The 209,819-nt window shown below is 54.2% G+C and overlaps 9 protein-coding genes, 1 long non-coding RNA gene and 2 pseudogenes across 45 annotated transcripts; 3 read left to right on the forward strand and 9 right to left on the reverse strand.

Moving 5' to 3' along the window:
- Positions 539–37,924, forward strand: PRKRIP1 (PRKR interacting protein 1 (IL11 inducible)). 2 transcript variants are annotated; one of them, XR_002342313.1, is made up of 7 exons: positions 539–720; positions 1,398–1,476; positions 2,630–2,730; positions 7,753–7,838; positions 9,422–9,489; positions 30,028–31,537; positions 32,355–37,924. XR_002342313.1 is itself a non-coding variant. In XM_005661936.3 (6 exons), the coding sequence occupies exons 1-6, from the start codon at positions 595–597 to the stop codon at positions 30,135–30,137; spliced, it is 570 nt and encodes a 189-aa protein (XP_005661993.1). In that variant the 5' UTR covers positions 539–594; the 3' UTR covers positions 30,138–37,894. The 2 variants fall into 2 exon arrangements, 1 of the variants encoding a protein (XP_005661993.1); XM_005661936.3 differs by having other exon boundaries at positions 30,028–37,894.
- LOC102167970 lies at positions 26,765–27,586 on the reverse strand (annotated as a pseudogene).
- On the reverse strand, positions 35,605–64,872 carry LOC110259892. The gene is made up of 4 exons (XR_002342314.1): positions 63,977–64,872; positions 38,945–39,086; positions 38,165–38,261; positions 35,605–35,735 (listed from the first exon to the last, which is right to left on the reverse strand). It is a non-coding gene; the product is annotated as an uncharacterized LOC110259892 (long non-coding RNA).
- On the forward strand, positions 59,177–73,312 carry ORAI2 (ORAI calcium release-activated calcium modulator 2). Of its 6 annotated transcripts, none has more exons than XM_021086289.1 (5): positions 59,177–59,871; positions 61,240–61,330; positions 61,725–62,088; positions 66,028–66,265; positions 70,169–73,312. In XM_021086289.1, the coding sequence occupies exons 4-5, from the start codon at positions 66,041–66,043 to the stop codon at positions 70,709–70,711; spliced, it is 768 nt and encodes a 255-aa protein (XP_020941948.1). In that variant the 5' UTR covers positions 59,177–59,871; positions 61,240–61,330; positions 61,725–62,088; positions 66,028–66,040; the 3' UTR covers positions 70,712–73,312. The 6 variants fall into 6 exon arrangements, with proteins under 6 accessions (XP_020941948.1, XP_020941947.1, XP_020941946.1 ...); XM_021086287.1 differs by lacking the exon at positions 59,177–59,871 and adding an exon at positions 60,629–60,853; XM_021086288.1 differs by having other exon boundaries at positions 61,240–62,088.
- Positions 72,544–82,781, reverse strand: ALKBH4 (alkB homolog 4, lysine demethylase). The gene is made up of 3 exons (XM_003480995.4): positions 82,618–82,781; positions 79,488–79,685; positions 72,544–76,083 (listed from the first exon to the last, which is right to left on the reverse strand). The coding sequence occupies exons 1-3, from the start codon at positions 82,738–82,740 to the stop codon at positions 75,496–75,498; spliced, it is 909 nt and encodes a 302-aa protein (XP_003481043.1). The 5' UTR covers positions 82,741–82,781; the 3' UTR covers positions 72,544–75,495.
- On the forward strand, positions 82,802–89,039 carry LRWD1 (leucine rich repeats and WD repeat domain containing 1). The gene is made up of 15 exons (XM_021086276.1): positions 82,802–83,037; positions 83,516–83,750; positions 83,857–83,973; positions 84,397–84,537; positions 84,764–84,868; positions 85,103–85,225; positions 85,301–85,403; positions 85,583–85,692; positions 85,904–86,111; positions 86,479–86,551; positions 86,631–86,771; positions 88,093–88,184; positions 88,326–88,481; positions 88,569–88,681; positions 88,768–89,039. The coding sequence occupies exons 1-15, from the start codon at positions 82,958–82,960 to the stop codon at positions 88,912–88,914; spliced, it is 1,944 nt and encodes a 647-aa protein (XP_020941935.1). The 5' UTR covers positions 82,802–82,957; the 3' UTR covers positions 88,915–89,039.
- On the reverse strand, positions 89,297–93,208 carry POLR2J (RNA polymerase II subunit J). Its single transcript, XM_003124394.5, has 4 exons — positions 93,055–93,208; positions 91,837–91,926; positions 90,320–90,494; positions 89,297–89,518 (listed from the first exon to the last, which is right to left on the reverse strand). The coding sequence occupies exons 1-4, from the start codon at positions 93,105–93,107 to the stop codon at positions 89,483–89,485; spliced, it is 354 nt and encodes a 117-aa protein (XP_003124442.2). The 5' UTR covers positions 93,108–93,208; the 3' UTR covers positions 89,297–89,482.
- On the reverse strand, positions 93,127–122,891 carry RASA4B (RAS p21 protein activator 4B). 13 transcript variants are annotated; one of them, XM_021086275.1, is made up of 23 exons: positions 122,648–122,873; positions 121,821–121,976; positions 117,631–117,850; positions 116,075–116,188; positions 115,509–115,570; positions 114,389–114,518; positions 112,182–112,263; positions 111,441–111,572; positions 111,143–111,237; positions 109,480–109,597; positions 109,078–109,228; positions 108,374–108,438; positions 107,777–107,889; positions 107,342–107,534; positions 107,039–107,176; positions 106,315–106,459; positions 105,952–106,118; positions 103,869–104,006; positions 102,406–102,541; positions 100,705–100,825; positions 98,557–98,621; positions 98,281–98,440; positions 97,836–98,071 (listed from the first exon to the last, which is right to left on the reverse strand). In XM_021086275.1, the coding sequence occupies exons 4-22, from the start codon at positions 116,092–116,094 to the stop codon at positions 98,319–98,321; spliced, it is 2,193 nt and encodes a 730-aa protein (XP_020941934.1). In that variant the 5' UTR covers positions 116,095–116,188; positions 117,631–117,850; positions 121,821–121,976; positions 122,648–122,873; the 3' UTR covers positions 97,836–98,071; positions 98,281–98,318. The 13 variants fall into 13 exon arrangements, with proteins under 13 accessions (XP_013850961.2, XP_013850958.2, XP_013850957.2 ...); XM_013995507.2 differs by lacking the exons at positions 97,836–98,071; positions 121,821–121,976 and adding an exon at positions 93,127–93,360 and having other exon boundaries at positions 98,281–98,478; positions 117,794–117,850; positions 122,648–122,878; XM_013995504.2 differs by having other exon boundaries at positions 95,641–98,478; positions 117,794–117,850; positions 121,922–121,976; positions 122,648–122,880.
- Positions 124,136–147,870, reverse strand: UPK3BL2 (uroplakin 3B like 2). Of its 5 annotated transcripts, none has more exons than XR_002342311.1 (9): positions 146,868–147,870; positions 144,831–144,983; positions 144,430–144,649; positions 143,819–143,895; positions 143,522–143,642; positions 135,241–135,420; positions 133,029–133,120; positions 129,255–129,319; positions 124,136–124,564 (listed from the first exon to the last, which is right to left on the reverse strand). XR_002342311.1 is itself a non-coding variant. In XM_021086285.1 (6 exons), exons 1-6 carry the CDS (start codon positions 147,541–147,543, stop codon positions 140,959–140,961), a joined length of 1,350 nt encoding a protein of 449 aa, XP_020941944.1. In that variant the 5' UTR covers positions 147,544–147,870; the 3' UTR covers positions 137,211–140,958. The 5 variants fall into 5 exon arrangements, 3 of the variants coding, with proteins under 3 accessions (XP_020941944.1, XP_013850950.1, XP_013850951.1); XR_002342312.1 differs by lacking the exon at positions 124,136–124,564 and adding an exon at positions 127,235–127,777; XM_021086285.1 differs by lacking the exons at positions 124,136–124,564; positions 129,255–129,319; positions 133,029–133,120; positions 135,241–135,420 and adding an exon at positions 137,211–141,061.
- Positions 154,926–163,241, reverse strand: UPK3B (uroplakin 3B). Its single transcript, XM_021086286.1, has 8 exons — positions 163,117–163,241; positions 162,809–162,958; positions 162,297–162,534; positions 160,160–160,239; positions 159,094–159,223; positions 157,127–158,636; positions 156,136–156,647; positions 154,926–155,963 (listed from the first exon to the last, which is right to left on the reverse strand). Exons 1-6 carry the CDS (start codon positions 163,196–163,198, stop codon positions 158,477–158,479), a joined length of 840 nt encoding a protein of 279 aa, XP_020941945.1. The 5' UTR covers positions 163,199–163,241; the 3' UTR covers positions 154,926–155,963; positions 156,136–156,647; positions 157,127–158,476.
- Positions 157,137–202,417, reverse strand: DTX2 (deltex E3 ubiquitin ligase 2). Of its 14 annotated transcripts, none has more exons than XM_021086280.1 (18): positions 202,252–202,407; positions 191,685–191,766; positions 191,442–191,569; positions 191,161–191,258; positions 188,949–189,304; positions 185,096–185,732; positions 178,612–178,712; positions 174,174–174,314; positions 171,635–171,708; positions 170,391–170,549; positions 169,271–169,432; positions 167,992–168,081; positions 163,117–167,482; positions 162,809–162,958; positions 162,297–162,534; positions 160,160–160,239; positions 159,094–159,223; positions 157,137–158,636 (listed from the first exon to the last, which is right to left on the reverse strand). In XM_021086280.1, exons 5-13 carry the CDS (start codon positions 189,214–189,216, stop codon positions 167,255–167,257), a joined length of 1,860 nt encoding a protein of 619 aa, XP_020941939.1. In that variant the 5' UTR covers positions 189,217–189,304; positions 191,161–191,258; positions 191,442–191,569; positions 191,685–191,766; positions 202,252–202,407; the 3' UTR covers positions 157,137–158,636; positions 159,094–159,223; positions 160,160–160,239; positions 162,297–162,534; positions 162,809–162,958; positions 163,117–167,254. The 14 variants fall into 14 exon arrangements, with proteins under 14 accessions (XP_020941939.1, XP_013850967.2, XP_013850969.2 ...); XM_013995513.2 differs by lacking the exon at positions 202,252–202,407 and adding an exon at positions 200,922–202,128; XM_013995515.2 differs by lacking the exons at positions 191,161–191,258; positions 202,252–202,407 and adding an exon at positions 200,922–202,128.
- Positions 165,149–165,623, reverse strand: LOC106509651 (annotated as a pseudogene).

The following is a 209,819-nucleotide window of genomic DNA, read 5'->3' on the forward strand; positions in this document are numbered from 1 at the left end:
CCAGGCCAGCTCCCAGATGTGAGGGGCAGCTACCCTCCTTATCATAAGAAAGCCCGTTCACTCGACCGAGGTATAGTTGCAGGGAGCCAGGTGCAGAGTAATTCGAGGTGAGAAAAGAGAAGCAGTGCCAGTCCTCAGGGAACTCACAGTGACTTGTTCGCGCTGTCTTAAGACTGTCAGAAATGGGAGGAGGAGCGGTCCAGACAAAGGCCCTGGGGGCGGGGGCGGGGGTGGGGGTGGGAGTGGAGGATGCTCAAAGCCATTAGCTGAGCGGCGGCGGAGCCACAGTGCGCGCCACGACTGGAAAGGTCTGCTAGGGCCGGACCCTCGGGCACGCAGGGCCACCTCTCCCCCAGGGGCAAGAGCATTCGCTGCCCTCATTTGCTCAGAAACAGGAAATGAAATCTAGCAGGTTTAATCAATATAACCCCTCTCGGCCTTGGGTTCATGAATATTCAGCAGCCCGCTTCCGGCCGGCAACTCCGCCCCAGCCCCGCCCAGCGAGGAGACTGCGCGTGCGTTGCAGGCGCGCGGCTCTGTCGTCATACGCGCGCCGCCGCTTCCGCCCCTCCACAGGGAGGCTGGAGAGTAGTCATGGCGAGTTCAGCTGCCTCCTCGGTGCGACCGCCCAGGCCCAAGAAAGAGCCGCAGACGCTCGTCATCCCCAAGAATGCGGCGGAGGAGCAGAAGCTCAAGCTGGAACGGCTCATGAAGAACCCGGTGAGACAGAGGGCTGACGGCCCCCCCGAGTCCCACCTCCTTCGGTTCCGGCATCTCCGGACGCCTGCGGGTCCACTTTCCCCCCCTCTGAACTCTAGAACTCAGAACCCGAAATCTAGAGTCAGACCTGAGGAAGAAGTAGGCTGCCCCAAAGATAGTGAGCTCTCTCCTGCCTTTACATTAGAGCCCAGCCTGGGTGAAGGCTTATGGGGTGGCTTCCCGTGCTTTAAGGCTCTTTCCAGTTTAACCGTGTGAAAAGAAGCCTTAAGTTGGAGAGAGAGAATCCGTGGGTTAGCCCAAGGATATTTTTCTCCTAAATAGCACCAGCTGTTAGAGAGGCATTAGCCGAGACAACTGGGGCAAGTCATTCCCCTCAGTCATGAAAATGTTGGATGCGAAGGTCTCTTCCACCTTTGACTAAGAAGGGTTGACTCTCTTCGAATAATAGTTTTTAAAGTCGGAGGTTTCCAGCCCTAAATGATGTCTTACATTTCTGAGGTCTGCCCTGGAAAGTTGTGGGTTGTGATAGAATCCATAGTGTATGGGGAGAAGAAAAGGCAGAGGGAAGAAGAGACACTCGGCTTTGGGTCCAAGGAGCAAAACAACTGTACTTCATTAGTCCAGTTCTTTGTAAAAGCTGTGACTTTGTACATATAAATGCTTTCTGTGTGTTGCAGGACAAAGCAGTTCCAATTCCAGAAAAAGTGAGTGAATGGGCACCTCGACCTCCCCCGGAATTTGTCCGAGATGTAATGGGTAATGTCTTTCGGATGTGGTCTTTAAAGTGTAGATATAAAAACTTTGCAGCTAGTATTTGTTGATTACCTCTCTCATAGGGAGGAAAAAAGTTCACTGATCCAGTATTTCGCTCTTACAGTGAAGGGGTATTGTTGCTATGGCTTGGCATTAGAGTATTTTTTTCTGCATTGTTGTTTTTCTGCTTTGTGTTTTTTGTTTTTGTCTTTTCAGGGCTGCACCCGCCACATATGCAGGTTCCTAGGCTAGGGGTCTAATCAGAGCTGCAGCTGCCAGCCTACACCAGAGCCACAGCACCTCGGGATCCGAGCCATGTCTGCAACCTACACCACAGCTCACGGCAATGCCAGATCCTTAACCCACTGAGCGAGGCCAGGGATCGAACCCACAACTTCATGGTTCCTAGTCGGATTCGTTTCCCCAGCACCACGGCAGGAACTCCTGCACTGTTTTAATAATAATACTCTTTTTTCAAAATTGAAATAGTTTTATGTTGTTGAGTAGTAAATTAACAACTGTAAAGAATAAGTAACAGATGGAGAAAAATTAGAACCACCTGTAATTCTAATGGTCTATTTGTAACATTTTGATTTTTCCTTGCAAATGTCTTTATAGTCAAAAACCACTCAGGCTTAAGAAAAAATGTCTTACAAAAATATGATTGTTCTACACATATTATTTGATAAGCTAACCTACTTTTTTTTTTCTTTTCTTTTTTTTGAGGGCCTTACCCAAGGCATGTGGACGTTCCCAGGCTAGGGGTCGAATTGGAGCTGCAGCTGCCAGCCTACACTACAGCTCACAGCAATGCCAGATCCATTAACCCACTGAGTGAGGCTGAGGATCAAAGCCAAATCCTCATGGATACTAGTTGGGTTCATTACCACTGAGCCACAATGGAAATCCTACTTGTCCTCTTATGCTGTGTTAGAGTGGAATTTTTAGTGACTTCACAGTCAACATTAATGCAACAAGTATTTCATGATCGCTACAACATGCCAGATGCTGTGCTAGGTTCTGGGGTACAGTGGGGAGATGAGCAGGCATGGTCCCGTCCGTCACTTCTACTGCCTGTCTTTGGTTCCTTTTGATGAAGGGTAGTTTGTGTTGGTAACTGGATCTCATCGAGAGCTCTGGACTGTCCTGGCTTTAGGTTCAAGTGCTGGGGCCGGCAGCGGAGAGTTCCATGTGTACAGGCATCTGCGCCGGAGAGAGTACCAGCGGCAGGACTACATGGATGCCATGGCTGAGAAGGTCAGTGAGCCAGGAGGCTTGAGTTTGGGCAGTGTACATGTACACCTTTCAGAAAAAAGCCCTTGATGAAAAGGAGATGCGTCTGGTTGTAGCGTGCATGACGGCTGTTTTCTTTTTTTTTTTTTTTTTTTTTTTTTTTTTTTTTTTTTGTCTTTTTGCTATTTCTTTGGGCCGCTCCCGCGGTATATGGAGGTTCCCAGGCTAGGGGTCGAATCAGAGCTGTAGCCTCCGGCCTATGCCAGAGCCACAGCAACGCAGGATCCGAGCCGCGTCTGCAACCTACACCACAGCTCACGGCAACGCCAGATCGTTAACCCACTGAGCAAGGGCAGGGACCGAACCCGCGACCTCATGGTTCCTAGTCGGATTCGTTAACCACTGCGCCACGACGGGAACTCCGGGCTGTTTTCTAAAGTCAGCATGAGATGCAGACATTGGGTAGACTCCAGGTTGCTTCCAAGTCAGACCCAGCACAGCAGGATGCTCCCTTGAGGCCATTTGCTGTGGAGTAGAAGGCAGGATGTCACACCTGTAAGTTATTATTTCTCTATAGCTTTCTCTCTTCCGCTGAATGCCTGTAAGTCCAGTTTAGCTGTGGGCTTGGTGCAAGTAGTGGTGTGTTTCTCAAGTGTTTTTACCTCTGAGTTTCTAGCTTTGAGACTGGAGTTTTCCTCCTGTCAAATGATGATGAAGAATTGAGAATTATTTGGAAATTGTACAGGAAGAACTGTTAAGCATTCTGTTGCTTGATGGGGAGGGCCAGACACCTCTCCCCTGTTGTTCTTAAGAAATACTCTTTTGGGAGTTCCCGTCGTGGCGCAGTGGTTAACGAATCCGACTAGGAACCATGAGGTTGCGGGTTCGGTCCCTGCCCTCGCTCAGTGGGTTAACGATCCGGCGTTGCCATGAGCTGTGGTGTAGGTTACAGACGCTCCTCGGATCCCGTGTGGCTGTGGCTCTGGCGTAGGCTGGCGGCTACAGCTCCGATTCGACCCCTAGCCTGGGAACCTCCATATGCCGTGGGAGCGGCCCAAAAAAATAGCAAAAAGACAAAAAAAAAAAAAAAAGTATATGTGTATGTGTGACTAGGTCACCTTGCTGTGCAGTAGAAAATTGACAGATCACTGTAACCAGCTATAATGGAAAAAATAGAAGTCAGTATAAAAAAATATATAAAATCTATGTGATGCAGTAAGAGCAGTTTTAAGAAGGAAGTGTATAGCAATACAAGTCTATTTAAGAAAAAAAAGAAATACTCTTTTGGGCATTTCACCTGTTTTCTTTTTTGAACTAAGTTTTGGTGTTGTTTTTTCCACACCAAAAACCTTGTTTTTTATATATATATATTTTGCTGCTAGAATTAAGTTGAATCCGTAACTTGAATGAGAATGGATGTTGTAACATTTAGTCAGCTCCTCTAGAAACTTGTCTTTTTGCATTTGTTTAAATCTTACTGTATCTCTCAGTGATCATTTTTGGAGATTTTATATATGTGTCACCACATTTGTTCAAAGATATTTTAAGTTTTTTATTACAGTGGTGACGTGTAGTCCTTTAAAAACTTATTGGAAAAAAAAAAAAGGAGTTCCTGTCATGGCTCAGTTGTTGACGAATCCGACTAGGAACCATGAGGTTGCAGGTTCGATCCCTGGCCTCCCTCAGTGGGTTAAGGACCCGGTGTTGCCGTGAGCTGTGGTGTAGGTCGCAGACACAGCTCAGATCCTGCGTTGCTGTGGTTGTGGCGCAGGCAGGCAGCTGTAGCTCTGATTCAATCCCTAGCCTGGGAACCTCCATATGCCTCCGGTTTGGCCCTAAAAAAAAAATTATTGGAATGGGGAGTTCCTGTCGTGGCTCAGTGGTAACAAGCCCAGCTAGTATCCATGAGGATTGGGTTTGATCCCTTGCTCAGGGTTTCTGGCTTGCTCAGTGGTTTAAGGATCTGGCATTGCAGTGGCTGTGGTGTAGGCCGGCAGCTGCAGCTCCGATTTGACCCCTGGCCTGGGAACTTCCATATGCCATGGGTGTGGCCCTAAAAAGACCAATGGTGGTAATAATAATAATCTATTGGAATGGCCAAAATTGAGTTTGAAAAATAGCTTTTATGATTTTCGGACAGAATGGGATCATTGCCATGGTGGTTTCACCTGGTGTTTGCTTGTTCTGCAGCCCTTGCTCAGCCCCCAGGTATTGATGGTTCTTCTCCAGCTACTTCTCAATTCCAGGGACAAGTTGCAGGTGGCTTGTCACACAGTCATACCAGATCACTGATGGATTTGTCACTGTCAGGAATAAACAGAACTCTATATAGAATCTAACAGAAGCACTTTTTTATTTTTAAACTGCTTTAGAGGGGAGAAATACAGTAGGTAGTTATCTCAAATTCCATCAGTCTGAGGTTTTTATATATTGATTAACGACCCAGAGGAAATAGAGAAAAATGTTTCACAAACCTTGAATCCACACAGACACAAAGGTTTTTTTATTTCACGTGGTGAAAGACAGGCTCTCAGGTTAGAAGAAAAAAGATGCAAGAGAATCCTCATCTTCCACAGCCACTGAGAGGGTGTCACCAATGACAGAGCAGGTCTGACCCCTGCTTCAGCCCTTGTCAGGGTCAGCAGCCGGCCGGGCTCTGTCTAGGTCACTTTGGAAATGCAGCTGCTTCAGGCATTTATGGCTCAACTTCTAAACAAACCAAGAGCTTGTAACTTGAAGTTGTTTGCTTTCTAGTTAAACTCGAAAGCTTATTTCCTTCCTAGAAGGAGACCCTTCTTTTTATTTCATAATTGTGCTCTCACAGAGAATTCCGGTGTCCATCTAAGCAGATCCATAGGGCCCTGGCAGTGCAGACCAGTGGAGATGTTGAAGCCCCGCTTCCTCCTCTACTAGTTCCTTTTTTGCCCCATTGACCATAATGGCTCTAATTAGAAGAAGTAAAGATGACACTTTTTAAATCAGTCCATGTCTTTGTAGTTTGCAACTGCTTTCCTATAGGTTATTGCACTTCATTATTCTTCCTAAAGGCTCAGGGAAAAAGGAATTATTTCCCACTTTTTTTTTTTTTTTTTGGTAGGGCTGCACCCACGGTACATGGAAGTTCCCAGGCTAGGGGTCGAATCAGAGCTGCAGCTGCCAGCCTGCACCACAGCCACAGCAATGCGGGATCCGAGCCGTGCCTGCGACATAGGCCGCAGCTTGTGGTAATGCGGGATCCTTAACCCACTGAGCAAGGCCAGGGACCAAACCCACACCCTCATGGATACTAGTCACATTCTTAACCCACTGAGCCATGATAGGAACTCCCTCCCTCATTTTATAGGTGATGAAACTGAGGCTTAGAAACAGGGAGCTGCTAGAAAGAAATAATACAAGGAATCGATATGCATTTATACGTATACGTATGTAGATACATATACGTGTGTGTGTGTGTGTGTGTGTGTGTGTGTGTGTGTGTGTTTAATGGCAGTGCGTTATGCTGCTGTAGAATCAGTCATTTGATAACCTAGCTAGTTAGGACTTGAGAGGTCAATGGTTTCAGCCCTCTGGCCATTCTGCCGGATGGACCTCTCGCCCTAAAGAAAATCACATTCATCCGTGTCTCCTCACGCTCCGTACTTTACGGCACTTCTGACACGTGTGGCCACTGAGTGTATGGGGATTTTCCCCACACCAAGCAGTTTTGTAGTACCAGGTGAGTGTCAATTCTGACACAATGTGGAGGTAGCATCAGATCCCAAAAGTTAAGGTCTTAGTCCTACAAGTATGCCCCCCGCCCCCCACCCCCAACTTCAAAGGCCAAACAGCACATCCTTGTTGTCACCTGTGCTTCTGATGCACTGGCCATAAATCAGAGGCTTTCCCGACCCCCTCCTTGGGCTCAATTAATTGGCTTAGAGGGACTCACAGAACTCAGGAAAACACCTTACCTGCTAGCTTTCCAGTGTACTGTAAGGATAGAACTCAGGAACAGCCAGCTGAGAGAAGATGCAGAGCTTCCATTCCTTCTCCCATCACCTCCACGTCTTCACCAACCAGGAAACATTTCACACCCGTCCTTTCGGGGATTTTGGAAGCATCGATCTGTGGACATGATTAAATCATTGGCTGTTGATGATTAGTTCAACCTCCAACCCCTCTCTTCTCCCTGGAGCTCAAGGGGGTGGGGCTAAAAGGTCCCCTGGCAACCAGCCCTGTTCCTTCAGGGCTTTCCCAGAGTCGCTCATAAACTCCTGTGGTTGAAAGGGGCTACTTATCAACAGCAAGAGCTACCCATTTCATCTTTATTTCAGGAACTGGAAACAAAACTAAATATAATAAAAGATCCCCCTTTGGCTCTTGTATGGGAAGTTCATGAGAGTTTTAAGAGGAGATCCTGCCGTGGCACAGTGGGTTAGGGATCTAGTGCTCCTACAGCTGTGGCATAGGTTGCCGCACCGGCTCAGATTCAGTCCCAGGCTGGGAACTTCCATATACTGTGGGGGCAAAAAAGGAAAAAAAAAAAGTTTGAAGAGTTATGTGCCAGAGACAAGATGAAGACCAAATGTGTATTTCTTATTATTAACGAGTCACAGTATCCCACTGCCCACGACCCTGGCTAAACGGAGCCCGTGGTGCTGCCTCTGCCTTGGAGGAGTCCACAGCGTGTGCCCTCATGCTTGCTCTTCTGTTTACTTGGGCACGCATGGTATCTTAATGAACCGAGAAACGTCGCCATAAGAGATCCGTATATTGATTTCCTGCCCCATTTGTAGGGCAGCTTCCAGAAGTGGCTCTGGAGACCTGAATGTGCCCTTAGCACTCCCAGTGATATGACTTTTACAGTTTTCATACTCAGGGCAGAGCGTGTCTTTTTTTTTTTTTTTTTTTTTTGCCACACCCGTGGCATGCAGAAGTTCCCAGGCCAGGGGTGGAACCTGTGCCACAGCATTGACAGTGCTGGATCCTTAACCCACTGCACCACCAGGGAACTCCCCAGGATGTGTCTTACATGATGTGTTTTTTTTTTTTTTTTTTTTTTTACAGCAAAAACTGGATGCAGAGTTTCAGAAAAGACTGGAAAGGAATAAGATTGCTGCAGAGGAGCAGACTGCAAAGCGCCGGAAAAAGCGGTGAGGGCTCTGTGGCACCCCATAACTAATGAGACTTCGTGCGGGAAATGTAAAAGCAGATACTTTGTGAATGAGTCCTTCTTGTATTCAGAAGTTCTGCTTGCAGTGGCCTGGAGGGTTAAGGACCTGGCATTGTCACAGAAGTGGCTCAGCTATTGCTGTGGCAGAGATTTGATCCCTGGCCCTGGGAACTTAACTTGTGCATGCTGCAGTTGCAGCCTGACAAAAAGCTCAGCCTGTATCTAGTCACTGGTGATGGAGCATGATAGAGGATGGTGTGGGAGAAGGAATGTGTGTGTACATGTGGAAGGGTCACTTTGCTGTTCAGTGGAAAACTGACAGAGCACTGTAGGCCAACTAAGATGGAAAAAAAATAAAAATCATTAAAAAAGGAAAAAAAAAAGGAGTTCCTGTCGTTGCGCAGTGGTTATTGAATCCAACTAGGAACCATGAGGTTGCGGGTTCGATCCCTGCCCTTGCTCAGTGGGTTAACAATCCGATGTTGCCGTGAGCTGTGGTGTAGGTTGCAGACGCGGCTCGGATCCCACGTTGCTGTGGCTCTGGCGTAGACTGGTGACTACAGCTCCGATTCAACCCCTAGCCTGGGAACCTCCATATGCCGCAGGAGCGGCCCAAGAAATGGCAAACACACACACACAAAAAAGGTCAGCTATACAGCCTGTAGAGGTCTGGGTGTCACCACCCACAGTGGAGCACCCTAGTAGAGGAATGGCTTTTCTTCCAGTACCTGGGAGAGATCAAGTCACTTCCTGCCTCTGCCTCTACCCCAGCTTGCCATAGACTCTCCAGAGCTTGAAGGTTAGCACTTTAGTGATTGCTTGGATTTCCATCGTGTCTGTATTTTTTTTATTTTTGCTTTTTAGGGCCAGACCCACAGAATATGGAGGTTCCTAGGCTAGGGGTCAAATCGGAGGTTCAGCTGCCATCCTGTGTCACAGCCACAGCAACACAGGGTCTGAGCTACATCTTCAGCCTACACTGCAGCTCACAGCAACACCGGATCCTTAACTCACTGAGTGAGGCCAGGGATCAAACCCGAATCCCCATGGATACTAGTCAGATTCTTAACCTGCTGAGACACGACGGGAACTCCTCATGTCTGTATTTTAACATCAGGTTTAACAAGGTGATGTGAGCAAACTTCTTAGTTTCTCCCTTAAAGTAGGGTCCGTAACCTCCCTAAGTGACTACGTGAGTATACAGGCTGCGCGCGCGCGTGTGTGTGTGTGTGTGTGTGTGTGTGTGTGTGTGTTAATAAGTGTTCCCTCAACTGTTACAGAGCTGAGCAGGATTCTGAAAATAGTCCCTAAATATCTTTGAATGACAGAGTATCTCCAGTATTTCTGGATTGCTTTTATCACTTCAGAACTCCTGAGGATTTGATCTTGATTCATGAAGGAAGCAGCCTAATAACATTGATGATGTTGGAGTTATGAGGAAGTATTTTACTTTATTGTAGTGTTTGCATAATTATTAAATCTCTAAAGATTCTTTATGTAGATGGTTGTTTTCTAAAATATAAAATAAGGTGGTTAAGGAATTAATGCATTTTATGTTTGTAGCCAGAAGTTAAAAGAGAAGAAATTATTGGCAAAGAAGATGAAACTTGAACAGAAGAAACAAAAAGAAGGTGAGTGGTACCCACTTTTCCTTTGTGACCTTTCTCAGTGTTGAGCACAGTGGTTGACCTGTCAGGAGTGAGATTTAGCACTTGGAGCTGGTTGGCTGGCCACTGAAGAAATGAGGGCTTGTTTCTGTTAGTTCTGACTCGTTTAATTACAGGTGTCAGGAAGCCATACTGGTTTAAGCAGAAAAGATACTGGCTCACGTTTAGTCCAAGGCAGGGCTCCTTTCCGGCATGGCTGGTGAAAGAGCTCCAGTATTGTTGACCTTCACTGTCTCTTTCTCTGCCCTGGCTCCTTGTCCTCAGGCAAGCTCATTTCCTCCTTGGGGTTGTGAGGTATGTATAGTGCTCCAGGCTGCACCCTGGCTCAGTCTTACTCAGTAGAAAAGACAGAGGGTGTCCCTAGCAAAAGTGTTTTTGTGTCCCTTTGGCTCTTATTGAGTCACTTGGCAAGTCTGTTAAGAATGCTTTTGGGAAGTTCCCATCGTGACAAACAGCAGAAACGAATCCAACTAGGAACCATGAGGTTTTGGGTTCGATCCCTGGCCTCAGTGGGTTAAGGATCTGGTGTTGCCATGCCATGAGGTGTGGTGTGGGTCCCAGACATGGCTTAGATCTGGTGTGGCTGTGGCTGTGGTGTAGGCCGGCAGCTGTAGCTCTCATTCAACCCCTAGCCTGGAAACCTCCATATGCCACAGGCGTGGCCCTAAAAAGCAAAAAAATAAAAAGATGAAAGTCAGGCTGGTACTGACATACTGAAATATGATTGGCCCCTTCCAGGACCAGTTTCCTACTGTGTGACACTTAATGTATGGTGTAGTTTTAGCCTCTTCCCTACCATTTCCTAGAAGAAATTATTTTGTAGTGTCTAGGACCTCGTCTCTCAAGTAAACCACTGCATCGATTTCCCTGCCCTTCCCCCATCCCATACACGCAGGAATGTGGAAGTATTTGATCCAAGGGCAGGAGGATTGGGCACAGATGCCAGTCTTGAGTTCTGTTGTGGGAGATACTATGGCTTGGATTCCATGGCACTGGGAAATAGAAAGGCCTGGGTAATTTTACCCACCTTCTCTGTGGTTTGTTGTTTTTGCTGCTTATTGTCTTTGTTGATACTTATGTGTTGAGTGACTTTCCTGAACTAATTTTGTAAAACCTATATTTTTGTGTGTGGCCACTGAAGACTCTGCTTGGTTAGCTTAGTAGTCATCTGAAGATTAGAGATTTCTTGAAATGCCTGGAACCTGTAAGTCTCCTGATCTTCGCCAGTGGGATTTCTGTGTGTGGTGGAGCATGGCTTCAGCATTCTGGTGGGCAGTTGACAGCTTTGCCATAGCCTTCACTTCCTTTTTGAGCAGAGCCTGAAGGTCAGCCAGAGGTGAGATTAGGGCCATCACTTATCTTTCTTAGACACGTTCACAGCCCTGCACATGCATGTGGCTTTCTAGATTACCAGCTTTTCCTCTTAAACTTTTGGTCAGTTTCTTGTTTGCTTCAACTGTTATCAGTGCCTCAGGCAGCTATGGTGTTAAATAGTTGCCCCTGATTGTTTTTGACAAATGGCTTGGGGAAAAGGCTGTTCTCACTCAGTCAGTTTGAATAAAAACAAGCCTTCAGAGTGAGTTTCCAGGGAGCTGCCAGACAGGTCAGATAGGGACAGTGCTCTGGGTATGGGACTTCTGAGGACCTCCTTACACAGGTTACTGCTAGGCTGCTTGTTTTCACAGCTGCTGTATTAATGAAGCTGTTGATTTGGGAGGCTCCCTTGGATCTGGGCAGAGAGGGGGTAGGACATAGGGCAAGGTAGAATACCACACAGATTGCTCTTAGCAGCATTCAACCATTTTAATCAAACAATCTAGGGAACGTTGCCAGAGTTCTGAAAAAGGTGATTTTGACGCTTGTTGTCAGTGTTCTTGACAACACTGCTACTTTTATGGAGGAGCAGATTTTAAGAGGTCCTGTTTCTTTGCCATTCTGAAAGTGCTATCATCCCTTTAAATTTTAACCTACATGTATATGAAATATGTTTCCTAGAGACGGCAGATGTTTGGGTCTTTTTTTTAAGGCTGCACGTGCGACACACGGAAGTTCCCAGGCCAGGGGTCAAATTGAAGCTGTGTCTATGCCACAACCACGGCAACTCGGGATCTGAGCCATGTCTGGGACCTACACCACAGCTCACAGCAACAAAGGATCCTTAACCCACTGAGCAAGGCCAGGGATTGAACCTGCCCCCTCATGGATCCTAGTCAGGTTGGTTGCCACTGAGCCACGACAGGAATCCCTGCCCCCCCCCCTTTTTTATTTTTTTAAAGGCTAAACCCGAGGCATATGGAGGTTCCTAGGCTAGGGGTCAAATTGGAGCTACAGCTGCCAGCCTACGCCACAGCCACAGCAATGCAGGATCTGAGCTGAGTCTGCGACCTGCACCACAGCTCATAGCAACGCCTGATCCTTAACCCACTGAGTGAGGCCAGGGATTGAACCTGCAACCTCGTGGTTCCTGGTCGGATTTGTTTCGGCTGTGCCACGACAGGAACTCCCCTGGCACATTTTTTATCCATTCTGACCCTCTATATTTTTTGATAGGTTTGGATTTTAGTGAAACCATTTTGTTTTTTCTTGTTTTCTCTATTTTTTATTTCTCATTCTCCTTTCCTGTCTTCTTTTGGATTATTTGAACATTTTTACCATTCTTTTTCCTTTTTTCCAAACCTTTGTCTTTTTTAATGATTTTTATTTTTCCTGTAGCAGTTGGTTTACAGTGTTCTGTCAGTTTCTATTGTACAGCAAAGTGGCCCGGTCACACACGTTTATACATTGTTTTTCTCACATTATCCTCCATCATGTTCTGTCATAAGTGACTAGATATAGTTCCCTGTGCTATACAGCAGGATCTCATTGCTTATCCACTCCAAATGCAGTAGTTTGCATCTGCTAACCCCAGACTCCCACACCATCCCACTCCCTCCCCCTCGGCAACCACAAGTCGGTTCTCCAAGTCAATGAATTTCTTTTCGGTGGAAAGGTTCGTTTGTGCCATATATTAGATTCCAGATGTAAATGATACCATATGGTGTTTGTCTTTCTGACTTACTTCACCTAGTATGAGCATCTAGTTCCATCCATGTTGCTGCAAATGGCATTGTTTTGTTCTTTTTTTATGGCTGAATACTATTATTTATTATGCTTGGGGTTTTTTGGCCTGTGGCATGTGGAAGTTCCCAGGCCAGGGCTTGAACCCGAGTCACAGCAGAAACCCAAGCCACTGTAGTGACAATGCCAGTTATGAACCCACTGCACCACCAGAGAACTTGTGTTTTTAACTGTTTCCATTTTGTAGCTTTTTAGTTGTTCCTCTAGAGATTACTATATATACTACCTCCACATTCTACTCGAATCAGTATTTCACCACTTTAAGTGGAATACAGAAACTTTTCATCCCATAGATTCCTTTACTCTTTGTGGTGTTGTCTTAATTTGTCTTACATATCCATACATTGAAAACCCCATCAGGGAGTTCCCGTTGTGGCTCAGCAGGCTAAGTTGTGGCTCACAGACATAGTGTCTGTGAAGATGTGGATTCAATCCTGATCTTGCTCAGTGGGTTAAAGATCCAGCATTGCTGCAAGCTGCAGTGTAGGTTGCACATGTGGCTTGGATCTGGCGTGGCCATGGCTGTGGTGTAGGCCAGCAGCTGCAGCTCCAGTTCAACCCCTACCCAAGAACTTCCATATGCTACAGGTGTGGCCATAAAAAAGAAGGGGGAAAAAAAAAAAGAAAAAAAAACATCAGATAATATCACTTCTTATTTATCTTTCTTCTTTTAAAATAAGTTTTATTGGAGTATAGTTGACTTACAATGTTACTTTTTTAAAAAATTGCAGTAGAGTTGACTCACAGTATTCATGTTTGGGTGTACCACATAGCGATGGAACATTTCCATTGATGATGCACCATACGTTATAATAGTTTCTGCTGTGTTCCCTATGCTGCACATTACATCCCTGTGACCCATTTACTATGTAACTGCTAGTTTGTTCCTCTTAATCCTTTTACCTATTTTGGTCATTCCCCAACCCTCCTTGCCTCTGGTAACCACTAGTCTGTCCTCTGTGTCGGTAAGTCTGTTTTGTTTTGTTTGTTTGTTGGGGGTTTTTTTAGATTTCACAAATAAGTGAAAACATTCAGTATTTGCCTTTCTCTGACTTACTTCACTTGGCGTAATGCCCTCTGAGTTCATCCATGTTTCTCAAATGTCAAGACTTCTCTTTTTTTAATGGCTGAGGAATATTCCACTGTGTGTGTGTGTGTACCCATCTTTATCCATCTGTCAGTGGACACTTAGGTTGCTTCCATAGCTTGGCTGTTGTAAATAATGCTGCTGTGAATATTGGAATGCATGTATCTTTTCGTATAGTGTTTTCAGGTAAATACTCAAAAGCTGAATTGCTGGATTATATGGTAGTTCTGTTTTCATAATGTTATTATTTTTGTTTTCAGTCATCAAATATATTTCAGAGGTCTCAAGAGGAGAATAAACTTGAATAGTAACCAGATAGTTACCGTTGCTGTTACTTTTGTTTCTGATGTTCCAAACTTGAGTTTGGTGTCATTTCCCTTATGTCTAAAGAACTTCTTTTAGTCATTCTGTTAGAACAGCTCTGCTGGCTATGAATTATCTTAGCTTTTCTTCATATGAAGCCATTTTTATTTCACCTTCATTCTTGAAGGGCATTCTCACTAGGTAAAGAATTCTGGGTTGGCAGGTTTTTTTTTTAATTACTCAGTGAATTTTATTACATTTATAGTTGTACAATAGTCATCACAACCAAATTTTATAGCATTTCCATCCAACCCAGACCAAGGATTGAACCCCAGCCACAGCAGTGAAAGGAAGCACTGTGTCCTGACCACTAGATCACCAGGGAACTCCCTTTTCAGTCTTTTTTGGTCTCTGTTACTCATATTGGATCATTTACATTATCCAAGCTGTCTCTTTCCCATGTCCTCTCCATTCTGCTATTAATTTTATCCAGTGAATTATGTTTTTCAAAAGATTTTTTTTCACGAGTTCCCGTCGTGGTGCAGTGGTTAACGAATCCGTCTAGGAACCATGAGGTTGCGGGTTCGGTCCCTGCCCTTGCTCAGTGGGTTAACGATCCGGCATTGCCGTGAGCTGTGGTGTAGGTTGCAGATGCGGCTCGGATCCCGCATTGCTGTGGCTCTGGCATAGGCCGGTGGCTACAGCTCCGATTCAACCCCTAGCCTGGGAACCTCCATATGCCGCGGGAGCGGCCCAAGAAATAGCAACAACAACAACAACAACAACGAAAAGACAAAAGACAAAAAGACAAAAAAAAAAAAAAAAAAAAAAGATTTTTTTTTTCAATTTCCATTTGATTCTTTCTTTCTTTTCTTTTTTTTTTTTTTTGTCTTTTTGCCTTTTTCTAGGGCCGCTCCTGCAGCATAGGGAGGTTCCCAGGCTAGGGGTCTAATGGGAGCTGTTGCTGCCAGCCTACACCACAGCCACAGCAGGTTAGATCCAAGCTGCATCTGCAGCCTTCACCACAGCTCACGGCAACGCCGGATCCTTAACCCACTGAGCAAGTGCAGGAACCGAACCCTCAACCTCATGGTTCCTGGTCGGATTCGTTAGCCACTGAGCCACGACGGGAACTCCTTGATTCTTCTTTATACCTTCTATTTCTTTGCAGTTTTCTACCTTTCTCTTTGTTTCAAAAGTGTTCACTCTTCCTGGAAAAGTATTTAAAAATCTGATTTAAAGTATGGGTAATTCCAGCATCCCAGTAATTTTGGTCATCTCAACATTGGCATTTGTTGATTTCTTTCCCCATGCGAGTTGAGATTTTCCTGATTTTTCATATGCCAAATACTTCTTATGTATTCTGGATGTGTTATGTAACATAACATATCCTATAATATAACATACCCTGTGATATGACATATTCTATGATACATCATTCTATGATATAGCATATTCTATAATAACATATTATATAGCTATTGTGTAGCTCTGGTCTTGCTGATACTTGTTTTAACAGACAGTCTACCTGGTTGTGTTCAGACCACAGGTTCTGACCAGGCTTCTGTAGAGTGTGGTTCCAGTGTCAGTTTGGTTTTTTTTTTTTTTTTGTCTTTTTGTCTTTTGTTGTTGTTGTTGTTGTTGCTATTTCTTGGGCCGCTCCCGCGGCATATGGAGGTTCCCAGGCTAGGGGTTGAATCGGAGCTGTAGCCACCGGCCTACGCCAGAGCCACAGCAACTCGGGATCTGAGCCGCGTCTGCAACCTACACCACAGCTCACGGCAACGCCGGATCGTTAACCCACTGAGCAAGGGCAGGGACCGAACCCGCAACCTCATGGTTCCTAGTCGGATTCGTTAACCACTGCGCCACGACGGGAACTCCTCAGTTTGGTTTTTAAAGCTGCTGCTGTGCTCTGACAGATGTGCCCAGCGTATGCCACCCAGTGGCCAGTCAGGGTTTGGTGCTTGGGTTCTGTTCTCAAGGTATGTGGCATGTGGCTGAGTGCCGGCTCCACGCAGGTGATGTCAGAGTGAGCCCAGGAGTCGGTAGAAACTTAGTGGGGTCTCTTCTCATCCCTCCCTCTCCATTGATCTCCCCTGTAGTTTCTGGGTCCCTGGGGCTCCCCTTTTCAGTCTTCTAGCCAGAAAGCTGGAGTTTAGTTACCTACTCTGCCACGTACTTCCTACAGCTGCCCCTGCATCCAGGGCTGGGTGTTGGGAGGACAGAGAAGAAAAGCTACAGGGTTTGCCCAGCTGTCTTAGCCACAGCGCCTCTGATCAGAGAGAAAGGTTCCTCTTCTTCAAAGCTGTTGCACCTGCAAGCCCTGCTGCCACAGCTGTCACTGTTGCCAGTCTGACACTGGCAGGGTTGCCTGGGTAGGGCGTGAGAGAATGAAGAGGAGAAACACGAGAATTTCCCTCCCTCTGAGCATCAAGAGTCTGCTTTCTTACTCCTCCAGCCAGAACTAAAACTCTGGGTTTCTTGGAACTTTGTCTGTGCCCAGTCTCCGCTTCTGCGTATCAGATGGCCCTGAGCCCAGGCTGGGGGATACTGGAGGGGGAAAAAACAAAAGCAAAAACAGGAAGCGCACTTTGTGTTCCAGTGGCACTTTGTAATCTGGTCTTGTCCTCAGAGTCCATGCATTCTGTCCAGGTTCCACAGCTGTGTTCAGTGGAGAAATGGAGTTGAATGTGCTCGCTCTGTCTTCCTGGAACCCACACGCTGTTTGTTTTTTGGATCAAATTATAAGACTTTACATTTAGCTCTTTTGCATTTCATCTTGGTGTTGTTGGCTGTATTGATTCGGGTTTCCAAAATCCTTTTGAATTGTGATCGTGGAATTCAGCATGTTACCATGTCTTTCTGGTGTAGTCACTGGCAGGTTTGATAAAATACACCTTCTTTTGTCATTGGTAAAATTGCTAAATCAGACTAGGCCAGGGCCAGACCCCTCCAGCTTCCACTAGAGAGCTCCATCTAGGCCAGCATGAACCTGTTCACTAAAACTCCGGGTGGGGTTATTCTTCAGCTAGGAATCAGCCAGACTCACTTTTATTTTATCTTACCCACAGAGGCGTCATGGGAAACTAACAGGTTATTTGGGGCCATGGAGTAAGTACAGTAAACATAGGTTATAGGCTGAGCTCTCGCTGGCTCACCTTAACCTCAAGCATCTCCTGTTTAAGCAGATTTTTTTAATCTTAGCTTGTAAAACGATAAGCTCTTTGTAGATCTAAACTTCCACAATGTGATGACTTTGCCAAACGCATTGCTGTAATGAAGATACATATCACACGATCCCTCGTCAGTAAATCTCAGAACTCTTTCAGAGCAAGAAACTGATGTTGGAGTTCTCGTTGTGGCTCAGTGCAAACAACCCGACTAGTATCCATGAGGGACGCAGTTTCGACCCCTGGCCTCACTCAGTGGGTTAAGGATCTGGCATTGCTGTGAGCTGGATGTAGGTCGAAGACTCGGCTCAGATCTGGCATTGCTATGGCTGAGGTGTAGGTCAGCAGCTGTAGCTCCAATCCCACCCCTAGCCTGGGAACTTCCATATGCTGTGGGTGTAGCCCTAAATAGACATAAAAAAAAAAAAAAGTGATGTTGATACTAGTTTTCTCTGAGTTTGTACTTAATGGGCCTATATTGGGTCTTGGAATCACATAATAACTTTGTAGTAATCAGTTCTAGAATTGAAGGAGACAGGCTGCAACCCACAGAGCTGAGGTTTCTTAAACCCTCCTCTTCTGGCCTCTTTGAGACATTAGGTGCATGTGATCATGCAGTTTTCAGTCACATTAATTTGCCCAAGCCTGACAAAGAGTATATGAAATCACACAACAGATGTTGTTATTTCAGATAGATTTTGTCCAGAGCCTCCAACCTGCTTAAAACGGCCTCGCCCTTGTGCTCTCTCGCTGGGTTTCCCCTGTTGTGGTACCCATGTTGCATCATAGTAGCACTTTTTTTTTTTTCCCAACTGAGGGTTATGATCCTTAACCCACTGGGCTGTGAAATCAGCTTGGGGGTTACAGATGTTGTTTTCAAACATGGGTAAAATGGACTAGAAAATAGCAGCGTGCATCGCACCCTGAGTAACTGCTCTGCAAACTTTCCCTTCAGTTTCTCTGTGGGCTCGGGACTACAGTCAGACAGATTTGAAAATCATTGTTATAACACGTGGGCTCTGCTCTTACGCAGTTAGCACCTCTACATGTGAAAAAGCAATTAGTAATACTACAGGGTTGTATATGCTCCACACCAAATGACCAGGATAGAGAATGCTATAGGGAGAACATCATAATGATGGTTTGTGTGCCCTTTACCTTGCCCTTTCAGTTTCCTTCCTTCCTTTTTCATTTTTGTGAAAGAGAAAATAGGTTTTCTAGGTGGTCAAACTGAATAGAAACTTAATGTGGTGATGCTCAGCTCTGCCACAAGGGGGCCTCCGTGTGCCGCTGGGTTCTTGACAGATTTAGCAATAAATCCCCCAAGCTTTTTGGTTCTTCTAAAAAGTGGTAAGGGACAGCTGGATAGGAGTTCCATTCTGTTGTTGGAGAGGAAATATCCCCACTTACTGTCCGTGCTGATCCAGCAGTTTTGTGAAGATGCCCTGCCGTGTGAGACTTGTCTGAATGATACCACAGGATGGCATCAAGCCAGCTTGGATTATCACGAAGCCTTGAACTCCCCAAATGATGTATTCTCACACTAGTGTTACTTATCCTGACACAGGCCCACCTCCCAGAGAGACTCAGGGTGACCTTAAGGTAATTTGTTACTGACTACATCACAGGCAATTTCTTGGGGGTGGGGGAATAAGTGAGGGATTAAGAGGGCCATACTTTCAGTCACAAAATAAATGAGTCACAGGTATGAAATGTAGAGTGTGGGGAATATGGTCAGTAACTGTACTCTCTTTGTAGGGTGACGGATGATAACTAGACTTACCATGTGGTCGTTTGGAATGTATAGAATTACTGAATCACTTTGGTGTATATCAGTAACTAATATAGTGTTGATTAGTAGGTCAGTTTTACTTCACTCATAGAAAGATCACAGCATTCTCTGGTGGCTCAGCAGGTTAAAAAGACCTGGTGTTGTCACTTGTGTGGCTTGGGCCACTGCTATGGCACGGGTTTGATCCCTGGCCCAGTTATTTCCCCATACGGTGGGCATGGCCAAGAAAAAAAAGAGAGAGAGAGATCAACTTAATGTGGGTACAGAGGTGGGGCAGTGGAAGGAAGGGGAATTAGATGAAGGTTGTCAAAAGATAGAAACTTCTGGTTACAAGATGAGTACTGGGAATATAATGTTATATACAATAAAATAATTAGCACTACTGTACATTATAAATGAACATTGTTGAGAGTGTTCTTAGCAAAAGGAAAATTTTTTTCTTCTGTTTCTTCACTGTGTTTGAGATGATGGATGTTCACTAAACCTGTTGTAATCATTTGAACGCTAGGGGGGAAAATCAGTTTCTCAGCCTCAGCACTGTTGACACTTTGAACCAGATAATTCTGTGTTGTGAGGGACTAGATCCCATTCTTTGTAGGATGTTAGACAGCATCCTGGCTTCAACTCACTGAGGCCAGCAGCACTCAGGCTCCCTCAGTCACTGAAAATCAAAATTGTCTCCAGACACTGGAGTTTGAGTTGTGGCTCAGTAGGTTAAGAACCCAACTAGTATCCGGGAGGATTCGGATTCTATCCCTGGCCTCACTCCATGGGTTAAGGATCCAGCGTTGCTGCAAGCTGCAGGGTAGGTAGCAGATGCGGCTCAGATCGGGCGTTGCTGTGACTGTGGTGTAGGCCAGCAGCTCCTGCCAGCAGCTCCTGCTCTGATTCGACCCCTAGCCTGGAAACTTCCATATGCCACGGGTACAACCCTAAAAACAAACAAAAAAATGTCTCGATAGACAAGTGTTCCCTCATGGGAAGAGGGGCAAATTGTCCCCAGGTAGTAAAGTTCATATCTCAACTGGTATTGGTGTTTGGAAGGCACTCAATTTATGTTGTGGATTGCACCACCTATCTCACTGCCAAAAGTCTCATGTATACTGTGCTGGAAAACAATCCATATCCTTCGTGTCTTTCGGAGATAAAGGTAATATGTGATCATTTTAGATATTTTTAGAATGTACAGAAAAAAATAAAGTCAGATGTAAAAATTATCCATCATTCTTCCTAAAAATAATCACTAACACTTTCATGACATTTATTTGTTTTAATATTTTTATAGTTGTCCTACTTTTATCATTGAACACTGCATTCACAAACATTTTCTCATGTCCTTGCAATCCCATAGTACAAAGGGGTTTTTTTTCCTGGTCTATTCATACATCTGGGGTTTTTAAGTCAATATCAGTTTCAATTACACTCGGTGGTCTTTTCTCTAGTATTCCTATATTCTGTGAATAAAATTTCAGATTTCTAGATTTTAAAATATTATGTAGACAGTAGTATAAAAGTAATGAAAACTCAAATATCATCATCCTAATAGATCACCTTTCTTTCTATGCGTTTTCTTTTAATCTTTCCAAATGCACATGTCATTTGTGTGTGTTTATAGTTGTAGTGTATGAACAGTTTTAGCAAGTGATAGTGTCCAGCCGTGGACATGCCGTGATATACCTACCCCTTTCCCTTCTGTTAGACATTAGATTGATTCCAGTTTTTATCTTCTTCAGAAGATAGTTTAGTGAATTTATATACGTCTCCCTTCCCCCTTTCTGGGTCATTTCCTTAAGATACATTTCCAGCAGTGGGAATTAACTAGATCACAGAGAATAAAAAGAGATCATGGCTCTTGAAATGTAGCACCAGCTTCTTTCCAAAAGAGTGGTACCCGTTTCTGCTGCCATCAGCAATGTGCCATGCTGCACACTTTGCCATGTCCTTGCCAGCACTGGCTTTAAAAATTATTCCTCCGCATGGAGAAAAATGCGACATCGGAGCAAGTCAAGCTCTTCCTGAGGCCTTAGTAAAAACCTTAGAAAATTACACATCCAGATCTGGCAGGACTCTGCTAGCAGCCTCCACTCTCTTCCCACCCCAACCCCCACACCACCCACCTTGTACAGCCTCCAGAGCTTTGGTTTTTTTGGAGGGGCCGCACCCACAGCATATGGAAGTTCCCAGGCTAGGGGTCTAATCAGAGTTGCAACTGCCAGCCTGCGCCACAGCCATGTAAGATCCAAGCCACATCTGTCACCTACACCACAGCTCACAGCAACACCGGATCCTTAACCCACTGTGTAGAGCTAGGGATTGAACTCGTGTCCTCATGGATACTAGTCGGGTTCATTACCCCTGAGCCACAATGGGAACTCCCAGAGCTCTTTTTTTTTTTTTTTTTTTTAAAGGGCTGCACCTACGGCATATGGAAGTTCCCAGGCTAGGGGTCGAATGGGAGCTACATCTGCTAGTCTACACCACAGCTACAGCAGTGTGGGATCCGAGCCGCATCTGCAACCTACACCACAGCTCACCACAATGCCGGATCCTTAACCTGCTGAGCAGGGCCAGGGATCGAACCTGCATCCTCACAGATGCTAGTCAGATTCGTTAACCGCTGAGTGATGATGGGAACTCCCCAGAACTCTCTTTAAAATGTAGTTTGGAGGAGTTCCCATTGTGGTTCAGAGGGTTTAGTATCCCTGTGGATGCAGATTTGATCCTTTGCCTCGCTCTGTGGGTTAAGGATCTGGCTTTGCCACAAGCTGCAGCAGAGGTTGCAGAGATGGCTCAGATCCAGCGTGGCTGTGCTGTGGTGTAGGCCTGTAGCTGCAGCTTCAATTCAACCCCTAGCCTGGGAACTTCCATATGCCTCAGGTGCAACCTAAAAAGATAGATAGATAAATAAATAAATAAATAAATAAATGTGGGTTGGATTGTCATTTGTTCTACTTGCATATTAATAATACTTAGCACTTACTGAACATTGATTATGTAGCCTCAGTTCTGAGTGCTTTGCAGGTATTAGCCCATATCGTCTTCACAGTGGCTCTGTCATAGGCTCTGATGTTCTCCCCCTTTTACCATGAGGGACCTTAGGGACCATAAGGTAACGGCACCTGCAGCACTAGGGGGAGTGAGTGACAGGCTGGCATTTGATCTCAGTGTCTCCACTGGCCTTGTGCTTACCTACAAGGTGATCTTGCTTGAAACCTAGTCAGCAGCCCTTTCAGGTCTCTCCACCGTTTTTGTCTGGTCACTCCCTTCCAAGTGGCCTCTGCTCTTACCAAGCTTACGCTTGTGTTCTTCTGCCTCTGCAGGAGCTCAGGCCTCTGTGCTCTTTTCCTTTTTTTTTTTTAATGTGGTCTCTTTAGGGCCACACCTGTGGCATATGGAGGTCCCCAGGCTAGGGGTCTAATCGGAGCTGTTGCCACCGGCCTATGCCACAGCCACACAGGATTTGAGCCACATCTGCAGCCTACACCACAGCTCATGGCAATGCCAGATCCTTAACCCACTGATCGAGGCCAGGGATTGAACCCAAAACCTCATGGTTCCTAGTCCGAATTCATTTCTGCTGCGCCATGACGGGAACTCCGCTCTTTTCTTTTTCATGCTGCCTGACTCCTGACTCCCCATCGCCTGGAAAGCTTCTCCTCATCTTGCACCTTCCTCTCTTTGTAACGCCTTTCCTGACCTCCCGACCTCCACCTTGCTCCTGGAGGGTTTTGCACATACTTGGTCATAGAATCTGCCAAGTCACATAATATGCCCATCTCTTCAGTTGCAATCTCAGTTCCATGAGGGTAGGCAATGTCTTTTTTTTTGTTTTTAATTAAAAAAACTTTGTTTTGAGAATGGTTTTAGATTTACAGAAACACCGTGAAGATAATAAAGTACAAAGAATCCCTTTATACAGTTTCTCCTGCTGTTAACATCTTCAGTTAATGTGGTTCATTTGTCACAATTAATGAACTTATAGTGATACACATAGTAGCTGAGACTATCCTTAATTTTTACCTCATGCTTTTTTTTTGTTCCAGAATCGCATCTAGGATATCACATTACATTTAATCAGCATGTATCTTTAGGCTCCTGTTAGCTCTGACAGTTTTTCGGTCTCTGTTTTGATGACTTGAGAGTTTTGAAGGTCAAGTGTTTCTGTAGAATGTCCCTCGGTTGGGATTTGTCTGCTGTTCTTCTCATGATTGGACTGGAGTTAGTTCTTTTGGGGAGGAGACTGCAGAGATAAAGTACCATTCTTAGGTCCGGGCTGGATGCTTGTCAGGATGACTTGTCACGGTTGACGTTGCCCTTGATCACCGGCTCAGCCAGTGCCCATCAGGATTCTCTGCTGCAAAGTTAGCTTTTCTCCCCGCTTAAAGATTGGGGGGTTATGCACCCCCTCCGGGAGGGCAGAGTACCTACATAAGGTATCTGAAATTCTTGTGCACAGATCTGTCGACTCTCCCTGATTTTTCTTTTCAAATATATTTTTTTGTTATAGTTGATTTACATCCCGTATTTCTTTATATCAGTATGGACTCTGGGATGTTTATTTTGTACTTTGGGTTTAATCCAGTACCGTATTTCCTTGCTCAGGTTGTTCCAGCTTTGGCCACTGGGAGCTCTTGTGTTTGGCCCTTGTGTCCCTTTTACATACTCCCATCATTGTGGGATTTGGGTTTTTTTTCCTAACAGCACTTCCTTACTTCCCAGTACTGCAAGATAGTCCAGACTTATCTTGTATGTTTCCTGCCCCTAACCTAGAATCAGCTGTTTCTTTAAGACTGCTGTTTATTTTTATTGGAAAATGCAGTAATTTTGTTGAATTGCCAAATGACTTGAACGTGCACCGAATTCCTAGGTCTCTCCTCTTGGAGAGTGGTGCTTCTGGGCCCCAACAGCCTGTCTCCTACACACAGGAACTGATTGTGTTTACTCTTAAATGGGGATTGTGTTTTCAGGAGCCTGTCAGCTACAAGGAGTGCTCTGACCCTCCTCTGTTAATCAGCATTTCAGGCATCCAGAACCCCCTTCCACAAACATCCAGGTTAAGGAGTATTTTACTGTTTAAGATCAGAATTGAAGATCAGATCCTATGCTCTCTTCCTGCTGTCTTCAGATATGTGTGGGTGGATATGGATGGTGGTTCCTAGAGAGGCTTGAGGCTGATAGAGTATGACTTAGTTCTGGAACAAAATAGAAATAACCAGTGGTTTTGGCCTTGGAGCCCAGGTTCTAGAGCAGAGCTCCAGGCTGGTTGGTATATGGAGAATGGACTACACCTGGCAGAGACCCAATCCCCTCACCTTTGGGGTGGATACTGAGTGCCCACGGCCTTGGACCAGTTGCCCCACGTGCCATAGAAATATCCTTTTCGGGGAGTACTGCCTTGGGAGTCCAGGGAGCGCAGATATGTTTTTCATCCATCTCAGATTTTTCACTCATTCTCTCAGTATCATCATGTTTTCTTTTTCAATTTTTTAAAATTATAGTTGATACACAGCATTGTGCCAATTTATGCTGTGACAGTGACTCAGTTAAACATATACATTCTTTTTTATATTCTTTTCCATCATGGTCCATCCCAGGAGATTGTATGTAGTTCCCTGTGCTCTACAGTAGGACCTTGTTGTTTATCTATTTTAAATGAAATAGTTTGCATCTACTAACCCCAAACTCCCAGTCCATCCCTCTCCCTTGGCAACCACAAGTCCATTCTCTATGTCTGTGAGTCTGTTATGTTTTATAAATAGGTTCATTCGTGCCATATTTTAGATTCCACATGTAAGTGTATCATAATGGAATTTGTCTTTCTCTGACTTCACTTAGTGTGATAATCTCTAGGTCCATCCATGTTGCTGCAAATGGCATTATTTCATTTTTGTGTGTAGCTGAGTAGTATTCCGTTGTGTATATGTACCATACCATCTTTGTCTGTTCATCTGGTGGACATTGAGTTGTTTCCAAGTCTTAGCTATTGTGAGAAGATGTGGATGCATGTGTATTTTTGAAAAATAGTTTTGTCTGGGTATATTCTCAGGTGTGGGATTGCTGGATCATATTGGTAATTCTATTTTTAGTTTTCTGAATAGTGGTTGTACCAACTTACATTCCCACCAATAATGTAGGAAGATATCCTTTTCTTCATACCCTCTCCAGCATTGTTATTTGTGGATTTATTAATGATGGCCATTCTGACCAGTGTGAAGTGGTACCTCTTTGTAGTTTTGATTTGCATTTCTCTAATAAGTAGTTATGTTGAACATTGTATCATGTGCCTACTGGCCATCTGTGTCGTCTTTGGAGAAATGTCTATTTAGGTCTTCTGCCCATTTTTTGATTGGATTGTTTGGGAGTTTTTTATTGTTAAGTTTTATGAGTTGTTTGTATATTTTGCAAATTAGGCCCTTGTCGGTGGCATCATTTGTAGATGTTTTCTCCCATTCCTAGGTTGTCTTTTCAGGTTTCTTTTTATGGTTTCTTTTGCTGTGCAAAAGCTTGTAAGTTCGATTAGGTCCCATTTGTTTATTTCGTTTTTATTTCTATTGCCTTGGTAGACCTAATAAAAATAAAGCATTTGTACAATTTATGTCAGACTGTGTTTGGCCTATGTTCTTCTTGAGGAGTTTTATGGTATTAAGTCTTAGGTTTAAATCTTTAAGCCATTTTTAGTTTACTTTTGTGCATAGTGTGAGGGCGTGTTCTAATTTCATTGATTTACGTGCAGCTATAGTTCCATATAAATTTTTAGATTATTTGTTCTAGTTCTGTGGAAAATGTCATGGGTAATTTAATAGGGATCACATTAAATCTGTAGATTGCTTTGGGTAATATGGCCATTTTTACAATATTAATTTTTCCAATCCAAGAACAGGGGCTATCTTTCCATTTCTTTGAATCCTCTTTAATTTCCCATATTAACATTTCTAGTCTTTCATCTCTTTGGTCAGGTTTATTCCTAGGTATTTTTTTATGTGATTTTAAAAGTTTGTTTTGTTTTTTGGGTTTGTTTTGTTTGTTTGCTTTTTTTTTTTTTTTTGCTTTTTAGGGGTGCATTTGAGGCATATGGAAGTTCCTAGGCTAGGGGTTGAATCAGAGCTACAGCTGCCAGCCTACATCACAGCCACAGCCACTTGGGATCTGAGCTGCATCTGCAACCTATACCACAGCTCAAGGCAATGCCAGATCCTTAACCTACTGAGTGAGACCAGAGATCGAACCTGCATCCTCATGGATCCTAGTTGGGTTCATTAACCACTGAGCCATGAAGGGAACTCCCTAAAAGTTATTTTTTACATTTCTTTTCTGCTATTTCATTGTTAGTATACAGAAATGCAACCAATTTCTGAATGTTCATCTTATATCTTGCTACTTTGCTGAATTTATCAGGCCTAGTAGTTTTTGTGTGGAGTCCTTAGCATTTTCTATATATAGTATCATATCTGCATGTGATGACAGTTTTACCTTTTACCTTCCAATTTGGATACCTTTTATTTCTTTTTCGTTTCTGATTGCTGTGGCTAGGACTTCTAATATTATGTTGAATAGAAGTGGTAAGATTGGGCATCCTTGTCTTATTCCAGATTTTAGCAGGAAGGCTTACAGCTTTTTTCTATTTAGTATTATATTGGTGGTGGGTTTGTCATAAATGGCCTTTACTATGTTGAGATGTGTTCCTTCTATACCCACCTTTAGAAGTGTTTTTATTATGAATGGATGTTGAATTTTTCAGATGCTTTTTCTTTTTTTACTTTTCTTTTGTTAACGTGGTGTATACATTGATTTCCATGTGTTGAACCATCCTTGAAAATGAACTTGAGATGAATCCCACCTGATCTTTTTTTTTTTTTTTTTTGGCCCATATCCAGAGTGTTTATTCTCTCCAGTGGGGAGGGGGGTGGGGTCTGCTGTCCTGAAGCGGGCGGGCTCCTGCGTGTACCATATGAAGCCATAGGTTGCATTGAGAATCTCCTCATTGGTGTGCAGCCATAGAGCTCACCCATCATTGGGGTGACCCAGTGCGTTGTGTGGAACACAGACTCGCCCACCTTCCTGTCGGCACATCCTTCAGGATGATTGCCGCCTCCTCCAAGTTCTCCCGAAGCGTCTGGAGAATTCTCCGGTCCTTCTCTGCCTGAAACAGAGGCCTCAGTGTCCTCAATCTGCAGGCGCCTGCACTCACGGTTCCACTTCATCGTGCTCGGTTATCCGAAGAGCAAGGTCCCGATGCCCACAGCAAACATGCATAGCCCGACAGTCCTCAACGTGGGAGCTTCGGCTTGTAGTCGATAGGGTCCCCGGGCGGGAGCATGTCCTGCTTCACCTTCGACGCCGCCATGCTCGCTGGCCTATACACCTTTGTTTTGGTGGTATCTTTGGTTTTCGTGTTAGGGTAATATGTCTTTGGGAGTGTTCCTTCCTCCTCAGTCTTTTGTAAAAGTTTGAAAAGGATCAGTGTAAGTTTTCTTTGTATGTTTGGTAGAATTTGCCTGTTAAGCCATCTGGTCCTGGACTTTTGTTTGTACAGAGTTGTAAAATTATATATTTTATTTCACTTATAGTGATTGGTCTGTTCAGATCATCTGTTTCTTTTTGATTCAGTTTTGGTGGGCTGCATGGTTCTAGAAAGTTTTCAGTTTTTCTAGGTTGTCAAATTTGTTGGCATATAATTGTTCATGGTATTCTCATGGTTTTTTGTATTTGTGTTATCAATTGAGATTTCTCCTTTTTCATCTACTAGTTTACCTGGGTTTGCTCTCTCTCTTCTTGGAGAGCCTGGCCAGAGGTTTGTCCTTTTTTTGGGTGGGGGGGTCTTTTCTAGAGCCGTACCCGCAGCATATGGAGGTTCTTAGGCTAGGGGTCTAATCGGCGCTGTAGCCGCCAGCTGCACCAGAGCTACAGCAATGCTGGATCCGAGCCATGTTTGCGACCTACACCACAGCTCACAGCAGCACCGGATCCTAACCCACTGAGCAAAGCCAGGGATCAAACCGGCAACCTCATGGTTCCTAGTCGGATTCATTAACCACTGAGCCACAACGGGAACTCCTGATTCCCTTGTTGACTCATTGGTTTTTTAGTAGCATGTTGTTTAGTCTCCATGTAGTCATTTTATTTCCCATTTCTTAAGTGTTGGTGAAATACACGTAACAGAAAACTTATCTTAACCACATTTAAGCGTGTAGTTCAGTGGTACTAAATACATTCATATTGTTGTGCAGCTGTTATCACCATCCGTTCCCATAACTTTCCATCTTGTAAAGTGAAAACTATACCTGCTAAACAGCAGTTCCGCATTCCTGGCTTCTGCCACTGCCCTTCTACTTTCTGTCTGATTTGATGACTCTGACTATGTCCTGTAAGAGGAATCAAGTTCACTCAGTATAACGTTGTCAGGGGTCATCTGTGTGTCATAGCCTGGGTCAGAATTTCCTTCCTTTTTAAGGCTGAGTCGTTGCACAGTGTGGGTAGACCAGTTTTGCTTATCCATTCAGAATGTTCATCTCATTTTTTTTCCAGCTCATTTTTCTTTTGCCTCAGTTTGCTCACGCACTGCCTTTCCACAGACAATGTAGGCAGAGGCTTAAAAGTCAGATGGTCTAGGTTTTTACTGATTATGAGACCTTGATGAACAAATTACTTAAGCTCTCTGAGCTTCCCTCCTCATCTGTGAAATGGATACAGAGTCGGGATCCTCATCTCAGAGGCTGTTGTTGGAATTAAACAAGACACTAAGTGTATGCACAGGCCTAGCACAGCGCCTGGCACACAGGGGTCTACCAGCACTCAAATCTTAGCTGGTAGAAGATGCTCACCATTTGTACTTTCAGAACTTTTTGTTGACAGGAGATTGAGAAAGGAGGAAAATCCTACATTAACGAAATCCTAGAGACGATTTCAACCCCTTGCCATGTTTGCTCTTTAGTGTCCCGTACGAGGTGGTGAGGGTGAATTTTAGATGTCCTTCCCCCCCCTCCCCCGCCTCCCATCTTGAAGCTTTTTGGCGACGGGGGGGCTCGGGAGTGCTGGAGTGAGTTCCTACGTGACTGCAGGAGGAGGCTGGCTGTGTCTGCACGTGGCCGCCCAAGGAGGACTGTGGGCCGCCTCTGGGCTCGGCTCTGCCTCCTTCCAACTCTTGCCCACTGCCCTGCTCCCAAGACGAGGGGAGGGGGAGTTGGGAACAAGCTGTCTTTGTGCTCTGCTTTAGGCCAGCCCAGCTGCACTGTGGGTACCAGCACACGGGACTCAGAGCTGCACATGGAGCGTCAGAGAGAGGGTTTCTGGGGCTGTGGGAAGAGCCGGGTGGCTGGCATATTTGTTGTGGGCAGAACCCTCTGCTGTGGTTTTGAAAATCCTCTCACACACTGGGGTGAGATGGCAGCAGGGGTGTTTTCAGCCTGACGTTAAATGCTAAGGGGCTGCTGAGGACATCACCTGCCAAAGTGACAGGCTTGGGGGGGTACTTAGAGAAAGTGGTGAGGCCTGATTTCTGGGGCATCAGAATCTCATATGTGCTGGACCTTTTTGTAAGGAAGAGGTCCACCCCCCAGCAGCGGTCTGTCAGTTCTGTGCCTGGCCCTTTATACCCAGGACTAAATGGACCTGAGAACTCTCGGGCTTCTCACTGTAAAGTCCAGGAATGACTGGTTCCTGCGTTCTCCTCAGCAATCCTTTTTTTTTTTTTTTTTTTTTTTTTGTCTATTGTCCTTTTAGGGCCGCACCTGCAGCATATGAAGGTTCCCAGGCTAGGGGTCGAATCGGAGCTGCAGGTGCCGGCCTATGCCACAACCCTAGCAACAAGGAGCCAAGCCACGTCTGCAACCTACAGCACAGCTCATGGCAACGCCAGGTCCCCCATCCCCTGAGCAAGGCCAAGGATTGAACCTGCGTCCTCATGGATACTAGTTGGGTTTGTTAACCACTGAGCCACGATGGGAACTCCCTCTGCAGTCCTTTCTTAAAGCACCCCCTTGATTCTCTGAGGGAATGTGTAGATCTCTAATCGAAATGTCCTGTGGTTACAGGATCCAGTCAGTCCCAGGAGCAGCTGTCCAGTAGCTCAGAGGAGGCATCTGGAACGGAGGAGGAGGAGGAGGCGGCAGCGGCCGAGCCCAGCTTCATCATGGGGCGATGAGGATGTTGTCTGCAGCAGCTGTTGAGGCCTGTGACCAGGACCTCAGAAAATCATCCTCCACGGGCCCCGAGGGGAAGGGAGCCTCTGTTTGCAGCTCACTTTCCCTCCCAAAGCCGTGCTTGCAGAAGCAAGTAGGCCCCCACCCCCAGGGCTCGTCGTCCCCTGTCCGCAGGACTCGGCAGGACTCGGCCCGGCCCGTGGGAGAGAGGACTGTCTCCTGACACTGCCAAGGGCCCGGCCGGGGTCACAGACGTTTCCGCTAAAGGGGAAGCTGTCTTGCCTGTTCTTCCAGTGCCTGTTCTCATGTAACTGAACAGTGATGAGTTTGGGGCTGGTTTCTGTGAAAGGAATGTTTTAGTAAAAAACAGAAAAACTTCAGGTTTTGTTGAGACCTGTGAAATGCTGATGACAGAAGCAGTAGAGAAGGCTGGGGGATGACAAAGGAGGGCCTGTTTCTCAGACTTGGTGAAGGAGATGGCCTAGGCCCTGGTGCCAACGCACACTGCAGGGTGCGTGACCGCCCTTTCCTTCAGCCGAGGGTGCCCTGCAGCGGGAGACGTGGGACTTAACCAGGGCCTCAGCAGAACGGAGGACCTGGATGTGTGCAAAGAGCTTGGGGAAACCTCTGGAGACACGGAAAGCAGCAGGTAGAGAGGCCCGGCAGGGCCGGACCAGAGCGGAGCGGGTGGCCTGGGGGATCCTAGCTGCACTGCAGGGGAGGCGGATGCAGCGGCCACCAGCTGCATCTTCATCCCGAGGTAAGAGGGGAGCGCAGCAGAAATCGGGAGCTTATGTGGACAGCCTTTCAGCCAGCAGGAGGAATAGACGGTTTCTAAGTAGAGCCTTTGCTCTTTTTTTTTTTTTTTTTTTTTTGCTATCTCCCAAGTTTCTAAGGCTATTTTGTGCCTTTTATGGAGTTACAGAGAATTAAGGAAATAGTGGTTTTGAGTGAAGGGAAACTGAAAGATACATCTTTTCTTGATTTCCCGGACCCCACCCTGAGCCATGTGACATCTGTGATAACGTCTGGGTTTCCGCAGCTCAAGTCAACAGGAATTTTTCTTTCCTAGGAAGCCGAAATGGAAAGTCATTCCTCATAAATTAGCGCATGCCCTGGCTCTACCTTTTAGAAGCCGTGTTTCTCTTTCCTCAGGGACTGGCGGGCCAGCTTTGTGTGCTCCTGTCTTTGAACCGTTGGATTCCCCCAAAGTGTGTCCTAAGTCCTGCTTTGAGTCTGCAGCCCGGATCCTGGGGGCATTCCCTCCCGCTGGAGGCTGTAGCTCTGGGTTTCAGTTCCGACACTGCCTCCGATGAGACGGGGAACTCTGGGCAAGTCACTTCCTGCCTCGGCCCTGTGCCAAGATCTGGACGAGACACCACAGCATGTGGATGCTGGACAGGTGGGTGAACGGCTAGACAAATGGGAGGGTGCCAGACTGGATGTTTGTGTTTTCACCTTTACTCCATGTCTGAGGGGGGTGTTCAAGGAGCGACTATCCTCCCGCAGTTTGGGTTAAGGGGTGAGCAGTACCTTAGATGGATGGACTCTCTCTGTGATCAAGCAGAAGCTTGCATCTGCTTGCCCAGCATGCCCAACAGAGCCAGGTGACTGCGGTGACCTAACGTACAGTTTATTGCAGGGGGTCAGGCCTGGAGAAGGGGCAGCTGGTGCTCAAAAGACCCACACTCCCTGCTGGCTTTCAGGGAAAGGCTTTTAAAGACGGGGAGGGCGAGGGTCACAGGGTGGTGATCAGCTCAGCTGCACTTCCGACTGGTGGATGGTGAGTAACTGGGTACTGGTTCAGGAAGCTCAGCCGTCGGCCTTCGGGTTCCAGCCAGTCTGGGATCTCTGTGCTGGTGGTCCACGTGCAATAGCCCCACCCTTGAATTGTTTTGCTGATATGATCTACAGCCCTTGAGGAGGAACTAAAGGTCCTTGACTTGGTTTTACGGCCAGAGGTTTTCTACAAACAGGGGACTTGGTGGAGGTGGCGGTGTCTGCCTCTAGGAAGGCCTGTAGGATCCTGCTCGCTTTCAGTCCCCTCTTTAATACGCCACAGTCCTGAGGGGAACGGGCAAGGGACTGCTCGGGCTACTTCCTGCTGACTGAGGGCAAGGTCGCTTGTTCAGGATTCGAGGAGCCACCGACGTTCACTTGAAAGAATTCTCGAGTTGCTTTGTAATATGAAAACTACCTTTCTCTTTGCTTTGTCACAGCACCTGGACAAACATTTGAAAATTAGTAGACAGATTACAGTGAAGATAATGATCAAAATGCACCCTCTTCCCATGCCAGATGCCAACCAGGAACGTAAGGTTTGGAGTGGGTCCTCTCGGTCTGTACACTCCGCAGCCACGCAGCCCCTTCAGTTCTGAGCTTCCGGTTCTCCAGAGGCATTGATGTATACCTAACAGGAGCTGCCGGCCCCTACCCGTCCTGTGGTGGTGGTTGTCAAAATATAATTTAATTTAAAGCAATTTTATTAACCAGTACCATTCTGACGGAAGAAGCTAGTGCCTTCTGGGAGGCTACTGCTGGAGCTGTCTCGTTGGTTATTTTTTCTACAGAGCAAGGTTTCATAGCTATAAGAGGACACCTTGAGACCGTCAGGTTTGCGGCTGCTACCATTGCTTTGAGAATGGCTGGGGGTGTCCTTGAGTCCAATACAGTTTAGACAGTTCAGGTTCTCGGTAATGTAGGGCCACGTCTGCAACCGTGTCCATAATGGCCACCCAGATGGCATTGTGGGTGACGGAGCCGCAGTTCACTTCATTTGGACTTTTCTAAGTGCATTCTTGAATGCTTAAAGGGGATGTACCACATACGTGGGATAAACTAGAACGGCCTCCGTAAGGCAGAATGACTTCTCCATCCCTCAGTGTATGCAGGTTTCCGCTCTCACATTCCCTTTGCACATCCTCCTGTAGAAAGCATTGATCAGGGTGGCACTGCCCGCCCTGCATCCAGCGGTCCCTTGGTTCCAGGCCTCCACTTTGTTTCTGTGTCTCTGCCTCGCCGTCCCCGTGGGGGAGACGCATCAGAGCTGTGCTAACGGGGAAGCACTGTCCCCCACACAGTGTACAGCTGCTGTTCAGCAGACATGTCAGGCAAGCAGTGACGCGTGTTCCTCCTCACTAGAGAAAATGTTCTTTCTGTGCTGAATTTTGCAGTCAAAAGCATGATTAGAAATAGAACAATAACTTCCTATTTTGATACAGACAAACGGAGCACAGTTCAGCTGAATTAGGATGGATCTTACAGACCTGGTTCAGATTTCTTGGGTCAGCTGTCTGCCACTGCTGTTGTCTTCTTCTCATCCTCTGTTGCTGTTGTTTGAGGTCAGCAGTCCTTTCTCTAGACCAGTACAGTGCAGGAGTTATTTAAGAGTCAACTTCTTACAGTTTCACCGTGCATGAGCTACTGAAGAATACCTGCTAAGGGTCCTTTCACTGAGTTTGGAGAGAGTGCCATCTTTTCCAGTACGTATAATGTCCTGGTTGTGGATCATGGGACATCTTGTCTTCATCCAGAGAGTACCGTGATCAGCTTCAGAAAAAAGCTTAGACTATTCCTCTAATAACGTAAGTAAGCTTTATAATATAGCAGCAAGGGGTTATCTTGTATATAGATAATACAAAACGTTAGTATCCACAAAGGTATATTATCAAAACACACACTCAATTACTCATTTCTACCAAAGCTAGCCAAATAAAGACGAATTTCTTTGCAAAGAAATAAGTCTGGTTACAATAAACTTGGCCTGATTGGTTACATAAGTGTAATTGATGGTATAGGAGCTTTTAAATTGTCTGGGCTAGAACTTTTCATAAGGAATATCAAATTGAACTTTTAAAAGACCTCTCAAGGCCAGGCAAGTTATATCCAGGACTTGCCCTCAGATTTTGCCTGCAATAGCTGTGGATTCGAGAGAATTCCTCTCTTCTCCAGGTCTCTAAAGTATCTTGATATTCCTGCTCCTCTAAGGAGGTGAGCTCCCTTATCCAGCTGTTGGGCCTCTGAGTTTCCAGTTTCTGGAGGGATCAGGTCAAGAGAAAAGATAAATGTTGCAGTTCCACTTGCAACGGTATAACTTACCAAGTTGTTATAAAGGGGTTTTTCTTATGTCTAGAAAAGCACGAATTAAAAGCCAGTCATAGTTCAGACAGAACCTGTAAAAATTATAACCCTTTTCATCAGTTCACTCAATTCTATGCAACTAATCCTTGGTCTTAAACAGTTTTAGGAAACCATCAGGGTTCCTATCAGAATTTCTCACCCAGTCCAGCAGTATGATCTGGCAGTTGTCAAAACTCTTGCACTTGTCAAAAAAGTCCTTCCTATGAATCTCCTTAAAGACGAAACATTTTTTGCAAAAGCGCCAGTGAAATACCATCTATTGAAGGACAAGACAGCACAGTTGAAGACTGATGACAGTGCAGTTGACAAAGAAGCTTAACTAGGCGGCTGTAACACACAACTTTTAAAGATGACAAGAACTATGACTGATAATACCAGGACGTATCCAAATTTTAGGAACTTCGTATAATTTCTAGAAGCCTTAATGACATTTATGCATAAAATGTTATCTCTGAAGTTGATCACTATGCACTTGATAATGCTTCCCGGGTAATGTAACACACCAAATAATCCCAAATTAGTTCACTTATTTCTTTCTCTGAGATGCCTCAGGGGCCCTTTGAACAGTCCCAGTGTTAGCTAAGGGTCAAGAGAACTCTTAGGACTTTTTTGTTTAGTGCCACACCCATGCATATGGAAATTCCTGGGTCAGAGATTGAATCTGAGCCGCAGTTGAGTCAATGCCAGATCCTTTAACCCACTGTGCCAGTCTGGGGATCCAACCTGTGCTTCTGCAGCAACCTGAGATGCTTCAGTCAGAATCCTAACCCACTGTGCCACAGCAGGAACTCCCAATTTAGAATTTGATTTGAAGTTTGTCAAAAATAGTTTTATGAAAAGACAGCCTACAGAATGGCAGAAAGTATTTGCAAATGATACGACCAGCAGGAGGTTAATTTCCAAAATATTTAAACACCTCAATATAAAAAATAAAAATAAAAATAAATGGGCGGAGGATCTAAATAGGCATTTCTCCAAAGAAGACAACTGACAGCCAGAAAGCACATGCAAAGATGTTCAGCGTTGCTGATGCTTAGAGAAAGGTACATCAGAACTGCAACGAGGTATCACCTCACACTGGTCGGAATGGGCAGCAGCCAAAGGGAGGCAGACAGGAAATGCTGGAGGCGGGGTGGAGAAAGGGAACCCCCCTGCCCTCGAAAGGGAATGTAGTCCTGCAGCCACTATGGCAGACATTACGGAGGTTCTCGAAAAAACTAAAAACGGTTACCCTGTGATCCATTGATCCCACTCCTGGGCATCTCTCTGGAGAAACCAGTAATCCAAAAAAAAAAAAAAAAAAAAAATGCACGCACCCCTGTGTTCACAGCAGCACTATTTGCAATAGCCAAGACATGGAAACGACCTAAATGTCCACTGACCTGGATAAAGGTGTGGTGCATTTACACACAATACGGCTCAACCAGAACAAAGCCATTTGCAGCAACATGGAGATTACACTGTGTAAGAAAGAAAGATGTTATCACTTAGATGTGGAATCTAGAAAAATGCAAATGGACTTACAGAACAAGTAGATGCAGAAAACTAAAGATTACCTTTAAAAAGGAAAGATGAGGGATAAATTAGAAGATTAAATTGGATTAAAATATATAAACTATGACATAAAATAGATAATCACAAGAACCTTCTGTATAGCATAGGGAACTATCCTCATAATAACCTATAATGGAAAAGAATCTAAGAAAAATATGTATATTAGAGGTATCTATATAAATCACTGCTGTACACCTGAAATAAACACATTCTAAATTGTATTTCAGTAAAAAGTTTTAAAGACAAAGTTTAAAAACACTTGGTTCAAGTAGGAGCATAGGTTATTGTGAAACAATATTCACTTAACCAAAGTGACAAGGTTTCCAAGGCAAATACAGAAAGTTACAACAGATCACTTTAAAAAGAAACTGAATCTCACTAAAAGCAGCTCAGAAGTCCAAGACAACTCTCAGCTGAAAGCCAACCTCCAGTCTCGTAGCAGCTTTCTTTTACTGGCAAAATTTGACTTCATCTAATCTTAGCCACTTCTGACCAGGAGCAAAACCCTTCTCCAGTTTCCTCTTCCACACCTTCCTGCAATCTTAGGAGTCTGTCCCTTGTTCTTTTCCCCATCCAGAAGCAACCAGCTCTACCACACATCCAGCATTCAGCAGAAATCTCCAGCTGTCATTCTTTCTTACTGACAACATACAGCGACTTTATATACCAAAGGGTTCCCGTGACTCTAGTAGTTTTTAATTACCTGTCACAGTTTTTAACCCTTGGCAGTTTTAATCGTGGAGTTCCTTGGTGACCTGACAGTTACGGGTTACCATTGTCTCTGCTGGGGTTCAGCGTCAGTCCGTGGCCAGGGAAATTCCACATGCCTCAGGTGCAGCCAAAAAAACCCTCACCAGTCAACAAAATAAACAAAAAAACTAATTGCTAACAAAAGCCAAGAGGCAAACAATTGTGAAATGTTTGTTATACCAGCATTTTCTGATTAGTAAACTTACATTTTATAACCTAAAACATGGCGTAATTTCTTCAATACAAGTCATGTTTGGGTTCATTAATTCGTAAGACACAACTTACTGTCCTCTTATTGGAGCAAAACTAAAGTAGGTAAACAAACTTGTTTTAACCATCAGTTTTCCTGTATTTCCTCTTACTTAAAAATGATTTAAGCATTCATTTCACTTAATTGGGAAAAATACAAGTTAGCAAAAATCTGGAAGAGCTAAGAATTACTCAAGAGTTCACCCAAAATAATTTATTCCATTTATCTATAGGTCAATATCATACCAAATTAATCTGTTCTTGCTGACAAATTTTGCAACAGGGAAACTTATTTTCAGTAAACCTAAGTATTATACTTAATATAGATGACTCTAAAGATAGGTCAGTATTAAATCAAACAATACCTAGTATTAAAGTTAGTTGAATATTGAATATTCCCCAGATGACATGAAATTCATTTGGGTTAATTTCTATTTGTATTCCTGAGAATTGATGTAAGCACTTAATTTCCATTAAGCCAGTCAAATACAGCTCATGTACAAATTTTTAAAGACAGAACCAGATTCCATAGCTTCATTTTGAAACAGTTACAAATCAGAAATACAAAATGCATTAATTTATAAGAAGAGTTGGAATAAGTTTACGCGAGGTATTTTTTTTTGTTTGTTTTTTTGTTTTTTGGTCTTTTTAGGGCCACACCCGCAGCATATGGAGGTTCCCAGGCCAGGGGTCGAATTGGAGCTGTAGCCACTGGTCTACGCCAGAGCCATGTCTTCGACCTACACCACAGCTCACGGCAACACCGGATCCTTTATCCACTGAGTGAGGCCAGGGATCAAACCGGCAACCTCATGGTTACTAGTCAGGTTCATTAACCCGCGACAGGAACCCCTCACTTGAGTTTTAAAGCCTTTTTGCTTTTCCTCTCAGTCTCAGATTCTACCAGTTAAGCTAAGACCATAGTCTCAGACACTGTGAGCTCTGTTCGCATTTCAAGGAAGTAAGAGTTATAACTTCATCCTTTTCCTTAGGAATGCTTTTGTTCCCTCCCAGAATTTTGAATCAAGGCAAATTTTTCTACCCGCATTTGCAAAAAAAAAAAAAAGTCAAGAGCTTTATCTTGGCCATCTTTCTCCAGAGTCTAAATGATATTGTGACCATGTGATATTATAACAAAGATGTCTTTCTTTTCATATAAGCATAGGTGAAAATTTCCCAATTTTTAAAAATACACCCTAGGGGACTACAGGTTGGAATGGAGCTCAGATTTCCCTTATTTTCATACACCAGGTATTAGCAGAAACAGATAAGAAGCAGGCAGCCCAGTGCTCAGAGGCCGCTCCGAGTCACAGTTCCCTAGCACGAGATTTCCTACCTGCCGTTCCAGGTAGGGCTACCAGTGAGCCTTGGTTTCACAGGGAGGTTCCCAGTTTACCACTCAGTGGTGCGGGATGGCTGAGGGATTCCTCCACCTGGAAGAGAAGATGCCAATTAAAACAGCATCTTGTGGGCATTCTCATTGTGGCAGAGGGAAAATGAATCCAACTAGTATCCCTGAGGATGCAGCAGTCACTTGGCTGTACAGCAGAAATGAACATCGTAAATCAACTGTACTTCAGTAGAATTTTAAAATAAACATTTGGCTCAAAACCAGACCAGCAAGTACTTTCTTCCCCCCAAAAGGTAACATTCCAATCAGGGCACCCAGCAGGGAAGAATAAATGCCCCGGCATCGTCGCACCCACAGTGCCACTGCTCAGCAGTGGCGCCTCACAGGCCATCCCCAGAGCCTTGTTTCCATCACCCCAGGGTTGGAAGTGTCATGGGCAGGTGGCACCAAGGCGGCAGGAGGCTCTCAGAGCCGTCCCTGAGACAGATGCTCAGATACTGGACAGGAGCCCAGAGCTGCCAGGGACCAAGGTGCCACAGGCGAGATGCCCGCTCTGGACGGGAATCCCACCTGCGTCGCCAAAACCATTACTGAACTGGGCCGGTCTACGGACTCCCAGTTGTGATGAAGAAAAGTGCTTGCTGACGGGCACCAGACAGAACGGGCAGCTCGTGCTCCAAGGACCCAAACTCCCCGATGGCTTTCCTTCAGAGAAGGCTTGTTAAAGACAGAGGGAGCGTGTCACAGGGTGGGTGAGCAGCTCACGGATGATTTTTTCTGGTTGATGATGAGCTGGCGGGATGATTTGAGAATCTCAGTCATCAGCTCTGGGTTCCAGCTGGTCTGGCCTCTACTGGCTGATGGTCAGTATGCAGTTAACACCTTCCACCTGGTGGGGTCTTAGTGTCTGCAAAACAAGTCAAGGATGTGACTCAGGATATTATCTGTAAGCCCTTGAGAAACGAAAGGTCCTCGACTTTGTTTTAGGGCTGAGCTATTATTTTTGTCTTGCATGACTGCTTTCCTTGGTTTCTGCATTTTCAACATCTGATTAAATTTGGTCTTTGGAACTCAGGGAAGCCTAGGAGAATAAAGCTTTTCTACCAATAAAAGGTGGGAGGAATGGTGGGGGGAGTGGCTGTCCCCAAGAAGCCACTGAGGGTCGGTCTCAGTTTCATTTCTCAGGAGTATCACTGGAGAAAAGGGAAGAATTGGATGTCATCAGTGAGAAGGGCATGACTGAGAGACACCCACCCCTCAAAAAACCAAAACGTGATTGAGGGAGAATTCTTAGGTATTGCCTTTCTGTTACCCAACCAGGATCATTTTGCCCAGCGTACAGCAAGCCAAAACGCTGGTGCCAGGATTGCAGCAAAGAGAGGGTTTACTCACAGTGCAGCCAAGTGAGGAGAGAGACCAGGTTCTGGGAGGGAAAGGCTCCAGATAGTTACCGAGTAAAACATCCAGGCAGCCTGATGCCTGGGGGTCGTGAGGCTGCAATTGGCACTCTGCACAGGTGCAGCTAAGCTACAGGCGTCTGCAGCTTCAAAAATGGAGGTGCTTGTTTAGCACGATCTGAGGGTGGCCCTCTGACATCCAAAGGTCACCGAGTGGACACATGCTCAGGCCCAGCTGGAGGGTCATTGATCCTGTATGGTCCTAACCAGCTCAGCTCAAACCAGACAGAGCCAGCTCCAAGCTCCTGGGAAACAGGTGGGCCACTGTTAAGGCTCGTGCCGCTTGGAGGACATGCAAGTCTTAAAACAAATGACCTTCATCAGGGAAGGCAGATGAAATGGATTTGCCCGATTGTGACCCACCGTCCTCCCTATCTTTTGATCACTCTTCAATCTTGAGGGATGAGGGAGTGATGACCAGCCTGGCTACTTCCTGCTGATAAGAGGCTTAGAGCTAACAAGGGCTTGGTGAATGCAGCTGTTTAGCGCTCATCTGAAAACAAGCTAAATGTCTGTCGACAGAGGAACAGATAAAGAGGATGTGGTGCATATACAATCGAGTATTATTCAGCCATAAAAAGGAATTTTAAAATGCCATTTGCAGCAGCATGGATGGACCTAGAGATTATTGTACTAAGTGAAGTCAAATAGCATGCTATCGCTTGTATGTGGAATCTAATAAAAATGCGATGCAAATGAGCTTTTTATAAAACAGAAACAAACACAAAGATTCTGAAATCTAACTTGTTACAAAAGGGGAAATGGGGAGGAATTGGGACATTAGGATGAACACACTACATTATATAAAATGTTATGTAACATAGTTGACTAACCAAGACCTGTATAGCACAGGGAAATCTCAATATCCTGTAATACTTTACATGGGAAAAAAGAATGGCTGTGTCTGCAACAGACTCACTTTGCTGTATACCTGAAACTCATATAGTAAGTCCACTATAGTCCCATAAATTATTTAAATATTCTTTAAATCCAATAGAGTAACACAAATCTCCACTGAGCAGAGTGTGTGGCTTAGCCACTACTGGATTAGCATCTTCTATTGATTGGATCAATTGCTTTGAAGTCCTACACAAACCAGTATTTACCTGTGTCTGGTTTTTAGATCCATAAAGTTGGAGTAAGGTGGAGTTCCACTGTGGCTCAGTGGTAATGAATCCAACTAGTATCCAGGACATGGGTTTGATCCCTGGCTCTGCTCATTGGGTTAAGGATCCGGCGTTGCCATGAGCTATGGTGTAGGTCGCAGACACAGCTCGGTTCCCACGTTGCTGTGGCTGTGTATCAGCTACAGCTCCGATTCAACCCCTAGCCTGGGAACTTCCATCTGCCACGGGTGTGGCCCTAAAACAAGACCCCCAAAAAAGGAGTAAAGTGACCAGTGGGGACGTTTTAAATCGTATTTGAGGAAGGCCCTTAGCAGGGGTTGAATTTCACACTTTGCCTACCCTTTCCATGGCTGCTGCCTTAAGATTGGGATTTTGGCCTCAAGGCCGAGCCTCCCCTGTGCAGGCCTGGCTGGCTTAGCTTTGCTCACCCTTCTGCCCACACCTGTGGACTCACCTTCTACAGCACCTCCTCCAGAGTGGCTGCTGGCTCTTCTCCTGGAGGTCAGAGCACTACATCCTGTGAGGCGTAAGCCTGCTGGGGTGCTCCTTAAGTGCCCACTCCTGTGACTGCCAGGGTAACCTGGGCATCTAGTTAGTAAAAGGGGAAGGGGGCGCTCAGGTACGAGTAGAAAGCTGTGCTTCGTGTGGGTCCTCCACCGTCTGACACTAGGGGCTGAGAAAAGGTTTGTCAAGGGTTCTCCTGATGCCCGAGTTACTCGCACTGTCTCAGAAGAAACTTTACTCAGTGTGGTATTTAAAACTGAGTACGGGGCCCGTTTGTGGTCACCTGGGGCTCCACATGGGAGATACTGACAGGCAGGTTTAAAGGAGCCTCTGGGCCCCGTCATCCTGGTCACTGCCTTTCTCAGCTTGGGCATCTGATGATGCCAGGGTTTACCTTCTTCAAGAGTCTTATTTGGAGTTCCCGTCATGGCGCAGTGGTTAACGAATCCGACTGAGAACCATGCATGAGGTTACGGGTTCGGTCCTTGGCCTCGCTCAGTGGGTTAAGGATCTGGTGTTGCCATGAGCTGTGGTGTGGGTCACAGACGTGGCTCAGATCCTGTGTTGCTGTGGCTGTGGCTGTGGCTGTGGCTGTGGCTGTGGCTGTGGCCGGCAGCTGCAGCTCCTATTAGACCCCTAGCCTGGGAACCTCCATATGCTGCGGGAGCGGCTCAAGAAAATGCAAAAAGACAAGGGGAAAAAAAAAAGTACTTAGGAGTTCCCACTGTGCATCAGTGGTAACAAACCCAACTAATATCCATGACGACATGGGTTCGGTCCCTGGCCCTGCTCAGTGAGGGAAGGATCTCATGTTGCCATGAGCTGTGGTGTAGGTTGCAGATGCCACTGGGATCCAGCGTGGCTGTGGCTGTGGCATAGGCCAGTAGCTGCAGTTCTGATTCAGCCCCTAGCCTGGCAATTTTCATGTGCTATGGGTGTGGCCCTAAAAAACAAAACAAAACAAAAAAGGTGTCTTACTTAGGACTGGACACTCCTTTCTAGGAGCTGTTGGCAGTATGCACACTGGCAGGATCCCACTGCCAGATGCCCTGTTACCTTTTGCCGGGTCCCTTATGGGGTCCTGGGTTCAGTCCTGCTCTTGCCTTTGTTGAGGCAGCCAGCACCAGAGGCGTCTGCTATTTCATTCTGTGTCATCCCCTTTTCTCCCCACCATTAGAAACTTTAAAGGCGATACCAAGAAGTCGAGATTAAAAAAAAAACAAAACAAAAAACACCCTAAAGCGCCTTCTACCTTTTGCAATTTCTTCTGTATTAGGGGCACTCTATTCAACGGAAGTCATATTAACCATCTTTAAATTCTCTGGAGCTTCAGGGTCTCTATCTATATATTGCCTAAAGCTTTTCTTCTCCTCCCCCTCCCCTGCCCCACCTGCTGCACACGGAAGTTCCTGGGCAAGGGATCAAACCCATGCCGGAGCCACAGCAGTGACAACACCAGGTCCTTAACCCACTCCCCCATAAGGAAACTCCTGCCTATAAGCTTTAAAATCTTGTCTAGAAATTCTGAAGGGTCCCCATTCGGTTTCTATATTACCTCCTGTAACGTCAGCAAGGCTCTGTTGCAGCAGCCCTGTCCCTAAGCCGGAGAGAACGCAGAGTTCACGATGCTCAAGGTATAGCCCATCTCCAGCACTCACATCCTGGGCAGGATCTGCTGCGGGCAGAACCACACTGGCAGCAGCCCAGACCCCACTGCCAGGGCTTCTCTAGGAAGCCAGTCCGCCTGCTCCTGGGCTTTATCCAGCACCACTCAATGTTCATCTGAAGGAAGGAGGGTATTTAATCAATGGTGAGCATCTGCCCAGGAGGGTGGTGGGTTGCAAAAAAACAAAAAACAAAACAAAAAAAACAACAAAACAAAAAAACCTATGAAGAAAGACTTTCCAGGAGTTCCTGTCATGGCTCAGCAGTTAATGATCCTGACTAGCATCTGTTAAGATGCAGGTTCAATCCTTGGCCTTGCTCAGTGGGTTAAGGATCCGGGGTTGCCATGAGCTGTGGTGTAGGTCACAGACACGGCTCAGATCCTGCGTTGCTATAGTTGTGGTGTAGCCTGGCAGCTATAGCTCTGATTCAACCCCTAGCCTGGGAACCTCCATATGCCATAGGTAGAGCCCTGAAAAGCAAAAAAAAAAAAAAAGAAAAAAAAAAGAAAAAGAAAGAAAAAGAAAAGGAAAGAAAAAGAACTTAAGGATCCATTTCAGGCCATTTTGCTCCAGAATCTAAAGGATATCGTGGCACAAACACCACAAAAAACCAGAGCCCCAGGCCTCCAACCCAGGTATGGAGTTGGAAAGTTCCATTTTCTAGCCAAATCCTGCCCAGTGGGCCTCCACCCCAGAATCCGGACAGAAGGCCAAACAACAGAGGCACAGATGTATTAGCCAAAAGACCTCTTCCAAACCCGAACCCACCAAACCCAGCAAATTTCTTTGCTGCAAAACAAAACTATGTAATGGAGATGGGACCAAGATGGGGAGTAGAAGGACTGGAGTTCACCTTCTCAGTAACAACCAACTGCTGACAACCTTCAATAAAGTAGACAAAACTACCAAAAAAGATATCCTACACCAAAAGACAAAGAGGAGGGCCCATCAAGATGGTAGGAAAGGTGATTATGCAATATAAGCAACTCCATAACCACTGGGTCAGCCCACAGATAGGCAAGTAACTACATCACAGAGGCTCACCCATGGGGGTGAGAGTTCCAAGCTCCACATCAGTTTCCTACACCTGGGGATCTGGCATTGGAGGAGGAGACCCCAGAGCATTTGCCATTGAGGGCCAGCAGGGCGTGTGCACGGGAGCTCCACAGGACTGGGGGAAACAGCGACTCTACTCTTGAAAGGCACACACAGGCTGTCATGTGCACTAGGCCCCAAGGCAAAGCAGAGACTCCATAGGAATCTGGGTCAGACCTGCTTGTAGTTCTTAGAGGATCTCCTGGGAAAATGGGGTAACTGTAGCTCACTGTTGGGGAAGGACATTGGAGACAAAGTTCTCGGGAATAATCACTATCGTGAAGTACTCCAGAGCTGGCCATTTTGGAAAAATCTGGCCCCACCCATCAGGGAAGAGAAGCCCCAGGCCAATCCACAAACCAGGTGGGAACACAGCCCTACCCATCAGCAAACAGTCTGCCTAAAGACACCTCCCCACCCCCCTGTGGCAGGCACACAGCCACCTCTACTCACAACCAGAGACAAAGCCTCACGCACCAGAGGGATAAGAATCAGTGCCACCTACTGATTGGCAGTCACAAGTCCCTCCCATCAGGAAACCTGCAACAAGCCCTGGTGCCAACTTCAGCCACAAGGAGGGCAGATATCAGAAGCAACAGAGGCTACAACCCTATTGTGTGCAAAAAGGAATCCACACTAAAAATCTATACAAAATGAAAAGGCAGAGAATTATGACTCAGATAAAGGAACAGGAGGGGGAAAAACAAAAACAAAAGAGAAAAACAGCTAAGTGATCTGGAGGTTACCAGCTTCTAAAAAGACTTTAGACCAATGACAGTAAAGATGATTCAAGATCTCGGAAATAAAAGTTGTTGTGGTGCAACAGAAACGAATCCAACTAGGAACCAAGAGGTTGTGGGTTAGATCCCTGGCCCCACTCAGTGGGTTAAGGATCTGGTGTTGCCATGAGCTGTGGTGTAGATCACAGCTGTAGCTCTGATTCAACCCCTAGCCTGGGAACCTCCATATGTCGTGAGTGCAGCCCTAAAAAAGAAAAAAAAAAAATCTTGAAAATAAACTGAAGGCAAAGATTGAACAAAGAAATAGAAAATTTAAAGAATAAGCAAAGAAGGAGTTCCCATCATGGCGCAGCAGCTAGCAAACCCGACTAGCATCCATGAGGACTCAGGTTCAATCCCTGGCCTTGCTCAGTGGCGTTGCTGTGGCTCTGGCGTAGGCCGGTGGCTACAGCTCCGATTCAACCCCTAGCCTGGGAACCTCCATATGCCACGGGAGCGGCCCAAGAAATAGCAAAAAGACAAAAAAAAAAGACAAAAAAAAAAAGAAAATAGTCCATGCAAATGGAAACCAAAAGAAAGCTGGAGTAGCAATACTCATACCAGACAAAACAGACCTTAAAATAAAGAATATGCTAAGAGACAAGAGCATTACATAATGATCAAAGGATCAAGCCAAGGAGAAGATATAACAATATATATGCACCCAACATAGGATCACCTCAATATATAAGGCAATTGCTAACAACCTTAAAAGTAGAAATTGACAATAACACAATGATAGTGGGGGGGACTTGAACACCCCACTTACAGCAATGGACAGATCATCCATACAGGAAAACAACAAGGAAACACAGGCCTTAAATGATGCATTAGACCAGATGGACTTAACAGATATTTATAGAACATTCCATCCAACAGCAGCAGCAAACATTCTTCTCAAGGGCACACAGAACATTCTCTAGGATAGATAACATTCTGGGCCACAAATCAAGTCTCTATAAATTTAAGAAAACTGAAATCATATCAAGCATCTTTTCTGACCACAATGCTGTAAGACTAGAAATCAGCAACAAGGAGTTCCCGTCGTGGCGCAGTAGTTAACGAATCCGACTAGGAACCATGAGGTTAGGTTGCAGGTTCGATCCCTGGCCTTGCTCAGTGGGTTAAGGATCCGGCGTTGCCGTGAGTTGTGGTGTACGTCACAGATGCATCTTGGATCTCAAGTTGCTATGGCTCTGGCGTAGGCCGGTGGCTACAGCTCTGATTAGACCCCTAGCCTGGGAACCTCCATATGCCACGGGAGCAGCCCAAGAAATGGCAAAAAGACAAAAAGAAAAAGAAAAAAGAAAAAAGATTGAAAAGAAATGAAGACAGTAAGAGAACTCTGGGACAACTTTAAACACACCAACATATATATTACAGGGGTGCCAGAAGGAGAAGTCAGAGAGAAAGGGCCAGAGAAAATATTTGAAGATATAGTAGCCAAAAACTTCCCTAACATGACAAAGGAATCACTCACTCAAATCCTAGAGGCACAATGAGTACCATAGAAAATAAGCCCAAGGAGGAACACCCTGAGACACATATTGGTCAAACTGACCAAAATTAAAGACAGAGAAAATATTGAAAGCAGCTATGGAAAAGAAGTAGCATACAAGTGAACCCCAATAAGGCTATCGGCTGATATTTCAGCAGAAACTCTGCAGGCCAGAAGGGAGTGGCACAATATACGTAAGGTGATAAAAGGAAAAAACCTCCAGCCAAGATTGCTCTACCCAACAAGACTCTCATTCAGATTTGAAGGAGAAATCAAAAGCTTTACCGACAAGCAAAAGCTAAGAGAATTCAGCACCACTAAACCAGCTTTACAACAAATACTAAAGGAACTTCTCTAGGTGGAAAAGAATAGGCCACAAATAGAAACAAAAATACTACAAATTACAAGGCTTACTCATACATATAAGTAAAGGTAGGCGATCATCCACACACAAATATGCTACCAAAACCAGAAAGTGTGGAGTTCCCGTCGTGGCGCAGTGGTTAACGAATCCGACTAGGAACCATGAGGTTGCGGGTTCGATCCCTGCCCTTGCTCAGTGGGTTGACCATCCGGCACTGCCGTGAGCTGTGGTGTAGGTTGCAGACGAGGCTCGGATCCCGTGTTGCTGTGGCTCTGGCGTAGGCCGGTGGCTGCAGCTCCGATTCGACCCCTAGCCTGGGAACCTCCATATGCTGCAGGAGCAGCCCAAGAAATAGCTAAAAAGGCCAAAAAAAACCAGAAAGTGTGAGAAGAGGAGGGTACAAATGTAGGACACTGGTGATGCATTTGCAATTAAGAGACCAACAACTTAAAACAATCTTGTGCATATATAGACTCCCTTATCAAAACTTCAGGGTAACTCAAAATAAAAAATCTATAAGATACGCACACAAATAAGAACAGGCAATCCACCACCAAAAAAGAAAACTATCGCCCAATATCACTGATGAATATAGATGCAAAAATTCTCAACAAAATCCTAGCCAACCGAATCCAACAACATATCAAAAAAATTATACACCATGACCAGGTTGGGTTCATCCCAGGTTCACAAGGATGGTTCAACATACGCAAATCAATCAGCATCATACACCACATCAACAAACAAAAAAAAGTCAAAAGTCATATGATCATCTCAATAGACGCAGAAAAAGCACTTGACAAAGTCCAACATCCATTCATGATCAAGACCCTCGCCAAACTGGGTATAGAGGGAACATTCCTGAATATAATCAAAGCCACTTATGATAAACCCACAGCAAATATAATACTCAATGGGGAAAAACTGAAAGCCTTCTCACTCAAATCTGGAACAAGACAGGGATGCCCACTCTCACCACTGCTCTTCAACATAGTTTTGGAAGTCCTAGCCACAGCAATTAAACAAAAGAAATAAAAGGCATCCATATAGGAAGAGAAGAGATCAAACTGTCACTGTATGCAGATGACATGATTCTATACATAGAAAACCCTAAGGACTCAACCCCAAAACTACTTGAACTGATTAATAAATTCAGCAAAGTAGCAGGATATAAGACTAACATTCAGAAGTCAGTGGCATCTCTGTATACCAGCAATGAAATATTAGAAAAGGAATACAAAAATACGTTACCTTTTAAAATTGCACCTCACAAAATCAAATACCTCGGAATACACCTGACCAAGGAGGTAAAGGACCTATATGCCGAGAACTATAAAACTTTAAACAAAGAAATCAAAGAAGATGTAAAGAAATGGAAAGATAGTCCATGCTCCTGGATTGGAAAAATCAATATTGTAAAAATGGTCATACTACCCAAAGCAATCTACAGATTCAATGCAATCCCTATCAAATTACCCATGACATTTTTCACAGAACTAGAACAAACAATCCAAACATTTATATGGAACCACAAAAGACCCAGAATCGCCAAAGCAATCCTGAGAAACAAAAACCAAGCAGGAGGCATAACTCTCCCAGACTTCAAGAAATACTACAAAGCCACAGTTATCAAAACAGTGCGGTACTGGTATCAAAACAGACAGACTGACCAATGGAACAGAATAGAGAACCCGGAAATAAACCCTGACACCTATGGTCAATTAATCTTTGACAAGGGAGGCAAGAACATAAAATGGGAAAAAGAAAGTCTATTCAGCAAGCATTGCTGGGAAACCTGCACAGCTGCATGCAAAGCAATGAAACTAGAACACACCCTCACACCATGCACAATAATAAACTCAAAATGGCTGAAAGACTTAAATGTACGACAGGACACCATCAAACTCCTAGGAGAAAACATAGGCAAAACACTCTCTGACATCAACATCATGAATATTTTCTCAGGTCAGTCTCCCAAAGCAATAGAAACTAGAGCAAAAATAAACCCATGGCCTAATCAAACTGAAAAGCTTTTGCACAGCAAAGGAAACCCAAAAGAAGCCAAAAAGACAACTTACGGAATGGGAGAAAATAGCTTCAAATGATGCAACCGACAAGGGCTCAATCTCTAGAATATATAAACAACTTACACAACCCAACAGCAAAAAAGCCAATCAATCAATGGAAAAATGGGCAAAAGACCTGAACAGACATTTCTCCAAAGAAGATATACAGATGGCCAGCAAACACATGAAAAAATGCTCAACATCGCTGATGATAAGAGAAATGCAAATCAAAACTACCATGAGATACCACCTCACACCAGTCAGAATGACCATCAGTAATAAGTCCACAAATAACAACTGCTGGAGGGGGTGTGGAGAAAAGGGAACCCTCCTGCACTGTTGGTGGGAATGTAAACTGATACAGTCACTGTGCAGAACAGTTTGGAGATACCTTAGAAATCTATACATAGAACTTCCATATGACCCCGCAATCCCACTCTTGGGCATCTATCCGGACAAAACTCTACTTAAAAGAGACACATGGGCCCACATGTTCATTGCAGCACTATTCACAATAGCCAGGACATGGAAACAACCCAAATGTCCATCGACAGATGATTGGATTCGGAAGAGGTGGTATATATACACAATGGAATACTACTCAGCCATAAAAAAGAATGACATAATGCCATTTGCAGCAACATGGATGGAACTAGAGAATCTCATCCTGAGTGAAATGAGCCAGAAAGACAAAGACAAATACCATATGATATCACTTATAACTGGAATCTAACATCCAGCACAAATGAACATCTCCTCAGAAAAGAAAATCATGGACTTGGGGAAAAGACTTGTGGCTGCCTGATGGGAGGGGGAGGGAGTGGGAGGGATCGGGAGCTTGGGCTTATCAGACACAACTTAGAATAGATTTACAAGGAGATCCTGCTGAATAGCATTGAGAACTTTGTCTAGATACTCATGTTGCAACAGAACAAAGGGTGGGGAAAAAAATGTAATTGTAATGTATACATGTAAGGATAACTTGATCCCCTTGCTGTACAGTGGGAAAATAAAATTAAAAAAAAAAAAAAAAAGAACAGGCAATCCAAACACAACACTAAGGAGAGTCATCAAACCACAAGCAAGAAGGGAATAAAAAAAGACCAAAAAAAATAATAAAATGGCAATAAGGAAATACATACCAATAATTACCTTAAATGTAAATGGACTAAATGCCCCAAACCAAAAGACACAGACTGGCTGAATGGATACAGAAACAAGAACCACATATATCCTGTCTTCAGGAGACCCACTTCAGTTCTGGGACACATACAAATTGAAAGTGAGATGATGGAAGAAAATAGTCCATGCAAATGGAAACCAAAAGAAAGCTGGAGTAGCAATACTCATACCAGACAAAACAGACCTTAAAATAAAGAATATGCTAAGAGACAAGAGCATTACATAATGATCAAAGGATCAAGCCAAGGAGAAGATATAACAATATATATGCACCCAACATAGGATCACCTCAATATATAAGGCAATTGCTAACAACCTTAAAAGTAGAAATTGACAATAACACAATGATAGTGGGGGGGACTTGAACACCCCACTTACAGCAATGGACAGATCATCCATACAGGAAAACAACAAGGAAACACAGGCCTTAAATGATGCATTAGACCAGATGGACTTAACAGATATTTATAGAACATTCCATCCAACAGCAGCAGCAAACATTCTTCTCAAGGGCACACAGAACATTCTCTAGGATAGATAACATTCTGGGCCACAAATCAAGTCTCTATAAATTTAAGAAAACTGAAATCATATCAAGCATCTTTTCTGACCACAATGCTGTAAGACTAGAAATCAGCAACAAGGAGTTCCCGTCGTGGCGCAGTAGTTAACGAATCCGACTAGGAACCATGAGGTTAGGTTGCAGGTTCGATCCCTGGCCTTGCTCAGTGGGTTAAGGATCCAGCGTTGCCGTGAGTTGTGGTGTACGTCACAGATGCATCTTGGATCTCAAGTTGCTATGGCTCTGGCGTAGGCCGGTGGCTACAGCTCTGATTAGACCCCTAGCCTGGGAACCTCCATATGCCACGGGAGCAGCCCTAGAAAAGGCAAAAAGACAAAAAGCACGAAAAAGAAAGAAAGAAAGAAAGAAAAAACAACAGCAAAAACTATAAACCACTAACACGTGTAGACTAAACAACATGCTACTAACGGACAAGTGGATCACTGACGAAATCAAAGAGGAAACTAAAAAATACCTAGAAGCAGATGACAACAGAGACACAACAATCCAAAACCTGTGGGATGCAGCAAAAGCAGTTCTAGGAGGGAAGTTTACAGCATTACAAGCCTACCTTAGGAAAAATCTCAAGTAAACAACCTAAATTTATGCCTAAAGAAACTAGAGAAAGAAGAACAGACAAAACCCAAACTTAGCAGAAGGAAAGAAATCATAAAGATCAGAGCAGAAATAAATGAAATAGAAGCAAAGAAAACCATAGAAAAGATGAATGAAACTAAAAGATGTTTCGTTGAAAAGATCAACACAATTAATAAACCCTTAGCCAGACTCAAGGAAAAAAGAGGACTCAGATCAGTTAGATCAGAAATGAAAAAGAAGTTACAACGGACATCACATTAATAATTAGAGCCTATTATAAGCAACTATATGCTGATAAAATGGACAACCTAGAAGAAATGGACAAATTCTTAATAAGTACAATCTTCTAAGACTAAACCAACATGAAATAGAAAGATGAATAGACCAATCACAAGTACTGAAATTGAAACTGTGATTAAAACGCTTTCAACCAACAAAGTCTAGGACCAGATGGCTTCATGGACAAATTGTATTAAAAATTTAGAGAAGAGTTAACACCTACCTTCTGAAACTATTCCAAAAAGTTGCAGAGGAAGGAACACTTGCAAACTCTTTCTCTGAGGCCACCATTACCCTGATACTAAAACCAGACAAAGATACCACAAAAAAAGAAAATTACAGGCCAACATCACTGATGAACATAGATGCAAAAATCCTCAATGAAATCCTGGCAAACCAAATCCAGCAGTACATTAAAAGGATCCCACGCAATGATCAAGAGGGGTTTATCCCAGTGATGCAAGAATTTTTCGATATCTGCAAATTTATCAGTGTGATACATGCACCATATGATCCTCTCCACAGATGCAGAAAAAGCTTTTGACAAAATTGAATTCCCATTTCTGGTAAAAAACCCTCCAGAAAGTGGACATAGAGGGAACCTACCTCAACACAACAAAGACCATAGATAACAAACCCACAGCCCACATCATCCTCAATGGTGAAAAGCTGAAAGAATTCCCACAAAGATCAGGAATAAGACAAGGATATCTGTTCTCACCATTACGTCATTCAACATAGATTTGGAAGTCCTAGCCACAGCAATCCGAGGAGAAAAACAAAAGGAATTCAACTTGGAAAGGAAGAGGTAAAACTATCACTGTTTGCAGATGACATGATACTATACCTAGAAAATCCTAAAGACACTACCAGAAAATGGTTAGAGCTCATCAATGAACTTGATAAAGTTCTGTGTATTAATTTTGTATCCTGCAAATCAATTGCACTTCTATGTAGTAATAATGAAAGATCAGAAAGAGAAATTAGGGAAACAATCCCATTTACCATCATCAAAAAGAATAAAATACCTAGGAATAAACCTACCTGAAGAGACAAAAGACCTGTACTCTGAAAACTGTAAGATGCCGATGAAAGAAATCAAAGGTGACACAGACAGAGGGAAAGGTATACCATGCTCTTGGACTGGAAGAATCAATCTTGTCAAGATGACTATATTACCCAAGGCAATCTACAAATTCAATGCAAAACCTATCAAATTACCAATGGCATTTTTCATAGAACTAGGACAAAATATTTTAAAGTGTGTTTGGAAGAACAAACAACCCAGACTAGCCAAAGCCATCCTGAGCAAGAAAAATGGAGCTGGAGGAATCAGGCTCCCTGACTTCCGACTATACTACGAAGCTACAGTCATCAAAACCATATGGTACTGACACAAAGACAGAAATATAGATCAGTGGAACAAGTTAGAAAGCCCAGAACTAAACCCACGCACCTACAGTCAACTGATCTATGACAAAGGAGGCAAGAATACACAATGAAGAAAAAGACAGTCCCTTCAATAAGTGGTGCTGGGAAAACTGGACAGCCACCTGTAAAATAATGAAATTAGAACACTTCCTAACACCATACACAAAAATAAACCAAAATGAATTAAAGACCTAAATATAAGGCCAGATACTATAAAACTCTTAGAGGAAAACACAGGCCACTCTCCAACATAAACCACAGCAACATCTTCTCAGATCTACCTCCTAGAGTAATGACAATAAAAACAAAAATAAACAAATAGGGCCTAACTAAACTTAAAAGTTATTGCACAGCAAAGGAAACCATAAACCAAACAAAAAGATGGCCCAAAGAATGGGAGAAAATACTTGCAAATAAAGTGACTGACAAGGGATTAATAAATATGTAAACACTTCCTGCAGCTCAATACCAAAAAACCAGACAACCCCATGAAAAAAAAAAAAAAAAAAGGGCACAAAATGTACACAGTTCTCCACAGAAGACACGCAGACGGCCAAAAGCACATGAAAAGAGGTCTGGCATCACTGATTATCATAGAAATCCAAATCTCAACCACTGTGAGGTACCACCTATGCCAGCCAGAATGGCCGTCGTCAAAAAGTCTACAAAAAAAAAAAAAAAAAAAAAACATGCTGGAGCTGGAGCTCCTGTCATGGCACTGTGGAAATGAATCCGACTAGGAACCATGAGGATGCAGGTTTGATCCCTGGCCTCCCTCAGTGGGTTAAGGATCCGGCACTGCTGTGAGCAGTAGTGTAGGTTGCAGATGCAATTCTGGATCTGGCATGGCTGTGACTGTGGTGTAGGCTGGCAGCGACAGCTCCAATTAGACCCCTAGCCTGGGAACCTCCACTTGCCACGGGTGTAGCCCTAAAAAGACAAAAAGACAAAAATTAAAAATAAAAATAATAAATGCTGGAGAGGCTGTGAAGAAAAGAGAACCCTCTCACAATGTTGGTGGGCATATAAATCGGTGCCACCACTATGGAAAACAGTATGGAGATGCCTCAAAAAACTAAAAATAGAATTACCACATGATCCAGCAATCCCACTCCTGGGCATCTATCCAGAGAAAACCATGATGCAAAAAGATACATGTACCCCAATGTTCATTGCAGCACTATATCCCATAGCTAAGACATCGAAGCAACCTAAATGCCCATTGACAGAGGAGTGGATCAAGAAGATGTGGTACATCGACACAATGGACTATTACTCAGCCATAAAAAGGAATGAAATAATGGCATTTGCAGCAACATGGATGAACCTAGAAATTGTCATTCTAAGTGAAGTTAGTGAGATACAAACATCACATGCTATCACTTATATGTGGAATCTGAAAAAAGAACACAATGAACTTCTTGGCACAATAGATACTGACTCACAGACTTTGAAAAACTTCACAGACTTTGAAAAATTTATTTACCAAAGGAGAGAGGTTGGGGGGAAAGAGATGTACTGGGGGTTTGGGATGGAAGTGTTCTAAAACTAGGTTGTAATGATTGTTGCACAACTATAAATACAATAAAATTTGCTGAATTAGAAAATACCTAAGTCACAATTCTAACATTGCGCTTTTTTCTTCAGTAAAGTCCGTATGCTATCAGGATCCTTTTTAGAAACTCTGAAGGCTCTTCATTCAGTTTCTGTTTAACCTGCTGTGCTTTACCGAGGCTCTGTTGTGGGACCCTTCTTCCTGAGCCTGTGCAAATACAAGCTCCATGATGCTCAAGCTGTAGCCCATCTCTCTAGCACTCACATCCCAGGGAGAGCCCCGGCTGGTGGAGCTACACCTGCCGCAGCCCACACCCGGTTGCCGGGGCTTCGCCAGGAAGCTGATCTGCCTCCTCCAGCACCTCTCAGCCTGCATCAGAAGTAGGGAGGGTATTTCATCAATAGTGAACCTCTGCCTGGGCAGGTTGCAGGTTGCGAGATGAAAAAAAAAAAAAAAAATCAATCAATGAAAAGGATTTTCCATCCAGACTGGGTCACTTGTAGTAGTTGGCATGTTGTTCTTCCAATGATATAAATCAGAGTTGAAAAAGAGGAGCAGACTCGGATCAATCCCATCAGCTGCCAGTCTCAGCACCCACGTCACTGGGGTCTTGCCTGAATGGATATTGCCCCCCCCACCCCGAGTTTGAGTAGCTCCCTGGCCAAATCGAGTGCCCTGGCGGGTGTGTGTGAGGGCCATTCCTAGTGCTCCATCCTCAGAGACCAGAGACCCAGAGCCTGAGGGGGCAGCAGCACCACCACCTGGGGCAGAGGAGGGGCAGAGGGTCCAGCTGCACCCACAGCCAAGTCGCCCTCCTTTTCATTGGATTCAAGAACCTGTTTCCTTGCCTGTCCTTCCGGCTGGGCCGTAACCTTACTGCTCTGCACAGGTTGATCTGATACAGCAGCAGGAAGGACTGAAATGAAAGTATTTCATCCCATTTACAAAGTAAATCTAGACGCAACATTGTATCGGAACTTAACAATCCATTTTCAGGCCAATTTGCTCTAGAGTTTAAAGGATACAAACAAAACCAAAACCAAACACCACCAGAAACTAGAGCCCCAGGCCTTGAATCCAGGGATGGAGCACCTCAGCTGCCGGAAATTTCTAATTTCTACCCAGATTCTGCCCAGTGGGCCTCCAACCCAGGACCTGGATGGGAGGCCAAACCATGAGGCACAGGTTTGTTACTCAAAAGATGTCTTCCAAACCCAAACCTGCAAAACCTTTTTTTTTTTTTTTTTTTTTTTTTTTTTTTTGCTGCAAAACAAAACTAAGCACCGAAAGTCCGAAGCGCCTCACCAAGGAAATTCGGGGCTCAGTCCTGGAACAAAAGGACAAGGCAGCCGCTTAGCTCTGGATACAGGAGGGGCCGACAAGGCCTCTGGCTGAAGGTCTAAACTTACCTTCTGGCTGGTTCCCCCACTTTATCCCCGAACCTACTCGATTTTGCTGGCTGCACAACAGCCAAAGCGCTGAGACCCAAGGTTTGCAGCAAAGAGGGCTTGTTCACACAGCAGCCAAGCAAGAAGACAGACACCTCAAAACTGCCGCCGGGAAGGCAGGATGCGCTCGGTATTTAAGGGATAAAAAGGTCACGGGTGGCTCGCGCAGGCCCAGTGGAGGGATCCCTGGTCCTATCAGGTCTTAACCAGCTCAGCTCAAACCACACACAGCTGATTGCGAGCTGCGGCGGACAACTCCGCAAACATCCTATCATTGAGGCTCCGTGTGCTCGAAGGACGCACAGGTCTTAAACGACCTTGATGGGTGAAGGCAGGTGAGATGCGTTTGACTCTGATCACCCAGCAGGGACGTGACAGAGCCGGCCCTTGAACCCAGGCAGCGTGACTGCAGCATCCAGCCTCCCAGCCCTGGCCCCAAAAGGCTGTGCCGCTTCGGGGGCGGCGGAGGCTGTGAGGAGCCCAAACCCAGCAAGGAGGGTGCCCGCCTGTGAAGGCCACTCTGCTACCAAGCCCCTGAATGTCTGATGTGTGTCTGTACCCACAATACAGCTGTGTTGCCTTACATACCAGTTTTAAATACAGTCACTCCTCATGGTCCATGGGTCCTATTGTGTGACACCGAATTCACTCAAGTTTATTTGTAACCCCAAAATCAATACCCGCAATTCTTCTGCTGCGGTTGGCAGACCTGAGCAGACAGGTCAAAAGTTGAGTTGCCTGATGCGGGTGGTCCCAGCTGAGGCCAAACAGGCCGACACTCTGCCTTCTTGTTTCGGCTCACATGTGTCTATTTAACGGCAGGTCTTTTTTGCATCTTTGTGCTTTTTCTTGATGATTTTGCCATCTTGCATGGTGCTGAAGGGCTGGCTGGTGTTCCTGAGCGCAGGGAGGCCAGCGTGTCTCAGAGATGCCTCCTGCGGGCCTGAGTCATGGTGCCTGCCCTTGGCTGCGAGTTCAGCATTAGTCAATCAGGAATAGACTATTGAAAGGGTCTTTAAATACAAACACATAAAACAAGGTTGTGTATTGATCGGTTCATATGACCAGAGGCTCACAGAAACCCAGCCCCCTATTCGGTTCGGTATTCGCTAACTCAGTGCTTGAAGCAACTGTATAGACTCTCCCCACCATGGAGGAGAGTGAACTGTGTGTCTGGAGAGCGAGTGACGAGCTAAGCAGCCCTGCGAAGGCAGAGGCCGGTGTGTCCTGAGGCAAAGGAATCGTACTTTAGAGCAACGGTCCTGGTGCCAACAGCCCTGGATCTCCCCCGGCCCAGTCCCAGGGGAAGGCAGGAGCCTGGACCCAGCTCTCCTGAGGTCTACACTGCCCTCATCTATTCATTCGCTCACTTTCCAAAAGGCAGTTACCTGTCCTCCCTCCCCAGACCTCCCCCGGCCCGTGACGGTCTCACAGGGACCTGGACAAAGCAGAGCCTGCAGGCAGCCCCTCAAGCCCAGCATGTCAACCCCCAGCCTGCTTCACAAGCGCGTGCACGCTCACACACACACACACAGAGTGCAGGATATACCATCTTTGTCTCCTGGCCCCTTCCCCACAGCCAGCAGCCCAGCATCTCCCATCCTGAAGCAACAAACCAGAAGCCCTGTCCCCATGTTCTCCTCACCTGCCGCCCCCTTCCCGTCCTCCCCGCAACCGCAGGCCAAATGCCCCCAGGGTTCTCACTGTGTTTGCTTCCGACTCTTGGCTCCCATCCCTCTCCAAGCTTTCCTCCCTGTCAATCTGCTGAAATCCTTCTAGTCATGCCCAAGCCAGCCCTTGGTAGTATTCTATGCAGTTTTTTACTCTTCTTCTAGCATTTTCTTTTCTTTTGTCTCTTTAGGGCTGCACCCGCAGCATATGGAAGTTCCCAGGCTAGGGGTCAAATTGGAGCTGCAGCTGCCAGCCTACACCACAGCCACAGCAACACCAGATCTGAGCCGTGTCTGCGACCTACACCACAGCTCACGGCAATGCCAGACCCTTAACCCACTGAGCGAGACCAGGGATCGAACCTGTGTCCTCATGGATGCTAGTCAGATTTGTTTCTGCTGAGCCATGATGGGAACTCCTAGCATTTTCTTTTCATTTTTGGCTGCACCCACAGAATATGGACGTTCCCAGGCCAGGGGTTGAACCTGGGCTACAGCAGCAACCGGAGCCACAGCAGGGACAGCAGCAGGCTTTTAACCCCTGAGCCAGAGGAAGTCCTGTGAGCCCTCCTGACAGCACTGGCTCCCGGCTTGCTCTGCCTTTCTCTTGCTTCTTTCCTTTCTGCTCAACTCTAAATATTGGAGTCACCCAGAACGCAGAGATCTTATGTAACCTGTGGCTTTAAGCACAGCCTCACTGGTGTCTTCTGAGTCTGTGGCTTCAACGTCCCTTTGGAGACCAGACTTGAAGCCACCTGCGTCCCCAACGTCCCCCTTGGGTGTCTAATGGGCACTGTGAGTTCAATATAAGAAAAACTTCATTTCACCCCCAAGCATGTTCCTCCTCTATCTTCCCACGTTGGCAAAATGCACCCCCATCCACCTGGTGAGCCCCTAACCTAGGAGTTGGGGGCCTCTTTGGTTCCTGGTTCTCACCGCCCCCCCACGTCCATCCACTTCCCTGGGCCTGCTCACTCTCAGGGTCTCTGCCTCCTTCACCCCAGTCCACACCACCAGTGTCTCTAACTGGGATGGATCCTGTGGCCTCTTTCTTTTCTTTTTTTGCTTTTTAGGGCCACACCTGGGGCATATGGAAGTTCCCAGGCTAGGGGTCGAATCGGAGCTGCAGCCACCAGCCTATGCCACAGTCACAGCAACGCCAGATCCTTAACCCAGTGAGTGAGGCCAGGGATCTGAACCCACATCCTCATGGATCCTAGTCGGTTTCTTTAACTGCTGAGCCACAAAGGGAACTCCCTGTGGCCTCTTTCTACTCAAGTTCCCCGCAAACCAAGGTCTTCTGCTGAGTTATCACTAACCTCTCTATCCAGAACTTTATACACGTTCCAACACAGGCCTGTTCCCCTCAAGACTGAGGACAATCAAAGAAAAAGGGGGTTGAAACTGAGCAGGACCCTGCAGGTCCCCCAGGTACAAAGGTCTTTCCACGTCCCCTGTTTCTTGTTTGCAGAAAAGGGCTTTAGGAGTTCCCACTGTGGCACAACAGGATCAGCAGTGTCTCTGCAGCACCGGGACACCCGTTCAATCCCTGACCCTGCTCAGTGGGTTAAGGATCCAGCGTTGCCATGAGCTGCGGTGTAAGTTGCAGACACAGCTTGGATCTGGTGTTGCGGTGGCTGTGGTGTAGGCTGGCAGCTGCAGCTCCAGTTCAACCCCTCGCCTGGGCAGTTCCCTATGCCGCGGGTGCGGCCCTAAAGACAAAAAAAGAAAGAAAGAAAGAAAAAGGTCAGTGCAGTGTCTCCGGGGTGCTGTGGGCCTGGGAACCATGCCTCCAGGACTAGGGGAGAGTAACTCAAACCAGAGGTGACAATGGCCTGAATTATGAGAGGGACCAGGGGGAGGGGGAGAAGGGGGGAGAGTTCAGAGACTCGAAGGGCAGGACAGGAGGCAGGGATGGCACCAGACCTAGAGAGTCACCAGTTGGGCGGCGGGTGGAGCCCTCCGTGGGACAGGTGACCTGGGGGGTACAGCAGGTACGTGAGGGAAATAGGAGGGATTCAGCTGTGCGCAGGCGAGGCTGGCAGATTGGGACCCGCCCTGCCAGGGTGGGAAGAGGTCAGGGTTGTGGGTGACGACTTGGGAGTCATGCGGGGAATGGGGGCGTGAGGCAGGGCGGGGAGAGGTGGAGAGAAAGGGACCCAGACAGGACGTGAGCAACACCACCTGCAGCGGACAGAGAGCCAGAGGGCAGCGGAGTCCAGCGGGGTCCCTGGAGGAGGAAGGAGAGTTTCCAAATGGAAGGCCGGCACAGAAAAGGCATCAGCTGAGACCTTCAGACGCAGCAGACAGTGGGCGAGGGAGAGACAAAGGCAGTGCCTGCTGCAAAGGGGGGAGAAGGGGAGCCCGAGAATCAAGAAGTGAGATGCGAAAAGGAGGCGGAGAGGTGAAATGTGTGTTTCAGCAGGTGAAGGGGGGGCTGGGGACCGAGTGAGGAAGAGCAGGTCGGAAAACAGGACATTTGCAGTTAAGACCTCACAGGGGGTGATCGTTAAGTGCCAAGCCGTGGGAGTGACGGGACAAGGGGACAGACCTGCTGGGTGGGGGGACCGGATGGTTGTCCAAATGGGGTGTTCGGCCATCCTGGATGAGACTGGGGGAGAGAGACAGCAAGGCCCATGGGGTTCCCTGGACACAGGGCACTCTCTGCTGAATGGTTTACTCCCGGATACGCCTCACAGAATTGGTCTTCCTCAAATGTGGGGTAGCAGAGGCCTTGGGAGAGGAAGTCGCTTTTTGCCAAGACAGCAAACCAGGCAAATGACACCCAAACCACAGCCAAGACATCCCAGCCGAGTGGCCCGTACTTGGACTGTACCTGACCCTCCCTCCCACTCAATGACCTGGGCACCTGGTATTATGATCAATAACTCTCTCTCCTGGAGTTCCCACTGTGGTGCAGTGGGTTAAGAATCAGACTGCAGCAGCTCAGGTTACCGCAGAGGCACAGGTCCAATCCCTGGCCCAGCGCAATGGGTTAAAGGATCTGTCGTTGCCACAGGTCGCAGCTGTGGCTTGGATTCAATCCCTGGCCTGGGAACGTCTATATGCTGCAGGTGCAGCCATAAAAGAAAAACAAACAAAAAAGAAACAAAACTCTCTCCTTTCAACATGCTGTCATCACCTTCCTTAATCTTACAGGGTGGGGAGAGCCATTTTCTGGGTTTGGTTAGGAAACTAGCTCTGAAACGCAGAAGTAATTATGACTTAGGTTTTGCTTTTGCCCAGACACGCCAGATGAACATGCTTGGGGGGGAGGCACGGTGGCTAACTGGCCCAGGAAGTTTCAGAGCTCAAGGGTGAGAACTCCGGCGAAGGACTCGGTGGCTGAAGGAATGTTCACCTGTGATGCAACTACTGCAGTTTACGAAATCTGTAAAGTGTTTTCTTCCTGTTTTCCAGGCCATTTTACCAACTGCTGGAAGTGTGGTGGCCACATTATGATTGCTTTTTGAGAACTTTGCTTCTTGAAAATCAATGATCCTTTTCCTGTAGTCGTGGGGAGGGGTCGTGGGGGAGGTGGCACAGTCAGAAGCTGGGATGTCGCTCTGCCCTTTGCTAAGGCTGCAAGCAGGGGCAAACTGGCTCCTTCTGCTCTTAAGGGTCCTCCTGGATTAGAAAGCATCACTCTGGTCTCTAAAATATGTCTCCAAGTATAAATGGATTTGGCTTGGCATCTACTAACATGAGTCAATGGTCAGAAAACTTGAACTGGTTGACGCAAGTGGAATTTTCTCTTTTTGTTTTTTCCTTTCGTTTAGATAAATGTGTCACGGTCCAACGCTGTTGTGACAGATGGAAAAAATCTTATGTGGGGCACACAGGAAGGACTCTGAGGGGCCCTCTGGCACGGTGGGTTGATAGGAACCCTCTCTCCTCTCAGTGCATTATTCATCTGCACTTCCTGAAAAGAACGTCCCTGTCCCGAACGTTTTGGTTGTAAAACGGCAGAGCTCCCCATTCCCAGTGAGAGGTTCCCTGAGTCGCAAAAGGAAGGACGCGCCCCCCCCCCCAGAACACCCTCTCCCCTAGCGCTCTGCCAACTGAGGACAGCTCTCCGGCTGCGAAGCGAGTGCCGCACCCGGGTTAGGACCCCGTAGGTCTCGCTGGGCCTGTGGGTGGGGGTGCAATCTGGGGAGCAGCTCCAGGATCCGCTCCGCCTAGTGCCACTGTCCACCTGGCAAACTCGGGCTGGCTGCCCGCAGCTTACTAAACGGAGCCTCTCCTACCCCCTTTCTTCCCGCAGCACCCACCAGCCGCCCGCCTACCCTGCAGTCTGATAACGGGTTCCCACCCCTCCGCGTGGCCAGGGCTCTCACTCCGGGAACCCGGTGCTCCCACTCTGCGCACAGACCCACACACCTCCGGCCGAGCAGGGCTCTCCCTGCCCTGGATTTGCTGGCCAGACCCAGGGGGGCAGAGAACGCGGAGCCTCCCCCTTCTGTCGCCGGGGCCCACGCAGCCCAGGTGGCCGGCGGGGCGGGAGAACGAGGGTGCCCAGGCTTCCGGCTCTCCTCGCCATCGCCGCTGCACAGAGCCCCGCTGACTGCTCCCCGCGGCGCACCCAGGAGACAGGAGAAATGCGCGCCCTTCGCAGGCTTTCGCGCCGGGTAGGAGCGGGGTCCACGCCGCAGGTACCCCCGGCCTCCCGCGGGAGGGGACTCGAGCCCCACCCATCCGAGCCCGCAGGGTCACGTGGCCAAAGGCGCCCCCGCGGGCGGGTCACGTGGCCACCGCGCCGTTGCCCCGGCAGCGGCTGCGGCGGGCTGGCGGGGGCGGGGCAGCCGGCGGGGGCGGGGCCGGGGGGACCCCGCGGGACGGGCGGAAAGAGGGAGGGGGCCGCGCTCGGCGCCCCGGCCCGGCCGCAGGGCCACGGGGCCACAGGGCCATACGGTCACGCCAGCGCCGTCTGCCGCGAGCCCGAGCCGGAGCGGGAGCCGGGCCGGGCGGGCAGGGCAGCTCGGTGAGTGCTCGCCGCGGGGGATCTGGCGGGAGCTGTGGGGTCCCAGCCGCAGCAAGGGGGGACCGGAATTGCCCCGGGAGACTCCACGGGGGAGGGGACGGGCTTCCTCCTGGGCTGGGTTGGGACATGACGGCTGCGGGATCGGGAGACAGCCAGGTGCCCCCCCCAACCCCGCGGGGTTCCCGGGCGGGGTACAGTGCGGAGAGGACTCGGAGGTCCTGGGCTAGGGCCACGCTCGGGTCCGGAGGCTGCCTGGTCTTCCGAGGGGAAAGGACAGGGATGCAGGCTTACTCCTCTGGGAGACCCCGGGGACGCGGGGCTGGGCCTCCGCCCGGAGGGAGTGTGACAAAGAGAGTCAGATGTTTCTGCGTGGCACACGCCATTGCTCCTGCCCCAGATGTTTAAAGGAAGTTAAGACAGGCAAACCCCAAAACCTACCCCCTGGAAATGTTTCCAATAGCCCTGCTAAGAATAGCTGATCTTTAGAACATTCCCGTTATTCTAGGGGACCTCTTTTCTCTGACTACTTCTATACAAAAACAAAACCAAAAAACCTCACAAGGTTCAGCCAGGAGAGCATCCTCTGGAGCCTCTGCCACCTGGCAGCAGGGGCGGGGGGTCCATCTCTCCCCACCCCACCCCCTGCCTGCGCCCAGCCCTGGTGTGTGAGGACCAGACTGTCCCTCCCCTGAGGCAGGGCCCAGGGTGGGACGCTGGGGCCGGGAGGGTGAGGACGGATTTGAATCCCGTCTGGGCTGCTTCCTCTGCAGGAAGTGGCTTCTCTGTTTTCAGGACCCACAGGTCCATCTCAAGACCCAGGCTCCAAGCAGACAGCCCTTCCTTCCCAACCCCTGTCCCTCTGAGGACATCTGCAGGGCCGAGGCTGCCCCGGCCACTGCCCAGAGGCCACCATGGCCCAGAGGCCAGCGTCAGCTCTCCATCTCCGCTCTCCAGCTTGAGCTCAGCCACACGTACTGACGGTCCCTGTGCTTCCCCCTTCTGTACTCCAAGCACCCTCTGGAGGCCGCCAAGCCCTCCTGCCCCTCGCAGTTAGCCAGACGCTGCAGTGGGCACAGAGACCCAACTGACCCCAGACTGCTCCCTCACCTGCTCCTTCCAAGCCCCTGCATCAGGGCACCCCCAGAACAGGTCTAGCACAGTCACGCTGCCTGGGCTCCACGTCCTCCGTGCATCCTGCCTTCCACCCCCATCTCCCCGACCCCCTCTGCAGCCACCTTCCCCGCCCGGCCTCCCAGAACGCTCCCAGGTGAGCAGCATATTGCCTTTGAGCGGGGGTCCCTCTGTGCCAGTGCTCCCTTCACCACCTGCGTCCTTGTCCCTATCCTGGCTCCCTAGCAGAGATCCTTTCCCTGCCCGAGTAGAGGCAGCCGCGCCTCCTCCACTCCCTCAGCCCTCCCCCCTCCCCTCCACGAAAGCAGCAGTTAGTTCCCTGGATGAGAATCATCGTGATCTCACTCCCCCCACTGGATCCTCGCCGTGCATCTTTAATGCTTAAGCGCCAAGTGCAGTCTTACCTTAGGGCCCAGGAAGCACTTATTGAATGGAGGATGGAGAGCCGGATCCTCTGAGGGGGCAAAGGTTGTGCCTTTCACCCCTCCACATGCTGGAAGCGTCTTCATCTGCCCATGGGCTCACTTCTGTGACCCTGGGAGGGGGAGAGAAAAAAATGCCTTTCTAAACGATGCCATTCTAAATCATTTGGAGCTGGCCAATGGCTTGCCTGGCGAGCAGCATTTCTCTGTATGGCCCCCAGGGAGGAGATGTTCCTTTGATTGAAGTGCTTGAAAGCAGGGCTGCTGGCTGCAGATGTGGGCGAGGGGGGAGTGACCAAGGTTCCCAAGTCGGCCCTCCTGTAAATGACCCAGTAATTGGCATCCAGGGCAGAAGTAAAAGAGCACAGAACTGTTCCCCGGGGCCCTGTTGGCCAGTAAAAGCTGTGTCTCCAAGCCTCGCAGGAAACAAAAGACACCCCCAAAAAAGAGGGCCCTTCCCCACCTCCAAGAGCATCCCAGACAATCCCTTTAGGGAGGGTCTGGCACGGCCGGAGCAAGTTTGGGGCATTTCCTCAGCCCCTGACCCTGGTACACACCCTCTACCCTGCCCTCCACCCCCAGCCGTGCTCCCTGGGACCCAGGACTGCTGATCTGGCGGTAATAGCCTTAAGCAGGCTTTTCCTGGGGCCTGCGCGGGCCTGAAAGAGCAAGTTAGTATCTGATGCCAAGTGAGCTGTGAGGTGCCTGTGCCCTTGACGCCTGCCCCACAAATTAATGAGAGCTGATCCTGAGTGCTGCTGCACGGCCGGCCCCTGGGCCACATGAGACCGCCAATCCCTATTTGGATTAGTGGAGATTTGGGTTTAAAATCACAAATCTCGACAGATCTGCCCTTCTGATCTTCATCCTGTGCTGCTGTCAAGTCAGATGCCTCCCTGGGATCACTCAAGAGGTCCCCAGCCTCCATTTCTCAAAAAAAACAAAAACAAAAACAAACCCTTAACATACAAAACAGACATGCTCACGTCCATTGGTCAATTCAGGTTTTCATTTTGCCAGAGGTTTCCATTGCAGCCTGAACTGTGACTTGACTTTAGTTATATAAACCAGGTATTTTCAGGGTGAACTGTGCTGATTAAAATTTAAGTGGGACTTGAGAAATTAGCCACTGCTCGGAAATGTTGATTTCGTGGTTGGCACCTGGCCTTTCGAAAGCAGGTTTGAGTCTTTGGGTCTGGTCTCTGATGTAAGAGCCCTGTGGGGAGGGGCTGTCTCCGTGTAGAGATGAGCCCATTGGAAAGGTCATGCGTCCTGCACACCGGCAGGGTCACATCCAGAAGCGTTAGGTACTAGAAGCTTCCTAATCACTATAGCTCCCCACTCCCTCAATGAATGGGCGCCTCAGAGGATTCCTTCCGTGCGTTTGGCCAAGCTTGGAGTTCCATTCACCCGAGAGCCATGCTCATTTGGAGCCTTTCTTTTTTTCTTTTTTGTTACCTTGGGTTTTGGGGGGGAGTTTGTGGGGGTTTTTGCTTTTGCTTTTTACGCCTGTACCCACGGCATATGGAGGTTCCCAGGCTAGAGGTCGAATCAGAGCTGCAGCTGCTGGCCTACACCACAGCCACAGTAACGCCAGATCTGAGCCGCAGCTGTGACCTATACCACAGCTCATGGCAACGCCGGATCCTTAACCCACTGAGCGAGGCCAGGGATCGAACCCACAACCTCATGGATACTACTGGGGTTCATTAGCACTGAGCCACGACGGGAACTCATCATTTGGAGCCTTTCGGAGTTCAGTGGGAGGCTGGACTCTGGCTTTGGGGGGACGCTGGGCACTGTGGTGCCCCCGGAAACGCACCCCTGGCCTCCTTTCTGGCAGATGCTCCCCACATTCCTATGTAGGGACAGCCTCAGAGGCCAGGGCCCCACATGCACGCACCCCTGGGTGTCATGGCCCTGGCATAGGGTTTCTACAGCGGGCCGCAGGGAAGGGTCAAGGAACCTGGATTCCGGCTTTTCCAGGCCCAGGGAAGCCTCTGGGATGCCTGAGTGTGTCTCTCCCGCCCCAGCCCGGCTCCCACCATGAGCGCAGAGCTGAACGTGCCCGTGGACCCCTCCACCCCCGCCTGCTCTGAGCCCGGCCACAAGGGCATGGATTACCGCGACTGGGTCCGCCGCAGCTACCTGGAACTGGTCACCTCCAACCACCACTCTGTGCAGGCCCTCTCCTGGAGGAAGCTCTACCTGAGCAGGGCCAAGCTGAAGGCCTCCAGCCGGACTTCCGCCCTCCTCTCGGGCTTTGCCATGGTGAGTGCACACACGTGGGAGAGGCGGCCTGGCAAGTGGGCTTTTGCTCATTGAACTCCTGTGATGCTTCAGGGAGCAGAGCACTGGCTCCGGCCCTGCCAGCAGCCAGGAGGGACTGTTAGGAAGTCTCTGCCCACACCCACCTCCTCCAAGGGGACCACTCTGGCAGGGGGACTCCCAAGCCCGGAGCCCTCAGAAAGCCCCCCTCACACACGCATAACTTGGCAAGGAAGTTAGTGGGGTAATTAAAATAGCTTCAGGATGCAGGGTTAGCTGGGGGAAAGCACGGCCCTCTGCCCACCTCAGGCACCACCTGAATCTGGAATGGGCACAGGAGCTGTGGGGTTGATGGGGTGTGATCAGTTTCGCCCCACTGGCAATGCAGATGCTCCCTGAATGTGGCCTCTGGGGTGACGAAGCAGAGCCTCTGGCGGGACTCCTGGCCGCGGGCTGTTTTCTTTCTGAGTTATCCCCCAGGACAAGAGTCTGTCTGGGGAAAACCGCGTGCCCTTCAGGGCGCCTCTGCCGTTGACTCCAAAGCCCGAAGACCCACGTCCCTTGGGCGGATTGTCACAGAGGGTGGGAAGGTCGGGATTCTGGATTCAGAGTGACTCTCGGCCACTCCTCCGCTTTTCCTGTTGTCTGCTTAGAGGCCCTGTTGGGCTTGAAGCAATTTTTTTTTTTTTAATGTAGAAACAATTATTTTTCCATAGCCCAAGCCTCAGTTGTCATGGACACGCAGAACATGAAAAGCTGTCCCAGCGAGCCGGTGCCGTCACTCCCAGGACGAGGGCCGGCCCGTCACAGGCGCCCGTCACCCTTGCACGACCTCATGCAGGACAGGGCAGACGTCACTAGGTTTACAGGGCAGTCAATTTGGTTTCCGTGTGTAGTTTAAAGCAAAGGCTCATTTAGGTCTTGGGTTTTATTTTTAGAAACATAATTACAAAAATCGTAATCATATGGTGCATAACTTTGGCTCGACGTGGTTTTCTTCCACGGCATTAAAAAAGGAATATTTTCTCGAGCTTAATTTTAAGAAACATGCACAAGAAGTTTAGAGGTCACTATTCAAATGACCTCACAGAAGAATTAGAGTACTGCATTCAATTTTTCTGCCTGTACTGATTATTATAGACGTATTTTTTAACTCTGGCACACAAATGCTGAGAAGTATCACGTGATCTATTGCAGGAGGACTGTTTCCTTTCTGAGTGGGGCCCGGGTTGTGGAAATCACTTCCTGTCTGTGCCTGTCTTTCGAGACCCTGGTCTTCCAAACGTTTGGTCTGCCCAGTTTATGGAAGAGTCACTGTTTTTCCAACAAAATGCTCACTATAGTTGAAGGCCACAAAAGACCTCATTAAAATTTGAAAAAGAGGGAGTTCCCATTGTAGTGCAGCAGAAATGAATCCCACTAGGACCCATGAGGTTGCAGGTTCAATCCCTGGCCTCCCTCAGTGGGTTAAGGATCCGGCGTTGCTGTGGCTGTGGTGTAGGCCAGCGGGTGTAGCTCTGATTCGACCCCTAGTCTGGGAACCTCCATATGCTGTGCGTGCAGCCCTAAAAAGCAAAAAAAAAAAAATTGAAAACAAGCTCTGTGAATAAAGTTATAAAACAAAGAGTCAATTTTGGAGTCGTTTGGGACTTAATGGCAGCCTTTCAGAAGAATGAAGTGGCCTTGGAATGAGAATAGGGACCACTAGGAGGCAGGGAGGGGGCTAGTCCTTCATTTCTTTAGCATCGATGTCTTCTCTCTGTTGGGCCTGAACAGGCAAGTGCTTGCTTCAGTCACTGGGGACCCATTTCAGAAGCCACACAGACCCCAGAAGATCACATCATTGCTCTGACTGCCGAGATGGGTCTGGAGGAAGCGACGAATGTGGCCTGCTGGTATTTCCACAGTGGAAAGCATGGCCGAGGAAGGGCAGGCACGTGGGCGATGGGACAGGCTCTGGGTGGAGGGCGGCTTTATGTTGCGTGTTCCCTAATTAGAACTGCAGTGCGGTTCCTTGGTCCAGCGAGCACTTAGCCTGACTTGAAGCTTATTTCTTCACCTTTACCCATCTGCTAACACAGAGAACCAGTGATCCAAGGCCCCTTCATAAAATCTTAGCATGAACACATGGAAAAATGACCTTTCGGCCTTTTCTCCTCTTGACGTGGAACAAAACTGCTTTCCTTGTAGGGCTTTTTTTTCCTCTTTCTTAGGGCTGCACCTGTGGCATATGGGAGTTTCCAGGCTAGGGGTCAAATCGGAGCTGCAGCCTATGCCACAGCCACGGCAAGGGCAACACTGGATCTGAGCCGCACTTGCGACAGCTTGCAGCAACGCCGGATCCTCAACCCACGCGGCAAGGCCAGGGATCAAACCCACATGCTCACAGATTTTATGACTGGTTCCTAACCCGCTGAGCCACAACCAGAACTCCCTTGTGGGCCTTTTAATCATCTCTGTCTCTTAGGTCGGCTCGCTCTGAGGTTTACAACATGCCTTTTTGTTGGGCCCTATCCTCTGTGGTCACAAGAGCCTACCTAGGCCACAAGGGCACTGAGAAAGGCCCACCTCTCAGCTCAGTAGTCTGGCTACTGACTCTTTGGAGCAGTAATCTCTGCAAAGTTTCTGTTCAGCTGTGGTCCACTGGATCAGCTATCTTTTTTTTTTCTTCCAGATGTTCCATCTCCACTGAAGGCAGAGTGAGGGGATAAGGGTCTCACTCTAAGAGGCGATTGTTGTTAGAAGTTGTTGTGAAATCCTTTTTGTAAATTTTTTAAAACAGAGGTGGCTCACATCTAGGAGACAAACTGAGTGGGGAAAACTTCCTCTGACTTCTTCACCTCCCAGCTACCCCTTCCTTGATGGGGCTGATTTCTTACCTTTGGGTGCCTGGAAGAAGGCCCTGGGGGAGCCGGGAGCTGGGGTCGGGTGTGGGCCGCAGGGGGAGCCATCCTGAGTGGACTGGGTGTAACCTGGGGAAGCTGGGAGGAGCGCAGTGCCCAGGCTGGACTGTGACAGCCCCTTGTGATGAGCAGGACCTGGCCTAAATGGCCATAGACACTCGCTGCTACAGAGGTAAGCTGGGGCTTCCGGTCCTTCCGTAGGCCTTTTATTCCCTTTCATTTAGAAGTCATTTTTGTTTTATCAAAGTTAATGCATGCACACAGTTTAAGTACTGCAGAAGGTCTGTAACAAACCCCAGCAGCCCCATGTTTCCACCCCCTGGAGGCAGCCACCCATAGCACCTCCATCTCCACGAATGGAGTAACATTCGGGAGCTAAGGGTTCTTGACTTACCCTTTTTAGACATTGCCTGTTGGCCTCCTGTGACTGCTACTGATGATTCAGTTCTGTTTTCCCAGCCCAGCCCCCTTCCCAGCTTCCCCTCCTCACTGCTGTCCTCATTTATATGACCATTCTCTGCCTTTGGAGATGAGGCTGCTCCTTCTGGCTTTTGGTTTCAGCTGAGAGGCACCCTGTGGCTTGTGCGAGGCCATCCAGGGTACAGGTCTGAGTCCGAGTCCCAGCAGGAGCCTCTGGTACTACTTTTTTGCCTCTTGAAAGGTCAACTTGTAGTTTTTTGAAAAATAGCAGTTGTTTTACAGCTAAGCCCCACGGCAGCCGGGCCCTGATAATCAACAGCAAAGCCCCATGTTCCCTGGGAAGTGCAGCCTCTGTCCTGGGCAGGAGCCCAGACACACCTACCGTCCAGTTCCAGGCACCCAGGGTGTGGTCCCTGCCCCACAGCGGGATTCTTTAGCCTCTTCTGCACTTTTTAGATGTTCCCTTACTGAGATCTTCTTTAGCTAATCAGAAACAAAAAAAAAGCAAAGTTCACGTTATTTGATGGTGAGGAGGGCGCTGTCTGCTCTGCAGCCCCGCCCAGCGTGCCCCTCTGCCTTGCAGGTGGCCATGGTGGAGGTGCAGCTAGAGACGCAGTATCAGTACCCCCGGCCGCTGCTCATCGCCTTCAGCGCCTGCACCACGGTGCTGGTGGCCGTGCACCTCTTCGCGCTGCTCATCAGCACGTGCATCCTGCCTAACGTGGAGGCCGTGAGCAACATCCACAACCTCAACTCCATCAGCGAGTCGCCCCACGAGCGCATGCACCCCTACATCGAGCTGGCCTGGGGCTTCTCCACCGTCCTGGGCATCCTGCTCTTCCTGGCCGAGGTGGTGCTGCTCTGCTGGATCAAGTTCCTGCCCGTGGACGCGCGCCACCAGCCCGGCCCCTCGCCCGGCTCCGGCGGCGGCCACACGGGCTGGCAGGCCGCCCTGGTGTCCACCATCATCATGGTGCCCGTGGGGCTCATCTTTGTGGTCTTCACCATCCACTTCTACCGCTCGCTGGTGCGCCACAAAACTGAGCGGCACAACCGCGAGATTGAGGAGCTGCACAAGCTCAAGGTGCAGCTGGACGGGCACGAGCGCAGCCTGCAGGTGGTGTGACCCCGCTCGCTTTGCGCGCCCGCGGTCTGGGGGTGCGGGGCCGCGTCCGCGTCCAGCGAGAACAAAACGCTCCTGCGTCGTGCCCGGATCCCGCCGCGGTTCAAGACCAAAGCCCCACTCCTGTCTCAATGCTGTAAGCCTGGGTCGTCGCCCTCAGGGGATGGACGTCTTCCGTTGAACCAGAGACTTGGACGCTAAGCGCTCAGGGCAAAGAGAGGCTGAGCCCTCGGCCCTGGGGACTTCCTGAGGCAGGAAGCCAGGCTCCGAGCAGGACCCGGCGGTCCCAAGTCATCCAGGAGACCTGGAACCAGCGGCCAACGGGGGTGGGGCCCTGGAGCTGGGCAGCACGTCTGAAGGTACCACTTTGCTGGGATTAGATGGGGCATAGGATGAGAGCTTGGCCTGGTGCTTCCCTCCCCGCCATGGAGGGAGTTGGATGGCCTGGCTTATGGAGAGAAAGAAGGTGGGAGCCTGGCACATGTCAGCCCAGCAGGTGTGGTGGGTGCTCAGTGGGTGTCAGACGTGCCAGGCCCTGGGGGGGACCTTCAAGGGAGGAGAGGTGCCCCTTGAAGTGGTGGTTAACCAGGGTGGGTGCTTGGAAACACATTGGGCTCACCTTCTCTTCCCAGCCAGCCTAGCGCCCTGGCCACATGGACCCAGCGAGGCCACTAGACTGGAGAAAAGGCCCACAGTCCAGAGGCCACAGGATGCCCCAAGTCTATCAGCTGCCCTTGAGGGTCCTGGCTGCACAAGGCAGGGCACTGGCCTGGGCACCAGAGACTGCCCAGCTCCCTGCTGCCTGTGGTCCCAGGTGGCGGGAGGGGACAGCCTGGGGGAACTCCGTGTCTAGACAGGGCCATGGCAGCCCTGGCCAAGCACGGGTCCTGCTTATAATGACGCAGAGCAGCGGAAGGCGACACCACATAGAGCTCCCCGCCTGGGCCTCCAGACACGGACCCATCTCTTACTTTCACACAGCCACGCACAGCGCCAGTTCTGGTGTCTTCTCAAATGGCAGCTGGTAGACCTGAGCCCGTGTTTTTAGGCCAGACACATACATGCTACAGCTCAGCGTATGCGTGAGCCTGCCATGCCCTGAACTGCATTTACCACACGGGCCAGCAGCCGCCCGAGGGGTGCCTGCCTTCTGTTTCCACAGTCTCTGGACGTCATGCTCGGATGGCATGTCTATCCACAGCCTGGCAGCTCGGTGCGGCCTGGGTTGCCTGTGCCAAGACACCCCGGCTGGCACGGCTGAGGCCTCTGGGACTGTGACATACTGTTGTGCACATCAACCTTAACGAAGGCTCTGAAATGCAGAGGCTTAGCAGCGCGAGTCATGGCATTTATGAGGAGCCTGGACGTCCCGTCCCGCCGGGAGGGAGGACAGCCCTGGTGTCTTCTGAAGGGTGTGTCCCCGCATCCTCTGTGGACCTCTGTCGTGACTTGCTTGCTCCCTAGCGCATGTCGCTTCTCTCCCGGGGCCTTGCTGCAAAGGCTCGTCTGCTTTACTGTGTTTGCAGAAGAATGTCAGCGTCACTGCAAGGCATTCACTTTTGTGTCCTGGCAGAGACAAGACAGGCTGGCTCCTTCCCAAGGCTGGGAGGCCCCCCTCAAAAGGCCCTTCCCCTGGTCTAAGCCTTTTGAGAGGGAGCCCTGTTAGGTAGGCCCACTTTCCTGGGCCATCTGATGCCCCCACCCTTTGTGCCGGAGCCAGAGTGCCAAGCTCCCCAGACTGTGGCAGGCATACCCTCTGTTGCTCCAGGCCTATGGGCCAAGCTCTCTGGCTGGGCTGCATCAGGGTCAGATGGTAGGTATCCAGTGACAGTGCCACCCGGGTAGCAAAGACGCCACATACCACACCTTAGACACTGATTAGGAGAATAATGTCCTTGTAATTTCTGTTTTCACCTCACGAGCTCTCCCAGCTCCAGCCTTTCCAGTTCCCAGAGGTATGGGGCAAAGAGAATTTCTGTGGGAACAGAGAAGACTCTGGGCCTGGGGCCTGGTGTTTGGGGCAGGGGCAGCCTCGGGGGAGCCCCAGAGCTTGCTCCGGGGGTAGACAGTAAGCCGCTGTTTGGAGCTGCGGCAGCAACTCAGCAGGGCAGCCTTGGGAGGAGGGAGGCGAAGTACAGGCTAGAAATTCCATTTCTGGAGGTTTAGCCCGACTGTTCCAAGTGCAGCGGCTTCTCTACGCTGAGAGGCGCCAGGGCCGCCCCAAGCCGGCAGGGTTTGCCCTATTTTCCGCCAAGCAGAGCTTCCTGGTGCTCATAAAACACACCCGCAGACGCGCGGAGGCCCTTCCTAAAGTGGAGCACGGTCTCCATTTAGAACCTGACCAGATGTTTCAAGACGCAAGGGTTTCTATTCTAGACAAACTGCCAGGGCAGACTGTACCGCAGTGTCTTCTAGGAAGGTCTGTGGAGGATAAAACCGCACACGCCTGAGCAGATGGAGGCTCACCTGCAGTGCTTACCTGTCTCGTGCCGATTAACTCACATGCATGTGGAGGCCACGCGTGGTGTGCACACCCCCTGTCCTGTGTACGGATTTTTAAAACAGCTGCCCTGGATCAAACTGAATAAACAAGTAATGCTATGAGTCGGTCTGTGCTCTCAGTGGAAGGGCACGGAGGGGGTGAAGCCCTCCCCCAATCGGGGGTCACCAGTGTCCTAACAGATACCCAGGTGAAGGGGGCGGAGGTCTCTGGGATGGACAGGCAGGGCACTCGGACCCAGACATGCTCTGCAGCTCCTGCCCAGTGCCCTCCTCTCCCCCCAGAGAGCTGAGCGCCCCTGCGGGCTGTTCCCCTTGCCAAGGGGGGCTCTCCCTTTCTGGAAACAGCACGGGGCAGCCGGTGTGCGGCTGGAGGCCAAAAGGGCCCTCTGGACTGGGGTGGTTCAAGAGCCCACCCGTCCTCTGGGAGCCACTGGGGCTCTAGTCCTGCAGGGCTTTTTTCCACTGCGGGTGACTGTGGCTCTGGGGTGAGGCTGGGTGTCCAGCTGGGCAGCAGAACTGCACAGATCCACCCTCGGCCGGGTAGCACCGAAGAGGAGACCCCAGACAGTCTATGTTTTAACAGTTGCCCACTGAGGGAGAGGCCCCCTTATAGACAATGTCTGTCCTTGGTTATTATTTTTAAGGTCCTGGCACTTTAAGCCAGAGGCTCCAAGGAATCAGGTACAAAGCAGCTGGCGCAGGGTACAAAAAAGCGGCCCATCCAGGGGGTCAGACTGCCTCTGCAGCCCAGGAGGATCCCCCAGGCCCCAGGGGCCCTGCGGAAGGCCTGGGCTGAGTCTGGAGCTCTGGGTGCACAAGCCCACTCTGGACCATTCCCCAGGGAGCCCGGCCAGCCTGCGCAGGACACTGTTCTGACTCGGGTGCCTCTGGGCGGGGGCGGGGGACGGGGGACAGGACTGAGGCCAGAGTCTCCTCACCAGGCCCACCTAGAACCTGCTGAGCCCGCTTTCCAGCCTCCACCATCCCTCACAGATGGCTGGGGACCTGGCTCAGGCAAGAGTCACCCTGAGGACACTCCCCGGACCGAGCTCAAACAGAGCCCTCTGCTGGCGGGGCATCTCGCCACTGCACCCAGGGCCAAGCTGCCCCAAGGCCCAGCCCGTCAGGCCCCTGAGCAGGCTGCTGTGTCTGGGCCTGCCCGGTGGCTGAGGCAGCAAGACAGGCTGGGGCTCTGGCTGGGCTTGCCCAGGCGCCAGCGTGAGGGGTGTGTGAGGGCTGGTACAGAGATCACCGGCCCGGGGAAGCAGCCACCCCCCACCCTCCTGCAGACCCAGGGAGCGGCACCCAAGGTGTCTGCAAGCCCGCTGCCCCCACCGCAGCCAGCGGCTGGGCTCATTCGGTCACTAGAGGCCCACGCAGCCTCTCTGCTGGGTCCCTGCCCAGTTTCTCCAGTTCGAGCCCCTGGCTCCATGGTCAGTGCAGGGCGGCCAGCAACTCTGCCCATCTGACCGGTTTTAGAAAGTTCCAGAGTGACAGTGAAAACCAGGGCTTGAAACCTTTCCAGACTGTGATGGGGCCCTGGTCCCCTGAGTTTGGCTCCCAGCATGTGCTCAGTGAGCCAAGTATATTTTGTCATACATCTGCAGAAGAGGGCTGGCCACCCAGGCCCTGGGCAGCCGCCTGTCCAGGTCAGCACCTCTCACAGCACTGGTGCCAGGAAGTGAGCCACCTTGCCCTGTGCTGGGGCCTGAGGGGACTCCCTGGTCCCTAGTTTTTAATAGTGTGTGGGGGGGGATGTGCAGGGGACAGACTCTCAGGAGATGGCCCTGTCCCCATCACATCCCACACTCCATGGGGTCAGGCACGACCCGGGCACAGCCTCAGAAGCTGCCACCAGCTCTGAAGTCTGAAACAACAATAACCTCACGTCTTCCGCCCGTTCTGTTCTCCAATCCAGCCTGCTCCCTAGGCGAGGGGCCTGCAGGCTGGGACGTCAAGCGACCTCATTGAAGAGACGGATAAAGGAGAAAGCGGCCTGAAGCGGGAACCGTTTTTTAAGCTCGACTTATGGCACTGCCCTCAGACAGTGACAAATTAAATAACCCAGACAAGCGGCTGCAGGACCGGTCAGAGGGAAGCCCACCCCGTCGAGGCAGCTGGTGAGCAGGGCTCCCACAGCCGGGCGCCAGGGGTCAAGCTGTCTCCCTCAGCCCTGGGGAGGAAGGTCCTTGTGCTGGGCGCCCCCTTCCATCCGGCCCGTTGGTCCACTCTGGGGCCGGTGCCCCCCAGCCTGCAGCGCCAGCTCCAGTCCCCTGGGAGGTGGCTCACGTGGGTCTCCCCTGAAAGGACAGCGAGATCTGCAGGAGCTCCCGCCCCAGGTCTTGTTGCCTCCCGCCGGGGCCGAAGTCGGCCGACAGCTCCCTGAAGGTGGCGCTCACGCGGCGGGCCTCGATGTGCCGGCGGTGGATGGCGTGTTTCCACTGGTGCCGCGCGGCTCCCGTCAGCACCAGCAGAGAGCGGCGGGGCAGGGGGACGGCCACCTCCACCTCCTGGCACAGGACGGACCTGCTGGGGGCCACTGCGCCTTCCACCAGGGCCTCCGGGAAGCCGGAGGGGGCCAGGCAGAGCAGCAGGCTGCCGGGCGCCTCCCGGGACATGGACAGCACGGTGGGGGACAGCAGGTTGAGGCTCACCAGCCGCTCCCCCCAGAGCCAGGCGTCGTCCAGGTGGGGGTCGATGGCCGAGCCCCGCTCGGGGCAGTAGTCCAGGTTGCACTGCTCCACGGGCCGGAAGTCCTCCAGGACGGGGTAGAGCCCCATCCTGCGCACCACCTCGCGGCTGAAGCTCGGGAGGCCTCGGAAGCTGGCGGTCTTGAGCTTCTGCTTCCGAAAGTTGACTTTGGGGCCGTAGTCCTGGAAGACGAGAAGGAAAGGGACGTGGGGAACTGCCTGCGTTTGTGGAAGGGGTGGCACACACCGGGGCTGAGCATCCCGTTACGGTGACCAAGTCGAGCAGAGACTTCTGACTTCGAGGACCTGACATTCCCGCAGGAGGAGGCCGACGCCAGGGACATAACCAGCAAACAGGGGGCGGCAGGAAATGCCGAGGAGAAACTAAAGCGGGGGTGGTGGGGGTATGAAATGCCAGGGACATGTCTCTGCCCAGGTTCCCCAGGAAGCAGCGCCAGAGACAAGAGGCTGGGGGCGGGTGGCGTCCAGGATGTGGTGCTGAGGAGTCAGGCCTCTGGAAGGAAGAGCAGCGAGGCAGGGCAGGCCAGCCCAAGGCAGCCGTACCCGGCGGGTCCACACGGGGCACAGCTGGGCTTCGGGACTACAGACGAGATCCGTTTCCACAGGACCCAGCTGCGGTTCCAGTCCCAGCTTCCCCTCAAGACAATCAAAACCACACATCCAGGCATTCCTGCTGTACCACAGGGGGATCGGCAGCATCTCTGCAGTGCAGGGACACAGGTTCGACCCCCAGCCCAGCATAGAAGGTTCAGGATCCTGTCTTGCCCCAGCTACAGCATAGGTCACAATGGCAGCTTGGATCTGACCCCCAGCCCGGGAACTCCATATGCTGGGGGGTGGCCAAAAGAGAAAAGAATAAAAAAAAGAATTCTGAGATTAAAAAACAGAACAAAACCCGCCAAAAAAAAAACACGTGTCCACACAGAAACCGACGCTCGAATGTTCACAGCAATATTCACGACAGCCAAAATGTGGAAACAACCCAAGTGTCCACCAGCAGAGGAACAACGAACAAATGGCAGTCTAGCCACACAATGGGACGTTCCGCTGCCAAAAGGACCAAAGCCCTGATACAGGCGGCAAAGCGAAGAACCCTGAGAACACTGAGCCCGGTCCAAGACACCTGACTCAAAGGCCACGGATTACAGAATCCCAGGCATTGGACTGTCCCAAAGAGGCAAATCCAAGAGATGGGAAGTAGATTAGTGGTTGCTGGGGGATGAAGGAATGGGGGGAGTGACTGGTAATGGGTATGGGTTTCCTCTGGGGTGATGAGAATGTTCCAGAACTAGAGAGTAGTGATGGCTGCATAGCACTGTGGATACGCTGAAAACCAAAGGAGCGCCTTGTACCCTTGAAATGGGTGGGTTTACGGTAGGTGGATTCTAACTAAAAAACAAAACTAAGTCAAATATGCTTACTCCAGTAAAATGTATTTAAGGCATTCCCGTCATGGCTCAGTGGCTAACGAATCCGACTAGGAACCATGAGGTTCGATCCCTGGCCTCGCTCAGTGGATTAAGGATCCCACGTTGCTGTGAGCTGTGGTGTAGGTCACAGATGTGGCTTGGATCCTGAGTTGCTGTGTGTGTGGCTGTGGTGTAGGTCAGCAGCTGGAGCTCCAATTCAACCCCTAGCCTGGGAACCTCCATGTGCCGCAGGTGAGGCCCTGAAAAGCAAAAAAAAAAGGTTACTTAAAAAATAAAATAAATAAATAAAAACCAAACCAAAACAGCACTAGGGAGAAGCCCTGGAGAATGAACCGCAGATCTGTGGCCTGAGGTGAGGGGACCCCGAGTGGAGGGTGGCTCCATCTGGAGGGGAGTCTCGCCCCTTCCCCGTCCCCACCGCTCAGTGCCAGGCCGGCCAGCCCCAGAGGGCCACCTGACCCCAGAAAGTGGAGACAAAATTCAGGCTGGTGGCCAGTGCAGGGTCTTCCGGGGCATGAGAAGGCCTCTGTGTCTATGCTGAGACGGGAGGTCTGGCGGGTTGGAACACAGCAGTGACTCAATCGACCAGGTGTCAGTGGGGTCACTTCCTCCCTGTTGAGACTTCAGAGGGGCTGGGGCTGCAGCGGCAGCGAGGGGTCGGGGGATGGTCTCAGGTTCAGGATATGTTTTGAAGAAACAAAGAGCTGACAGGAATTACCAGGGAAAGATAGAGAAGAATCTGGAAAGATCCACAGTTTCTGGCCTGGGCAGTGGAAGATGGAACTTGCCAAGATGGAGACGAGGCAGGGCTGTGGGTCTGGACCTGTTGCCACAGCTCAGCTTAGGGGCTGCAGACACGAGTGGGGAGCCCAGCTGCCAAGCCGGGCCCACCGACAACTGGCCGCTGAGTTGAGGCGTGGCGGTTTTCTTGTGGGTTAAGCAAGGAGAGCGGAAATAACTCTTTTGAGAAGCTCTGCTGCAGAGACGGGAGAAACGGAGCTTCCTGGGAGGCCAGGAAGATCCGCCCTTGAGGAGAGAGGGGAGGGACGGGGACGAGGGCTTCTGAGAAGAGGGGCTGGCAGCCGGCTCGCAGCTGGAGGGGGCCTCGGAGAGAAGCTGGGCGCAGGCAGAAGGGGGCAGTGTGCACACGGGCACCCCTGTGGAGGCACCGATTCTCCCAGAGAGGCGCGGTCGTCAGTGGAGGGCCTGCAGGAGGTCGGCTGGACCGCTGAGCAGGAAGAGCCTGCTCTGGGTGGAGAGCCAGAGCCGGGAGGCCGGGGGCAGGTGGGGAGGCAGCTGGACCCGCTGGGGCTGTGGCGGAGCGGAAGGGCCTGACACTGAGAGAGGGAAGGGGCGAGGGACTGAGGATGGGGGAGGCCAGGTGACAGGAGGAGGGAAAGGTGGCTGATGGCAGGTCCCGGAGGGGGCGAGGGCTGCTGGAGATGAGGAACAGGAGAGAGGAGTGGACCCAAGGAGGAGGGGCTGTGATCCCCAACAAAGAGAAGGTTCAGGATGTGGACGCCTGAGCATCAGTGGCAACAGGCATGAGGAGATGAGAAACTGATGGGGAGAAAACTTGGGACGGGAGGGGGCACCTGGTGACCTTCAAGAAACTATTCATGGGAATTCCCGTCGTGGCCCAGTAGTTAACGAATCCGACTAGGAACCATGAAGTTGCGGGTTCCATCCCTGGCCTCGCTCAGTGGGTTAAGGATCCGGCGTTGCCGTGAGCTGTGGTGTGGGTCGCAGACGTGGCTCGGATCTCGCGTTGCTGTGGCTCTGGTGTAGGCTGGTGGCTACAGCTCCGATGAGACCCCTAGCCTGGGAACCTCCATATGCCACGGGAGCGGCTCAAGAAAAGGCAAAAAGACAAAATAAATAAATAAATAAAAAGAAACAGTTCGTGATGGGCACCAGCCCTGGGCAGCTGGGGAGAGGGTGGGAAGAGCTCAGGGCCGTCTGCCTGAGCCCGCCCTGCCAGCGGGGTCTCATCAGGAAAGTGAGCAGGCCCTGCCCCTTCCGTGACACACACCCCCTTCAGTAGCCTGGCCCCCCTGACCCCCCAGATCAGGCGGGCTTGTCCCCAAAGGCCTGCGTGACTGGCCGGCCCTCCTCCCCCACTCTGCACCGACCTACCTGCTTCCTCCGTCCAGACTGTGAGAGCTTCCAGGGGTCACGGTCCATCAGCTGCACCATCTCGGCTTCTTCCTCCCGGGTCACGAAGTCCTCAATCAGCGTCACCCCGGGGAAGGGGAAGGCCCAGCCTTCAAAGTCGGACTCCTCGGCCCCCACAGCCCAGCCAGTGTCGGTGTAGTAAATGAACCGGTGTGTTTTCTGCAAAAGAAAGATGGGGTCCTGGAGTCCTGGGGCCCTTCCTCAGCCCTGGCCTTTCTCACTCTCATCTGTCATAGGGAAGAGCATCTGCAGAACCATTCTTTTGTGCTCCGTTTCACAGACGAGGAGACCGAGGCTCAGCAAAGTTAAGGACTTGCCCAAGGCTGCACAGCCGGGGAGCTGCCTTCGAGGCCACTGTTCCTGTGTCAGTGTGGGGCACCCTCTGTCGTCCTCAGGCTGGTGAGGATGGAAGGAGAGGGGCGTGTGAAGGCAGCCAGCCCTGGCCAAGAGCTGGAGAAACATTTCCGTAAAGATGAGGCCCCAGGAGTTCCCGTCGTGGCGCAGTGGTTAACGAATCCGACTAGGAACCATGAGGTTGCGGGTTCGGTCCCTGCCCTTGCTCAGTGGGTTAACGATCCGGCGTTGCCGTGAGCTGTGGTGTAGATTGCAGACGCGGCTCGGATCCCGCGTTGCTGTGGCTCTGGTGTAGGCCGGTGGCTACAGCTCCGATTAGACCCCTAGCCTGGGAACCTCCATATGCCGCGGGAGCGGCCCAAGAAATAGCAACAACAACAACGACAAAAGACAAAAAAAAAAAAAAAAAAAAAAAAAAAAAAGTTGAGGCCCCAGGGCTGTTCGGGGTGAGCAGCACAGGCTGGGAGGCCAAAGGGAGAAGCCCTTTCCGGCCACAGCAGGGGTGTCTCTGGGTCCTGCCCTACACTATGGCAGCACCTGTGGCTCAATTTTCTCTCAGAAAGAGCAGAATTTGCCAGCCTCCCTGGAGGAGTGCTGCGCTGACAACCTTCTCCAGCAGAGCCTTTGGGATCAGCCTCTGATTTTGAGCAGAAGCCACCTCCGTCCCAGGCCTCCAGCCAGTAACCCAGGCCTGGCTGTTTCTGCTCAACACAGGACTGCCTACCAGGCATCTTTGCTCTGGAGCTTCCAGTAGGCTGGTCAAGACTCTGTCGGATCTACATGGATGTCTGGGGTGCTCCCTGCCCAGTGAATTCTGCTTCCTCTTCCTTTATGCTCCACAGGCATCATCAGCACCTCACGCTATCTCTGAGCCACCCTGTCCACTGTCTCTTGGCACCCCACATGTGACACATGGAAAGTAAGGAGTGATCGTGTGTGAGTTCCCAGGCCAGGGAATGAACCTGCACCACAGCAGCTGACCTAAGCTGCTGCAGTGACCAGGCCGGGTCCTTAACTGATGTGCCATAAGAGAACTCCTGAAAAACCTTTTTTTTTTTCCTCTCCTTTTTTTGCCTTTTTAGGGCCAAACTCGTGGCATATGGAGGTTCCCAGGCCAGGGATTGAATCAGAGCTACACCTGCCAGCCACAGTCACAGCCATGCCAGATCTGAGCCGCATCTGCGACCTACACCAGTTCAAACAACACTGGATCCTTAACCCACTGAGCGAGGCCAGGGATCCAACCCATAACTTCGTGGTTCCTGTTTGGATTCGTTTCCACTGCGCCACAATAGGAATTCCCTAAACCATATTTTAAATGCACACTTCAGTGTATAAAATATATCACACTATTGTGCAACCAACCTCCATAAATTTTTCATCTTGCAAAACCGAAAGTCTACCCTTTAAATTACACCTCCTCTTGCTCTTCCCCCCCAATTGCTGGTACCAATCATTCTACTTTCTTTTTCTTTCTTTTTAGGGCTGCACCGCCAGCATATGAAAGTTCATAGGCTAGGGGTCAAATCGGAGCTGCAGCTGCCAGACTACACCACAGCCACACAGCAACACTGGATCCAAGCCGCATATGTGACCTAAGCTGCGCCTCGTGGCAACTCCAGATTCTTAACCTACTGAGTGAGGCCAGGAATCAAACCCACAATCCTCATGGATACTGGTCGGGTTCTTAATCTGCTAAGCCACAATGGGAACTCCCATCATTCTACTTTCTGTCTGGGTGAATGTGACTACCCTAGGGACTTCATGTAAGTGGAAACATGCAGTATTTGCCTTTTTGTGACTGGCTTATTTCACTTTGCCTAATGTTCTCAGGGTTCGTCTTTGTTGTAGCAAGTGCCTGGATTCCCTTCTGTCCTTTTCAAGGCTGAATGATATTCCATGGCATGGATGGACCACGTTTTATTCATCCTTTCATCTGTCCCTGGATACCTGGGTTGCTTCCACCTTTCAGCTACTGTAACTGCTATGTAGCTCTTCAAGACTCTGCTTTCAATTCTTTTGGGACATACCCAGAAGGGGGACTGCTGGGTCATATGGCAGCTCTACTTTAATTTTTCTGAGGAACTGCCACTATTTTCCACAGGAACTTTCAAGCTTTTTCAAGCCTGTGGCAGTTGCTTCACTGGCTTCCCAGTCTCCTTTCCTTCCCATCCATTCCTCCCCTTCCCGGGACCTCTCTAAAATTCACATGTAACTCCCTTTAAAACCCTCAAGAGCTCGCCATGGCCCTCAGGGCAAGTCCAGCCTGCCTTCTGTGGTCAGGCCCACCGGCCTCCCTCACCTGAAGCATCACCCACCTTCCCCAGGCCTCGGCCCAAGCAGTTCCCCAGCTGGAACGCCCCTGCCGCCCTCCGTGGCCCAGGGTCCCTTTTTTTATGAGTTCATTGGAATGAATTTCCTCCTTGCCCACTTCCATCCGAGGCCCTCTGCCCCGGTTTTCGGCCCCATCTACTCTCTTCGTGGGTCTCGTCACCGGACCCTAAAGCTTCCCGCCCCAGACACGGGGGCGCTATGTTTGCTGTCAGACTCCACACAAGTTCGGGGTGAGCTGCTGTCGAACCTTACCCACGTCCCAGGCCCTTCGCCACTCCCAGCTCACTCCTCAAAGCCGTCATCTCCTCACCCCGCTACGCCCCCCTCGGTAGGACCGCTGACCGGTCTGATTCCCGGATGAAGAATGGAGTTGTGGGCGCGGCCCTTCTCTCCCAGCCCTCACCTGCGGGGAGTGCTGCCAGGGCGGGTCACCTCCGCGTTGCCGCTCGCAGATCAGACAGGTCCGGATGCCCTTGCAGCCGCATTCCCGAAGGACCTCGGGGGCCGCCACCGCCGCAGCCGCCATCGCCGCGTCCTGGCAGCCAGAGCGCAGGCGCAGGGCCGCGGGGGCCGCCGGGAGTTGTAGTCCGCGGGCGGGACATGAGGCCCGCGGGGCCGCTTCCTTCCGGTCGTCGCCGGCGACGGATTCGCGCGGCGCCACCTCCTGGACTCGGCAAACCGCTGGCGCCAGCACCGGAGTCCCGTGCCGCCGTTCGGGCCACCGCGAGCCGCGCCTCCCCGCCATGGGCCCCCTTTCGGTGCGTCTGCTCATCCAGCGGGGGAGACCCAAGAGCGACCGGCTGGGGAAGATCCGGAGCCTAGAGTAAGGGCTGGGGCTACACAGCCTACCGCCGGGCCTGGGTCGCCGGGCGATTGGGAAGAAAACCTGGGATCTTTCCTCTCTCCCTGTCCGGCCTCGTTATCACCCTGTCGGTTCCACAGAGTCTTTAATCATTCGGCCCAAACGCCGTCTTCTCGCTATGAGACGGGTCTGGTGGGCCTGGGCTGCTGGGGAGAAAATCTTGCATAAGGAATAGGGAGCAACCTGTTGAGATAACTACAGAGGACCTGGAAAGCAGAGACACCTCCCCCCTCCCCGCCCCCAGAGGATCAGGAAAAGAATCCTGGAGGGGGCCAGCTGCTCCAGGTTCTAAAGAAGTTCTAAGCTAAAGGTGGGGGGATGTTGGGAAAACGCGGGAAAATGTCAGGCAGAAAAGCCTTGTGAAGTGCCTGGGTTGCCATGGGTGCAGGTGGGAGGCCCGCACACCCCCTAAGCCCGTCCTCTCTGCCCTTCCCCCCAGCCTGTCAGGGCTGAAACTGCTCTCAGAGCATCTGGACCCCAAGCTCCTGAGCCGCCTGAAGCAGCTGCAAGAGCTGGACCTCTCCAACAACCAGCTGGAGACACTGCCCGCCAACCTGGGCCTGTCCCACCTGCGCATCCTCCGCTGCGCCAACAACCAGCTGGGCGACGTCACTGCCCTGTGCCAGTTCCCACAGCTCGAGGAGCTCAGCCTGGAGGGCAATCCTTTCCTGACAGTAAGTGTGGGCCCCCGGCGGCTCCATGCCCAGGGCCAGCACTCTATGGGCTTGGGCTCAGCCACAGGCTGAGGCAACCACAAGCTCCTCTTCCCTCACCCCCCAGGTCAGTGACAACCTGAAAGTCTCCTTCCTCCTGCCCAAGCTCCGCAAGGTCAATGGCAAGGATGCTTCCTCCACTTGCTCTCAGGTGGAGAACCTGAACCGGGAGCTGACCAGCAGGGTAAGGGGCGGGAAGGTGTCTCTGGTGCTTGGGAGTCGTTGGGGGCCTTGAGGAGCCAGTGATGGAAGTGAATGTTTGGAGGACACTGAGGGTGGGGTATGGGGGGCAGCTGAGCGGTCCTGAGCCTGACAGTGGTGCTTGGCGTCTTGTCTGTGGAGGTCTGCTCCCCACATGTACAGTCCCAGCAGTGGGGGCTGGGATGCTTTCATGGTGACTCGCCAGCTCCTCCCTTCTGGGGCTGTTTCTCCATGTGTGTTGCTGGGGTTTGTGCAGCATGCAGCTGAGGAGGCTGTGGTTTGGGGAGGCGCCCCGGAGGTGGTGAGGTTGAGACACTTCTGGCCATGGGATTGGAGGCAGAGGTGCCACAAAGGGTCCAGGATGGCTGCGGTGTGCCGGGCTTGAATCTGGCCCCTCTCGTGCCAGGTCACAGCTCACTGGGAGAAGTTTATGGCCGCGCTGAGCCCAGAGGAGGAGACGGAGAAGGCTCAGGCGGACTTTGTGAGGTCTGCCGTCAGGGACGTCCGCTACGGGCCCGAGTCCCTCAGTGACTTCACGCAGTGGCGGGTATGTCCTCACCCCTCTGTGCTGGGAGTCGCTTCTCCCAGCTCCTCCTTGGCTCCCACGGCCTGAGCCGCCTTGGATGTCTCTGGCCTCTAGGGGATGTGGGGGGGGGGGGCGGGTCAGGGAGGGCAGCCCTGCTCACCAGAAAGACCCTTCCCCAACTCAGGAAGCACCCTCTGCCTGGTGCCTGGGGAGGGTCTGCCCGGCTTCCTAGTGGCCTGGCCCACAGGTGCGGATGATCTCTGAGGAGCTGGTGGCTTCTGGTGGGACCCACGTACATGAGGCAGACATCCCAGAGAGGCCCCCCAAAACCAGAGCTACCCGGGAGCCCAGGGTGAGTGTGCTTCCTTCCTGCCTAGAAAGGCATTTGGGAAGCCGGGGGCCGGGGGGCCGGGTGGGGGTGGGGCAGGAGATGCATCCAGATGGTTCTCTCTGACCCTGATACCCTTTGCCTCCCGTGCTCACGGGTGGCTGGGTGGGGGTGCAGTCCAGCCTGTGGTGGGGAGGAAGCCCCGGGAAGATGGGTGTGAGGTCACCACGGCCTCAGCTTCCCCCACCACCTCCACAGGCCAGGCCAGTGGCCTTGAAACGGCCAAGTGACATCCCACTCAGCCTCTCTCCCAGCAAGCGGGAGCTCACCTCTCCACTGGCCCAGGCAGAGGGCAGCCCGGTGGGCTCTGATGGCAGCCAGGTGAGCTAGCAAGGTGTCGGGGCGTGTGGCGGGAGCAAGGGCCGGGGCAGCCGTGACCCCCCTCTGCCCCCACAGCTGGAGCCCCTGCACTTCCTGCAGTGCCACAGCAAGAACAACAGCCCCCGGGACCTGGAGACCCAGCTCTGGGCTTGCGCCTTCGAGCCGGCCTGGGACGAGGGTACAGCCTTGGTGGGCAGGCAGGGCGAGGCGTCTGGGAGTGCCCCCCAAAGGGAGCTGCCCGGGTGGATGGAGGAATCGGGAGGGACAGAGCTTAAAAGGTGTCGGCAAGGTCAGAGGAGGGAGCTGCAGCGGAGACTTCATAGGGGACGTTTTCACCAGGCCGACCCCTCCCAACAGGGCACGCAGGGGCCACATCCCAGACGGTGGCCACGTGTGGCGGGGAGGCTGTGTGTGTGATCGACTGCCAGACGGGCATTGTGCTGCACAAGTACAAGTCGCCCGGCGAGGTGAGCGCCAGGGCCCTGCTCCTGCGGGGCGGTGGGCAAGCCCCGGCTCTGGGGGCAGGAGTGCTGGGGTCAGGGGCCGGACTTGCCACCTACTCACCAGGTAACATTTTCCTTTGATGCGGGGCTGCGGTGCCCCAGGCTGCCTTGGCGCGCGTGTGCACACTGGTAGCTCTGCCCCTTGCTGACTGCTCCGCGTCCCGCCCCGCCCCAGGAGTTCTTCTCGGTGGCCTGGACGGCCTTGACGGTGGTCACACAGGCAGGCCACAAGAAGCGCTGGAGCGTGCTGGCAGCTGCAGGCCTGCGGGGCCTGGTCCGGCTGCTGCACGTGCGTGCCGGCTTCTGCTGCGGGGTCATCCGCGCCCACAAGAAGGCCATTGCCACCCTCTGCTTCAGCCCCACCCACGAGACCCACCTGTTCAGTAAGACCTCTCCCCACACCCTCACCCTGCAGCCTGGCGCCTTGGGGCTCTCTCCCTGGCTGCCCAGGTCAGCTCAGACTGTGGGAGGAACAATGCTTCGTGGCTCACTGACGAGGCTTTGAGTCCTATCCTTTCTCCCAGCCTGTGGCCTGGGAGTCGTGGCTGACCTGGGTGGGTACCCGGGGCCCCAGGTGTGGGGGGCCCAGTGAGGGTGACATCTGGTGTGGGGCATGTTAGGTTAGACGAGATAAGGGTGGCAGGCCCGGAGTCGTCTGTCTCCCTGCCGGGCCCGCCCTCCCTGCCGTGGGACCGCGGCTCAGCCTGGGCTGCCTCCTCAGGCCACCTCCCTCCTTCCGCCCCCCTTCAGCGGCCTCCTATGACAAGCGGATCGTCCTCTGGGACATCGGGGTGCCCAACCACGATTATGAATTCCAGGCCAGGTGATGCTCTGAGGCGGGGTGGGGGCGGGGGGCGGCCCCCTGAGTCCGGCCTCACACTCTCGTCCTCGCCTGCCGGCAGCCAGCTGCTCACACTCGACACCACCTCCATCGCCCTGCGCCTCTGCCCCGTTGCCTCCTGCCCGGATGCCTACCTGCTGGCCGGCTGCGAGGGCGGCTGCTGCTGCTGGGACGTGCGGCTGGACCAGCCCCAGAAGAGGAGGTCAGAAGCGTGGGGATGCCCTGAAAGCCAGTCCTCACTGCTGAGCGGCTGCCGGTCCAGGCGGCTGACCCCGGGCACCCCTGACAGGGTGATGCCCCCTGCTCGGGCAGCCACAGAGGCTCTTTTCAGGGGTCTCTTCTCAGAGCTGACCTGTCTCCACCTCCTGCTCATGTTTTGAGCAAAGGCCTCTGGGCTGTGATCACCCGGCGCTGCCCTCACCAGCAGTGGGACGTCCCCCTGTCCAGCATCCCCAAGTCTGCAAAGTGGGGACAGTAACTCACGTCCAAGGGCTCGTGGAGGGAGGGGGTATGGTTTCCGGGCAGGAGTGAGGCTCGTCTGTGCCACCTGCAAGGCCCGACACAGTGCTTGGCAGGGTCCCTGCCCTCCTAGGGCCCAGAGCTGGTAGGGGAGATGGGCATCAGGACCCCGCAGGGAGGCTCCTGGCGGCCAGGAAGGAAAGAGTGACTGGTGCTCCGAGATAGGCAGGGAGGCCGAGGGGAGCGGTGACCTAGGGCCGACGGGCAGGCCTTCGGGCTCATGCTGTCCCCGTGAGCCCCGTGACGGAGTGTCCTGGGCGGAGGGATGTGTGCGCAGAGGGCCAGTGGTGGGGAGGGCTGGCCCTGGCTTGGAAAACCGGAAGGAATGGTACAGGGTGGGGTGGCAGGGTTGTCTGGGCCTGGGGACGCTGGCTCTGTGGGCCACGATGAGAATGGCCTGGGAAGAACTTTGGGGGAGTGGTGGTGGGAAGGAACTGTGGCGGCGCCTCAGTGCAGACCGGGGCCGTTGTCCAGCTGGGTGCTGGGGCCCTGCCGCACCTGGGAGTGAAGCCCTGGGCCCGCCTCCTCCCTCCCCGTCCGCCCACGTCTGCCCCCTGCCTCCTGTGTCCGCTTCTCGTGGTTGGTACTCAGCTGCCTTTCAGGCCCCAGGACCCTGGGCAGCTGCTGGGTGGCTCCTCCAAGCAGTGCGATGCCCCCGCCGCCAGCTCGGAATCATTCAGCAGCCACGGCCCACTGTCCCAGGGTCAGAGAGGACCCCTCCCCAGTCTCTTCTTTCCCAGGCCCCCAGCCCTTGGCCTAAAAACGTCCTCTGGCTGGTGGCCTGCTCATCTCAGCCCCAGGGGTGTTGCTGGGGGGCCCCCCACTTCTAAGCCCCAGCCACCTGTGCCAGTGAGTCCGAGCACTCTGGTGCTGGCTTCCCCTTCCAGGGCCTGGAAGGGAAGGCAGGGGTCCAAGTAAATACTGGGCCGGTACCTGACTGAGCAGGCGGCTCTCTGAGCAGGCCTGCTACCTCCCTGGCCGACCAGCTGCTCTGCCGCCCGCAGGGTGTGTGAGGCGGAGTTCACCTTCCCCGAGGGCTCCGAGGCGTCTGGACGCAGAGTGGACGGGCTGGCCTTCGTGAACGAGGACGTCGTGGGTGAGTGAGCCCAGCTCGGGCAGGCTGGCTTCCTGGCACCCAGGTGGGCTCTGGTCAGGCCTTTTGGGCTCCCAGGGCTTCTGAGGGGTTCCCGCTGTGGAACAGGAATTGCCAGGCACAGTCCTTCATTCTCCCTGCCAGCCTCCAAGGGGAGCGGCCTGGGCACCATCTGCCTGTGGAGCTGGAGCCAGACATGGCTGGGCCGGGGCAGCCAGTCCACGGTGGCTGTGGTGGTCCTGGCTCGGCTGCAGTGGTCACCCACCGAGTTGGCCTACTTCTCGCTCAGCACCTGTCCTGGTGAGTCGCCCGCCTGTCGCCCCCCGTCCCCTGGAGCTCCCCCGTCCCCTGGAGCTCTGCCCACTCAGCTTCCACCTGTCCTGGCAGATGAGGGGCTCGTGCTCTGTGGGGACGAGGAGGGCCATGTGTGGATCTACGACGTCAGGCACATCCTGGCACAGCGGCCCCCGCTGCCCGTGGCCCCGCAGGCCCCCACGCAGGTACGCACGGCGCTCCTCCCGCCAGGGCCGGGGCGGCCGAGGGCCGGGCGCAGGAAGCGGGAGCCCACGCCCTCTCTTCCCACCAGATCCTGAAGTGGCCGCAGCCGCAGGCCCTGGGCCAGACGGTGACCAGGACCATGGTGAACATGGTGGTGGCCAACCGCACCTTCACCTACCTCACGGCGCTGACCGACTCCAACATCGTGGCCATCTGGAGGCGGGCGCGGCCCTGACCGCGCAGCAGCGCCCCGCTCCGCCGGGCGCCCGGACACAGCCTAACTTATTCTGCCTTCAGGGGGGTGGAGGGATCTTTTTATCGGTAAATGTTTTTATTAAACTCTACTGTGTCAGAAGAGGAGAGCTGTGTGTGGACCCTAGCTGGTGTCCCCATTCCGAGTGACACAGGCGGGCCTGGCAGCCGAGGCGTGCAGAGCAGAAACTCTTGCAAGCACGCGGGGTTTCTGTGTCCTGCTCGAGACCCTGTCCTGAGAGCCCCAGGCTCCCAGTTTTTGTCCAGAATGAGTCTGTTCCTGCCCCCAGAGCAGCTGTGGAACAGGCCCTCTGCCTCCACTGAACGGATAGTCCCTTTGCTGTGTAGTCACCTCAGGCCACAGCTGGGCTCTTCCTTCCACATTTATTAGGAAAATAAAACCGTCTATGTACAGGACACAGGTGCACCAGGGGCGAGGGGTCACTGGCATCTACAGGAGGCCCATGGCTGGAGGACGTGCGCTCTCCACGCGCTGCCTGCAGGGCCTGGGGCAGGGCGGCAGCTGGCTAAGCAGGACTCCTTCTGGCCCCTCACTCGATGCCTTCTTGCTTGTCTTTGATGGCCACCTGTGTCAGAGGAGGGAGGCGGCACCTGTGGCTGGGGCGGCTGGGCTGAGGAGGTCCCAGGGTCCCTGACCAAGGTCTGCCAGGAAGCTGCCGCCTTGCTGGTCCCCAGAGCACAGCTGCGAGGCAGCACACCAGGGCCCTCCACCGTGCAGGGTGCTGGGCAGCCAGCAGCCCCCGGGACCCTCCAGCCAGCCCCAGCCACCCCTTATGTCTTCGAGGCCCAGGTCCTGCCCCCTGGGGCGGGAGGGAGTCGGTGGAGCAGAGGTGCTGCCTGGGAGCCGGTGCCTCAAGAGGGAACTCTGACAAGCCGTGGCTCCCTCCCTGCTAGATAGTCCAGACTCTGAAGCCCCCTGTGTGAACAGTTGTGACCACACCCACTTGGCCTTCTTGATGGTGGGACCCCATTAAGAGGAGTGACCCTTGAGACAGACAGTCATGCCCTGGAAGCAGCCGGGCCTTACAGACCCCAGGCAGCAGGGGACGAGGACCGCAAGCGCACAGGAGCCCCTGGTCACCAGGTGAGGTTCACTCCACCCATGGGTGGAGGGCAGGGCCCAGGCCTCAGCTCCGTAACCCCTCAGTCCACACTTGCTGCCCGCTGTGGGGGACGCCCCTGCTCTGTCATCACCTCTGCTCCTCCCACCCCCCACCCCAAATACATCCGCGGAAACAACCCAGGGGCAGTGCCAGTGTGGGCAGGAGGACGCCGTGGCTCTGGGCACACAGGCTGGGGTCTGCCAACAACCGGCCCCGACCCCCCGACCCCTCGACCCCGCCGCAGCTGTGCGCCCAGCTGCTCACCCGGAAGCGCTCTTCCAGCAGGGAGAGCTCGCTGATGAGGTCCGTGATGGCGTTGGTGAAGGCCTCCTGTGGGCTGTAGTCCGGCGTGGTCTGCACGCGGATGATGATCTTGTGCTCCAAGGGGTGCGGGACTTTGTAGCCAGCGAAGAGCACCTGGGGGTCCTTCAGCAGCTGCCTGGGACACGGGACGGGCAGGGGGCAGGGAGGGTGAGCCAGGGCCCCGGGGGCTCGGGCCTCTGCGGCTTCCCAGGCCCTCTACCCAAGGCGTCTTCCTGTTGGGTTGGGGCCTGGGAGCAAAGGCAGCTGCTCTTCAGCTTCAGTTGTTTGGGTCCCCTCTTCAAGTAAAACAGACACACTGAAGAAGATGGACCACATGGGGCCGCCTCTCCCAACACACCTACCTCCACGATGCTCAATGGCCCTCCCTAAGGAACAGGGCTCCCAGCAACCTCCTCTCTCAGGGGACATCAGGGACCCCACAGTGGCCCAGAGAAACCTCCCCAGGCAGTAAAAACCCAGCCAGTGTGCGGGAAGCCAGAACATGGAGCCCCCAAAGGGCCTCCGGTGCAGTGAATACAGGCAGCAGCAGCGGGAGGGGCCCAGGCTCTGAGCGGTCACTGAAGTGGAAAGAGAAGTCCTCCGGGCACTTGAGGTCCTCCTCCCTGAGGCTGTGAGCGAAGCCTGCATCATGTGAGCACATGGGGTTTCTCCAGAGCAGGCCTGTCAACTGTGAGCACTGGGGGGTGAGGATGGCACAGGTGGGAACACTGGGTTCACACTGTGGGACCAGCGGGGCCCCAGGAGAGCTTTGGTGCACCACTGGCTTGGCTCTGGGCCAGAGTCCTCCAGACAGAAGGTGGGCCTCGCCAGCCCCTGCTCATGCCAGGAGGCTGGGTAGGCTCCTGCCCACGGACTCTAACTTGCAAACCTGGGAAAGACACCGCTTCACTGGTAGCCCTTCTCAGCAGCAAAACAGCAAGTCCCTGGGCCAGAGCGGCTATCACACTGCTGGCCACCCACCTGGCCAGGACTTCACCGGTGCAAATAACACCCACCAACCAATATGAGGTACCCACAGGATAGAGCACCTGATGGCCACAACCCCTCTCCCACGCCCTCCCTTATTCTACGCAGCTACAGTCTCTGGCACATCCATCTTAGAATACCATGCATCATCAAGGTCAATGTCACAAACGGTGGCAGGGTGGGTGGCCAACCCTGACTGCTTCCCCACGCTCGCTCGTGAGCACAGCATCCCAACCGGGCCTACTTCGCAACTCACTGCACATTCCCTTCCTTTAGCCAGATAACTGAGCCAACGCAGACACATAGCTACGTGAACAGATAGGGGCCAGTGTCATTTTGAAGAAAAGATACTAGGATGTGAATTCCCAGAGCCAGCACCCAGAAGGACTTCCTGGAGCTTAGAAAGACTTGAGATCATCTGGAACTTTTGCCTGTCCTTCCAAAGAGCCCCGTTAAACACAACCACCAAAAGCCTTTGACTTGGAGCTTACGATTTAATGATATTTCCCAGCGTGTGGTCTTCCTTGTTGATGGTGAACAGACAGGCATTGGGCACCTTGGTGTCCTTGTTGATGGTGATCCTAGGAAGAGGTAAAGGCGACAGGTGGGGGCTGGGGGTTCCCTCCTTCCGGGACTCTAAACCCTGCCCTTCAAGGCAGGCTCAGCCCCACCTCCTCCTCCTCCTCCTCGAAGCCTTTCCCCATCTCTTCATCAGGAAGACCTCTCATTCTCAGAGCAGCAGTGTGGCTATACCTCGAGCCCTGCCACGTCTGGTTCTGTGGGACCCATGCCTACTCTGGATTGCTCCTTCTCCACCTTGGCACCACTGCCATTTTAGGTCAGACAACTCTTGTTTGCAGGGGGCCGTATGACACACTGCGGGATGCTGGCAGAAGCCCGGGCTTCTACCCACTAAATGCCAGGAGCATCCCCTATATGACAATCAAAAACATCTGCAGACTCTGCCAAAGTTCTTTGGGCGGGGGGTGGGGGGCAAAATGGCCCCCAGCTGAGAGCTACTGCCTCGCAAGGGAGAGTGACAGGGATGGCAGGGGCTAGAACACAGAGCCCTGCAAAACAGGTAATTATGAGAAAGAAGAGCCAGTGCTGAGCCCAGGACTAAATACTTCACATAAACTATCTCGTTTAATCTCCTCTTAGAGAATAACCTATGATTTAATACAGTAATAAGCCCTTTTTCTAGATGGGGAAAGTGGGCCTCGGGCAGATTAAATCACCTGCCCAAAACCACAGAGTCCTTAAATAGGGGATCCAGGAGCCAAGCCCAGTCTGCCTGAGCACTGGATTACACTTGGCTTCCTCTGCAAGCAATGAGCAGTCCCTGGAGGTTTTACACCAGCGAATGAAGATCCGGTGTGAGTCTGAGAGCCATCCCTCTGGATGCAACAAAAAGGATGAAGGCGGCGGAGGGGAAGACCAGTGAGGGGGCTACCAGATCCCAGAATACAGACCGGCCACTTTGTTACTTAACCTCTCTGAGCCTTGGTTTCCTCTGCAAAACGGGGAGACTCACCACCGCCTAGGACTGTCTTAAGTTTGGCAGACACAGGTGTGAAGCTCTCGGCCGAGCAGACGCTCGAGCAAAAGTGGCTTCTGTCCCCACGCAACAGAGGACGGGCAGAGACTCCCCAGAACCTGCGTGCGCTGACGGTCCCGCCACCTTCCCCGCCCAGGCCGGTTCCACTTACTTCTTCTCGCCCTCGAAGAGTAAGAACGACTCGAAGGCAGGAGGGGCGTTCATCCTAGCACCGCGGCCACCTCCAAAGAGTCAGCTATCGCCGCCACCACCACCACCGCCTCCCGAAACCTAGAGCCCGACCACTTCCGGGTCAGCGGCTACTTCCGGATTACGCTAGCGGCGCCAAACCCGTGTGGGAACTAGTTCATTGCCCCCTGTCGGTCTGGAGGATCTTGCTCAGGCACGCGAAAAGCCGGCGAGATGAGCTGGTTGTTCTGCGCACGCGTGAATCCGGAGACTCCCCTCCCGGGCTCACCTGGGGGAGCAATTTGGCGCATGCTCAGATCACTAGCGGGTGATTGGTTTTGACACCTCCTTGTCCATTTCAAGCGGAACCCTGAGCTGTTCTTTCCACTCCCGCTGTCCCTTGATCCCTCTTTGGAAATGTGCCCTTGGAGTACACAGCAGGAGGCTTCCGAATGAAGAATGGAGCATTGGGGTGGTAGAGCCTTGGTGGGGTAGGCAGGTGTGGCCACTGGGGAGGTGCAAGAAGCCTCCTCTGGGCTAGACTGTTGTGTATAGATAACCCCCTTGCCAAGGCAGACCGCTACAGGACTCTTGGCTGAGTGGTCACTGGCTTGTCAAGTGGGCTTGTAGCCTAATGAGCTTCTTGTTAGTGGGGGCAGTTGTGGCTGGAGAAGAGGTTGGTATATACAGGTGAGGACAAAGAAAAAATGTTGCCTGTCATTTCAGTAAACAAAGAAGGCTGCCTGCCAGCCACTGCCCTGCCCCTGACTATGAGCCCTGAGGGACATTCGGGACGGAGAAAAACAGGGTGCTGGCCTTAGACAGTTAAGACGCCTATCAGGGAACAATTTCAATGAGCTCGGATTCTTGCATCTCCCCAAAGAAAAAGACTAAAATCATTAACTTGAGAAGTCTGTCTTTCGTGATTAGCAGTAATCTTTCGATGCGTGACTACATGTTTGTTTTTCAGCAAAAACTCCTAAATATCCTGGCTTCTCTCTCATCTCTTTGGAACAGTTCCTCAGAGCTAGCAAAGAGGCTGTCTCCCAGGCTCTGGTCCTCAATAAGGTCCCTGATGAAAGCTAACTCGCAAATTTCAAGTTGTCGTTTTTGTTTTGAGTCAACACAGGTGTGAGAAGAACTTGAAAAGATAAGTGTATGAGTTAGCTTTGGTGGGTTGGTATTTCTACAGTTTCGCCTAAGAGTCCTACCTGAGTGCTTTGAAGCAACAGGGGCTGTGGTTCAGATTAGCTCCTGGAGCCCTACCAGCTTCCCAGTTGTTTCTTTAGGGCTGGGCAACACCCAAGGGGCCCTCAAGGAAATCTGGAGCTTCCCCCACCACTTCCTGGGAAGGGCTAGTTCCTACTTGAGCCTTGAACCCTGGAGTGAGAAAATGTCCTTTGGGGGAGGCCAACACCAACCTAGACTCTCCAGGCCAAGTGGGTGGGGGTGGAGGCTCTTTAACTGGGGAGGAAAAGAGGACAATGACAGTAATGATACCCTGAGGTTATAACCTGCATCCTTCTGAGTCATCCTGGGAAAGTCCACACCAATGATGCTGCCACTGCCAGGATTGCAGGGACCCAGGGTGATGAGGCTGGCTGGACTTCATTGGGCCAGGGATGGGATGGGGAGAGGGTTGTTTTTTCGGTCTTTTTAAAGCCACACCTACGGCATATGGAGGTTCCCAGGCTAGGGATCTGATCGGAGCTGTAGCCGCCAGCCTACGCCACAGATCCGAGCTTCGTCTCTGACCTACATCACAGCTCACAGCCACGCTGGATCCTTAACCCACTGAGCGAGGCCAGGGATCGAACTCACATTCTCATGGATGCTAGTCGGGGTTGTTACCGTTGAGCCATGACGGTAACTCCTGGGGAGAGGATTTTTAACCTGGCAGGGGGTCCAGTCCCTGCCACTGTGGTGGTCTGTCTGCTCTAGGGAGTTCTGGTCACACTTCCCCTTCGATACCCTGACCAACATGAGACCCTGAGCTCCAGAAGTTGTCAGCTTCCCAAAGAATGTTCAGAGGCTCGATGCTGGAGCGCCCCAAGACAAGGCCAAGTGGCCATTCCCATCTTCTCCTAAGTTGAAGGGTGCTCGGCCGGCCTGGCACCACTGTGGAAGGGGCTGCTAGAACACAGATGCTAGGAAACTTTATCCAACCTCGGAAATAAGGGGAAGGGAGACTGCGTGGCCTGTCCCATCAATGCCACAGTGAAGCACCAATGAACAGGCCTGACCAAGGGTTAGTTAAATATCTAGGGCAGGGATTATCAAAATGTGAGGGCCCTGGGACCAAATCAAGTCTGCCACCTGTTTCTGTAGATCAAGTTTCGCTGGATTATGCCATGCCCATTTGTCGCCTTATTGTCTGTGGCTGCTTTTGTGCTGCAAGAGTAATTGTGACCAAAACCTGTAAGCCTGGGGCTTTGCAGAAAAAGTCTGCCAAATCTCTAATCTTGGGGAATGGACCTGTGTTTGACATTAATGTTTACTCTTCAATTAAGAGCCCAGACACTGAAGTTATCTATTAACTTGTAGGTTTCTATCCCACAGAGACGAAAACTCCATCCACCAGTTTTGTATCTATTATCACAATCTTGTTTTAACATTGCTCAGGTTCTCAAAATAGTCCACGAACCAGGTTTGCCAAACGCTCAATTCCTCCTCGATGCGTAATAAATCTTTGATACATGTTCATTGTATTTTGGTGTAAGAATCATTTTTTTTTTTTTTGGTGTTTTTGTCTTTTTAGGGCCGCACCCGTGGCATATGGAGGTTCCCAGCCTACAGGATCTAATCAGAGCTACAGCTGCCTGCCTGCACCGCAGCCACGAAACGCAGGATCCTTAACCCACTGAGCGAGGCCAGGGATCAAACCCGAAACCTCATGGTTCCTAGTCGGATTCGTTTCGGCTGTGCCATGATGAGAACGCCAAGAGTCCTGTTTTTTTAACATATTCAAAAAATATACATCGTCGGGAATTTCCCAAGAGGAGTATGGTGGAACTTGCTCAGATTTCTTATGGGATCGGCCCAGACTATGACAGATGCACGTACCATGTGAACTGTGCCCACTGAGGGCTTCCGAGAGTGCCTGCCCTGTAGTGAACGCCAGCCCCCTAGGCTGCAGGCCTCTGTCCGGGGGCCCAATCAAACCCTCAGGACATCTGGGGGGACCTGCCCCGGGGCCCCAGATGAATAAGAGGCTTGGCGATCCTGGGGAAGTGGTGGTGTCCACACTCCCTGTGCAGATGGAGAGTCTGACCTTTAGGACCTGCCGTGCTGAGGGCAGGCAGGAGTCTCTTCTGTCCCTGTCCTTTTGCCAGGTGGCCTCCAAAAAGAACGTGGCATCCCGGATTGCAGGTAACTCTGCTCAGAACCTGAGAAGAGAACCTAGGAGCCAGAGTGCTCACAGGTGAGGTGGGGGCAGGGCCGGGCATTTAGTCATTTGAACGCCACTTCCGGCCACGGTGGCCACGCCCACGCCAGGATCCATTGGTGGAGACGGTGGTGGGCGTTGCCAGCAGGAGCCTGTGGGTGTGCAGTTAATCGCTCCGTCCTATTGGTCTCAGGTCCCGCAGGAGCCTCTCTCCCCTTCACACCCTGCCCTGGGTCTCAGTAGACCCTGGGGTCCATGCTTCCTTACCATGAGGTGCTTGACACCCAAGAAAATCAAAGAGGCCTGCGAATTTGTGTGTGAGGCCCCAAGGAAGTAGCCAGAGAAGCGAGCTGCTGGTGAGGGCGGGGCGCGCAGAGCAGGGAGCAGGCTCAAGCACTCCTGGGCCTGAGCCCTGGGCTGTGAAGGGAGAGAGGACGCCAGGTCCTGCGAGGAGGCTCACGAGGCCCACAGATGGTTAGCATCATGACCAAGAGGCGATGAACGTCCCAGGGGCTGGCAGGCTGCGGCCACGAGGAAAGGTCACTATGGCCCCAAAAGCCATAGGGAGAGGGGAGGGGGCAGACCCTTGTACCATCACCCCATCGCCTCAAAGCAGGCAGCATGCAGTCTGCCCACGTGGCCCTGCCCCCGAGCTGGGCCAGGGGTCCTGCCTGTGACCCAGGCCCTTGGGGACTGTCCTCGGTCTGGGATTCACAGGTGAGGCTCAAGCTTGGTTGCACAAGCTTTAAAAATGTGCCGAAGAGCCGGTGCCTCCTATCTTACCACCTCATCAGTGGCGCTGGAGGCTGCTGTGTGTCTAGGGATGGGCTGGGTGGTGGGTGGGGAGGTGACAACCAGAGGAAGCCTTGCCTGGGACAGGGGGCTGGCATAAGACACTGCCAGGGCTTTTTTTTTTTTGTCTTTTCTGGGGCCGCACCCACGGCATAAGGAGGTTCCCAGGCGAGGGGTCCCATCGGAGCTACAGCTGCCGACCTACACCACAGCTCACGGCAACACCGGATCCTTAACCCACTGAGCAAGGCCAGGGATAGAACCTGCAACATCATGGTTCCTAGTCAGATTCGCTAACCACTGAGACATGACGGGAACTTCCATGGTTAGAGGTTCTGAACCTGCCCCCGCGTGCAATCTTCAGGACACTTGGAGAAAAGGTCTGTTTGGGGGGCTGCAGGGAGGGACAGATCAGGCTCTGCAGCCTCTGGGGGATGCACCAAGGTATGGCCAGGACAGCAGGTGGGAGGAGAGAGGAGCTCTCTGGGTCAGGGGGAGCAGAGGCTATGCTGGAGGGCCCAGTCCTCGGCCACCCCCACCAGCATCTGACCCCCATCACGACAGCCCCGAGCCTCCGCAGTCCCAGCAGGTTTATTGTTGGCAATAAAGCACCGCGATGCTCTCCCCGGGGGCACAGGCGAGGCCGTGAGGAGAGCAGGTGGGGTTGTGGCCGGGAGCAAAGGGGGTGCTGAGCTGGAGGCCTGGTCTCCTGGGCTCCACGTTCCCTCGTGCCTCTCTGGGTCCACTGGGCGTGGACCACCCTAGGAGTGTTTCCAGCTGGGTCTGCCCTGGGCAGGAGAGAAGGGTCCCTGGAGAGTCTGGGCTGCAGGGGTGGCAGGGAGCAGCCAGGCCTCAGAGAGGAGCAGGTGCTCCTGAGTCCCTCGGGGATGCCAGGTGGGCAACAACGGGCCAGAGTCATGTCAGCTCTGGACTTCTGGGCCCCCTGGTCCCCCGGCCCAGGACAGACCCAAGCCCCGCACTCCAAGAGGGACTGAGGTGAAAAGCGGGGTGTGCACGGGGGTCTCCCAGCACCTGGTGGGGTTCGGCAGCGGTGGGGGCGTAGGTCAGCCTCACGTCTGCAGCTCCAGGAGGTGGCTGGGCTCCGAGGATGGGGAGCCTGCTGGACTGGATCTATGGGCCTCCTTGAGATCCTGCAGCACCTGGAGCAGCTGGGCCAGTGGGTCTTGGGGGGCTGGAGGCAGACGCAGGATGGGGGCAGAGCAGGTAGGGCTGAGCTGGAGATCAGGGGCCCCTAGGAAGGGCTCCCCCTGCAGCACCCCTGATGGGGCTCAGGTGAGAGGCACCTACCTTCGCCAGGGCCCGTGGGCATAGGACCTGCTCCTGGCCCCGCCAGCAGCTGCCGGTGCTTCTCCCTGTGGGGGCAGACGGGGTGTGAGGGCTCCTGGGGCCCTTGCCTAGAAGGCTGGGGGACCCAGGGTGTGCTTCCTGAGCTGGGAGGCTCCTGGGAGCAGAGGGCCGACTCTATCAATGCGCAGGAAGAAATTCGGCCAGGTCTCAGCCCTGGTCACCTCCTGCTGCCCCTCTTCCAGCCGCCTCCTTGGGTCCCCCCACCCCCTACTCCTACAAGGCGGCGGGGGGGGGTGTCAATGGAAGGCACCAAGCTTTGGAAACTGAGCTTGAACTTCGTGGCTCCTGTTCGGGTGCGCCCTGGGGGAGAGAGCCCGCCGGGGCCAGAAAGTTGCCTAAGGTTAGCTGGCCATGAGATTCCTCATGGGACCAAGAGCGTAGCATTTCTTCTTCTTTTTTTTTCTTTTTAGGCTGCCCTCAGCCTATAGGGGTTTCCAGGTCTATAGAAGCGAGCTGTAGGTGCGACCTAAGCTGCAGCTGCGGCTGCGGCATCATCGGATTCTTAACCCACTGTGCTGGGCTGGGGACTGAACCTGCGTCCCACTGCTCCCAAGACACTGCTGATCCTGTCGTGCCACATCAGGAACTCCAAGACAGTACCATTTCAAGCACGGCTCCTAATCGAGATTCACCAAAGGTCCCCGGGCCCCTCAGGTACCATCCTCCGTGCAGGTGCACAGAGGGAGCGTGAGCGGCCTGAGCCTGCAGTTCCTTACACAGGAATTCTACTGGCTCGGCCCTCTGCTCATCTCCCTGCTCTGCTGTGGGACAGGCGTCCCTCTGCTGCGTCTAACACACGCCTCCTCCTCGATGCCTCCTAGGCCCTGTGGGCTCATCTAGTCCCATACCCTGCAGCTCATCTGCTCAGTCAGCACTTATTCTAACAGGACAAAGCAAGTGTATGGTCATTTGTTAGAGCCACAGGGAACTAAAACAGAGGGGGACCAGTGGCTGGAGGTCCTGGTGGAGCAGAAGGTCTGGGGGTGCTGGGTGGCGGGGGCAGTGGGCTGGATGGGAGGGGGCTGGCCCAGTGGCTCTACAGCTGGGGAGGCCCTGAAGGCAGGCTGTGCTGGTCAGGACCCTGGCCACCAGTCTCACCCAGACCCAAGGTGGCTTGGGTTCGAATCTTGGCTCTGCTGCCTTGTGCTTTGAGGGGTGATAAGAGTACTTACCTGGTTCTGTGATCACTGATAGTAAATGAGCTTATACGTGAAGTGAAACTAAAACAGAGCCTGAAGAGGAGGAGGAAGGGCCAGTCTAGGGTGTGGCCAAGCAAGTGAAGGGGGCTCCAGGCAGGTGCAAAAGTCTCAGAGGCGGAGAAATGTAGGTCTCGGGGCAGAGCAGACAAGGTGACGGCTTTGTCCCTTGGGTGAAGGACAAAGTCACTAAGCATAGGGGCCCAGAGTAGGGTGAAGAGGGAACCAGGGACAGGGCCACACCATCAGAAAGAAGGCGGCTGCAGCGTGACCTGGAGGCCGCGCTAGTGACTGAGCTCCTGACGGCATGAGCTGTGGAGGGCTCCGAGGAGGTGATAAACCCGGGAGAGCGGGCGAGGAACAGGAAGGATGCCTGGCACCCCTGCAGGCTGTGGCGGGCAGGGGGGGAACGCCTGCGTTCCAGCAGGCTCCGGGAAGCAGGGCTCTTAGGAAGCGATGCATTGCTTGATAACATCCCCATTCAGGACTCCATCCCCAGAGGTTCTGAGTCAGTGGGCTTGGGCCAGGCATCCTGTTTTGTAAAGTTGCTTCTTAAAAGCATCCTGTGTTTTCTAAGCTGGAGCCAGGACTGAGAACCACTGAATTCAGCCAGTTGGCCGAGGGCAGCCCTGGTGCTCTGCAGGCACCACGGGCAGGCTGCACGGAGGAAGGGGCTGGGTCAGCCTGGGGCCAGGAGCAGCCCGGACGCTGGGCTTCCACAGCCCTGGGGACCTTCCTCCTAACCAGAACCAGCCTCGTGCTGCAGATGCGCCCTCCCAGCTGTGACCGCCAAAGGCAGGAAGGCGCGGGGCCTGATTAGAAGGGAAGAGACCAGCCACCATGGAGGAGCCCCGAGCCCAAATCCCGGCTCCGGCCCCCTCCCGGTGCGTACCATAGCTCGGCCTCCACACCCAGCAGGTGCCGGTAGATGAGCTGGGCCTCCAGGTCGTGGTCCAGAGGGTCATTCCACTCCTGCAGGGTCACCCGGGGCCGTGTCTTATCACAGCCTAGATCTGGGGGCAGAGAGAGGGCAGAGCTGCAGGCAAGCACTGAGAGTGCTCTCGTCCAACCTCCTGGAACACAGATGGGGACACTGAGGCCTGGAGGCGGTGAGGGATGGACTGGGGGGGCTGGGCTCCAGGCACAGCCTGGGAAGCCTGACCCAGGGCCTGCCTGTGGTGCCCCATGCTCCCAGGCGGCGGCCCCTCAGCTTGGGTTCAGCTCTTGAGCTGTGGCCTACAGGAGTGCAGGGCATAGGAGCTGTGCAGAATAAAACTTAGGGAGCTGGACCTTTCTGGAAGGTTGCCTGCCTGGACATGAGCTGGACCTGCCACGTGCTAGCAGAAGCATTTGCCCTCACCAAACCTGTTTCCTCCTCTACAAAATGGGACGACTGGGCCCTGCCTCGTGGCGCATGGGAAGAAGCCCCAGTGTACCAGGGACGAGAGTTATTGCCACGAGGTTACAGCCAGAGACCGCAGGTCAGGCCAACCAGCCAGGGACACCCTTGCAACAAGCTGCCACTGCTCAACCTCAGATCCAGGGCTGGGCTGGAGCAGGAGGGTCAGCTTCTGAGGGCCTCAACCATGGGGGATCCGGGGATCAAGGACTGGCCTGGGCTGGGGGCCGGGGACTCCACGTGCTGGGTCTCCTCTGTGGCTGGAGAGCAAACATTTTGTAAAGCAGATAGGGATAAAGGAAGAAAAATCTTGAATGTTCTAGAACTGTGCTGTCCAAGAAGGAAGCCACTAGACACAGGAGACTATTTCTGTTAAAACTACTTCAAATTAAAATGAATCCTAAACTCAGCTCCTCAACTGCACTAGCCACATCACAAATGCTCAACAGCCACTTCTGCTGCGGGCACACGCGCAGTACCAGACGGCACAGTACACACCCCTTCTTTTCTATTTTTTTTAAAGGTCCCCAGCTGCCAGCCTACACCACAGCCACAGCACAGCCACAGCGGGCCTTTAACCCACTGAGCGAGGCCAAAGATCAAACCCACATCCTCAAGGATACTAGTCGGGTTTGTTACCACTGAGACACAATGGGAACTCCAGTACATACCCCTTCCATCACCACCGAAAGTTCTAGAAGACACTCCTCTCTGCCATCTGTCCAGTGCCCAAGGCCCAGGGTCCCCCCACCTCACAGCTCCAGTCTTGGGCTGCCAGTGCAGGAGGGGTGGACCCAGGGGCCCTCTTGAACCCTCTCAGCAAGGAATCCCTGACAGGTGTTCAGTAAGACTGGTTCTCAGTCCCTGAGCTGGTAAGGGCTCCCTGTCAAAGGCGTCCGGGAAGGGCTAGGCTAAATGGCACGGGACATGGGATTCGGATCCATGTTCAGGCCTCCTCCAGGGCCTCTGAGGTGCCCACACGCATCACACCACCAAGTACCATTTCCCAAACCACCTGATCATGGGGCCCTTTCTGCCCAGAACACCCTCGGGGCCTGGCTGGCCTCGGGTTAGTGCCCAAGGGGACTCCCAGCCAGGTCGGCGAGGCGGGGCTCCAGGGCCCCCCATGCAGCCAGGGGCCTGAGGCCTGTCGGGGGTGGATGTGGCACCCTGGGACCTGGGCCTCCATCCCACCTGTCTTGTCCCTCTGGTGGCAGCAGCTCCACTTGTCTCCACGGAAGATGCCAGGGTGGTAGGAGCCCAGCAGGCCGGTGTTGTGGATGCTGACCTTGCGCAGGGCAGACAGCCACTGGTTCAGCTCGTTTACACACTGCAGGGCATGGGGGGTGGGCACTGATGAGAGGTCGCCCCTTCCAGGAAGCCCTCCGTCCTTAGATAGGCCAGGCTGCTCAGGACGACTCAGTCCCTGCTCCCTGCTCGACGCTTTGGGTGGAAGAGGAAGGCCTGCCCTTTCCCTGGACGGATGCAGCCCACACACCTGGGCACATGGCTTGGTGAGCAGAGCATGGACTGGATTTCAGCTGCCAATGCCCTCGTGGCCACGCCCTTGGGCAGTCCACAACCTGCTGACCATATGTGGTGGCCCTGCTGTCACCATTTCTTCCCTGTGACTCTAGACTCTGACCTAACAGGGAATCCCCAGAGGTGGGGCCTCTGGAATGGGTCTGTAACGTCCTACCCTGTGTCCAGGACAGTCACTCTGGGGAACAAGAGAAGACCCTCAGCTCAAATGCTACACCCTTTTGTCCCTTCCCTCTCTCTCCCGGTCTCCACTGGTTCCCACGGACTTTTTTTTTTTTTTTTTCACAGCTGCACCTGAGGCATATGGAAGTTTCTAGGCCAGGGGTGGAATTGGAGCTGCACCCGCTGGCCTGTGCCACAGCCACAGCAATGCCGGATCTTTAACCCACTGAGGATCTGAACCAAGGCTGCGACCTACACCACAGCTCACGGCAATGCCGAATCCTTAACCCACTGGGTGAGGCCAGGGATCGAACCTGCATCATCACAGACACCATGTCGGGTTCTTAACCCACTGAGCCACAACGCGAACTCCACATTTGACACTTTAAATACTTATTTATGGCTCCATCTTCTTCCCTGGGATAGAAACTCCATGTGGGCAAGGAATCTGTCTTGTCTGCCCTTGCACCCCCACCCCTTAGGATGGCGCCTGAAACCCAGCGGGTGCTCCATAAGTAGTTTCTAGATGAACGAACAAGTGAGTGAACGGGCTAAGACGTGGAGACACGAGGGGGGAGTCTGAGAGCAGGCACCGAGGGCCGCACACTGGCACAAACGTGGGGTTGTTATGTGCAGATACCCACTCACACACGGGCACCAACTCACATGCTCAGAAATACGGTTTCCAGCAAACAGACGATGTGAAGCTTCCAGCCAGGGGGACGCACCTGTCCACACACTGGACCCCACCCAGACCTACATGTGGGTGCCAAGGCAGGGCCTCCCGGCCACCCAGACCCCAGGGGACACCCAGGCCATACTCATACCAGACCTCACACCCCTGCCGTGCCTGACGGGGGTGGGGGTGGAGGGTGGCAAGGGGGTGGGTGACTCGCTCCATCCTCCCTCCAGCCCTCCCGGGCCATTCCCGCAGCACCTCACGCGGCCCCCACCTTGCCCTGCAGGTAGGCGGTCTGCAGCCGGCCCGAGTCGTCCGTGTACAGGACCTGCAGGACGTGGGAGCTGCCAAAACTCTTCTCCTCCACCTTTTCCACTGCCCGGATGCTGGAGAGCTTGATGAGAGTGCTTTTCTGAGCGGGACAGGAAGGAAGGCTCACGGTCCTGACCGGAGTCACCCCACTTCCCCTCTCGGGGCCTCAGTTTCCCCTTCAGCAGCGCCAGGGGTTGACAGAGGGGATCCAGAGCTCCTGTGCTCCAGGAGCTGGCTCCGAGAGTGACCTCAGCTGGGACAGAGCACAAACAGCTGGTGGCCAAGCGCCCGGCCTCTCGGGCCTCCCAGCAGTCCCAGGAGGTCTGAGTTCCGGAACGTGTTTGGAAGCACTGCCTGCTGTGGACCAGGCCCTGCCCCTTTGCCCTCAATTTCCTGACTCGCCTTTATTCTCCCAGCCTGGAAAAGTCACATCCCACCTCCTGGCTTCTCCCCAACTCCTGCCACCATCGAACTTCAGGAGCTACAAATGGGGCAAAGAGACACTCTGGATCTAAAACACCCAGGTCCCTGAAAGGCCCCCAACGTGCTAAGGCCGAATCCATGCTACCGGCACCCAGACCCTATTCTTACTTTTTTTTTTTTTTTCTGTCTTTTCTAGGGCCACATCTGCGGCATATGGAGGTTCCCAGGCTAAAGGTCCAATTGGAGCTGTAGCCGCAGGCCTACACCACAGCCACAGCAACGCCAGATCCGAGCCATGTCTTCAACCCACACCATAGCTCACAGCAACGCCGGGTCTTTAACCCACTGAGCAAGGCCAGGATTGAACCTGCAACCTCATGGTTCCTAATTGGATTTGTTTCGGCTGCGCCACAAAGGGAACTCCTGTTCTTGCCTCTTGAACGCTCTCTGGCCAGAACTCACCAGGGCCCTGCATCACTGGAATGGCTGGTCCCTGTAGCCCTCAGGTAACACCCACACTCCCTAGCCTGGCACCCAAGCCTGCCACCCCTGCTGGCCTCAGGAAGAAGCAGAGAGGGGCAGTGCCATCTCCTGGGAGGAGTGGGGAAAGCTGGAGGGGAGCCCTGGGGACACATGTCTGAACTGTCCTGGGCTGGGGCTTCCCAAAGGACAGAAGAGACAGCTTGGGGCATGTGCTGCTGGTGCTGGGGTGTGTCTGCTGGAGAGGAGGCAGAAATGGGGGGCTGCAGCACAGGGGGACTCACGGATGTGCACACAGGAGGACAGAACTCCCTGCCAAGGAACAGAAAGTGGCCCAGAGTAGGATGAGGGAGGCCCGCCAGGTAGCCAGGCTTTGTCCAGGGGACCTGAGGATCGGCCACCTGCCCACAATGAAAGAAGCTGGAACGCAGGAGGCCTGGGCCGAGGAGTCACCTGACCTCCTTCACCCCCTCTGTCCCCACCCCAAAGTGCACAGAGCTGGTTGGGCGTCCCTGGAGACCATCCCCCAGATCCTGGCTGACGAGGGGTCAGGATGGCCCAGCTCTGGGGCAACGGGTCCCTTCAGGAAGTACGTGCTCAGCTCTTTTGGGGAGAAAGTGCTCACGAGAGGCCAGCTCAGGGGACGCGGTGTCTTTGCTAATACCAGCAGCCTAGATCCTGCTCTGTGCCAGGCCCTGCTCTGGCCACTTAGAAAAATCATCTCAACTAATCGTCAACAACCTGCTAAGGACGGACTGTGGTATCCAATTTACAGACCAAGATTCTGAGGCTCAAAGAAGTTGAAGCCCTTCCCCAGGCGCACATGGGGCTGGAACCCAGGATGCTTCTCAGCCACTCTCGGTTCCCTGATCTCCAGAAGCGCCCCCTCAGTGCCCCTCCTCACTCATGCCCCTGACCACGAAGCCAGGGCTGGACACTGCAGCCGCTGCCTGCCCCAGGCCCCCTGGGCAGTGGCACTTCTTTCTCATTGGTCTCAAGTGACCTCGTGGCTGACCCCAAAAGCCTGCACCCGCCTGTTTTTCCCTCTAACCCCGGCGGACCCTGGGATGGGCTCCAAGGAACTGAGAGGGGCCTCCAGGGACCTCTCGCGGCCCTCCTTGCCCTCCTCCTTCCTTACCCACCTTGGAGCTGGGTGTCTTGGCAAAGCTGAGGGCCTCCGTGGTGAGGGAGAAGTGGAGCTTCTTGAAGGAGGACATAAGAGGGCCCTTGCCCTTGGTCCTGTGGATGAAGAGTGGCCCCTCTTTCACTGGCGGTGCCTGCAAGCTCAGGGATCGCTGCAGGTCCAGCTCTGCCGGCCAGGGAAGGGGGGCACAGGTGAGCCCCGCAGGGGGGATGGAGAGGGCGGGGCCAGGGCCAACTTCAACAGCGGGCTGTGGGGTGAAGCTTCTAGAGGCTTCTCTAGAAGGTGGGAGGAGCCGTGGAGCAGGGGGCGGGGCCCATGTGATTCGGCGGCTGTGGGCGGGGCTACACCGGGAAGCGCTCACCCTCTTTCTCCTGGATGTCCACCAGCTTGGCGATGAAGTCCTTTAGCTGGGCCACGCCCTGGCGCACCGTGGGCTGCAGCGGTTCCATCCAAGCCTCTTTCGCCCTGGAAGCCGGCGTGTCCATGTTGCCCACGTTCTGGACGGCCTGGAGGTATCAGCAGTTACCGCCAGGCTCTGCTGGGTCAGAGGCCCGGCCACTGCAGCTCACCGCCCCCCGCCCCAAGCCCCCAACGCTCAGTCTGTGCTGTTCTCCTGTAGAAAAGGTGGCAGAGGCGACCCAGGCTCTAATCACCGACCCACTCTTCTCTTCACTGAGAATCAGGGGCTAAAGGAGGCCTTTCAGGGACTTGTAGCCGAGACCACTTGCGCCCAGCCCATTAACCTTCCTCTGCAGACTTAACAACAGATTCTGCTCCAGTGGGTACCCGGCCCGAGCCGGGTGCCAGGCAGACAGGCGCAGCCTGGGAGTAAGCACATCTGGGGGTTAGAAAGCCCCAATTCACCCTAACAGGCTGTGCAGCCTTGGGCCACCTCCTTCTGCTCCCTTACTCAGGAGACTGGGTGACCGTGAGAAAGCTTTGTCAACTGGAGGGCAGTGCCACGTGAGAGTGTCCGTGGCCTGCCACAGGCTTTCCTGGAGCCAGTGAGGAACGCGCTGCAGTCCAGGCAGAAACCCCTGTTCTAGACCCAGCTGGGCATCCCGCCAGTGTCCACAATCCCAGACCTTGGCCAGCAGGAGCAGGGTGCGGCTGGTGCGGGCGTCCGCGTGCCGCTCGCGCAGGTGGAAGAGCTTGGGCGCCATGATGGCAGGAGAGATGAAGCGCAGGCACAGGAAGCTGGTGACAGCGATGAAGGGCACGTTCTGGAAGCGCATGGGGCAGTAGGGGGCTGAGCCTGGGCTCTGAGAGCCCGCTTCCCTTTGGCGCTGTCCTCCCCGCTCCCCATGACCTCGCTCCGCTCCCGCCCAGCCCTTCTAACCATCGAGCCCTTCCTCGCCTCCGCCCAGCCCCACCGGCAGGGGGCGCACCTCGTCCTGGGCGCTGGGGAAGCGCTCGCGCACGCGCCGGAAGAGCTGGCGGAAGGTGGCGCGGACCACAGCGGGGCAGGAGCGAACCGAGCGACTCAGCGCGCTCAGCAGCGCCCCCAGGTGGGCGCGCAACGTCTGCGCGCTCTGCTCCAGCACCTCAGCCTCCGTCTGCGGGCGGTGCAGCCCGGAGCACCTGAATGAGTCCAAGAACCGACCCGCAGAAAGATCGAGGTCAGCGCCTGCACTCACGACTCGGGCAGGGGCCCCAGAGACACAGGCGTAGAAAGACATCAGCCGAGACAGGGACACAGAGACAACGCACAGGTGGGGAGAACAAATGAAAGGCAGACCCAGCAGAAAGCCATAAACTTACGCGTGCAGAAAGAGCCTGACCTCCCCACCCTCGGCGCCCTCAGGGGTCACCCCCGGCCTCACCCTACATCCTTGACCTCTACTTTGCTGGGATCCAGTTCCACGTACTTCTTCTCCTCAAATACCCTGTCAATGATGGGGCCCAGGACGCCGTGCAGATACCGCATCCCAGCCACCTGGGGGCCACCGCGAGCCGCATTGGTCCCGTCTCTCAGCTCCAGCTGCCCGCCATCTCCTAGCAGCTGGCCTCCCAGCCACCCCCGTGCACCATTGCCTGCTGTAACCACCCAGGATGGAGCCAGGCACACAAGGAGAGGGTGGCTCAACAGACTGAATGAATGAATGAAAGAAAAAGAAATTCGTAAGCCTTCAACGGCCCTAGACAGGACAGAAGATGCAAGTTTAAGTTGCAACTCTGTCTCTTGGCCTCTCTGAACCTCTATCTCCTTATCTATAACCAAAGACAATGTGCTGGAGTGCCCTTGTGGCTTGGCGTGTTAAGGATCTGGCATTGTCACTGCTATGACTCTGGTTACAGCTGTGGCGCGGGCTTGATCCCTGGCCTAGGAACTCCCACATGCCACAGGCATGGCCAACACATTTAAAAATAAAATAAATTAAATAAAAATAAGACACAGACAATACACCATGCAACCTCACCTTCAGAAAAGACTCCATGGACTTGGAGGCCAGAGAATTGCTCCGGAACAAGGTGTTGGCCTCACCTACAAGTAGAGGTTCCAGTGGGTATGGGGTTGGGAAAGGGACAAGGCTTTGGAGAGGAGCACGGAGGATCCTGGGGCTGGGAGTGCTACGCAGGCCACTCAGTAACGAGCCTCCCCAGCACCTCCCCACCGAGTGTCCCACCGCTGCCTCTTGCTCTTTGCTTTGGACCCTACTCCCCCTCCTCCTTTTTTTGTCTTTTTAGGGCACATGGAAGTTCCCAGGCTAGGGGTCCAATCAGAGCTGTAGCTCCCAGCCTACACCACAGCCACAGCCACAGCCACAGCAACACCAGATTCTCTGACCCACTGAGCGAGGCCAGGATCGAACCTGTGTCCTCATGGATACTAGTTGGGTTTGTTTCCACTGTGCCACAACAGGAACTCCCTCCCTCCTTCTTTTTGGCCACATGGAAGTTCATCCCAGGCCAGGGATCAAACCCAAGGCACAGCAGCGACAACGCCGGATCCCCAGTCCCTGTACCACAAGAGAACTCCAGACCCTTCTTCCTCCTGACTGGACCCATGAGCCTCCTATAGGAGGATGTCAGGATTTCTCCCCTCCCAGCCTCCCTGGAGTCGTTGGCTCCTGGCTTCCCGCCCCACCAAGCCCTCCACAAGTCACTTCTTCCCAGGCCTCACTGGTGCGGCCCAGCTCCAGCTGAAAGAGCAGGTCCAGGAAGTCCTTGGCCAGACCCTGCCCCAGGAAGAGCCTGAGCAGCGTGCTTGCCACATCCTGGCGACACTCTGTGCTTGTCGTCTCCTCTATGAGTGGGATCAGCTGCCCTGGGCCCTGCAGGAGGGAACAAGGAGAAGCAGGGCTGCAGGATGCACAAGCGAACCCCAACCCTTCACTCCGCAGAGGACCATGGGGGTGGATGGGGTGCGGGGCGCTTTCCCAAGGGACGGAGGGGCCTGGGCACTGGCTGGTTCCTCACCGCCCTGACAACGCAGAGTTTTGCTCTTCAGAGTGGGTTTAGAAGGACAGGGAGGACACACATGCTGTCCCTGGACCCGCCCACCTTCCCCCAGGGGCCCCCTCACCTGGGTGCCCAGCTTCACCTCACGGCACAGCAGCTGCACCAGGGGCTGGTAGCAGCCGGAGGGCAGCACCATCTCATCCCGCAGCCGCACCTCCAGCTGCAAGGAGCCCAGGTTGCCCCTGGAATGGGCGGCCTGTGACCTCTCCACCATGGACCCAGGCCACCCGGGGCCGCGCCCCATTCCCACTGGCTCTGTCCTCCCTGTGGGTCTCTCCACGCACGCTCTCCCCTCGGTTTCCTGCACCGCCTCCCCTCCTGTCCTCTGCCCAAGCTGTTCTCTCTGTTTGGAAAGCCCTTCTGGCCTCCATCCTCAGGGAGCTTCATCTGCCTTCAAGGCCTGGCTCCCTGCCACCTCTAGACTCCCGTGGACCCCAAGCTTCACCCATGTGTGCGTGTCGGGCTCCCCAGGCCTGAGTCTCTGACAACAGTGCCTGCAGGTCTGTGTTTCAAATGGGAACAAATCCCCAAACCTCAGGACGATCTGCCAGGGGGACCTGAGGCTCCAACAGGCTCAGCAACCTGCACGCGAGACCCAACTTCCAGGCTCCCCTGCTCTGATTCCTCCTGGGGAGGCTGCTGCCTGAGGCTTTAGGGTCTCTAAGGCCCCCGTGCCCAGCACAGCTCCGCTCACTAAGCAACCCGTGGCCTCACACACAGTAGAAGCTGGTTGAGACCGCTGGGGCTGGGTCCCTGGAACCGCCTTGGAGCTGGACGCAACGGTCCGCCCTGCCCCTGCTCTGCTGAGGGCGGGGATGGGGACGTGTGCGCCCCAGCAAAGAGCCAGAGCTGACCCGGCTGAGGTGGGGACACTGCGGGTCCTCCATTTCCGGGCCGGGTGGTGGGCAAAGAGGCCAGAGGGCTTCCTTATTAGGGCTGCCAGATTTACTAAATTAAAAATACGAAATACTCAGTTACATGATTTTTTTTTTTTTCTTTTTAGGGCCTCATCTGAGGCATATGGAAGTTCCCAGGCTAGGGTTGAATCAGAGCTACAGTTGTACCACAGTCACAGCAAAGCCAGATCTGAGCCGCATCTGCAACCTACACCGCAGCTCATGACAATGCCAGATCCTTAACCCACTGAGTGAGGCCAGGGATTGAACCTGCATCCTCAGGAATACTAGTCAGGTTCGTTACCCGCTGAGCCACAATGGGAACTCAAATTAAATATTTTTAATGTTTGTCTCAAATATCATATGGACATACACTAAAAAATTATTCATCATTTACTTGAAATTCAGTTTTACCAAACTTCCTGTATTTTATCTGGCAACCCTACCCCCAGAAAACTGGGGGAAGAGTCAGAGCCATGGCTCAGGGACACTGATTCAATCTGGGGACCTGAACTCTGATCTGAGGTCTGCAGAGAAACCCTTAAATAAAGGAAAAGGGTCTGAAGGCTTTTTCTAGAATTTGCCAGAAGGCAGAAGCAGGAGGCCTGCACTGCATTGTGCGGACAGGGCTGAGTCCAGGACTGTGAGGCGGGGAAGAGGCCGGATGCAGCCAGATGGAGAAGGACGCCGGCCCGCTGGGCCAGGGCCAGGAGGAACCTGGGGCTGCATCACCCACCCCTGGCCAGCACACCTGCCTGCCTGCCAGAGCCAAGCCCCAGCCTCCCAGGGCCCAGAGGCCGCCAGCCCTGCCACCAAGGCCCAGGCACTCACTCTCCCCGCTGGCGACTCTTGGACTGGTCGGGCTGCAGCCGGAACCAGCCCTCCTCCTGCTGGGCGGCGCGCAGTCTCTGGACGTTGACCACCACCTGGGGGCGGGGCAGAGGCATGGGGGTGGCCCGCTGGGGCCGGGATCGTCGGGTCTCTTCCTTGGCAACTACTGTTTTCTGGAGGGGGGCTCTCTTCCGAGGGTCCCTGAGCACCCGTGGCTGGCCTCCCAGGCGCCCCTCTGTGGGAGGGGACGGCTGGCATGGAGGCTGGGCAGGCTCGGCCCGAAGGGGCGGGTGCTCACTTTGCCCAGAAAGTCGTTGCGGCTGACAAGGTCCCAGTCCCAGGCCTCCACGCACAGCGCCTCCGCGGCCCCCTCCTCCAGCTCGAACTCAAATGTCTCGTTCCAGCGTGGGTAGCAGGACTTTTTCACGATCTGCCCAGAAAGGGTGGGTGGGGGCAGGGTTGACTCCAAGGGGCTCCCCAGGCTCAGCCGCGGGCAGAGCCACCCACACACCTCCCTGGGTTTCCCCGCAGGGGCCCCGATGCTGCTTCCCCTCCTGGGTCCAGACAGAGGCCCCTAAAGAGCAGAGGTAAAAATTTCCTTTCCAAACCCCTACTCATGTGTCAAGTGGGGAAACCGAGGCCCAGAGAAGGTGAAGCCCTCATCCAAGGCCACACAGCAAAATGGGAGCAGGTAGCGCTGAGAACCCAGGTCTCGACGCCCTCCAGGCCAAAGCCGAGTCCCCACCTGGCTGTTTCCCAGCGGAGAGAAAAGCAGCATGGGCGGCTGTGGAATTTGGGGATGAGCCCCAGGCGGGCTGTCTCGGCGCATCCACACCAGGAGTGAACGGCGGCCAAGGCCGCGGCAGTTGGCACCAGAAGGGCGGGGACTCACTATGTACCCTCCAGTGGCGCCCCGCTTTTCAGAGCCTCCTCCCTGAAACTGCAGGGCCAGCCTGACCTCCCAGGTGATGGCGAAAGAGGGAGGCGGCGACGGCCCCGCCAGAGCCTCCCTACCTGCCGCGGCCCCCAGCCTCCTCACCGAGGTCTCGTGCGTCCGGCCCTTGTAGCGCACACGGACAAAGGGGTCAGAGGCACCGTTCCGGTCCTTGGGCGCGAGGTCCCTGGGAGGCAGCAGAGCATCCGCTTGTCACCAAGCCGCGCTGGGGCTATCACCCCACCACCGCGGGGTGACCACACCAGGCTGGGGAGGCCTGGCTCACCCTGGCCACGGCACACTGTATGGTGTGGACGGTGCTTCTCCTGTTTCTGGGCCCTGATTTCCACCATGTTCACCCTGTGGGTGCCCCCATGGACCCTCACCAGGCGAAGGGTCCTCCGTGGCTCCTGGTGCCTTGGCAGCTGCCGCACCTCCTCTGGCAGGTGGGGGGGGCAAGGCCATGGGCACCCCTCCCCCCACCGTCCTCTGTTCCCAGGGCAAGGGCCGCCTCTCCCAGCTCGGCGTCCTCATCAGTTCAGAGGAGAGGATACCCTCTTCCCGAAGGTCTGTCCCCACACCAGCCCCTCCTTGAAGGGGGCCTCGGCGAGCAGCCCCGACCATCATCCCGCCCGCTCTTCATAGACGGTCCTTTTCAGAGGTCGCGGTGCCCCCAGCTCTGAACTGTCTGTGTTAGAACCACGGAGCCCACCCCACTTCCATTCCCTGTAAATAGTATTTTCTGCTCTCTTCTGTTTTTTCCATTTAATGCCTCCCATGACCGCTTTTCTTTCCTCCTCGGAACCGCCTAATAAAATTCCAGAGCGTGGCCTTGAAAATCTGCCCAGAAACATGAGGAGAAAATGTTCCTTCTGCCTCTGCAACAAAGGCAGCTCCTCGTGGGGGTTGGAGCCGAGGACAGTGGGGGACACACCCCCTCACACGCCAAACAGAGGGCTCGTCACTGCGCCCCCAGCCGAGGCACTTGCGAAGAGGCCAGGCTGGCCGGGCCGCCGAGTCCCCGGCGGGCTGGGGAGCGTGTGTGCACATGTGTGAGCGCGGGCGTCACAGGGAGCCTGGCGCCAGGCGAGGCTGCGGAAGGAGGCGGTGGGTGGGCAGGGGAAGGATGGCGCGTGAGGATGACAGAGCGTGAGGGTGTGACCAACTCTGCCCAAGTTCACCCCCTTTCCCTCCGGCTCTGCCTCTTCACGTCCAGCCCTGGGACAGAAAATAAACCCCGGGGAGCCACAGGCCTCATTTTCAGGAGGGAGAGTTTCCTTCCAGAGCGGCCAGCCACGCCGCAGCTCATCCTCCACGGGTGCCAGCTGGCTGCTGTCCCTCCTGGGTGGCAGACTGAGGCCGGGGGGGGCCAACCCCTCCCCAGAGGCAGGCAAGGACCTGGTGGAGGTGGGCAGGAGCCAGAAAGGAAGGCGCTTCTCATGGAGTGTGTGACTCACACTCAGCCCCAGAAGGGAGTGGAGCCTGCAGCTAAAAATACCCTGGTGGGGGTTGGGGGGTGGGTCCCTGTCCCAGGTGACAGGCTCACCTTCCCATCCATGTCACACTCCCTCCTGGGGAGAACCCCACCCCTCCCATCAGGAGGTTTTCTTTTCTTTCCTTCTTTTTTTTTTTTTTTTTTTTTTTTTGGTTTTTTAGGTACACACCTGTGGGCATATGGAAGTTCCCAGACTAGGGGTCAAATTGGAGCTGCAGCTGCCAGCCTACACCACAGCCACAGCAACACCAGATCCCAGCCAAGTCTGCAACCTACACCACAGCTCATGGCAACGCTAGATCCTTAACCCACTGAGCAAGGCCAGGGATCGAACCTGCCTCCTCATGGATACTAGTTGGGTTTGTAACCTGCTGAGCCACAACGGGAATCCCCCCATCTGGAGGTTTTCAGCAAATCCTTTCACCACCCCCCACCCCACGGAGGACCAGTTCATATTGAAATTAAACTCAAGGGAAACCCAGTCCTGGCCCTGGGGCTGTATGATCAGGGTTCAGGGTCCCCTGCATCCGTTACCCCCACTGCTCTAGGGCGCCTAGATATCCAGCATTAGAACGTCATCCATTCCCCTAAGAAACACACCCTCCTGAGTGGGGTCACCTGGGAAACGCCATCAGATCGGAGACACCTCCCCAACCCCCTCCCGCCTCCTTCCGCAGCCTCGCCTGGCGCCAGGCTCCCTGTGACGCCCCAGAGCCTGCTCTCCTGGAAGGAAGAGGAGAGGAGGCCCGGCATCCACAGGGGGTTGCTCTAGTGTCCGGGGGCCCCACTGCCCGGCTGCCCGGCTCCCACGGCTCACCTGGCCTCCAGCACCGAGCAGCGCAGCCGGCAGCCCCGGGTCCCCGACACCACCTCCAGCCGCAGGTGGATTTCGCCCTGCACCTCCTCGTCCGGGTCAACCTCCATCAGATGCGCCCACCCGCTGAAACCTGAGGGGCCGTGGCTCAGCCAGGGGCCTGGCCCTTCACCCCTGGTCCCGCCAGACACCAGGGGCCCCTCCACAACTTGCTCGGAATCCCCTCAAGCTCCCCTGAGGCAGGGGCCGCCGTGCCCAGGGACGGATGGGGAAACTGGGGTTCAGAAGCTGAACAGCGGCAGCCAAACAAGCCTGGATTGAAGTCCAAGTCCAGGACCCCCCGGATCCTTCACTATTGTGTCAAACCGCACGTGGTGGCCCTGCCCCTGAGCCCTGCTGGGACCGGTCCCTCTGCCTCAGTTTCCCCATGTGAAAACACGGGGAGAGTGACCCTTGCTCAGGGAGGAGGACCTAAGCCCAGGCGGGGAAGCAACAAGGGAATGGCATCACAGGGGTCCCTGGACCCCGAGGGGCCGGCTGGGGTCACAGCAGGAGAGGCTTCTGGCCTGGCAGGGGCCAAGAGGCTCCGTGAGTCAGCAGAGTCCCCCGCCCCCAGGCCTCACAGACAGGAGCAGGTGTTTGCCGGGGTGGCTCCTTGCGAGTGCCGGAGCTCGGGCCAGCCTGAGGCATCTAAGAGCTCCTGGTCTGGACCTTCACTGGCAGATGGGACTCAGCCCAGGGGAGGCAGCACCTGCTGCAGGTCACACGGCGAGCCTGGGGCAGGGCTGACCCCTCCAAACATCGCCAGCATCCCCAGAGCCATCAGGGGCTCTCCAGGCTAGCCCAGCTCTGGGCAGACCCTTCCGACTTAGGACACTGGGACCAGGCTGAGGGGACCCCTGGGGTACAGACCCAGTGAGACTGGGAGGAGGGCTCCCCACGTCTCAGCAATGGCCCATAAAAGAGGCCCCTTCCTCTGCCTGCAGTTCCCACCACCAGCAGCCCCTCTCTGCCCTGGGGAGGGGGATGCGGTCCCCACAGGGGGCTGCACAGGCCAGTGCGGGGAGAGGGAGGGAAGCCGGGGGAGGAGACGCAGGAGCGGGTGCTGTCCCAGGGACCTTACCCTTAGGGTGAGAGGCCAGGGTGTCCCTCGTCAGGCAGACCTTCCCAATAACGTCGTCCCGGCTGGAGGGTGGAGAGGAAGCCAGAGCTGGGCAGGGCTGTGCGTGGCGCCCAGGACCCCCCTCCCACCCAGTTCAGGGCCCCTGTGGGGAGCAGGGGGTCTGACACTCCAGTCGCTTATAGGGGCCTGCAGAGCAGGACCCGTGACCCTTCTGTGGCCCTCGATTCTGGACACTCTCATGGGCACGGGATAGGTTTCTGCACGTGGACTGACACGTGTGCCCACAAACATGCCAAGCTCTTCTCTCTGGGCACCCATTTCCTAGCTCACACCCTTGTGTGCACATAGCCCAGGGCACACGTGCGTGCGTGACAAGGCAGGCACGCAGTGAGTCCATACACAGACACCAAACGGCCAAACCCTGGCCCTCCGAGGCCCTCCCGCGCTCCTCCTCCCTCCAGGCTATAAACAGCACGTAAAGTGACCAGCATTTCCAGCGGTGAAAAGGGCTGGGGAGGGACAGATGGCCGGGTCCGGCCCCAGCTCAAGAGGGGGGGTCCACCCACCTGAGGGCATCCTCGTCCATGACATAGAAGGCCACCGAGTGGAAGGTGGGGGGCAGATGCACCTGATACTCCTCGCCCCAGAAGGGGCACAGGGTCTTCCACACAGTGGCCGTCCTGCAGGAGAGGACCGTCAGCTCCTGCCACCTGCAGGCCCCGGGGTGGGGCAAGGCGGGGCTTTGGGGCTTGAGCACACCTTTGCCTGGACCCTCCCCTACCCCCGCCGCCCCATCCCTGGAACAACTGCGCTGCGGTGTGATGATGCTCCGTGTTCTGGACCCCACCTTCCACACCCAGTCAATCCCCCCCATCCTTCCTCTCTGCCCTGGGTGGGGCACTGACCGCATCTATCAGGCCATTTCCCAAGTGGGGAAGCTGAGACCAGATATGCCAGTAGCTAGCCAGAGGTCACACAGCAGGACAGCGGCAGGGCCAGGACCAGAAGCCTGACCTCTCAGCCTCCAACAGGCTCCTGATGCCTCACAGACTTGCTGAAGGTGGGGCAGGGGGATGACCAAGCTGACTCTGGGGCCAGACAGTCCTACCAGGGGTGCCTGGGAGCCAAGGTCCAGGGACTGACCCACAGAGGTCTTATATGGGCAGAGCCTCACTCACCGCCAGCCACCCCCCAGGGCAGAGCCTTCAACTCAGGGCTCTCAGCAGGCTATCGGATGGGGGAAGCTGAAACCCCAAGGACCTAGATGAAGGCTCAGAGAATCACGGTCAGCCCCACCATTTCTCGGACAGGTCACTTGAACTCTTGGGGCCTTGGCTTCCCTGTCAGCGACACCATCAGAGCCACCATGCATCTCTCCCCACCGTGGGGTCCATGCTCGGGAGAGAACCTGGAGAAAGGTCCCTGAGGGCGGGTGGGAGGAACTGGGAGTCGGGCAACCTTGGCTAGTGGTCGGCAATGGGCACTCAGGTGGGCAGAAGAGCCAAGTGGCTCTGGCTGTGAACTTTGAGACGAAGGCCTGGGTGAGTGAGGGGACCAGACAGCAAAAACCCTGCCCAGAATCCTCAAGCCTAAAGAGAGAGAGAGAGACGCCCAGGGGAAGGGGCCCTTCTGGGTGCGGGCTGGGAACCCCCAGACTGGAGAGGGGCAGTCTTTCTGGGGGTCACCACTGTGGGGCTCTCTCAGGGAGTTGGGGGACCCCCCCGCATCAGATCACCGACCGGGGGCGGGTAGGTCAGCCGGACTAGGGTTCCAGTCTGGCTTTGCCACTTGCTCGATATGTGACCTTGGGCTAAGTTACTTAGTCTCTCTGAGCCTCCGTTTCCCATCTGCAAATGGGATGCGATGCTACCGTATGGAGCTCGCTGTAAGTATTAGACAGGCTGGAAAAGGGTGAGCCCAGGGCCTGGCAGAGACAGCACTTCCCAAGGGACAGCTGTTGTCACTACTCATCATCACCATCTGTCCCTTTTGCGGGCTGTGAGGGTTGTAAGAGGAACAGAGTCGGGGAGAGAGGACCTTGGCTGAGCGCCCAGCCCGACGTAGCGAATCCCTCGATGGGCGCTAAGGTGAGTCATTAGCAGGACTAGTCGGTCTTTCTTACCTCCTAGCAGGTTGTCAGGGCCTGACCGGGCCCCAGGGAATCAGAGGCGCCGAGTCCTCGCCATCTCCACGCACGTTCCCCCTGCCCCGCCCACAGGTGCGTACGCAGGAGCGGCCACGCCCACCTCCCCCTCCCTCCCTTGGGGGCGGGGTGGGGGCGGTACCGGATGATGGGCTCGTTGTCCACCTTCACGATGCAGTAAGGGTCGCTGCTGCCCGTGCTGCAAGAGAGGAGCGGGGCAGGGCTGGAGGGCGGCCCGCCTTGGGTCCCCGCCTCCCTCTGCCAGGGGCTCCCAGTGACCCCAGGAAAAAGACAGGCAGGAGTCCTGGGCTGGAGCTCAGAGGCTCCTCAGGGTGACACGTGGGCCCCCACCCTTGATCCCGGAGGGGAGGGGGCTGCTGCGGGAAAGGCGGCGCCTGCACACTGCTGCTCCCGCTCAGGAAAGGATGCCTCTCCTTCCGGCCCACTCCCAGCCGTCCCACGCTGCCCCGACCCGGGAAGGACAGAGACAAGAGTCACAAAAGCCCAGGGTGAGCTGGAGAGACCCCTACCCTCAATACACAAGACAGCGCTTGGCGCTCTCCACTGAGCCTTGGTTCCTGCTGTTCCTCCTGCCTGGAATGCCTTCCTGCTCCTTCCAGGACCCCTCCTCAGACCCCTCCCCGAAAAGGCCTCTCCTGTCCCAGAGGCTGGGAGTAAGGTATCCCCTGCCTTCCCACGCCTGCCTCCCCAACCCCTGCACCGCCATCAGCTACCTCCCCTGTCTGACTAGGAGCTACCTGAGGGTGGGGACCCCTTCTGTGTTCACAGGTCTTGGCACAAACCGGGATCCCATGAGTGTTTGTTGAGTGAATGAATGAATGTATATAACCATTAGCCTCAAGCTTCGGGTCATCTGAGAAAGAAGGAATGGGGAAGGCAACCCAGGATGGCTTGAGTCTTCTTGTCCCTGTAGGGGGGCGATTCCTGGGGTTCAGGGCAGCCCCAGCCAGGTCCAGGGCCCGTACTGGGCAAGAAGTGGGGCTGGACTGTCTCCAGCAGCGTCCTTCAGGCTAGGTGTCCATGAAAAGGAAGTGTCTTTGCATGCTGGGATTGGGGAATTCCGAGCCCAGCTTCCCTTCTCAAAAAGGGATCTTCGCTCAGAGGAAGCTACTGGAGACAAACGTCTCCAAAGGTCCTCCTGACACCGATGAGAAATGTCTTCCAAGGCTCGGTCGCCCACGCCCTCCTCCCTGTACAGTGAGACCTGTAGTGCCAGCTCACAGGGTAGCCGCCCTGGGTTCCTGACATGATGCTTGGCCGGGCCCCTGGGAGGTGTTCTGAGAGTGTCAGCACCGCCCCGGACTCCTCGCTTTCTGCCTATAACCTCGCCCCCACGGTTCAAGAGCCCTGTTGTCCCGAGGGCCCTTGGGACATCCCAGCTCGCATGCCACCACCACTAAGCCAGGGACTCCGGTCCTCAAGGAAGCAGGCCCCTGTGCACCGCCGGAGCTGGGCTGGGTGGCAGGGCCCAGCAGCTGCACATGTATTTGAACAGGGAACTCAGAGGAAGGAGGAGAGGTCAGAGTGGGCTGTCCCCCAGTACAGGTCCTCTGCCCTGTTTCTGCCTCCTGGCCTGCCCCCCCCCCAGGGGGGTTCCTGGGGGCCAGCGATCTGTTATTCCCTGTAAGCCCAGCACTGCCCTCCCTCAGCTCAATGAATGAATTTCCACGAACAGTGAGGTCTGGGGCTCCTGCTACAGGCAGGGTCGCTGGTATGGGCAAAGGCCTGCAGGCAGGAACAGACCTGGTGTGCAGGGCTAGCCATGAGCTGGGAGGCTGGATCAGAGGGGCGGAAGGGAACAGTGTCAAGAAGGGCCTAAGGCCAGATTTAAGGACCTGGGCCCAATGATGGCGCCTGGCCAGCTGTTGGCATGTGTGCCCTGCCCAGGGCCCTCTGCCCCGATGAGGTCCCTGGGCTGGCCCCCTCTCCCACTCTTCCTTCCCCAAGCCACTCGCCACCGCTGGCCCAGCCTGGCTCCTTGTGGGGCCTCTATATTTAGGGCCTTGGCAGTTTCCAGGCTGTGGAAGGGGGAGGACCAGGGCAAACCCTGAAATAGCCCTGGGCCCGTCCCCAGGGCCACTGGCGTGGGAGCCAGTGGGTCACCAGTCACCATGAGACTCAGCCCCTGCCTGGGTGACCCAGGCACCCAAGGATGGGAGACAGTGGGAGGAAGCAAGACAGAGACGGGCAGGCTCTGGAAGCTGTCAGCGAGAGGGAGCACAGCTGTGCCCTGTGCCCTTAAGGGGACCAAAAAGCCATGAATGGAAGTGGCAGCCAGGCAGGTGGCCACTATGTGATGCTGGCCCCTTCTCAGAACTGTCTCAGTCAAGATGGGCCACCATGGAAGAAGGTGAGCTTCCCGTGCTCAGGAGTGTGCAAGCCCTGGCTGGAAGGGATGTTGCTCAGGAAACAGGCTGGGGGCTGAAGAGGCCCAGTGGCGCAGGCTCACCACTACCTCCTCCTCCAGCACTCAGGGAGGGCCTCCTGTCATCTCAAACCGCTGTCATGCCAGAGCCGAATGCTTTGCATGGCATTTGCGAGGTTTCATCCCCACTGAGCCCCACAGCAAGCTTGCAACCTGGGTCCAGCTAGGATGCTTGGGCTGTCAGCAGCAGGGTGCATCTGAATCCAGACTTCTTGCCTTACCTGCTGTGTGGCCTTGGTAAAAGATTTCTGCATCCTGAGCCTCAGTTTCCCCATCTACAAAAGGAGCTTATCTGCCTAATAAGGCTAATAAAAGGATTACATGAGAAGGACCTCAACACCTCTGAATCTCCCCTACTGTGGACCAGGTGTCCCTGAGGGCACCCAGAATGCCGAGATGAATGAGTCACAGCTCCTGCCCTCACAGTCATGTGGTGCAGGCAGCCTAGGAAGGAGCAACTGCTACCAAGGGCTTTGTCCTAACTCTAGCTGACCCAAAGTGCTGGAGGGCACGGAACAGGGGCAAAGAACCCTGCCCAACGGCACCAGGGAGAGCCTGGAGAGGAGGGGAAGTTTGAAAGGGGTTCTGAAGGATGAATAGGAGTTTTCCGGTGGACTCTGAAGGGGAGTACTTGAAGGCAGAAGATCCACATGTGCAAAAGCAAGGCAGTGAAGGCCAGCAGCCCAGATGTGAGGGGCTGAGGTGGTTGGTGCTGGTTCACAGCTGGATTTAAGAGATGGCTGATGGGTCAGAGCTGTGTACATCAGCCACTCTGGGAAAGACAAAGGAAAGCAGGTGGGGGGAGGTGAGCAGGCAAGAGGGCAGGGCAAGGAAGGCGTTCTGGAGGCAGAAATGACAGAACTTGATGGCCTTTGCCCTGGGAATGGAGGTACCTGGCCGAGTTGCCTGGCTGTGCAGAGGCAGGAGAGGGAACCAGGCACCATGGCTCTCAGGTAGGCAGAACCCAGTTTCACTGCCCCAAGCTGGTGAGAGCCTAGAGTCAGGCCCTAGAGCCAGCGCTGCCCGGATGGGGAGGGAGGCGACAGACGGAGGGGCTGTTCCTCCCAGCCACCAGCAGCCAGAGGAGGCCAAGCTGACCTAGATACCCATGCCAGCGTGGGGCTGCTTAGAGGCTGGGCCTGGAGGCTGAGACCCTTCTCAGAGCTCATCTGCTTTCCCACCCCAGAGACCACGATCCCAGCTCCCGCCGCAACTTCCCCCACGCAGGGAAACCCACCGTGAGCCAGCCCGCCTGGCACCCTCCCTCACGCATTGCCATAGCAACTGCTGAGCCCGGCCTCATCAAGCCCAGGGGGCCTTGAACTGGAACTGCTCGCGGCGCCGAGCATGCTGGGAAACTCACCAGGGCCACTGTGCTCCTGAGGGAGGTGCCCTTGCCCCTCCTCCTGCACCACACTCCCCTAGGCCACTTCTCCGCATCCGGGAGCCCGCGGAGGAGTCCGGGGATGTAGCCCAGCAGACTTTGGACCCTATGCCGCCTCCGGGTTCCCCCGCCCCCTCCTCCAGGCAGCCAGCACCCCTCAAGCTTTGTACTTTCCACCACTCTTATCTGACAGGGATTTCCACCTCTGTTCACGATAGGAGAAACCGAGGCTTCGGGGACAGGGAGCTGCCTGAGGCGGCATATTCCCAGCAACTGGTAATATACCGAACCAGCAACTGAACCAGCTACTGGATCAGGCGGCTCGGCGCTGGCACCTACTGAGGAGGGTGGGACAGGGAGCCGTGGAAACCTCCTTAAATCTGCAGGGATCAGGGAAAGGGCTAGATGTCAGCGCTTGTTAGAAGACCTAGACTCAAGACCTTGCTCTGCCACTTGGAGCCAGCAGTTCACGTCTCCAAGCCTCAGTCTCCACATCTGTAAAATGGAACCGTGAGAAGGGCCGTGCTAGGTGGTTGTGAAGGTTAAAGACAATGGCTCAGGTAAACCTGAGGGCACAACAGGTGCTGGTACCCAGACACTCCATCCCGCAGGGATCCTGGTCTCCTGACCTATAGGTCCACTTTTCAGACCAGCCCCTCCCTTCCCAAATGCACAGCAGGAAGCCCCAGGACCACCCCTGGGCCCAGGGCATTTCAGGTGCACACTCCCAGGTACTAAGGATTCCAGAACTGCCAAGGAAGGACCCCGCCCCCCGTTTCCAGGACGGCCCCCACCCCCTCCAGCCACACCCCCGGTAGTGCACGGAGACATCTGCCCTTCCCCACCTCCTCCACGCCCAGCTCCATCCTACCAAAGCCCCTTCCCCTCTTGAGCCGCCATTCTCTCCCTCTCGGTTTACTAAGCCTCCTGCCAGATCCCTGCCGTTCGTTCCTCAGTCCCCAGCTCTTGCCTGTCACGCTCGTCTGGTGCTCTTAGCAAATCTCACTGCCCCCATTTCCCTGCCAGTCTCCTACTGCAGCCACACGCGCCACACCCTCGCCGTTGCTCTACTTACGGGCGGGCCGTGTGGACCCCAAAAAGATCAGGGATAAGGGGCAGCGTCCCTCCCCGGAAAGTTGGGGTTCCCGCCCCCAGCCCCGGCTCACATGTCCTTGGCGGGCAGGTTCTTCCCCTCCACGATGCGGATGGACAGCGAGCTGCGCTTGGCCATCGCGAGTCCGCGACGCAGGGTCCCGGCCCAGGGGAGCCAGACGTCAGGGTCCAGTACAGCCGCAGGCGGACAGGCAGACGCTGGACTGGGCGCCGAGGGGGGGCGGGCCCCACAGGGAGGGGGAGCTAAGCGCGGGGGCGGGGGAATCGCTTCCACTTCATTCACCCCCGCCCCCGCCCCACGTGCCGGGGGACGCGGACACTGCGTCCGGGCGGACCAATCGGCGTCCGGGGCTCCCATGGTGGGCGGGGCCCGCCCGGACCGCGGCGCTCATTGGGCACCTTGGGCGGTGTAGGGGCGGGTCCGGCGCGGGCGGGAGTCGAGGGGCGTGGGGCGCCCCTTGAGGCGAGTGGAGACGCAGGGTGCCCGTGGACCTGCGCCACGGGTCCGTGTGGGCGGCGGGCGTGGTCTGAGCGCCTGGCTGTGGGCCTGAGTGTGCGCTGGGAGGCGTGGGCAAGTGGCAGCGATGCTCAGGCCGCGTCATGCGAGGAGGGCAGCCCTGGACACCAGAGGCTGAAGCGTGGGAGGCCCTGCAAAGGTGTAAATGGAATGAATGAATAATCCGGTGAACTTTGTGCAAACAATAGGAGGATTTGTGTTAAGAGTCGCGTGGACCCAGAAGGAGGTGAGGAAGGGCAGCCCAGAGGTTTGAGAGAATCTAGAGATTGTGGGGGCCAGTCTGAAAGACCTAGATTATTTGGGGGAACCCGTCTGGGGGGAGGGAGCTTCCTCAGCTGTCTCATTTATGCCTTTTTCATGCCCAGAGTGGGAACCTGGATGAGGGGCTCCGGTTCACAGAGAGGAAATTACTTGCTGGAGGTCACACAGCTGGCCCCGGGCCTACCCAGAACTCCATGCCCGACCGCAGGCCTTACTACTGGGGCATGATCCTTCTCCCAGTCTCTGCGCCCAAAGCCGAGTTTCTAGAATTGTTTCCCTTCCCAGATCTAGAGGTCACAGTACTGAGGCTGGCACAGTGGCAACTGGCCCTGGGCAATTGGCATCCCTGGAAGATATTTCCCTAAGCATAACTGCAGACCTGAGGCCCAGCCCCAGCACCGCCTCTCCCTTGCTGGGTGATGTTGGGTGGCTTCCGGAACCTCTCCAAGCTGGTTGCATCTCATTACCTGCAGAGAGGGCACAGTGACACCTGCCAAAGGCACCCAGGACACACTCTATGTGGGGATGCCTAGCACAGGTTCTGCTTTCTCTTACATTGTGTCTTCTCTGTATACTGCATGCACACTTTATGAAATTCGAAAACAACTGAAGGTTTACAGTGCTTTCAATGAAAAGTCAGTCTCCCCTCCCAGCCACACAAATTCCCTTCCCTGAGGCATCCGCTATTCTTTTTCAAAAGCAAGTTTTAATTGTAATTTTTATTTATTTATTTTTTTTAGTCACGCCTACAGCGTGCAGAAGTTCTGGGGCCAGAGATCAAACTCTTGCCATGGCAGTGACTGGAGCCATGGCAGTGACTGGAGCCATAGCAGTGACAACGCCAGATCCTTAACCTCCTGTGCTACCAGGGAACGCTGGCACCCATGGTTCTTGATTCCTACAACATCCTCTGAACAGTTTCTGCTTTCAGCGCATCAGCAGACAAATTTTTTTTCCTTTGATACACAAATAGGAGCTTAGTGGTTACATCCGGACTTTGAGCTATTGTATCTTTGAGAGCTGTGCACATCCGTACACAAAAAGCACCCCCGTTCTCGTTGCCATTTACCCAGTTTCATCCTGTGTGAGGCTACCATCCTTCATGTCTTTGATGTCCTCTGTTGATGGATGGGTAGGTTGTCACCATCATTTGCTTTCACCAAACAATAGCACGGCTCACACGTCATTTTGCCTGTGAGTACACAGAGCCAAGGATAAATTCCTAGAAATGGAATCCCTGGGCCAGAAGACATGTGCGGGTGGGACTTCCGTAGGCTTTGCCAAATTTCCTGCTGCAGTGGTTGTTCCAGTGTACACAGCCGCCAGCAGGCAGGAAAGTGCCAGCTCCCCCGTCCTGGCTAGCACGCTCGTTATCGGTCTGTGATCTTTGGCTAAGTGATCGGTGGGAACATAATTGTTTCTCCAGGTACATGGGGCTGTTTTTCCAGGTGGTTTATCAGGGCCGTCATCCGCCATCCTGGGTTACTGAGATCTGCCCTCTCTGCCTGGTCATCCCTCAGCCATGTGCCCCGCCCCTGAGTGTGGGTTGGGTCACTCGAGAGGAGTGAGAAGGAGCTTTGTTGGCTTCTTGGTAGATTAGGGGCTCACCGTCCCCCGCTCCCACTGGGGGTTGTACTGAGGTCTGGTTTGTGGGTGGGGGCAGAGATGGCCTCTGTCAAGGCTAGTGTTTGGGTGTTGCTGTAGGCTCTTCTCTGCCCCTAGCCTGGAGACACACAACAAAGCCGGGCCAGAGAAGCCCAGGCTGGGCTTCTTTTGTCTGCTTCAGGACTCAGTCCTTGCTTACCTCCAGTGCTAGGGAGCTTACTCCCTCCAAAACAGCTCTGTCCATCTTCAGACTATTCCAGCCCTGAGCAAGGCCTGGACACCCACCTCCTGAGCTGCCAGAGTGGCCCTTAGGGCCTAAGCTATCATTGTTCTCCCCAAAGCCTTCAGGCCTCTGAGCCCCAAGTCAGGCTCCTCTCCCCCTGACTCTGAATTCTAGATCCCACGCCAACCTGATCGGTGTCCCCGAGAGAGGCTTCACTTTCCTGTGCTTCCTGCTACACAGAACAGACATGAACAGAGAAAACCCTCCCTTCTTCTGGGTACTAGAGCTTTAATGATGCCATCCAAAATCCCTTAGCTTTGGGGGGCCACACCTCCCTGGTTTCTGGTTCCTGGTTTCTGACTAATTGAAATAGAAAAGGGTTCACTAGCGGCTACTGAGTGTGTCACAGATTCTCTGGGAGAGCCAGAGAAGCAGGCTCAAAGGCCACACCTAGCCAGGAACAATGCCCCAAATCACATGCCAGAAGTGGCTTGGTGCACACACCCTCACCGTTGTCCCCCTGGCCACACACCTCCTCTCAGGCCAACCCTGGATGCTGGGTGCTGCCACCACAGCTGCTACACAGCTGCCTCCCTGTATCACCACGGAGCTGGGAAAGCCGTGATGGCATTGCCAGCATCTGTGATGGGAGCAGGGGAGGCCCTGGACAGAGGGAGGGCGTTCGGGTGCTGGGCACCCCAAAGGGTGACAGTGATCCCTGCAGGGTCTTGAACTGCTCCATGTCGCACTCCAGATGATGTCCCTTTAGCACTCATGGGATTCCGCCTGGACTCCAGGCACCCACATCGTTTCTCATTTTGTTCTCATGACAGCCTGGGACTAGGTGCCGTCACCCAGCTTCCCTGAGGTTTCTGTGGTCCTGCAAACCTCCACTTCAGAAGGAGGGTCTCAGGCTGTTCCCGCCCTCCCTGCGAGGCCCTTCCCTCTGCACTGTCTGGTCTCTGGCCCTGCAGCCTCAGAGCACCGGGGCTCCTGGGTCGGAACAGGGTCGATCCAGAGGATTCAGCCAGGGAGGAGAGCCAAGCTTCCAGCATGTTCCCAGAAACCCACTCTCTGGAGAGGGGGTGAGTCAGAGGAGGGGAGCTCAGCCTGGCTCCACCATCAGTCTAGACCCGCCATCTGTGGCGGGGGGCTACGCAGGGGACCCCTTTCCTGAGCAGATTGATCACGGCTCTCTTTTCCTGTTTTCTTCTTGATTCAGTCATTCTTGCACTCCGGCATTCACTCAGCCATCTGCTTCTGCATTCAGCATTCACTGGCCCGTGCTGGGCACCGGGGATCCATGGGAAAACCAGCTGCCCTCAAGGGGTTCACATTTGAAGGGAAGAGATAGACATAGAAGAGCAGGTAGGTCTACAGCAGAGAAATGAATGAAGAATGAGGAGGAGGGAGGGGGCCTGGACCCTTCGAAGAGTAAGTGACACGTGAGCTGGGTCTCAAAGGATGTGCAGGATCTAGTCCAGGTGGGAAGGGAACCTCCCAGGGGAGGGGGCAGCCAGAGCAAAAAAAGTGTGCAGCCAGGAGTTCCCGTCATGGCGCAGTGGTTGACGAATCCGACTAGGAACCATGAGGTTGCGGGTTCGATCCCTGCCCTTGCTCAGTGGGTTAAGGATCCAGCGTTGCCGTGAGCTGTGGTGTAGGTTGCAGACGCGGCTCGGATCCCGCGTTGCTGTGGCTCTGGGGTAGGCTGGCAGTCTACAGCTCCGTTTAGACCCCTAGTCTGGGAACCTCCATATGCCACGGGAGCGGCCCAAGAAATGGCAAAAAGACCAAAAAAAAAAAAAAAAAAAAAAAAAAAAAAAAGTGTGCAGCCGTGGGAGTTCCTGTTGCGGCTCAGCAGTAAGGAGACTGGGCTAGTATCCATGACGATGCAGGTTCCATCCCTGGCCCTGCTCAATGGGTTAAGGATCCGGCATTGCCATGAGCTGTGGTGTAGGTCACAGACAAGGCTCAGATCCAGCATTGCTGTGGCCGTGGCATAGGTTGGCAGCCGATTCGACCGCTGGCCTGGGAACTTCCATGTGCTGCAGGTTCAGTCCTAAAAACAAAAGAAAACAAAACAAAACAGTGTGCAGGCTGGGGTGCTCTGGAAACATTCAAGAGGATGGAGGCTTTTGGTACCTGAGACCGGAAGGGCTGATGGGAACCAGCCAACGAAGGGCCTTGACGGTGGAGGGCAAAGCTTGGGTGTTTTCCTGGGCAGGGTTTGGAGCCAAATAGTGACATGGACACACCTGGTGCTGGAAATTCAGTAGGTTGACGTTTGGAAATGTTAGCATGTGGGTGTCCTTCCCCCCACCGGACCTTCCTGTGCCTCTAACCCACGTGGTCAGTTGAATGGAGTTCCCCTGCCCACATATTTTTAGGGACCCACAAAAATGTTTCCGTTTCTTTTTAGAATCAGAAGAAAAAATGGAGATGCTAGCAATGAATACCTAACAGTGAGTTCAGCCCGGATTGCATCTGTCTTTATACCCAAGTGGCCATAAGTAGAAGGTTTAAGATCTTGATCCACGCCAGCAAAAGTGTCCAAAGCTCGTGAAGGTCCCAGGGTCCCTGACACAGGACAGGAGGCAGCACGTGAGTTTCAAAGAATGTCTGTGAAATTCGTGGCAACTTAGTAACGTTGAAAGAAAGAGCGAATTGCGGATTCTGGGTTTTGGGGCATCAGAGGAGACTTGGAGGGGCCGAGAGGACCGACTACCCCTCCAGCCTCTGCCCGGGATGGATAAAGAGCCTTAGACAAAGGTGAGCCCCTGGGCGCTACCCCAGGGAGGGGGTCAGATCCAAATTGGCCGAGATGAAAAGTGAGCGTTGGATCAATGTTCCATTGAATAACAGGAAAATAAAACTGTATTTCTGGAGCTCCTGAGCTTGTGTCCTGCATGCCTTGCCCATCGCATAGAGTTGTTTTTGGACTTGCATGAGACAGGGCTCCACTCCACACCCCAATAAACATTTAAAAAGACACCCAGGAGTTCCTGTTGTGGCTCAGTGGTTAACGAACCTGATTCGTAATAGCTCTTATTGGACCTCTGGCCTGGGAACCTCCATATGCCATGGGTGAGGCCCTAAAAAGCCAAAAAAAAAAAAAAAAAAAAGAAAGACACCCAGTGCGGGGTGGGGGACATGGAGATAGTCACGGCACAAACTTCCAGTTATAAGAGAAGTAAGTCCTGGGAAGGTCGCGGGCAGCATGGTGACCAGTTAGCCGCTTTCAAATACACAGTACAGTGTTGTTGAGAGAGTAGATCTCAAAAGTCTTCGTCACAAGGAAAAAAATTGTAACCCTTCGTGGTGACAGATGTTAACTAAACTTACTGCAGGAGTCATTTCACAATATAGATCTCTATCAAATCATTAACCTGGAACAAACACCCTGTTGCGTGTCAATTATTATCTCAGTAAAACTGGAAAATAAAAAGGCACCCATGCCAGGTTCTCAAAAAATTAAAAATAGGGTTATCATAGGACCCAGCCATCCCACTTCTGGGTGTACATCCAGGAGAACTGAAAACAGGGTTTTGAAGAGGTATTTGCACACCCTTGTTCATTGCAGCATTTTTCACAGTTGCCAAGAGGTGGAAGCAATCTCAGTGTCCACTGATGGATACACGGATATATACACACAGCGGAATATGAATGAGCCTTTAAAAAGAAGGAAGACATTCAGGAGTTCCCATTGTGGCTCAGCAGGTTAAGAACCTGACATAGTGTCTGTGAGGATTCGGGTTTGATCCCTGGCCCCCCTCAGTGGGTTAAGGACCTGGCCTTGCCGCGAGCTGTGGTGTAGGTCGCAGATGCGGCGTGGATCCCGTGTTGCTGTGGCTGTGGTGGAGGCCGGCGGCTACAGCTCTGATTAGACCCCTAGCCTTCGAACCTCCATATGCTGTGGGTGCGGCCCTAGAAAGAAGGAAGGAAAGGGAAGGGAAGGGAGCCCAGACATTTGCTACGACATGAATTACCCCGGAGGACATTATGCTAAGTGAAATAAGCCAGTTACAGAAGGCACATAATGTGTAATTCTACTTACATGGGGTGTCTAGTGCAGTCACACTCAAAAACAGAATGTGGAGCAGTGGTTGCCAGGGTTCTAGCCTGAGAAGGGGAGACAGGGAGTGGTTATTTAATGGGTATAGGGTTTCAGTCTTGCAAGACGATAAACCTCTGAAGATCTGTTACACAGCAACATAAATACGCGTCATACTGTTGAACCGTACACCTAGAAATGATTACAATGACACGTTTATTTATTTATTTATTTTTGCTTTCCAGGGCCGAACCCACAGCATGTGGAGGTTCCCAGGCTAGAGGTTGAATCGGAGCTACCGCTGCCAGCCTACACCACAGCCACAGCAACATGGGATCCGAGCCCTGTCTGTGATCTACACCACAGCTCACGGCAGTGCTGGATCCCCAACCCACGGAGCAAGGCTGGGGATCAAACCTGCAACCTCATGGTTCCTAGTCAGATTTGTTTCCATTGTGCCACGACGGGAACGCCACAATGACACATTTTATGTTACATGTTTGTTTGTTTTAGGCAGAACTCAAGGCATATGGAAGTTCCCAGACCAGGGATCGAACCCTCACCACTGTTTCGACCTGTGTCGCAGCTGTGGCAGTCTTGGATGCTCAACCCGCTGGGCCACAAAGGACCCTCCAACAGGGTTTTGTTTTACAATTTACAAAATACAAATATATCCCAAATTATATGCATCTCTTTAGCTGTAAAAATATTTGAAAAGAATTTTATAACTTGGCCGTTGAAGCTCTTGGGTTCAAGGAACTCATTTGATTTGCTACAGGCTTTGACTGCTCCACAAATATCATGCATTCTTAGGAATCTTGCAGATCCTTCCAAGTGAGAAATATGTGACCTAAAATTGTTTTCATACACAGTGACACATCCTAAAACGCTAAATTTAACAACGGGCGAAGCTGATATCATGTTACATTTAGAAGAAATTTAAGTAAACATTTTGCTATTTAAAAATTTTTTGTGCGACTATATAGAAAATAGATAACTAACAAGGACCTGATGCCTAGCGTAGGGAACCCTACTCAGTGTTCTGTAATAACCTACATAAGAGTCTGAAAATGAATAGATGTATGTATAACTGAGTCACTTTGCTATATACCTAAAACTAACACATTATAAATCAACTATACACCAATATAAAATAAAATGAAAAATGAAACATCAACAGGGAGTTCCCATTGCAGCTCGGTGGTAATGAACCTGACTAGTATCCATGAGGATTCGGGTTCTATCCCTGGCCTCGCTCAGTGGGCTAAGGATCCAGCATTGCCACGAGCTGCAGTATAGGTTCCAGACCTGGCTCGGATCCCGCGATGCTGTGGCTGTGGTGTAGGCCAGCAGCTGCAGCTCCTATTTGACCCCTAGCCTAGGAACTTCCATATGCCGCAGGTGTGGCCCTAAAAAGCAAAAAATAAGAATTAAAAAATATATACATATATGTATTTTGAAGCCAGTGCCCTCCCCTTCCTCAGATCTCAAGGATTTTAATGAGCTGGATGCCCCATGTCCACAGGGCACCCTGGAGGAAAACTCTCCTTTCCCAGAGGACAGGCCCTCTTGTGCTGCCCTTCTCTCCTCCCCGCCTTGGTCAGCCCAGGCCAAGTGCCGGCCAAGGCCCAGGAGGAGACTTCTGGGAGGTGACCCTGGAGGACAGGGCCTCCAGGGCGGTGCTGTGAGTTAGAGAGAAAGCCAGAGAAAGTGGGCCAGAGGAAGAAGTAGGGCTGGGGCTGGAGCCAGTGGATGTGCTGAGGGCAGCCCCACGCGGAGGTCAGGGGGCCCAGCCATGGACCACGAATGGCAGGCACCAAGCTCTGGACTGAGCCCAGGGCCACAGGGAGCCCTGGCAGGGTCCTGGCCGAGTGACAGCAGTGTGTCAGGAAGTATGAACTGGCCAGTTGTGAGATGCCTAGAAGGGGCAGGCCGAGAAGCAGGCACAGGCCACGGCAGCACCAGATCCGAGCCGCACATCTTCAATCTACACCACAGCTTGCAGCAATGCCAGGTCCTTAACCCACTGAGCCACAATGGGAACTCCAAGGCCAGTGGGGTTCGGTCCCCAGCTTCCCCCTGCCCTGCCAATCCCAACACCTCTATCTGCCCCATTTAGACGGAGAGCATTAAATACAGTTTTAAAACTGAGGCCTGCAGTAAAGAGTTCAAATGCTGGCTCCACTACTAGAGCAGGACCTGCTGCGTGATTGTGGGCAACTAACTCAGCTTCTCTGGGCCTCATTTGGCTGATCTGTAAAGTGGGGCGATGGTGGGCACCCCACAGAGTGGTTATGAATGGAGCCTGTAGATGTCAGTAGACCTCAGGAGGCACAGATCTATGCTAAGAACGTCGGGGTCATCCCCTCAGTCCCCACAGGGGCCAGGGCCTGTTCCTGTCACCCCTTTTATGGACAGGAAGCCAGAGACCAAGCCCTACTATGTGCGGGCCATGCCTCAGCGCCCTGAATCCTCACCGCAACTCTGGAGTTACATCTGCTTTTTTTTTTTGCTTGTTAGGGCCGCAGCTGCCTGTGAAAGTTCCCAGGGTAGGGTCACAGCCACAGCCACACCAGATCCGAGCCGCATCTGTGACCTACACCACAGCTCATGGCAATGCTGGATCCTCAATCCACTGAGTGAGGCCAGGGCTCGAACCCGCATCCTCATGGATACTAGTCAGATTCATTAACCAATGAGGCACAACAGGAACTCCCACATCTGCTTTGGAGACAAGGAGCTGCAAGGTCACTCAGACGAAGTTACCCACTCCTAGCCCGCCCCCTCCCCTCCCCCGGGAGGACAGAGAAAAAGACCCTGCTTAGAGCAAAAGAGAAACAGGTGGGGAAAAAAAAACAGAAGCAGAGAGAGAGACAGACTGGAAGTCAGAAAAGGAAAAGTCAGAGACAGAGGGAACATTCTAGGCCCCAAGTGAGGTGGAGGCAGAATGAAGGGGAATGTCCCCCCTTCTCCCAAGGGAGCTCTTTTGTTGGGGGGGGTGGGCAGGTCCCTCAGGCCACGCCAAGGTGGCCAAGAATGGCTTTGGGCTGCAGCCTAGGTGGGCAGAGGCAGGCTGCTGATCCATGTCCCTGAGGTGCCCGGGGGGTCCCAACAGTGAGGGAGCGGGGCTGCCTGAGTCCCCTTTCTCTGCGGTCTCCCCAGAGCTGTAGTCACCTAAGCCCCTCAGCCCCAGCCCCACAGATGAAAGCTGCCCCTTTGCAAAGTGGGAAACAGGCAAGAGAAAACCCAGGGGTCCTGGGTGTTGAAACATCAAGGCTGAGAGGCCAGCATCTTGGGCCCAGATCTCTGCCCTGGTCTTGGGAGCAATCAAGGGCACCCTCTTCTTGTGGAGGGTAGAGATATTCCCAGGGGGCTTCCTGGAAGAGGTGGCACCAGGCTGGACCTGAAGAAGTAGGGCTGGGGCCGGGAGGTGGGGGCCAAGGGGCCAGCACAGCTTTCCAGACAATCCTGAGCAGAGACGATCCAGGGCTGGGGGGAGAGGGGGGTGTGATTCCAAGGAGACCCTGGCCGAGGCTCTCCCCACTCCAAGGCGGGGGACAGGGCTTGGCATGGGGCCAGCACAGCCGCAGCCAGAATATAAACCTGCTGTGGCTTCTGGCGCCACCACCTCCCCACTCCAGCTTGGCACAGGACCCTGGCTGGGCTGACAGGAACCAGAAGCCTTGGAGCCACGGGGGTGGGGGCAGGACATGGAGGCGGCTCCTGGTTCCCAGCCTGACTTCTGCTCAGAGGGGCTCCTGCTCACCCTTCGCTCACCTGCTCAGAGCGCTCCTCCTCGGACACCAATGTCTCCGCTTTCACAGCTGCGGGCGCCCGGTGTGCATTACTGAGTTCAAACTCGTACTGCGCTGCAAGACAGGCCAAGAAATCGAGAGGCGAGTTGCTGGCATGAGGAATAGAGGCCATTTGCAAAGCCAGCAGACCGAGAAGTGTCCTAGAGAACCATCTTCCCCAAGTCGAGCTTTTTTTTTGTTTGTTTTCTAAGGCCACACCGGCGGCATATGGAGGTTCCCAGGCCAGGGGTCGAACTGGAGCTACGGCTGCCGGCCTACACCACAGCCACACCAGATCCGAGCCGCGTCTGCGACGTACACCACAGCTCGTGGCAATGCCGGGTCCTTAACCCACTGAGTGAGGCCAGGGATCGAATTGCGTCCTCATGGATGCTCCCCAGATTTGTTTCCGCTGTGCCATGACAGGGACGCCCAAGTCAGATTTCTTTTATACTAAACGGGAGGGGCGGTGGCGGGGGTAAAATTCTGGTTCCGGCCCGACTCGGAGGGGAGGGGTTCGTTTCTTCCTTCTGCGGCCCTTCACAGGTGGGCCTGGTCAGGAGGTTTCCTGGGAGCTAAACAGGATTTTTTAGCTTAACGCTCACTGCCTGGGAGGCAGGGTTCCCAGAGGTGGGCCATTGTGTGTAACAATAGCTTATAGGCAACATCCCTTTAGTGGTTAATTTCTAATAGAGTACAGAAATTCTTCAGTAATTTTTTTTTTTTTTTTGGCTGCCCCTCAGCAAATGGAGTTCCAGGGTAGGGATCCGATCCAAACCTCAGGTGCAACCTAAGCCAAATCCTTAACCCACTCTGCTGGGCTGGGAATTGAACCTGCAGCCCAGGGCTCCCAAGATGCCGCCAATCCTGTTGCACTACAGCAGGAACTGCAGGTTCTTCCCTATCACATGGGCACTTGGGACGCTGGTCTCTGGGTGCCCTCTAGCCTTCACCTCACTGGGGTGCCTTAGCCACCCCCAGCAGGGTCCCCAGTGTCCCTCCTAGCGCTTCTGCTTCTGCTCTGCTGGGGACCTTCTGTGTGACTGTCTCTTCTCTCCCCTGCTGGACCCCACACAGCCTCTTTCAGACCCATGACTCTGGCCTGAGCCTGCGTGAGAGGCAGCCAGGCTGACAGTGTGCTCAGGACAGGGGGGACCAGGCCTCCCAGGACAGCAGACAGCTCCCCACACCCTAAGCTCCGGGGCGTCAGAGGCCTCTGTTCCCGCTGTGGCTGCAGCAGCACACAGTGCCGGCCGCCTGCTGAATAAACATGGGCTCCCTTTCTTACAGTGAAGCCCACCGATGGATCTTTACACATGAAACCTGAGAAACCATCACTCAGATCAAGATCTAAAACATTTGGGAGTTCTTTTGTGACACGATGGGTTAAGGAGCCAGCATTGTCGCTGCAGTGGCAAAGGTCACTGCTGCGGAATGAGTTTGATCGCTTGCCCTGGGACTTCTACATGCTGTTGGCGTGGCCAAAAAAGTTTTTTTCTTTTTCGTTTTGGCTGCCCCACAGCATGTGGAGTTCCCCGGCTAGGGATCTAATCTGAGCTGCAGTCGTGACCCAAGCCGCAGCTGTGGCGAGGCCAGACTCTTAACCCAGTGTGCTGGGCTGGGGATCACACCTGCGTCCCAGCGCTCCCAAGACACCGCTGGTCCTGTCGTGCCACAGCAGGAACTTCCAAAATAAATTTTGTTTTGTAATTTAAAAGCAGGAGCTCCCATTGTGGCTCAGCAGGTTAAGGACCTCTGTGAGGATGATCGGGTTAAGGGCTGCGGCGTCTCTGTGAGGATGTGGGTTAGAGCCCTGGCTTCGCTCAGTGGGTTAAGGATCTAGCATTGCTGTGGCTGTGGGCTAGGCCTCAGCTGCAGCTTCAAATCATCTCCTCGCCCGGGAACTTGCACAAGCTGCAGGTGCAGCAGTAAAAACATGCAGCTTCAATTCATCTCCTCACCCGGAAACTTGCACAAGCTGCAGGTGCAGCAGTAAAAACAAACACAGAAACATTTTAAATTAAAATTAGAAAGATCTAGAACATTTGCTGCCCCACAAGGCTTCCTTCTGTGCCCCAATCCAGGGACAACCTCTCCCTCCATTTGATCTCTCTATGGATGGGGTCACACAGGGTCAATTCCTCTGCGTCACGCTTCTCTCCCCCAGTGTAATAACCTCCAGGACCGTCACTCACGTGGTTGCCTGGTCAGCCATCCACACTTCGTCATTGCTGAATAGTGTTCCACTGTGTCAATGGAGCTCCCATGATGCATTTCACCCGTGGATGGACGCCTGTATTGTGTCCAGTTTGGGTCTGTCACGAATAGTGCTGCTATGAGCGTTCTTGCTTCTTTTTTCTTTTTTAGAGCGGCACCTGTGGGGTATGGAAGTTCCTGGACTACGAGTTGAATCAGGGCTGCAGCTGCCAGCCTACGCCACAGCCACAGCCATGCCAGATCTGAGCCACGTCTGCGACCTAAGCAACGCCAGATCCTTAACCCACTGAGCAAGGGCAGGGATCGAACCCACATCCTCACAGAGACAACCCTGGGTTCTTAACCTGCTGAGCCACGATGGGAACTCAGGTTTTGTTTTGTTTTGTTTTCTCTTTTATATGACTCCTGCTGGACGAGGACACCCATTTCTCTCTGGAGGGGAAATGCTGTGAATGAAACGTCTGGGTCTCAGGGGCAACAGGGGAACACTGTCTCCTAAGCAGGTCAGTTCTTACTGTCTCTCCGTGGGCATGTCTCCCCTGTCCCCAGCCTCTCCCCCCACCTCTCTCCAGTGGCCCAGGAGCAGAAACTCCAGATACTTCAGTCTGGTTTGGGAGGCTGGACAGCTCTCCTGGCCTCATGCCCACCACCCTGTGGCCCATGGGCGGTTCTCACAGTGGAAGTGCCTGCTGGGTTGGTCAGCAAAGAAGGAGCTCTTTCCCCGGAGGGCACAGGACTTCCTTCCTGCAGGCAGGATGCACTTCAAGACTGTCTCCTTGAACCTGTCCCTCTGTCTCGGCCACCTTCCCCCCCGCCATAGGACAGGGGCTGTGGCCAAGCTGTTTCTGCCCCAGTGCAGCTCACAGCCCCGGGAGGATGGCCGGCAGCTGGGGGTGCCCGACAGGTGGGGTGGGCAAAGACAGCCCTGAGACCAAGGTCCCCACCTTGGGGACTGAGCCTGGAGGTCTAGTCTACCTGCCCTTTTTTTTTTTTTTTTTTTTGGTCTTTTTAGGGCCGCACCCACGGCATATGGAGGTTCCCAGGCTAAGGGTTGAATTGGAGCTGTGGCTCCTGGTCTACACCACAGCCATAGCCACGCAGGATCTGGGTCACGTCTGCGACCCACACCACAGCTCACAGCAACGCCAGATCCTTCACCCACTGAGCAAGGCCAGGGATAGAACCCCCATCCTCATGGATACTAGTTGGGTTCTTAACCCACAGAGCCATGATGGGAACTCCAGCCTGCAGCTTCTCACCACTCGGGGGCACTCCTACAGGCTTGGCATGCCTCCGGGTCCAGGTGGACTAAGAACCTGTTCTTCCCTCTGCCTCGGCTTTGATTTAAGGCAGGCCAGCTGGGACAATGTCCCGGCCAGCCATGGCCACATGGGCTGCCCTTCCCAGGCCCTGCGAGTCCGCCTCCCAAACAACCCAGGCTGGAGCAGGTCCATGGTGGGAACAAAAGGGGTCTCCTGGCCGCTTGAGGCCAAGAAGACCTCTGGTCAGTGTCTGTGACATTCTCGGAGATGCCTCAGGGGCCCAGTGGCTGCGCGGAGGGGCCGAGCCACGGCCCTGCGGCGGCAGGTGAGCATCCCTGTGACCAGAGATGCTGTCGCCCGTCCTGCTCTTGGCCCTCAGCCCAGACTCAGGTTCCCCTCTTCCCAGAAGTCCATCCCCCTTGAGTGGTGTTACGTGCTTAGCTGCCATTAACCTCCTGAACCTTCCAGAAAGGAGTGGAAACACCTGGCCTCATCTCCCACAGAGGAAGCTGGGGGCAGGAGTGGGAGAAGGACAGAGGACCCCCCTGGCCGCTGCCTGGATCAGAGGCAGGGGTCGGGGAGCTGTGCAGCCCTGCCTCCCCCTCAAGGGCCCTGCAGCCCCCTCCCCTCCCCTCCAGCGGAGTTCTGACCCCCCCACCCCCGGCCCCAGCCCAGCCCCCGCTGGATTCCCAGGTGGTACTTGCCCCGTCTGCATGGCTTCATCTGCGAAATGGGGCTAATCCCGGGATTGCCCAAGGACTTGAGGGCTCATGGGTGTGAACTATCCAGGCCTGTTCCTGGTGCCCAGTAGGGGCTGGACAAGGGTCAGCCCCTCCTCTGAGTCACGGAGCCTCTGTGTGCAGCCTTCACTGGGTGGTGGGGGATTGGCCAGGGGGTCTGAGTCTCCCCATCTCTGTTTCCACTGCTCCCCATCTATCTCACTCCCTTCAGCCCTGGTCCTGGGGATGGATGGGGAGCCAGCTTTGTGGGTGGCCAGGAGATATGCTCCGAGTCCTTGAGATTCAGAGCAGACAAGTACTTGCAGGGGGAGTTCCCTGGTGGCTCAGAGGGCTAAGGACCTGGCATTCGTCACTGCAGTGGCTTGGGTCACTGCTGTGGCCCGAGTTTGATCAGGAAATTCTGTGTGTCTCAGACACAGTAAAAAAAAAAAACCCAAAACAAACCAAAACAAAAAACTTGCAGTGGAAGGAAGTCACAGGTGGCCACAAAGTTGCTCAAAGTGACACTGGAGCTGGGCTTGAAGACCAGGAGGATTTGGGCTCCAGGTGAAGGGGGTGGGAGGTGGGAACAGCAGCAGGAGGACAAAAGGAATGGCATTTGTGAGCCCTGAGCCATCAGGATGTCACCAGGACCTGACCTCGGGCCTGACTCTGGGCAGCTCAATCCCCCCTCCCCGCCCCGCAACAAGCAACAACGCCCCTGTAAGTCCCCATCCCCAGTGCCCCCGCGGTCTCCAGGGGCACCAGGGACACCCAGTGGGTCCTGGGAGGGGAGAAGGCCACGCCCTCCGCCTGGACCGTCCTCCTGCCGGGGGCCTCCAGATGCAGTGGCCAGTGCTCTGGAGAGACCCCGCCCTCAGGTCACACCCTTGCAGCTTTGCCCCCCAGGCGGGAAAGTGCCCCAGGGAGCGGAGGCTGACGGGGGGTCAGACCTGGAAGCAGCCCCCCCCCCCAGACTTCAGACCAGCTGGGCCTTCCTTTCCCGGGGCCTCGCAGCGCCCCTGCCTGCCTAGGTCTGCACCCTTCTGGGTGAGCCAGCGTTCCCAGGGGAGCCCCAGCTCCATGCCAAGGAGGGGGTCCAGGTACCCACTGCGGGGACAGGGGGCCACAGGCAGCAGGGACAGCCGGTGTCTGGAGGGGAGCCGGGGCATGGAGGGGGGAGCCTGGAGCAGGAGGGCCCCTGGAGATCCCCCTCTAAAGCTGCCGGTTGGGGTGACGGCTATGAACTGGTCCCCGTTCCCAACACACATCCTCTTTCTCCCTCTTCTTTCTGCTTCATGTGCGCCCTTTTCCCTGCCATGCCTGAACCTGGAGCAGAAGCCAGCTTTTGTGATTTTCTTTGTGTTTACTGAGAAATGCTCATGCCCATCTCGGGGCCGGCTCAGAAGGCGTCCCCCCCCCCCGGAAGTGAGAGAGTTCCCATGGCCTGCCGGAGTTAAAAATAGAGACAAAAGATGAGTGAGAGGCAGAGAAGCACAAGAGGGGGACACAGAGAGAGGGAGGGAGAGAGAGAGGAGAGGGAGCCAGAGAAACAGGGCAGAGAGAGGCAGCGGGTTACAACGGGTCCTCTGCCCTGATCTGTTTGTCCACGTGTCAGGCTGACATCTGATGGCGTGGGGCCCGTTGGGCATCACTTCATGGCTCAAAGCCATCATCCCTGAGTCTGTTTTCCCAGGTTTGTGCACCCAAGAGCCGGAGTGCGGAGCAGGTCGGCATCCTGCACCCACTCCCAGGGGTCAATGTCACCCCACCTGCCCCTGCCCCGGCAGTGGTGTCAGCATCTCCATTCTGTAACAGCCCCCTCATCATCTGTGCAAGCCTGGCTCCTGCTGATGCAGGGCTGGCCCCCAGGGCCAGGACCGCAGTCAGTGACTGCCCGAGTGTGGGAGTGGATGAGTGAGGGAACAGGGAGGGACCGAGCCACTGCCCATCTCCTCCGTCCTGTTTGTGCATGAGAAGGCTGAGCAGGGTCGGGCAGGGTGCTGGCCTGTGGCTGGGACACAGACCCTCCCAGGGCCCTGGCAGCATCCCGCATGGCTCTCCCTGAGAGCAGGTCCCGTGACACTTCTCTGGAGCCCCCTCTGCTCCATAGGGATCACGGTCAGCAGCTTTATGGGGCCAGCCGCCCTGGCTCGGGCCTTCCCCTCCAGCCGGTCCTGGACTCCCAGGCCTCAGAAGAGCACAGGGAATCAGGCGCAGGCACGGCTGAGGCTCCTCTGGGAGCCTGGGGGCAGGGGGATGGGGACATTCCACCCACACCGTGGGCAGGTCCCAAGAAGCTGGCTTAAACTTTGTGGCCAGGCTGTATGTACCTGTCGCACAAAGTGGTGCATGTCCCTTGCAGGGGCCTGTTGTTGGGGACAGAGGTTGAATGGGATCTTTTCCAGAACTCGGCTTGGGGGCTGGAGCACCAGGGAACCAGGAAGGGGGCTTGGGGCTGGGGGCGACGCTCCGTTTGGCTGTGGGGTGGCAGGGTGGCCTGAGGGGCCTCTGGGATACCTGGACAGAGGCAGCCGGGATCCCCGTCCTCCACGGCTTGGGGATCAGCTCCCAGAGCCGCCTGCCCACCCCTACCCCGCCCGACCTTGTGCAGCCTTCTGTCTGGGACAGGAATTTGTGGCCCCCTGTCTCTGGTCTCGGGACCACAAGGGTGAGGGAGGGTCTAATTTCACAGGATTGGCACGAGGGCGGCCTGTGCCCCCTCCGTGATGTGATATAATTAGAAATACAGGAGTTCCCACTGTGGCACAGTGGGTTAAGGATCAGCTTTGTCGTAGCTGGGGCATAGGATTGGATTCAATCTGTGGCCCAGGAACTTCCATGTGCCATGGGTGTGGCTGAAAAAGGGAAAGAAAGAGAGAAAGAAAGAGAAAGAGACATGTTTAGTCTTCGTCCCAGCTCCTGGCACAGAGCCCTTAAAACCCTTGGGGTTTTCTGAGTCCCGGGGTGAGAGGATCATCTTTTGTTTTCCATAAGGCGCCCATTTCCACCATAGGTGTTTATGATCACGAGGTCACTCCTGATGCCCCCCTCAATAGCTTTTGGCTAGAACCAACCATTTGACTAAAAGGCTGGAACTTCCAGTGTGACCCCCCACCCCACGAGCAATCTCCAGGGAGGGCCCTGGGGCTGGAGATTGAGTTCCGTCATCAATGGCCTGGGATTCCATCAGTCCTGCCTCTGGGACAGAACCTCTGGCAAGGCCACGGGGTTGGGAGAACTTCCCACAGAGCGGCTGGGCGGGTGGCGCACCCAGAGAGGGCGTGAAACTCGGCACCCCCTCCCCAGCCCTCGCCCTGTGCCTCTCCTCTGCTCTTCCCGAGCTGCGGCCCGTATCTGAATCCAGTAACAGTAAGCGAAGTGCTTGCCGAGCTCTGGGAGCTGCTCTCGCAAAGCGTAGCATCTGGGGAGGAGGGGACGGGAACCCCCATTCGTAAGCACGTTGAACAGAGGTGTGGGTGCCCCGGGCTGGCTGCTGGCATGAGGCGGGGGCGGTCTTGCGGGCTGAGTCCTTTACCCACAGGCTGTGCACCGACTCCAGGGAGTTAGGTCAGAACTGAAATCAATGGTGGAGACGCAGCTGGTGGCCAGAGCGCTGGAGGATTGGTTGGTAGGAAAAGAGCCCACACCTGTGGTGTCTGAAGTGCCGTGAGTGAAAGACAGATCATAGCACCAAGTCCATTCTCGGCCTTTCTCAGTCCTGCTCTGGGCCCAGGAGGCTGGCACATGGACCACACCACACAGACCCCCTGCCCTCCCGGCTCTGGTTAGGAGGGGTCCGTGGAGGCACCAGCATCCTGTCAGAAGGCCAGAGGAGAAGGGTCGGGGTCTTTAGCCCCGGCTCCCTCCCTTTAAAGCCCCCTGCTCCTGCCAGGCAGCCCCTTGCCCATGGCTCCTGCTCAGTGGCTCTGGAAACACCCCCGCCCTTCAGGGCCTGGAGCACTCATGGCCCCATCAGCGCCCCAGGTTCCCTTCATATGCTGCCCGCACCTTTGTCAAAGCTCTCAACCGCCCTCTTAGACTGCGTGCCATCTGTTTCCTGCCGGTGCCCGACCTATACAGGGTGTTGGTGGAGTGCCGGGCTGTAGAGTCACCCAGTTTGGCCCTCGCTTTACACGAAGGGAAAATTGAGGCCCAGAGAGGGTAAGTGATTTGTCCAGGGTCAGCCAGCCCCAGGGGCAGGGCTCACGGCTGATCTGAAAAGGGCATGGAGAGGTCAAGGCTGAGCTGGGCAAAGGCTGGGCGCCCCCTGCCCCCCTGCCCCTCCCAGGCTGGTCCCGAGAGCATCTCCTTCACAGCAGGAGCCGGATATGTCTGCACCAGCTTAATAAACCCATTAGGGCCACTCGCACCACCCAGACATGGGCATCCGGGCACCCAGCCAGTGCCCTCCCTCCCTGCCCCCTGCCCCAGAGGGCGAGGCCCTCCACGTCACAAGGGGTGGCTCCCAGCCTCCCTGCTGCTCCTCACCCGCCCTCCAGCCACCCAACCTGCCCACCCGGTAGTCCCAGTGGCTTCCAGGCCTTCGTACACGTGGTTGCCCCCGCCTGGGTCCCCTTCCCGGGCCCACCTGGCACAGTGTGGCCCCTTCTCCAAGCTGCACCTCCCCAGAAGCCTCCTCCAGCAGCCCCTCCACCTCCTCCCCCAGCTCCCCTCTCCTCTCCCCACAGCTGTGGGTGACTTGAGGCTGAAACCTTGCCCGGCTCATCTCTGGCCCTGGGGGCCCTGCCCGGAGTGGGGCTGATGATGACAAATGTGCGGGGCCCTGGACCAAGTTCGGGGCCAGAGTCAGCTCTGGGCTGAGCTCCCCCACCCCCGTGATCCACCCCCAGAAGCTCTAGGTCCTCCAGTGGGTGGGAAAGAGGCCACAGGGAGGAGGCTGGGGGGAGGGGCTGCAAGTGCTGTGATCACCTCCTCGGCTTTGCCGTCACCTTCTCGGCTTAGCCCAGCGAGGCCACAGGAATCAGCCTCACTTGACAGACAGGGCCATTGAGGCCAGAGGAGAGGCTGGCCCTGCCCTGAGGGCTCAGTTGGCCTAGGACCCTGGGCTCCAACACGATGCTGCATTCTCCTGAGAACCCAAGAGGAGCCGGGGACAGGGGTGCAGTGACACAGCCATGCAAGGGGCTGTTGGGGACATTTATTTCTGGGGGTCAGGCCCAAGCGTACGGCTAAGGACATCCTTCCTCCCCCTTATGTGGAAACACTCTCTCCCAGGGCTCGGAAGCAGCAGGGCCGGCCCCCAGCCCAGGCTCTGCCACCTGGCCTGGGGGGAGGCTGAGGGGCAGAAGGGGGGAAGCCCTCAGGAGCCCCCCTCGGCTGGAGGGCTGAACGTGTGGTGGGTGTTATATCTTCTCACGCGCACCAACTCCCCTGGGTCCGAGATGGGCGTGCTCCCGCGGGTGTCATAGCTTGTGGGGCGGGGCGTGGGGGGGTGGAGAGGGAGAGACCCGTGAACACAGGCCCTGAGGGAAGTCCGGCGGCTGCTGCCTGGAGCTGGGCGCTCTAGTCCCCCACGCCTCGCCAATCCAGCTTGCCTCCCCGCCCCGCCCTTGGTCCTCCCCCGCCCCCCTGCCCCCCTCCCCCGCCCACCCCCCAGGATGCCCCCAAAGCATCGTCTGCGTTTCCCCTGCTCCAAACAGCCATGGGCTCCCTCTGGCCTTGGGATACAGCCCTTTTCCTTAGCTGGGAATCTGGACCCCGGCCTTGCCTGTGAGGCTTCTGCCCCAGACCCTCCCCACCTTCTTCCCTTCCCCTCCTCCCCAGATCCTCCCCAGGGACCAGATGTCCCCTTTCCTCTAGGAAACCTTGTGGACACCCCCTTCCCACCAGGCCCCAGCATCTGAGCTCTGAACGAAGTCTGGAGGCAAAGCTCGGTGCTTACACTAAAGGTAATTCACCTCCACCTGGAGGGACCCATCTCTGTCCCCTGCCCACAGTTCCAGCTCTTGCCACCAGGGGGCAGATGGTGCACACGCAGAAAGCCCCACCCCCCACCGCCGCCCCCGGGTGTCAGGCCGAGGGAGGGAGGGGGAGGGGTAATGCACACACACCCAACATACACACGGGTTCTGGAACCCTGGGGAGCCCTTGATCAATGACTGTTACCCTTATTTGGCCTTCAAGGAAAATCCTTCCCGCTGGGCTAGCAAGTGGGAGCTGGGCTGGGGGCCTGGGCTGCAGGCAGGAGCAGGGAGAGAGGCGGCCCAGATCCGGGACCCGGCCCGCCCAGGGCAGTCTCCAGCCTGTCCACTCACCAAGTGTAAATGAGCAGGGCGAGGAGGGCGGTGAGGAGGACGGCCAGCAGGACCGACAGGATGGCAATGATGACCACGGCGCCCGCACTCTGGGACCCAGGAGCCACCAGGAGTGCCTCGGCTAAGGGGGGTGAGGGGAGAAGGGAGGAAAGAGGGCTGACCTGAGAAGGGGGTCCCGGAACAGCCTCCAAACCAACCACCTCACCCCCTCCGGGCTGGGGCATCCTCCCAGCACCCCTTGCCCGGTCTTCAGAAGCCCCCAGCCCTGGTGTTTGACCTACACCCTTGGCCCCATACCTTGCTGCAGGCGGGTCTCACTGGACCACTCTGTCTCAGCCACGGGCCCCCGGTCACTCATCACCAGGAACTTCACTCTGAACAGGAGACCCAGCATGAGGGTGGGGGTGCCCAGGACCTGAAACCCCAGCCCTGGTGTGTGTCAGTCTGGCCCCTTGACTCCCAGGGCCTGGCAGGGGGCAGGGGACAGCCCGGAATGACAAGCACAGCTTAGAGTCCAGCCCAGCTGTGACTCCCATCCCAGCTGCGACATTTCCCAGCTGCGTGGCCTTGGGAGCCTGTGTCCTCACTTGGGAATGTGTGTGGATGGACCAGACCCCCCAGCACAGAACATCAGTGGGTGAAGCCCAGAATGGGGGGAGATGGGCTGGGACCCACTCCGCCTGGATGGGGAGAGGCTGCCCGCGTGGTCTGTAGGGGAGGAGGGGGGCCCTCTGTCCAAGAAAACAGGAGAATTCACTCCAGCCTCTCTGACCCCGGCCCCTTGTCCCCTTGGCAGAAGTGGAGCCCAAAATGCAGGCAGCCAGCTGGAAGCTGCCCCAAGGATTCTGGGTGCCCCCCCACCCCTCTGGATGCCAGCAGGAAACCCCCACCCCAGCCTGGCTGCTCACCGGTAGGGGCCCGGGCCGGGCAGCGGGTGGTTGCAGCACCTTGTCCTCGGGGAGCAGCGGGTATCGTTGCCAACACGGAGGACCTGGAGCTGGTGGCTGGGTGGGCCGCCTGGGTAGAGTGCCCGGTTGGCCCTCAGTGTGAGATAGTAGCCCCTCTGGGGGAGGTCGGCGGGGACTGGGGTGTCCTCCATCCTCTGTGGGGCAGTGAAGTTCTGGGTGGCTGAGGGTGGCACCGTGGGTCAGAAGGTGGGGGCTGCATGGGCAGGGCTCCACGCCATCCTGCCAGACAGCCCTCCGGCCACATCCCCACTCCCCCCCATACCTGCTTCTCCCCTCAAGCCTGCCCCCCATTTCACAGAGGGTAAAGCCAGCCTGTCCCCCCACTCCCTAGCTGCACCCACCGTTGCTGTGGGCCACCACCAGCCAGATGGCATCAAAGTCAGAGATGTTGAGGTGACTGAACTGGCCCCTTGGCTGGTCCAGTGTGAGGGTGGACTGGGTGAGTCTCCCTGCCAGGGTGGCGCTCGAGAGCTGGGGCACATAGTTGATGCGCTCTGGGGTGGGCAGGGCAGAGAAAAGGGGCTCAACAGGATGCCCGAGGCCTACAGCCTTGTCTGGGTGGGGGGCCATGGTCCTGGAAGCCCCCATCTGAGGGGGAGTGAGGGCTTTTCCTGGGGACTCTGCTCAGGTGTGAATCAGGAGCGCTCCACGGCATCCCTGCATCCAGCCCCTGGGCCTGGCTGGGAGCCTCTTCGGGGCGGGCACCATGGGAAGCCACGGGGAGGCCTTGCCCCCTGAGTCCCTGGGGTCTCAGTGCCGGTCAGGGCCCGGGAAGGAGGCAAATGGAGGCACAGGAGCCTCCCGCCCCCGCCAGCTGCAGGCGCAGTTCTTCTGGGGAGGGTCTCTTAGGTCTTGTTGGGGAGTGACTCAGATTTGGGGAGGTCTGAGCCCAAGCCTGAGCTCTAGGCTGGACTCAATTCCCACTACTCACAGTCCTACCTTGAGCGGCTCACTACTCACTACTCACCACTGACTACCCCCACTGACTACCCCCACTCACTACCCCCACTCACTACCCACCACTCACTACCCACCACTCACTACCCCCACTCACTACCCACCACTGACTATCCCCACTCACTACCCACCACTCACTACCCCCACTCACTACCCACCACTCACTACCCACCACTCACTACCCCCACTCACTACCCACTACTCACTACCCACCACTCACTACCCCCCACTACTCCCTACCCACCACCCTGAACTCTGACATTCTCCGGGCCTCAGCCCCCACTTCTCAGCCCCCCCAGCCTCACCCACTTGACCCAGGTTTGTTTGCTTGATGAGGTAAATGAATGACTTGGGGGTGTGGTAACACAGGAAGGTTCTCGCCAAGACCCCAGGCCACGACGTGGCCTCCGGGAAGCATCCTGGCTCCTCCTTCCCCATTCTGTGCTCAGTACCTCCCGCAAGGCTCCCTGCCCTTCTGGAACCTGATCCCTCTCAGCCCTGCAGCTGGACAGCTTGGAACCTCTGACTCCTCCCAACTCTAATGCTGAGGCCCTGGGCACACTCTAGCCTCAGACCCAGGAGAGCAGCAGGTGAGGCGGGCTTTACAGAAATCTCCAGAACCCACTACCACTTTCAGTTTAGTTCAGTATGATTCATCTCCATTTAATTCTGCTCAGCACCCAGAGTTCAGGGCTGGAACTCCTCTCTCAATGCTCCCAACTCTAATGTGGAGGCCCTGGGCACACTGCACACAGCAGGCACTTAATGTTTGCTTAATGAGAGGAAAGGCATGGAGCAAAAGAGATGTGGGGTGGGGGGCCGCAACTCTAAGTCCCTCCAGTATAAGAGCCCGAAAGTAAACGATGCCGGCATCCCTCTTTGGAGAGCTTCCTTTCGGGGAAAGTCTCATCCGTGAGGACTTCTTTTTTTTAATGACCGCACCCACGGCAGGTGGAAGTTCCCGGCCAGAGACTGGATCCGAGAGGCAGCTGCGACAACACCGGATCCTTTAACCCGCTGCACCCGGTTGGGAATTGAACCCACCCCTCCACAGCAACCCAAGCTGCTGCAGTTGGTCCTTAACCCATGGTGCCCCAGCGGAAACAGCCCTGAAGACTTCTTCAAACCTCTCCTGGGGACAGGAAGGAGGGGAGGAGGCGAGCCATCTGGTGGGAACTGGGCTCAGGAGTGGGGCAGGGGGTGAGGAGCCCAAAGAGAAGGAGGAAGCACTCCCCACTCCCCTGCCTTGGGGTGAGGGAACTGAGGGGACGGCTGTCTGTCTTGTGGCCTCTTCTGATGGGCTGTCTCCCTGTCCCACCTGAGACCCAGTCCCCTTACCCAGGGCTGGAGAGGCAGCTGGGCAGTGGGGTCGTCCTCTGAAGCCCGGGGCACAGTGGGCACCCGCCCCACCCCTCACTCACCCAGGCCCGTGCCCAGCTGGAGGCAGGTCAGCAGCAGCAACGGTGGCATCAGCAGCAGAGACTGTCCCCTACTGAGCCCCATGGCCAGGCAAAATGTCCAATTGTCTGTCTGTCTGAGGGTCTGTCTGCAGCATCCACAGCCCCAGAGGCTCCACTGTCTGTGCTGGGCTTGGGGAGACTGCTTCTGGCACCTCCTGCCGCCCCTCCCAGGTGCCCCCTTCTCCCAAACAACTGGTTGGACAGGTTTGGGGGCAGAATCTGCTGGCCCCAAGGATTTGGCATCGCCAGGGAGGGGTCTGAACAGAACAATTAACTGCAGCTGCCTGAAGAGCTGGGACACCCCACCCCTTCTCCAGGAGGGCCTGGCCAGGGAGGGGCCGCCAAGGAGGAGGCAGCGCTGGGGTCCCGGCAGCCCCGTGACAGTCCTGCTACACCTCATGGGTTTTCCTTGTCCAAACAGTCCCCCAACCTGGCAACCAGGGCTTCCCCGCACCCCGCTCCCGCTGCCCCTGTGTGGAAGGGAGCTACCCTCATTTCCCAGATGAGGCATACAGAGGGGAAGATCATCCGGCCAGGGCAGACCGGAAGGGGGGTCACCCCTAAAAGCGAGCTTGGGGGCACGCCCTGCTGTCCCCGTGCTGCCAGTCCCTGGGAAGGGGCTTCCCCATCCTCCCATCCTCCTTATCCAGGTGACCGCCCTCTCTCCTGCATCTCCGACCACCTCCCACCTGGACCGAAGCAGCAGCCCCTCAGCCCCGCCACACCTGCCCAGAGCCACCCTCCTAAAGCACAAACGCTTTGAGGGAGCGCTTAAATTGTTTTAAACAATTCGCTATAAATATTCTTTAGTGATTCTAATGCATTTGCTGTCTATCATCTAATATACGATGTACTGGATCGCCAGCCCACCTGTACTCCCTTTCTTTCCAAAAAGACTGAACGCTGTGCAAATTTTTTGTGGCGGATGAACTTCGACAAAGGAAGTGATTCCTATCAACACTATGTTATTACCTGGTAGATCTTTGGCGACGAAGTGCTAGCAGATAGTTCCAGACGTTTCAAGACTGACCATGACTGTATGTCACCAGTGCGCTGGGGGTGACAGGACAGGCTTCAGAGGCAGGTCATCCTTTAGCCACGGGACGTGGAGGTCGAACAGGCAGAGGTGGAGCAGGTATGGGGGCCTTTGAGAGGGCGTGGCCAGTGCTGCTGGGCCCGGATGCAGAAGACACCAGGGGTCCAAGTGGGGCCCAGGCTGCAAGTCCTGGGCACACCCAGCCCTGGAAAAGCTTCTTTATCTCCCCAGCCTGTCATTAAAGAAGTGGGCACACCTGGGGACATGGAACGCCTATAGAACAATGAATGCCATGCACACCTACATTCAACAATTTTTTTTTTTTCTGATCACATTGCAATATGTGAACGTTCCCCGACCAGGGATCGAACCCACGCCACAGCAGCATCCCAGGCTGCTGCAGTGACAATACTAGATCCTTCACCCACTGAGCTATGAGAGAACCCCCGACGGTTGTTAACATTTTGCTATATTTTCACTCAAGCCTCTCCCTCCCAGATATGTATATATATTTGATATATTATTTTTATATATAAAATATATACTTTATGTTGTGAGCCACAAGGGAAGTACAATATATGTTTTCATATAATACATATTAATAAGTATATAGATTTACTGTTATCCTCTTGCTTTTTATCTTTGCAAAGACTGATGGATGAAAGCAGACACAGCGACATGGGAAGAGCTTCATCCTTTTGAAAGTACAGTCTGGCTCATCGACTCCTTCTTAGAAACCCAGAAGCGGGCAGAGCAGGCATTCTTACTACTGATCTCATTATCCAGCTGAGAAAACCGGCCCCCACAGGGAGAGAAACCGGCAGCCCCGCGGACGGACGGACGCGGACGCGGACGCGGCCGGCCCTGGCCGCGGGAGGTCCGCGGCGGGGCTGGAAATCAAGCCTGCGTCTTCTGAAACCCAGGCAGGACGCCCTCTCTCTCTTTGCGTCTGTGTTTCACGGAGGGGCTGCAGGAGCAAAGGTTTACGTGTTTCCTTCTCGGTTGGCGGCATCCGTCCTTACGGCTCCGCACGAGATCCTGCTTTTATTTGTTTTTTTTATATTCTCTCTTCGTGCCCATCTCTACCCCCCTCCTGCCCTCCCCCGCAGGCACCCGCCCTCCTGGGTTTGGCAGGTGCCTTGTATCTTACTCAGGCTGCCCTGATAGAGACTGCGGCCTTTGTCTGCGGGACCCAGCACACGGAGCAGCCTTTGTTCCCTGAAATAACTCCAGGGTGATAAAGGTGAAATGGATGTCTTTTGCTTTTTCTAACCATCCCCTTTCAACCATACCTGAGTGATTTCTGAAAGCCCCTAGATAACCGCAGGAAGGGGGCTGGTTGCCAAGGGAACCCGCCGTATGATTAGAGGGTTAGACCTTTGGGTGGGCGGTGTCGCTCCTACCTGTGGGGAGGGGAGAGGGGCTGGAGGTTGAATCATCAACAGCCAATGGGTTAATCAATCACCGCTACGTGATGAAGCCTTCACAAAAACCTCAAACACTGGAAAAAACCTAAAATGCTGAAAAATCAGTTCTTGCCCTCCTGATCTGAAATGCCATTTTTATTACATGCCACAGACGTAGGCAATCCTCAGTGCTCCCTCCCAGTGTGATCTGGGACAAGGTCACATTTGTACCGGGGTGTCCATAGCCACAGTCCACCTGGGGCTCCAGCAGGCTCCCTTTGGCCCCCCAGGCCCAGGTGTGGGGGCTCCTTCTCGAGCCTCAGGGCTTGAGGAGCCACCCCCTGGCCCTGCACTCGACCTGGGGCTGCTGCAGGTGACCCGGCGTGAATGGAGTGGAGCCAGGATGCCCAGGTGCTGCGGCGCTCTGGGGGAGGGGGGAGACCCACCAGCCCTGGGGGATAGTCTCCTCCCAAAGAGCTACCTTGCCGTGTAGCTTTGGGGTGATTCATGGGACAGGGTGAGGCTCCCACCCACCCCCTCACACAGGGCGGGCGGCTAAATGTTCCCAAAGGCCCGCCCAGCTCCGTGTCACCAAACAGGGCCCAGCTCCATGGAAACCATCACATCCTGTCTCCAAGGAGGGGCACAGAAAGCTCTGGGTGCTACCAAGGGCCGCAAGGCTCTTCCCACCCACCCCAGCAGAGGGAGGCCCCAGATCCACAGCCTGGGACTCAGAGCAGAGAGGGAGAGTGCTAGTGACTTGGTGACGTCCCCTGCCACCAGCTACCTAACAGACACCTGTCTGCTACTAGCAAACGAAAAAGTCCCCACAGTTCACGGACCCCCACCCTGGGCCCGAATCTCCCTGCTACACAGTGGTCTGGCCTCTTCCAGGTCCGCCTGTGCCTCCCTCAGGACAGGCCCCCTCTCCGGTCCAGGGAAAGCCTCACACCCCCAGCAGCACAAACCAGGAAGCCCTTGCAGTAGGAGAACGCCCCCTTTGAGTGCACTCCCCCAATGCAGGGCCGAGAGGCAGCCACCCTGGGTCATCCCTGATCCACCCGAGCCTGGCGTCTGGTCCTTCCTGCTGGGGACACTGGGCAGCTGGAGGGCAGAGCACTGAGGTCCTTTTTAGTTGTTGCATTTGGGGCGACTGTACACACGTGGTTTATTGAGCCTCTGCGATGTGCCTCTTGCTCATACCAAACGCCTCCGAAGCTCTGAGGGTGAAAACAATAAACGCTTGATCACCTCCCGAAAGCCTGTAGGTGCGCTGGGCTCTGCTGGGCAGTTCTTCTGCTCCGTCTGCATCACCTGGAGTCCCTCACATGTGGCGACACCCAGCTGGGGCTTCACGCACACGGCTGGGGTGGGAGGAACAGCGGAGGGCTGGCGGGACCTCCCCTCCAGCCAGCTCATCCATTTCCTCTCCAGGAGGCCGCTCCTTGCTCAGGGGTCCAGCCAAAGCTTCTTTACACGGCAGGGAGAATCCCAGGAATGCAAACTGGCAGCTGGCAGGTCAGAACATCGGAGCAATACTGCAGCCACAGTCTGTGGCCAGAGCGAGCCCTGGGATAGCCCAGGTTCAAGGGACTGGAGATGCCCCTTGAGGCGGGTGCAGCGTCCGTGTAGGGGTGGGTGGAAATACACGTCCATCCTTGGAACAATCCACATAGGTCCCGAGGTGGCGGGTTGGCTGGGGTCAGTGCGGCTGGGGGATTAACTAGTGATGGAGAGAAGAGGGAAGAGGTCCTTGAGGTCCAGGGGCATCACAGAGGGCGTGGGGCCGTTCAGGTTCATGTCTGGACTCTGGCTTTGACCTTAACAGAGATGAGAGGCCCTGCAGCGTTGGAGCAGAGGAAGAGCATGGCCTCGGGCTGCCGTGCAGAGAAGGGGCCGAGGCACTGGGGCTGCTGTAACAGGCAAATGGGTGGCTTAGAACAGCAGAACCTTACTCTCTCAGGGCTCTGGAGGCTGGAAGTCTGAAATCGGGGTGTCACAGGGCCACGTTGCCTCCGAAGTCTCTGGGGAAGAGACTTATTTTTCTGGTGGCTGTGGCCTTCCTAGGGGCCCCAGGCACGACCCTGATCTCTGTCTCCGTCTCCACACGCTGCTCTCCTCTCTGTGTGTCCGTCTCCGTGGCCAGTCCCCCTCTTCTTGGAGGGACGCCGGTTCCTTCCCGGGTTTGGGGCCCGCCCTAACGCAGGATGGTCTCATCTTAACTGCAAAGACCCCATTTCCAAATAAGGTCACATTTCCTGCCTTCCCAAGAGACATGCATTTGGGGACACTGTTCAACCCACTAGGGGCTTCTGGGGCCCTGCTGCAGGGTCCAGAGGAGACAAGCGTGGTGGCAGGAGGACCCTCTCTAAATTCATGCGCCCCCCCCCCGGGGGGAGGGGCTGTACAGGAGCCTCCCCTTCACCCCTTCGTTTTTCTGAAGCTCAGAAGCCCTCTGCTTGGAGCCCAGGCGGCTGGGCCCACCCAGGGCTGCAGTGTAATGCTGGGAGACAGAGCTCTGGCCACTGAAGGCCTTCCCCCAGCTCAGTCTGCCCCTCCTTACCTGGATGAGCTCCTGGGCTGGCGTTCAAGACCCTCCACGCTGTGCCCCAGGCCAGATCTCCTCCTTCCCAAGCCCCCAGCTCCACACCCACCTCATTCAACCTGCTGAGCCCCTCAACAAACCCACTGTGATGCCTGATTCCCTCCCTTCCTCCCTCCCATCCTCAACGAAAGCGCCTGCTCAGATGCCACCTCCTCCAGGAAGTCCTCCTGTGCCCCCACACCACCCCCAGGCTGGGCCAGATGCTGGGCAGTAGGCTCTGTCACTGCCTTGCTACCCCATCACAGGCCCTCATCTTACCCTGTCCTTTCTGTGCCCAGGTTGTGTCTGTCCCCAGTGCTGCCCAGCAGAGGACCCCATGCAGAAGGGGCACCCAGAGATGTCTGATGATCTGAGCCCACTCTCAGCCCCCCACCCCTCCTGCCCAGTCCCCCTGCCCCAACCCCTTCTCGCCCCCTGCACTGGGGGTGCTCCCACTGCCCAGGCTGTGGAGTCATGGAGTTGGGCTCAGTCAAGGACGGGGCTCAAGAAATAGGAAGTGGAGGGCAAAGCTGAGCCCCACGCTTCCATGAAATACTCCTGAGGCTTTGGGCCACCTCCCCTGGTGGGGGGCGGGGGGTTAGGAGGGGAGGGAGAGGCCGGGATGATTAATGGGACATTCCTCTCAGGCCCCCGGGGAGAAGTCTGGGAGAAGAATGGTTGTTAAGGGCAACACATTCTTCCTTGGATAACTCCAGCCTGCGTCACCTACAGGGAGTGGGGTTTCAGGGAGGTGGAGACCAGAGTGCCTGAGCGGCAGGAGCTTAGAGATGTCACCCATCTTGCAGGGGAAACTGAGGCTGGCCAAGGTGGGCAGGGTTGCCTGGCGGGGCTCCCCCAGCAAATGAGGCATAAAGGGGGAGCCCTGGGCTCCTGTCTCACTCTGTCCCTAGACGGGAGGGGCATCCAGGCTGGGACCAGCGGGGGTGGGAGAAGCAGTCTAAAGGGGAGGGCCGGGGCCCTGCTGCCGAGGCCTCGGGCTTCTCCGAAGGGAGGGGAGAAGGCACCCCGGAAAGCTGAGCCAGGCCCCTCCTGCTCCGAGCCTGTGCACACGCCCTTCCTGCTGCCCATGAGCTCTCATCACTGACCTCTGCCCTGGGCTCCGCCCCCATCATTGCTCACGTCCACGACACCGCGGTGGTCGGTGGATTAGTCTGCTCCAGCCAACGGGGCACAGTGCCACAGATCAGGCTGCTGAAACAACAGACCTTATCTCCTCACAGTTCTGGAGGCTGGAAGGCCAAGGTTACATCAGCAGGGTGGGTTTCTTCTGGGGCTGCTCTCCTTGGCTGGCAGACAGCCACCCTCTTGCTGCATCTTCACAAGGTCTGTCCTCGGCTGCATCCCTGGGGTCCCTGTGTCCTCATCTCTTCTTGTTTTCTTTTTAGGGCCTCACCTGCGCCGTATGGAGGTTCCCAGGCTAGGGGGCCAACTGGAGCTGCAGCTGCCGGCCTACACCACAGCCACAGCAATGGCCCGCAACTGGATCAGAGCTGCGTCTGCCACCTACACCACAGCTCATGGCAACACTGGATCCTTAACCCACTGAGTGAAGCCAGGGATCGAACCCACATCCTCATGTGTACTAGTCAGGTTCTTAACCCACTGAACCACAATGGGAACTCCCACCTCATCTCTTATAAGGACAAAGATTGGATGAAGTCCCGCCCTAAAGAACTGACTTCAGTACCTCTTAACTTCGTTATCCCTCCAAAGACCCCCTCTCCAAACACAGGCACACTCTGAGGCACTGGGGGTTGGGGCTTCAACACAGGAGTCTAGAGGAACAAGCTTCTATCTATAGCAGTGTGTGTGCCCACTGTCGCCCTCTGTGTGGGGGCCACTCTAAGGACAGGGCCAGGACCTGAGCCCTCTGCGTGGCCTGGAGGGTGTCTGGGCTGGGTCTCTAGGTCTGCAGTCCTGCCCAGCAACTGCCCCCTCCCTCCCCCGCACCTCTCCTCCCCCATCCCCACCCCCATCTGAGGGACACGGAGGGGCAGCCAGGCTGCAGAGCGAGCAGTGAGGTGTGGCTGTGTCCCTCTGCTCCTGTCTCATGCTGGCCCCTCCCAAGGAGGTAGTGCCCGCCCCACCGTCCACCACAGGCCCGCTGGCTCCCCAGGCTGCCGTGGGCAGGGACAGGAGCCAAGGGCACAAACGCTGGGGGCTGTGAAGAAGCCTTAGCACATATCGAGGTCCTTCCATCTCCGGGAGCACAAAGTCAAGCCTGAGCTCCTCCTCTCTCCCAGTGCCTGGGGACGGCCATGTTTCTGGGGGTGACAGATGGTGGCTGTTCTGACTGCCTGGCTCCTGCAACACCCTTCTTATGTCTGGGACATGGCTTTCCTGCAGTGTGATGTCTTGTGAGAAGCACAGAAGGGGGTCTCTCCTCAACACAGACTCGGGCCCCTCACCTTCATCCAGGAACACCCCCACCCCATGGCGGGCACCTGAGTTCTGCACCTCCCACTGTAGCAGCCAGAGGGTGGGACTTGCCAGGTGCCCACGCAGCCAGGTGATCACAGGTCACACGCAGCACACCAAAGAAGTGGGCGTCACCGGCCAGCCCGGTCTGCGAGATGTATTCGCTTTTTATAAAGCATTTAGTTGACAGTCATTAAGCACCTACTGGGAGTGGAGCACTGTGTAAGCTCTTAGGGGCATGCACCCTCATGAGCAAACCTGGACCCTACCCTCTGGGAGTTTACAGCTAAGTGGAAGAGATTCAAAAGCTCAGTTTAAAATGTCCAATTACAAAACAGAAAGAAAACGTGCTGAGAAAAGAACATGGCTCTAGGAGAGCTGAGGGGTCAGGAAGGGCTTCCTTGAAGAAGTGACAGTGGAGCTAAGGAATGATCGAGAGGAGGGAGCCAAGTGGAGGAACGTCCTACACTGCGGGGAAGGCAGGTGCAAATGGCCTGGGGCAGGAGGGGCTAAAGGGAGCAACAGCAGGATCATGGGGCCTCAGGACCGAGATGACGAATCTGGGTTCTGTTCTCACAGGAGGAAACCTCTGAGAGGCGTGACACCAGTAGGTGTATAATCTGGTTGGTCCCTCTGGAAGCTGGGACAACGAGGGTGAGGGGTCAGGAATGCTGACGAGGGGGAAGCAGCAAAGGGGCAGCTGCTGACGCCCCAGCGAGAGACCGGGTGGCTGGCCTGGGGACTGCAGGGGTGCTGGGGCAAAATGGATGGCTCAGAGGCCCAGAGGAATCAAGTGAACCAGAGGGTGAGAGGGAGGGAGGGGTGGCGCCTGCCTGGTTTCCACCTGCTGTCACCCTTATTGCTTTGATTTTTGGCTCCATGAGTCACCTGCAAGTCACCACCCCGACAATCACGGCTGTTTTTTCCTTTTTAACAGTGACCTTGTTTTTAACCAGTGAGCCATTATGTTACAGGCCAATGGAGCTGGAGGCACTTCCCCAAATATAGCCCTAGAGAAAATTTAAAACATTATTTAATAGAAGATTCTCCACAATGTGGTTCTCACTATGTGCCCTGCTCAAGGCTGTCACGAGCGGGCCCTAGCAGGGCTGGGGTCTGGCTGATGACCCTCTACAGCGTGACTCAGGCAGAGGGCCCTGGCACGACTCCCCTGGGCCCAGCGTGACGGTGCGTGTGCTGGGCGATGACCCATCCTGCCACCCGCTCTCTGTGTGGACTCGGTGACACCCGGGCATGCTTGCCAGCACAGCCCTGGGGCAGAATGCCCACAGCTGAGCAGGCTCATGGTGGCCTCCCACTGACCAGGGTCAGCTTCCATCTTTGTCAAATATTAACAGTTCATTAGTGCTCGTGTGGACTTGGCCAGCTGCTAAGATGACGTCCCCAGAACCCCCTTTTCTGGGGAATCTGCTCTAAAGTTGGGGTGACAGACCACCTGCAGAAGATAAAGGGCCCCCCTTTGCATTCACACCCACGGCCTCTCCTTCTGGCTTACCTCCCACGTCGAAGTCCCTGATTCTTTCAGTCACCTGCTGAGTATTTCTCGAATCCATCTCCTCCTCTGCAGCCTGCTTTGGGGCAGATACCATCTGCCTGGAAGACCAGGCCAGCTTCCCTCTAACTGGCCCTCCAGCCCCCAGTCCCTGCTGCCACAGCCCCGGGCACCTTCCACGCCACCACCACGGAAGGCGATTTACAGCTGACCTCCCGAGCGCTCCCTCTCCTCCTCCCTCCTTTCCTTACCTTTGCCTCCCGAGACTTCTCTCTCTCCTAGGAGGTCCCCTGGCCCCTCAGGGGGGGCCCCGTTGCCTCTCCCGGACTCCCCCGCCCAGCCTCCACCCACCATGTTGCAGTGTCTGTTCAGAGCCTGTCTCCGGGGTCGAGCCCACGTGGGCCCAAGGGGGTGAGAGCAGCTCCTCGGAGGGCTTGAGGGTGCTGTCCAGAAGTGAGCGGCAGCCCCAGGCACTCACAGGACGTTACAGGTCCTAGAATCTGCACAGATGCTGACACTAAGATCAAGCCACAAAAAGACCTGGACACGCAAGAGCTGGGGGCAATTTCTGCTTCTGGCTGATTCAGCTTTGGGCAGGTTCATTCATCTTCTCACTCAGCAAACACCACTGGCCGCCTCCTCCTCCCCACATACCTCTCCTGGGCAGGGCCCACGCTGGGCATCCTGGACTTTGAGGGCCTCCTTGTCTGGTGTTGGAGCCAAGCCCGGGCAGGACAGAGTGAGCAGTGCTCTGCGGGGCAGCCTGCATGGGCGAGGGCACTTTTAACCCCCCTCCTGTTGCAAGAATCCAAAAGGGACCTGGGCTCCACAGTAGCAGAATTTCAAAGTGGCTGCCCAAGGGGCTGGTTCCCTTGGCCAGGTGTCACCCAGACACCAAGGCCTGAGCTCCTGACGGCATCAGAATCTGCTTCTGTCTGCACCTGGAGGGGGTCTTGTGGCTGGTGGGGGTGCAGGCTGGATGAGAGAGAGGCCACCAGGGACCAGGGGATCATGGGTTGAAAGCAGGCTCCCTGAAGTGTTTGCCTGGGAGGGAGCCCTGCTTAATCCGGGGTGGGGAGGGAGGCCTCCCCGCCCCGCAGGGGCCTCTGGAAATGAGGCCACCCTGAATGTTACAGTTAGGGCTAGCAATCAAGGGGCCAGGCTCAGGACGCCGGGGACAGGTGTTGGGGCCAGCCTGGGCCCCGCGTGTAAGTGCTCCTCTCCCAGAACCAGCCCACGCACCACTGGGACGGAGGAGCCAGGCTGCATTTATTCATCTCCAAGAAGGGTGGGAGGGACAGGCTGGGTGCCCTCCTCCGGGAGCCTGTATGCTGGGAGCCGCAGTCAGAACAGACGGTCCAGAGCGGCCTGGGGACACATGGTGCGGTGACCCTGGACAGAGCGTGGTGGCGGCGGGGTGGGGTGGGGGTGGGGGTGGGGCAGGGAGAGGTTATTGAGCCTCACTTTTTCCATCTAGAAAACGGTGGAAGCTGTGCGGACCGGACGACAGACACACTGTAGATCCTCAAGCGGGAGTATGACTGCTGATCCCTCTGCCTTGGCCAAGGAAGGACCTGGAGCCCTGACCTCCAGAGACCCCGCTGAGCGGCGGCCGCTTGTGGACCCCGGGTCATTGGGAGGGACCGACGCGCTGCGGCGCTTCGGCGTGCGCACGCGCAGGACCCTGCGGCTGTGGTGCACTGGCGCCTCCTTGTGGCCGTAGTGGGAACCACCGGCCTTGCCGACGAACGGCCCCGAGTCTGAAGCCTGTCCTCCTGGGTGATGGGCGCTGGTGGACCCCAGAAAGCCCCGGATCTCGATGGTGTGTGACAATCCAAAGGCGTGATAGCCCCCCAAAAGTAACATCAGGACATGTGCTCATCTGAGGCCCAGAGCAGTGAGTGAGCTCCCCAAGACCAGCAATGGGCTCTCAGAGAGTGTCCATGTCTAATACTGTGCATGGCATGCAGCAGGCGCTCAGTAAGTGCTGTGGAGGGAGAGTGAGGGGATAAGTCCATGAGCCATCTATGTGCAAGGGGCTTAGAAGTGGTGGCCAGACGATCATAACATGTCTACTTTCTGTTTGACCTTCCAGCCGGTGAGAGCCACCCTCAGAAAGGGCCAGTGTCCAGGGACAGCAGAGGCATCTCTAAAGGCTTCACTGCAGCCCCAGCCACTGGTGGATGAGAGAGAGGGACAGAGGGAGGCTCAGGCCTCACAGACCCTCATGATGGGCCCAGCCTGGACCCCTGCCCAGGACAGAACAAGGCACCCGCAGGCCTCTTCCTGGGGCCTGGAGCCTTCCTGTCCAGGCATTCTCTCCACATCTCTCCACGCTGCCTCAGCCTCGCTTGAGGCAGGCAGAACAGAGGCAGGGATGGAGGTGGGGGCCAGCCTGACCACAGCCCTCCCCTGAATGCAACCTCACTGCCTGGAGAGGGGAAATGAGAAAGCCAGAGGCAGGGCTGGGCTGCTAGTGGTGGGATTTCAGGCCGGGTGGGAGGGGGCGTGGGGGAGGGGCACGTGGGTGCAGGGGTTGCGGATGGGGGCAGTGCACCCCTGTGCCCCCACCGCTCAGCTATATGGGCCAGGCTAGGCGCTGAGGCTGGGGAGGGGTTCCAGGCCAGGCTCGCAGCCCATGGGCAGGGTGGCAGCCTCACAGGGCGGGATGTGGTGGGTCATGTAGCGCTTTCCCATGAAGGAGCCGATCCGCAGCTGCTCTGGGGCCTCCTCGGACCACCACGGGCTGGAGCTGGATGGGGAGAGGAAGAGGTGCTGTGTCCCTGCCTGGCAGGGAGGGCTGGCGAGCTCCCCACTCCCAGAGCCCTCCTCCCACAGCCTCCGACCTCCCTTTCTTCCCTCGTAGAATCAGCTGGAGGCCTGCCTCCTCCAGGCGGCCACCCTGACTAGTGGTGTTGGCTCACTGAAATGACAGAGGGCTCCCTGGAGAGAAAACAAGGCCTGGGACGAAAGGGCCCTGGGCAGAGGGGTGTGGCCCCTTCTCTGAACCTGTCACCAGAGGAGCTGCTGGACCACTTCCCAGGGCCTCCCAGGTGAGAGACGCTCAGTGGGGAGGCTCCCGGCACCCCCCTGAACAGGGCAGGGCCCAGCTCAGAAACACAGGGCGTGTGGAGGCTTCCAGGTGCTGGGGCCAGTGAGAGGGATGGGGCTCTGGGTGGGAGAGGGGTCCTGGGGGGGTCACCACTCACAAGCGCACGGTGCAGGCTGCCAGGAAGGCCAGGAGCAGGAGGCCGGCCAGAGCAGAGAGGATGGAGGTGATGACGACCATGCCACCACTCCGCCGCCCCGGCCACGTGTCGATGGAGCCTGGGGACTTGCCTGCACACACAGTGGCTCTCAGAGGCTGCCCCTGGGCCCCAGGGCAGTCACCTCCCTACCACGCTCACACCTAATGCCAAGCACTGCCTCACATCGCCAGCCAGCCTCCTGAGCCCACCATCTGTCCCTCTCAGCTGGGCATCTGTGCTCTGCCAGCCTGGACCACCCATCCCTCCAGCCTCTGCCTTGGTCTCACCTTCTGGGCTGTTCCCACCAAATGTACCTACCCACTCCCCATGGCAGGCAGAGGGGCAGCAGAGCTCAGGTATGACCGTGTGGCTGCCCTGCTCCCTGGAGCCTGGCATTTAAGGCCCTCACATGACAAGACCCACCACTCCTGCCCACGGTGCCTGCAGCCCACATCCCCAGCACACACCCCCTCCACGGGACACTCTGGCCTCTGACACAGTCCTTGCCTGGTGAACCACTGGCCCCTCGGGGCTCTGCTGAGGGAGGCCTCCCACGACCATGGCCCTGACCCGACCCCAGCCTCCTTCCCGCCCTGGCCCTTCTCTTCTGCCAAGCAGTGCTGGTCATGAGCTTGGCTCCCTGAAGGAGGGCAAGACTGTTTCAGTCCACAACTGGGCTGGGTCCTGGGCACCTGTTGTGGCTCAGCAGGTTAAGAACCTGACCAGTATCCATGAGGATACGGGTTTGATCCCTGACCTCACTCAGTGAGATTAAGGATCCGGCGTTGGCAAACATTTGGGGGTGGACAGAGCTGCTGTCTCTGCCGCTGGGGCTGATCCTGAACACGACCCTCCAGCATGAAGATCTGTTTGGGGGGTGGGATGGACTTGGCTATTGCCTTCGGGCCCCCAGTCCCATGGCAGCAGGGGGAAGGGCTCGCTGAGCTTGACCGCAGTGCAGAAGGCTACCAACCAGTCCACGCGGGGCAGACCGGACCCAGAGCGCCCCTCCCTCCGCCAGTGCTACCTTGCTGGAGAGCGATGGGGTCAGACCAGCTGGTCTCGGCCTGGGGTGAGCCCCTGGAGTCCAGCCGCAGGAACTTCACCCTGGAGAGAGAGAAGGAAGGGTGAAGCTCCAAGCCTCAGCTGCTCTGGGCAGGGTGCCCACCTCGCCCAGGCCCCAGGCAGCTCTTGCTGGCCAGGCTGTGGGCCTTTCCAGGCATGGGGGGGTGGGGCACATTGGGATCGGCCTTGGCCTGGCCCATTCTAAGGACCTTTTGAGACCTCTGGCCACAGTGACCTCTGCCAGCAGCCCCAAACCATCTGACCTGTCACTCTCCAGATACCCTACCTGGCTCTGGGGCCCTGGTTACTAACTGTCACCTACAAGGTGCCTCACGGTGACTCAGTGGGGCCATAGTGCTGGGGGCCCCTGACTGTGTGGAGTCTGTGAGGCCATGGAAGGCCCCCCGTGTGACGGGCACCCAGGAAAAGACTCAAGGAGGGAGTGTGTGATCAGGGTGCACCCAGAGCTCAGGCTCACAGGCGGGGGGGCTTGGGTTGTATCTTTGTCTGTGGTGGGGAGCCCTGGAAGGTCTCCCAGCAGCTGGGGACCCAGGCAGGCTGGCACTGCTGGGAGCTGGCTCTGGTGGCTGCTAGGGGTGGGGCAAGAGATGTAACTGGAGGCTGAGACAGGAGTGGCCACAGGAGGGGGAAGGGGAGGGGGACACGGAGGCCTGGATGGAGGCTACCCTTGGCCCCGCCTTTCCTGCGCCCCCTGCGGGTTCTCCCAGCAGCACTTGGAGCTCCTGAGGACATCTGGCCCTGTCCCCAGAGGGGTCTGGACACCTGCTCTCCCACCCTGGCCCCACCCCTGACCTTGACAAGCCGCTGGGCACTCTGTGCCTGCAGCTCTGCCTGTAGAGATGGGTGGCAGCCTTCTCTCCTGCTTCCCTGCCTCAAACCCACTGACTGGATCTGAACTCAGCCCCAGGCTTAGTTTCCTGCCAGTTGCACCTGTAGGAGGGACAGCAGGGCGGGGCTCAGCCCTGCAGCATGCCCCCCCTCCCCCTACCCCCCCGCCCCGTGCTGGAGCCTGCAGACCCCCTCCCACCGCCACCCTCATCTGCTCATCATGCTCACCACTTCCTCTCGGGCCTCCTGGAAGGCCACATTCTGCCTGCCCCCCAGCTGCTCCAGGCCCACAGAGGAAGATGCCTAGAGGCTCCTGAAATGAGGGCCTTGCTTGGCTTGCAGCCAGGAAGGGGTGGGGCCTGGGTGAAAGTGAGCAGGGCCCTGGGGAGCTCCTGGGTGCAAAGTCTTTCTGTCCCCTATTTCTTGTTTCTAGGAAATGGGCCTCATTCAGCCTCCAGGGTCTTCCCTGAGCTCCAAGGGGCAGGTTCCCTGGAGCACCGATCAGGAAGGGAGGGGAGGCAAAGACACAGGAACAGATAGTACAGCCTTGGGGCAGGATCCTTGTTCCCTGCAAAGTGATACACAGAATGATGTGGGCATCTCCTACACCTCAGAGAAATGTTAGATTCCTTATGCTTCTGTTAGAAATGAATAGTTTAAAAGCGAATGGTTTGGAGCCTTCCGTGTGCTTCTCCCTCATTTGACTGCACCCCTAAACACCAGCACCCTGAGTGCAACTGCCTGTGGGTTAAGGGCTATAAACACATGACGCTTTTCAGGAACTTTCCTAGTTTGTTCTAATCTCTGATCAATATGTCCTCTTCGCAAGTATTATTCTAGGCAAAGTCAAGAGGCAATAATCCAGAAGACCACCGCCAGGACTCCCGTTGACACCCCAGCTTCAGTGACTAAGATTCCCGGAAAGAAAGAATGCAGATTTGCCCCAACCCTGATTCTTATCTGACACCCTGTTTTCCTCCCTTTAGACTATAAAACTCCCTGCAATTCTTCCCCAGAGGCAGGCGCAGTCTTTAAGGCGTCAGCCTGCTATGACCTCCTTTGCCTGGCAAAGCAATAAAAGCTATTTTTTTTTTCCTTCACCCCCAACTTCGCCTCCGCGTTTCTCCTCAGCATCGGTGGACAGAGGCTGAGTTTCAGCAATATGGGAGAGATCTGGGGACAGCCCTGGTCCCCCAAACCCATCTTCTTCCAGCACAGCCCCCTTCAAGGGTCCAGGCCGGGCGACCCACCTGTAAGGTCCAGGGCTGGGGAGGGGGGAGTTGCAGTAACGTGGCTGACGGAAGTCAGCAAGGCAGCCGGCATCATTGCCCACCCTGAGCACAGGGGCGCCCCCACTGCCACCCAGTGGGTCCTCACAGGGCAGCTGGTCCAGGGTCAGGGGCAGCGTCATATAGTAGCCATCTGTCAGCAGCTGTGGGGAGGCTGGGATCTCAGCCAGTGTCTGCGGGTTCTGGAAGTCCCTGGAGGCTGCCAGAAGGATGAACAGACAGAGGGGCTGGAGGGCCGGAGAAGACCGGACCTTCCTTGTTGTAGCCCCTGGCGGCGGCGGCGGTGGGGCCCAAGTCCTCCAGCCCTAGCCCATCATGCCTCAGAGCCCAGAGGGCCCCTCCCAACATAAGTCAAACTTTGTCACCTCTCAGAGCACCCTCAGGATAAAGTCTAAACTCCCAATTCACACCCAATTGTGAGGGGTCTCCCCCCCTCGGCCCCACCCGCCACCCAGACCTGCACCAGGACCCACTGTTGCTGAAGGCCACCACCAGCCAGATGGTGTCGGCTGCACTGGCGTGCTGGTCCAGGACACATCGCGGCTGCTCCAGGGAGAACGTGGTGGCCGTGACCTTCCCTTCCAGGTCCCAGGCCGTTATCTGCGGCTTGTAGGGGATGAGCTCTGTGGCCGTAGAAATAGGTGTGAGGGTCCAGGGCCCACCGACCCTGGGGCTGCCTCTCCCAATCAGACGGGGTGGGCTCCCTGGGTCCAGTCCCTCCAGCAGGTGCACCAGCCCCTTGGGTCTGGCCAGACGTACCCATCCCAGGACCCTCACTCACCGAGGCTCATGCAGGGCTGGGCCCAGACCAGCACCACGAGGGGCAGCAGCCAAGGGCGAGGCGGCCTCCAGGGGAGCCCCATGACAGCCTTCAGAGCACCCACCGGGCCTTCCTCCACATCCGAAGCCTGGGGCTGGTCTGGCAGCCTCCAGCCACACCCCCTCCCCCAACACCTCGGGTCTGGAGGAGCTGGTTAGTCAGGCTGCCTGGCTGGCCAGGGGCTTGAAAGACCTGAAAATGTAAGTGCACCCCCACCCCTCCTCCCAGCCCAGCCCACCACGGGGAGGGAGCTGGGCAAGCCAGTGCCAGTCCTGAGGGAGCAAGGCTTCCAGACCCGCAGATGCCAGGTCACCCCAGAGGCCCCTGTCTGGATGTGGGTCCCACCCAGCCTTCCAGCCCTGGGAGGAGTCCTATCTCTGGAAGCCTGGGCTCAGGGCCACATGCCTGAGATTCCTGCACCTCAGGTGCCCGAGCCTCCCTGGAGCCTTCCATCCAGCCCCTGGAAGGAAGCAGGCCGCCCAACTCACCTGGCTCCAGCCCCATCACAGCCTCCTGGCCCTGCGGCCATCTCTGGGCCCTGCGCTCCCTCCACCAGGCCACATCCTCCCTCATCCTCAGGTCCTTTGTCCAAAGGAGTAACGGAGTCCGAGAAAGGGCTGCAGACCCTGGACAGCTGCCAAGTCCCCTGCATATGTTGTTCCCATGGGTTCTCACTATGTATATAATTTTTTTTTGTTGTTAAGATACAATTCACACACCATATTCCTTAAAAATGTACCATCTGGAGTTCCCTCGTGGCTCAGTGAGCTAAGGATCTGGCGTTATCACTGCTGTGGCAAGGGTTCAGTCCCTGGCCTGGGAACTTCTGCATGCTGCCTGCTTGGCCAAAAAATAAAATAAAAATGACATAAAATATATAGTGCGGTGGTTAGGGGGGTGTTTGTTTTTGCTTAAAGAAGAAGGGTTTTATTTTTATTAACAATTCTGGAGGAGGACGCCTGTTGGCAGGGGCTTGGTCAAATGCTGATAGAGTCAATGTCTGAGATTCTCTTGGCCTTTTTCTCATTGTAGCAAGATAGCTGCTATAGCTCCTGGCATCACATCCTCAAGTATGGAGAAGGGAGGAACAGGGAGGTGTTACCCAATCCATCTCTTCTATCAGAAAAACAAGCTTTCCTAGAAGCCCCTGTAGACTTCATCTTACATTTCATTGGACATAAATCACCAGATTCCAGAACCTTTGCATCACCCCAAAAGGAAAGACCACACCCATTAAAACAGGCATTCTCCATTCCCCTCCCCCTAGCAACCACTAATGTACTTTCTGTCTATGGGTTTGCCTCTCCTCCCTCTCTCTCCTTTCTTTCTTCCTTGATTTTTTGGCCACCCCATGGCATATGGAGTTCCCCAGGCCAGGGATCAGATCCTTAAGCCACTATGCCAGACCGGGGATCAAACCTGTGTCTTGGTGCTCCAGAGATGCCGCCAGTACTGTTGTGTCACAGTGGGAACTCCTGCCTGGCTTCTTTCACTTGGCAGAAATGTTTTCAAGGCTCATCCAGGTTGTATGTATTCATAGTTCATTCTTTTTTCTGGCTGAACAGCATTCCATTGTACAGATAGGTCACATTGCATCTGTTCATCAGTTGTTGGATATTTTGGGGTTGGTCCCACTTTTTGGCTATTACGAACGTTTCCCTGAACATGAGTATAAGTTTTTGTGTGGACATGTCTCCAGTTCTTGGATATATTTATCTAGTTTAATTGCTGAGTCACATGGTAACTACATTTTTAAAAAAAAAATTATCACTTATTTTTTGCCACACTCATAGCACGTGGATGTTCCTGCAGCAGGGACCTAACCTGAGCCACAGCAGTGACAATGCCAGATCCTTAACCTGCTGTGCCACCAGGGAACTCCCTGATAACTACTTTTTGAGGCACTGCACTGCACAATTTCTCCACACCCTCATCAACATTTGCTTTTTTTCTTTCCACTGCACCATTTTATTTGCATGTATGTATTACACTCCTAGAAAAAGAACCCAAGGAGTTTCCCTCCTGTGTGTTTTCGTCTTGCTTCTCCATGGTGCATGACGCCAAGTTGAGGAGGTCAGTACAATGCAGCCAAACCGATGGGGTGGGAGCAGGTTATTCTGCCACTTTTCTAGGTCTTTGAGTTGCACATCAAACCTGGGGCTAACACCACACTTATTTCGTCCGCCTGGGAGGTTCACAACCATTTTCCCAGCTCTACGATCACTGATGACTTCAAATCGGCCAACGTAACCAGGCTTCGTCATCACGGTTAGAAATGCAACGATGATGTTGGAGCACGACCTGTTAAGAAGCTGGCCTGTGCCTCTCTTTTCAGCATTGCTGATGCTCTTGAGGGCGTCAGCCAGGACATTCACGTGCACCAGTTGTTCGCATGGAAAGATGGGGGAAAGGGCTTTTTTTTTTTTTTTTTTTTTAATACTAACTGCCTTAGTGGCTATGAGGTAGTATTACTTTGTGGCTTTGATTTGCGTTTCCCTCATGACAAGTATTTTTCATGCGCTTGTCAGCCATCTGTATATCTTTTTCAGAGAAAGGTCTATTCAAGTCCTTTGCCCATTAAAAAAAATTGGGAATTTGTCTTTTTATTGGTGAGTTCTAAGAGTTCTTGACAGAATCTGGATATAAGATCCTTATCAGGTATAGGATTTGCCAACATCTTCTCTCATTCTGACTCTCACTCTGCTGTCATGGTGGAAGCTGGGAGTGGCGGGGGGGGGGGGGGGGAGGACCGGCACTCAGTGCCCACCCAACCCTGGTGCCCTGTGAGCAGCAGAGAGTCTCCCTGTGGAACTAAACAAGGCTGGGGTTCAGCTTTTCTCGAGGCCTCCTTAAGCCCCTAGAGCAACTTCCTACAAGGCAGCAGACACAGTGCTCCGGACCCATGATACTTTTAGGGACCCACCAAAAAAACGCCTTAATTTCTTTTAAAATTAGAAGGAAAAAAAAGGAACTTTTAGATAAAAGAAAATGCTCTAAACTATATTCATCTTTGTACCAAAAACATCGTTAAGATGGAATTCATTCTTTTTTGACCATTGTGGAAGTTCCTGGGCCAGGGACTGAACCTGTGCCATAGCAGTGACCCAAGCCACAGGAGTGGCAATGATGGATCCTTACCCACTGTGCTACCAGGGAACTCCTAATTTTTTAGGAGAAGAGGGCTTCTGAAGGCAAAATCTCCCCTGGCCCATGCATAATGAAGCCCTGAGTTTCCTCCCACCGCAGCCCCAACCACTCCTAAAGGCAGACAGCAAGCCTGGGAATAGGGGATCCTCCTTCCAAGAGGCCAAGGAGAATCAGGACTTTGAGATTGGCGTCAGACCAACCCTGGCTCAGGGTCCAGCCCTGGCTCTACCTCTAGTCACGGCACCCTTGAACCTCAGTTTCCTAATCTGTAAAGCAGCCCCTGTCCCGTATGAGCAGAGCCTAGGAAGCCGGGACCCGGCAGGGTTGCTGGACACCCCCCTGCGAGGAGGATGGGGTGGGGCTCTGGGAGCAGCTCAGGCCAGCAGCCTGGGCTCCTGGACTTGCCTGCAGCCTGGGTCTCGTCATTGAGGAAACAGGGGTTGCATGGGCAGTAGACGTGCGTGTGCTGGCCTTCCTGCATCAGGTCTTGTGCACACACACGTGCACTTACACACATGCAGCCTCTCCCCGACAAACCCACTGGAGCCTGACTTTGGCTGTAGGGCATTTATTGCAAACTGAACATCTGAGGTATGAGAAGCTCACCCAGACCCCGGCCTGCCCTGGCTAGGGGCGAGGACGTCTCTTCTCACCCCCTGCCAGGCCCCCGGCACGGAGGGCCCAACACAGCCCGCCGAGGACGGAGGGGCCCATGCACTGAGGTAGCTGCATCCTAAGCCCCCACAAATACAACTCCCAGGCTCGCCCCCAAGTCCCACGCACACCCGGGCCTGGCGGGGAGGGGGGGGGGCAGGCAGGAGAAGCCCAGGCTCCACGTGAAGCACACCTGTGCCCCCACGCATACTCCAGCTTCTGAGGAAAGGCACCTTCCCATCTGCCCGTCCCAGGGGCGGCCCGCGTGGGGGCAGAGACAGGCCAGCCAAGGCCACGGTCACTGCTGCTCCAGGCAGTCCTCGGTCACCCCCTGGGCGGCCAGCTCGGCCAGCACGTTCTGCAGGTAGTTGGGGTCGGGGTAGCCGTGGCCCGTCACATTGCGGTCCATCTCTGTCTTGTGGTGAATCTCGTTCCACACCACCGTATCCGTCTCGCCCGTGGTGCTGGACGTCCCTATGGTGAAGATAAGTCGCCTCTTCCAGGCCACCTTCAGCAGCTCCAGGACCTGCCCGAGGGGAAGGGAAGGACCACGAACAAGTGCTTAGAGCAAACCCAGCTCCTGTGGCTGACACCCGTCACCTCCCTCAGCCTCGTCACGCCCTCGGAGCCGGCCCCACTCCAAGGCCGCTGCTGCGCTGGATGCTCTGTCTGCCTGGAACGCTCCTCCCGGCCTTCTCAGAGCTGCAAAGTCCCAACTCAGGTCTCAGGGGAGAGGTGGCTCTGCAGGCCACCCCTGATCACCCAGGGTAAAGTGGCCCCGGTCCCTCCCCATCCCGTCACGCTCGGCTGTGGGGAGACGCCTGTCCTCCCACTGGAGCGCCTGTGAAGTCGGGATGCCTAACCCACAGCAGTTCCTGGGAAGGGGCGGCCCACACTCCAGCTGTCCCCAGGCCTTGTCCCCTCTTGTCACAGCAGGAAGGGGAGCAGAGGCAGAGCCAGTGCAGCTGCCAAGCCAGGCCCTCCCCAGCCCACTGGCCTCTCCCTGCACGTGCCAGCAGGGGCCGCTCCTCTTACCTTGCGGCCCTGGGCGTTGTCTGGAAGGTAGCACTGGCGGGGAAACCCTCTAGCGGTGAACGGCTTTCCAGGGTTGGGGTGCTCCGGGCCCTGCAGGAGGAACACAGATGCTGGGAATGGAGCCCAAGGGCCTGCCCACCGCAGAGGTGCTCGGACATGGGCGCCAGTCTCACCCCTTGGGCTTCCAGGCAGGGCTACCCCTGCGCTCAAGTGACCATAGCAACTGCCGTCACATCTTATCTGAAAACCCACCATGAACATGCCCTCCCCACGGCCGCCCTCGCTGAACCTGTGCCGCTCCTCCTGCTAACCCTCCGTTGCCCTCATGAGACTGGAACCCATCAGAGGCAGGGACAGAAGCTGCCACTTCGCTGGTGACCCTCTGGGCACTGGGCTCTCTGGACTGGATGACTGGGCCTTCCTGACACCCTCCCTTAGGCACACAGCCCCTCCACGGCTCGCCCTGGAAGTGGCCAGAGCGGGGTTGCTGAGACAGCGGCAGCAGGCGGGACAAAGGCTGGGGCCAGAACAGCGCCTGGCAGTGTCTGCCCTCGGCCACACCGGGTCCAAGTCCAAACTCCCCTCCCACCCGGTGGCTCCAGTGCTGTGCGGAATGTTGCCAAAGTTCACTCTGAGCCCCGGAGAAGAATGGGAGGGCAACCAGCGAAAAGCCCGTAATGAGACAAAACAGAGGGACAGCCCATCAGACGCCTGGTCCCACTGCCGTGTCTTCCCAACCTGCCCAGGCACCAGGGTCCCCCAGTCCACGGCAGAGACCTCAGGGGCCAGGGCTCTGGGTCTCCACTAGGACCTGCGGCTTGGCTCCCTGTCTCTGTGTACCCCACACGGGCCTGGATCTGGCCACTGAGCCGGGCCCTCAACAGCCGTCAGGCCTCACTGTGGGCACCTCCCCACCCCGTGCTCTGTCCCCAGACAGGTTCCTGCCCATGGGCTCCCCAGCCAGCCAGCCCACCCTTCAACAGAAGCGTTCCTCCTGCTTAGATGCTTGCTGGCCTTCCCCCGAGTACAAGTCCAGCTCAGATGCCTCTGCCTCCAGGAAGCCCTCCTTGGCTCAGAAAAAGGCCAGGACCATCTTTTCGCTTCTGCAACCTTAAGAGCTGGTGCTGGCCTCTAGCACTAGTGTCTCCTGGTTGCTGGTAGCCTGACCTGGTAGCTGGGGTGTTCTCACAGTGAGCCGGGGGCAGACTGCTGGGAGAGGAGTGGCACAGGAAGAACACCCAAGAGGACTGACCCCAGGAAGATCCGAGGAGCCCCTCACCTGAATGCCGTGGGGAATGTTGTACACGATGAGTATCGTCCCGCAGTCCTCGTGGCCAGGGAGGGACACCTGGAACGTGAACACTTCCATCTTCCCCCGGGGCTGGGTCCCAGTTTTCTCCCCGTAGATGGTTTTGCAGGAAGGACACTGCAAGCTTCCATCCTGGGACAAGGCAGAATGCTGAGGACTGAGCCGGGGCCCTGAGAGGGCACCCAGGCCCAGCCACCCTACTGTCTACATGGAAAGAGGTCTGCAGGGACACAGGTTTGGCCTCCAATCACATGGCAGGTCCCAGGCATGTTGCCTGACTCTCAGGCAGCCTCCTAGCACAGAAACTCGATTCCAGCAGCCTCCTTGGAAAGCTAAGTTTTACCCCAGAAACTCATTATACAATTGTCATTAAAGGAGTAACGTACCTGGAGATTGGCATCAGGTAGAAAAATTATGTTTAAGAGCAAAAGTCTGCGCAGTCTTGTTTAAAATTGAACAGAAGGAGTTCCCATTGTGGCTCACAGAAACAAATCCGACTAGTATCCACGAGGATGAGGGTTCAATCCCTGGCCTCACTCAGTTGGCTGGGGATCTGGCATTGCTGTGAGCTGTGGTATACGTCGCAGAAGCGGTTCAGATCCCACGTCACTGTGGTTGTGGTATAGGCTGGCAGCTGTAACTCCGATTCGATCCCTAGCGTGGGAACTTCCATATGCCACAGGAACTTCCTAAAAAGCAAAAAGCAAAAAAAAAAAAAAAAAAAAAAAAAAAATCACATAGAAAATCCTGTGACTGATGGATTGCTGATGCTAGCATCCTGCCTGGTACATAGTACATGGGGGTACAGGCTGAAGGCCCACCACATGCCCTGGTTCTCTCTATCCCCCCACCCTCTGTCCACTCTGGCTCAACTATACCAAAAGCAGGGCAGCTGGGCATCACCTGCCACCCTAGGCTGCATCCTGCTCCAGGGCCAGGGTGGCAGACATCTCGAGGCTGCCTCCAAGCCCGCTCTGGGCCCCGCACAGAGCAGCCCTAGTCACCTGCTCATGTGCAGCAGGACCAGGATGGGCTGTGGGCAGGAGACTCTGACCCCACCCCAGCCCCACCCTAGGGGTGTCATGGGTACCTTGTTCCCATTGCAGTACATGGCCAGCAGGCAGAGCAAGTGGAAGGCATGGCTGCACTTGGCCAGGCGGCCCACGGCCATGGGCCCGATGGTCTTGCTGTCAGTCACGTCGCTGTACCCAGATGCCACAGAGAGCTTCTCCATACAGATGATGCAGTCCTGGAGTGAGACCCAACGTGAGCACGCTCACCCATGGCCCCTGCGCCACAAGGGGCAAGTCCTGCAGGACAAGGCCTTCATCTGCCAAAACGCTGGATCCCAGCCTACGTCAATTCAACAGCTGTTTGTGCCAGAGACTGGGAACACAGAGTCGTCCCGGGATCTGCCCGCAGAGGGCTCAGGGCTACCGGCGGCACTAAGCATGGGGACCAGTGCGCTACCTGAAGCGCAGGCCGAGATGGCAGCAGCATAGCCGGCCAGAAGGGAAAGAAGGGCAGAGGCCCTCAATGCTGTGCTCTGCCAGGGAAAAGGGAACTTGTCAGCTGCACAAGCACGGGACGTCCCGTGTAGGGGGGAGAAAATTCTGAAGCCTGAGCCAGCACCTGGTTGGGAGGATGCTGCACCTGCAGGGCAGGGGGTGACCAGGGCATAGGAGATGAGAGGGAGAGGACCAGATCCCAGAAACTCTGACAGCGACGCTGGGGGGCTGGGCTTTGTCTCCCATGTCAGGAGCCAGGCTGAGGGGCTGTGAGCAGGGTGTGCTAAGTCATCGTGGCCACGGGTTGGCTCTGGGGACAGTGGTTTGGAAGGGAAGCAGCCCAGCGGTGGCAGATGAGCACAACGGCAGAGGGAGAGAGACAGACAGCTGCCGTGAAGGAGGGTGCAGACTGGGCTGGAGGGAGGGGCTGACGTGACTTGCAGGTTTCTGCCCAAACCTTTACCAACCAGGTGCTTCCCATGCCCTCGACTTGCAGGAGGAAGAGGTAAGAGAGTCTGTGCTCGGGACTGGCACCACTGACCTTGAACCCACCCCTCCAGATTCTCTGAACACTTTTCTCTGTTCAAATCAGAGAAAAGTGGTGCCATTGCCCCAAAATGAGGCTCAACAGAGAGGTCCGGCTCCTGGTAGAAGCCATGACGGGGGTGCTGGCAGGCTGTGTCAGCCACAGGAACCCTGACTGGCCCTTCAGACAAGGCCAGAGGCTCCTCGGGAAGCACCTTCCAGCAGAGGACAGGCTGGTCGCCTGGAGCCACCCGTTGTTTCCAAACAAAACCACAAGCAGCGTGGCTCCCATGACACGCACCTCATCCGGGGCCACCTTCAGCTCTTCAGTATAGTTTTTTATCACTTGCTCTGGCTCTGGCTTTGGAGGCCCTCCTAGGAGAGAGAAGAACATAAGTGGTGTCCTGAGAACAAACTGGAGATGCTGGAACGAGAGAGGAAGGAGACAGGGAGGTCCAAGCTGCCGGGAGGGATGTTAGGGGCTCAGAGGGGAAGGTTAGCGTGCAGGAGAGGAGAGACCTGGGCCAGGCTCGGAACACTCCAGAGCTCTGCCGCCGGAGCGCTTCCTGACCCGCCTGCTGGGGGCCTGGCCCAGAAGCCCCGGAGAAGAGGCGCAGAGAGCACAGCCGGCCGCAGCCCTCAGGAGCCCTGGGTGGTGCCTCGGTCATGCCCCTGCGCACCTCTGCTCAGGAAACTGCACCAGGCTTCAGAGGACACGCAGGAGCTTCTATAACACGTCCTCTGGCGCATGTCCTGGCCACCATGTTTTACTCAACTTTCATTATTCTCAGACGAAAGTCTCAGGAGCAAGAGGAGTAAGTTTTCAGACTCAGCATGTAGTCCTGCGCAGGCATCCCTGTGCACGCTCGCTGCAGACTGCCCCCCCCCCCACCGCCACCCAGTCTTCTTGGGCCTGTCCCTGGACTGTGGGGTGTGGCTCAGCTCCTTGCTTCCTAAGTGGCCCGCAGCTCTCCCCACTCTGCCGTGTTTGTACCTCCGTAACGCTGAGCCCGCACGCAACAGGCCCCACCCCAGGGACCAGATGCTCCCCCAGCTAGAGAGAGAATCGGCATGGCCGAGGCAGAATCACAGAGTGGCAGCAAAGCCCACGTGGAAGCAGAGGGGAGGGACCAGGGGACCAGCACAGGCTGGAAGAGGGACCCTGGCAGGGCCCCCCATCCTGCCTCAAGGTCAGGGGGAGCTCCTGGTCCCAGCCTCTAAGACCAGAGGGGCCGTGGTGTGAGCCCAAGCTCATGGCCGTTAGCCTGTGGCTGCAAAGACTCACAAGCCTGAAGCCTCAACAGCTGAGCTCCCTCTAGACTAGAGAAGGCCAGGTGACAGCAGAGAGGCTGGGACCAGGTGACACTGGGTTGGTTTCTGGCTCTTAGACTGGGACCAAATCAGGACACCTTTGAATCTGTTTCCTCATCGAAAAAGTGGAGACCTAATTCCAACCCAGCTGTGACCCCAAAGGCAGCTACAGGCGAGGGCAGACCCCACACACCCCTCACACAGACTTAGGACCCCGGCTCTGGTCACTGGGGACAGAGCCAGACAAAAGCGCAGTGAGCACTGGCATCAGACGGCCACCCTGGTAGCTGGGATGCTACTCAGATTGCAGGGAGAGGCCTTCTAGAAAAGCCAGGTGGCGACAGGCCCATCTCCAGCTGAACCCCAGGAACCTTCTGAGGAGGCCCTGCTCATCACCCGCTTCCTCTCCTGCCCGCCCACGCCCAGGCAGCCTTTCAGAACCAGGGGTCACCCTCCACGAGGCCCTCTTCTCAAAGGGGACCAGCTGGGTGACCTCCTACCTCAGGAAAGGGACATCCGAGCCCAGGGAGGCCAGAGGGTCTCCTGAGAGCCTGTGTCTTCCCCGGGCAAAGCCAAGTGCCTCAGGAAGCTACCAGTGTACCCTGCCCACAGGTCCAGCTCTGGCTCCAAGGCAGAGTGAGAAGGGGGAGCAGAGCTGGAGCAACTGGTGGGTGGGGGGAGGTGCTGGGCAGGTTAAGTCCCACCCCTCCCTGGGTCTCCCTCCTCCCCTGCAGGGTGGGAGTTAGACACACGGTGAACCATCAGATGGCATCAGAGCAACCACAAAACTACATGCCAGGCACTTCCCACATGTATTTACTTCCTATTCCTCCCACAACCAATCTGCCAGGCAGGGGGCACTCCCTCGGGAATGGGGGTGCTTGCGCGAGATCAGAGAGCCGGTGCACGCAGGAGCCCAGATCAAAACCCGGGCCTGGCTGAACCAGAGCCAGGCTCCCTCTCACACCATCCTGCAGGTCACAGCCTTCTGGCCCAAGGATAGAGGCAAAGCCACCATCAACTTTAGAAATGGCAGGTTTAGAACTTACTACCCACAGGCCCCTCCACGTGAGTCTTTGTTAAAACTCACAGCACCTTCCAACAGTTCCGAAACCCTTTCATCCCTGGCCAGGTGACGGGCAGGGCAGTGGTCATGGGAGGCTTCTCCAAAGCAGCCCTACATGGGCTGGCCCTTCCTAAGACAGAGGCTGGCCCCCTGTCTCGTCCCCCTGATCCAGGCTGCTCCCCGAACCTGTGTGTACAGAGTCGCCAAATCTTCAAGAACAGGCCCCTGGCACACCAACTGCGCCAGGAAGACAGGCCTGAGCTCTGGGTCTCAGCGGAAAGCAGATTCCCGGGCACCTCTGCTGCAGGGCAGGGGGTAGGGCCACCGAGCCCATCCCCCGCAGGCAGAGGAAGCGGCAAAGGGCCAAGGGGTCAGAGAAGAGCATCGGTGCGGGAGAGTCAGAGGCAGCAAGGCTCGCAGGAGGCTGAGCAGAGGCCAGAGAGTATTTGTGAGCAGGAACTACCTTTCATGGACATTTTCCTCAATCTTTTAACTGAGCTGTGACTTTTAGAGGCCAGACAGGAGGCGGGAGGGCTGGCGGGCTGGGGTGCGCGGCTAAGACACACAGGGAGTCCAATGGCTGACATCAGAATACTCGTCATGCCTACACGGGGTGCGAGATCAGACATGCAGAGGGGGAGAAACGTTAGGAGTCGTTCGGCACATGACCTCCACAAACCCCGGCTGCATCCAGGTGGCACTGTCCTTGGCCATCAGGCCCCGCCATCTTCCTGTGGCATCCGGCCACTCGAGGCTGCCGGGGCCTATGGGGGCCACAGGTCTAAGCTCGGGGTCAGGAACCAGTGAAACGCCCAGCTCGTGGGAGCCCTGACCCCCAGCTCCAAGGGGTCTGTACAAGCAACCACCAGGCCGTGCCCAGAGCATGCAGGGTGCAGGCCATTGCTTCAGGAGGGCAGAGGGCAGAACGCCACCCCAGGAGGCCTCCTGAACAATTCTGGGTGGGCACCTCTCCATGCCAGGAGCAAGGAAGGAGAGCAGAGGGGCGACAGAGAAGGGCACAGCCAAGCTACAGAAGTGCGGGCGGGGTCTGGAGCGCAGTCCTCCCTCTGTGCTCCCCCGGCCGTGTCCCCTTGCCCTGGTCACCCTGCCCGCAGTCGGAGCACTGCCTATCTTCCACGCCCCGCCCGGCCTGTCTAGGTGCCTTCACTGCCATTGCCAGGGCGGGCAAGTGAGAACGCTGTCCCTGGGCCTGCTCCCCCACCGAGGCGTCCCCAAGGCCCCTGGGACCACTGCTCCGGAGCAGCTAAGGTCCCAGGCCGTGGCTTCCTTCTCTGGCTCCCCTGGGCCATGGTTCAAACAGGCCCTGTGCCTGGGGCCGGAGCACGGGGACAGCCCACAGAGAGGAGCTGCAGCAGGCAGCCGCGCTGAATGGACCGTCCAATCCTGTCACCCCCTCCTGAGGCCTGCAAGGAGCTGCCTCACCTAGCAGGGTGCTCTACACGTCCTGGCTGGACCCTCACCCGCACGGCCTGAGGACCTGGAACACAACATGTCCTCCCGCGGAAGCCCCTGTTCTTGCCACACCCTCAGCCCACCCTGCTGCCCACAGTACCACCCAATCCTCACTGTCCTGGTCTGGCTCCAAAGCACCTCCTCCCCCAGGGAGGGGACCTCCAGGCTTCTCCTTGGGCACCTCCCTGGGGGAGTTTTCTGGGCGCTCAGATCGGGCTGGCGCCCAAAGGACAGAAGAGGTGGACATGCTGCCGGCTCCAGAGGCGATCCAGAGCAGCAAGGGGAAGGCGGGCCTCGGGACCCATCCGGCTCCCCGTGGCCTCCAGCAGAGAACAGAGGCTCTCGTGAGGCAAATGCACCCAGTCGGAGGCAGAAGCAGAGGCCACCGGCCTGGGCAGCACAGGCTGTGTTGTGGCGGTCACTCCATAGGGGACACCAAAGTGCTGGACCCTGGGCACCCGCTCAGCAGCTAATGGGATGAGACCGGTGTCTTGAGGTTGTTTCTGAGCACAAATGTGGGTTCCTTTGGGACCTAAACGTCAGTGGACCGAGTGACAAGCAGGCCCCGGGGCAGATAGAAAGAAAGGGGACAATTCTGTAGGAGAACCCTGGAGCTCTGCACTGACCGTGACCACTGCCCCCAACACCCACCAGACCTCTCCGCATGGCTGCCCCTCCCTGACCCCCACCTAAAACAGCCGCGTCCCTAAACTCCATCTCCTCACTCTGCTCCTTTCTTACCACTGGAAATGACCCACGTATCTGTCTCTAGGACTGACTGTCTGCCACCTACCAAGCACCCCAGCAGTGCCTGCTCACAGGGGATCACAGGTGTCCCTGTCTGCCACTGCGTCAGCCCCTCGAGAGGTCGGGCCTCATCAATGTAGGACCCGCAACCCAAATTCAAGCCACAGATGCAGGAGTCTCAACTCAGACACCCACGGAGAAGCAGCCCTCACCCTGCAGGTCAGCCTCATGGAAAAGAGTGAAAATCACCCCACAACCAACAATTCACAAAAGCCACATCCAGTGGACAAGCAGTGGGGACACAAGAGGGGCCATCACATCTTCCCCAGCAGCAGGGCTTAGGGACAGCCCCCTGCAAACTCCTACTATCCCCAAATCACCGAAGAGCTCGGACAGCCACGGATTTCCTGCCCTCGTCTCCACCTGCTGGAGCGGCCGGCAGCCCCATGCACAGATGTGAACACCCCCTTTCCGACGGCCAGCATCAGCCTGTCGTCGAGGACCAGGGCTCGGGTCCAATCCTGCCCTCCTCCAGCTGGGGCCTTAGCAAGCTGGGTTCAAGGCCAGCACCACTCCTCCCTGGCTGACTGGTCCTGGGCAGGTGGTGGCGGCGTAAAATGCAGACGCTCCTCCTCCCTCACAGGGGCAGGGCCGGAGCCCATTCCACCTGATGGCTACGGAGAGGCGCGGGTCGGGCGCAGCCAGCAAAGCTGTCACCTGAGGCACAGCGGCTGACATGGAGGTGGCCCCTCCACCAGCACAGAGGGCCACACGTCCTTCCACCGCACGGCCCTGGATGTCAACCTACCTGCAAAGCCCTGTGCCCAGGTGCTCACCTCAGGGCGCCCAGCGTGTCCCCAAATCCACAACGGAACCCACAATCTCGCCCAGTTGAGACGTGTCTCCAGACCTGCTTCCTGGGGGCGGCCCCGGGATCTCGGTTCCCTGGCGCCCTACACAGCGGCCCCAGCAACAGGTTCAAGGCCGCGCCGGGACTTCAGGGGAGGCGGCGTCTGGCCACTGGCTCATCTACTCTTTCCTCGCCAGGACTGAGTTCCTAAACCTTTGGGGTCTGCTTTCCTGAGGAGTAAGTGGAGGTTAAAATGCCTGCCTCCAGGGTTGCTCTGAGAGCCAAGGGGACACAGAGGACAACATGGCACATGGCCCAGAGCAGGTCCGCAGTCTCGAGGGCAGCTCAGCACCCAGACCGCTTCCAAGCTGCGCGGACAGGTGATCTCAGCATCTGGATTAAAGCCTTAGCGACTGCGCAGCTGAATGGAACTGGGCACCTGCAGGCTGGGCCCTTCACCCACCACCTTTCTCCAACAAGACCAGCACCACACACACGCACACGCGGAGACCTGAATCACCTATGGCATCTGATGCCACGAGACGACACACTGGGCAGGAACTTTCCAAACACCACATCTTTGCTCCCAATTCCCTCTGACTCATCTTTCCGTGTCCTTCAAGGGCTCTTCTTCCCGGCATCCCTCCCGCCCCGCCCGGTCGCTGTAAGCTCACATGCACCCCGGGCGGGGCAGCCCCGACTGCTTTCTGAGCCGCACATCCAAGCTCCCCTGCCTCTGGGACAGCTGCCTGTCTTCGGCCACAGCCATCACCCCCCCAGGAGCAGCACAGTGTCATGACCAGCAGCCCAGTTCCTGAGGTCGAGAAAGCCTGGGTGGAAGCCCAGCTCTGCGAGGGCTGGCTGGCTGCCCTTGGGAGGTTTCTGGAGTTCTCCGAGCCTCGGGTTCCTCAAACATAAAATAGGAATAAGAGTTCCTCCCCCAGAGAGCTGATACCAGGATGAAGTGAGTTAACACACAGGCAAAGCCCCTAGTCCTCGCTCCTTAAGTACGATGACCCAGCTCCCCCAGCAGCTGGACACCAGGCCCGTTCTGTTCCTTCCCTCTCACGAGCAATCCAGTCACCAAGTCAGAAGTCTCCACCTCCGTCCACCCCCATGGCTCAGCTGAGGCACAAAGCCCGGCTCCACAGGGGGGTCTCCTGCCTCCAGGCCAGACCCACCTGTGCTACCCCAGTGACGTGTCCAACACTGGCCAGCTCACCCCCGGCCTCAACCTTTAAATGATGGCGGTTCACCACGCGCCTCGGTCCACCTTCATGTAACAGTCTACACTGCCCGTGAGTTAAACAGTAACTCTCCGTGGCTTCCTACTACCCACAGAAGGAACTTTAAATACAACTTGGTTAACAAAATATCTACCGAGACACAAAAGCCACTTATTGAAAATGTTAACTCCAGCCAAAATAGTTCCATGAGTTCCTCAGGGGGCCCCTTTAGGGAGATGCCGAAAGCATTCTGGGGACAGGAAAGTGACTCTCAGATCGGAATTCAGGGCAACGTGAAAAGGTCAAAGGTCGGGCAAGTCCATCCCTGGACACCGTATCATCAGGCATGACCCTCCCACACTGAGAAAAGTAAGCAAGCATCAGCTCCCTCACTGGGGGGGGCCCCATCACCAAAAAGAGGCACGGCCCCCCAAGGAGCCCCTTTGGGTTTCCATGAGAACAGAGGGTAACAAGACTCCCCCCCAACCCCCGCCATCTCCCCATCCCCCCACCCCATTCTCCACCCGCTCCAGGTCCTGCCCCTGCCGGACACAGTCTGTTCTGGAACGTGGACTGGGGAGGGGGCGGGGGGGCAGCCTGCCTACCTGCGAGGGCTTGCTGGACCCTGCTGGGCTTCGGCATCTGCACGGGCACCGTGGCGGGGACGCTCCCAGGGCTGCTTGCTGGACCGCTGGGGAGGTAGGCACTTGGGGAGAAGAGAGAGCAAAGCTTAATGTGTGGAGCTGACTTAGCGAAACGGGAGCTATAGAAACACTGAGAGAGGAGCTCGCTGGTGCGGCCAGGCCCCTCTGCGGTTTCACTTCCTGCAGCTGCCCCTGTGCCAGAGAGCCCTTCTGGCTTTTTCCTTCCCTAAAGTAAAGATCCTGAGGAAGAGCATCTGGAAGCTGGAGCAAAGAGAGCTGAACTAACCTAGAGAACCTGAATCTGGCCCGCTATCCTTTGCTCTGTGAACATCGGGGGACAGAAATCCAACTCCAAGTCAGGAACTGGGGCGGGGAAGGCACAGCAGCAGGGACGGGGCAGGGACACGAAAGAACACCACTAGGGATAGGCCTCAGCTTTCTATAAGGTCTTTCTTTTTCTTTCTTTTTTTTTTTTTTTGTCTTTTTGTCTTTTTGCCATTTCTTGGGCCACTCCCGCAGCATATGGAGGTTCCCAGGCTAGGGGTCTAATCGGAGCTGTAGCCACTGGTCTATGCCACAGTCACAGCAACATGGGATCTGAGCCACATCTGTGACCTACACCACAGCTCACGGCAATGCCAGATCCCCAACACACTGAGCAAGGCCAGGGATTGAACCTGCAACCTCATGGTTCCTAGTCAGATTCGTTAACCACTGAGCCACAATGGGAACTCCTACAAGGTCTCTCTTTCTACAAAGTCTTTCTACAAGAGTGAAGCCTGGACTGTCAGAAGATGCTGTCCTGGACGATGCAGACGCTCTGCGAACAATCCCACAAGACCTGTAAGCACCAGCTTCACCAAAACGAGGGCTCTATGGTACCTGAGGAGGGGAAATCCAGCAAAAACCACTCCAAGTGATGGAGACCAACTCCACCAGGAGTTAGACCCACCAACGTCAGGAGCCCCAAGCAAAGATGGTGAAAAGGAAATAGCACCTTTTGTAATTCCTGCCAAAACGGCATGACCCCAGTCCAATCACGAGAAAACATCTGATGAACTTAAACTAAGGGACATTCGACAAAGTAACTCTTCGAAAGTGTCAAGGTTATAGCAGAGGAAGAAGGACTGAGGAACTGTTTTACCCACAGGAGGAGGAGGAGAAATGATCAATGGATGCAAAGTGGATCATGGGACAGAATGAGAATGGGAAAAACTGGTGAACATTGGAAAAGTCTAGCTAATAGCCCTGCGCTCACGGCGCTTCTCTGGTTCTGACAACTGCACTACAGTTGTGAAAGATGTTAACATGAGAAGTCAAGTAACCTGTTATGGAAAAACTCTGTCTTTTCTTTTTTCCATAAATCCAAAATTAGTTCAAAATAAAGGGAAATTTTATCTTTTTTTTTCTTTCTTTTTTTCTTTTTAGGGCCACACGTGCTAGATATGGAGGTTTCCAAGAGAGGGGTCCAATCAGAGCTACAGCTGCCAGCCTACACCACAGCCACAGCAACGCCAGATCTGAGCTGCATCTGTGACCTACACCACAGCTCATGGCAACGCCGGATCCTTAACCCACTGAGCGAGGCCAGGGATCAAACTCACAACCTCATGGTTCCTAGTCGGATTTGTTTCCGTTGCACCACAAAGGGAACTCCAAAATTTTATTTTATTTTTTTAAATGAAGGTCTTGCTTCCCACAGTGACTACATTTGAGTCTCTCTTGGTTTTAGGCCATATTTTTAAATGGTAATAAACCCATGCCATCATGGTTTTCGGGGAGCCCTGCAGTGGAGAAGAGCTTCTGCAGATGGACCAAGGTGCCTGCCACCTCCTCCCCCTCCTGGTTACTGTGTCCTCCAATCCAGCCCTACCCACGTTAAAGATAACGCAGTAACAAGAGTTGTTGGGAAACCCTTCTATGCAGCCCCTACAATGGAGCTCCCCCAGGGCAGGGCCTGGGCACGTTTCTCTCTGTTCCACTGGACCCAGCCTGGAGCCAGGAACTGGGAAGGCGCTCGGGAAATGAAGGATGGCTCCGGTCTGATGTGCCGCCCCTCCAGCTGCCAGCAGACTACCCAGAACCTGGTTACAGGAAATGCTTCTGGAAGCTGCCCCAGAGCCTCCCCTACACCAGCCATGAGTCACAGATCTCATGGGTGGACACTACAGGGAGCTGGCTGCTTCAAATCCAAATCAGAGAACTTCATGCTAGCTGGCACTGGTTTTCATTTCTGGACCGCACTCCCCAAACAGAATAACCTGTGTGGCCATGCTTCCTGCCACCCTCACCTACTCTCAGCCCCAAGAGAACAATGGAGCTGGATCTGGAGCAATCGGATAATGCAACGGGAAAGGACACCCGGCCTAAGTTTCTGGTCCCACTGAACTCTAATTTGAGACCACAAATTAGGACCCGCCCCCTTCCTGAGCCTATTTCTCCAATTCTCAGGTTCTAGAAGTGAAGGAATTTGAGGAGATCGAGCTCTGCAAAGCATCCTTCCTCTCCCAAGCCAGCTCTACCTAGGGAGCACTGCACTTCAGCCCTTAGGCAGGAAGCTGGAAAGCCGAAGCTTGGCTCTACCACTCCACTGGGCTACTCAGCAGGCTGGGTACACTGGCCCTGTGGGGGCTGGGAGGTGGGCTCTTCCTTTGCCAGGGAGAGGCACGTAGCTAAGGGAGAAGGCCCAGTTTTAGCTTCCAGCACCAAGAACAAGAGCAGAAAGCAGACAAGCAGGAAGGCCAATGGGAAGCTCACTCTGGCACTGGGGCCAGGAACCATGACCAAGGTCTATCTGCTTAGGGGTCTCCTGATGTTGTCACTTCCCCTGTGACTTTTCCCTGCTCCTCCCCATACAATTCTGTGCTGTGATCAGAAGGAACCCAGCAGTAAAAGGATCCAGGGGTTCCCAAGACAGGGACTCTCAGTGGTGCACAGAACCTCGGAGGTCACTGATTCCCCCTACACCGTCCTCTAAGGGTTCAAACGGGCAGATTGTCCCGAGGAGAGGCACCATTTGCACAAGAAGTGCCCTTTGGAGAATTCCCTCCCACCTGCCGGGCTCCTGGCTCTACCTACTAGGCCCTCCCTGCCATTTCCGTTTGGGCCCATTTCCTGGAGCTTCCAAATGGAGCTGAGAACACAAGACAGGAAGCGTTCTAGTCTTCTACATGCAGGATTTGACAGTCCCAAGCAAGGGAAAGAGCTAGGAGGCGGGAGGGCCAGGCATTCAAAGCCTTCCTCCAGTGCCCCACAGCTGCCACCCACCAGGCAACCTCTGAGCACGGGAAGTACAAGGAGGGTTAAGATGCGGAGCCTGGGGCTTAAAGCTGTGTCCCTGGGGCTTGTCCAGTCCTTTCTGAGCTTCACTTTCTCTAAGACGAGGATCATTCCCGAAGGCCCCCATGGTGGCTGCGAGGCTCCGTCTGCAGCCCGACCCAAATGCCCATTGTTCCCAGTTCTCAGAGGAGCAAGGTGGCTCTGGAGGAGCTGCAGGGTCCTCGCCAAACCCTGAAAAACCACAGCCATGTCAGAGCAAAAGCAAACTGCAGAAGCAGACCCGCCCAATTCCTCGACCTGAAGAGGGGAAAAAAGAGCCGGGAGAAACTGAACAGAGCCGAGCCGAGGGCCTACACTGAGTCAGGAGCACGATGCCCCTGGAACCCAGGACCCCGGCACACTAGTCTAAAGATCCTGGCACAGAGCAGGAGGCGGCAGGTGCGTTCCGAGGCTGGGAGGACAGCAGCAACGAGAGCACAGCAGAGCAAAGCAAACAGAGCCCTCTTCCCAGGCTGGGTTAGTGCAGGGGCAAAGCACCCGGAGGCCTGGCCACACCAAGGCACGGTAGACGGCTGGCCATAATCACCACCCCGAGTCATCAAAATGCTAAACCAGCGGGCATGCCCTCTATTAAAGAAACAAGAGCGTGTATGACACATTTTGGCAAGTTTTCCATCCAACAGCATTAACACACAAAGTTTGGTGCTTAAAGGGATAGACTTCAGCTACCAGGAAATTGACTTAAACCTAGCAGCTTCATGACAAATCATGTATCTTCTCCATGGATTACTGCTTACTCAGAAAGCCTCCTGAGGCACCAGGCAGTCAGTGAGCCAAGGTTTTACCCAGATTGAGCAAGAAGGGATTTGAAACTATGTGGGTTTGAAAAAAAAAACCAAAAATTTTGATTTCACTCACTCACATGTCCTTCCCAGCAGCTACCAGTAAATACAGCATCCCCAGTCCCCACCGCCTTCTCCTACACACACACACACACACACACTTTCACCTAAGGCTACTGACATTCACTTGGCTTCGAGAGCTATACCACAGCTGCTAGGAGACCAAAGCGCCCAGTGTTTTCAATCCTCCAGTCCTGCCGGGTGAAGAGGTCAGGGGTTTACAAGCCCCCTCTGGCTCTGCGAGAGCCATTAGAGAAGGGTTACCTGCAGAGGCTGCACTACACATCAGACCTTGACTTTTAAAGCAGGGACTGGCCTGGGCCAGTGAATTCCAGCCTCCTGCTCCGAAGAACTGGAGGAGGTCAAGGGGGGACACCCCCTTCAGAAGGCAGGCCCTGCTGAGGCTGTTTCAGCCAAAGGAGCCGGCTGGCCCGGTTCCCTCCTGGTTTACAAGGCAGGGCATGCAGGGCAAGCAGCGACACGCATGGCCCGGCTGCCTTCCCTTCCGTAACCTGCCCGGACGGCACCACGGGACCCACCTCAGCAGCTTCGCGGGCCCTCAGACTGGGGAGGGAGAGCCCAGAGAAAGAGCAGGGGAGACCATCGGGCGTCCTGTACAAGGAGAAAGCAACAAAGCCCACGAGTCACCTGCTCAATCCCAGAATCCCACCTCTAGAACCATCTAGAAACTCGCCTCAATTATCCTGGAAGAGCCTAAGCCCCAGGGGGCTAGGCAAGGCGGTCTTAGTCCTAAAAGCAGCTCTGGCCTTGCTGATAACTCTTCTGGGCTGGCAGACATGATGTGGTTTCCTCCAAGCTAGACTGACCCAGGACTGGAAGGGGCCTCCCGGGGCCGGGAGGGGCTAGGCTGGCACAGAGCCCAGCCTGCTCATGCCCCTGTGAAAGGCCACAGGGCAGCCTCAAGTGATACCTCCCTGTTCCCAATTCCCAGGAGGATCTCCGATCCCCAGGCCCCAACTCCCCGAGAGAGAAGACACCTGGACCTGCGGGGCCGTCCTTTCCTCTGTGGACCGGGGCCTCTGCACGCATCCCTCAGGCAGTGCCCTGCCCTCCTCTCAGGCTGCCTGTAAGACAGCTTCGACAACGCCACGTGCCTCCCACGGCCCGCGAGGGGCCCGGGTTTGACCCCGGCTCTGCCACGTCCTGGCTGTGCTGCCCTTTAAGCTGGGGACACCACCTACACGCGGCAGTTACAAGGATTCGTGAAATCACTCACACAGCCTGCTCAACAGGCCTGGCTAGAACATGTGCTTGGTGAGGGGCATATGTCACTGTCTTAGTGGGAAGGGTTCTCTGAAACCTAGCTGGACAAAATTCCAGAGACCCAAAGAGCCGAGAAGGTCTCAGCCACACAGGGAAGCTTCGGCCCTCCCTGAGGTCAGGTGGCCAGGATGAGGCTGGGTGAGCGAGGTGGCACCAAGATGCTGACATCCTGGGGAACAGGGCGGGCACAGGTCCACACTTGTCACCACCTACCCAGGTCACCCTCTCAGAAATCAGCCCCAACCCCAGCTAACATTCTGAATTCTAGAAATATTCTCCAGGCCCAAAGCTCTGGATAATGATCTGTGACAAGGCCCCTCGTCAGGACAGTTCTCTTGAGCACCCCAGGAGCAGCCACCACTGGTCACTCCAGGACCTTCTTCACTTTCAAGTGCCACCTGGTCTGGATGGGGCCCATGTCATCAGCTTTCTCAAGGTGTCCTACGAAACACTGGCCTGCACCAGCACAGCCGCTGTCCTGGGCCCCCTACTGCCACTACCAGCCCCCACCACTCATTAGTATTTTGCCCTCTCCTCAACCAGCTTTTAAGCCTCAAAACTGGCCTCACAGCCTTTCCTTAGAGGAGTCCGTGAGCTTGGGGAGAAGACTGAACCTTCCACGTCTGTGACCTCAGTGCCTGGCACACAGAGGAGTCAATGACATTCTCAGGTGCACAGGCACAGCCAAAATGCTGTTAACTGCTCAGAGCCCAGAGCCCCCGAGTTAACGAAATGATTGCTGGTTTTAGTCCGTGTCAACCACCAGCACTCAAGTGCCAGAGGTTGGGGAGGCTCTGTGGGACACAAGGCTGTGGACGGCTGTGGCTCCCAGACACCACGTGACTCATGCAAAGGAGAAGGCACAGCAGGGACAGCCAAAGCGGCAGGAGTCGGGTCGTCAGGCGTTTGGGGGAGTCTTCCCAGCGAAAGAAGAGCAGAACCCCCAGCCTGCGGATGAGGCGCACGGGCAGCCAAGATACCTGGCGCCGCCGGCCGTGGACGGTCCCAGGGGCTGGTGCTGTGGTCCCAGGTGGGACAGGCTGGAGCGGTAGATGGGCTGGTTCCCCAGGGAGGGTGGTGCCCCAGCCCAGGGGTTGGTGGTGTTCAGCCTAGGCGCAGACCTGGCCCCAGAGAGCGAGGGCTTGTTGTATGGAGCAAAGGCCTGGTGGGCCCCCAAAACAACAGCAGTCCTGTGGGGGGGCTGGGGGACAGGGTAGGCGGGGAGGCTGGTCATGGAGTGGCGGTAGCGGCCTGACACAGGGCCAGTTCCCCCGCCGCTGAGGCACTGATGGCAAGAGCAGGCCACTCCTGTGTGGCCTGGTGGAGCGATGATGGTGGTGACTGGGTAAGGGGGCCCTGCTTGGCGCCGCACGCTCCGGCAGAAGCTGGAGGTCTTGTTGGTCTGCGTGTGGGTGGCATAGTTGACAGTGTAGTTGTACCCCAGAGGAGCCAAGTCCACGAGCTGGTTGCCCCTGGCCACCTGCTGCTCCAGGTAGTCACAGATGCTGGCTTCATAGGGTGTCCAGGAGCCTTCATCACTCAGCCACTCCCAGACGATGCCCCGGCCTGGGGCTGAGTGCTGCGGAAACAGGTGCCTCCGCACAGCCCGCATGGTGCCTGTTTTAAAAGGAGTATTACATGTAAATGGCTAATCTGCTAGACAACCCCACCTCCAAAACAAAGAGAGTTTAAAAATTATTTTTTACCTGCAACCAAAGTAAAACAACATGATCACAGTGTATATCATGCTGCTGTTTGACTTAAAGGCTGGCATTGATCATTTCTCCAAATTTGGGGTGAAGGGCAGAGAGCTCTATGCAAAGAAACTGTGGACCAAAGGGATCAAGATGGCAGAGGGGGACCAGCGCTTCTCAGCAGGACTGGGGGACGCTGCAGATGCAGGTCAAAGACCAGCTGTGGCTCAGACTCCAGGAGGCTTCACAGAATATTCCTAATGAGCAACTAGAGATTATCACCCTAACTGAAGTAAGTCAGAAAGAGAAAGACAAACACCACATGATAGCCCTTGTATGTGGAATCTAAAATACGACACATGGAGAGTTCCTGTTGTGGCGCAGCGGAAACAAATCCGACTAGGAACCATGAGGTGGCGGGTTCAATCCTTGGCCTTGCTCAGTGGGTTAAGGGTCCAGCATTGCTATGAGCTGTGGTGTAAGTTGCAGACACGGATCAGATCTGGGGTAGGCTGGTACCAACAGCTCCAATTGGACCCCTAGCCTGGGGACCTCCATATGCTGTCGGAACGGCCCTAAGAGGACAAACAACTAAATAAATAAATAAAATAAAATATGACACATGGGAAGTTCCCGTCGTTGTGCAGCGGAAACAAATCCAACTAGTATACATGAGAATGTGGGTTCGATCCCTGGCCCTGCTCAGTGTGTGAGTGATCGGCATTGCCGTGAGCTATGGTGTAGGTCACAGACGTGAAAACTAAAATATGACACACACACGGGAGTTCCCACTGTGGTGCAGCGGGTTAACGATCTAGCTTGTCTCTATGGAGGTGCTAGTTCTATCTCTGCCTAGCACAGTGGGTTAAGTATCTGGCATTGCTACAGCTGTGGTGTAGGTCACAGCTCTGGCTTGGATTGATCCCTGGCCCAGAAACTTCCATATGCCAAGGGTGTGGCTGAAAAAAGACATGAACCTATCTACAAAACAGAAACAGACTCCCAGACATACAGAACACATCTGTGACTGACAACAGGGTGGGAGGAGGGAGTGGGAGGAACTGGGTGTTTGGGGTTAGTAGCCAAACGAGTCCATTTAGAACGGATAAGCAACAAGGTCCTACTGTAGAGCACAGGGAACTATATCCAATCTCCTGGGATAGACCATGATGGAAAATAACATATAAGAGAATGTGTGTGGAGGAGTTCCCATCGTGGCTCAGTGGTTAACGAATCTGACTAGGAACCATGAGATTGAAGGTTCGATCCCTGGCCTTGCTCAGTGGGTTAAGGATCCGGTGTTGCCGTGAGCTGTAGTGTAGGTGGCAGACGTGGCTTGGATCCCGCGTTGCTGTGGCTCTGGCGTAGGCCGGTGGCTATGGCTCCAACTGGACCCCTAGCCTGGGAATGTCCATATGCCATAGGAGTGGCCCTTTCTAGGCAAAAAAAGACAAAAAAAAAGAATGTATGGTGTGTTTGTACATGTATAACTGAGTCACTTCTGCTGTATAGGAAAAACTGGCATAATGCTGTAAGTCAGCTATAATTAAATATATATATTCCTAATGATAAAACCTATGTAGCCTGATTTAAAAAACTGAAAACAAAATGTCTGAAGAAAATCAAATCATCCATAGTCCAGCCACACCCAGAGGAAAGCAGGTAATTTCCACTGCAGTGTATTCCTTCCCATCTCGTCTCTGTCTCCTAAGCAGGTACATTCAGGTGAGGCTGACAGCCATACTGAAAACTTCTCCCATTTTCATGTATGATGCTGTAAGTATTTCTTAGGTCTCTAAAGCTTTGTAAAACTCATTATTAACTGTTGCCCAATTCTCTTTCATGGCTGTACCATTCCCTTGGACTTCTCAGGCAGCAACTATTAGGAAACACCTGTGGTTAGCTTATATTAATAAACCAAACCTGAAGATTAAGGCGAGAAAGAAAAAATCCCTTTGAGCCACGCTTCCAACAGCACTTGCCAAAAGGTGATCATTGCAATTGCCCTGGACCTCGACCACGGCCCTGCCTCCATCCACAGCTAGAGAGAGACTCTTACGCCCCAAATCGGATGGCGTCACTCTGCCCAAACCCTCTCAGGGCTCCTCCTTTCAGGAGAAAAGCTGAAGTCCCTTCAAGGGATGGAAAAGCCCTGTAAGACCTGCTGCCCTCCTGGTCTGTCCAGCCCTTCCTGGTGACCAGGCCACCTGAGCTCAAACTTCAAATCAACCTCTCCCTACAGTCCTGTACCTACAAAGGCCAGGGATGCGGCTAGACAGCCTACAATGTAGTCCCGCCCCAGAGTCCTGACAATCAACAATGTCTGCAGACACTGTTCCACGTCCTAGAAGACAAAATCACCCCCAGTTGAGAACCACTGATTCAGACAACAGGGGACAGACCTGGGAAGAAGCTGGTAGCCCCATTCTCAGTAATACTGATCAAAACACACACACAGGGAGTTCCTTTTGTGGCTCAGCGGTTAACGAACCTGACTAATAACCATGAGGTTGTGGGTTCGATCCCTGGCCTCACTCAGTGGGTTAAGGATTCGGCATTGCTGCGGCTGTGGTGTAGGCTGGCAGCTACAGCTCTGATTCGATCCCTAGCCTGGGAACTTCCATATGCTGCGACTGCAGCCCTAAAAAAGCAAAGCAAAGCAAAGCAAAACAAAACAAAACACACGCACACACCCACACACAAAAGAAACAAGAAAGTGAAGTAACCTGCCCAGGTGCACAGGAAAGTGAAGTAACCCGCCCAGGTGACCCAGCTATCACACAAAAGCCAGAACTCAATGCCAGGCCCTCTTAACTAGCATGCCGTGCCACCTCCATGCTGGCTGGCCTGCCTGCCGCCAGCCAGACCCTCTCAACTCTGCCGACGCAAGCATGTATTTCTGGTTTGGAAGACAAGGAGGAAAGGGGCTGGGAGGGCCTCTGCACTGCATCCACAAGACACCCTCTACCACTAAGCAGGTAAACTCACACCTGTGTTACCTATCACTCACAACAGCCGCCTCCTGACTGTTTCAGGGGCAGGAGGACCCTCAGCATCAATTCTGTGCCCTCAACACCTAGCCCAATGCCCAGTCTGAAGCAGGCACTTAGACACATACTAGAGGCAGAAAGTGTCTTACCAGTGTCCTGGCGGAACTGCGTCCAGCTGGGGAGGTCGATGATGTAAGGGGCCAGCGAGGGGTCAGCTTGGCCCAAGGGGATGCTGTGGGCCAGGCTCCCCAGCCCAAAGCGCTGGCCCTTCTGTTGGACAAACTGCTGCTCTATGTAGCTGCAGACAGTAGCACTGTAAGGGTGCCAGGTGCCCAGCCCATCCTGCCATTCCCACACGGCCACTGCCACGGGGCTGGTGTACACCTGAGCCAGGGAAGGGCTTGGGGCCATGGCCATCTTCCCCAGGACTCCCTCTGCTTCCTCTGACAGCTTCAGACCACTCTGGGCTGGATTCTCAAGTTCATTGCCAATGCTTCCAGGAGACCTGTAAACAAGACAGACAAGTGGTTACCAACATGCATGGTGGTCCTGCCCAAGTCAGCCTCCGTGCAGGGAGAAAATCATGCTTTTCCACACTTTCTCCCTAATACCTGGAGGACACTGTGAACCAACTATCTAACCTTGTCTCTGCTCAGGCGGCCAGGAAGAATTCAGAGTCAAGCAAGCAGACTCTCTCCCTGTACACATGTTCAGGAAGACACAGCAGGTGAAGTTCTTGGTGGTAACTGTCAACCTTGCTTCTATCCTTTCACTAATAATTTCCCTCTAGCCCAACTACTACGTGTATAGTCTTGTTTTTTCTTTTTAGGGCCACACCCGAGGCATACAGAGGTTCCCAGGCTAGGGGTCCAATAGGAGTTGAAGCTACCAGCCTATACCATGGCCACAGCAATGCTGGATCCGAGCTGCATCTGTAACATACACCACGGCTCATGGCAACGCCAGATCCTTAACCCACTGAGCAAGGCCAGGGATTGAACCCGAATCCTCATGGATACTGGTCGGGTTTGTTACCACTGAGCCACGACAGGAACTCCCTGTATGTATTTTCATGAGTCACCCCCAATCCTTCGTGGCCTGAGGCCACAATGCCCCCTTACACCTGTGTGAGGACTTCACAGTTTCCAAAGCAGGTTTGTTTGCAAGATGTACTAACACCTGCTATGCTAGGAAGTGGGGAAAAAAACAAAAACAAAAACCCGTCTCAGAAAGGACCAGAGGCTCGAGGACAGCCAAGGGGTCAATGGCAGAGCTGAGACTCAAGGCACAGGGGGTCCTAGCTCCCCCCAGAGCCCCCTGGGAGGCACCATGGATGAGAGAACCCCAGATAAACATTACAAGTCCCATGGCCACTGAAGCCCGCCCACTCCGGCCCCCTGCAGCCCACTCCCTGTCAGGCCTCGCTGACCAGCAGTCAGGTCCACAGAGTTAACGCCGTCTCCTAGTCAGGCCTGCCCGGGTGCATCATTCAGGGAGCTTTCTGTCACATGAACTTCTCCATGGTTCCGAGCAGAACCCTAGCAGACACCCAGCGGGTCCGCCTGGTCCATAGCTGTATTGCAGCCCCGCACAGGCCCTGCAACAAGCATGTGTTCTACACAGCTTAGTGCAGAGCACAGGTGAACGGAAGGAGACAATGATTCTACACGAGGGAGAAAGGGGGTCTGCGGACACACCACACCACAGCCGTCCCCAGCGCACCAGCTCCTGGAGTGCGGGAGGAATGAGACCAAAATTAAGGACAAACACCAAATGGACTTGGCTGGCTGAAGATGAAGAGTCTGACAAAGTGGTCCATCTCGCAGTGATGGACAGGAAACCAAGGATCAAAGAAGTCAAGGTGTCTTACGGAAGGTCACACATACACTGCTAAGTGACAAGAGAGAGAAAACCCAGATCAACCCACTCTGATGCCCATTCTCTTAGACAGGAAAGCTCAGCTTGAGCTCTACCTGGGGTCCCATTTAGGCAGGGGGTGGCAGGAGGCAAAGAGAGAGGAGCTCAGGCCCTGAGCATACGTCCACCTAGGGCCCTGGTGCCAACCGCGTTCCCAGTCACATCACCTGCTCCGATTCCCACAGAGCCCCTTTAAGAACAGACATGGAATTTGGTCCCCACTTCGCAGATGAGGAAACTGAGGCCCTGGTAGTTGTTGTGACCTGTTTCCATGACTGCTAATGAGGTTGGAACCCTGGGCTTTCGCTGCTGTCCCTGAGACCGCACCTCGGCAAGGTTTCCGTGAGAAGGCCAGGACCACCCACCCCACAGGGAAGGCAGAGCGGGAGCAGCACGTGAAAAGGAAGAGCCATGGGCTCTGGCATCCACACGCCCCGTACTTACTCCACTCTACTCGCCGTGGCATCTGATGAGGTTCCCAAGCCCTCCAATCTGGATTTCACTTGGAAACGGACCTATCAACCTCTATTCTGAGCACTCTTCTGGGGAATTCAGGCAGAGAGGTGTGGATCCAGCAGCCGGCACAGCACCAGGCACATGGCGGGAATCAGCTTCCCCCCTCCCTGCTCACCTCCGCCCCAGCACTTCCCTACCCCACAAGTCCGGGTGAGGAGTGGCGGCCCAGGGCGGCACCGAACCCGCAGGCGATGAGTCAGCCACCGTACCTCCGAGCACACCGTGGGGCGGGGGCTGGCAGAGCTGGAGCCGCTCCAACAAGCACACACGCCACCCTGGAGGACTGGACCCGGGATGCCCTCGCAATGGCTGGCTGGCTGGCTGATTAGCTCAGTGGCTGCAATTAGAGGACTCTGTAACCACATCCAGGTACAAATCACAGGACTGGTTTCGGGGCCAATTACTCCTGAGCCCGGACTTTCCCCCAGCATCTCCTGGCAGGCATCGCTCACCTCGCGGGCAGCAAGGGCCTCCCGTGTACCAGCATGTCCACACAGCCCCAGATGAACCCACTCGGAGAATCTGCCAAAGAGTCTGAGAAATACATAAGGTTGAGAACTTCAGCTAAAGCTTTGAAAGAACATGTTTGGCCTCCAGACCCGCAGGCACACACCACGGTCCAAGCCCTGTCAGGGTACTGGAGACCCAGGGATGAGAAAAACATGGCATAGGCCCCTCCATGACCAGTCACTGGCCCCCACTAATACCAAGAGGCCCCCACCTCCCGTCCACTTACAGCAAATTCTAGCAAGTGCCAGAACATTTGGAGCTATCACCCACCTCCTAGCCACTGATCCTGCTGGTGCATGTGTCTCAACTCTCACCCTTTCTACCAAGTACCCCCCTGTGCCCCGCAAACACACCCGTCTTGCCAGACTCGGCCGCGGCACCTGCTCCTGAGCTTTCTGACCCACATGCTCACCAGGAGGAGCTGATCCATCCTCCTGTGCGTCCTCACTGCATATGCCACTCATTTATTGGTTTCAGAGTCTGTCCCCCCACTCCCAAACTGGAACAGGAACTCCCTGAGGGCAGAGCTGGGGCTGACCCAAAGCCGGGACTGCTGCAGCCCTCCAAATCCCAGAGACTCTGGAACACACAGGACAAAAAAGGGGGAGCACCTTCTGCTCCAGAGGCCTGGGGCACGTTTGGGGTGATGCCCAGAAACACCCACTGATGTTCCACTTGAGCACAGCAATTACACACACGCAGCGGCCATGTCAAGGCACTTATTCTCTGCTACAGCCTCAGCCATCCCCAGGCTGCACTTCAAAAACCTAATTTGTTTCAGCTCCTAATGATAGGGCTATTTATGGTGTTCTTAATTATGAAAAGTATTATTATTCTAATTGGCCATGGAAAAAAGCCTCAATCTGGGGGCAACCTAAATTTATTCCACTTTTCAATAGTGGAGTAAAGAAATTCTTTTTTTTTTCTTTTTTTTGGCCATACCCATGGCACAAAGTTCCCAGGCCAGGGATCAAACCTACACCATAGCAGTGACCTGAGCCACCATGGTGACAATGCCAGATCCTTAACCCACCAGGCCACCAGAGAACTCCAGGGAATTCTTAAATAAATCATGGTACATCTTAATGGCCAAATATGAGTCTTAAAAAAGGTAAAAATACAGGAGATGTGACTATATATGCTAAGTTCTCAGGCAGGCAGGTGTGCCCTTTTCTGGGGACCTACTATGTGGCATGGACTCTGCTTGGTGCTCTTGTCATCTTTCAACTGAACCCCAACTGTCCCTGAAGGTAGAAATTATCCTCATTTTATAGATGGAACGGAGGCCAAAAGAAATTAAGAATTTACCCAAGGTCAGGTGGCTGGTCTGTGATATCATGAAACCCATGTTCTTTCTACCTTGTATAAACTAACTTTTAATTTTTTAATTTTTATTTTTTATTTATTTATTTATTTTTGTCTTTTTGCTATTTCTTTGGGCCGCTCCTGCGGCATATGGAGGTTCCCAGGCTAGGGGTCGAATCGGAGCTGTAGCTGCCAGCCTACGCCGGAGCCACAGCAACGCGGGATCCGAGCCACGTCTGCAACCTACACCACAGCTCACGGCAACGCCGGATCGTTAACCCACTGAGCAAGGGCAGGGATCGAACCCACAACCTCATGGTTCCTAGTCGGATTCGTTAACCACTGCGCCACAACGGGAACTCCTTAATTTTTATTTTTTAATTTTATAGCCACACTCACAGCATAGGGAAGTTCCTGGGCCAGGGACTGATTCTGAGCCATAGCTGCAGCAGTGCCAGATACTTTAACCCAGGCACCAGGCTGGGGATCCAACCTGCACCTCTGCAGCAACCTGAGCTGCTGCAGTAGGATTCTTAACCCACTGTGCCATGGCAGGAACTCCAATTTTTATTTTCAGGCCATGCTTGTAGCATGTGGGATTTCCTGGGGCCAGAGACTGAATTCGCACCACAGCAGCAACCCACATGGCTGCATTGACAACTCTGGATCCTTAACCTGCTGGATCCTTAACCCACTGCACCACAAGGGAACTCCTAAAAACTAATTTTTAAAAGGCCAGAAGGAACAACTCTGGCATATTACTAGGAGTAAAGGAATTATGACATATTGTTTCTTTACCTCTTTCTGTACTTGCAAATGTTTCATGACAATCATATTACTTTTAATGATCAGACCAAAGTTATTAAAAAAAAAAGAAAAAAATTATCAACTTTGACCACAAGAAAAACCATCCTGCCTTCCCTGGTCAGATTTAGTCACAAACCCCCATGCACAGCCCTGCAGCTCCGAGGCACAGGGGGATGCTGCTGGTCTGCCAGCAAAGGAGAAGAGTTATGTGTGTCCAAAACGAAATTCTATTCCCAGGGGATTTAGAAAAGCTTTAGAACAAGATCTGAGCTGGCACAGGAATCTGTATGAAACCCATCTTGCCCAATTGTGGGCCTCCAGGTGGGGGAACCACACAAATGGATCACTTTGCAGTTGCGGCCTCCGGGAAGAAGGCCTGGAGCGTGGGTTTTTAAACCGGTGCCCAAACTGTGTGACTGTCACTGTGCCATTTCCCCACTCCAAAGCCCATCCGAAAGATGGAACAGCCTGGCTCAGACTCGAGCTGGGCAGTTCACCCTTGGGTCTGGCCTCCCGCAGGGCTGTCCTCCCTCTGGGGTCTGGAGTGGAGGAGACTTGCCCTTGGCACATGCTCCACTGAGTCTCCACGTGCTCTGTGACCTTGGGACAGTCACCTCCCCTTCCCTGGGTTTAGTGCTCAGGCCTTTTATAAGCAACAGAACCCTTTTCCCAATGCCCATCAATACATAAAACGCAGAAACTTGGGGTGCTCTTCAGGAGCTGGTCTCCATTCCTACTCCCAAGGGGTCTGGGAGCTGCCGTGCAGGACAGGGGCATCCTGAGGAGCACGGATTGAGAGACTGGAGGACTTACTGCCCTATTTTTTTTTTTTTTCCTCTCATTTTTGGCCACCCCGCAGCACATGGAGCTCCTGAGGGATCAGATCCAAGCTGCGGTCTTGACCTAAGCTGTAGCCGCGGCCACACTGGATCCTTAACTCACTGTGCCGGGCCAGGGATCGAATCTGTGCCCCAGCCCTGCCAAGACACTGATGATCCCGTTGCGCCACAGCGAGAGCTCCCCAGCCCTATTTTCTCTATCGGGCACTTTCTGAGAAGCATGGACCTACAACTCTGCACCCCACCCACCAACATGGTGAGCACAACCTGTAACCTTCAAAAGACTGGTTATGGGGCACTGGCCAGCCACGGGGCCACTGTCAGGAAGCCTTGCCACAGACCCGGCAAAGCCGGATCCTGTGCACAAACACATCAAAGAAACAAATGCTCTACTTTTATGAGACGTGTTTGTAACACAAATTAAAAAAAAAAACAACAATGGAGTGCCTTTTTTTTTTTTTTTTTTTTTGCCTATCAAAGCAGTGAAAAGAACTTAAGTTCAATAACTCAGTGTGACAGGAGTACGCAGAGGGGTCATCTTGCTGGGAAGGATAAACTTTTTCCAGAAAACAGTTAAAATGTATCAAGAGGTTTAAAAATGTTTGCTTGCTTTGACCCAATGATTAAGAAACCTATTGACGAGGATTAGAGAAACCCTTTGACATAAAGATAGTCCCCACAGCACTAATTTAACTGGGTGAAAGAGAAGCAGAGAGAAAACTCCGTGGAAACATATCAAACTGCTAACAATGGCTGCCCTTGAGTGGAGAAACTATAGGAGACCTTTGGTTCAACCTCCCTATGTATCTGGACTTTTCACATTTTCTAAAGTGGGAAGGTATTACTTCTGCTATCGGAAACAAAAATGCCCACCACTTTCAAGATCATAAATATAAACCAAACCACCAGCACCACCAGAACTCACCTTCACTACTTTAAATGGCTGCTCCCCTTCCGGGGGGTTTCACCAACAGGCCTTGTCAAAGTACCACGGCACCCCTTTGCTAAGAAACACACTCCCCACCCCTGAGTTCCAAGAAAATGGAACACACCACCCAGGTGCCCAAGCTATCACAACAGGGGAGTGCTGCGAGGTGGGGCTTTCATCTAGAAAAGAGGCGGCTCAAGCCAGTGCCACCCAGATTTCACCAGGCTTCTGAGGGATGGAAGGAACTCACACACGACTTGCCCCTTGCCCTCGAGGCTGCTGGAAGGAAAGAGACAATTCCTTTTCTGGGTGGTGCCTGCCTTGGGCCCTCCAAATGGGGCTCAGAAAACCACACGGTGGCCAGGGGGCAGGCCCCAGCAACCTACAGTTCCCCTGTGGGCAACCTCCTCCTCCTCCAGAACCAAGAATCTGCCGCTCCCTCTTTGCCAGGAACAACCTAACCGCCCACAGGTGGTCAGAGGGCAGAGCCCTGGTTCCCACACCTACCCTGGGGCCAGAATGGGGGAGTGGTGGGAGCCATGGCACAGGCAGGGGTGGTAGTCACACCACCAACCAACCAAGTTTACTATGTACCAGCCACTGTGCTAAGCATCTTACAGTGTTGGCATTCAGTCCTGACAAACCTGCGGAAAGAGTGTTATCTCTGTTTTACACATGAGAAAAGCAAGGTGAAATATAAATAACTGAGAAGTGCCTTAGAATCCACAGGTATAAGCACACCCAGATCAGTCTGCAGGGGGATAAGCTGATGTGGACGAATCGGCCTGCCAGGTATGTCTGCTTGGCTTACACATATTTTCATTTTTGCAAACTGAGCCAATGTTTAAAAACTGGAAAATTCACTATCAAAAAAAAAAAAAATCCAGATTTCCAGCTTTTCTTGAAAACCAGAAAAGCTGGCCACAATTGCAGGCCTGACCCAGATTCGCTATCCATCCAGCAAGGACTAGCTGCACCACTGTGGTGGCTGGAAATACTCTCAAGGTTACCACGGTTACCATGACTTCCCAGGGCAGGGCCAGCAAACTTTTCCTGTAAAGGCCCAAAAGGTACACATTTTAGGCTTTGCAGAACATAGGCTGCCTGTTGCAACTACACAACTCTGCCACTGTAGTGTGAAAACTGTCACAGGCCACACGTAAACTAACCAGTGTGGATGTGTTCCAATAAAACTTTATTAACAAAAACAGTCTGTGGGCCCCCAAGCCATGGCTTGCCAACCCCTGCCCTACTGCCTCCCCAACATCTATCACTGTGCCCACACCGTCCTAGATTGAGAAAAACTTCTCTAAACCTGTTTCTCTATCAAAACATGGGAGAGCACTTGTGCCTCTGGCTGGCTTCCCCGAGGACATGCCTGCCCTCAGCAGACCTGTCAGTCTTTGCCCAACACCTGTGCAGCAGCACAGCAGACAGCATCTGGTCGGGGCCCCCAAGGAAGCCCAGCGGCCTCCCAGAGCCACACCTTTTGCTGCATCAGGGAATCAGGCCCTGACCCAGCTCTCCTTCACCTCTCTCTCTCCACTCCCGTGACCCTCATCTGTTCCCACGGCGTCAATCAACCCCTGCACACAGATCATCCAAATGTTTCTTCAGATGCCCTGCCCGAGTCCCTCAAGCCCTCTGCTCCAGCCATCGGCAACTCCCCACCGAGAGTATCCATCCCACCTGTCCACTTACTCATCGCTTAATGCCCAGCTCAAGACTCTCTGCCCTGGGGAATCTTTCCTTCACTCACTCCTGCCTAGCAGGGAGAAGTGGCCTCTTCTAACCATCAATGTCCATGAGACACCTGAATACAATTTACGTACTTGTCCCCTCCACTAGGACAGGACTCTTTAAAGGCAAAGATTACGGTCAGGAAAAGATTTTTTCAAATGAGACACAGACACTGTCTATAAATAAAAGGTACATTTCACTGTGTTAAAATTAAGAATAGTTGTTCAGGAGTTCCCATTGTGGCTCAACAGTAATGAACCTCACTAGCATCCATGAGGACATGGGTTTGATCCCTGGCCTCGCTCAGTGGGTTAAGAATCTGGCATTGCTGTGAGCTGTTGTAGGTCACAGACTCGGCTCATCTGGTGTTGCTGCGGCTGGGGCATAGGCTGGCAGCTATAGTTCTGATTCGACCCCAGCCCAAGAACATCCACATGTCCCATGTGTGGCCTTAAAAAGCAGAAAAAAAAAAAAAAAAGGTTGCTGAATAAAACATGCTTTAAAGAAAGTGGAAAGTTACAAGCTTGAAAAAAATATTCACAATAAGCACAAAGAATTAAAATCAACAATATATAGGAGTTCCCATGTGGCTCAGTGGGTTAAGGATCTGGCATTGTCACCACTGTGTTTCTTTTTACAGACATGGCATGGGTTTGATCCCTGACCCGGCAACGTCCACGTTCTGCCAGCATGACCAAAAATTTTAAAAATAAAGGAATATAAAAACTCCTACAAATTAAGTTTTTTAAAAAAATCCCCAAAACACTAAGAACCCCACAGTAAAAATCAGCAGAAGATGTGAACAAATATTTCACAGGAAACACACACGCCAATAAACTTATGAAGAGATGTCTGACATCAGGGCTTAAGGACATAGAACTCAAGATCACAAAAATGCCATTTTACAGCCATCCCATTGGCAGAAACAGAAAAAGTCAGCCTAGATCAAGTGTGGAGCAAGTGCAGGGCCCATACTCTGCCTCTGGTGGAGAGAAACCTCCACACCCACCTCAGAAAGTCTGGCAATATCCATGGAAGGTAAACATTTACTCACTCTATGACCCAGCAAAATACCACCTCTCAGCTCACGCCCCAGAGTGGGTATGTTGCACGTGGGCACCAGGAAATATGTATGGAAATGCTCCACGCAGCCCACTCGTGACAGCAAAAACCTGGAAGCAACAAAGTGCCCATCAAAGGAAGATCAGATGCATAAACTGCGGTTTGTTCACACCATGGAATATCCTTCCATACTCCAAACAAATGAACCACATGACATGCAACAACATGGACAAATTGGAGCCATTGTTTTTACGTTCCTTAGAAGTACACAGATACCATAAACCTACATAAAAATGAAAATGAGGGGATAATAGTTATCTCAGGACGAGACTGGGAAGAAAGATCAAATGGTTGAATGTGTATTTTGTACCAAGATCCTGGCTTTTGTTGCGGATGGCTGAAATGCAAGCGTTTACGACAGTTGTTAAAAGTAACTTAGGTGTGTAACTTGGTCCCCATACTATACAGTGGGGAAAAAAAATTTAAAAAAAAAAAAGGAACTTAGGAAATAAGTTCCAGCCCTACATGAACAGTGATCAGCGTGTATCAATCTAGTCCTCTGTTCACCTGAGATAAAAATGAAAACAAACACACAGAAGCGACTGTTTAACTCATCTCTGCATCTGCATGCCAAGCACAAGCCCTGGCACCCACGTCCAGGCCCACGCGGAAGGAATGAGGGCCGCTTCTTCCTCGCCCTTGGCCCCATCCTGCTGGCCTCTTGGGTACCTCCCACGGGTCTGAAGCCAAACTCCCCTTCCTTGCTCATCCCCTCCTCCTGGACTCCCGGGCTCCACTCTGCCCCAGGCAGCCAGAGAAAAACCAGGGATTCTTGCTCTTCCTCCACCTTCTCGCCCACGGCCCAGCCTATTCTCACCTCCCTCCTCACCTCCACAGCCCCCACCGCAGGCATCTGCTTGGGACCTTCAGGCCCTGCGCCTTGCTAAGTACTCTCTCCCAGCTGGCTTCTCCCAGCCCTGGCTCCCCTTCTAGCCCACCTCAGGGACAGGTCCAAGGTTGAGCTCCCAAAGTACAGTTCTGACCCTCTCTCTTCCACACCTCTCTGGGCGCTCTAGAAAGCTGTTCACATTCCTTGGGTTGACTCTAAAAGCCGGTCACAGTCTGGTCCCTCCCTGTCAATGGTATTGGCCAGCGCATTCCTCCTCATCACCCCCTCCCATCCCTCCCAAAGAGCTTCAAGGATGACCTGTTACCCCATATACCTCCAGTCTCCCCAACTCTGTGCCTCAACTCTACCCAGAATCCCAACTCACTTGGCCACCCATCCTTAGCTGACCCACATTTTCAAGACCCTTCTAAACACCCCCAGGATGCCATGATGCGCCCCCTTGAAAGAAAACCCCCTCTTATCAACTTCCAAGCATTCTGTCTTCTGCAGCTGTGTCCATTCCATCTCTGATGAGACCAGGGGCAGCCAGAGGGCAACGGACCTGTCTACACCCCTCTGCCAGAAGGTGGAATGGTGTAAGGAAATGGTCACAAAGACAGTGATCCAATCTAATCCATTCCACACTTTCCAGCCAGGGTGCTCACTTAAAATGCCCTTCAGGGAGTTCCCTGGTGGCCTAGCGGCTAAGGATTCAGTGTTGTCACTGCTACAGCTTGGGTTCAATCCCAGGCCTGGGAACTTCTGTGTGCCGTGGGCATGGCCAAGATAAAATAAAATAGAATGTCGTTAGACTACTCTAATAGTCTGACTATTCTTCTGATAGTCTTTCTGTTACCCTGAGCTTTGGCATGGCCCACAAAAGCCCCCACACTCAGCGATCTGCCTACCTTTCCAGACTTCTCTGCTCCACACCCACTCGCTGTTGCTCCAGTCACACTGAGCTACTTATAGTGGCCCAGACATGCCAGGTGTCTTTATGATTTTGCACATGCTTACACCTCTGCCGGGCTTCACCCCCAACTTCCTCGGTGCTACTTCTTCTTCACAACTCGTCTGGAAGTATCATTTTCTGGAAGCCTTCTGGTGCTCCCCTCCTGGGCAAGTGACAGTGGGGGGGGGGTGCTCATTCACTCCTCAACATGTATCACACTGACAACACCCTGTCACTGCTTATGGTTTGTTTATCTTTTCCATCAGATAATGAGCTCCCGGAAGACACAGCTTTTGTTCATCACTGTACCCCCAGCACTGAGCACAGGGCCTGACACAAAGGAGGCACCCGCTAAAGGTGCATGCAACACAAGAAATACAAAAAGACATACAAAGTTCAAATGCAAAAATCGTGACTTGTGTCCTTCATCCCATAAAGCATGCCTGAAAGCAGAAACCATCTTCTAAGACGGGTTAAACAGGAGACGCCACTGGCAAGAAGCCACCTGAATTTATTTGAGACAGGTAGCAATCGACAATCAACTCCCAGGGCTCACTTTCATCCTGGGGACCTCAAATGCCACCCTCCCCAGTCCCCACTTTCTCTAATGAAAATCAGATTGGGAAGTCAGCAATGTGAAGTCCTTGGGGCGCTCACCTTTTCTCTCTGGAGAGCTGGCACGACCTGTGCCTTCTTGATGGAGATACCAGATCTTTAGGAGGAATAACTTGTCTGAGTTCCCATCTTGATTTAAAACACAAACAACAAAAACCGGGCAAATCTGAAAGGCTTGCTGACTCAGCGACAGAAATTCCAAGGCACTTTTGCCAACAAGGAAAATGATCAGGTTTTAAACTGAGCAGTTAGGGAAAACGAATGCACAGATGTTGGGTCTGTGTGCTGTGGCTGGGGACTGGAAATTATCCGATTTATTTTCCAACAGCCTGGGCAGAGCAGAAGGTACAGTAGTCTCCCTCTGCCCACTCGACAATCAAGGGGATGATTTAAAAAAAAAAAAAAATTCCTAAGCCCTTCCACAGAAAGGCCTGAAAGGACTTTGTAAGCCCGTCTGCAATGCAGGCAGCCAAGAAATCAACACACCAGAGAAGGTAAAAGTTTAGCCAAAGTCACACAGCAAACGAACAAGAAGCCTAATTATAGTTACCCTGAAGCCTAATTATAGTTACCCTGATAGTTTAAGTAAAGCCTGATCCTGGCTACCAGAAAGTCCGCCTTCTAGAGCTGGAGCGGGGCTAGCTTGGCAGCAGAAATACTCTGAATTTCTTAAGGTCAAGCGTCGGTGCACACACTATTTCCACTGCTACTGGCACTTAGAGAAGAGGAACCAGCGCGCAGGACTGTAGCTGTCTGAGAAAGGGTAGTTCCAGCAAAAAGTCTTCTAAATTCTCTTCTCAGCATACATTACGCCCTCCCCCCGAAAAGCGACCCAGGGTCCCAGGAGATAGGCACTTCCTGGAAGACGGACCCTACTTGCGACAGGAAAGCAGAGTTAGGAGGCAAACTCCTCTCAAGTATAGTCTCCGACTCCCGTGAGTCGTCCACCAGGAGGCAGACGCCGGCGGAACCCACACCCTAACCACACACCGGGTGGCAATATCACCACCGCGTCCTCCAGGTCCTGTGGGAAGGGTTACACTCCTCCGGACGGACCCAAACTCCCAGAGTCTGCGCCCCTCCCCCTGCCAGCCCTGCGGCTTGCACCTCGGCGTTCACTCTCCCACACGGTCCGGTCCTAAACTCCCAGCGGCTCGCAGTTCCCACAGCTCTCGCCTCAGGGGCCTCCACCCGAAGGCCAGCCCTCACAATCCCCCCCGGACCCGACCCCGACCCCAGGGCTCGTCTCCGGCCCGGCCCAGCCCTCCCTCACGCCCACGCCCGCCCCCTTCCGGTCCCAGTTCGGCTCCTGCCCCGCGTCACCGGGACCCTAGCCCTGTCGAGGAGCAGGTGGCCTGCCCGCCCCTCTCACCGAGGCTGAGGAGGGAGAGAGGGGAGGCGAAAGACACCGCCGCACTCAGGCTGCAGCTCCGGCTCGGCCTGGGCACGGCTCCGGCTGTAGCTCCCACTCTAAGGAGAAGGCAGCCTGAGTGAAACTCGGCGTCGCAGCTTCCTTGCGTTCCAGTGCGCATGCCCAGGAGGCTGGGCCTTCTGGGAAATGTAGTTCCAGCGGGGCCGCGGAGGCGGGGCTGAACACAATATGCACCTGTTGTGGGGGTAGCTCTCCCAAAAGAGCTTCCTATCTAGTTAGCGAAACAGCCACTTAAACCCACAACTACAATATAGTATGATAAATGTAATAAAGGAGTGAGAGCATAGAGAGGAGTACCTACTGGGGGCAGGGACGGATCCCAGAGGAGGTGACACCTGAATTGGATTTTGAAGCCCCTATAGGAGGGTTTGCCAGATGGACTACCCTTGCAAAGGATGAAAGATTTGAAAGTGACCTATGCATTCAGGAAGCAGTGAAAAGTTCTGTTTGGCGAAGGCAAAGGATGAGTAGACGCCTAATTTATCCCTCCCCCTCCTTTCCTCTTTGGTAACTCTAAGTTTGTTTTAAAGCATTGAATTTTAAAAGGATACCCTTTAAAAAAAAGGGGGGGGGGAGTTCCCATCGTGGCTCAGCAGTTAACGAACATGATTAGCATCCATGAACACATGGGTTTGATCCCTGGCCTCACTTAGTGGGTTAAGGATCCAGCTTTGCTCTGAGATGTGGTGTAGGTCACAGACTCAGCTCGCATCCCACGTTGCTGTGGCTGTGGCATAGGCTGGCAGCTGTGGTTCTGATTGGACCCCTAGCCTGAGAACATCCATATGCCTCAGATGTGGCCCTAAAAAGACAAAAATAAATAATGAAAGAATACCCTTGTGGGGAGTTTCCATTATGGCGCAGTGGGTTAAGGATCCGGTGTTGCCAGAGCTGTGACATAGGTTACAGCTGAGGCTTGGATTCAGTTTCTGGCCCAGGCACGTCCATATGCCTCAGGTGCAGTAAAAAAAATAAATAAATATGATACCCTTGTGGCGGGTAGAGGATATGGAATGGAGTGGGGAGACCGGTTTGGAGGCTGTTGTTGTCGTCCAGGTCAAAGGTGATGAGGTCTAAACCAGGCTGGTGATTAATCTTTCAGTATCACAGACCTTCTTTACAAAGCTGAAGAAAGCTATTCCCAGAAAAATTCTCAGCTGTGTTCACACGTGTGTATGCACACAGACATTATTCTTCTTTTTACAGCTGTACCTACGGCACTTGGATGTTCCAGGCTGGGAGTTCAATGAGAGCTGCAGCTGCAGCCTTTGCCACAGCCACAGCAACATCTGTGGATCCGAGCCACATCTGCCACCTATGCTGCAGCTGGCAGCCACGCCAGATCCTTAACCCACTGAGTGAGGCCAGCAACCTAATCCCCATCCTCGGAGAGACAATTTCAGGTCTGTAATCCACTGAGCCACTGTGGGAACTCCCACACAGATGTTTTGTATATGTTCCTGGAGGTTCGAAGTCCTTTGAATCTTGGACTCCAATTAAGTAGCCTTACATAGGGGTTCCCACTGTGGCTCAGTGGATTGTGAACCAGACGAGTATCCAGGAGGACACAGGTTCAATCCCTGGCCTTGCTCAGTGGGTCAAGGATCTGTCATGGCTGTGGCTGTGGCTGTGGGGTAGGCTGGCACCCGCAGCTGCGATTCGACCCCTGGCCTGGGAACTTCCATATGCCGCGGGTGTGGCCTTAAGAGGGGGAAAAAGGTATTCGTACATAACCTAATGTCACTCAGACTTTATCAGGGATTTGAGGAAGATTCAGACCACTGGAGATGGCAAAAGAGCCCTCTCCCAGCCTTCAATGCAAACATTTCATTTTATAAAAGAGGAGGGGGGTCCAGGGGGACTGACCCGCCAAAGGCTAGTGAAGGAAGGGAAGGAGCACGCAGCAGGCCCAGTTTCTCATACCCTGGACTGGGATGCCTCACCACCCAGGAGCTGACTTAGAGACACAAAGCCAGAGTCTCCCAATTATGCCTGGAACCAGCCCTCTCTCAGGAAATGAAGGATAGCATTTTACCAGTGCTTTATGCTAGACGACTGCAGTGGCTACGCTTTAGGATGGGGCCACTTCCCGCCCCCTCTCAGAGTCTGTTTTCTCAGCCATAATCACCTACAGCATTTCTGAAGCAGGCCCCAAGCACTTGACATGTATCGCCTCACAGAATCCTCTCCATCATTAGCCCCATTTCGAAGGTGCGGACACTGAGGCACAGAGCTTGAGCAAGGTGTCCGAGGCCACATAGATGACAGCTGGCAGAGCTGGTCTTTATATGGAGGGAGCGTCTAACTCCAGACTCGAGCACCCCCATGTGACCGGCCTCATTGCAGGGAATGGGGGGTAGCGCAGACGAAATGGTCTGAAGCCTTAGAACAGCATTTCAGGAGTTCCCTTTGTGGCTCAGTGGTTCACGAACCCAACTAGCATCCATGAGGACGCAGGTTTGATCCCTGGCCTCGTTCAGTGGGTTAAGGATCCAGCGTTGCTCTGAGCTGTGGTGTAGGTCGCAGACGCCGCTTGGATCTGGCATGGCTGTGGCTCTGGTGTAGGCCAGTAGCTACAGCTCAAATGGGACCCCTAGGCTTGGGAACCTCCATATACTGCAGGTGCAACCCTAAAAAGACCAAAAAGAAAAAAAGAAAATCCTGGAGTTCCCGTCGTGGCGCAGTGGTTAACGAATCCGACTAGGAACCATGAGGTCGCGGGTTCGGTCCCTGCCCTTGCTCAGTGGGTTAACGATCCGGCGTTGCCGTGAGCTGTGGTGTAGGTTGCAGACGCGGCTCGGATCCCGCGTTGCTGTGCCTCTGGCGTAGGCCGGTGGCTACAGTTCCGATTCAACCCCTAGCCTGGGAACCTCCATATGCCGCGGGAGCGGCCCAAGAAATAGCAACAACAACAACAACATAAGACAAAAAGACAAAAAAAAAAAAAAAAAAAGAAAATCCTTTCAATACCCAAAAGATTTTTTGTCTTTTCTAGAGCCGCTCCTGCAGCACGTAGAGGTTCCCAGGCTAGGGGTCTAATGGGAGCTGTAGCTGCCGGCCTACACCACAGCCACAGCAACGGGGGATCCAAGTTGCATCTGCGACCTACACCACAGCTCATAGCAACACTGGATCCCCAACCCACTGAGCGAGACCAGGGATCAAACGCACAACCTCATGGTTCCTAGTCGGATTCGTTAACCACTGAACCATGACGGGAACGCCCAAAAGATATTTTCTTAAGTGTTTCCTTTTTCCTCAGTGAAATACTAGATCGATAGGGTCTAAAACCCCACTGCACACACACCTAGACCCTCAAAACAGGTAGAACAGTGGTGAGAGGCTGGCCGGGAAGGTTCTGGAACCTAGAGGGCTGGGGCTCTGGGGGAGGGTTGGGGGGGTCAAGGTTGAGGACCAGCGTGGGAGCTGGGAGGGGGACCGCCGAGGCAGGGAAGATGCAGAAGCAGGGACATGGTCTGGAAGACGGGGTGCCTGGGAGCATCCTCCCGTGAGGTAGAAAATGTGAGAAAAGTGGGAGGTCAACCTCCCACGTTGAGTGTGAGGTGGGGGAGGCAGAAAACAGGCTGGAGATGAGGATTTTGGAGTCACAGGGCATGAAATCGAGATCAGCTGGGAAGACTGCAGAAAAGAAAAGGTCGGGAATGCTGACTTTGGAAGAACGGAGGCGAGCTAGGAGTGTCCGGGGAAGAGGCTGGGCCGGTGAGCAGGAAGGCAGGGAACCAAAGGGAGGGTTCCACCAAGGGGGCACCCAGTGGCTGCTTCTGAGAGGCCCAGCCAGCTGGTCCCCGGCAAGGGCGTCCATCCCAGAGCCAGGGTTCCTGCCTCCCAGGCTGGGGCTCTCTCTTGTTTCTCAGTTGAGCTGCTGATGTCCAAACAGGTCCCAAACTTAGCAACAGGAAGGCCATTGGTGACCACACAGTGGTTTCCACCAAGAGGCAGGAGCTGAGGTCGTGAAGGTTGGGGATGCAGTCGGGGATGTAGACAGCTCTTCCGCCAGCAGTCTTTGTGTTCTGCACACAGGGGCAGGGGGCAGAGGGGGCACCAGAGGATAAACCCACCGGTGGGGAATGATGCCACTTACATAAGGATGCCCGTGGCCTTGTGCGCCTGAGAGGGCACCAGCCACCAGGGTGACATCCAAGGGGCAGGAATAGCAGGTGATAGTTACTCTCTTTTGTACTTTTCCTGTAGCATCTGAGTGTGTCCCAATGAATAGTTTCCATTTTTACAACCTGAAAAGAAAGACTATTTTTATTTGGGGGAAAATAGAGTTCCAGTTGTGAAAAGAAGCAAAATAGGGCAGCAGCACGAGGGAGAATGGGGGACAGGGACTTTGAATTTGGGGACAGGAGAGCGTGCGTGCCCTCTGTTCTTAGGCTGCAGCAGGATGGCCCTCAGGAAGCTGGAAATGAGGGAAACTGGATCGACCACTTGCAAACGGAACTTTTAGCCAATATACACAGCATAGGATCCGCAAGAACTCCCCAGGAAAGGGCCTGGTTAAGGCGGAAGCTGGAAAGACTGAGGAAGACTCACAGCGGGTGCTGAGGGAACTTATGGCCACGATCTGTCAAGTGAAAAAGGAACTTTCAGAGCAAAGGGTTAGAGTAGAATGGGCACCTGTGTGTGTGTGTGTGTTTGATTGGGGTTTGGGGGTTTTGTCTTTTTAGGGCCACACCCTCAGCATATGGAGGTTCCCAGGCTCAGGGTCGAATCGGAGCTGCAGCTGCCGGCCTACACCACAGCCATAGCAACCCTGGATCCTTAACCCACTGAGCGAGGCCAGGGATCGAACCCTCATCCTCATGGATACTAGTTGGGATCGTTACCACTGACAGGAACTCCGGGAGAATTTTTTTAAGATCTCGAAGGTCTCATTTCTGCCACCCATGGGCTTTCCAGGGCTCCCAAGCAGCTGAGGATAAATGTGGCCCAGGAAAGAAGTGGCTGTTAGTGGCCACAGGAATTTAAATTGAAAAATAAAGTCCCTGGAGTTCCCGTCATGGCTCAGTGGTTAACGAATCCGACTAGGAACCATGAGGTTGCGGGTTCGATTCCTGGCCTTGCTCAGTGGGTTAAGGATCCGGCGTTGCCGTGAGCTGTGGTGTAGGTCGCAGATGCAGCTCGGATCCCACATTGCTCTGGCTGTGGTGTAGGCTGGCAGCTACAGCTCCGATTAGACCCCTAGCCTGGGAGCCTCCATATGCCGCAGAAGCGGCCCTAGAAATGGCAAAAAGCCAAAAAAAAGAAAAAGAAAAACTTCAACTCCACTCCAGCATTTACTGCTTCCAGAGGTTCCCATCCTGGAACCAGCCCACGGCTCACCCTGAAGCAAGAAAAGATCAACGTTAACCTGGGAAAAGGCTAAGCCGCTGGAGCCCATCGACGCTGCTGAGGGGCTCAGGCACTGGCCAATGTGTTGCTTGGAAAGGCAGAGTGGTGTTGCTTGGTGTCTCAGCTAATCAGCCTCCCTCTGCCACTCTGAGGGCTCATTGGAGTAGAAGCCGCAGCTGCCTTGCTCATTATTTCTGACTAATAGCACCTGGCACCTCTGGGCGATGGTGCTCGCTCAGGACCCAGGTGTGACCTACACGGCCAACACAAGTGCGATGGCTTTGTAGCCCTTTGGAGGGAAGCAATCTGCCCTGACAGCATCGTCTTGTCTAAGTCCCGGTCCCTTGCAACATGGTTTAATGAACTGCTTCATCCTTCTTGCTGCTTCCCTGGCTGCCCGTCTGAAATAACTGACGTGTCCTCACAGTTAATTCATTGCAGAAGTTTGGTTTTTTTGGCCACGCCCACAACATGCAGCCATCCTGGGCCAGCGATCAAACCCACGCCCCAGCAGCAACCTGAGCTGCAGCAAGGATACTGCCAGATCCTTAACCCACTGAGCTGCATGGGAACTCCTGGAGAAGTTTGGTTTTTTATTTTAAGGGCTGCACTTGTGGCATATGGAAGTTCCCAGGCTAGGGGTCAAATTGGAGCTACAGCTGCTGGCTTATACCACAGCCACACTGAATCCGAGCCACGGCTGCCACCTACACCACAGCTCACGGCAATGCTGGATCCTTAAACCTAAAAGAAAGAGGCAAAAAGATTAGTAGGTGTTCTCTAGCACCCTTCCAGATTATCTGATTCTATGAGTCTGTGCCTTTCCTAGGCTATGACTAAGGTATTTTACAAAACCGATAGTAATGCAAATGACTTTTCCATAGAGATGTAATTGATTTGTCTGTGGAAGCCATTTTTGCTTCTATCAGCAAATTCAGGTCTCCATTCTTGATTGCCTTTGTGTTTTTTCGATTCTCTTTTTTCTGTTTCAGCTGTGCCTGAGGCCATGTGGAAGTTCCTGGGCCAGGGATTGAACCTGTGCCACAGAGACCACCCAAGACACAGCAGTGAGAGTGTCAGATCCTTAACCCACGGGGCCACCAGGGAACTCCTGGAATCTCCTTTGAACCTTTTTTTTTTTTAATATCTTGCAGTTTCCCTCAATGAATGAGTTAAAACAGGATCTTTGACACATTTTAATCTTGTTTCTCTGATCATGATTTTACTTTTTCTTCATGGCTCATTTGACATACCTCAACATCTCCCTTTTTCCCCCAGGCTATCATAGGAAGGCCAAATTTTGTCTTTTTTTTTTCTCCCAGCTTTTTACCACGGAGCAACAGCCATGGGCCAGGGCTACAGCCTGGTCTGGGTGGGTGGCATGCGGGGTTTCCTAGGAAGGTAAACAGGGCACAGGTGGAGCCCACAGGCTGTGCCATGTGATTTTGGGTGCAGTGTTAAATCTTCCAAGTGTCGATTCCTGCAGAGTTTCACAGGATGTAACGGGAGCTCCTCCAAACACCAGGAAAAGAGGCCACCTCGACCAGCAGTGTGCCCGCCCCCATCCTCCCTGTCCCACTCGAAGCTCCATCAGGAGGCAGGAAAGCAGGGTCCCTGACACTACAGCCGGGAGCTGCCTTCCCACCCAGCCTGCGGCTGACGTCGTGCGGTGCCAAGGCCCACCTGCAGCTGGCTGGGGCTGATACTCAAGGTCACACACGCTTCCTCCCCACAGCAGACCCAGCCACTTCCTCTTTCTGCTGAGGACAGCAGAAGTTGAATGAGAGACGAGTTCCCCAGATGTTGCAACACCCAGGAACAAGAGGGCAAGTAACAGATGGGTGTTTGCAGGCGGGACAGTCCCCCAGGGCGGGGGGTGGGTGGGGGGTGGGCAGGGCCTTGGAGAGGCCTTTGCTCACAGGTCAGCTGCCTTCCAAGTGCCCCATGAAGCCTCACCATCAGCCTGAAGTCGAATCCCCCGTGTCAAACAGAAGGATGCGAGCAGGAGGGAAGAGGCTCAGGCAAGGGTGGAGCTGGGGTGGGGGATGATGGGAGACGGACCCCCTGGCCCAGGGTCCTGCTGCGTGAGCCAGGGTTCCACCAATCCTCTACTCACACTCAACCCCCAGCCAGTCCCATCTTACAGGTGAAGT

This window comes from Sus scrofa, chromosome 3 (assembly GCF_000003025.6).
Source record: "Sus scrofa isolate TJ Tabasco breed Duroc chromosome 3, Sscrofa11.1, whole genome shotgun sequence".
Lineage (NCBI taxonomy): Eukaryota > Metazoa > Chordata > Mammalia > Artiodactyla > Suidae > Sus > Sus scrofa.

Excerpts from the sequence above, each read along its gene's own strand:
- PRKRIP1 (XM_005661936.3), top strand. The coding sequence starts at position 595 with ATGGCGAGTTCAGCTGCCTCCTCGGTGCGACCGCCCAGGCCCAAGAAA. Across the intron at positions 2,731-7,752 it reads TGGATGCCATGGCTGAGAAG|CAAAAACTGGATGCAGAGTT; the intron begins GTCAGTGAGCCA and ends TTTTTTTTACAG. Across the intron at positions 7,839-9,421 it reads GCAAAGCGCCGGAAAAAGCG|CCAGAAGTTAAAAGAGAAGA; the intron begins GTGAGGGCTCTG and ends TTATGTTTGTAG.
- ORAI2 (XM_021086288.1), top strand. The coding sequence starts at position 66,041 with ATGAGCGCAGAGCTGAACGTGCCCGTGGACCCCTCCACCCCCGCCTGC. Across the intron at positions 66,266-70,168 it reads TCCTCTCGGGCTTTGCCATG|GTGGCCATGGTGGAGGTGCA; the intron begins GTGAGTGCACAC and ends TCTGCCTTGCAG.
- ALKBH4 (XM_003480995.4), bottom strand. The coding sequence starts at position 82,740 with ATGGCGGCTGCGGCGGTGGCGGCCCCCGAGGTCCTTCGGGAATGCGGC. Across the intron at positions 79,686-82,617 it reads CCTGGCAGCACTCCCCGCAG|AAAACACACCGGTTCATTTA; the intron begins GTGAGGGCTGGG and ends TTTCTTTTGCAG. Across the intron at positions 76,084-79,487 it reads AGTCTGGACGGAGGAAGCAG|GACTACGGCCCCAAAGTCAA; the intron begins GTAGGTCGGTGC and ends CTCGTCTTCCAG.
- LRWD1 (XM_021086276.1), top strand. The coding sequence starts at position 82,958 with ATGGGCCCCCTTTCGGTGCGTCTGCTCATCCAGCGGGGGAGACCCAAG. Across the intron at positions 84,869-85,102 it reads GAGCTACCCGGGAGCCCAGG|GCCAGGCCAGTGGCCTTGAA; the intron begins GTGAGTGTGCTT and ends CCACCTCCACAG. Across the intron at positions 88,682-88,767 it reads CCCCGCAGGCCCCCACGCAG|ATCCTGAAGTGGCCGCAGCC; the intron begins GTACGCACGGCG and ends TCTTCCCACCAG.
- POLR2J (XM_003124394.5), bottom strand. The coding sequence starts at position 93,107 with ATGAACGCCCCTCCTGCCTTCGAGTCGTTCTTACTCTTCGAGGGCGAG. Across the intron at positions 91,927-93,054 it reads CTCTTCGAGGGCGAGAAGAA|GATCACCATCAACAAGGACA; the intron begins GTAAGTGGAACC and ends ACCTCTTCCTAG. Across the intron at positions 90,495-91,836 it reads CTGGGAAATATCATTAAATC|GCAGCTGCTGAAGGACCCCC; the intron begins GTAAGCTCCAAG and ends CCCGTGTCCCAG.
- RASA4B (XM_013995503.2), bottom strand. The coding sequence starts at position 122,712 with ATGGCCAAGCGCAGCTCGCTGTCCATCCGCATCGTGGAGGGGAAGAAC. Across the intron at positions 109,229-109,479 it reads AGGTGAAGCTGGGCACCCAG|GGCCCAGGGCAGCTGATCCC; the intron begins GTGAGGGGGCCC and ends TCCCTCCTGCAG. Across the intron at positions 106,119-106,314 it reads GGACATCCAGGAGAAAGAGG|AGCTGGACCTGCAGCGATCC; the intron begins GTGAGCGCTTCC and ends CCTGGCCGGCAG.
- UPK3BL2 (XM_013995496.2), bottom strand. The coding sequence starts at position 147,543 with ATGGGAGGATGGGGAAGCCCCTTCCCAGGGACTGGCAGCACGGGGACA. Across the intron at positions 143,643-143,818 it reads TGAGACCCGCCTGCAGCAAG|CCGAGGCACTCCTGGTGGCT; the intron begins GTATGGGGCCAA and ends CACCCCCCTTAG. Across the intron at positions 142,676-143,521 it reads GCCCTGCTCATTTACACTTG|CTATGACACCCGCGGGAGCA; the intron begins GTGAGTGGACAG and ends CCGCCCCACAAG.
- UPK3B (XM_021086286.1), bottom strand. The coding sequence starts at position 163,198 with ATGGGGCTCCCCTGGAGGCCGCCTCGCCCTTGGCTGCTGCCCCTCGTG. Across the intron at positions 159,224-160,159 it reads CCCCATCGCTCTCCAGCAAG|GCAAGTCCCCAGGCTCCATC; the intron begins GTAGCACTGGCG and ends CTGTGTGTGCAG. Across the intron at positions 158,637-159,093 it reads GCAGCCTGCACCGTGCGCTT|CTCCAGCCCGTGGTGGTCCG; the intron begins GTGAGTGGTGAC and ends CTCCCCATCCAG.
- DTX2 (XM_021086277.1), bottom strand. The coding sequence starts at position 202,411 with ATGCGCACTGGAACGCAAGGAAGCTGCGACGCCGAGTTTCACTCAGGC. Across the intron at positions 185,733-188,948 it reads GCAGTTCCGCCAGGACACTG|GCACCATGCGGGCTGTGCGG; the intron begins GTAAGACACTTT and ends CTTTTAAAACAG. Across the intron at positions 169,433-170,390 it reads TGTACTGCAATGGGAACAAG|GATGGAAGCTTGCAGTGTCC; the intron begins GTACCCATGACA and ends GCCTTGTCCCAG.